Source organism: Pygocentrus nattereri, chromosome 22 (assembly GCF_015220715.1).
Source record: "Pygocentrus nattereri isolate fPygNat1 chromosome 22, fPygNat1.pri, whole genome shotgun sequence".
NCBI lineage: Eukaryota > Metazoa > Chordata > Actinopteri > Characiformes > Serrasalmidae > Pygocentrus > Pygocentrus nattereri.
Window position 1 is genome coordinate 28,161,106 of NC_051232.1, and position 251,833 is coordinate 28,412,938.

At 38.4% G+C, this 251,833-nt stretch overlaps 3 protein-coding genes and 1 long non-coding RNA gene across 7 annotated transcripts in view; 1 reads left to right on the forward strand and 3 right to left on the reverse strand.

The window, feature by feature from the left end:
* ctnna2 (catenin (cadherin-associated protein), alpha 2) overlaps positions 1–32,993 on the reverse strand; it is a 539,090-nt gene extending 506,097 nt beyond the window's left edge. Inside the window, exons 1-2 of the mRNA XM_017709467.2 lie at positions 32,783–32,993; positions 2,923–3,029 (exon numbers count right to left, since the gene is read on the reverse strand). Coding sequence (XP_017564956.2) covers positions 2,923–3,024 — 102 coding nt within the window. The 5' untranslated portion in view covers positions 3,025–3,029; positions 32,783–32,993. The remainder of the gene's footprint in view (positions 1–2,922; positions 3,030–32,782) is intronic.
* Positions 32,994–88,606: 55,613 nt separating this feature from the next.
* Positions 88,607–215,169, reverse strand: LOC119262099. Of its 4 annotated transcripts, none has more exons than XR_005129424.1 (4): positions 214,899–215,169; positions 212,950–213,065; positions 171,308–171,405; positions 88,607–88,725 (listed from the first exon to the last, which is right to left on the reverse strand). It is a non-coding gene; the product is annotated as an uncharacterized LOC119262099 (long non-coding RNA). The 4 variants fall into 4 exon arrangements; XR_005129421.1 differs by having other exon boundaries at positions 214,874–215,169; XR_005129422.1 differs by lacking the exon at positions 88,607–88,725 and adding an exon at positions 99,514–99,574 and having other exon boundaries at positions 214,874–215,169.
* A 9,037-nt stretch (positions 215,170–224,206) lies between these two features.
* On the forward strand, positions 224,207–242,872 carry adra1d (adrenoceptor alpha 1D). The gene is made up of 2 exons (XM_017709473.2): positions 224,207–225,514; positions 239,903–242,872. The coding sequence occupies exons 1-2, from the start codon at positions 224,536–224,538 to the stop codon at positions 240,457–240,459; spliced, it is 1,536 nt and encodes a 511-aa protein (XP_017564962.1). The 5' UTR covers positions 224,207–224,535; the 3' UTR covers positions 240,460–242,872.
* A 6,132-nt stretch (positions 242,873–249,004) lies between these two features.
* Positions 249,005–251,833, reverse strand: part of LOC108434381 (5-hydroxytryptamine receptor 4) — a 5,207-nt gene continuing 2,378 nt past the window's right edge. Inside the window, exon 2 of the mRNA XM_037533070.1 lies at positions 249,005–250,176. Within this exon, the coding sequence (XP_037388967.1) occupies positions 249,088–250,161 (1,074 nt within the window). The 5' untranslated portion in view covers positions 250,162–250,176 and the 3' untranslated portion in view covers positions 249,005–249,087. The remainder of the gene's footprint in view (positions 250,177–251,833) is intronic.

Consider the following 251,833-nt stretch of genomic DNA (forward strand, 5'->3'; position numbering starts at 1 on the left):
AAATTGTCTTCTATGTGGAACCAGATAAAGTATTTAAAGCGTTCGGAGGAGGGCTGCAGCGCTGAACTCCGCACTTGCTCTGGATGAGCTGTATTAGTCAGTGCCAGCCTCTGAGGAGAAATATTTTTTCCTCCTTTCATTTTTTTCATCCCTAAATCACATTCGCTCTTCCTCAAGCTGTGCTTGCCGTTCTGGCTTATTACACATTTCCTGTGTGCAATATTGGAGGACAAACGACTGAAGCAACATTTAAATCTTGCTTTGCGGGGAAATGATTGGTTCACAATTAGCACGGACCTATTGTTTCGCACCTGCACCAACGTTGGTGAAACCTAGAGCTCAACTCCATTTAAAAAAGCCTCAGTTAGAACATTTGGTGGAGCAGGTCCATGGAGGCCAGAAAGAAAGATGATGCTAAAGCAGATCGTTTCGACAGATGTTAGTGCTGCCATCCAATTTCCATTAAGACTAGGACTAAACAAAAAAAAAAGAAAGACTCTAGCAAAAAATTCCACAGGGAATTTCCATCAGAATGGCCAGCCTGAAACTCTACAGGACAAGAAGATTTCACCACTGTGTGTAGTGTATACACATGTTGTAAAAATGTGAGCAAAATCATGATTAGCAGAGGAACAAACAGAAAGAGAAATGAATACTGTCTGAATCATCTGTCCGAATGATTTTACAGTGATTCATGACTTATCCAACAACAATGACCAATAATTCTGAACTCATTTCTTTATGCATTTATTGTATCCCAGAGGAGCAGATCATTTAGGTGACGTTACTTTGCTCAAATGTTTTTATTAATTTTACTGCATATGAATCATTACACACTATGGCTGGAATTTCAGTACTTGTACAGTATTTGTTTATTACACTGGTATTTGTTTTTCTATTTGGTATTCATTTAGTTTAATTGTAGTTTTTGTCTACGTAGTGAGTTTTGTCTCAACACAAACTGCAGTCTAAAATTATACCACATTTCATAATCAAATGCCTTTAGACAGAACCATTACAACTGACCAGGTTCTGCATCACTTGGTCACTAAAACTAAAAATGCAAAGATGCCAAAGAAATCACTTGGTCAGAACAAAATCCACAAAAAGAGTCTGGGAGACCATGTAAGCAGACAAATTTGATGAATCATCTCAAATATGTAAGCATAGTGACCTTTCTGTAAGTAACACTTAGTATACCACATGGTAGAGCCCCTTCTGTGAACTGCTTGGTAGACTAGTTGGCAGAATTTAGCTAATTTGCACCATCACTAGTGTAAACTAAAAGTACGCTGCTGCTATCTACTGAATTTATTTTGAACTGCAGTAACAAACATGTATAAAATGATCAAGATCAACAAAGAAATAATAATATTATTTATAAATCCGGTTTAATAAAGAGCATTTGTTCAAAATGCTATTTAAGCCAGTCATAGTACATGCTTAAAAAAATTCTTTGTAACACCAGGAGCATCTAGTCCCAGTTTCTTCATTTTATAAATGTCAGTATCAGTACCAGCACATCACTGATGAAATAATGCTATATATATATATAAAATATTTTACGGCTTTACTGGTCTCTCACAAAAACAGACCAAGAGGAGCTGTCCATGGTAATGACAATGGTGGCCTGGCTAATCTACCTAGCTCTCTCTCTCTCTCTCTCTCTCTCTCTCTCTCTTTTTACTTAACAACCTCAATATTTACCTAAGAAACCAAAAATTTGAATATCTAAACATTACATCCCTCATTCCTGATTAAACAGCTCCAAAAACAGTCTCTATTAGAGCAAACACTTCACCAGAGTGCAAGTCAATAATGTTAACATTAAGGCAATGAAGGCTTTTAAGAGTAGCTGTTTATGAAGCCATAATTGCTTGAAGGAATTAAGAGTGGAGGGGAAAAAAGAATGCCTCATTTAGTTCTCCTTGGAACAAAGTCAATCTCATCACCTCAGAACCAAAGCTATAAAAATCAATCCACTCAGAACAGAGCCACTTAGTCATGCTGAGAAGATGTCTGCCCTGTTCCCTTTGTTTGTTTGTTTGTTTGGTGCAGTTTACAGTAGGAACAGTCCAGTCTACCAGATGCTTGTTTAAAAAAAAAAAAAACACTAACAAGCTAAAAACATGTGCAAGAGAAAGCAGCATGGCTGGAATTTCAAGTTAAGTTCATACTTTGAGTTTGAAAGTAAGAGTGTGATTAGAGGATAATTTGGGGTTAAAATCTGAACAACTGTCTAGCAGACTAGTTCTTCACTAATGTACGCTCTCTGACACTTCATAGCTGGTTTAGGATCAGCCTGACACCTGCAGGTTGCAATCACAGTAATGCACGTTTTAATCCAAACCAGTGATAACTGCATTTTTAAAACAATACTTCAGCCATAAATCAGATTTCCACAATTTCCCCCTTATTCAAAAAGCAATCGATCAATCATGGCATGGTGAGCGACAGAAATTTGCTTCCATAGTTTTTCACCAGAGCTACAAGGCTAATATAGCCAAGTAGTGAAAAGAACCGGAAGCTAAAGAACATTATTTAGCATTTTGGTCAAACTGCGCTACACACTTACCTCAGACAGTGTCGTGTTTTTAAGTAATCTTCAATAGACTTGTTTATGTAGGTTCTGACACCGTATGACATTCTGTTGTCCATTAAAACAGAACAGTACAGACAAAGTTTACAATTCAAGATGAGTGCTCATAATGTTTTAGCTATCTGACTTGCCATTTTCATTTTGAGTACTGGGGAAAACTGTGAACGTTTAATTTCTGACTGAACCATTACAGCAAACCACCAACAGTAAACACAAATTAGCCATGATGAACAGTTCAGACTCTTCTCAATCCGAGGCCACCCAGCCATGCCTCAGCCCAATTTGCAACCATGAAGCAATACCACCAAACAATGTCCTTTTACCTGTGTGACCAAGGGCTCCAATAGCCTTTCCACAGTTAGAGTGCGGATCTCCAGACTCTTTGGGTCCCATTTCAAGAGGATGGGGGACGTAGCACTTGTCATGGTTACTGTAAAGAGAAAGAGAAGACATACAGATTTCAGAGACCGAAATGATTCAACTGATTGAGGGGAAAAATAGAGGTACAGGATTGCTATGTGATAAGTTGAAAAGAAGAAAAGGGCAGAGAGAAGTCTTTCATTTCAACACACTTCATTTCAAAGGCAGACGTCCCTGGAAGTGAAACTGCATGCACAATAAAACTCCCTGGATTAGATAATATTAAACTTTACGGAGAGTTAAGGCAGCAGTTTAAAGGGTAATGTCTGCTGAACGTGTTCCTCGGCCCAAATGAGCTTTTCAGATAAAGAATATATACTTGTTTTATGAGCGTACTTGCTAAGCATCTGACACCAGGCAACAGTGAGTTATTAAAGCAGTGAAAAGTTTAGTATTGATCCATTTTAATAGCATATAATTATGATACGCAAAATCTTTCCAAAACAATTAGGGAAGCCATTTAAAACTCACTTTGTCTCTTTTATTACAGTTCAAAGTCACAGCACGTTTCTTGTCAACATCCATAAAAAGGGTTTCAAAGAATCTTTTCCTATCAGACCTTCTTACATTACAAGTTACATTTTATTTGACAAATAAAGTGGTCAGTTGAATGGCAAGACTGACCTTAAAAATCAATCTTTGTGAAATGTTTTAGTTGCACCGAGAATACAAATACGTAAGGTTTACACAATGAATCTCAATGGTAAGTCACACCCATGATATCTCCATTCACCAACTTTAACCTTTGCAAATGAAGCTTTAGGCTATTTTCTTTCAAACAGTAAACTTTGGCGGGGGTGGGTGGGGGGATGGGGTTGGCAGGACTGGTGTATGTCATCATTTCCTCCTGCATTGTAATTCAGGAGTGCGTCGACCTAGATTCCCTTCCAGCTTTCTTCTAGGCACTGCTGAGCCAATTCTGATTACTAAAAACATGTGACCGCTGGAGGATCTTTGAACAGCACTAATGCATGCAGGTGGTTCATGATCAAGGTGGGCGTCAACTCTGAACATCAGAAAATGGCAAACTTTCAGCGGCACTCACGCAGATTGGATGAGAGAGATTCAAACAGGGAAACCAATGGCAAAAGAGCAGACGAATGTGGGGAAGAGCGCTTTGGATTGGCCAGAGACGTCTCCCAGCAGAATGGAAGGTCTTTTATGGACTGTTGAAGGACTGCTTTTCTCTGGCTGGTAACTTTTGCTTAAATGAGGCTGGGGAGGGAGGGCTGAAAGAGTGGCAGGCAATAAGCTTGGACACAAAGCCAGTTCCTTTTCCATTTGTACTCCAGGCTGGCTGCGTCACCAAACTGAGTTTAACTCAGTCTTCACCTCTTAATCAAACTTTTTAAGCGATGTCAAAACAATGCCAGTTTGTGTCTTCAACAAAACCATTTCTGTGAATGTAAACATTTTTAATGTTTAAAGAACTTCCACATAATGTAAAGCTACTATCAATTAAGCATTTCCCAAATATCACTCAACAAAGTCAAGAATTGTTTAGGCACTTTTTATTAAGTGAAAAACAAAGAAATATAGTATCTATAAATACTAATAAATGGATCTAAAGCACAGATACAGTATACTGCCAAAAGTATTCACTCGCCCATCCAAATCGACGCCACCTGTGCAAGTCCAGTCGTGAAATTTCCTTGTTACTAAATATTTCACAGTCAACTGTCAGTGGGATTATAACACAGTGGAAGCAATTGGGAATGACAGCAACTCGTAAAATGACAAAGCGGACTCAGTGGATGCTGAGGCGCATAGTGCACAGAGGTCACCAACTTTCTGCACAGTCAATCGCTACAGACCTCCAAACTTTATGTGGCCTTCAGATTAGCTCAAGAACAGCATAGAGAGCTTCATGGAATGGGTTTCCATGACCGAGCAGCTGCATCCAAGCCTTACTTTACCAAGTGCAATGCAAAGCTTTGAATGCAGTGGTGTAAAGTGGTGCTCTCTGGAGTGACGAAACACGATGGACGAGTCTGGGTTTGGCGGTTGCCAGGAGAACGGTACTTATCTGACTACATTGTGCCAAGTGTAAAGTTTGGTGGAGGGGGGATTATGGTGTGGGTTGTTTTTCAGGAGTTGGGCTCGGCCCCTTAGTTCCAGTGAAAGGAACTCTTAAAGCTTCAGCACCAAGAGATTTTGGACAATTTCATGCTCCCAACTTTGTGGGAACAGTTTGGAGACGGCCCCTTCCTGTTCCAACACGACTGCACACCAGTGCACAAAGCAAGGTCTATAAAGACATGGATGAGCAAGTTTGGTGTGGTAGAACTTGACTGGCCTGCACAGTCCTGACCTCAATCCGACAGAACACCTTTGGGATGAGTTAGAGCGGAGACTGTGAGCCAGGCGTCCAACATCAGTGTCTGACCTCACAAATGCGCTTCTGGAAGAATGATCAAAAATTCCCATAAACACTCCTAACACTTGTGGAAAGCCTTCCCAGAATAGCTGAGCTGTTATAGCTGCAAAGCGGTCTGACATCATATTAAACCCTATGGATTAAGAATGGGATCTCACTCTAGCTCATTTGCGTGTGAAGACTGAATGAACTGCTCTACACCTAAACCTAAACAACACTCACTAAAACAGAAACAATACACTCAATTTAAATGTATAAAGAGACACCCAGGAAATTCCCCCAAAAATGCCAGCTTTAAAACTCCACCGAGGGATTGCTAAAATAACACTGTGAGGTTACTAATAAAGAGGCTTATAAATAGAACAGTTATATCCTTTAACAATAATAATAATAAAAATGCTGTTAATACAGTAGTTATTTCTGCAGGTCCCCAGAGGCTTCATTTTTCTCTTAAATACTGTGTTGACCAAAAGAGCTAGAGATTGACACCATGCAAATAGGGACAACAATCTGGGTAGGGGTGGGGGGGGGTGCTGTTGTCATGGCAATGGGGTTAAATCAGTGCCTTGCAGGACCAGATGGACTTTTAAAACTGTACTTTAAGAAAACAGAGCAAGCAAGAAAGAAAAAAGGAGGAAAATACTGACGCTTGAACACAGGGATCAAGGACACATTTGAGCATGCGATGCCATAAACCAAAGGTCAATAAACGAAAGACACAAGGTCAACTGCATCACACATCAAAAAAAAAAATAAACAAAACATCTGCACAATGTTCAAGTTATAACCTACAACTTACTTCATTTTAGTGTATCTCTGGTTTGGTTGTTTTTTTCTTATTCATCTTTGTGAAAGCCATTAAAAATCAGGTCTGGCAATCCTGTCACCTCAAGTGACAAATGACATTTTCTGACATTTTCAAATTTTCAAAAGCAAACAGTCAAGACTGTAAACATGGTAGTATCAGTTAAATAGTCTGGGGCCACCTCCACCACACTAAACATTCTGTTAGGATCTTTGCGTTTTTGGCAGTGCCAGAAAGCCTGCAACAGGGTGAAAGCGTATTTTCATGTTAGACTTCAGTACAGCACACGTAACCACAAATGAAGCCTGGTGGACTCTACCTATAAAAACGATTTGATGTTTCAACCGAAAAAAGCGTGTAACTTGCCTGTGCTGAAATACTTAGTTCATCAAGCAATAAACATAAAAAAGGTATATTTCAAAAAATTATTACAAATTATTTGGAAATCTAACTTTTATGGCATATAGACTAACTTACTTTTGTTAAGACATCAATTATTTTCAGTGCAAAGCATGCCTCCATTCACAGTGCATAAGAGGATGATCTCAAAGGCAGTAAGCAAAAAAGATTCCACACTTCGAAGGACAGGAAAAGCAAGCACAGAGCGCACCTAAGTAAGAATGGGTAAGTGCAAGGGTGGGTAAGTGCATATAATGATACTTTGACATTTTTACAAGACCAAGTTTTGTGAGTTTGAACAAAAGCATAAGCACAATAAAAATGTTATTACAAAGTTTTTTTTTATTATAGCGATTATATATAAAAATAATCATAATGCCAATAATGCATCATGTGATCACATCAAATGACAATCAGTGGACAAGAAATTAAAACAAAAGCTTATGAAGAAGGTTTTAAATGGAGACCCCCCCCCCCCCCCCCCAACTGACTTTTATTTTATCATTTTGTTAGTTTTCTGAACCATAAAACAAACATATGTAGAGCGTCTGTTGTGCTTCCAGGACAAGATGAGTGAGGCATGAACTAGGCTGTAAATTAAACGCTGCTTTCAAAGGCTTAACATGTACAAAATAGAAAGAAAACTCTAATTTACAGTAAAGGGCCATAAAGAGATAGATAAATGACCGATATATAGATGGGGGGGTGGGATGTCAGTAACAGTCAAAAGAATAGGAAATTTTATTTTACAGTGAGAATGATACACTGGACCAAAACATGTAAGATTTGGTTGTCTAGTGGAGGAAGTGACCGTGTTGCCACATTGATTGTTTTTGATGTTACAGGCAACTTACAACATGATAACAACACATAATGCCAACACCTATAAAAAGCTTTCTGTGTCTCACAAAAAAATATCGCCGTCATTACCTTGAGTTTACGTACAACCCTTTGTAAGCCTCGTCACACGCTGTTCAAATTAGCATACCTAATCAAATCAAATCAAATCAAATTTATTTATATAGCGCTTTTTACAACTGATGTTGTCACAAAGCAGCTTTACAAAAATGGGAATCACAGCACAGAGAATCAGACAAAACACTGAACATAATATACAGAATATACAGAACCCCCGTGAGCGCTGAGGCAAGGAAAAACTCCCTCAGAGCTGGAGGAGGAAGAAACCTCGGGAGGACCAAGACTCACATCTAAAGGGGGGACCATCCTACCACTGGTCAGACAACTTATAAGTTAAACATTGAAAAGTCAATTTTACATCCACGCAGTTCTAATATATTCAGGTGATCACCTAATCACCTCAGGCACACTGTCATCGCAATTCACTATAGACCAAATCATCCCAAAGGGCTGTTCCAGCAGCTAGGTAATACATTGTTAGTTTTCTTTTAGCAAAAACTTCACATGCAATCTAAAAAATGTAAATTTCAATTCAGCTCCATTATATTGTGCCACTGTTCTGAGACAGCTCAAATTAATCTTCCCTTTTGGATGGAGACTCTCGGTATTCCTCAGTATGCAAATTCTAAACTCAAAGTCCACCCCAGTGAAATTAGCACCATCTCTCTATTCCCCTCTTTCCAAGTCACTAGTCCTCACTGTCAAGAATAACACATCAATTATCTAGCGCTGGTGGAGAAAAGGAGTAATTACGTTATTTGTGCCGGGATGTCAGTGAGATAATAGGGCTGGTGACAATGAGCTGTTGGGATGCAGTTATTTTCTGATGGCTCTAAATGCAGACTGCGAGTGGGAGCATCTCCCTGCAGCACGGACACAGCGGCGCCAATGGTCAGGAATGTGTTTGTTCTGACAGACTGATTGCTGGTGATGGTCCAACACGTTATCATATGAATACAGCCCGAAGCACTTTTGAACAATGGTGAGGACAAACTTCTGCAGCAATTTTGTGCCATAAATGCAAAAAAAGTGTAGTAGAATTCACATCAAGAGGAAGGAAAGCAGTGTCAAATTGTGACAGACTGCAATTTTGGAACCTGAGTTTTCTTTTTTAAAAGTTTTAGAAGGGCTAAAATTTGGTATTTGATATTTCTGATCGACACCTTAAGTATGATACTATTTCCATTCAATGTCACACCATTCCTCTATCAAAGTGGCAGTTACATCAGCTGTAACATACACAAATACACAGATACTCGCACTTGCTCACACTCAGCTGCGATGTCAGCTGTCTCTGATTGCCAGGGAGCACACTGTGTGGCACACCCAAAGAGTCCACAAATTCTAATATGAGTGTGCTGAGGGCACACACAGTTAGCAAAATGAAGCAAAGAACAAAGATCATGATCAAACAGCAGCCAGACATACAGTAAACAAACAGTCAATCTGATATCTACTTCAAAGAAGTTGTCTGATGTGAAATTATTAATTATAGACAAACCTACTGAATCAGATTTCTTTAGTGTTGGTAATAGGAACCAGGGGTCACAATGGCCGCTTTTCCACTATCAAGCCAAATGGATCTGGTCCATTCCGTGCTGGTCTGGACTCGTGAGAATGGTTATGGTTTCTGTTTCCATCTGTTGTACCAGTAAATACCAGAAAATATCAAAGAAAACCTCAAAAATTAATGGCCAATTGCCAACGGGCTAATAGCAACATACACACCACCCACCACAAACACGCTGGATTCCGTCTGTCACCAATCGAACAAGTTTAGCACTTTTCCTTAAGTTTTTTTATACCACTGAACGACTCTGTGGCCCCAAAAGGCAAAACCAGGGCTGAGCCCGTTTCTGCGTGGAAATAATTACCCTTTGTGCTCAGAACCTCTCAGGACTGCAGTGGAAGAGAGGCCAATGACTTCAATGCAAGTATAGCCATTTTATTCACTATCCAAAATGACCAATAAACATATATGTGTTTTATATAAACATTTTAATATATAATGCTAAAATAGCTGGTGATCTGGACAAATATGTTTTATTCAGGTAATGGTTTGCCTTACAACTCCATTCTGAACAGATTTTTAAAAAATATTTTAAGCCTTACTGCAAAACAATAGAAAAACTATTTCATGACTATTACATGTAATAACTTTCTGTGAGTGACCTTTTAGAAACATTAATCACTTTCTTCAGATGGCTGGTTCCCATCACAACTGTGAACAATTCTGACTCCTTAAGTGTCTCTAAAATAGACCATTTACATCAAACCACCCTGAATTACTTTATCTTCTTCATTTAATAAAGCAGAAATCTGAGGGAAAAAAAAGGTTAAATTCCCCTTCAAGGCTTTAAGGAGAACATAGGATTAGAGCTCTGTCAGTGACCTTACAAACACACACCACAGCTTTCATTAGTACAAACACCCCTGACCTCTTTTGTCCACGCCAACTCCTTCCTGACCTCAATATCCCATTTCTAAGGGCGTATGTGCAAGAGACACAGAAAGAGAGGGAGAGAGACATGAAGAGAGATGTAGTGCACTGAAGGAAGTGACACACTTGCATGTACTTGATTCAGATCTATACATCATTTTCACATTAGTAAATACAGTACATCAAGTATGGGTGCAAAGTTTTTAAATTCTTTTGATCAATAACTGGCCTTCATTAGTCTGCAATTAATTAATGATATGAATTATAAAACAGTTGTGGCTCTGAAACATGCCTGACATTTGCACATTTATGAGCTCAAATATAGTCACCATGGGATGTAGTACTTATTAGTGAGGCCAGGCAAAAGCATGTATATGAAGTAAACTGCCCAAAATCTTTTACACATACCCTACATAGAAACTTGATTTTGTGTACACTGAGGGATTGACTACAAAATAACCGAGGGACTGACTATAATATGTTCAGGGTTGTATAATAATTCATTTCCATTACCAGTCCAAGCAAAAACAAACATAAATCCCATTACCAAGGCTGGCTCTTTCCCAATGTAGGTTGGTTGCTCTAGAAAGTTGTTGATGTTCACCACATCCTTCTCACTTAATGCTTTCTATCTGAGAACAGGGATGAAATAGCCGTCTTATCGCCTGCGGATGTTCGCTTTCAATGTGCGTACACTTGTAGTTGTGCTGTTGCCCTTTCCAAAAAGTGGCTGTGAAAACTATTTCATGTGCATGCTTCATTTTTAATAAGTCTAAGTGCGTGTTGCAGTGTGCACTAGTGGGTTATCGGAGTGAGAAGAGGGCAGTTAAATCTCTCGCCACCTCTGACGGAAGCTCCCTTAGGTTTTTTTCCTCTTTTTGTGGAATCTCAAACTTAAGCTACAGACTCCAAAAACTCCTCAAGTAGTGAGGATTAAAGCATAGATTAACTCGATGAAAAATCTCAGATGTGAAACTGTAGAGAAGCTCACGCTTTGGCCACCTCTGCCCCCAAAAGATTAAAGACCTGCAGGTCTTTTAGTGCAGGACCTGCTTCTTAATCCCAACATAAACTCTACACTCTGCTGCCTTTCTGTCCTGATCTTCACCCATTTCCTCTCCAGCTGAGCCAGCACTCAGCCATAAAGAAATACCAGCCCCCTCTGAACTGTTAACATTGCTAAAAATAAATGAAAGCTAGTAGGGGCCAGATAACATTGTTGTAAATAATGAATGAAAGTCAGTTGTGGCCGGTTAACCCCTTAAATCCTAAAGGCCTGTCTGTGATCCCAAAGTTCAACTTCTAACTACGCAAGTTACATATTAGTTTCATAGTACTTACTGAATAATTTATAGAAGCTACTGAGTAGTATGTCTTAGATAATCACCGAATATCAAGCCTGCAGTTTAAATAAGAAAAATTATAATATGCAGAGCAGGATATTTCATCTGAAGTGTGTCCATACAAAATTTTCCCACTTTAGACCAATTAAACAAGTTTAGCACTTTTCCTTATGAAACTAAAATCAGTTGTTGAATGTGTTAAAGGAGACCCACCACTTTTGAAAGTGCTTCTTTAATCATTACTGTACATTCACACAGCCATAAAATAATGTTGCCTCAGGTTTGTCTTGTTGTCTTGTGTGGGCTTCTACACCGTCCAGCTTCTGACGGTTTAAGTTTATGAGTTCCTCTATATAGAAGGAGAAGAGGTAGACCTCAGAGAAGGTTTATGGATGTAGTGAAGGTGGACATGGAGATGGTTGTTGTGAAAGTAGAAGAGGCAGTAGATAGGGCAAGATGGGGGCAGATGATCCGCTGTGGCGACCCCTAAAGGGAGCAGCCGAAAGAAGAAGTTGTTTCTCTATAAGTTTAAAAGTTGCAAGTAACAAGCAAGTCTTAAGTCTTGACACTTTTTTTTACCCTTACAACTACAATACAAAATCCATAGTACACAGATAACCATGACAGACATACGGGTACACAAAGAGTAGTGCACTACACAAAAGAATTTAAAAGCACCATTGAACTTAATAATAAGTGAAAGAAAAAAAAAAATATTAGAAACAACAGAAACCAAAACGGCAGAGCTGAATAGAGGCTACAGAAAAGAGAGCAAAATGATGGTGACTGTACATACTGACGTACCACTTGAGGTGAAATGACAAATTTCAATATGAAGCTGACAACACGTCTACTTCAACCTCATGGTGAATGTTCTTATAGGGTTTTTCCTCAAGACTCATCATCTAATTTGTGATTCAAGTCCAAGTCATATGATTCGAGTCCACACCTCTTACGAAAGGACTGGTCGTCTGTTGCTCTGTTGCCTGCTAATGTGAACATAAGATGAGGATGCATTTTTAATTATGTAAGTGGAAATGCATGAAGTAAGACTCAAAGGAGCTCAAAATTGAAGTTTTCTTTTACACCATTGCAGGTGATTAATTGCAAGTTTCCTCTAATATTTAAAAGCATATAAAATACTGATAGTGACAGGTGAGAAACCATGTTTAACAGCAGGTTATTGAAAATGGAAACGACATGCGTGGAGATGCACATTTTACACATGAAAGTAAAATTAAATCTTATCTGGTCACACTGGGGATGAAAAGTCTAAATGGAATACTGCCAAAGTATTTCAAGATCTGATCATGAAACATACGTGCATGCGAGATGTGAATAGTTTTTACCCCCTGAACCATAGGTTTATTATACGAGGGAGGGTGGGGGGGGGTGGGGGTGGTACTTTTAGCAAGTTACAAGTCACCAGCAAGTCACTAGGACTGCATCACTGGCAAGGAGAAGAAACAGGAAAAGAAGGAAGGGTGCGAATGAGGGTTCGACAGAGCCCACTTAAACCCCCAGTCCCGATTTCATGGGACATGAATCTCTCTCTTTCTCTCCCTCTCCCTGTACTGTTTGAAGTCACAGGGAAAAGGAGATATAGGAAAGAGGGGTCAGGCGTCAGCAACAGAGCAAAAAAAAAAGACCCAGAATGGAAAAAAATGAGGAAAGAGAAGGTAGACAGCAAAGCAAGAAAGAGAGAGAGAGAGAGAAGGAGAGAGACAGAGACAAAAAACACAGAGAGGATATAGACTTTATCATTCAGGGGCACACCAGACCATTCTGGAACGTGACAGCGGCTGGTGGTGAAAAGCACACCAGACAAAAGGCTCTGTGAGCGTGAGGTGACGCATGAAAAACTCACTTCCAAACACCCAGCACTTTCCACACACATACACCCACAAGCGCAGCTCTTCATGGGTAAAAGCGCATACAAACCCTCAGTTTGAATTTTTGCACTGTCAGTTTGTTCAGCTTTGGGGAAAAGCCTGCTTAACCCCTGAAGAACAGTACATTAGCGTACAGAGAATTTTTCAAGGTGTGAAGGATGGCTCTGGTGGCATAGGATGAAGAATATAATTAGTCTATACAGTGAGCCCGAGTCTGACTACACCTCAGACGGGTGATTCATCAACTCCATATACTAGATAGGAACTGGCAGCAATACATAATTAAACAGGTCAGACGTTGGCCACATGTGATCAATCCATACAATTTTTCTTGGTCAGTCACTCAAAAAGTTAAATTTTCCTTACCAAAAATCTAATTAAAAAATCTACAAAAACCTTAAAATTTGGAAATTAAAATGAATGAGCTCAAACATGGACAATTTCATTACGGATGCACCGATAGGCAAATCTTAGACTGATGACAATGTTAATATCCACTAAAACTGATGCTTTAACATTTGTAAAATGTAGAAACTAGGACTAGTTTCACCTGGATTGGCATTATACAGATGTTTTTTTTTCTAGAGCGTTACAAGTGATTTAACAAAACTGAAAACTGTAAAAGTTTCATTTTGTGTCAATCTACCATTTTAAATCAGAAAATAAGAACAGCAATGTAAGTCACACTTCAGTAGTGCTGCATCATTACTCTGATTAAACAAATCTATGATTAATGCTCACTGATCTGAACTTGCGTGGTAAAAATGGAAATAAATAAATAAATAAATCACAGTGCATCCGACAATTAAGGAAGTCTTGTGCATCTTTTCCACAGTGACAGAAAACATGTAACACACAAAAGGCTGACACATTACACTCAGCACACATATGCATGTGCTTTAACTCCATCAGCAGCACATTTAAATGAGTTAGAGGGGCCACTGCCAAATTCTCAAAACAGATCACCAGTGACATACAAAGTTAGAAGGTAGGACAGGGATTGGTTTGTGTAGGTATGAGAGTGGACAGTTCTCTTTTGCCTGCTTGCATAATGTGTGCTGTGCTAATCTGTGCGCATTCATTTATATGTAATGTATCCTCACAGTGACTTTGTTCTAGAACTAAGGTCGGTGTTCCTTTCCCAACATTACTGGGGTCAGGTGAACACATAATTTTTCATTTGTGTGCAGGTTAGTGTTTCTCATTAAAAAAAAAAAGTGTAAGCAGCTCATTTTTGCTGCTTTGCAAGCACTAAAGTCATTATCAGCACAGGTGCAGAGATACATGAGGGCTACTGGTCATCTCCAGAGAGCAAGTGTGAGTGTGTGCGCATGTGTGTGTGTGTGTGTGTGTGCGCAGACTGGATGACTAATTGTGAAAAGAAAAAAAAAAAAAAAAAGAAAAAAAACAGTTCACCCAGTAAAATCTAATAAACTTTCTCTCTCTCTCACTCTGTAAGGCTGAGATTCTGGACCTGTGTGTCACCACAGAAACAGATCCAGATCCTCTCTTACACACACACACACAGACACACACACACACGGCACAATAACAAATGAACATTCCAGAAACCCCACCAGCAGTCCCTCGCAACATTCCTCTACAAAGAGCTACAGTTTTCACACAATGCCACCCTGAAGTTAGAGTGAAGCGCAAAATACCTTATGACCCCTAGAAAAGAAATAATGTAGGAGCGTCACACTAGTGCAGGAGACCCTCCCTGTCCCTGGCTAGATGCAAAACACTCCTGCAAACACAAAATTAAGTCTTAATTTTAACTGTAAGGTTTTGCACCAAACAGAACATCCGCCTTCAGCACTCATCTGTTACAAGTGGGACAGCAGGTGTGAACAAATGACACAAATTTATTGAGCAGGGACGTAGCTGTTGGGCTAAAGATAAACTCCGACAGGCTGTGATGTCAAAGCTAAACTTAGTAACGAGTCATGATAGATGAGTAAGAGGTGAAAGAGTTATAAAAAGACCATCACCAACACACATCCTTTCCATTTCAAAATAAACACAGGGAGCTAATGTGGCATGAAGAAAATCATAACGAAAGCATGTAGCCAAGATAGAAGTGTCCTGTGATATAAGTTTGAACTGAAAAGGCCAAAAAACCTATATATGCCAATGACTGCCTGTTCAAAAGCTACCGTCATAAGCATATAGCCAGAAATCCAAACAAGGCTCTGTTTAAAAAGAGGACTGAAAGCCCATCTGATTCTCCATTCAGAGCAAATGAAAAGGGATCAGTTTTGTTTTCAACCAGAGGGCTACGAGGCTCTGTTGACAAAAGCCTGGTCCAAAACAGCACAGATGGTTCTTAAATGCTCTACATACACACTCCAACTAACACATTCACAACTGCTATCAGGCCAGCACCTTACTCGCTTTGGTCTTGATAGAACCACAGAACCTTGACAGAACTTTGGTCATGACAGAACCATAGCTAGCACATTAAGAACTGTAGACAAACAATTCAGCAGTGTTCTCCAAATCCAGAGAGTCCAGCACAGTTTGGAAGTTCACCTACTCAAACACACTCCCTACACCTTGCAGGCAGCAGAGTAGAATCAAGTTTGTTTCAGCTGGTAAATCACCAAACTGTGCTGGACACCAGACCCCTGAGAACTAGCATGTCATCTTAAGCCAAGTGACTGATCTGCAATCACTAGTGTTGTGTAGTTTATATAACTTTACATTCTCCTGGCCCTTTCAAACACATTTTCACAAAACCATCTTATCGCTGCTGTAGTTGTACAAGGTGAAAGATGCTCAGTGGAAACCTGTTTCTACCTCCTGACACATCTAAGACTGACGTGCTGGAAATTTTTGTCAGGGATCCTCAAGTGTGAACAGCGAAATGGCAATTCACACAACAACTAAACAAGATCTCAGGAGAGAACTTCAACCATTACCACGCAGAGAGATCCTGGAGTCAGATCGTGCACCTACACAAATATATATGCTTCAAAATATTGTGTATAAAATCCAGTTTTACATTGTAAACAGTGTGCAGCTATAAATATGTAAGACGACACCATAGTTAATGCACCTTGATCTTTAGTTGGAATGCATGCTAAAGTAAACAAGATCCATTTCTAATCCAGATAATCATCATTTATTGAACACATCAGCCTCTTACCTGGGCATGGTCATTACAGCTCAGAAGGCTAAGTTACCTCTGAAACTAACACATAATTTATATGCTCATGGATATAAATGAAGCTGCATATCCTAAAAGCCTTAAAGCAATGATAAAGCAATAATTCAGATTTACACAATTTTCCCCTTACCTGTAAGAGGAAAAGTAGTCCATCAAGACACATCTGGAGGTCTGAAGTTGGTTTTAGCTTGCATAAATTACATCAGGTTCGTAAACAATCTCAAATAAAAGTGTGTCATATTGTGTACCATAAAAACAAACAAAAAAAAAAGCTTACGTAATTTTTCACATGAGCCTGTTTTCACTTTGCATGTATTATCAGTCACAATGTTCACATTTGGGTTTTAAAAAAATTCAGGTGTATACACACCCAGTACCTACTGTCAATCAACTGCCTTCTTCCACTTTGAGCCTATAAACATGCCCAAACCAAGCTATTTTCATATTGTGGTAATAGTCCCCAGTGACATCAAAATTATTTACTGCCGTTTTAAAAAAAATGTTAATTCATTGGTTTGTTTTGAGCAACTGACAACAAGAAACTAGTATTTCCACACATGACTATACCTGAACTTTTAAATATGCTGAACAATGCAACATCCTACATTCATGTCATATTTATTGCACCTCAAATATATAAGACTGTTCTAGAAAAGTGGCTTTACTGGTTAAGTGTGCACAGCGCAGTAGACATGTATCATGCCTGCACAGAAAGCTGTCTTATAGAAAGGTTGGTTCCAGTCCTAAAATCTGATTGAAATGTGTTCAAAGCCAGTATACACTACATGATATATGCACACCTATGACGGCCTCACAACAACAGAGTTCTGTATTACTGCGTCATGTCACAAAAACTCCTCGTGCTGTTAATGGAATAGTCTGAATTCTTAACCAGGACTAAGCTGGTCAGCTATAAACCAAGATAATAGATAGCTAACAGCCTAAACAACTCCATCATTGATATCACAGGCTTGAATTAAAATACTTACAATATAATTTACTGAAATATAATACTGACATATAACAGTCTGTCACTTGAATGGCTTACATGCTCCAAATGTCTGTGTTACAGTCAGAAGTTGCGTCAACCCCTGGCGGAATGCTAAACACCTATGTACTCCCCTAACACTAGTGTGCAAGCTATATGAAGGTTTTTTTAAATTATAGCTTCTAATAGTGCACTATTTGTCGAGTACAGATGTGGCTGAATCCCCAATGATGTTTCATGACTACTTTTTAGCTGTTTTATGCACTGTTGGGGTGCAGGAGCCACTATTTAAATTTCTATGTAGCACACTACGAGGGAGCAAGGCGCCATTTAAGATTCAGCCCCAGCACGAGAAGAGGGGGGCGCCACTGAATTAGCGCTATATGAGGCTGGCAGTTGTAATTTATTGCTTGAAAAAGTACTTATAAAGTGAAGGTTCTTGAATTTGGCATATGAGTTTTTTTTTTTTTTAAGTTCATGAAATGATCACAGTATACACTGATGGGAGATCGAACGTTCCTCTTTGCATTCAGTAGTCAACAGTAACATGTACAGAAACAGTTTATTTGATGTACAGGTGGGTTTGCAGATCCCAGAAGGTTAAAGATAGCACCATATTACAACCACAGCTTTTACTGACCGGTACTATTATTATCTTCTTTTATTTCACAGTGTTTGATCACGCGTCCACTTCAGCATTAGCACCCGTGGAAGAAAAGGTAAAGCGATGAAAAATACAACCTCTTCCTGACCCATTTGAACTGTTTACCGTAGTTATTTTCCACATGGATACCTGGATAAAAGGAGTCTGTTACTCTGCCGCATAGATAAATGTCCCCTTATACAAACATCTTGTAGCCTGAAACATGCAAACATGTTTTGCTACACTTGGAACAAGGGAAAGACTGCGTAAAGTTGTTTTGTGGCTGTACTAATGCTTTAATTATGCACAGTGCAAACTGCAAGCTGTTAGTATGATGCCAAACCAGCACATGTTCACTGCATACACCATCCATCACTCATTCATCTGATCTGCCTTCTGATAAGCACAAACACAGGATAGTTCAGAATAAACAGAACTTTCCTCTCACACACAAAAACATTTTCTCTCTCTCTGTCTCGCTCTCTCTCGCTCTCTCTCGCTCTCTCTCTCCATTCTGACTGTTTACATGGATTAACTCAAAGCTCAAATTGAGGTTAATACCTTGATAAGCATCCAGGCATGTAAAATAGGGTCAGAAAGCTTGGTGCCATTGCGAGTTTATTTTTATCACTTGCATCGTCCTTATCAAAATGATAAGAACACAAAACATATATTCTAAAAATCTTCAGATTCATGAACGCACACCAGACATAAAAATACAGCTCATGACCAAATCAGAGGGACTGAAATATACATAAATTTGTCTAACTTTAATCAGATTTCACCAATTCATCCTTGTCAGAGTGATTGTGTATTAAGTCATGCACAGAAAGCATATTACAGCTTTCTTCATTAATTCATGTGGAAAAGGCACACTACTTTAGCTGAGGTTTCCAAAAAAAAAAAAAACCCTTCTGTGAACACATACTGTGCACTGAAGCATTTCAAGACAGTTACACAGAATGGCAAACGCAACCTCATGAAGAATCAAACGGAATAAATTTAATCCTAATCGGCTAAGCCCAAGGAATTACAAACTAAACCTCTACATTCAAACTCTCTGCATGTATTATTTTCATGATTAATTCGCACTGAGATGTATACTGCATTTTGGGACTGCAGTATACTAGTTGTATTTCATAGATGGGGGAGTGAAAAGGGATTTATCATTTTCCCTGGAGAGGGAGAGATGAAAGTTCTGCTGAACATGCTTTTGTGCACTATAACACACATACAGACTCACAGAGCCACACATTCAAGGAAAGACCCAAATTCAGAAACCAAGCACATATGCACATGAGCACTAAGGACAGGCATTGTTTTCCCCCAAATATGCATAACATACTTTTTTGTATTGTTAAAATCCCACAAAATATTTTAAATACACTTACAGAGGTGATATGTACCTAATGATCCAGCTAATTGAGAGAACTTAGTGTTTGAGACATCTTAACACACTAAAAGGCCAGTACACACTGAATGTGATGTGACACAAAACAATACACACCAGGCACAATGTGCTTTACACGTCAATTCAGGAGCTGAAGTTCGCGTGAGCTTTTACTTACAGCTGGAATATTAGCTGAGTTTGGAAATGTAGCTCCATACTAAACACAGGAAATAGCAAATGGGTGGGATGTCTTTAAATGCATATAAGAAACAGCGACACTGGGCTACCGTCCATTTTGAAACAAGTGAAAGTAGTATGAAGGGCTTAATCACTTCATTCAGAAGCTGAAACGTTGCACATTAGGCATGTCACAGAATTTCCAAAGAGTCAAGCAAGTCTAAAAAACTGAATAGTAAATGATGTTCTTGCTAACTTTACATGTTCTCATATTTAAAAACCTTGAGAAGTCTGAACTTTGTACTCCACTAGCTGGCATCTAAAAGTTGTAGTCTAGTTTCTAATTTAACTAGTCCAATAAAAGAACAGACACTACTACTGGAGCAGTCTTACGGCTTCTGCACACAGACGAGAAACGGAGCGACATGCATCAGATGTTATAGAGCACAGCTACATAACACTGGAATAATTTAGTGAATTTATCTTGTTTGTCCCCATCCCTAGTCTCAATAAAAACATTTGATATTTACTATTAATCACGTGATCTGGCCTCTACCCAACAAATGTAAACGTTACATTCAGTTTCTTACGACATAAACAGATGACTGTTAAAGCTAACAACTGTGGGAAATATTTATCAGTTACGATCAGTCAATTATGTTACAATTGTGATCTTATCTTAAAATGACAGCCCTAGCACACACACACACACACACACACACACACACACACACACACACAGCAAGTGCTGCACAGTGCAGGCCATGGTACTCTGCAGTAGAATTGTCCACAGCAGTGGTGATTACTCTAACACTCCAGCCACTGACTAACAGCAGGCATTAAAAGACTTCACAGAGCCATAGACAACTCCCCAGAAGGCTACAGCTGTCTCTTTCACATTACAACAGGCAGCATGAAGAAAGCCATTAACTATAGCTGAAACAGAACTCAACTCTTTTCCGTTTCAGAAATGTAGCATGTCGAACAGAGCAAGAGCGTTAACATCAGGGTTCATACACTTTAACGTTTCCCCATGACATAAAATGAAATAGCCACACTGGGTGATGCATCACATACCAGCATACTGTGATACTTCCACAGCCTATTTCCTGTTTTAGTAATATTTTTAGTGATATTTCAGTAACCATTGTGTGCAGTCCTTTCCATTTAACTACTCTGCTTAAAAATAAGGAAACTCAGTAAATATTAGTTGATTGACTTTAATATCACCTGCTAGGATTATACTCTGATATATTTGAAAATACCATGATATTGAACGTTATCAGCAACTGCCCAGCACTAATGTAACTTACAGAAAGCTGTTCTGAGATGAAACATGTCAACATTATATAAATATAAGTCAAATTGCTGTTTAAATGGAATCATTGTGACTGAAACTGACACCTGACCCATGTACGGGATTCTGCAACAGGTTTAATGCTCTAATCAGTGATTTTAGTCTCACCTAAATCCAGTGTCAGTGATATTTGACACAGTTTTTTACAGCATTCAGGACAGCGATGTAACGAGAGTCAGTTCACAACTTTGAGCACCCAGAGTACAACTGTATAAAATTAAATCAATGAGAGTGCCTCAGCAGCTAGCCTGCCGGTTCTTAATGCAGCTGTTTGGCCACCGTAATGCAGATCAAGTGCTGTGACTCTCAATAAAGAAGCTAGCCACGCAGGTCTTGGTGTGAGAAGCAGCAGCATTGTGTTTTTCCCATCACACCTGGCTTGTTCATTTGTGTTCTCCAGTGTTTAAAGCTCAAAATATCTTCCATGGCATACACGCTCTGAACGTCACATCTTAGCTAGCAGAGATTCAGATTATCAACATGTTAGTAAAGCAAGTTCAAATGTAGATACATTAGTCACGAGACTTTGTGATTCAAAATCTTCAGTCTTTCAAATTGGGAAGTTCAGGAAATTCCATCATTTTTTCAGCATTCGTTATTTTCCATAACTGTTCCAGACCCGGAATACCAATTTTCTATATTCCATAACTTTTACAGGATTTTTATAACTGTGCAAACCCTGTAATGAGTACCCACACAAAGAACCATGACACATTTGCACAGCATAAACACATAACACTGCATTTAAATGTACAAACGTCTTAAAATTAACCACAGAAGGAAGCCGTAAATGTGCAATTATGAGTCATCGCCTTAAAAGCTAGCAAAGACAGTGAATGTTGCTGTTCTGAATGGTGTTCCTACAGGTTCCTCTGTTGTTACTAGTCTAGATGCAGTGCAGTATAAATTTACGTTTAAACTTAAAATATAAAAAAGAAATTTACCTTTATAGCTTTCATGTGACAAATGACCTGCCGTTTTTTACTGTAGCTTATGCCGGATTACGGAATAAAAATGTGAAAGCAGCAAAGAATCAAATAACTCTTAGCTGCAATTACCTTTTAGGTCAGCATTAATAAGATCTTGGTCAAATACTCCTAAGGAAAAAATAATAATAGCACTTAATTTCAAAGAGATTGTAGAAAACTAAAAACAAAACTGTCTGCAAAGACTGGAATGAACTACAAAGGCCAACAGTGTGCCAATCAATGCCCAACCAGCCATGTAAAAAGAAAAACATCTAAAATTGTACCCTTAAGATAAACGACTGGGTCAAAGATGGGCTTGGAGACTTCAAGTCAATATGTTTACGGCCTCCATTTCTGAATCTCCTGATTGGACTTTTAAAGGAGATCAAAGGAAGACGGGCCTTTTGCAGATATATTTTTAGATGAAGTGAGGTCTTAGCATATTCAAATGATACCTTAAATGACTAGAACGGAAAATGAGCAACTTCCAGGCTGGCAGGTTTCAATAAACAGTACAATATGACTAAACCTCTCCAACACGGAAGAAAAAGGAGAATTAGCCTTGGTTTTGATTACAGATGGAACCGTTTGGAAAATGCACAAGAGGCAATGCCCCATTTCCAAGATTAATGTTCAAACGTGAAATAGGATTTCTGCTCCCTGTTTCAGAGTGTTGCATTTGCCGGCATATTAAGCATAATCGTTACGTTTCTAAAAATAAGAATACTGAATCTTAATTTCATGGCAGGCAAATGATCAAGCTCATAGCTCTAACAACACCACAATCGGTCTAGCATTGGTTCTGTAAATAAACAGAACATGTTTAAGTATAGAGAAAGTGTAAGCGTGTAGTGCTCTGTTCACTTTCTTTCTAGTGACATAAATGTTGTGACAGAGTTGAAATGATTCCCCAGAGCAATGCACCGGAACTGGTCAGTGGCAGTGGCCATCTGTCCGTCACTGCAAACAGATAGTGCTCTTGTTTGGAGGCAACTGGCGTTAGCTGATTAAAAAGCATCGTGTAGATTAGCAGCTGCTGACCTTGTCTGCATTAGAAAAAGTTACAGGTACAGAGACAATGACCAGTGACCTACCATGACTTCTCACTCTCTGGACACTTTCACGAAAAGCAAGTGAGCGTAACTAAGTCTTCTGGAGGTCATTCATTTCCAAGTAGAGGGCTACACAGCCTGATAGGCCACTATGGCTGAGAACAGAGCAAAAGAAACCTGCTACTAGACACATACAGCCTATTCAGAGGGAGGAATCGTACTCATGTTTTCATTCAAAAAACAGAGGTAAGTTTAATTGATAAGTGCTTCAAAGCTGTATCCTTTCTGTAAACATAATGGAGAGCATCTTGGCACGTGAGTTTGCATTCATTTTAATGTCAACAAAATGATCAAACGTGGGCAGTATGTTTTTCTATTCACGAAACAAGACGAACATCATCTCTTCTTACAAACTCAAATGTGGTGAAAAGTGAAAGTTTGGAATGTTCAACAGGATTATTCCACTTGTTTCAATGTAACAATTAATATCAGATATTTAGTTGATCTTCATTAACTAAATATAGTGCTTTGTTTTATCAAGATATTTGTAACACTTTATACATCAGTTTCAAAAATGAAATACATAGCCTGACATAGTTGCATAGCTTTTTCTAGTCAAAACTACAATGTCACAAAGCACAAAACTTTATTTCAGGAAAAACGTAACATCACTGAGACAGTACAGGGAATTCTAATCAAACTCCTCAATGAGTAAGTGAGACATGTGAGAGGAACCGATGAACAAATTTAAATGACAAAGCAAAAGTGCCAAGTGTAATGTCTTAAGTCTATGTCTAAAGAGAGAATGTGCTTGCACTGAAGATTTCCTTGGGGTTTTAAATGATTCAGCAGAAAAGACAGGCATGAAAGAGAGAAAGAGAAGGGGGTGGTATGTGATGGGATGAATTGGCTATCCAGTGACGCACAAAGACAAATGTACAGCCAGCCTGGAAAGATGGATGAATGGATGGACAGACAGGGAGACAGACAGGGAGACAGACAGGGAGACAGACAGGGAGACAGACAGGGAGACAGACAGGGAGACAGACAGGGAGACAGACAGGGAGACAGACAAATAGATCTTTAGGTCAGTAGAGGGCAAAATTGTGGAACCTCGAGATAAAGTTGTATGCAAGCTATGTAAGCTACAGTTAGCCTACCATTCTAGCACTAGCAACCTGAGGGTACATCTCGAAAATGTAAATCCAAACATATCCAATTCAATTCAACCTCAAATTCACATTTTCCTTGAAAAAGTCTCATTTGAAGGTGTGCACATTCATGCAATTCACTGAAATAATGGAAAGTGAAATGAGTAAAAATAATCCAATAAAATGAAGATTTACTCCTTTGTTGAACATTTATATTTTTTGTGGTTGCATCGTTGCTTGGCGCTGATTTCTATACCTTGAATGTGGGCTCCTTGTTCTATGGACATAATGTGTAAAAACAGATATTCAAATGACTGGAACCTATGCGTTTCTCATTTTTGGCCAATTTTGACAGCCCTAGTCACGAGATAAATGAGCAGCATCTATCAGGTAAAAGCAGCTTAAATGTGAGCAAGACCTGTCAGCAGCACAGACATCATGTCAGCTGTGTAAAGTCAGTAAAACAGCTGACTTGATATTGGGGCTAATAGCGTTTCAGCTGCGAGCGCCTTAGGATCCCACGTGTAGTATTCTGTGTACCACTGCACATTTTATACTGAAAATGCTATTATTTCAATGTAAAAAAAAAAAAGTTATGGTCTAAACTGCAGGGTCATTGAGGTATAGGCTACAGTGAGTGTTGAAACGTTTGCACAAAGTTGCACTTTAAGTTTAATTTTGAATATCTGATTTGTGCTGACCAATCAAAAATGCTGCTTAAAGCTCTGTGTGTGTGTGAAAACAGTTTGAATAAGAAGAAACAGAAGCTTTGCTGTTGTGGGTTGTCTTTCTCCTTTTTAGGGGAGCAGAATCTGTTTCTCGGTTTTAGTATGATGTTATTTAAAAGGCGAGATTAAACAAAGATTAAACTGCATCCAGACGATTATTACATTGGATTGGTACTGGTAGATACTCAATGTTGAGGTATCAGACAGGAATAAGTGGTATTGAGCCACCCCTAACAGATAGATGGACTGATAGATAGACAGACAGACAGGGTAGAAAAATAAACAGAGGGAGCAGGGAAAGCAGCCAGAGAGTGACAGAGACTTTAGCAGACAGCAAAAGTGAGCTTCCAAAAGAGAAACCAAAGAGAGAGAAAAGAGATGGTGGATAGAGAGATGGAGTGGGAGATTAGACAATAGAGCGGGTGAGGGGCGGTGCTCAGCCCTCAAGCCCTCTGGCCAGACTGTATTTTCAGTTTGGCCTAGCATATGAGACTGAGGGCATGAAAGAAAAAGAAAAAAAAAAAAAAGATGGGGGATGACAAGAACAACAGGGGCAGCCAGGAGAGAGATGGGGATAAAAGAAGACGAGGGGAGCTGGCGGGTGTGCTTAGCACTAAAGCTTCAGCTTCCGCCAGCCTATCATCACATGACCCCCATTCTGCATGCATTAGACCTACTTAAATACTGCCTTGGAGAGGCACATAGAGAGGGGGCAAAACTGAGCAGAGAAATCCTGAAGAGAACTAGTCTTAAAAAGTCAAAAGCAGCTATACGTTAAACTCTGTTTTCAAAGAACAGTTAGTGGGACAAAAAGACTTTCTATACTAATAAAATGGTACGTGGGTTTGAACATAACACTATATGTGGTTGACAAAAAGATTTTAAAAATACAATTTAAAGTGAGAATAAAAATTTAAATTAAAGAGGATGAGGCTAAAATAACTTTCTGATGGTCCAAGTTAAATGGTCTGATGGGCCACCTTTGGCCAGCCTTGATCTATGCATCAGCATCATAGTTTGTACGTTTGATCCTCAACCATCTTTGGCCAAGAGAGCACAACACATAACTGTCCTCGCTCTCTCTGGGTGGGTAGGATGGCCCGCAATCCCTCCCCCCCTCGCCATTCAGCTCAATGCTAACCACCTCAATTGCTTCCATCTCTTTAACAGCAGTTCAGTAAGATTTGCTGGCTGGCTTAGTTGAGTAGTAGAAAGGAACTTGCTATGACTAGAGGGGGGAAAGCTAGGGAAATAAATACATAAATAAAATATTAAAAGAAAAGCCAACAGACAAGTAATAACAGACATATTTATATTTAATGTTAAAAATTATATACAAATTAATAAAGTAGTTTTTATTTGCATTTATTGTAATGTTCGTGTTTTCCCAAGCAAATGAACATACAGGCTTCTGGACAGAACTGCATTTTCAGGACCCCTATATTGGAAAGTTAGTTTTGTTGTTGCTGTCGTTTTTTGTTTTTCAGGTGATTTTTTTAGACACGTTTAAATTTCTTCTCATCAATGTGACATTTTTCCCCTCTCTCTGGCACAACTGCCCAGAAGCTTTGCCCAAGCACCTATTTAAAATCTCTTTTGCTGCATCATTGAATTGTTTCACTTCTGAACACGCAGACAGTGGCCAGGAGCGAGGTCTAAACTTTTCCAAAACTGAGGGGTGCACCAGAGGACTTCATTCACCTTTTCATTGCTTGCAGTGAAGCTCCATGACTTCTCCCTGACTTGAGACATGACTGGTGTCTACATCTCAGATACAGCTAATCAGAGCTAACAACACAAATACTCACAATAGTATGGCCCTGTGTACAGGACACCCTTTTGAGATGATTAAACAAATCCAAACTTTCCAACCCTGAATTCTAACCTTAATCACCTTCAAGCCATATAGATTATGCATTACAGGCTAAAATGCTGGAAATAATCAGTGACTTATTCCTACAATAGTTTACAATTACATAAATTCACTGACACCCAACATAATATGCCTACTTAATAGCCAACCTGAAATAAATACAGACCTTTTTACCTTGTTTGCCAATTTTCCAGGTCTCACTCTATACAAGATTTATCATGTCACCTAAAAACTAAATTTTGGTTTCCAGTAATCCTCCAACAAAACGTAATGAGCCACTGCCTGATACCATATTTCACTCAACACTTTAAATTGCAGAAGAAAATGGAATATGATTTTCCTATCCACGCTGACTTTAACCAAAGTGGTTTTTCCCCAATCACTGCATGCGTTCGTTGTACTCTTTCTCTAGCATGTTGTATGGGAAAAGCACTCACACTCTTTGTTGATTAACAGTCCAATTATACAGAATATTTTTAAATAGGCTCTTAATTTAAACACACCTAAGTAACTGAATCAAGGAACATCTGAATGTGGGAATCTGGTTGATATGATTAGAGCTGCAATAAAAACTCTGCAGGAGCTTATTAAGGATCAATTAGTTTTATACTACCTTCACAGACAAACTTTTTATTCTATATTCATAAACACACTGTTACCTCTTGAAAAAATAATTTCATGTTTATTTTTTACTTTTACAACATGAATGTTTCTTTCACATTTTTGGCGTAAATATGAAGTTTAATTGCACAATACAACTATTCATAATAAGTGGATTTTAAAATGGATTTTTGGGGGCAGTCGTGGGCTGGAGGTTAGGGAACTGGCCCTGTGACCGGAAGGTTGCTGGTTCAATCCCCAGTGCCAACAGTCCATGACTGAGGTGTCCCTGAGCAAGACACATAACCCCCAACTACTCCCGGAGTGCTGTGGTTAGGGCTACCCACCGCTCTGGGCAAGTGTGCCTACTACCCCCTAGTGTGTGTGTGTGTATTCACTAGTGTGTATGTGGTGTTTCACTTCATGGATGGGTTAAATGCGGAGGTGAATTTTTTCCCAGTTTGTGGGATTTTAAAAAAAAAGGTAACACTTAATAAATTTTGGAACAAACCACTTCACATAAAGCCCTTTTAAAGATCTTCCTGCACTGTTAAATTTCTACTTTGATCTACCACACTTTATTCATGTAAGCATGGTCTTCTAAAGACACTGTTCAGCTAGACGAGTTATTAGTGTTCGATTTAATATCCTGTTGTAAGGCAGTTGGTTACCAGTGAAATGAACTATGTACATACATGCTGTCTGTAACCTCAGAGGCACTTCTGATACTGTTGGGAAATCTATGACTAAAACATTAAGAGAACCTGCAATGGGCTATCCAAAGCATCTATCAAGAGATATTTTCAAACATAAACCTAGTCAATCAGAAGCCAGTTTTTGAGGTGGCTTGCATACAGAACAAATACATAAATCCCCTTCTATGTGTGAGCTTGTAAACTCATATAGACAGAAGAAGCACAGAGAACAAAGACAGCATCTGGGCACCTGGGTGCCGAGAAGACCTATAGTGAGATCACATCACTGGAAAAGTTTTAACAAAGCAACAAAGCCAAGGATGCTCCCAAAGCACGCCAGGAATAGCAACTGAGTCACCTGTCTGTCAGACCATAGCTTACCTTTTCTGAGTTGCCCACTACTGTCTCTCATTAAACTGAATACAGTTTTTGTCAATGTACTGTAAAGCTTGTCCAGCCTCACAACATATGCTTAATCATTTTCAAGAGGGTATTTGTAGGTGGAGCACAAACAGGACAAAAGGCATTTTACTGGGGATGCATGTTCAGTCAAGACTGTAACTGGCAGATTTTTGTTCCAAAGACATCGTCAGCAATTGGCCATTAAATTATTTTTAATTTCATCAATCTGTGTCGCAAATTTATGACATAAATAGCCAGGTAAGCACAATCACACTGTACCTCAATGATGTCCATTAAACCTTCACCAAAAAGTAGTATAATAACGTATGCTTCCAGTTAAAACAATAACAATAAAAATCTGCCCAAAAATTCAGCCATTGGCCAATCTGGCCATGAAGAAATTCGAATCTACCATAACAATTCAAGATTTGTCCACGCTGTTACCAGCTGTACAGCTCTACATCTTAATCAGTACAGTGAGCATTATCTTTCTACAGTCTTTGTCAGGGGCTGAATGTCTAGGTTTAATCATTTCTGCTAATTTGGTATAGGTCTGCTATCACTCAGAATGGCATTAGGTGGTGCTGGTCCTTGCAACAGAAAGAGAAAGCCTTACTGAAGAAGCAGGCTTTGAAATATGTTGGACTGTATCAGCACAACAAGAGAAAACTCCCTGCCAGCTAATGTCTGGAAAGTATTCAGTGTGTGGAGAATTCTATTCCAGAAAAAAGCCCATTATAACAATTAAGCTGTGCATAAAGACATGCGGTAGATATTTCACCTCTTAATTAGAATCGGCTATTTTGTTCTACTCAAGTGGAAAGCTCAGTGCACACACAAAGGATGATTAAGAAAGTTGACAGGAAAATTATTTTGCAAATGATGCGTTAAAAAAATAAAATATCCGGACCTTTGTTCACCAGGTGTATTATCTCAAATCTGAGGAACAATCTGACCAGTTAGGAGAGGCTGCCTTCTCTATGTATAAGGAAAGGGTGGAGTATTTACTTCCTGAGTGCGCTGTGTCAGGACCAGTAATAGTCATGTGTGTCCTGCCTGATCATGTCCCCACTTGCTTGTACACCCTCTTTCTGCTCCCTTAAAAACATCAAATAACAACCAGACCTATCGAAAATGACATCCGGCATTTCACATTTAAATACTTGGGCATTACATCAGAGCCTGACGTTTTGGACTGGCCACTGTATTAGCCTTTACAATTATTTTGAAAAAGGAAAAATATTTTCCTATTTAAGTGTTTATTTGCTCAAAATGGCAGTCTGTGACACAATATAATTATGGAAACTTGCCAGGCCGTTATATAATGTTATTTTAGGTTATTGCAACATCAGTATTTAGAAATCACCTTATTAGCAATAAAGTTGAGATTACGCAGCAGAAAGACTTTTTTTTCTGCTATGACCTTAAAGAATCAATGCTTCTCAACGCGTATCGCAACAAGCACTAATACAAGCATAATACTGCCATTTGCCATTTTATTACTGTGTGCAAAAACCTTGTATTGCTGTTCCTTTTTTGTATAAGTCCAGTGAGCCTTTGTCTTGTGTCAAAATTTTATGACATACTGATTTATATAAATGATCCCAAATTACTTAGAAATATATCAGAGCCTATAATTTCCCTATTTGATCCACTGTCTTATTCTACAGTGGAGACAACAATCCTATGCATATGCTAGTCGTGAATTAAATCAATACACTTATAGTAGAAGGATAATACCGACCAGAAAGCTGCTCTGCACTCATTGCATATACCTCCTATTCAGAGCTTCTTCCGCAACTTTAGAGCATCCGCACTGCAAACACCATTACAAGCTGTTTAGTGGAGACCTGAGCTGAGGCCTTGGAGACACCATGGTGACCAAAGTATCCTTGATTAAACAGCCTCAGTAGGCTCCACCGGATCTCTAGAGGAGGCAAAACTGGAGATTCAGCACAGGGCAGAAACTTCCTGTTAACTATTTCAAGTAGAGATGGCACTGATCTGATACCAGGCATCCGTATTGGGCCAGTATGCAGAAAATGTAGTGTTTGAATACTTTGAGCACGACCTACACTAAGTAACAATACTAAGTTAAGTACTTTTACATTAAAACGAATAGATTTTAAAGCTTAATAGCTTTAAAGTATCAGTATCAGCCAATCCTGCAGGTTTTAATATCGGTACCAAAGAAGAAAGTATTGTGCTGTCTCTAGTTTCAAATCACTGAGGCAAGTAGAACTAGACTATATATGGTTTATGGGTACCATCAGATGTATTGAGTATGTGCAGACTTTCAGAAACATAAGTTAAAAGTCATATTTGTGGTTTAGCAAATGGTGTTCACTACACCTCTACAATGGGCATGTTAAACATGGTCATAACAGTAACACACTGTATAAGGAAAAAAAAATATTTAAAAAAACATTATTATACATTTTACATTAATTGGTGATTACAGTACATGTTACCGCATATATTATATATTTGTATTACGCTCATAAAACCTGTCCAATGCACAAATCTGTGAATTTGTTAATGTCAACAAGCCATACCGAAACTGAAAGCAGGGTTTTCAATGACACTTTGACCTGCTGTATGTAGCAGGCTACTACTCACATCTTTGAGAAGATTCTATCATCCTAACATTAACAAACTACAAAAGCTAGCTGGTTGCTGCTGCTGGCCCAACTTCATCATGGCAACACCAGCATTTTTGGACGAAACGTCCTTACAGGCTGCTCAGCACTTGTGTTTGTGCCTGTGTACCTCACCAGCATGCATCCATGCCAATCAAAAGTTCTTCAGCTAAATACAGCCTCTCCATGCCCCCTCACACCCTCCAGATTCCTCTCTCAGCTCCGGTTACAGCAGGACGGAGACATAAATTACACATCTACTGCACTGGAACACAGCAGGCTTACGGCGGGGTATCCTACTGTTGTGTAAATCAGAGGAGACTGCACTGCCACTGACTTTTGATTTTCTCTGCCTCCCTCATACACAACTAAGTATGCGCAACCCGCACACAAAGAAACACACTGTGCATACTGCATGTATGAGGTTACTAACATATTACGCCAAACAAGTTATTAGAATAGTCCAAGGAATTCAAGGAGTGTACAAGGAGAGAGAGAGCAGGTTGAGCTTGCTCACAAAGCACTATAACTATTAAAGTAACAGAAAAGATTATCTTAACACACATTCAAATCATTTACTATCTGAATTAGGAAGCATTTAAGTTAAACGTGTACGTTTTAAAGCTACTATAATAGAAGTCTGTGCGACCCAGAGAAACACGTCTATCTGTCTACTTAAAAACAACACATTTTCGGTTCCTTTAATTTTACAATAACATTGTTCAACACACCCCATTTAAGAGTGTACTTGTTAGCTCCAGCACATTAGGCGAGTAGGTCCAGTGGTCCAGTACTACGGGGGGAGATGGGGGGGGGGGGGGGGGGGGGGGGCAAGACAAAATAGTCCCAAAATAAAACTTTGTTTTACAATTACAATTATTTTACCATCATCAACATTCCTTATAAACAGTAAAAGGACATGTCAGTCTATTGGTGGTTTTAGATAGTAAATAAATAATAAATATGTGAATAAAATCATGTAAAAATGTATTGAAATTAATATATAAATAAATGAAATGTCCATATCTGCGTTGCAGACATTGCTCTTTTGGTTCCTATCACCACCACTGTGTTGAAAATCAGACTAGGTAAGTTTCTATATAATGAGCCATATCACATCAAACCACTCTGAATGACTTTTTTTACATCTTGTGAGGAAAATATGTAGAAATTTAGAAAAATCTGTGTGATTCCCTGCTAAGCTCAAGGACCGGCACAATAACGATGGAAGACAAAGAATAAGGGAGCATCAGAGGCAGAGAGACAGGAGGCGAGGCTGTCAGCCTTGGAGGAGACTGAGGTTACATCTGGAGCAACGTTACTCTTATTCTAAGGTGCTGTGTTCAAGTCCTCTCTCAGCGCGATATGCGAAGAAATGACGTCCCCCGGCATGCGGCTAAACGGCAAGTTAACGGCTCCCTCCATCCTGCCTGTAACGGAGAGATATGCTATCAAACGTGCGGGTTGGTTAGCCGGCATGCTAGTGTTGCTAACTTACATCCAGCAACAATACAGTCCGCGGATGGGAGGCGCAGCTGCACAACATCACCGCGGTTAACCACGAAAACGATGGATAACCTCTTAAAAATGGGTCGGGACGTATACACAGTCATGGTTTGTTGACAAGCCAATAAAAACAAAAATAACACCACCACCACCAAACTGACCGGCCTCGCCTCGCCTCGCCTCGCCTCCCCTCGCCTCGCCTGCCTCACCGCAGCAGCCCCGCTGTAGACTTTTTATCATGGAAAGCTCACCTTCCCAGACGACAGCTCCCGATTAAAAACAGGGTAAACACCTCTGAGGGTTTTTTCCACGCCGAGCCGTATGTCCTCAAAGTGGTCCCAGAAAAATGCTTTTTAAATACTCCGCCTCGTCTGGTGAAGGGATGGAAACAGAGCCGAATCCACGCGTTGCTGTGGTAATGCTCGCGCGCCGCTCTCTCTCTCTCTGTGCCGCTCCCTGCCAAATAGCGATGTCCGGACTCGTGAACGAGCAGTTCTTCTGAACCGATTCCCCTCAACAAATCTCTTGTACCGATTCACAAATCTCAAACGAATCTAACTTTCGTTTGCAGCGTCGTCTACGCCAGGTCAGTGGTTCTCAAACTTTGGTCCTCGTGTACGAACGGACGGCCTGCATACTTTAGCATCCCCCCTGCTGAGTTCAGATTTTAATTAGCTGTCGCTAATTAGTGTAAGACCTGCATCAGTGGCACATCACCTTGTCCAGACTGGAATTGCTAAGATTGCTGTATTCAGCTATTTTTTCACAAACACAATTCTGTGATTGTTTTCCTTGAAAATGCGCGGAAATATGAATTTGACTCATATAGTAGTAGTAAGATAAAAATGTTTAGCATCGATCAGATCGAATCATTCAAAACCACAACAAAATAAAAATGTAAAATAAAGGTAAAATATGAAAGTCAATATCTGTGCTTGTGGACTGCAGTCTGTCTTTTTGTGCTATGTGTTTGTGATTTGTAGGACTCAATCGCTAAACCGACAGTGGCCGTGTGGAGAAGATGAGAATAAAGGTGACTTCTATCAATTGTTGAATTAAGAAAATCGCAGAATCGGACGTTCGGTTCAATGAAACGGACCGTTCAAAAGAGTCGGTTCGTTGAACTGAATCGAACTTCCCATCTCCAGCCACACAAGAGACAGCGAGAGAGCAGGTGCTGAGTGTGCGCGCACTGCGCTTGCGTCCGCGTCTTTCCACCCGCATCCCAGCGAGCTCCGCCCTCCCGCACCGGGACTGGCTTCTGGTTCAAACTCACAACCAGTCTGGCGTTCCAGAATGTTCGGGCGGGGAGCTCCTTAGCCAATCGCAGCGCGGAGAAGGCGGGGCCTGGCGGAAAACGGGTGGAGACCAAACGGAGCTGAGCCGTGCGGTAGCGCAGCTGTCAAATCGCTAATTTCACTCAACCGCGCATGCGTGGCAGCATCACCACAGGCGTGGCTTTGCCGAATATACTGACTGCACGCAGAAGATGCGCAGCGCTGTTTTATTCTTTTGTACACTGCGATGCACAAAGAGTTCGTGTGAAGAGCTTAGCAAAGGGGCTGTATGTCTTCCCATAGTATAAATAATTTCTGCAGCTGTTATAATTATTGAAGGGCCATCGAAGCGTTTTTTTTTCATTTCATTTATTTAAAGTTCATTTATATAGAGCCTTCTATAGACTGTGGACATTCAAAGTGCTTTACAAAGTAGAAAATACAAAGAAGATTCTAATTAAGATTAAAAAGATGTGGGAAAATAAAACAATTAAAACATGATTAAAACAACAGATTTTAAAAGAGAAGAAATTAAAAATGAAATTAAAAATTTTTTAAAAGTGCCATTACATAAGGCAAGTGCAGTAGAGCAAATAGTGTTTTAAACTGAGCTGAAAGCTGCTCAGTCTATGCCTCTCACTGCTATTCCCAAATAAAATAATGTTTTACCTTCATTCGACTGCAACAAGTTTTCAATTCAGTTCAATTAAATTTTATTGTCATTATACAGTACAGGGTAGTACAGTATAATGAAACACTATCGGGCTACTTCTCCAGTGCAGCAATAAAAGATAAATAGCATACAATGCAAAGACAAAAGACAGTAAAAGACAAGAAAAAACGTGCATAGTCAGTAAGTTCAAGATGCTTAGTCAGCAGTATATCGAGAATATCAAACATAGATAAAATGTGCACAGGCAAAGGTTATAACAGGTATATTGGACATATAGACAGTATGTGCATAGTCAGATATTCCAGTGTATCAGATATATAAACAGAAATGTGCATAGTGTATTGCAGTACAGTACAGTGAATGCAGAAGTACTAGTGTTGCAAAAAGAGATGTAAACAGTAATCTGTATACAAAGTGTACAGTGCAGGTACAGAGTAGCAGCATAATGTTCAGGTAACATCTTAAACAGTTACAGTATAAATATATAAATATACTTGACATTAGGCTTAGTCAGAGATGAAGTGCACAGCCTACAGTCCTCTGAGCTAGTGGAGCTCAGTGTGTAGTGTGCTGGGTGATCAGGCTGATCACTAACAGACTATAGTGTTGTTGTCAAGCTCAGGTTGGTGGTGCCGGTGTGACCAGTTTGACAGCTCGGGGATAGAAACTGTTCTTGAACCTGGTGGTTCTGGCTCGGATGTTCCGGTACCTCTTTCCGGATGGCAGAAGCTGGAACAGGGGGTGGCTGGGATGTGTGGGATTCAAGGATATGTTATGGCTTTCCTCTCACATCGCTTGTCATATATGTCCTCTATGGGTGGGAGGACAGCTGTGATGATGTGCTGAGCAGTTTTGACCATCCTCTGCAGGGCCTTGCGTTCAGCAGCAGTGGTACTGCTGTACCAGACGATAATGCAGCTGGTCAAGATGCTCTCCACTGTGGCTCTGTAGAAGTTTCAGAGGAGCTGTTGTGGCAGGTTGACTTTTTTTAACCTTGAGGAAGTGAAGGTGCTGTTGGCTTTTCCTGACAATGTGGGATGTGTTGAGTGACCAGGTGAGATCCTCGGATATGTAGACACCAAGAAACTTGAAGCTGTTCACCCTTTCCACCATCACCCCCTCGATGCTCAGTGGTGCATGCTCTCTACTTCCCCTCCTGAAGTCAACAATTAGTTCTTTGGTTTTGCTGCCGTTGAGGGAGAGGTTGTTGGTGGCACACCACTCTGTGAGGAGCTTGACTTCCTTTCTGTGTGGTCCTTCACCATTGTTGATGATATTGCCTACGATCGTGGTGTCATCCGCAAATTCAATACAAGTATTGGAGCTGTGTTTTGGAGTGCAGTCGTAGGTGTACAGTGTGTAGAGCATTGGTGAGAGGACACAGCCTTGTGTACAATCTGTGCTGAGTGTGAGGGAGGGGAAGGTGTGTTCACCCATCCTAACACACTTGGGTCTGCAGGTGGGGAAGTCCATAATCCAGCAAGACAGGGTGTGATTTATTCCAAGTGTGTTGACACCCAAGTGTTTTGTCCCATCAAGTTAGTGATGTTCTTGAAGGACTCACAAAGTGAGTCAAAAGGGATCCCAGCTGTTTGGGGACAGGGCCAAGTAAATCTGAGTATGTGTATAGCTGTGGTTAGATACCCTATAGTCTTGTAGGATTTGGCCAAGAAGAAGCATGTATAACTTAAATAAGAGTAGTCCAATAACCGAAGCCTGGGGGAACACCTGAGTGCACTCTCAGAAACATTATTTTTTTATTTTGGCAAAGTAGTTTCTTCCTTACAACTATGAACTGACTATTTTAGGACAGTTCATGAGAGTCCAACCTGGTTTATTTAGAATTTTTTGAGGTCAGTGGTATAAAAGGCAGCGCTGAGATCGAGCAGTAGTAGAACAGATATTTTTCCAGTGTCCTTTAAGTAATGATGGAGAGAACACGGGCTCACTGGTGAAAAACACATCAGATACTCAACAACAACTTAACAAAAGGAAAGGTCCAAAAGAAGAGACTGAAACGTACCAACCAAAAGCAAGCAAGTATACAAAAGACTATTAACATCCTTTGTCTCTGAAATAAATAAATGTGGTCATGTGCACACACACCCCCACCCTCACCCCGTAAAACACAAACATCCCTTTGTGCTGACATCTGGAGTTTGCAACAGCCCTTTCACTTCCAGCATGTTCATCATGCTGTGCCATGCTGCTGCCAGTCATACATCAAGAGCTTTTCCAATCACAGGGACACAGTGACTGACATTCATATGAACTCCACATCTGGGAGTAGTACTGTATATAAATTCAGAACATCTCTTCAAGGGCAACCTTGTTTTGGCCACAGAATGGAAGCACTTCCTCGTATGCTGCAATACTGTGCAAATGCCTAAAACCACTTTATTTCTTTTCCAAGCAAAACATAATTTTGGAAATGGAAAGTTATGCAGAAGCCTTAGCAACTAACTATAAAGTCAAACTATTCAGTGTTTCATGTATTCACTTTTTTATATTTATTACAGCTTCACACTTATTCACACTTTTCCAAATAATTCCAAAAACATCTCCTCAAAACATCTCCTCAAACATGAACAATTTATAGTTAATGACTTCAGCTACTTTTTGGTGCACCTATTGCTGATATAAGTGTTCAGTTTGGCACACACATCTATTTAAGTATTATCTATTTATGTACAGGTCTCTCTGTCGGTCTGTCTATCAACTGAAGTCTTCATTCATTAATATATTCATGTGTTTATTTCTTTATTTTTATTTTCAGAGTATTTAGAGAAAAATATCAAGATTGTTTAATACTGAATAGCACAGACATCTATTTTGCATATGATATCTCTATCCTCATCATACGGCGTTTTACATTGGAAGACATAGTACTGTGCAAAAGTTGGAGAATTATTCTGACTATTCATTTTTTATTCTCAATATATTTTTTAGCACTCATTCTTCCACTCTTTACTTTCTGTACTGCCTCTTTAATTTACTGCTTCTTTCAATTTTAAAACCAGAAAGTTACAGTTGTATCCTCCTAACCAAAACTTTTCCAGAAGGACTGAAAGACTTTATGTTCCCTTTCAAAGTAGCACTAGCATTCAAACAAACAACTACCCACATACACCTTAGCTGACTTGCAAATTGCTTTTCATGTGCATCTAAAATGATTAAAGAAGATATTTATGATGGGATATATATACTGCATACATGTACATACACTAGAACACCTAAACTGATCATGAGATGTGGAGTAAGTCATGACTCCAAATTGTATTTGAGATTACTTGGATTGTGAGAAGCAGAAAATGCAACCAACTTCTAAGACTGAACTTTGGAAGTGTAGCCTGGGTTATGCCACTGAGGAATCTAACAGCAGCTAATCACAGAGCACTACAGGATGAACCATCAAATCTGAACACAAAACATCATCATGGTTAGAATAAGAAAAGATTTAAAATGATTTAAAAATATTAAAAAATTAGAAAAATTAAAAATAACAGAAACTACAAACAATTGTAGGCAGCTCGACACCCCAGTGCTGTATTTCCTAAGACTGTAAGACTTCTGTTGTGTTATTGAGTTTGAGAAGTGTGACAATTGAAGTAGTTTAACTAAAACTACTGGAGCATATATTTAAAATTTGAAATTTCAATTAAAAATTATACTATTGGTTATCATTTGCAACTTATTGACAGGCCACAGATTAAGCATCTTTTCTCTGTTTTCAAAGTTCCATTATGAGATCACTAACACTATGAGCCCATACAGTATACGTATAGTGAATTTCTTATTGAACGTCAAAGCCAATAACAAGGAATCATTTTCACAACATAAAGCATAGCCTTCTGCCCCAGTAGCTCCATCTTCATCTTCCCTGCTTCAATGTTGCAAAAGGCTAAGCCTTCTGTTATCTTCTCACAGACTATTGCTCGGTGGAGCAACAGAAGCTTAAAACTGAGTGTAGTCCGTTAAATTTGAAGACAATCAGTGAGCCTAGAATAAGCAGGCAATTATGGTACGTTATGCTTTGCATGGAAAAATGGGATTAGAGTTGTGCCCAGAGCCAGACTCTGAGGTCATATGAAAGTCATTTGCAAAACAGAAAGGGATATATGAGTGGAGTAAATGTTCACACTGCAGGTACGTGAGAGCATGATGGGTCAGAGAATATGGGAAGTGGCTCTGGGGGGTAATATTACGAGATAAAACATTAATAATAAGATTAAAACATTAACACAGCAATTATTACTGGCTACTGGTTTGTATCTTGCTTCCATTCAGATATGAAAATCTGTGTGTTATTCATCCCCTTTCAAGCGTGTAAGTAAGGAGTGGCTGCCTCTCATTCATAGCCTGACCAAGACCAGATATGAATACTGGTAAGTACACAAAAAACCTCACCCCCGCCCCATACAAACAGACATAAAAATAAGTAAATAAATAAATATATACACAGACACAGATTCTGCCGTTGCTTTACACCCCTAGGCATTATGGTTTGGGCAGTTTGCTTAGTCTCCCTTTAGCCAGTGGGATTAGGGGTGTTAGAAAGAATTCCAGTCCCGCCCAGCCACTCTGCAGCCCCACCATCTGTAGCAAGCCTTCTCTCTTCATCTCGAACAAATCAGCTGTTAACAATATGATCTAGCCCTGAGACATAACTCTAGCAATGGGATTGTTTGTTTCACTGCTCACTAATACATAATCACAATGAAAAAACATGCCATCAAAGCACAATTAGATCTATTTAGGAGTTCAGTTTAACAATATAGTTTCATATAAAACTAAAGCTGTCATAATTGCTCAATTAAGCTTAATCACCTGATTGAAAAAATCATTAGTTAAATGTTCTCATTAAAGCAACGATTTTTTTGTCACGTATACACACACACACACACACACACAAAATCACACGCTGTTTGTTTTTTCATATGTCTTGCACCAACCATGCATTGTCAAAAGGTACTGGGCAGGTACATTTTTGTTCATCAAGGAACCAGCAAAATAAATGCACCTTCAAACATACAACAACAGTCTTGAGGTCCAACTATGTAAATGTAATGTAAATTATGTATGTTTTTCCCACGGGAAAATTACATACAGTATTTTAACCTTTCATTACCTCATGTTTTGAAACATTGAGTAAAGTCAGCGTGCATAGAGTTAGTACAACTAGTACAATATGAGGTCTATGGATTCTGGTGAAATTAAGTTCCCTAACTAAAGGTACTAAAGACATACATTTGAGAGTACCACTGCAGTGACAAGAAAGGTACTGCCCCTCTTACAATGTAGTACCTTTTTCCCCTCAGTATATCAAGTTGTACCAAATCAGACTGCATAAACAAATGGGGTTATAGACACATAATGCCCCACCGGCACACGCATCCCACACCCATCTGGAGTCCTAACACAGTAATATACGGTAATTTTCACCTTGATTCAGGACAAATACAGGCACCATCTGTCCAGTACACATGTCTTAAGCAGGCATGCAGGCCAGTTGGACACAGCACCCTGGCTGTAACATCATGCCTGTGACATCATCCTGTGGGAGCTGTGTATCATATGCTTCTCTTCATTCTCTTCTAACTTTTCCAGTGGAGGGTAGACTTGATTAGACTAGATGTCCAAAGACTGCTCCTTTAATTTTGTGCTGGATCTATGTTTCTAATGTAGCTAACAACTAATGGAAATTTATTCCCCAACAATTATCATTGTGCAAACTTCATGCCTAAATCATTACATACTTGCCTCAATGTTAAGTTGTTAAGTAACCTCAATTAAGATGGCTTATGCGCTTCCTAAAAATGTTTAGCATATTGCTATTTATAAAGATTATGACAAAATGTCAAGCTTCAAGATGGCTTTTACTACTGTTTTTTTTTTTAACTTTTTTTGGATACTTTTGTTTTCTTTTAAATCGAATAGCGTGTCATATAATGTCAGAAACCACATAAGCAAGCCTATTACTCAAAAACACAAAGTAGTAGATGATTTATGATTTATGCCTGAAGTTAACACAATGGTAGGCTAAAACTTTCTATGGCGTTTTGTAGCCCCAGTGCTAAACTAAAAAAAGAAGCAAACTTTGAACAGCAGACTGATCGACTATATCTGGAGTAAGAAGCCAAATTATGTCATTTATTTTGGCCAAACCAAAGGGATTAAAAATATCAGGAAACAAAAGCTTCTTTACTAGCAAATAAAAGGTTGACTAACTAAAAGAGAACGAAGGAGCCCTTCTCCCTGAATATAATCTCACATGAGAACCAGCACCACTTTGGCAGTCAGCGCCACTCTCCATCTGAAAAGCTTTACTAGGCTTTCAACCCATCATCTGATCCACAAGTGTCTGGCTCCTCAGCTATTACTCTAAAGTTTGAACGTTTTAGAAAATCGGATATCATTGCAAGATACCTTCCCTGCCCAACTGTGCTGGGGAAGGCTCTTCAACATACATGAGGAAGACTGGGGATGAAATACGGTTAAGGTACAGGCTGGTATCCATAATGTGTAAAGGAAGGTTTAGGTTTTTTATTACCTTTGATCTATTCTATGCAGCAAGGACAATCAAAATAAGCTGAATTAACCATGCTTAATTAGATTCTGAGTCTTTTCGTTTCCAGCAGCAGTGAGTAAGAATAAGCCTTAAAATGTTTGGAACTGGAGGCCAGATGGATTCATGTGTGGTAGTGTAACTGGGTGATGTAACACTGAGTTAGGGAAGTGAAATTAGCTTTCTCTGCCAGGAGGGACAAAACGTACAATGGGTTACACTGTACATTGAGTAGGAAAAAATGGGAGAGGTATATTACACTTTGGGCTAAGACCCATCTGAGATAAATATCCTTTAAGCCCCCTGTGGGACGCTACAGCAATGTAAAAAAGGTATGTATTGTCAGAGGTGGAAAACATGGTCCCACTTGATCTGGATAGCCTCCAAGAGCTCTTCATCCTCTATTAGATGTTCAAAATATTAAAAAACTATCTGGTGAAACTCACCTGCTGATTCTCAACATTCATTTAGGGTTATGGTTAGAGACAGGTTTAAGGTTTGGAAAAAATCTGCCAAACTTAATAGACATTTAAACATACATTAAGTGCAAGATCTAGAGGTATCTACAAAACATCTATAATGGGCTACCCAAACAAGGTTTTACTGAAACAACTATAGAAATTGGATATTATTAGTATTTATTGAAATTGAATTAATTACGAATTACTTTTCCAATAGAAAAAGAATACTTTTTACTCATCACATTTTCATTATCCCTTAAAAATACCTGTTACAAATGTCAGCAAGGGATTTTATTTCTTTTTTATCATCAGTTGAGTGTATTTAATTTTTTTAATGAAATCAAACTCATATCAGGGTAAAATGAAACTGCCCATGCTAATTAGTCACCTCACCACGTACCACTATATCACCTTGAGTTGACATGGAAATATTTCTACAATCCATTTCCAGCTTTAACAGTGCAGAGATATTTTCATTGAAAATATGTATTTTGTTTATAATTCTTCAGAGCAAATATACATATATAAATATTGATATCAGCTTGAACTATAGATACACTGGCAGACTTTGACCAGGTTAGGAAGGCATCAGACAGTTGATCCAGTGTGACAGTAGGAGGTCACTAATTGGATTAAAACATCCAGACATCTTTACAGAGGAGCCTTGAGTTTAATCACCAGAATCACTTAATCAGGCAGTTAATCCTACAAGAACAAAACATTGGCTACTAGTGTAATTTTCATCAATGAGGAAAAAATCACTCCATACTAATCTCTGAAAATAAGCAACACTGTAAATGTAATTTTTATAAATTATATATTTTTTTTCTTAGGGTTTTTACTGAATTTAAGTGTTCAGTAAAATAGCTTGACAAGTCTCTAAAACATTAAATTTCCATAACAATGTGATGAATTATAGATTGAACTGTGAGTAACTGTGGTGCAGCAGCAGAATCTACAAAATGTGCTATATAGGCCACTGAATCTGGCAATGTGACAGATAGTGAGTAGATAAAGGCTGGTAAAGACTGTTATATTCCCTGACTAGGTCAAGCCCATAGCCATTAGACAAAAGGACAGTTGCCTGCTTGCTGCTCTAAATGCTCCCAGAGGTCTGTTGGAAACATGCTAACAGCGGGTTTGTTTCTATACACTTTATTTGTAGTTTAGGATGTACTGTGAAGTCAGAGACTACCTTTCATTTATTTAATTTCCTGTTTAAAGAGTCATAAAGTAAAAATATGAATTCAGCAAATATTTCTGAGGAGATAAGATATAAGGAAGGGGAAAGTCAAAGGAAAATAAATAAAAAAAACAGCAGTTTCCAAAACTGTAGTTCAAAAAATGATTAAAAGCTACAGAGAAACTGGGACTTCTATCAACCATGACCTGGTAGACCACCAAAACTGTCCCCATCAGATAAACAGCATTTAAGATTCCATCTTTGACAGAGAGGAGAAAATCAAGCTCATCTCTTGCTTCAGATCTGAAATAATCCACAAGTGTTTCTGTTTATGCTTCCACTGTGAGAAAACAATGCAACACGATTGATTTGAAAGAATGTATAGCTCTCAAGAAACTGTTACTGTTAAAAATCCAAAGAAATTTCCAATTAAAAAAGGAAGCTGAGGGTCTTCTCACAACAATGGACTCACCACACCAGAGCCCAGAGCCCAGAAAAAGGTCTTTGACTTTTGTACTGAATATATTATAACACTATCAAAAATCCATTCAACCTAATGAGTTGAATTGCAACACACAACTCGGTTTTGGACAAATTATCATTTTAAAATAATAATTTTAAGAAACTCATCATTATCGACTCTAAAAACCTGCTTTAATTTCTAATTAGGCCAAATGGGACTACTGCAGACTTTCAGTAAAGCTTGTCTAAGGGGGTAGCAAACATGAGGGATGCTAACTCAGCATTACTTAAACTCAGATGTATGTGGCTTGGCCTGCGCACCATCACTGACTACAAAGAAGGTGTGATCTGTGATAGGGGCTCTTCCTCCTCACTTGCAGATGAACTCAATGCTCATTATGCTTGTTTTGAGGCAACTAACACCTCACCTGCCGGGAAACTCCCAGTAGATGAGGAGAGCTGCGCTCTAGCCATTCCCCTGTCTGAGGTGGTAAGATCCTTCAGGGCAGTTAACCCACACAAGGCACCTGGTCCCGACGGCATCTACAGCCGGGTACTTAAAGCATGTGCTAACCAGCTGGCTGAGGTTTTCACTGACATCTTTAATCTCTCCTTAAGACTGTCAGTGATTCCCAAGTGCTTTAAGGAAACCACAATTGTTCCATTCCCCAAGAAATCGTCTGTCACCTGCCTGAATGACTACCGCCCGGTTGCACTGACAGCTACAGTTATGAAGTGCTTCGAGCGGCTGGTCAAAGCTCACATCTGCTCAACAATTCCAGCCACCATGGACCCTCACCAATTTGCATACCGCTCCAACAGATCCACAGACAATGCCATTGCACTAAGGATACACACTGCTCTCACAAACCTGGACAGAAAGAACACATATACACGAATGCTGCTCATAGAACATAATCATCCCTGCCAAATTAATTCGTAAGCTCACAGACTTGGGTTTGAACTCTAATCTGTGCAACTGGATACTGGACTTCCTGATGAGCAGACCCCAGGTGATGAAAGTTGGGAACAGCTTCTCTTCCACACTGACTCTGAGCACAGGGGATGTGTGCTCAGCCCCCTCCAGTACTCCCTGTATACACATGACTGTGTAGCCAAACACACGTCTTCTTCAAGTTTGCTGATGACACCACCATCCTAGGCCTCATCACTGATGGAGAAGAAACAGCCTGCAGAGACGAGGTCAGCGCTCTGTCAGAGTGGTGCCATGACAACAATCTCTGTTTCAACATCAGCAAAACGAAGGAGATGATCGTGGACTACAAGAAGCTGCAGAGGGGTGGTCACTCTCCCCTATCCATCAATGGAGCTGAAGTGGAGAGAGTCAGCAGTGTGAAGTTTCTCGGTGAACAACTCACTGATGACCTCACCTGGTCCCACCACACCAACACTATTGTGAGATCTGCCCATCAGCATCTCTTCTTCCTGCGTAGGCTCAGGAAGTTTGGTCTGCCTCCTCAGATCCTCACCAACTTCCACAGGTGCACCATAGAGAGCATCCTCACAGGCTGCATCACTGTCTGGTACAGCAGCTGCACTGCCTGTGACCGCAAAGCCCTTAGAGGAGTGGTGTGGATGGCAGAAGCCATCATAGGCAACAAACTACCAGCTTTACAGGACATCTACTAGTCCCGCTGCACTCAGGAAGATCAAAAAAATTCGGTCAGACAGAAGCCACCCAGCACACGGCCTGTTCACCACCCTGCCATCAGGCAGGAGATTCTGCAGCATCCAGGCTAGAACAACCCGGTTAATGAACAGTTTCTACCCACAGGCTGTCAGGCTTCTGAACAAGTTGTGAAGCTGTGGGTCCGTCACCAGTTACCATTTCACTCAGTCACTTTGTCAGCATTATTATTGTATCATATCATCTCTGCTATGGACAATAACACCTTAACACTAAGCCACTTTAAAGTACAATGACACTGAGTCACTCAAGTCACTTTAAAATGTATATTGTCTCTATGTCTTGTGTATATTGTGTCTATATTTTTTATATATTTCGCTATATTTTATGTATAATTTCTCTAGTTTGTGTATTTTATATATATATATATATATATTTTTTTTTTTTTTTATATACACATATTTTGCTTTACTTATTTACTTTCTGTAGAGTGATTATCTGAGCCTCACCACAAGCATTTCAATGCATAAATGTCCTGAAATGTTGTGCAAATGACAAATAAACTTGAAACGAAACACTCTGCTCTGAATTCAATAAATGCTTCATCTTTGAGTTTAAAATATCAGTCAAATTTTAGAATCTGTCTGCTGCCAGTCATTCTGTGGGGGCTACTGACAACCATGTCCCCCCCTTTACTTTTAAAATGGCCACTATGCCCCTGCTTGCAACAGCAGCTATTAAACAGCACATTTATGGGTGGACCTTGTGACAGATAGTGGGTAGACAAAGGCTGGTAGAGGCTGTCATATTCCCTGACTAGGTCAAGCCCACAGCAATTATCCATACTCTGCTCTAGTCACATTCCTACAATCTCTAACTAGCCTAACAAACAGTCATACATACACATTCTCTTCCATATCCTCAAGCTCATCAAGTCAATCTAAGGAATGACGACAAAAGTGCTAAGGACTTTATCATTCAAATTTATCTGAATGACTGCTACATTTTCAGAGCCATTAGGGGCAAGATTCCCAGGAATGAGTTTGTATGAAAACCAATTTCCTGAACGTGATCAAAATGAGAGATATTAGGCTTTTGAGCTACGCTTCACTTCTCATGCATGGTTGCTAAGGAAGCTCCAGCAATGAGAACCTGATACTAGTGTTAATCAAACTTCCACAGCTCTGAAAGGTTACACTTCAAACAAGCCTGAGTCACAGCACTGTGGCTTCTACAAAATGTGAGAAGATCTCTGGTTAAAAAAAGAATGGTCACTGCCATCACTGCTATATAATGATTAAACAGCATTCAGCATTTCATACACAAAGAGGATGAATCTCTCAGATCAGTGTCAGTTTTGAGAGTGTGAGTTTTGGTCTTGTAAGTATAATGAGTGGCTTTAATTCTCCAGGGTCAGGGAGATTTAGGTCAGGGAAACAAAGTTAACACCTGGGCTCATATGTATAAGAAATGTAAAAGCAGAGTGTTAATCCAAGATATGATACATTCCATGTAGTCAGATAATAAATTAGTGAGTTTTCCCATTTGATGCATATAATGCATTGTCTCATATGTTTTGAATGTATCAGAATAAGACCCACTGCTTATATACATAAATACATATACACTGCTCAAAAAAATAAAGGGAACACTCAAATAACACATCCTAGATCTGAATGAATGAAATTCTCATTGAATACTTTGTTCTGTACAAAGCTGAACGTGCTGACAACAAAATCACACAAAAATCTTCAATGGAAATCAAATTTATTAACCAATGGAGGCCTGGATTTGGAGTCACACACAAAATTAAAGTGGAAAAACACACGACAGGCTGATCCAACTTTGATGTAATGTCCTTAAAACAAGTCAAAATGAGGCTCAGTATTGTGTGTGGCCTCCATGTGCCTGTACGACCTCACTACAACACCTGGGCATGCTCCTGATGAGGTGGTGGATGGTCTCCTGAGAGATCTCCTCCCAGACCTGGACTAAAACATCTGCCAACTCCTGGACAGTCTGTGGTGTAACGTGGCGTTAGTGGATGGAGCGAGACATGATGTCCCAGATGTGCTCAATCGGATTCAGGTTTGGGGAACGGGCGGGCCGGTCCATAGCTTCAATGCCTTCATCTTGCAGGAACTGCTGACACACTCCAGCCACATGAGGTCTAGCATTGTCCTGCATTAGGAGGAACCCAGGGCCAACCGCACCAGCATATGGTCTCACAAGGGGTCTGAGGATCTTATGTTGGTACCCAATGGCAGTCAGGCTACATCTGGCGAGCACATGGAGGGCTGTGCGGCCCTCCAAAGAAATGCCACCCCACACCATTACTGACCCACTGCCAAACCGGTCATGCTGAAGGATGTTGCAGGCAGCAGATCACTCTCCACGGCGTCTCCAGACTCTGTCACATCTGTCACATGTGCTCAGTGTGAACCTGCTTTCATCTGTGAAGATCACAGGGCGCCAGTGGCGAATTTGCCAATCCTGGTGTTCTCTGGCAAATGCCAAGCGTCCTGCACGGTGTTGGGCTGTGAGCACAACCCCCATCCGTGGACGTCGGGCCCTCATACCATCCTCATGGAGTCGGGTTCTAACTGTTTGTGCAGACACATGCACATTTGTGGCCTGCTGGAGGTCATCTTGCAGGGCTCTGGCAGTGCTCCTCCTGTTCCTCCTTGCACAAAGGCGGAGGTAGCGGTCCTGCTACTAGGTTGTTGCCCTTCTACGGCCTCCTCCACGTCTCCTGGTGTACTGGCCTGTCTCCTGGTAGCGCCTCCAGCCTCTGGACACTACGCTGACAGACACAGCAAACCTTCTTGCCACAGCTCGCATTGATGTGCCATCCTGGACGAGCTGCACTGCCTGAACCACTTGTGTGGGTTGTAGAGTCCATCTCATGCTACCACGAGTGTGAAAGCACCACCAACATTCAAAAGTGACCAAAACATCAGCCAGAAAGCAGAAAGGTACTGAGAAGTGGTCTGTGGTCCCCACCTGCAGAACCACTCCTTTATTGAGTGTGTCTTGCTAATTGCCAATAATTTCCACCTGTTGTCTGTTCCATTTGCACAACAGCTGTGAAATTGATTGTCAACCAGTGTTGCTTCCTAAGTGGACAGTTTGATTTCACAGAAGTTTAAGCTATATTGTGTTGTTTAAGTGTTCCCTTTATTTTTTTGAACATTGCCAATAGCTTTTTTGGAACAACGCTATAGAACAATCATTTTCGTTATCTAAAAAAACTTTAAAGAACCACTGTTGTAAATTGGGCATATTGGTGTATTAAAGTTTAAAAAATGTTCACATAATGTAAAAGTTATATACCAAGTAAAACAAAAGTTTTTTCAAGAAATTTACACACAAACCAGAGCCATTTAGTAGTCACTATAGAGAACACCAAGCTAAAGAGTCAATTCTATGTGAAATCAAAGGGCACAATCATTTTTATAGATACACAGAAAGCCCTGAAGCAAAAGCTGAAGTCACATGGTAAACAACAGGCCATCCACCTACACTGAATAACAAATGGGAAGCATTAGTGTGCTCTCTGAGGTGCTGGTCACAGTTTATGAAGCTGACTGAAGAAACAAGAAATGTATTTGTCACCTAACACTTCAGATGTTATGATGCACAATACTGATACTAAAACCTTGGTTACTGGCTGATATTGATACTTTTTTTCTTTTAAAAAACTATAAAGCTTTAAAATTGGCTATTTTATCTGACACCCTTTCTTAAGATGACTACCATGCATGATGGAAGATATAGGAAACAACATGACTTCCACAAAGCCACAGTATTTTTCAATTACACCTTTTCAGAGTAAAAAAAAACATTAATATCACTTATACTGCAAATAAGTGCAAAATTGAACCATTTAAAAGAAATTAACTATAATTTGACTGGATTTGTCGGTCTGTTCCAATGTCTTGTATTTTCTTCTAGTCTTCTTCTACTTATAAACATTGACACTAGATCTCGGTGGGACCTAATTGACTTTCTAGGGGGCAGTCATGGGCTGGAGGTTAGGGAACTGGCCCTGTGACCGGAAGGTTGCCAGTTCGATCCCCAGCGCTGACAGTCCATAACTGAGGTGTCCTTGAGCAAGACACCTAACCCCCAATAGCTCCCCGGGCACCGTGGATAGGGCTACCCACCGCTCTGGGCAAGTGTGCTCACTGCCCCCTAGTGTGCGTTTATTCACTAGTGTGTATGTGGTGTTTCACTTCATGCATGGGTTAAATGCAGAGGTGGGATTAAAAAAGTGTCACTTAGATAAATTAGTGGCATCTCTACCTAAGAGGTGTTGATTTTTCCCATTCTGTCAGCATGTCTTGCCTGTCTCACTAACCTTTTAAACTTTATTACTCCCTCCAGACACAATCTGCAAGTTCTAAGTCGAGCTGATTCTCTGCAACTGCTTTGAGGTTGTTTTATTCATTGCTTGAGAGGAGGAATTGTCAGAGATAAGATAGGAAACTGATGGCATGTGTTTGTATGGGGTGGAAGAAGTCATAATTAAGGAGAGAGTGACAATCGAGGTTGCATTTATATTTTGTCCTAGAGCCAGATCTCTCTATACAACTGTAACTTTAAAATAGAACTGGAAAACCTGGGTCTAATATGAGCCCCAAAGGGGTAACTACCGCCTAACAGCAACGATATATAATTTCTCACACTGCTAGCCATGTGCTATGGCCTTCATAAGAGGGCAGATGAGTAATGTAAGCTGTCAAAGTATGTTTTACAAAATAGGACTAGGATGGGATGGGCATAGATAGGTGTCATTCAAGGCAACAAAGAAATGCCTTGATGCCTTGACCAAACATATTAGCATATTTTTTATTGGCAAAAAATAAGAAAAGGGTAATGGACTCTGCCCTGTCTACTAGCCTCTAGCCTCAGCTTCTCAGATTGGCTGAGTTGCGAACAAGGGGTCTATTTGCGGTTTCGTCCTATATCCTCCACACACAAGCCCCAGGAGGTGTCCATTTTGAGGTTTAAGCTTCACATCCCATCCCCCTTTTAGCACCTCACACTCTAGTCACGTGACAGTTTGATTGGATCTTCACCAAGGAAGAAATATCACATTCTCCCTGGTGGGGAAGATGAGGGACTGGAAAAGAATATTTGCACACACTAAAGTCATTATAATAAAAGAAAGAAATGGAAAATTCTTCATTATGAGTACAATCAAGAGAGCTTGAAGGAGATGCCTCATTAATATATAAAAAATACAAATACACTATATGGACAAATGTACTGGGACACCCCTCCTAATTACTGAGCTCAGGTGTTTCAGCCACACCCATTGCTACAGGTGAATAAAATTAAGCACATAGCCTTGCAGTCTCGACAGACAAACACTGGCAGTAGAATGGTTCGAACTGATGAGCCCAGTTACTTTAAACATGGTACTGTCATGTAAATGCTATTACTGTGAAATGGAAGTACAGAGGAGCAACTTCAGCTTAGCCATAGACCACACAAACTCACAGAGTTGAGCAGCTGAGTGCTGAAGAGCACAGTGTCTGTCCTCTGTTGAATCACTCACTTAGGCATTCCAAATTGCCCCTCAAAGCAACATTAGCAGAAGAACGGCATGTTAGGAGCTTAATCAGAATCAGAATCAAGCTTTATTGGCCAGGTATGCTTACACATACAAGTTCAAAAGTGCTTAATGCCAAATAGGATGAATTCAAGTGTTCCAATCGCTTCCATGGCCACAGGTGTATAAAACTAAGCCCCTAGGCCTGCAGACTGCTTCTACAAACATTAGTGAATGAATGGGTCACTCTCAGGAGCTCAGTGAATTCCAGCGTGGTACTGTGATAGGACGCCACCTATGCAACAAGTCCAGTCGTGAAATTCCCTCGCTACTAAACATTCCACAATCAGCTGTCAGTGGTATTATGACAAAGTGGTCGGCCACGTAAAATGACAGAGCGGGGTCAGTGGATGCTGAGGCGCATAGTGCGCAGAGGTCGCCAACTTTCTGCAGAGTCAATCACTACAGACCTCCAAACTTCATGTGGCCTTCAGATTAGCACAAGAACAGCGTAGAGAGCTTCATGGAATGGGTTTCCATGGCTGAGCAGCTGCATCCAAGCCTTACATCTCCAAGTGCAATGCAAAGTATCGAATGCAGTGGTGTAAAATGCCACCACTGGACTCTAGAGCAGTGGAGACGTGATCTCTGGAGTGATGAATCTTGCTTCCCCATCTTGCAATCCAATAGTTGACTCTGGGTTTGGCGGTTGCCAGGACAACGGTAACTGTCTGACTACATTGTGCCAAATGTAAAAAAATGTTTGGTGGAGGGGGGATTATGGTGTGGGATTGTTTTTCAGGAGTTGGGCTCGGCCCCTTAGTTCCAGTGAAAGGAACTCTTAATGCTTCAGCAGACCAAGCCATTTTCATGCTCCCAACTTTGTGGGAACAGTTTGGGGACGGCCCCTTCCTGCTCCAACATGACTGCGCACCAGTGCACAAAGCAAGGTGCATAAAGCCATTGATGAGCGCGTTTGGTGTAGAAGAACTTGACTGGCCTCAACCCAATAGAACACCTTTGGGATGAATTAGAGCAGAGACTGTGGCCTTCTCGTCCAACATCAGTGTCTGACCTCACAAATGCACTTTTGGAAGAATGGTCAAAAATTCCCATAAACATACTCCTACGCCTTGTGGAAAGCCTTCCCAGAAAAGTTAAAGCTGTTATAGCTGCAAAGGGTGGGCCAACATCATATTAAACCATATGGATTAAGAATACTTTTGTTAATACATCGTATATTATAAATAATAATACATAGAATTATTAGACTAAATCGCACTGCGTGTAAAGGGATTTTTTACTGACATCAAAGACGTCAACAGCCTCCAGCTGAAAGTACATGTCACACATAAGTCATCACAATTTTAACACCTTGTTACATACTGCAGAGACACACCTACACACAAACACTCAGCAGGCCTCTGTTACTACAAGTGCTGATGCGCAAGCATTTGCATCCCAAATGAGTTTTTTTTCTGTGCTGAAATATTGGTGTGTGCGCTTGCTGTTTGCAAGAAGGCAAAAAATAAGAGGCTCAGTTAGTACCAAGCCAGCAGTCACCATGACAGGCTGCAGACTAGCTGTTTAACATTTGCATTTATATTCACACCATAGGGCTTGAGAACTCTCAGTCTCAGCACTGGGTGAGACGATATGCCCTCTGTCAGAGAACTGCCGTAGTCATATGCTAGCGCATCTACTTAACCATCTTATGGACTAGTATCATGAGTTAAGTTGCCCATTTGAACTTTTTAACATTAAAAAAAACAAACTCCCAATAAGGGATAAGTGAATGAAGAGCCATCCCTCTCTGAAACTAAACAACAGCAATATACAAAACTATTCTAACAGATCTACATATTTTATACCTGCTTTCAGAATTAGTAGCCATAAAGGCACAAGCTAGTAAAAATGTAACAAATCAGATATTTAATGAGATTCACCTTGAATACTTTCTTTCCATCAAAAGAGTTTCTCAGTTACTGAGTTGTGTGTATGAGTCAGAGAACTTAAACCTATATTATTTTAATCACCTTTCTCATGGCTGCAATGGCTGTTGTGTGCTATATAACAAACGCCATTACACGAAAAGCTGCAAGATAAGTACTGAAATGTAAATTGTCCAAAAGCTTGTACATCTTGAAATTAGCTCCATTTATGTGCCAATTTGTGCCAACAAAATGTATAATGATTATTAAAAATTTGTAAGATGGAAACATTCCAGTACAAATTCTAGGGCACACTGTTTAACGAAGAAAAGTAAAATGCACAGTTTGCTTTACGTTTAGTTGAGTATCTTCTGAAGAAGGTGTAAACTGAATGCATACTGCAAGCTGACAGAGTTATTAACTAGATTGCGGTTGCACATGTTGAGCTTACTATCAACAGAATAGAATGATTAATTCAATATAATGTAGACTTTTGTTCTGTTAACTATTAGATCAGACTAGGCAGACCAGTTACTGACTTTTTCTTTATAGAGAACATGTGTAAAATGCATCTTCTTTCAGTGAGATGTACAGTTCTTATCTTGCAGAATAGCACTTATGTACTAATACAATAATGTTTTTCCTGGCAGCTTATTATTATTTACATGAACAGTATTTTCTCCATAGAATTCTATAACATTCTTTCCCAACAACATGACAAAGTGGTAGACTGTTTTACCTTATATAATACAAACAAGGTTCCTTTTGGGGACAGTGCTAGCACACCTGATTTAATTTAACTGCAAATTACCAAGCCCTTCATAAATAACATCAGGTGTATTATGGGGACAAGTGTAAAATTGTAAGTATAGATGTTAAATGCACTATAGCTTTCAAATTAAGATCAAACATCTCATCGTTTATAATGTTACAGTTTATAGTTTTCTTTTCAGGAGATTACATTGTAAGCCCCAAGGCTTTGAAATGTAGTGGAAACTGTAGCTTAAGAGCACTCCAGGCTGTTGCGGACACAATGGCAATGTTGTGGACACAATCTGTTGTGGACACAATGTACAAATTAGGTAGCTCACAAAAAAAGACTAGCATGGCGAAGCACGGCAAAAAGAAGAAAGAAAATGTGCCACCGACTTCATTTTCAAACAAAATGGATTTAATCATGACTCTTGAGAACAAATGTTAATTGGGTAGAGGATCTAAGCATCAAGACTCTACAAACAAGATTAGGTAGGAGAAGCAAATCATGTGTAGCATGTCAAATGCCTCACGTTCCAGCAGACTTCCATCTTTCTTTCGCCTCTAGTTGCAAGGACACTTGAAAGTCAGCTTTAAATACAGATTCAAAATAGACTTGTCCATGCATTGTAAATCTGGATGCCACACATACACTTTCACCAACCGTTGTTTTTTTTTTATTTCGTCACAATGTTGAAACACTCAGACACTGACCACAAGTCATTTGTATTGATGAGATTAGGATATTTAATATGAAAACTGACTACTCTATACAGCCATCCCTTGTCATGTTCAACTATGAGATGTCTGACCTCAGTGTAGTTTTGTATCTGATTAGTGGAACTGCTGCAACCGGCAAAACGCTACTATTAGTTATTTAATAGTTACTTACAGACAATTAGTTTTTGTCTGCTTAGTTTAAGGACTTGAGACTGACACCTTTTACAGTATAAATTCCAAGCCTTATTTAATCTACTATTGATTTGTTTTCTGGGTGTAAAACACAGTAATAATAAAATATTGAGTGGTGGCACTGTTTTTGATGGCATCTGCCAGATGTGTCAGGTGTACAGTAGTTTTGTACTTTTAATTTTTTTTCTTTTTTTTTTTGGAGGGGGGTAGTCCTATTTAAATATTTTGTAATAATGTCTTACATATTTGAAAAATTAAGCTGACTGAAATGGCCTTTCATATTCATTTACAACATTTATTTTGCGGCATCCACTGTCATTATTATATACAATACACTCTTAATAATAAAGATTGTTGGCCTGGATGTACAGATTCATGAAAACCCTTTAACTGGTATACAATATTTATATTACAGGATTTTCACATATCTTATTTACAAAAAGACTTCCTTAAACTACCATAAAATGAAAGGTCCTTTAAGGAGCAAAAAGTAGTTATTCTATGGTAATGCTGCACAGAACTATGGCAAACAACCCTTTTTGGAACCTGTGCCACAAGTTAGTCCAGGAAGTCTAAATTATTATTAATTATTAATTGCTCGTTTTAAGTCATGAAATGGATAATTTCATACACAACTCCACTGTTTAACCAACTGTGATGAATCTGATTGTTGAGATTCTTCATCACTTCTGAGAAAAAAAATCATGCATTACCACGTTTTTATGATTATTTCCTTTGTTAAGAAATTATAAATATAAAAAACATACTAAATATATACTTTTATCCTAAAAAGGGAGAAATTTGATGTAATCTACCCAGGTGTTTCTTATCTTGGATTTTTTTGTTTGAAATGTGATATGATTAGCAAAAATATTTGTTTCCTTCCATTATTTGCATGTATGTGAAGTTGACATTTCCTTTCCTCTTTATGCTTGTTTTGAGCAAATCATACTCAATTTATTCTTTTTTGATCAGATCACAGCAAAGCAATAAATGAGACAACATTTAGATAAGCATGCTAAATAGCTGCTAATGCAGCACTTATAGTCAAGTGATAGCATTGCACACGCCCTTATGTGAACTTTAGATGGGAGCTCTAATTTTCCTTTGAAAATCCCAAGGACTGTATTTCCTCTCAACATTTCCGCTTTTAATGACTGCCTGTGGAAACAAGTGTGGCTGCTGTGTTTTGCATGTTAATTTTACATAGCTGTCTTCTTCAGGACATTTTAATATTGTCTAAACTGCTTAATCATGCTTGATGTATTCTCTTCACATTTTAATGCCACTATATATTTGCATTGAGCCTCATTCACTAACCGTTCTTAAGAAAAAATTTCTTCTTTAGGAGCTTTCTCAATAACAAATTTAAGAAAAAAACTTTTCTTAAAAGGTATTGGTGTATGAGGTCCAATGTTATTATGTAGAACATATCTAGTCACAGAGATTGTTGTCACGATTGGCCCCTCCCAGTCTCCTCATGTGCTTTTGTTTGCCTTTCAGTCCTGCCCCATTGTTTCGTGACTCCACCGCTGATGGTTTCCACCTGTTTCCCACCTGTCCTTCGTCATCCCTGTGTTACATAAGCCACATCTTTGCCCTGGTCTGTGTTGGTCTTTGTGTGATGTATATATTGTTTTACGTGCTGTTTGGGATGTTTGTATGTACTATTTGAAGTTTGATGTTTTGGCACTGTTTGGATTCTGTGTTTCTGTTCATCATGTCTGACTTTCGATCTCTCCGTGCTGGCCATCTGTTCCTACCCTGGATTTGCCCTCAATAAAGCCCGCTTATCTCAGCACGTGCGTCCACCTCAGCACCCCACGTTACAATTGTCATACTGAAAACTTTTCCCTATGTCATTTGTTTAACACATAAATGTGCCAAAGATTTCAAATTCATACCAGAAAGACTTTAGTGTAAAGGTAAATATATATATATATATATATCCATCCATCCATCCATTATCTTCCGCTTCTCCGGGGTTCGGGTCGCGGGGGCAGCATCCTAAGCAATGAAGCCCAGACCTCCCTTTCCCCAGCCACTTCCACAAGCTCTCCAAGGGGGATTCCGAGGCGCTCCCAGGCCAGCTGGGCGATATAGTCGCGCCAGCATGTCCTGGGTCTTCCCCGGGGTCTCCTCCCGGGTGGACTCGCCTGTGACACCTCCCGAGGGAGGCGTCCAGGAGGCATCCTAACCAGATGCCCGAACCACCTCAGCTGGCTCCTCTCGACGTGAAGAAGCAGCGGCTCTACTCCGAGTCCCTCCCGGATGACTGAACTTCTCACCCTATCTCTCAGGGAGAGTCCAGACACCCTGCGGAGGAAACTCATTTCGGCCGCTTGTATTCGCGATCTTATTCTTTCGGTCATTACCCAAAGCTCATGACCATAGGTGAGGGTGGGAACGTAGATCGACCGGTAAATCGAGAGCCTTGCCTTATGGCTCAGCTCTTTCTTTACCACAACAGACCGGTAAAGAGCCCGCATCACTGCTGACCCAGCACCAATCCGCCTGTCAATCTCCCGCTCCCTTGTACCATCACTCGTGAACAAGACCCCGAGATACTCGAACTCCTCCACTTGAGGCAAGAGCCTATCCCCGACCCAGAGAGGGCTCTCCACCCTTTTCCGCCTGAGAACCATGGTCTCGGATTTAGAGGTACTGATTCTCATCCCAGCCGCTTCACACTCGGCTGCAAACCGATCCAGCGAAAGCTGAAGTTCGCGGCCTGATGTCCCCAATAGGACCACATCATCTGCAAACAGCAGCGATGTGACCCTGAGGTCACCAAACCAGACACCCTCCATCCCTTGACTGCGCCTAGAAATTCTATCCATAAAAATTATGAATAGAATCGGTGACAAAGGGCAGCCCTGACGGAGTCCAACTCTCACTGGGAACGAGTCTGACTTACTGCCGGCCATGCGAACCAAACTCCTGCTTTGTTTGTACAGGGCCTGAATGGCTCGTAGCAAAGAGCCATGTACCCCGTACTCCCGAAGCACCTCCCACAGAATACCCCGGGGAACACAGTCGAATGCCTTCTCCAGATCCACAAAGCACATGTGGACTGGTTGGGCAAACTCCCATGAACCCTCCAGAATCCTGGAGAGGGTGAAGAGTTGGTCCAGTGTTCCACGACCAGGGCGGAACCCGCACTGTTCCTCCTGGATCCGAGGTTCGACTATAAGCCGGACTCTCTTCTCCAGTACCCCTGCATAGACCTTGCCAGGGAGGCTGAGGAGTGTGATTCCCCTGTAGTTGGAACACACCCTCCGGTCCCCTTTTTTAAAAAGAGGCACCACCACCCCAGTCTGCCAATCCAGTGGCACCGCCCCCGATGTCCACGCAATGTTGAAAAGGCGTGTCAGCCAAGACAGCCCCACAACATCCAGAGCCTTGAGGAACTCAGGGCGGATCTCATCCACCCCTGGAGCCTTGCCACCAAGGAGCTTCTTAACTACCTTAGCGACTTCGGCCTCAGTAATGGACAAGCCTATTCCCATGTCCCCAGACTCAGCCTCCTCACTGGAGAACGTGTCGGTGGGATTGAGAAGGTCCTCAAAGTACTCCTTCCACCGCCCAATGACGTCTTCAGTCGAAGTCAGCAGCACACCATCTCCACTATATACAGTGCTAGTGGCACACTGCTTTCCCCTTCTGAGTCGCCTGACGGTTTGCCAGAATCTTTTCGGAGCCGACTTAAAGTCACTTTCCAAGGCCTCACCAAACTCCTCCCATACACAGGTTTTTGCCTTGGCGACAACTGAAGCCGCAGATCGCTTGGCCTGTCGATACCTGCCAGCTGCCTCTGGTGTCCCACAGGCCAACCATGCCCGGTAGGACTCCTTCTTCAGCTTGATGGCATCTCTCACCTGGGGTGTCCACCACCGGGTTCGAGGATTACCGCCCCGACAGGCACCAACTACCTTACGGCCACAGCTACAGTCAGCCGCTTCAGCAATGGAGGAACGGAACATGGCCCATTCTGAGTCAATGTCCCCCACCTCCCCCGATATCTGGTCAAAGTTCTGACGGAGGTGTGAGTTGAAGATCAATCTGACAGGTTCTTCTGCTAGACGTTCCCAGCAAACCCTCACTATACGTTTGGGCTTGCCTGGTCTGACCGGCATCTTCCCCCACCACCTGATCCAACTCACCACCAGGTGGTGATCAGTTGACAGCTCAGCTCCTCTCTTTACCCGAGTGTCCAAAACACATGGCCGCAAGTCCGATGACACGACTACAAAGTCAATCATTGAACTGCGGCCTAGGGTGTCCTGGTGCCATGTGCACTTATGGACATCCTTGTGTTCAAACATGGTGTTCGTGATGGACAAACTGTGGTTTGCGCAGAAGTCCAAAAACTGAACACCACTCGGGTTCAGATCAGAGAGGCCATTCCTCCCAATCACACCCCTCCAGGTCTCACTGTCATTGCCCACGTGAGCATTGAAGTCCCCCAGTAGGACAATAGAGTCTCCAGGAGGAGCACCTTCAAGCACCCTTCCCAAGGACTCTAAGAAGGCTGGGTACTCTGAACTGCTGTTCGGTGCATAAGCACAGACAACAGTCAGGACCCGTTCCCCAACCCGAAGGCGTAGGGAAGCTACCCTCTCGTCCACCGGAGAAAACCCCAACATACAGGCACCGAGTCGAGGGGCTATGAGAAAGCCCACACCTGCCCGCCGCCTCTCACCATGGGCAACTCCAGAAAAGAATAAAGTCCAGCCCCTCTCAAGGAGATTGGACCCAGATCCCAAGCTGTGTGTTGAGGTGAGCCCGACTATATCTAGCCGGTATCTCTCAACCTCGCGCACCAACTCAGGCTCTTTCCCCGCCAGTGAGGTAACGTTCCAAGTTCCAAAAGCCAATTTCAGCAACCGAGGATCAGAACGCCAAGGCCCACGCCTTTGGACACTGCCCGATCCACAACGCACCGAACCCCTACTACTGCCCCTCCCATTGGTGGTGGGTCGATGGGAGGGGGGACTCATGTAACTCCTTCGGGCTGGGCCCGGCCGGGCACCATGAGTAAATGCCCGGCCACCAGACGCTCGCTGGCGAGCCCCTCCCCCAGGCCTGGCTCCAGGGTGGGGCCCCGGTAACCCTGTTCCGGGCAGGGTACACAAGTCCTGCTTTTGTGTCTTCATAGGGGTTATTATGGATCACACTTTGTCTGACCTGTCACCTAGGACCAGTTTGCCATGGGAGACCCTAGCAGGAGCTTTTGCTCCAGACAACATAGCGCCTAAGATCATTCAAGCACGCAAACCCCTCCACCACGATAAGGTGGTGATCCAATATATGTGTGTGTGTGTGTGTGTGTGTGTGTGTATGTATGTGTGTGTGTCTCGAGCAGTGCTAATCATTATTTCCTTTCAGTTCGCCAACATGCAATCCCATGTTTTTAATGTGTATACTCTCTGGCCAAGCACATAGCTGTAAACTAAATTACTGAACTCCATTAAAGAGACAGAAGGCCTGGCTAAAGCTAAGTTGATTCCAGGTGTTTAATTTTTTATCCATAAAAGGTGGGGAAAATTAACATACCATGAAATGAGCTTCTAAAACAAACACTCCAGCCATGAGTGGGTAAGGTCAATAAAATGTGTTTTCTTTGTGAAAAAACTGATGGTGATTACTGCTGTGGTAAAACAGCACATAAATAAAGCTTCTAAACAAACAGCACTTCTTTGAAATCCAAAGTCTGAAGCTTTCTATAACCACTTATATTCACAGATCAAACGGTATCAAACAGATTCAAACAGAAAAAGATACTTCAGTCGTTTTTGTTTGAGTGCTAAAACTCAGATGTTACACAATGGAAAAAAACACTATCTCAGAGAGTGTGACTCATTTCTCAGTGATATTATTAAGATGCAAAAAACAGCAACAATGTGAACACATACACATACAATACAGACACAGACTGTGCCTATTAATTTTACATTTGTAGGACTCTGTTAAGCTCCAGCTGTGCTTAAGAATCTAATGAAGTATTTTAATGAAAAAATCTTTCCTTAAATAATTCATGAACTTTGCAAGCTATTAGGCCATAATTTAAGAAAAAAATCATTTATGAGGGGACCTCCTGCAGAACATGGTGCCTAAATTAGATAAAACCAAGTATGCCACAAAATTACATTAACCGCCTATATGGAATTGTTGTTGCAGCATAACCGCAGCTGATATTCTTATATCTGATATTATAAGTGTCTAGATTCAAGATTCAAGATTCAAGAGTTTTATTGTCAGCAATAAAACAGCAGAACAGGCAGTTGCACTGTATAATGAAATTCTTACTTTGCTGTTCCTCCATTCACCATATATACTCTTAAGAGAATAAAAAAGAAAATATAAGAATAACTCTAAGAAACAGTAATAAAAAGTAAAAGCAAAAAAGTGTACAGTATGTGCAAAGTTGAAATAAAATTAAAGTTACACATGCGTATGTGCAAATAAGTGGAACAGTTGTTCATAAAGTGCATCAAATGACAGATGAAAACAGATGTAAACAGTAAACAATATTACTCTGTGCAAGTAATAGATGTAAACAGTATTGTTCTAACAGCAGCAGTGCAGTGTAGGTAAGGTGCAGTTGTTGGGTGCAAGGTTAAATCAGTTCAGATTGGGAGGGGGGAAGAGGTAGTTAGTGAGTGTCCACCAGCCTGATGGCCTGTGAATAGAAACTGTCTAGTTGTATATTTGCATTATATATTTTACATTCTATTTATATTTTATTACAACCAAAAAGTTGGGATGCTGTGAAAAATGTAGATAAAAATCCATTTCAACAAATCATTTAAACACTATACTTCATTGAAAATGCTTAACAAACATTAAAACTGAGAAATTTTATTGTTTTGTGAATAATATATGCCCATTTTGAATTTAATGCCAGCAACACGTTTCAAAAAAGTTGGGATGGGGGTCAATAAAAGGCTGGTAAATTTGTGTAATGCTTAAAAACCACCTGATGGTTACTTGACAACAGGTCAATAACATGATCAGGTATAAAATGAGCAGCCCAGAGAGCCTGAGTCTTTCAGAAGTAAAGATGAGGAGGGGATCAGCACTTTGTGAAAGACTACACGATCAAATATTGCAACAATTCAAGAATAACATTTCTCAACATTATGTAGCAGAGAACTTTTGTTTTTCATCATTCACGGTACATAATGACATTAAAAGATTCAGAGAATCTGGAGAAACCTCGGTATGCAAGGGACAAGACAAGACAAAAACCAGTCTTTGCTGGCTGTGATCTTCAGGCCTTCAGGCAAACACTGCATTAAAAACAGACATGATTCTGTAGTGGAAATGCAGGGCTCAGAGAAACTTTTGAAAAACACTCTCTATGAAAAAAACAATATCCACAAATGATAATTAAAACTCCATCCATCCATCCATCCATTTTCTAAGCCGCTTCTCCGTCAGGGTCGCGGGGGGGTGCTGGAGCCTATCCCAGCAGTCTTCGGGCGGAAGGCAGGATACACCCTGGACAGGTCGCCAGTCCATCACAGGGCATAATTAAAACTCAAAGAAATAATATATAAACAGGATACAGAAACACTGCCACCTTCTCTGGGACCAAGTTCATTGAAAATGAACTGAGGAGAAGTGGAAGTGTTCCATGTCCGACGAATCAACATTTGAATTTCTTCTGGAAACGGTGAACATTATGACCTCCAGGCTAAAGACCACTGAGGTTGTTATCAGTGCACAGTTCAAAAGCCAGTATTCATAACTGATTAGTGCACATGACATGGGTGACTGGCTCATCATTTATGCTGAATGATATATACAAGTTTTGGCCATATATGCTGCCATACAGACAACATCTTTTTCAGGGAAGGCCTGGCTAATTTCAGCAAGACAATGCCAAACCACTTTCTGCATGTATTACAACAGCACGGCTCTACAGCAAGAGTCTGTGGAGCAGCTGAAATCCTATATCAAAGAAGAACAGGAAAATATTTCACTTTCAAAAGTACAGCAATTGGTCTCCTCAGTTCCCAAATGCTTACAATGTTGTTAAAAGAAGATGTGATGAAACACAGTGGCAAACATGCTGCAGTCACAACTTTTTTTGGAATGTGTGGTTGCCATCAGATTCAAAATGGGCATATATTTTTCAAAAGACACTACATTTTCTCAGTTTTAACATTTCTCATCTTTGTACTATTTTTAAAGAAACATTGGGTTTAAATGATTTGCACAGCACAGAATTTTGTTTTTACAAGTGTGTAGTTATGACATCACAAAGACAATCAAATCAGAACAGTAAGTTTTGCAGCTTGAATTACATATACCGACTCTTTGGGGGGGGGTATATAAAACTTCACATACTACATCAATTTCTTCTTTCAAAAAACTGAATAAGAATTATTTTTTCATAATATGTGCCCTTTAAATGAGATCAATCCCACTTTCCAAAGCAAAGTGCTAGAGACACATAAAATGCAATTAAGGAATTCTGCTCAATAAAATCTTTTTAAATGTACGGTACTGATGTATAAAACTTTAAGGAAGTCTATGTAAATGCCTTGAGGTGAGATCATTGTGGAAAGTATAAACTTAACATCAATATATGTTTACTGAAAAGCTCAGATGTTGGAGGAAGTAAAATGAATAAACTGTGTTGTGTATCAGTGCACAAATGTTGAAATGAAAGAGAATCACTATATGTTCTTCAGTGAATTACTCTGCATATTATACTAAGATGAGAGGCCTAAAAAGCAAACAATGGCCTTCTCTTTGTTGTGAAAATGTTTCAATAACCTAATTTCACATTAACTCTATATTGCCTATAGTGGCACCTCTGCCAACCCAGTCCAGAGATCAGTCAGACTTAGGAGAAAAGGACAGCTTTCGATTCATTAAATCATCAGGCACAGAACATGCAAAATGCCTGGGATGACAACCTTCCTCACAACCTGGTGAGGAAGCCTGCAGAGACAGCAATGCTGCCAACTGCAAAATGATCCACAATGTGGCATAACTGAAGTGCTACCTGTTTTTGTTATTAAAGATTCAGGCCAAAAAGAAAGTTATCTATATATACGCAAAACTGTTTTAGAATCACTACGTTCATAGGACTCCGTTAAGCTTCAGCTGTGCTTAAGAGTCTAATGAAGTATTATTATAAAAGTCTTTCCTTAAATAATTAATGAACTTTGCAAGATATTAGGCCATAATTTAAGAAAAAAAATCATTTATGAAGGGGCTCCTGCAGAGTTGAAGTACAAGCACAAAATATTAACATCTACACATGGTGCCTAAATTAAAGGTAAAACCAAGTAGGCCAAAAAATGACATTGCCCTCTATATGGAAGATCTCTCTCTCTCTCTCTCTCTCTCTCTCTCTATATATATATATATATATATATATATATATATATATATATATATATATATATGCATATACATACACACAAGACTCTTTTGGAATCACTACTTCAAGTTCACAATGACATTTTTAAATAATACAGAACTACTAACTATCGCTGCTGATACATTTAAAAAAATTTTAATACAGTACTCCACAACTCCATAATCAAGTCTTAAGTCATTTGAAAGAAGCTATAAATAATAAGATATTTTGTGCCGAGTATGATTAACAAAACTGCAGATGATTCTGTATGTCTATGGCATTGTGTAACAATGAGAATGAAGTCATAATGAAACAAAATGCTATATAAAATTTTTCAGTAGTCCATTTTATCAACTTATTTTTTCATCTCTTGTCTTTGTGTGAAAGGTTTATTTTGGTATTTTTCCATTAAGCAGCACTGTTTATATTTCTTATATATATATATATATATATATATATATATATATATATATATATATCTCTTATAATAGTTCTCACATCAATTTTACTTGTCATATTAAAAACTGTTGTGTTTTATTTATTTTTTCTACAATGTAGACTGAAAAACAACTAGACGTACATCAGAAGGTATTTCAAGATGTTTTTAATTCAATATTTCAAGTTTATTTAGGGGTGGACACCAAAACGTATTCATCTGCACATACTGTCATTTTTTGTTTTTGATGATATTTCTTTTCCTGTTGTCTTTAATCTTCACGTTTCACATATAAAGCATTTTGGGTGTTCATTTTATTTGCATTTGTTAATTTGCATTTGTCTATATACATACACATAAATAAACATTTTTACCCAGGGCTGCGTGTTTTTTGGCATAACTTTAGTCCAAAGCTAAAGTATGAATTATCCCCTAGGGACGTATTTACTTTTTAATATCCATCAGACATCCTTAAACTGCAGTTCTTATAAAGCAGCATGGAGTACACAAAAGGAGACAGCTCGTTTCAGCTGCTGATGATGGCATCCTCTTTTCATCTGTCACCGTACTGTCTGCCTGTGCTCTGTGGTATTGCCAAGAAACCGGCACAGGGCATTCATGAGAGTGAGTTATGGGAACAACTTGGCTTGCTAAACAAATTTCTTTCAAGAGGACACTGACGCACAATTTTGAAGGCTTTCACCACAATAAACATGCAGGAACTTCACTTGTCTAGGCAAATAAAAGGTTTTGAGTTGTTAAAACTGAGGTACATTCCTACAGAGAACTGCAAAATTGCTACAAAAAATAAAAGTGAGTTCAACTGAATGACTGTGACATTGAAAGATCTGAGTATGAAGAAAGCCATTAAATCCACTATATGCAGCTTTTATGTCGTTTTGCTACTTTACACTTTCACTGCTGTATGAGACTCTAACAAGCACCAGAAAAACAGTATGTCTCTATTCAATGAATAATTAGCACACCAATCTACTCTGTGTAGTAACTGTTGTATTGTTAAAGCCTTAGCCTTGTCATGAAATAGCAACAGAAAGTGTGAAACTTGGAACGAATTAATGAACACATGATTCTAAAGAAGCATTTATTTGCACAAGGTGTGGTATGAACTTTATATAGTGTACAGCATAGAGGCTATTTTTTGTAATACCATCCATTTACAGTGAGTGAACTAAGTATTGAACATGTCACCAATTTTATAAGTAAATACATTTCTAAAGGTGCTATTGACATGAAATTCTCACCAGATGTCAGTAACAACCCATCCAATCCACATATGTAAAGAAATCAAACCATAGATGTCCATAAATTAAGTTATGTGTAACAATGAGAAACGACACAGGGAAAAACTATTAAACACAATGAAATTTACTTAAAGTTCATACAAAAGCCTTCAAGCACAGCTTCAAGATGCCTCCTGTATGGAGAAACTAGTCACATGCATTGCTCAGGTGTGATTTTGGACCATTCCTCCACACAAATCCTCTTCAAATCCTCAAGGTTCTGTGGGCTCCTTCTATGAACTCTGAACTTTAGTTCCTTCCATAGATTTTCAATTGGATTCAGGTGAGGTGATTGGCTGGCCCATTCTAGCAGCTTTTTTAGCAGTTTCCTTGACTGTGTGTTTGGGATCATTGTCTTGCTGAAATATCCACCCTAATTTCAACTACATCTTCAACATTCTGGTAGATGGCAGCAGACATCTATCAAGAAAGTCTCTGTACATTTGTCCATTCATCCTTCCTTCAATTATATGAAGCGTGCCAATGACGTATGCTAAAAAGCAGCTCCACACCATGATGTTCCCACCTCCAAACTTCACTGTTGGTATTGTGTTTTTGAGGTGATATGCAGTGCCTTTTGACCTCCAAACATGGTGTGTATTATGGCATCCAGAGTTCAATTTTGGTCTCATCTGACCGACAATATTCTCCCAGTATTTCACAGGCTTGCCTAAATGTTGTTGAACAAACTTTAAACGTGTTTCAACATGCTTTTTCTTCAGCAATGGAGTCTTGCGTGGTGATTGTGCATACAGGCCATGGTGGTTGAGTGCATTACTTATTGTTTTCTTTGAAACAATTGTACTTGCTGATTACAGGTCTTTCTGTTGCTCTCCACAAGTGGTCCTTGGCTCTTGGACAACTCTTCTGATAAATCTTTTCACTCCTCTGTCTGAAATCTTGCAGGGTACACCTGGTCGTGGCCAGTTTATGGTGAAATGATGTTCTTTCCACTTCTGGATTATGGCCCCAACAGTGCTCTCTGGAACCTTCAGTATTTTAGAAATTCTTCTGTAACCAATGCCATCAGTATGTTTTGCAACAATAAGGTTGCGAAGGTCTTGAGAGAGCTCACTGGTTTTACCCATCACAACATGTTTCTTTTGTGGCACCTTGGTAAGGAGACACCTTTTTATAGGCCATCAGTTGAACCAGCTGATATTAATTAATTTAAGAGGCAGGATTGCTTTCTAATTACTGAGAGATTTCAGCTGGTGTCATGACTTTCCATGGCTTTTTGCACCTCTCTTTCTTCATGTGTTCAATACTTTTTCCCTGTGCCATTTCTCATTTTTACACGTAAGTTAATTTATGGACATCTATAGTTTGATTTCTTTACATGTGTGGAAGGATGGTTAGTACCAACATCTGGTGAGAATTTCATGTCAACAGCACCTTTAGAAACAGATTTACTTAGAAAACCGCTGACGTGTTCAATACTTATTTCAATCACTGTATGTAAAATTCATTTTTTTCATGTGAATAGTGTCAATGGTTGCTTATTACAACAGCCTCAATTGCTATTTCATACAAGGATTTTCTCTGAATTGCCATAGCAACTTTATCACAGTACATGCTTCAATGCTCAGCCGAAAGATACAGGAAGATACACAAGTGTGCTGCAGGAATAAAAACATGCATTGGATGAAAAGAACTGAGATAGACTAGTTGATCAAGATGCGTTTATATAAAGTGGGTGAAATAGCTAGGTTCTAGGTTCTTGAACAGCAGACTGAGATATAACGGAAAGACTGCCTCCTTCATGCTCAGTGGGCTTCAGTTCGTTCACTCATTCTGACAGCTGTGCTGCTGTACACTTTACTAAAAGGGGTTCACTGGGCTCCCTTTGGTTAAGTCAATGGTTATACATAGGACAACTCAAAAAGTCATTGGAGTATTTCTTTTTTTTTTTCTGGGGTCCTCGTTGATATACTTGATAATTGGGCTGGACTCTCAGGAACAGTCCTAAAATGGTTCAGGTCATACTCCATCAGAATCAGAATAAAAAATAATTTTTCTGAGAGAGTGCAGGTGACCTGGGGTGGCCAATCTTATTTAATTTCTGCATGCTTCCTCTTGGCCAAATCCAACATGTCTATGGGATACCTTAACACAGCTATGCAGACGACACTCAAATTTACTTGATCCTGTCCCCAAACAAATATGACCCCTTGATGCACTTTGTAAATGCCCTGAGCACATCACTAACTGGACAGGAGAAAACGTTTCTTTATTTGGGAACAGCAGTAAGAAGCAGAGACAAGCTGCCTGTCTGGATCTGAGAGCTCTAAAATCTAAAGAACTAGCATGTAACTTTGTTGTGTTAATGGATTCAGATCTCAGTTTTAGCAGTCATGTCAAAAAAGTTATGAAATCAACATCGTATCACCTTGAGAACCTCAACAACATTAGACATTGTCTGACTAAACTAGAACTGGAGAGACCCACCCATGCCATATTTCTAGCAGGATTGATTAGTGCAATGGTCCACCTAAGTGGACTCCCTAGAAATACAAACAGTTTCAATTCTTTCAAATGGAGTTTTCATGAAGATTAAAGAAGGAAACACATCACCCCCATTCTTAAATCCTTACAAAGGCTATCTGTGTGTTCCAAAATAGACTTAAGGGAGGTATTACTGGTCTATAACTCACTTAACAATGTAGGACCTGCATTTTTATCTGACATGCTGCAGGGATATGAGCCAAGCAGAACTCTCAGATCATTAAGAGCTAGACAGTTAGTTGGTGTTAAATGGAACCAGATGACAGAGAGCATGAGAAGAGCCCCAACACTTAAATCAGAGCTGAACACCATTAAACCCACTGCATTTCCCTCCTGTGGCATCATTTTGTTATCTTATTTTTTTTTTAATCTATAGTTTTAATCATGTTTTAATTTCCATTCTCTTTTCCATTACCTTTTGTATTTTAAATTTTAACTTCAGTTATCTTCGTAAGACACTTTGAATGACTGCAATGTATGCAATACACTATTTAAATAAGCCTGCCTTGCCTTGCCTTGCCCTGGGCCTATACGTAACCAAAAGTCAATGATTATATAAAAAAATAATGACAACTCAAAGCACCTTACGAGTACTTAATCAGTTCTTTAGTGGCAATGGGCCATGTAAAGAACTGGGTATTTAAATAACTCTTTGATTTAATAAAATTATTCTTTATACTTTATATGTGTGCCACTGCAAATATGCCACAATTGTCTCCACAAGGTTAGTACGATCAATATATGATCTACTGCATCAATTATTATTATTATTATTATTATTATTGTGAATAATCTCAATGATGGAGAACCTGTTGTACACAATGTTTTAAAGAACATTAGAAAATAGTTTTATGTAGCAAAAAATTGTTATAATGTTGTTATAAGGCATAGAACCTTTTATGGAAAGAGTTTATGCCAGTCATTAAAATGATGGTTCCAGACTTTGAACTTCAAACACTCTCTAAAAAAGAGAATTAAACAAGAAAGATGTGTACTGTTTTTTGATGATGCAAACACACCAAACCCTCGACTTCCCCAATGACTAAAGAGAAAGTTGGTTGGACATATTCAGTATAAATATGGAAATATAAATGTTCTGGAGAGAGTGCAAAGGACCGTTTTATGTGCAACTTAAGCATTTCATCTGCATGATCTTTGCTGAGCTGCCTAATACTGCTGGTGGAAAGACTGGAGCTATGAGGAATTACCAACAGTGACACCGAGGTGAGCTGTGAAAAAGGAAAGACAGCAGCAGCGGGTTTGTTCTGGATGACCTTCAGTGTGCGTCATTCATAAATGACGAACAGCATTAGCCATTCACCACATGCATCAGCGCGCACACACACACACACACACACACATCTTGATTCTTGTCATCATGCATTTTGCAATATCTGGAAAAGGCTCAGACTCATTCTGAATCACACAGGTAAAGTCTAACTGACCTACTGTATATATCCTCCAGATAAGCTTTGCAGGACACAAACAAAAAGTATACTCAACCTAATAAGAAACTGTAGCACATCTTAATTTCAAGTGTATTTTTGATTTTATTTAATATGTAACACTTTATTTTAAGGAACACATATCATAAAGAGCAATTTTATCCATTATTTATCCATGTCCTAAAATTCAAAAGATACTTTTAGGTCTTTTAATAGCCAGAATGGGTCAATACCTTATCCTTAATTTGTGATGCAAACTGACTTTTTAAAAAACTTATTCAGCACTTTCATGCCTCTAATTAGTGATGATGACTAAACTGCTCTTTGGACTGTGGAACTTTTGAGTATTCCTGACTTATTTAACTCACATTAGCTCTAAAGTAATGAACTCAAATGAATAATTAACTTGACTGTCAAGAACCTTTAAGAATCAAATTCTCCCATTGTACATACAATATGACTTTAGATGATAATTCATACTCAATCATTTGCATGACAAGGTCTTTGAAAAGTGTTTTATGTGCATTATAACTATTATTAATGAAATCACTATGTTTTTCACATAACAGGCCTCCATTTATGCACGAATATGATTCATAATGAACAAAGCTTAGTGCATGGTGAATAAACAATGGAAATGGTTAAATGAATACAATGACACGTAAAAGACTACTTATTATATTAAAGTGTTTTGCATTTATTCTGATATTAGTGTTTTAAAAATTTACTGCCCAGATTAAAAAAGTAATAATAATTAAATTCAATTTCCTTATGTAACTAAAACTCTTGCACAGTACTCTGTGTTTTAAATGAAATGGTAAACTTCAAAGCCAAATCCTCTTGCTTTCTGAAAATGTAAAGTTCTACTGCTGAAGGAAAAGCGGTGCTACCCAAACACAAGGAGAAGCTAAATTTATTCCACCAGAAGATGATGACAACAATCAGAAGGACAAAATGTATTACAACATTCCAACAGACTTCATATCAACATGGAACAAGATAACAGAACAAACGGGAACACGTTTATAGAGTGTGATAACAGACTGTATTAACTTAAGGCACAGAACTGTCACGCACTGCTTCACAGGGACTATACCACTGAATAAGTAATGCATAGAATTGAACTGACTCAAATGTGTACTTTTTTTTCAATATGAATATTTTACATCCACAATATTGTCTTCCAATACTTACCGTTGACAATAAGTGTGTTGATGTTTTTTCCTTACTTTTATTGTGGAACTGATGTACACATTTAAATCACTTTTTATCAGTGTAGCATTTACTGTATGGAAGCTGCACATCTCTACAAATTTACCTGGTTTACTCAGTGAGCAGTCACTGGATGACATGCTTTTACGAAACATTAGTATTTTTACAAATATTATACTTTCAAAACAAAAGTGTTTTTATGTATGTATTATTTAAATGTAAAAAAGAAAAAAGGAAATATTACAGAAAGCTAAATCATGCATACAATTACGTTCCCTCTTTAAATCAGTCTTAATTCAGGACTATACCTTTTATTTTCAATTACATGATGCAGAGAAAATGTAACTCCTAACAACCATGCAAGAGCTTGCAGACCTGTCATCATCAAAAAAAATAGCATTTGACAAACTCCAAGCTTTGAGAGACAGGAGAAAATCAAGTGCTATTGTTGCTTCAGATGTATAGCAGTATATATTTACTGTCCTCTGAAAAGAACTCAACACACAGGCATTAATGTCTAAATAGCTGGCAATACAAGTGAGTCCACCTCAGAGTGAACACGTCTAAGTTGTGCCCAATCATGCCCTTGTGTCATGTGACTCGTTAGAGTTACAAGGTTTCAGTTGTGAATGGGGAGCAGGGCTGTTACATTTGGTGTTTTGGGTACATCATACTGGCCACTGGATATTCAACAAGGCACCTCATGGCAAAGGACTCTCTGAGAATGTCAGAAATAGAGCTGTTGCTCTCCACAAAGATGGACCAGGCTATAAGAAGATGGCTAAAACCCTGAAACTGAACTATAGCACGGTGACCAAAGTCATACAGAGGTTTTCCGGGACAGGTTACACACGAAACAGGCCCCATCAGGGTCAACCAAAGAAGTTGCGCCCACATGTTCAGCATCATATCCAGAGGATGGCTTTAAAAAATAGACGCATGAGTGCTGCCAGCATTGCTGCAGAGGTTGAAGAAGTGGGAGGTCAGCCAGTCAGTGCTCAGACCATATGCTGCATAATGCATCAACTCTGTCTGCATGGCCTCATCTCAGAAGGAAGCCTGTTCTGAAGCTGACATACAAGAAAGCCTGGAAACAGTTTGCTGAAGACAAGGAAATTATGGATCACTGGAACCATATCCTGTGGTCTGATGATACCAAGATAAACATGTTTGGCTCAGATGGTGTCCAGCATGTGTGACAACTCTCTTTTGCCTACAGTCAAGGATGTTGGTGGTAGCATCATGGTCTGGAGCTGCATGAGTGCTGCCAGCACTGGGAAGCTGCAGTTCATTGAGGGAAACATGAATTCCAACATGTACTGTGACATCCTGAAGCAAAGCATGATCCCCTCCTTTTGGAAACTGCGCCGCATGGCAGTTTTCCAACACAAGAATGACCCCAAACACACCTCCAAGATGACAACTGTCTTGCTGAAGGTAAAGGTGATGAACTTGCCAAGTACGTCAACCCACGTAGACCTAAACCCAATTGAGCACCTGTGGGGCATCCTCAAGCAGAAGGAGGAGGAGCGCAAGTTGTCTAACATCCACCAGCTCAGTGATGTCATCATGGAGGAGTGGAAGAGGATTCCAGTAGCAACCTGTGCAGCTCTGGTGAATTCCATGCACAAGAGGGTTAAGGCCGTGCTGGATAATAATGGTGGTCACACAAAATATCAACACTTTGAGTGCAATTTGGACATGTTCATTGTGAGGTGGACTCACTTGTGTTGCCAGCTATTTAGACATTAATGGCTGTGTGTTGAGTTATTCTCAGAGGATAGTAAATCTATACTGCTATACAATATTTTTTTAATTCTACAATGGGGCTTCACTCACCTTGCACCTGTGTAAATGTGATCATAAATGTTATTTGACTTGATGAAAAAATAATAACTTGCAAAGGTAATCTTTACTGAAATTTAAAAGAATGAAAGGTAGTCTCTTGGTTTTGCAGTACTGTGAGACGAAATGATGTTCCCAACAGGAAAAACACTGTGAAACATAACACCACATAAACCAGATAAATGTTGACATAAAAACAGGCAGCTATATGTAGTTTCTACAAAAGCTCAAACATGTATGCAAGAAACATTTGTTCCAGTGTGGCTATGTCCAGTGTTTGTGTCACTCACTGGCCTAATAAAGCACAGGAACCTCAGCACACAGTCAATTAGAGCCTGGACCAGTGACAGGCAACAGCCAGCTAACTGCAGCTTATTCATCACCCACTGTCTAAAATCTCACCAACCTCACCACACACTGTCTTATTACCTCACTTTCGTGGGTGAGCAATTAGATTTGTGAAGTGTACTGGGTGGTTGAGGAAATCAGCACTGCATTAATTTCTCACATAAATGCTATAATGACACACTGGAGGTTTTAACTGCATTACTGTTGTATCGAGGAAACAGCTTTGGCAAACCAAACAATGAGGAGCTTCACACAGTGCTTAGGTCTGGAGTAACTGTCAGGGCTTACACATTTGCATAAATCAATGGGATAGGATAACATGACAGCGGAAAATACAGATGATAAAAGGCTTGAGCCATGAGATGACAGTGTCCAGTACCACTCACTGCTATGATACTGCCAGCACAGCACAGTTACATGTGCATGGCCTCAGCTAATCATATATTATGATTATATATCAATATATGTCATATATCAATATACGGAGAAGGAACAGCTTGATATGGAATTTACAGCCTTCCTGTTCATTGTCTCTTTCTCTTTCTTTCTCTCTCTAGTCACTTTGGATGGTAAATAAAATGGCTATATCTAAGTTGTGGACCTTGCAACCACCAGTTACTATCACCACCATTGCAAAGAAAATGGATGTCACATCAAACCATACTCAATTACTTTGCTTACATTGGCTGAATTATGCAGACATTTTCAACAACTGGTAAACTGTACATGAAAAAAAACTGTACATCCATGCAAAGAATAATCTAGGAACCAGTATTTTTAATGGTTGATTTTAAGTGTAATACTCTCTCTGTAGTTTATTCTCTGATTGTCCTCTATTGCCACACTTTATTTTATTTTTTTATTTATTTTTTTTTTTATGTAGCGTCTAAGGTGAGGCAGGCATGCTCCTCTCCTGATCATGGACAACTGTGGAGCACAGGAAACATAAAGACTGGCTCTCACTAACTAACAGGTTTAGGCCACAGAACCCTGTGTACTTGGACTAAGAAAAGGACTCTTAATAGGTTTGAGAGCCTTGGGGTTTGTGTGTGTGTCTCTGAGTGCTCGTTAGGTTTCCCAGTCAGTGTGCATCAGCCTCTTCCCAGGCCAGCACCCCAGCAGCTAAAAAATAATGGAAGCTTTTAGCAGTTTAGCAGTATGGAAACTGCACGTCAAGGTCTCTTGCATAAAACCATTTCAAGTTGTTAAGTAACCTCATACAGACTTGCTTATGTGGTTTGTGACACTGCATGACATATTGTTATGTGTGCAATATTTACATCATAGAGGCAACCCCCACATATTGAAACTTTAGAGATTATAGAACAGCTTAATTCAGATTGAGGTCCGTGTGGGTTAATTTAGGGATGCAATTTGCACAATGCTAAACCGCTATTTATTACCTGTTAGCAACTTCATAGCTCCAGTTGAACGCTATAACAAATCTCAGACATCAAGCACGCTGTATCTATTTGACAGCTTTATGATAAGCACAGTCGTGGGCTGGAGGTTAGGGAGTGGACCTGTGACCGGAAGGTTGCCGGTTCGATCCCCTCGGCTGACAGTCCATGACTGAAGTGCCCTTGAGCAAGGCACCTAACCCCCAATTGCTCCCCTGGCGCTGTTGACAGGGCTGCCCACTGCTCTGGGCAAGTGTGCTCACTGCCCCCTAGTGTGTGTGTTCACTAGTGTGCATGTATGTGGGTGTTACGGATGAGTTAAATACAGAGGTCCAACTCCACAGTGTGCTGATGGTCCTCAATTCAATAAGGGGTAAATAAGGCTGTTTTACCACTGCTTTAATTCTAAATTCCTGTAAAGTTATACAGCACAACACCACAATAACCATTCCTCTTTCTAGGTGAAAACAGCCCAAAGCCACAGTCTGGTGTGGTATTATGCCAGCAAAAGGCTGGTTACCATTAACTTCACCTAAAAGCTGGGCTGTGTTACAGCTGGCAGGACACTCTGCATTAAAACCCCATAAATCAGTGTGTGTGCCGCGCTATTATGCCCCAGTGAAACAGAGAAGGATGGAACGAAACTGCCAAAGTGATTTAATGTTATAACTGAGGAGTGAGGTGTGCATGCACCAGCCTTTTAAACCTCCATAAGTGATATACATCACCGTCGAAAAAAAGACTAGGCGATGAAAAGTGGGTAAAAAAAATAGGACTTTCTGCATTTACCACTTTACATTGGTTTACTCCCTTGAACTCTCAGCCTTATTACACCCTAAGATTTATTATTCAGTAATTACATATATTGCAATGCAAAGTAGCTGTGATATTATTAGGTTACAGCAGGGAATGATAATAGTTTGATGCCATTGGCTTGGACATTTAATTTCATAACAAAATTTCCACGCAAGAAATAAAGATTGTCAACGTTATTGTCCAAACCTCAGTTGGGAGCGCATGTGAGATGCAGACAAAAACAAAAAGCAGCAATTAGTAAATTCTGTAAGTAAATTTAGTAAAAATCAGAACAAAACACAATATTTAATGCTTTACCTTTTAAATTGTGTTGTTTTGTAAATCTACATTCATACCAAATTTCATGTCAGATGATATGCATAGTGTATAGTCTTGACTTGTGTTTGTAGATGCAGCAAAGAATGATGTTTACCAATGACAGTTTGTGAAAGTATTCCCGAGCCCATGTGGTGATATCCATCACAGAAGCCTGCCAGTTTTTAATGCAGTGTCATCTGAGAGATTTAAGGTCCTGGACATTCAGCTGTTGCCCTTTACGCACAGAGATTTCTCCAGACTCCCTGAATTTTTTCATTATATTAAGCACTGCAGAGAGAGAGATACCTGAAATCCCTGAAATTGCTCATTAAGGAAGGTTCTTAATTTGATGGATTATTTGCTGATGTATTTTTGGTAAAATGGCGAGCACTGACCCAAGGATTAGTTCTGTTATACTCAAGCATGATTCACAACATTCCTAGTCTTGAACTGCTCCTGTCCCAACTTTTTTCGAAGTTTTTAATCAATTTCAGAACAAGTCCATATTCACAAAAAATAAAGCTGGTATAACAGTAAATATTTTGTCATTTACATTTTTAACACTAAAACCACTGGGTCTAGTTGTTCAGTCCCCAAACAATTATTATTGTTAAAAAGAAAGGTGAAGTAATATAGTAAATATGCTCATAACCTAACTTTTTCAGTATAGATTCTATAGATTATATACATTTGGAAACAGCATATATTGAAAATTTGGTAAAACATCAGCAAATTGTGTTTTTGTACTATTTTCAATTAAGATAAGCTAACCCTCTTTTTCTTAACCCTCTTTTTTTCAACACACGATATATGTTGTTGGCTCTGTTAGCCTTTTGGTTACTTTCTAAAACTGCTGCAGCAACTTCAGCAGCAGTAAACTCTCTGAACACCATTTTACTGTATGTGTCTCTGCTGTCAAGTGAAAAAAGAAGAAGAGTTTCCAATGCAATGGGTAAGTCTTTAGAGATTTCCTGAGTGTCCCCTGGTCAGTTTGTGGACAGACACATTAATCCACCAATTACGTTAAGAGGCAGATGACATGTTTCTCAACCTTCTTCACAGCCTCAAAACTGTGGATGTGAGTCACATATGTTCTTACGATGGAATTAAAGTGGAAGACTCTACAGATTCAGGAAATGTTTGAGCTGTACATCTGCATTATATTATTGCAAAGATACAGAAGCATATATAACATTTCATTTGCACAGGTGAGTTCGTGGACTCCAGACGTTTAATTGGCCAGGGAGCAACAGCAGGTCCAAAGCTTAATTAGACACTTCTAACTTAAGAATCGCTCAACGAGTTTGCACTGAAGTCCCCGCAGTTACTAAATAATAAGCCTTAGTATGAAATAAGCCTGGGATTTTAAGGAGTTAAAGTAAAGTGACTTCATGAGAGCTACAACAGCTAAAGTAGCTCAACTATCATATTTATCAAAGCTTACTGGTTTATGAAGGTTATTCTGACAATACTACAAGTCTTATGATGTTAATTCAATGCACAGCAATGTTAGCGTGCATACAGAAATGTTCATATTGTGACTGTACAACAGCCTCGTAATTTAGAGGATCAAGTGATATTTGGACAAATAAATTATAGACAAAATGTGATGATGATGATGATGATGATGATATTTTTTCCTTAGGGAAAAAGGCTTAAACCCAGAGTTCCTTTTATGGACATATGTCATTGACTACAAAAACTTCAGAGGTCTATCATAAAAAGACTAAAACAAAAAATGAGGACATGAGGTTGCCATATGATATGGCCATAATTGGACATAACGAGAATTGGACAGATGAACTGTCAACATTTATGATGCTTTCAGTTGCTAGTGTATCGTTTTTTTCTTTGTATTTTGATCAGCTATGATATTCCTGAACAAATATTATTAAATCACGTCTCCTCATTTGGTCAAAGTACAGTGAGGATTGTCCAGTATTAACAGTTTCTTACAGCAATATCTTTATCTTTTGAAAGACACATATGAACACACTCATCTGAGCAGAAGCCAACTCCCTAACACGGACAAGCACACAAAGCTTGCATTTAAGCATAGAAGCCTGTGAGGGCTGCTCTTGGCACAAGCTAATGTGTGCAAGACACTGAAATTGTGCAAAACACACAGAAATATGTCCTCTCTTAGCATTCTGCTGCAGTGGGCCAGCTGTCACATCTCATTTCATTGTAGAGAACACAGGTCCATCCCCTCCCCCACCACATCACCAACTGCTACCTGCTGACTCTCTTTCTCTCTCCGTAGGAGGCCATCCACCCCATGTGCCATATGCTGTTCCTACATGAATGGCAATTATAATTTCCCCACGTTCTCCTGACCCTCATTCTTGCTGAGTTTACACTTGTTTCTCATAAACACTGCCTACTATCTTATGTTTACCATGGTATACAGCATGACAAGGAAAATGTTGTTGGCAATAGACGGCTTTCTATGTCTGGCTTTTTGAACAAACCAAAATAAGTGACGCTATCACCCTTTAATACATTTTATTGTGCCCTCAGTGCCACAACTCCAAACAAGAACTACCATGTATGGGACTTCATCAATTCTTGACTGAGCATGCATTATGGTCAACACAGATTCCAGTGACTTGGAAGGCAGATTTATGCAACCTGTGAAAATCCCAGGCTTGTTACATACTAAGGCTTAATATTCAGTAACTACAGGGACTTCAATGAAAACTGGCTGACCTATTCTAAAGTTACAGAAGTGTGTAATAAATTTTTGAGCCAACCAGTGGGCCCTCACCATTTAATATTTTTAAATAAAATGCAGTTAATCTCTGCACAGGGCTTTTTAAGTAAATCATAGTTCATCTCTGCAGCACAATTTATGATATTATATGAAATGGAATATTATAGAAATATAAACATTGTAAAATCAACAACATAAATTACTATAAAATTAAGATCCTCTTGTAACGATTGGGAGTGAGGAGGCGGACGCACATGCGGAGATAAGTGACATTTATTATGGGCAAATCCAGGGTCATAGTCTAAACGGTCCAGGGTCATAGAGATTGATTGGGTGGCAGACGTAACAGAAACCAGAATCAAACATACAAACAGTACAAGTGAAACAGTACAAACAACAGCACAAAGACCGGCAAAGACAAAAGGGCAAACACAGGGCTTAAATGCAACAGGGCCAACAAGGGATCACAAGACACAGGTGGAAACAGGTGGGAACAATCATGGGCAGAGTCACTAAACAAGGGGGCAGGACTACAAAACCAAAACAAAGAAGACGTGTGCTAAATCAAAACAACACGAACACATGGACAGGACTGGGAGGGGCCAATCATGACACCTCTACACTTTATATAGCCTGGATTTATTTTGAATGTGATGTGTGATATGGGCAATATGCACACTATTGATGCACACTTAGCTGGTAACATTAACACAGAGAGGAGTATGTTCAAAAATAAGCGCTACTATTTAAAACACATTCTGTCTTGGTCATAAAAAGCCCAAGATATTTTACAGATACTCTGGGTACAACCACTGTGTTTTAAGGAGGCATTAGCAATGGAGAAAGGCTGCTTTCGGGTGAGCAAAAACTAAGGAAAACTCGTCAGTTAGCTACATGCCTAGCTTGTTTAGGTATCAATGGGAGCTATTCCTGTTTAAAAATACCATCTTAATCACAAATCCAAGCAAATCTGCCATGCTCCCTATACAGCCCATGTGACTGTAGTATTTGTAATGCTTACAGTACCTACAGCCAAAAGAGACCCCAAATATTCTGTAATCACTCACTCTAGGAGGAATCAATCTGACCAAAATAACGTGCAATGAGCTCCTCAGTATATGGAGCTTCGGACAAGCCAGGATGCCCCTATGTCGGAACAATGAGATAGGTGCCGGTACCTCTCTAACGCTTGCTGATAGGTTCAAAAACATGGCGCGCCGCAACAAAATGTGTCTGGCAGAAAATGGAGATCACTTCCAGCATTGTATGTAATGCAATCAATTACATATACATGACGGTATGTACCGTATTTGTTTGGTTCAGATTGCTTCATCATAATGGGAGTTACAGCAGAATATTCAGGGCCTCTCTTGAGTGAATCTTCCTGTATATTTAATTATTTTTTATTTTACACTCAAACATAGATTCATGCAGAAACTTGTTACTAAAAGCATAAACACAAAAAAATAAGAGCAAACTGACAGCCCCATTTATTCACTCAGCTACCAAGCAATAGCAAACTTCCTGAAAAACAGTAGTCACAAAATAAGGAGTGTGTGCATGCTACATGGGTAGATCGATTATTGCTAGTGAGTATTTACACCATTTAAATGGAGGCACTTTGTCACTGTATTGTTAAGCTGCTGACATGTGCATTATTTCCTCAAGGTGAATGATTTCCACTCAACATAATGGCGGGGGGGGGGGGGGGGGGTTCTGGACTAGGATCAGAGATTTGATTACATGATTTTGATGTAGGACAGCAAAATACGCTCTACAGTAGTTTTTAGAAGTTTATCCCAGACTCCAGAGAAGAAAAAAAGAGATTTTGCATCCATTCGTTCAATTTTCTTGAGTGTGACATAACTTATTTCAGTAAGCCCAGGGGCTTGTGTCAAAGCCTGCGAAGCGAAAAACAGCAATGCCTATGCAAGCAGTACAGCCTGGTCAATAAAATCCATTTAGCCTCTCAATTATTAACTGCAACACTAGGCTTAAGCTGAAGGCCTCTGAAAGAGCACTTTGCAGAGAGAAATGTGGAGAAACATGAACTCCATTCTATAATTACTGCAAATTTCTACCTTACACTGCCGAACATGTAGACAACTAAGGACGTGAACCACCACTGATCTAACGTCTTAACAGACACAATAAGAAAAAAAGCTGCAAGAATAGAAACTGATCAAACAGGCTTTAAAGCTGAGAATTAGACTGTGGACACTCACATACACCACATACCAGTCAACACAATTATCAATGCTAACAGCTTTCCATAAGCTAATCACAGACACTTTTAATACACTTTTATTTAAAGAAAGTGTTGCTTTCATTCGCAAAGTGTAGGAAAAGGTGCTGTGACTGTTTGAAAATATTTACTTGAGCTTTTCCATCTTGTTTATGTCTATACAGCTGCTGCCAGACCTAGTGTGAAGTCATTTGCAAAGCCACTGAACTCCTGTTATCCAAGTGGTGAAGGAGCTTATTTACTGGAGAGGTAAGTGATTCAGATGGAACACCATACAAATGAGCAAGAATGGAGGAGAGAGGTGGTCCTTACAGAGGATGAATGCCTATTCTCTGCCAAGCTTCAAGCAGAATTTCAAAGTTCTTCCTGCTACAGAGATGGGAGCTTTGATAACTGAAGGTGTCAGATAAACTAGCTTTAGGTAGTTTCAGTAAGATAAAGATCACATTCCTTTAAAAATGACTAAATTCCTAATTACTAAATTTTAGCAGGGTTAGTTATTGCGCTACCTAGCTAGCTACTGCGCTATACTGTGACGTCTGCCATGGGTTCCACGGTTCAGGGGGTACGGCATGCAAACTAACACTTGCACATGCCCCATTAAATGGGAGACTTTGTTGTGGCTGTTGTAGATGTTGTTTAATTAGTTGAAATGTGTTTTACTGTTTTCTGTTGTGGGTTAATTCGAGTGGTGGTACTGTTCACCATTATTGGGTGTTACATGGCTGTGGGTGATCTCCCCTGATATTTTCTGTGTGAGTTATTGGCCTTAAATGAGTAAAAGAGCTTTTCCACAAGCAGAAAAGTGGCATCCTGTTTTTTCTTCTCCATCAACGCTACAATACTACACTCTATCCAACAATTTCAAGTTGTTTTGCCCTTCCTTTAAAAATTTACTTAACACCTTTAAACATTTACTTTAAACACTTTCTTTTAAATGTTTTATGGCAAGCAGCGCTTCTGTCCTGTCCTTCAAATGGAAGGGTTTTTTTTTTAAAGTAAATAATTTTTTTTTTATAAGGAAGGGCTTAATATTTGAAGCTGTCTCATACCTAGCAGGTTTTTAGTATGGGAGTTTGCTTTTGTAAAATGTAATGTCTGCAACTAAAAACAACACAGAACTAAAATTCTCTACTAAATAAGTCATAAGTCGACCCAAACTCACACACCAGAGACTTGATACTCGACTCAGACTCACACTCCAGTGACTCCACTTGAACTTCACATATAACAACTGATCATCTCTTGTGCCAAGTGTCACTAGTCAGCACCATGCAAACAGAGCCATGCTTACCGCTGGCTACTAGCCTCCATTCACTGTTAGTCATGCTGGCATGCTTAGTTAAGCTAAATCCACAACATTAAACTAATAATAAATAATAATAAAATAAAAATCAGTTAGCAAATGATCGTTAAAAGGAGTATTTTTTCAACAGAATATACATAAAGAAGGATTTATCAATGTACCCAAAGCACAGTTTCATTCTGACACAGTTCATTAATCGTTAATATGTGTGGGCCATTAACTTGCAATTTCACAACAGACCACACAGGAAAAAAAAGCGTTTTCAAATCAATAAGCACCAGCCATCGCGTCTGGTGCTTATTTGAATTGCTTGTGGTATTTCTGCATTTGTCACTAAACTACTATTAGTTTTGAGGATCAAAGCCAGAACAGTCAAGACTGTGATCAGGTGCTGTAATGAGGTATTTGACCTGGAGGCACACACGGCGTCCAGGGAGCTGTTGGCATCTCTCTCTGTCACTGAGATGGCCAGAATGATAATAGAGGTCAAGACCATTAAATGGGATGTAAAAAGTAAACTTGCATTGATTTTCCAAAATTAAATCTTGTTACAAGCAAGGGCAATTTTACTGCAGATGTAGTTCATGAAAGTTTAGTTCAGATGTACAGGCATAGAGATTACTCAAAAAGAGCACAGTAACAACAAAGGAAATCTCCTTTGTGCATGACGCAATCTAGGACAGCTTTACTTAATGTGATGTAAAGTTTAATTCAGATTTGTGTAACTTGCCTGCTTGTCTTAGAATTACTATATATGAGCCTAGTGTGCATGTAATGTAATGTGATTTCCAACAAACCTGTAGTGAGAAAAGTGGTGTCAGTAAATTACTTTGAATTTTTGGACCAGAGATGGTGTAATGGGATTGCTAAGCAATACAAAATGCATGAAAGATTCAGAGGGTGGTGCTGTTCTTATTTTCATACTAATAGACAGACCTTTGCTGGCTTTAAGGTAAAGTTGAACTTTACTTCGCACGTCACTGGGAGCGACAGAGAGCACCACAGCTTAGAACTTCAGACTGAGCAGCGTTCGACCTTCACTTAAATATTTAGCACTTCCAGACCGCTAACCCCCTCACATCTCACGCCTTTTCCCTCTTTTTGTTTTCTCCCTCTCTCTTTCTCTTTCCTTTTCTCTTACACAGATATTTCCTCAGCCTACTCAACATGGCGTCTTCCCAGGACCGAGCCCTCCAGGCACTGAGCTCAGAGTTGGCCTGGCTAGACCGGCAGATCACCGCCCTCCTGAAGAGGCAGGACGAGCTCCTTCGGCAGAAGTCGCAGTAGTTATATTATCCGCCATGTTAGAGTAAGGGGTATAAACAGACACGCCACTGTCTCCTGTTTTCCAGGTGCTCACGTTTTAGACATAGCCAAGCGCCTCCCCTCAGCCCTCCGCAGATGCGACGCCTTCAAGGCCGTGGTTATCCACGTCGGGACCAACAACGTCTCCGACCGACGGGAACATCGAGAGGGCCATCCACTGACTTCGAAGCGAAGGCCAAGTAAGTAGTGCTAAAAAGCGTTACAGCTAATCATGAGACTGTGTCCGTTCCCTGAATAAAACAAAGCATCAAAAAGCCTCGAAAAGTTTGATCTAGAAACCTCATTCATATCAGACCAGTTACACCAGTTTGCAATGACTGCACCTTTGGTCTAAAACTAGGACTGCTTAACATAAGATCCCTTACATCTAAAGCCATTATTGTAAATGAAATTATTACAGATCACGATTTTTATGCTCTGTGCCTCACAGAAACGTGGATTAGACCCAATGAATACCTTAGTCTAAATGAAGCCACTCCCACAGGCTACAATTATGCACATAGCCCTTGTTTAATTTTAATATCCACATTGACAATCTTCACGACGCACTAAGTAAGGTATTCACATCTATCATAGACTCCATGGGTTTCACCCAAATTATAAAAGGGCCCACACACTACCTCAACCACACTCTAGCCTTAATACTGACCTTTGGTGTAGACATAGATAACTTAGCCATTCTCCCCCAAATCACAGCCATCTCAGACCATTATCTTATCTCTTATGAAATCCAGTTTAGTGGTAATACCATGTCATCACCATGTTATCGTGTCAAGCAGACTATAACTTCCTCCACAGCTGGCAGCTTTATCAGAAACCTTCCTCAGTTATCAGGTTCTGTCAGCTGCCCATCTAATCCTACCGCGTTAGATATTATGACCAAATACCTAGAGGATACTTTTCGATCTACTTTAGATAGTGTAGCTCCATTAAAAAGTAAAATAGTACAGCAGAAAAAACTCGCCCCTTTGTATAACCATCACACTCGAGCTTTAAAACAGACTGCCAGACAACTAGAGCGAAAATGGCGCCTGACTAAATTAGCAGTGTTCCAGTCCACCTGGAAGGAGAGCCTTATAGACTATAGACTATAGAAGAGCTCTTACTGCAGCACGCTCAGCCTATCTCTCCTCATAGAAAACAATATGAATAATCCTAGACTACTATTTAGCACAATTTCTAAAATAACAGAGAACACAACTGAACCCCAGATGCCATCAGCCTATAGCAGCAATGATTTTATGAATTTCTTTAGCGATAAAATAAAAAAAATTAGACAGAAAATTCTGAACACACAGTTAAACTCCACAAACCTGCTGTCTTCTAATGCCAGTCTAGACCCTGAGAATATTACAGTCACTGCAGATAGGCTGGAATCGTTTACATTACTTTAAGAAAATGAACTAGTTAAAATAGTTTCTTCTGCAAAATCATCTACCTGTATTTTGGACCCCAATCCCTACAGGTCTACTCAAGGAAATATTACCAGAAATAACCAAGCCTATTCTGTCAATAAAAAAGTCCTCTCTTAGCCTTGGATACATCCCAAAAACGTTTAAATTTGCAGTAATTAGACTGCTGATTAAGAAAGCTAACCTCAATCCCTATGAACTATCAAATTATAGACCTCTCAAATCTCCCCTTTATATCTAAGATCCTGGAAAAAGTGGTAGTAAAACAATTAAGCTCTTTTTTGCATAGGAATCATCTACATGAAAAATTTCAGACTGGTCTTAGGCCAAATCACAGTACAGAAACAGCACTAGTAAAAATTGTAAATGATCTATCATTCTCTGACAAAGGAAATGTGTCTTTGCTAGTCCTCCTTGACCTTAGTGCAGCATTTGACACAATAGACCACGCTGACCACCACTGAGCTTCTTGCTTTACAACGCTGTGCAATCCTCACCCTCAGATCTTTTCTTTTTCCCACTTTGTACTATAATACTTCATACTAATAATGTTTGCTATCCGGTGTCGACCAGAGGAGGATGGGCTCCCCTTCTGAGTCTTGGTTCCTCTCAAGGTTTCTTCCTCTTTTAGGGAGTTTTTCCTTGCCACCGTCGCCGCTGGCTTGCTCATGGGGGCTCGGACCCGGAATTTCTTTTCTTTTCTTTCTGTAATACTGATTGTTCTGTAAAGCTGCTTTGTGACAACATCTGTTGTAAAAAGCGCTATATAAATAAATTTTGCTTTGCTTTATCTGGGTTACTATACTTGCTAAAGATCACTTAAATTTTATGTATGATGATAACGTTACAAAAAATGTTGAAATCAGTTAGTTAGCTAATGAGCTATTCTTAGCTGCTCACAGTTAGCTTGATAAATCAGTCATATTAAGCAGGACTGTATAACTCTCACATTTCTGATTAAAACATTGTGTAAAGACAAAATGTAATGAACGTATATACATGGCATTCTGTTGCTCCAAAAGTTTACTAAAACCTTGAGTGTAAAATACAGCAAGTCCTTCTAGAAACTAACATTGCTCTGACTAGCTACAATATGAGCTTTGGCATTAGCTTATCTGAAGGGGTATCTTCCATCACTAAAAGCTGCTCCTTTTATACACAAACACTTGCAGTTTTAATGTTAATGAATGATTTCTCTAATTTGAATAATGTAAACATGGTTTCCAGAATTCAATTTCTATGTTTTAAATCAGCATGCATGCATGTTTTGCATAAAATAAGTACCGATTTTACATATGTCAGTATGTTTGTTGAACTGTTTCCAAATCTCTCCATGTTGCCAAGGATTTACCTCGTTTGGCTAATCAATACTTCTTTATGGTAAAATTAAATGTCAGCAGACATCCATGAGACATGTGGAGCCAAACTTTGTTTGTTAAAATAGCTCACAATATACCAACGACTTTTTTCCAAACAACAAATTCATGTTTCTCTTTATTGTATTGTTTATGTGTAATGTGTTTTACAAGTACACTTATTACCAGGATAAATGACATAAAATGTATATATATATATATATACAGCTGCAGCTGCTGTTAATAATGATGTCTGTTATTGTCCTTGGATCACTCATGGATAATAGTCATGGATCATGAATAATACTTAAAGTGAGCAAATAACATTAAAATGAACCACCTTGGCAAATTGCCTTGTAACACATGTAAAGGAAAATACCAAATTTACAAATTAATTAAATCTTTTTCCAAAGAATTAAGCTGTGTTGCACAATAGATTAAAAAATTTAGATAATGGCAGAGGTGTCCAAACCTTTTTAAAAGGGGACCAGACTAGACCATATCAAAATCCCAGTGGGCTGCACATGCTTCGACAAAATATTATTCATAAATGATTCAATACATTAAGTATTCAAACCATGAAAACAAAAACAAACCAATTTAACTGCGTATCCTGCCACCGACCCATTCAGTATTTGGCGGTGGCCCTTTAAACTCATTTAAGTCTGACTGCAGTAGAGTTGGAGCTCATGCACATCCACGTTTGCTACAGTGAAACATATCAACAGAAAGAAATATAGATTTCTGTGTGCTACGATGTTTCTGTCACTATGTAAAGGTTGCACAGAGCTGCCTTTATTGTCAGATACACTGTTTTTCACAGCAAGAATGTAAACTCAATCAGAGTGAAATTCAGGTCAGTAAGAGCTCATTAAAAATTGGTTTCAGAGTAGCAATAAATAGTGACTTACCTGTGCCCCCCCCCTCCCCCCAAATGTAGTGTGACAATTTTGGCTCTTGCATCACATTACGTACATACCAAATAGATGCAACAACCTTAGAAAAAATAGCATTATTCACAGATAAGAAAACAGTTTAAACAAAAAACTACTACATTTGCTCTGATAAGACGTTTCTGTGACAGGAATGTAGATTCCAGCCACTTCAGAGTCTCTGCTCACTCACCCTCTGAATATTTATTGTAATGTTCATGGTTTGTTTCGTTATGTTTTTTCAGGTGTTAAATTCATTACACTCTTTTGACATATGACACACACGTTTGCTATGGTTTTCATTAAGCTTTTTTCATTTCACCAAAATCGTTGGTTCTCACTTTTAACTTGGTGCTTTTTAGCTGTAGTCATAACTAAATGTGAGCTAGTAAAATTTGCAGGTCTATTCAGACACAAATGGCTCTTACAATTTAGTGAACTTCATTCATAAAGTGCGGTGCAACAAGCTGTGTGCATACATTACTACTGCCATAGTCAGCTGAAAGAAAAAAATTGCAAAGTATAGGCTTCTGGGCTGCATTTGGCCTGAGGGTTGGACTTTGCACAGCCCTGGATTATGTCAATGCAACTTCACAGCATGCAGTCATTCCCATATTAAAGCTTCAGGGTGTTTCCATTTAACTCCTAGATATCTATCTTTTTGTGTGAGTCCTTGCCAGTGAGGAGATTTCAGCAGTGTTTTGTTTCCTGACTACATAGGATAACCAGAGAGTAACTACTGCCAAAAATGCTGTCACAAGTATATCTAAAAACAGCTCTTTCTAACACAGCATCAGTGATTAAAGACTTGTGTTTACATCATGCCACATTCAAACCACCATATCGTTTTTGCCAAAAAGGCATTTTTTTTTCCACTTCAAAATATCGTTTTCTTTTGAAATGCACCACTAAGGTGAGGCCTATGCTATATTTATTGGATATGTGTTTCTTAACACTAACAAAGCACATTAGACATACTACTAAATATAGTTACTTACATTTTTCTAATACACACAGGACCTATTTCATAGAGATACTTACATGTCATCCATTGTTCCTCTTTTTTTTTTTTTTTTTTTTTACATTTTTTGTTCAGATAACTGGAAAATAGTCAACGAGCCATTCGGATGTGGCTTTGTCTTCCTATGTCAAGTACAGACTCCTCAGAAATATATCGCTCCCTCATCTGAGTATCTTCACCTACGGAGAACCACCCTTGCAAAGTTGTACCACTTGCTTTCAGACCTGCTAGCATTATGTTGAAGCTAAGAGCTAAGCACAGGGCCTGTATCTGTGTGCTAACCACTGACACAAAGCTGAAGTCAGCTACTTATATGCCAGTATGTTGTTCAGATTTTCCCATTCCACCTTAAACTGCGCAGCAGCTGCATTGTCCTGGTGTCTTATGAGAACTGTTGACCCATTTAAGGTGGAATGGGAAAATTTGAGTAAGCAGCTGACTTCAGCCTTGTGTGTTTGACTGCATTTCCAATCTGGGTCAGTACCATGCAGGACCGGCAACAAAACTTTTATTAAAAGAAGGATCAAAACCAACTGTCAGTGGCAAAACTACAGATGAGAGAATTTAAAAATTAATTATGCTTTGTGTTTTTTGGCAGTTTAGCACTAGCCAATGCTGCAGGATCCAGACTAATGTCATGCTATGAGTTTGCTGAATGTCTGCAAGATCCTTAAGAACTTTATTTGATCAACACAAGAACAAGGTGAGATTAAGTCATACTCATGTTGGCACACCCCATGGAAGAGGGTGGGGTGGCTGGTGATTCATTATCATTTAAGGACACAGGCACTCAAACTGGCCATCCTGAACAGGACTGTTTAGATAGGGTGAGAGGGATGCTACTATGCTTGTATTTTGACCAAAGCATGCCATTAAGACCCCAGAAAACCGTGTTAACCCCTTAAACGGACAGGCACACTGTCAGGCCCAAAGATTTTTACACATTTCTATAATCTAAAAAAAGCTCTAAGAAAAGCTCTGCCAATTTGCATGGAAGTCCCTGTAGTTACTGAATAATAAGCATGTGATAAGTATGTGATAAGCTTGGGATTTTAAGGGGTTAAATAAAAGATAAGGTTTTCATAAAAGTTCATAAGATAGACGCAAAGCTGCAGACGGTGGGCATTTTGTGGAAATGTTGCTAAAAAAAGGTTCATGTAAAAGTTTCATTAACATCTGATCTCCTTGAGTAATCAGGGTGTCAAGCAGAAAGCACATTCCAATTAATTAGTAGCTCTTAAGGTCGCCAGAGTCACTATTAAATAGTTTTCAGCGAATGCAGTGTATGTGCTGGCACTGCGCACTATAGTTGTGAGCGACCTCCATCAGCTAGTTTAACAAGTGCGTACTTACCAGCTGGTAATGAGAGTCAAGAGGGTGAAGAGTGAAGCACTCACTATCCATCCATCACTCCTATCAGGCAGTGAAGTGCTTACAAGAGCAGGGAAATGCCAGGCTTGATTTTTGGAGGAGCTCAACTGAAAGAAATCAAATGGATCAGGCTCTTTTCAATATTGTAATTAAAAGACATTTTGTCACTTCTAATGGGAGACAGATTGCTTGGAAACTACGCAATATGTTACACAAACTGAAAGAAGTGATTTCATATTCAATTCAAACATGAAATGAAAAACAGATTAATTCAGCATAGTTTTGTCTTTCAGTTGAATTACTTTTGGTAATAATGTTGATGTAATCTATTGGTGTGTGACATTTATGCAGACATACAGTCCCCCAGTCCAATTTTAAAGGACAAGTATTACACATGTTCCTTCTATTTTATTTGGTTTCTCTTGTAAGTTCATGTACAACGTTTTTGTCATAATTTGATTTTACATGACCGTTTTCAAACATCTCTTTGTCTCTTAGAATTAAATAGGCTGTTTCTGTTTATATGCCTTTAAGTCTGTTCGGGTGCCCTATATCGAAAAGTGATCCAGACTAAAAACACTTGTAACTTCAATGTGAATGTGCTATTCTATCATAGGTTAAATAGGTAGACATATGTAAATGCACTGGCTTTTATGACATCACAAAAACAATGAATTCCAAAGAAATAAATAATAATAAATAATAAACAATAAATAAATTAACATAACATAAACCAGTACATATGTTGAGTGTGATACATACATTTTAAAACATTTTTAGATACAACATTTGTATTACCGTGCCTTTTATAAGGATCAATGATTTTAACTGGGTTCTGACCTGCTACCCTTTTATCTGTCTCATTCAAAAAGCAGTCTGGATTGAAATGTACAGAACTGAAAAGTGACATCACAACTATGATGATCTCAAAACAGACTGTTTTACCATACATGGACTGGGTCAACTAAAGGCCTGTTATGGCCATTTTGGCTAATTAAGCTAATGTCTGTGTAGTCAGAAGGGAATTTACCTATTTAGAGAGCTAATATCAAGTTACAGATGCATACTGATCTCATCGTAAAGCTACTTATTAACCCTTGACTGAATACAAAGCCCTTCAACACTAACCAGCCGCTCTTTAAATGCCTGCCTATTGCATAAGCACTGTGTCAAAAGCCCTGCTCTTTCGTCACCCTGGAGCAGCAGAAACGGCAAGCAACATGAACAAAGGGCAGTGAGAAACACAAGCAGGTTCGTTCTGTACAGTAGCAGCAGTTGTTACAGCACCCACACCCCAACACCTGACCCTGCCTTTTGTGTGCAGCACACCTGTTGGATTCCCTTTAGTGCCCACTGCCCAGGACCACTTAACCTTTGACTCTCAGGTCAGCCATGAGTGGCAGTGGGAGGAGGTGAGGGCAGGGCTTCTGTACCACAATGAATGGATTTCTTGTGTACTGATTCTGAGTGACTGTCTGCACATCTGTCAGCAAGGCACTCGTCCCATTGTCTGAACATGGAGGCCTACATACACTATCCTTCAAAAGTCTGTAATCACTCAACATTAAATCACACATTATCAATAATTTCAGTTATTTTTTTAAACAATTATGACTTATACAGTGTAGAGTACACCACACCAAAATACACAGATGTTTCAAGCGTTTCATTAATTCAAGCATTACATAAACTAAAAGCTATTACATGATAAACAATATATTGTAATTGTCTATTTACAACAATCTTTTGTCAAGTTACCTGTCTTGATATTTGATCACCACAATTTCACTTTTTATGTCATAAAACTAATACATTTTAGAAACATTTATAGCTCTGCTTATCATTGTGTACACATCATACATTTATTTTCTCTTCAATTCATTTTTGAACAGCTTCATCTGGACAGCTGAAATATAGATGAATATACACTACACTGTTAGAAATAAAGGTACTACGCAGGTACATGATTCATTCACCAAGGTACAAACAATGTAAGTGTACCCTCAAAAGTTAGAACGCTGTTTTAAAGGTCCAATGTTGTACCTTACATGAGTTTTTCCTAGTGGAAAAGTAGATATTTGTACCTTTTCATAATCAAACATTTTAAATCAGAAAAATAAAATAAAAAGCCTGGAGACGAGAAGGGGTGTGTGGAGTCAGTACAGTTTAGAAAATATAATTTCAATGGATTATGGTACAATTATGTTCTTTGAGTAAAAGCACTGGGATATACCCCTGAGGGTACCACCACAGTGACAAGAGGGGTATTGCCCCAGTGACAGTTTTGTACCTTTTTTTCTGAGAGTGTATATAGCCAAAAGTATGTATACACCCCTGCTAATTATTGAGTGTTACAGTGTTACAATCCAATCCATTTCTAACAGGTGGAAAAAATCAAGCATAGCCATGCAATCTCCATAGACAAACACTAGCAGCAGAATGTGTTGTACTGAAGAGTTCAGTGACTTTAAACGTGGCCCTGTCATAGAATGCCACAAGTCAGTTTGTGAACTTTTTGCTCTGTTAGATCTGTCCCAGTCAAGTGTAAGTGCAATTACTTGAAATGGAAGCATCTAGGAGCAATTCAGCCACAAAGCTATGGGTAATGCCAAATGTGTTTTGGAGTGGTATAAAGCACGCCATGATTCTGGAGTAGTGGAAACACATTTTCTGAAAAGATGAATTACACTTACTATCTGATGAATTAAATTCACTATCTGGCAATTAAATCTGGGTTTGACGGATACCAGGAGTGTGCTGGAGCCTATCCCAGTTGTCATCGGGCGGAAGGCAGGATACACCCCAGACAGGTTGTCAGCCCATCACAGGGCAGACAGACATACACACATGCACACCTAGGGGCAATTTACCAGGTCCAATTTGCCTGACTGCATGTCTGTCGACTGTGGGAGGAAACCAGGGTACCTGGAGGATACCCACGTAGACACGGGAAGAACATGCAAACTCCACACAGAAAGGACTCTGGTCACCCAGCTGGAGAATCGAACCCAGGTCCTCCTTCTTCTCAAGGCGACAGCACTACCCACCGCGCCACCATGCCACCATTTTTCAAAACAATAAAACCTATTTAACTGCAAGTATGTTTAAAAAAACATTCTGTTATGAAGTTCCTACTCTTCAACTTTGAAAAGATATAGCAGGAAGGTTTAAAAAATAAGAAATTTTAGACATGTCCACAATGATGAAGTGATTTGTAGTTTATTCCATAATAAATGGGAAAGCTGTATAACAGAAAATGAGTTCATGATACCTTACAATACTTCATAACTCAGAATACCTAATATTTGAAAAGTGGTAATCGAATCTGAAAGCAGATAACTTGACAAGAATTTAATAAAAACAGATCATTATAGCATTATGACTAATTGCTGTTCCCAAAATACTTAATGAATATGACATCTACCAATACATTCTGGTGTCTATTTTATAACAGCTCAGTCAAGTCCTTAAGTCACAAATGAATTAAATAATAGCAGTGTTAAACATGACAAGTGATACCAAACTTTTGAACGGCCATGCGGCACTTACTACTGAGTTTCAGTCTGATGGCTGTGCTTCTGAATAGATAGATTTAAAGGGACTTTTAATGTGGCTGTTTAATACATGGCAAGGCTTAATCTGTGACTTCAAAGCTGGAGAGTCACTGTGTGGCTAGAATTTATATACACTAGATTGAGTAGAGATGACTTGGTCACCCAGCGGCCACAGCTGTTCTGCTCTGTGTCGCTTGAGTGGAGTTCAAGTGATGCTGATGTGAAGTGAAAGGCCAAAGTTTTCCACCTCACCTCAGCGGCCAAGCTTCTGCTCAACTCTTCCATAACCTCTGTTTGGATCGATCTGCTTGGGCCCACTGTGCCATATGCACTCTTGTGGAGTTCTTGCTAACATAATGGTTGGTCAGACTTCAAAAATGGGGCAAATAAAGAAGCAAATCATGTGATCTGAGCACAAGTGTTCTGTCTGTTTGGTCTCCAGAGGTGAGCTAAGTGCATTTTACCAATAGGAAAAAAGCCTTAAGAATGTAGCCTACATGCTATGATTTGACCTGCTTGTGAATGACCTGAAGAAATTATGGCAAAGCTTATAGAACCTTTGTATGATTTTGTCAGGTACATCAGGAACTATCAATGCAACCATCTTAGGTAGGGAAGATTTCAAAAAAGTTCATTTAAAGCAATCAAAAAGAATATCAGCCATTTAATCAGGCAGGAGACATCCTTATTCCCACCTGAATAACTCATCAGTAGCCAAAGCACACAGAGCCATTTTCATTCCCCTTTGTCCTTTCAAAAGTGACATGGTGCCAGTGAAGCAAAAAAGAAAAAAAAAGTCGTCCAATTAAAATGTATTTCAGCCCATCTTCACTTTTGTCATATTCATCAGGATTATGCAAATAAGGGGAAGCCTGAGGAGGCTCTTGTCATGTTGTCTGACAGGGAAGCATATCAACCCAACCCCTTTCTGCCATAATCTTCAATCAGCCAGAACGCACTTTCCCCCTCCTCTATATTCAAAGCTATCTAAAAAGATTTTTCTCCCCTTTTCATGGGCCATGAATGTGGGGGACATGCTCTCATCACACCTCAAATCTGCTATCTTCACTTCAATCAACATATAAAAGGACAGCCAAAAAAAAAAAAGGTTATGCAAATACATTAATCTCTTTTACGTATGGCCATTACATGCTATTCATTTTTCAGGAAATATTTTTGATTAGATCATAAATAAGATAATCCACTTGCATAAAGAAGGGAAACCCAAATGATAATAAGTAAAAAAAAAACAGGACTTTCCAAAACTGTACTTAAAAAAATGGGACTCTTAATTAAGTGTAACAAGATAAGAAAAATACCACCAAAACTATCACCATAAAGCTTGGATTTTTATCCATTATTGCTGTCCATTTCTCCACTGTGAGAAGATAAGTGAGCTTGATGGTTATGAAAGGATGTATAGCTGTCAAAAAAAACACTGAGCACCCCAGAGTCCAGACCTCAACATCACTGAATGTGCTTGGTACATCTATGATCATCAGAAGCAAAAAATGCAATCAACTTCAAACTTTGGAAGTGTGGAAAAATATTCCCACTTTCTGAAAACTGAAAGCAAGCCCCCTGAAAAGAATGGAAGCTGTAATAGACAAAGGGTGAAAACACTAAATACTGAGAAAACTGAGTTATCTAGTTATCAAGACTTCTCTGTAATCTTCTTATAAGTGTGCATTTTGTGCTTATTTTATGCTGATGAATAATGAACAGCTTATATTTAATGGTCATTTTGCCTGGAAATTAAACAGACGAAGGGCAGTGTCTGATTTTTGCAGGGTACTCTATTATTACTGATAAATGGGAAAATGTAATTATTATTTTTGATTTGATATGATGTTGTGAATCAAAAGTCTTTCTACAATTTCCTTCCACACCATGAGGTGTTCCCAAGTGAAACAATGTGTTAGGTAGGGACGTGAGTTACTAATTTTCACTTGATGATAGGTAAAGGATGTGAACCATGATATTATTAGTTGATATTATTTTCTGTGCTCTCTGGTACACGCTGATGTAATCACAAGAAGTAATTCAGCCCTGGTCCTTATAGCACTAACAGTGGTCCTTCGCAAGGCTGTCTACCAAGTATGGCAACAGGTGCTTTTGATGATTGATTTTAGGTGCCTCTGTACACCCACATGGCTGCTGCAGTCTGACAGGTGGCTGTTGTCCATGGTGCTGAATTCTCTTTCCCTCAGCTGTCTGTTATTCTGGTGGAACAATGCAATCTCTGATGTCTGGACTTAGTGCCCTCATGGTAATCACAGCCAGCACATGATCACTGATTAGATATGTGATGGCAGTTTTTATAAACATTATTATATTTTATATTACTTTTTCAAAATGCACTGCGACATACTTATTCACCTTTTTGTTGCTATCACCTTTAGAAATCATTTCATTATTCTGAATGTATTGGTAATATTTCTGGCAATATTGTTAAAAAGACATGCTAATAAAGCTACACTGATGTGATCTTATTCAGGCAATGAAAGTAAGAAAGAAAGAAAGAAAGATAAGACATGGTGTGCTGCATGGGCCTTGATTTTATAAACTGAGAAAAGTAACTTCAAGAAAAAAGGCTTTGAATAACAGCATAATGAGAAAAGGCACCAAAAAATATTCTAATTTTATAATATAAAATGATTATATTATAAATTACTATTTATAAACTTTTAAAAATAAAGGTCCCACAAAAGATTCTCTTGTGTAATGTCACAACTCCTTAAAAATGGGGAGTTCTTCAAGGGTTCTTTAGTGAATGTAGTGGTTCTATATATAGATACAGAATCATTACAACTCAAAAAAGTATTTGAGTGCTTAAATAGTTATTTTCTTGTTTGATATACCAGGGAACCCATCATATATATATATATATATATATATATATATATATATATACATAGAGAGAGAGAGAGAGAGAGAGTCCTTTAAGAATTTTTACAATCATCCAAGTTCACCAATAGGCTGTGGAGAAACCTTTTTTCTTAAAAAAAAAAGAAAAAAAAGATTGCTTTAAAGTGTTCTTTTAAACAAAGCCATAAAAGAACCACTTTGACAACATGGTTTGTGAGCATGAATGCAAAGGTTCTATACAAATGTAAATGTTCTTCTTAGAACATTATGTGGAGGTTCTTTAAACTTTTAAAAAGGTTCAACATTCTCACACATCTCTTTTTCAAACATGGTCCCCTGAAGAACCACCACTGAAAGAGAACTAAAAGTGGTTCTTCCACGGCATCACTCCAAAGAATTCGATCTGGCACGATTATATAAGGATTACTCAATAAAATATCAAAAGTACAGACTTTATTCAATGACCACAGCTTCAACTTCTGCTGCCACATCTAAAGCAACAGAGCTTTACAAGGCAATCCCTATGCCCTTCCATGCTGAGGGTTTGCATGCCTTCAAAACTGTGCCACCATAAATAGCTTTGGTCTGGGCTGAGATATGAGGGAATCACAGAGCTTTTATCCTGTTTTCCAGCAAGCCACAGGTGGCATGTATCGCTGAGCCCCAGCACAGCCCTGTAGGGATGGGTTAGATGGTCCAGCCATCCAATCAGCTTTTCTTCAGAAGTTAGAGCAAGCAGGAAGCTACTAGAGGGAAATTGCCATTTCACGCTGATCTTCTACCAAATTCTCAGCTTAACGATTAGAAGGGGCCATAAAACTGATCTCAGATCAGCTCAAAAGAGAGCTCAAATGCAACTCTGAGTGGAGGCCCCTTTATCATCATTAGCCATGAGCATGAGCACTGAGTCACACAAAGGGATTTAGTGGGTGCCAAGTCAAACTCGCCTCAGAGAGTTGAGGACACAGTAACAAGACTACAGTAACAAGAACTACAGTAACAAGAACCACTGCTGTTTCAGGGGCATTATGCTGTGTTCTGAAACAGTTTGCAGAACTGGAATAAATGAAGGTGTATCTGCAGGGTCTCTGAACAGCCACCATGCAAGAACAGTTAATGAAGTGTGCTTGGATTGCATGAATCGAACATTGCACTACATGTTGCACAGACATTTTGTCAAAATTAAATGTTAAAGCTATTAAGAAGCTACAGTGCCAACTATTTTAGTTCTAAAACCACTCTGTCTATGCACTGTGCCAAAGCTTGTTTGAAAAAAGCAAAACAATCCACAGTTAGGCCATTTTGAATGCTCTGCACCATTTCATTGCCTTTTTAAAGAAACCCTGATAACTCCATTGTTTTATGCCAGCTGCCCTTTATATATTGTGAACATTCTATGACAAATGGACAAATAGGAACTGGTCCAAATAAGTTGATTTCTTACATTTACACATGTTAAATTAACACTGTTTTTTTGTCTTTCTGGTATGCTCTTAAAAAGATTCCTAAATGGTTTTGGCCTTGAACATATGGTGCTAACAAATACATTCAATTTATATGTATAGAACTCTTAAGCTATGTAAAGGTTGAAGCATCCATTGAATCATTCTTTAGAAAACCAAAAGTGGTTCTTCTAGGGAAGTAGTCTGCAACCCTCCTAAAGCTATACTTTCCTGCAGAGTTTAGTCTCCAGTGAGGGAGATGCTATAGAGAGTGGAGAAGATGTTATATAGGTTGGCATCTTGCTGCCCTAAAGCTGCTGATGAGAACACTGAATACTCAGAGTGTTGTTGAAACACCACAGAACTTCAGCCAGAGAACAAACGAGAGACAGAGAAAATACCTTCCTCCAAAACATCTATCTTCAGTATCATGACCATCCAAACAACAATCACTGCGTTTGTGGGGAAAGAAAAAAATAAACTGTCCAAGTTGGAGAGACTTCAGCAAGAGGAAGTTAACAATTCTGTCCCCAGATAAAAATCAAACAAACTTGTTTGAAAGCTAAAATTGCAGGTAAATGAGTCACCATTCAACATTGGGCAAGGTGCAATTATCTGATTGCATCTACACTAGCGACTTTATGCTGAGTGCAAAAGCAGAACAAGGACAGATAATACCAATCAGCCTTCTATCGTTTGCTAAGGCTGAGACAGGAGGTTAGAACCACCATCTGAAAGAACTGACGGAGTAGCTCTGCTTCTGTCCTGTTACCTTCAGGCTGAAGTGTTTTCTTACCCGTCCTTGTAACATTTGCAACAGGCCACGCAATGATAATTAAGACCCCAGGCATTTACTTTCCACTTTGCTTTTATCTGTGTTCTGTGATTGGCAGGAACTCTGATTGTTCTGACTGAACCAACATTTTAACATTTGTTTTAAAATAAAAAATGGACCTCTAGGGTTCTATGAGTGATGGCCTAGAAGAACCATTTCAGGGTCGCATAAAAACACTTATGCTGCAAGCTGTTTTCACACCTAGTTCATTTGATGACGTCTGCACAGGAGTTTGTGATACTGCATGTTTTTCATTCGATGCGGCTGGTTTCACACTGCAGCAACTACAGTGCAACAAATTAAAGATGTAGTTTATTAGTCAGAGATTTTAAAGGGATGCAAGAGCTCTGTTACTTTCCCATTTGCCATCTGAGCCAAAAATACTTACTTTAAAATAAAATTTATTTTTATTTTCAGGCATAACACTATGACCAGCTCCTTGTTTTTACGCTCATTGTCCATTTTATCAGCTCCACTTACTGTATAGTTGCACTTTGCAGTTCTACAATTACAGGCTGTAGTCCATGTGTTTCTCTGATACTTTGTTAGCCCCATTTTACCCTGTTCTTCAGTGGTCAGGACCCCCATGGACCCTCACAGAGTAGGTACTATTTGGGAGGTGGATCATTCTCAGCACTGCAGTAACACTGATGTGGTGGTGTGTTAGTGAGTGTTGTGCTGGTACAAGTAGATCAGACACAAGTGCTGCTGGAGTTTTTAAACACTGTCTCCACTCACTGTCCACTCTATTAGACACTCCTACCTTGTCAGTCCACCTTGTTGATGTAAAGTCAGAGACAACAGCTCATCAGCTGCTGCCAAGTTTGTGCTAATCGTCCTTTAGTCCTTCATCAGTGGTCACAGGATGCTGTTGGCTGGATATTTTTGGTTGGTGGACTATTCTCAGTCCAGCTGTGACACGGAGGCGTTTCAAAACTCCAGCAGTACTGCTGTGTCTGATCCACTCAACAAAAAGGTCACAACTAATTGGACAGACTTCATGATTGATGATTTCAGTTTGAAAACAAAACTGGGATATTATTCAATTAATATTCAGAACCACACTATTTTTTATTGTTTGGTGTTTAAATGCCTTTGCTTGGTTTTGTGTTCATATTTCAAACAAACCACACACATCTCTGAGCTAATATGAACCCCTCTGGGGATTGGGATCACACCACCATTGTATGTTTACACTTGTTCTAAAAATTATGCACTACAAGGGCAATCACATCAAAATTTGTTTTAATCATATTCGCATAATATAAAGATTCTATACCAGTGATCTCTAACCTTGGTCCTGGAGAGCTACCGTCCTGCACAGCTGTGTTCCAGCCTGTACCCAATAAGCTGCCCAATAAAACACCTGATCCAGCCAAACAGGGACTTGGAAAGAGTTTGATTAGCTGGAGCAGATGTGGCAAATTGTGATTGGAACTACACTAGCTCACTAATGTAGCTCTCCAGGATGAGGTTGGAGACCACAGCTCTGTATCAATTTAATGGTTCTTCTGAGAATTTTGAGGAGATTTTTTAAATGAAAGAAGAATGTTCTTTACACTCACGTACACATCTCATTTATAAAAAATATTCTCCAATGAAACATCTAATGAAAAACTATAGGTAGGTGCCCAAAAATGGTTCTTCTATGGCAGTGCGCAGAGAACTATTTTGGCATGATTTTTAAGAGTGTAAAGCTGTTTCTATCAATTATATTAACAGCATTAAAAAATTAAACAAAAATAAGCATTAAACCAGTTAAGATTTTAATTTACTTAACAATAACAAACAAAACTTTTCACTGGTTCCAAAATACTAGGATTTTAAATGTACATTATCATCATGCAAACTGCCTACTAATCAACTAGCCTACAGGTAATTTATCAAAAAGCTATATTTTTAGTTAGCTTTAATTTGGAGTTGAAGTAAGCATTTGTGTATGAAGCATTTGTGTGGTGATGTGTGGACCTACTCTGACTTTTATATAATTATTATATAAGTTAAACTCAGGGATTAAAATAAAATCTAAAAAATGTAAGACATGGTCCCTTTAATCTGTATTAGTGCAAACCAGCCAAACACCCTGAGTGGTGTAATAAGGTTTTAACACATAAAATCTTAATTTTATAAAGTGTAACCAGCAGAGGGAGACATTTCCCATAATACAATTAAGAAAAGTGCACAAACATACCACAAGGTGGCACTGTGTCCTCAGGAACAGTCCAAACACATGTCCTCTGTCTGGATATAGGTATATCTGCATGTGCACAAACAAATGTATTATTATAAGAGTAGCAAATACTGTGTGATAAAACAAATTCTGTTGTATTAGTTATCAGTAGAAAGCATTGATTTTGACAGCATTCATTTTATTATCCACGTTTCCATGTCCACACATGCTATTTCTATATAATCCACAGATTCACAGCGCCACAGCTGCTTCTTAGAAGGTGCTCTGAGTTTATGGCTCAGGGCATAAACTATGTCCCTCCGTTTCTCATCTCCCTCTGCTCTCTGAAAGATGGCCATTCCCCAGTGGAAAATGATGGATGCTGATCTTGACTTGCAAGATTGCGAGGATGAGTGAAAACTGATAACACAACTGAAGGAGGACACAACACTTTCAAGTCTGTAAGCCATCAGGCCTTGAAAACAGTCAAGAGCACATAATTCGCATATCCTCCAGCTGTTTGGAACTAGGTTTTCAAGGTTTATATTCTTGATGGTTATTTATATGAAAATCACACTTGGCAGACAAAGGATGTCTGTAACACCTTGTAAATAAATCAGTCAGTGTCTCTTTAATTTAGAGTACTGACTGCGGAATTGTGACTGAACCTAGGGACAATAAGAAAAGAAAAGCATTAGCATTAGCTAAACACATGACAAGCTCCTGCAGCTTGCAGATATATTAGCTGCATCCAAGATGACATATTTTTACATATGACATATTTTCATATGCCCAAACAGTACGAACTGCATGTGAAACCCATACACTCCTAAAAAAGGTTCTTAAATGGTTCCTGGTTCCTGGAACTATTTGAAAATGTTCTTAATACTAGCACACTTAATTTACAAAAAAAGGATCTTTGAGGAAAGCAACATTATTTCAAAGAACACTTCAGGGCTGCAAAGTACTCAGATGCTATACTATACTGTAGCCTTAAAAAATTGGGTTCCTCGAAGGTACTTCACTTCCATCTTTATATAGAATAATGATAACACCATTTGTATGTTTAAAATGATTTTTGCATGGTTTAATGATAGAGTATCTTTATAGTTCTAGATAGCACCAAAAGATGACTCTATACTAAACTATGTGTTTATACTAAACTAAGCAGTGTTAGGGATGCCATGAAAATAGCTTGTTCTGCTATGGCAAATAAGCATGTAGTGTGATGGTTTTAAAAGTCTTACAGTCAATTTTATGACATAAAGTGGAATTAAGTTAAATGAAAAAAAGTTCAGACAGAATAAAACAAGATTACTTGGAACAAATTACACTGCGGTTATGCAAAAGAAAGGTTACGGCCAAGGAATCCCTATAGGTACTACAGGAGACACTGGAAAAACTTACCACCCTGAAAGCCAACCTCCTATAGAAAGATTTTCCTACCTTTCTGTCCTTTATATAAACTATGCCTCTTTTCTAATTTCCCTTTCACAAGCTTGACTTATTGAAATCCTTTTGAACACTGGAAGACACCTGAGACCGAAATACTCTGGAAATATGGTTGTGGGGATCTATTTAACCAACCACTGAACATGATTCTCTCAGTTAAAACTCAAGTTCACACACGGCACTCTCTGCTCCTTGTGACTGCCGACCATCACTGACTATCATCACCTCAGCGGGGACCACAAAACAGAGAGAGGAGTGTATCGAATAAATCAAATATCTGTCAGTATGAGCTTTGCTGTTTGGAGCAGAACAGAAAAAGCATGTTTTGTATGTAAAGTATGAAGTTAACTCTACATGACTAGACAGGAGTCACTTGTTCTAAACATACTGTATTCTGGCAATTACAATTTATTCTTGCTAATTACTTTTACTTGACTTTTTTCAATATTATTCCAGTGTAATTATGTAATCAAATATACTAAATGTACAAAATTATCCAGACACTTTCTCCTTTGGTCAAGTGAAAGCATAAATCATCACATATTTGCCTTGAATTGAGTCATGTTGTTAAGAATTCTCAAATAGACTTGCTTGTGTGACTTCTATACTGTTACCTACAAAAAGAACAGATATGCACTGTCTAGCTAAGTAGCAGCTATCTAAAACCTTGATATTGTGTCAAATCGTTTGTCTGTTTATTAAACATAAAGTCATACAGTTTTAGAAACCAAAGGAGTAAGTCTATGTCAACTACATCTAGGGTAAGGGGAAAGTACGGTACATTTGATTTTTGCCTGAATCATCTTTTTAAGCAGCAAAACTACAGCAACTACAGTCTCAAGCTGAACTTCTTCCACAAAAGCAAACTGCCAAGGCACAAGCTATAGGTTCATGTACTTGAATGAATCTGAAATGAGTGTTTGGCTCCTTTTCATGCTTTGGATCTATTTCTGTTACACTAGGTTGTGCAGGCTTTTGAATCTTGGGTAGACTGGGGAGCGATGTAAAGGGGATGAGAAAGAGAAGCTGTGAAGAAAGACAAGCTGAGCAGTTCAGAGAGCCACCAGCTAAAGTGGTGAGCCACAGGCCAAAGCAAAGCAAGGAGTGCAAGATGGAGAATACATTATTATTTCTGTGAACAGCTTTTTCACGTTGGTTTTAAACGTTTAAGGTCTTTGCACAAAAAAAAGCAGTATTTCTTCAGTTTAATCTCTCTTCTCATTTAATAGCACAATTCCTCAGCGCTGCATTTTTGCATTTTGTTTCACACTTAAAGCTAATAATTATACATTCTTATTTTGTTTACGCCTCAAATTGCTTTTTTTTCCTCTGATGAAACAAATTAATGACAAGGGTTTTCCATAACATAACAATGTGAACTGCATTCTGAAGGGTCATTCAAGAACTATCACAAGTACATCCAATAAAGCAGCAAGGAGCTTATTTTAAACAGTGATAGATAACATGGCAGCAAAGAGAAATCTCTGTTTCACACATCAATCAATTTTACTATGACCATAATAAACCATGCGTGTATGTGGCCTGACTATACTAGGAGCAAAGTTTAACAAGTGGGGGGGGTAACATAAGGTGTACTGCATGGCCTTCTTTTCCCTATACCAACTGTAAAAACTCAATCTAAGCTTAGTTTGTAATAAAGATGTTGGAACTGATTATGTGAGTCTCCACAAAGCTGCCGGTGTTGCATGCGATTTACGTATCCTTTCACAAATGCTCGGGTGCACGCACTCACTGAACAGAAATCAACAGCAAGAACACTGGAACTATGGGAAATTAAATGATTCAGGAAAAGTTAACGTTAAATGGCCATGGTTACCAACTGTAGCAAACCTTTCTCAAGCTTTTCATAGTTCCAGCGTTGCTTGCCGTTGATTTTTGTTCACACGTTCAAGGATCAATTTATGAAGGTGAACATGAATTTGAGTGGGAATTGAATTGGATGCAACATCGGTATGCGCCATGAACAGCTTGCAGAACGGAAGGATTCAGAGCCACTGCAGTAAACCCTGGCTGACCAGTGATGCAGTCAGACCATGATGTCAAAACGAATGAAACGTAAACAGTGTTCAAAGAAATTGAAGTTATTCATTCAGGATTCAGTGCATCTAAGAATCAGGAATCTGGTTATATGAAAATAAACCTGCTGAAAAGATAACAAGAAGCTACCTGTCACCGTTTTAGAGAACATTCTATTGTTCAGCCCCTGCCGCTCGCTGTTAATCATTTTCTAGCACTACATTAACTCATCGGCGGCTTGAGTCAGTGACTTATTCTGTTAAGGCTCAAGACACACTGCCTGATCAGAAACACGTTTCCTCGCCAAAGATGGGGATGGTAGTGGAAAAAATCGGCAACCTCGCAAGACCTCTCAGTCGCAAAAGTGCAATTTGATTCTATCACTCTGCATATTTTCTGGTAACTAGTGTACGCTAGCTCTAAAACCGCAGCAGCCAAATGCCTTGAAAAGGCTATTTATAGACAGTAGATGACAAAAACAAAAGTAGCACACCAGACAGTGCAACAAAATATTAATCTGCCCAAACAGGAAAACATAGTAAACATAGTAAACAAAGCAAAAAAATAAATATTTGCAATGTTATATGAAAGTACAATATTTGAAGTAAAAGCTGTCCTTTATAGTGTTCCTATCTATCACTCTAGCCACAAGCTATTATGTTAGTTCTAAAGATCTTTCCCTAGAAAAACAAAGAAAATATTCAGAGGGACTCAAATTTTCAAAGTCAAACTACATAACTCAAGTTTCCATTTCAACTAGCAAAATGTGATATGAGGCCCACAAAGCGATATTTCAAGATTTGTGAGCAACAACACAACAAAGTTGTGACACAAATTCTAAATACTGCAATATCACACATTGTGATGCACTTTTGTTTAAAAGTTTCCAATCACTATTTTCAACCAATCTGGGGCGCAGATGAGCATATTAAATGATTCTAACTTTCTAATCCTGTGTAACTTCACAGGTTTTCAATTATTATTTAGATAAGCAGGACTATTTCATCTTTGACAGACAGAGAGAATCAAGCTCTACTTTGGCTTCAGATTGGGAAAAATGCACAGGTGTTTCTGCTCTACCTTCCACTGTGAGAAGACAACTCAACACTATGGGTCTGCAAGGATGTGTAACTGTCAAGAAGCTTGTTCCGAGAAAAGGAACTAGACAAAAAGAAAGAAAAAGTGCAAAACAGACAAATAAGCCATTGGTGTTCTTAAAGCAATGGCCACCACAGCATCCAGTCCTCAGTGTCACTGATTGTATCTGGAATTACTTGGATTGTGCGAAGCAGAAACTCCAACCAAGGTCTAAGACTGAACTTTGGAGGTGTGGAGGTTTAGTTCATGAGACAGATAATCTGTGAAAAAATCAGGTTCCTCTGGCTCCACCTACAGCTCATAATGCCCAGAGAGGAGCCAGGAGGAGTGTCTGACAATGTGTCAATCACTGCTAGTGCACACATGCTGAGTGTTACTCACTACAGAGCCAGAGGGAGGCGTGACACTTAATATGGAAATATATTCTTAAGTAATAAGGGAACACTGTAAAGAAGAAGCCGTATTGAGAACAATGTGTTCAGAACAGTGTTTGAAGTATCACACACATTCATTAGTATGACATCATTACCAAACCTGCTCATTTACGTGAAATAAAAAGATAACTAAGATTATTGTGGTATGTCTACTATGAGTCTGTGAAATTAAATAGACCATGTGGAATACAGAGCTGGTCGATGCCTTTGGGGAAATCAATATTTCTTGAGACCTGCATGCATAAAATTATAAAATCTTGACAGTGTATGTAGATGAACGTTTCTGATTAATGCTTCATTGAGCAAACTCATGCATAATTATCACTGGGATCAGATCCATAAGAGACTGGGTGTCTATGCATTCTAAATATTTCAGTTTTAGCCCCAACAGCCCTCAGCTCCTAGTGTCATGGAAATGAAATCATTCTATTAAATCATATCTGAGCGCAAGAGTCTGGCCTTGTGGTCATTTTATCTGTGGACCAGTCTGAAAAATATTCAAATTACACAGATATACAGAAAGATTTGGCAGAAATAGAGTAAACAAAAAACAGTAGCGGTGTATTTCAAATGATTCACTTGAGCCACTCACAAATACCTCAATAAGACAGATCAGGTTTAGATTTTTGTGGTGTACATAAAAAAAATGTTGCCAATGTTCTTTAATCTCGCAACAGCTGCTGAGAAAGAACATACATCCATGTAGATGGAGTACAAACAGACCAAATTAGAATGTTTGTAAGCATAAAGTTGGAGGGGATAACTCGCATCCAGTCAACATGAAAGTAGTGTAATTTTAGTAACAGTATATATATATATATATATATATATATATATATACAGTGGGTTGCAAAAGTATTCAGCCCCCTTGAACTTTTCAACCTTTTGCCACATTTCAGGCTTCAAACATAAAGATATGAAATTGTAATTTTTTGTGAAGAATCAACAACAAGTGGGACACAATTGTGAAGTGGAACGAAATTTATTGGATATTTTAAACTTTTTTTAGAAATAAAAAACTGAAAAGTGGGGCGTGCAATATTATTCAGCCCCTTTACTTTCAGTGCAGCAAACTCACTCCAGAAGTTCAGTGAGGATCTCTGAATGATCCAATGTTGACCTAAATGACTGATGATGATAAATAGAATCCACCTGTGTGTAATCAAGTCTCCGTATAAATGCACCTGCTCTGTGATAGTCTCAGAGTTCTGTTTAAAGCGCAGAGAGCATCATGAAGACCAAGGAACACACCAGGCAGGTCCGAGATACTGTTGTGGAGAGGTTTAAAGCCGGATTTGGATAGAAAAAGATTTCCCAAGCTTTAAACATCTCAAGGAGCACTGTGCAAGCGATCATATTGAAATGGAAGGAGCATCAGACCACTGCAAATCTACCAAGACCCGGCCGTCCCTCTAAACTTTCAGCTCAAACAAGGAGAAGACTGATCATAGATGCAGCCAAGAGGCCCATGATCACTCTGGATGAACTGCAGAGATCTACAGCTGAGGTGGGAGACTTTGTCCATAGGACAACGATCAGTGGTACACTGCACAAATCTGGGCTTTATGGAAGAGTGGCAAGAAAAAGCCATTTATCAAAGATATCCATAAAAAGTCTCATTTAATGTTTGCCACAAGCCACCTGGGAGACACACCAAACATGTGGAAGAAGGTGCTCTGGTCAGATGAAACCAAAATCGAACTTATGTTTGGCGTAAAAGCAATACAGCTCATCACCCTGAACACACCATCCCCACTGTCAAACATGGTGGTGGCAGCATCATGGTTTGGGCCTGCTTTTCTTCAGCAGGGACAGGGAAGATGGTTAATATTGATGGGAAGATGGATGGAGCCAAATACAGGACCATTCTGGAAGAAAACCTGTTGGAGTCTGCAAAAGACCTGAGACTGGGACGGAGATTTATCTTCCAACAAGACAATGATCCAAAACATAAAGCAACATCTACAATGGAATGGTTCACAAATAAACGTATCCAGGTGTTAGAATGGCCAAGTCAAAGTCCAGACCTGAATCCAATCGAGAATCTGTGGAAAGAGCTGAAAACTGCTGTTCACAAACGCTCTCCATCCAACTTCACTGAGCTCGAGCTGTTTTGCAAGGAAGAATGGGCAAAAATTTCAGTCTCTCGATGTGCAAGACTGACAGAGACGTACCCCAAGCCACTTGCAGCTGTAATCACAGCAAAAGGTGGCGCTACAAAGTATTAAAGCAAGGGGGCTGAATAATATTGCACGCCCCACTTTGAAGTTTTTTATTTCTAAAAAAAGTTTAAAATATCCAACAAATTTCGTTCCACTTCACGATTGTGTCCCACTTGTTGTTGACTCTTCACAAAAAATGTCAATTTCATATCTTTATGTTTGAAGCCTGAAATGTAGCAAAAGGTTGAAAAGTTCAAGGGGGCTGAATACTTTTGCAACCCACTGTATATATATATATATATATATATAAGAAAAAGGCAGTATATAAGCAAGAAATTCATAAGCAATACAAACAAAATATTAGCAATACTGACATAATCTTGTTGTGTTTCAGGCTGTAATGTCAAATGTACACAAATACATAATGGATTTATGCATGGATTTTTTTTTCCAGCACTCAAGCTTCAATAAGTAGTTGTAATCCCTGACAATTACATTGTTCAGTGGTGTATTTTTACAGTACAAGATCCATTATGACAGTTACATATTTTCCCAGGCTGCTTGGTTAGGCAGAGCTGGTCAAAAGCTGCTGTAACCAGCAGCCTCTGCTGGACAGAGACTATGAAAAAATCAACAAGCAGTAAACTACCAAGAGCAATAGTAGAGCTGAAAAGATTCCAATTCCCCTTAAAGCAAGAAGTCATCTATAAGGCAGCCACTGTTGCTTTAACTAGACAATTGTGAGAAACACTGTCAACCATGTGATAAAATAATGTCATTGAACTACTGAAGGTAAGAAATACATTCTGATTTAGCTTTACTCACATAGCTCTAACAAAACTGTAAAAAACTGTAATTAAAAGGAATCACTGCAATGTCAGACACCCCTAATGCAGTTTCATGCTATAAATGCACATAGTACTAGTTGTAGCAGTTAATGTCAACAACCAGGAAGCGTACAGTACACACATACTATATTTCCAAAAGTATTCACTCACCCATCCAAATCATTGAATTCAGGTGTTCCAGTCACTTCCATGGCCACAGGTGTACAAAACCAAGCCCCTAGGCCTGCAGACTGCTTCTACAGACATTAGTGAAAGAATGGGTCGCTCTCAGGAGCTCAGTGAATTCCAGCGTGGTACCGTGATTGGACGCCACCTGCGCAACAAGCCCAGTGGTGTAATTTCCTCACTACTAAATATTCCACAGTCAACTGTCAGTAGCTTTATAACAAAGTGGAAGCGACTGAGAATGACAGCAACTCAGCCACGAAGTGGTCGGCCATGTAAAATGATAGAGCGGGGTCAGCGGATGCTGAGGCGCATAGTGCGCAGAGGTCACCAACTTTCTGCAGAGTCAATCACTACACACCTCCAAATTTCATGTTGCCTTCAGATCAGTTCAAGAACAGCGTAGAGAGCTTCATGGAATGGGTTTCCATGGTCGAGCAGCTGCATCCAAGCCTTACATCATTAAGCAGAATGCAAAGCGTCGAATGCAGTGGTGTAAAGTGCCGCCACTGGACTCTAGAGCAGTGGAGGCATGTTCTCTGGAGTGACGAATCACGCTTCTCTACTGTTACTTGTCTGACTGCATTGTGCCAAATGTAATGTGTGGTGTGGGGTTGTTTTTCAGGAGTTGGGCTCGGTGCCTTAATTTGGGGATGGCCCCTTCCTGTTCTAACACCTCACAAATGCGCTTCTGGAAGAATGGTCAAAAATACCCATAAACACACTTTTAACCCTTGTGGAAAGAGTTGAAGCTGTTATAGCTGCAAAGGGTGGGCCGATATCATATTATACCCTGTGGATTAAGAATGGAATCTCACTCAATTTTATATGCAAAGGAAGGCAGATGAGCAAATACTTTCAGAAATATAGTGTAGATTCAATGCCCTTTCAGTGAAACCTACTTATTACTTACAGCTGAGCTCTAAAGGACAAGGCATCAAGTATCTGTTTTAAGCGTTTTCAAGTAGAACAGGATAAGCAGTTTATCAGGTAAAGGCAAATAGAGTAGCCTAAACCCATTCGCAAGTAAAATGGTTGTTGCTGCAATAGCAGACATAAAAAACAACTTCAGCAAAAAAGGTCAAAAAACTTCTCAAGGATTCTCTATAGAACTGCAGGGGAAATTATTACAACATCATTTTTGCTAGGTGCTTTCCTTCTCCTTTTGCATTCTTTTGGTCTATCGAGATGCTAAAACTCACAAGTGAAAGGTGTGACTAACAGCTGAGAGGTGCTGATCCAACAAAAAGAATGCAATTAAACCCAAAATGGAATGAAACTTTAGAAGAAACAGTTATCATTAGTTCACTGAAACAAGCAGAGAAATCAACATTAACTAAAACGTACTGTTGCCTACGTGATGGGCAGCATGTTGTGTGAGTAACAGAGTGTACTTTTGGAAATATTTTTCTTTAGAATGTTTCCTATTCAATTATATTTTACTTGGCACCCACTCTGCTTGAAACCACTTTTATGCATGTGGATAATTTTAGTCATTGCCCTCAAAAAACAGACCTAAAATACAATGCGCTGGGATTATGTAATCCTTTGGCCAACTTCTCTGAACACCATTTTAGCTCTACATCTCATTACTTGTTTTTGGATATTTTTGAATTTTGTGTTTTGACCTTGCTTTTGCTGTTGTGGGTCACAGAAATCAGAGCTTCTGGAAAGGGTTTTCGAGGACCAAATATCATGATAACCAGGCTGACAATGTGTGTTTAATAATATGTCTATTTTGTCTATCATATGTCTATATGTCTATTATCTCATTGCAAATGTGTAACTGTAGTAATTCTCTTCAAATCATCATTACAGTGATAGAATGGATATTAAATGACAAAAATTACTCATCAGATGAGGACAGGCTACAGGTTAAAGTCAGCAAACTTACCCAGCTCTCTCTCTCTCTCTCTATATATATATATACACATATTGGTTGTATTTATTAGCCTACAGATTAGTGGCTAGGCCAGCAGTCAGGACTGATGGACACCACAGGAATTTACAATGATTGTATGATGCATTAGTTTAAGGCATGCTGGATATCGCAGAGAAAAACTAGTGACAATGTAAAAAATTAAAATAATATAAAATGATAAACTGTCAAACCGATACAGCTGAGAGATATGTGCTATAGAATGCTGCATAACAACAAATAACATATTAAGCTCTAATTTTAATCAGTCCACATACGAATCCTCTACTGTTGATTTTTTTCACATAGCCATTGTGTTTCTGTGTTTGCTATATGCCGCCGCGTGACATGAACGTTTATGACACAGCCTGACCGCGCTGATGTGAATGTTTTCAAACATTCTAATTAGTACAGAGCATTTTCAAAAATACTATGTGGAACGTTCTTTATAAATAGAGTAACCTGTCCAACACTGCACACACATGCATGTTCGCACTGACACAGTGTTTTTGAAAGTCAGTGCTGATCTTCAGGGATGGAACCGAGCTGAATGACAGAAGAGGGAGGATACAACAACAGCTGAACAACAGTTAGGAGAGCAATTAAAAGCAGCCTATGTCACATCACGCTGCATCTGTCAGTTCTGTCGTTCTTCACAGAGAGAAAGTAAGTCATGTTTCAGTTTTTTACTGGATCACAACTTTCTTTTACACTCAGCTCGAGACACGAGGCCTGGAATGTTACTTCTGCCTTTTTGGTCAGAATCAGAATTTCCTGCTGCTTCACACACTAACAAACAGGGTAAATCGTTAATCACGCAGTATGGGCATCAAAGCAGAAGAAGACAACAAAAACAAATGATGGATGGAAAAAGAAAATGAGAATAAAAAAAGAAGAGAACGAGAGATAACACAAGAGAAAAATGAAGTGATGTGGCTCTACACATCAAATCTTATACAGCCTCATTACAGTGATGCTCATGGGAGAGAATAAAGAGCCTAGTGAGAGAAAGCCAAAATCACAGCACCAATCTGCTGTATCTGCTATCTCACCAGTAACTGTGAGCTATGTGGCAATGACTTCATGAGTTTTCCCTCCATCCTGTGAGCATCTCTGTTAATTTTAAACTCAAAGATTAAAAATAACACAATCGGTCATCTTTAGGCCACATTAACTCCCCCACATCACAACGACGCGTGAACAGAAACTTCAGGCGTAATTGGCAAGCACAGAAATTCTTTTGATGAGTTGTGGGAGTAAGGAGGACCCTTGTTTTTGGTCCTGTAAGCCATTTAATTGATAGTTCATTTAAAGAATCATATGTTTAAGAACCTAGAACCATACAGTTGCCTTTATTTTAGAGCATACTAGACAATAAAATCTCTAGACAATCTGCACCTATTGGAGAAATATAGAACAACGTTCTTTAAGTGATGATGCTGCACTGTTTAATCCCAAATTAATGAATCCAATTAGGAAGAACATCAGTCATGGAAAATTACTTTGCTAATATTTCAAAGAAGCTCTGAAACATGACTTTGCACTGAGATGAAGAATGGTATACTCATTTGCTCATTACAGCCTTCATTATCGCCACTTTAACAAAGTGCTGTTGTTGTCAGGATAAACTCTCCACATTTCCATAATCTGTACTTTTGAGTGGAAGATAAAATGCATAGCCTAATTACAGGACATTTTTCAGCCTCGAGGTCTTTAGAGTTAGACTTTTCTAGCTTTTATTTTGGCATCAGTAAACAAACCACATTTATCTCAAGCAACTATGGAGCCAATTAGCTGTGAATACTTCAATATTATATTACTAACTGAGCATCAAGTAATTTATAAAAAATAAATTTTTCAAATTTGCACTTGACTTGGAAGTACAGTCCTAAGAAACCGTGGAGGTAAAATGGAGGGTTTTTAAACTTTAACGTTTTTTCTAATATCCTATATTACATTCTAAGGTTTATTAACTACACACATTAACTACTACATTAACTACACAGACACAAACCAGTAGAGTTATTTTTATGGTCTTGGTAAAAGTTTGGGCCCACCAGAAGGTTCAACCACTTAAGGGTTTAAACAGGCTCTACAGCTTTTTATCTTATCTATACTACAACCACAAATTCATTGCTACATACATTATAACAAGTCATGCTTAGTTGGACAAGCTTTACAGAACTTTAGAAAAATCCCAATCAACACTATGAGAAACTGATTTCTCAGCTGACTGTTCTTCAGGTAACAAAAAGTTGTTGTTCTGCTTGAAGAACTTATAAGAACTTTAATGCAAGACCACATCTTTAAAATATGGTTGTAGTTTCAGAAAGAAGGGAGAGAACTCACATTAAATTTCACTTCTGACCGAGTTCTGGGCAGCTTCTGCTTTAATCTAGAAGGTCAAATGCCCCTTCATCCCCCTAACATCCCTGAAAAACAGCAGTAGAACTGAAAGATAGGACTGAAGAACAGGGATGGGGTGGTGGAGATGTGCAAAAACATCACCACAGGAAACAAAAGTTAGAAGTGAAAATTTATAGGATGTTAGACTGGAGCAACTTCAGACACATTCCTATTATTTCAACTCCATATTTGGGCCCTTTTGGTAGTTATAGTTGCTACAAGTCAGAACCAGAATCACTTTATTTTGCAGAGTATGTTACACAAACAGGGAATCTATCTGGGTGAATACACACATGTATAACAAGTAACATACTAAACAGAGAAGATAAGCAAACATACTATAAACAAGTATTTAGTTAAAGGAAGTTTAAAACAAAAATAAAGTATATAGAAAAAAGAATGAACAGACAGCGTAATTATCAGTAAATATGCAGATAAGAATATAATATATATATATATAATCTGTTATTAATATAATAACATAAAACTACTATAATACAATAAAAACTATTACAGAGAATATTGCAGAATGACATGAATAATTCCAGAAACACAACACCTGTGTTTTGTATGCATTTTATAGAGTAACTCAGAAGTTAAACTAATCCCTGTACAGTTTGAGAGAATTGTAAGGTGAGGGTGAGGAGGCGGGCTGCAAGTGCGAGTTACTTTTATTCAAACTTGAGTTAACAAAGTAGCAAAGGTTTGAAGAACGGACAAGTCCATGATAAAACAAAACGGACCAAGATCAAAGAAAACAAACAGAGTAAAATCCTGTCACGACTGGCCCCTCCCTGTCCTGTCCATGTGCTTGTGTTGTGTTTACTTCCCAGTCCTGTCCATATGTTTCTTTGTTTTGGTTTTTAGTCCGGCTCCTTGTTTTGTGACTCTGCCCCTGATTGTTCCCACCTGTGTTTCCGCCTGTCCCTCGTTAACCCTTGTATTTAAGCCCTGTGCTTTTCTGAGTTTCTTGTTGGTCTTTGTATGTTTGATTGTGCTGGATGTGTTGTATATATTGTTTGTTTGAGGTTCTGTGTTTCTATTTGTCATGCCTGATCTGCATTCTCTCCATGTTGGCTGTTTGAACCTGCACTGGTTCGACTATGACCCTGGATTTGCCTAAAATAAATCTCACTTATCTCAGCGTATGCGTCCGCCTCCTCGCTCCATGTTACATATAGACCAACCGCCAATGGATGCAAAGAGTAAGCAACATACTGGTCTGTGGCTGTTCCTTTGTTTCTACGTAGCCCCAATTATCCGCGTCCCAACGCCACCAAGCCAGTGAGAGCAAATCCCCTGGTGCTGAGGGTACATAAGCATCTTGTCGTTCCTGTAGGAAGGCGAAGGACCATCCCATCTTCAACTTGGATGACGAGAGCTCAGGTAAACGCTTTGGGTCCACCCGGCTTGAGCAACGCTGCAGGTCAAGGTGAGACGAAAGAAGCATACAGATAACCCTTACTATGGTACTTGGCACATTCTCGAGTGAGCCTTGGGAGCGGCTGAGAGGGTCCCGTTAATGTGTGTTCCTCCAGATTTGTGCAGCAGGTTCCTGATCCTGTGGCCGCACGCTGCGGCAAGCCTGATCCCGTGGCCGCACCCCACAGCACTCCCGCGCCTCCGGACCCAAAGCCAGTTGCCAGTTTTCGTTGGCCTTTGTTTGATCGTGCTGTTTGTTTGATGCTTGAATTGTTGTTTGATTGTTCTGTTGGAAGTGTTTGGTTTCATGGTTGCATTGCATCATATGAACCTGGACTGTCATGACCACGACCCTGGATTTGCCCAAAATAAGTCTCGCTTATCTCAGCGTATGTGTTGGCCTCCTCACTCCATGTTACACATCCATAATGCAAGACCAGGAGCCTGAACAAACACAGGGGTATATATACACTGAGGGGAACCAAATGAGGGGCAAAGCTACAGGCTGGTGGAGAAGATAACAGAACAAAAGAACAAAACCCCATGGCACAAGAAAACAAAAGGCACATGGCTACAAAAGAAGAAAAGAAACAGACACTTTAGAACAAGAAGGAAACCGTAACCAAAAAGAAAATAGTCATTTATGATGCATTCCTTTTTTGAGTAACTACCACAGTATGGGTTAATTACAAGTACAACAGACAAGTGAACCATCAGCATGCATTAAATTTTCTCTTGCCACTGCGCAATTCAGTGCATACTGTACTGCTGTAGTTTGATGGACAGGTGATCTAAAATTCACAAAGAGAGCTCAGGCACCAGACAAATTCCACACATTTTTTGTAGTGAAATCACCTGAGAAAGAATATTCCCAGCTCTGTCTCAGCACAGTTAGAGGTGAGAAGGGCAATGGCCCTGGGGATATTAGGAGAATTAATACATTTTTATTGCAGCCCTTTGCATTCATTGGGCAAAATAAGTCCTTGCTTTATGACCTCAGTCCTGCTCAGTTTCAGAGGTGAAAGAGAATTTTTTTCACTTGCAGATCTACCCTTTTCTAGATCACTGTAACAGTAACAGCACACTTCCATCATGCATTTCCAGGTTTTATAAATAATTTTATGCATCAAATCATCCAGCAGTATGGTGACACAATATAGCATTAGAAAGCTTGAAATGTCACGATTCGAAACCTGCAAACCACTTCATGATACGTTATTCAAGGCCATTTCAATTGTCTCATTTGCAACAAAAGCTCTGAAAGAACAAACACTAGCAAATCTGCAAGATACAGGTTCAAATGAGGTAGAATATCGAATCCAGAGCAATAGGCACCGTGACACAAGGTGCAGAAAAGATCAAACCTAATTCAAAGTGGACAAACTGTAGCACTCAATGTACAGTTTTTTTAATATCAATAGGTAAGTCTGATAACTCATAATTTGAGGCAAAGTTGCTTTTCACCATTCCCACCATTGTTCAATGAATATGGAAAAAAGCAAAATGCACAAACAAATGTTTCTGAATATCTCAAGTAAAATCTTTTTTGGGTGGAAGGTGGTGTGCAGTAAATTACCCCAAAATGCATATTTATAGTATTTTCTGGCAGAATCCATTGCCTAAATGTTTCACAATCTAATCACCTATTTTATGAATGCCAACATCAAACACTGATGATCACTGATTTCAGAGTAAACAATTTTGCAAATGTTCACATTGGTGCTGGAGGTATTTATAACGAGAGTACTTTCTATATAACTATATAAGCTATAACTACATGTTTTCCTTTAGTTTTACAGTTATCCAATAAACTTTTGTGTTTTTCTGTGAGATCTATGTTAAGTGTCCTGTAAAAGTGTGTAAAAATGATGGAAAGCAACAAGAATGTGCTAACATTTGGAAAAGGACACGTCTGTTTTGCTAACAAAGTGATACTGAAGATCAAGTCAACCCCAGTTTAATTAAATGTGTTTTAGCAATTGAGTAAAACTGTAATCACAGTTTCCAATGAGCCTTCACTGAAAGTCAAGGCCTAGCAAGAGAGGTTTAGTTGCAGATTTAATCTTGGACTAAGTTAGTGGAGTCTTCATTTTGAATTGTCTAGACTTTAGTGTAATCCGTGTCTTAAAGAAAGTTCACAGAGTACAGATTATTTATGGAGACATGCCATTATAACGTCAGTGCTATCGTGCTTTTCTCGGCAATGGTTCTTCTACGGGTCAGGTAAGAGCTATGTATACACAGATTAGGCCCAATTCAGCCTTCAATTTCCATTTTTCTTTCAATATTTGGCATCTCTTCCTTTTTCAGCTTGAGTCCATCACTGGACGTTTTTGATGTATTTTGGATTTCTTGTTCCCATGTCAATCCCAAAGAAGGCAGTCTGAAATCCATCATCCAGACTCCAGCCCAAAGCAAACTGGTGAGGGTTAGGGTTAATAGGAGGTTCCTGTTTATTGCTGTTATTCTAAAGGAGTTCACTGCCTTCCAATCAACCACTGCAGGGTCATGATCAAACAAGGACCATGTGGTACAATCCTTATAAGCCTAAAAACGTATGTGTTCTTTGGAGCAGACCCAGCATGCAATCACAGTGGGACATGATCCACCTTAACCCAGCACCTCAAGTTTCAGTAGACAAAAAAATACGTGCTTATTTATGTATCTGAATTTACTGCAACTCACTCATGGGGGTGGTTTACAACCCCTCCTATTGTGCCTGGAAAAGGAAAAAGCTCTGCATAAACTGCACAGTGATCTGAGAATAACCTGTGGGAGGGAGTGGTATTTAGAGATTATGGGATTAATTACTGTCAATTATTGTTGAATTGAGTGCGATCCATAACACTGTGACTTGAGCGTGGTTAAGCCTATGAGAAAACCCCTTTATCCAATAAACTCCAACTAAGGGTCAAAGCAAAGCTCATCATCTTGATAGGAGGAACAAGCCAATACGATACCCTTTTGGGGAATTAATCACCCTTTCTGGCAGTAGAACATGAATACATATGCATGTCTTGAACGAAAAGACGAATAAAACAAGTTATAAATAAAATCTGCTCACACCAGGATATTGAGCATGATGCACAGATAAATGTGTGCTTGTATGTAGCATTGTTGTCTGTACTGTGTGTATAGTGTGTGCATGCATGTGCACACGTCTACAAAGTAGATGACAGTAGTCAAAAAAGACTGCTCAAATGTTTTTGTATTGAGATAATTGAAATACAACACTGAATGCAAACTCAGAAAATAGATAAATAGGAGTGTTTATCAGTATTTTGATAGTTTGGACCACAACTTTGACATATGGTCCAATTCAATAGCGACATATTGCCCAATTCTATAGAGCTTTTTTATCTAAAGATAATGCTGGAATCTAAAGGAAATACTGATGCATTCTTCACTGCTGTCCACAGATCATCCATAATGACAAGCTTTTTCTCCATTTACTTTCCAACACAGGTTCGAAATCTGGGATTTGAATCTTGTAAATTGGCCAGCCATGTCATCATGTACAGGAAGGGTCAAAGCAGGCTCTACTTCCTGAGGAGGGTGAGGTCCTTTAACATCTGCAGGAAGCTTCTGCAGATGTTCTATCAGACCATGGTTGCCAGCTGTCTTTTCTACAGTCATGGCCAAAAGTTTTGAGAATGACACAAATATTATATTTTCACATGATCTGCTGCCCTCTGGTTTTTATGTGTGTTTGTCAGATGTTTGTATCACATACAGAAATATAATTGCAATCATATTATGAGTAACAAAAGCTTTTATTGACAGTTAGAATGAGTTAATGCAGCAAGTCAATATTTGCAGTGTTGACCCTTCTTATTCAGGACCTCTGCAATTCTCCCTGACATGCTCTCAATCAACTTATGGACAAAATCCTGACTGATAGCAGTCCATTCTTGCACAATCAATGCTTGCATTTTGTCAGAATTTGTAGGTTTGTTTGTCCACCCCTCTCTTGATGATTGACCACAAGTTCTCAATGGGACTAAGATCTGGGGAGTTTCCAGGCCATGGACCCAAAATCTCTATGTTTTGTTCCCTGAGCCATTTAGTTATCACCTTTGCTTTATGGCAAGGTGCTCCATCATGCTGGAAAAGGCATTGTTGATCACCAAACTGCTCTTGGACGGTTGGGAGAAGTTGCTCTCGGAGGACATTCTGGTACCATTCTTTATTCATGGCTGAGTTTTTAGGCAAGACTGCGAGAGAGCCGATTCCCTTGGCTGAGAAGCAACCCCACACATGAATGGTTTCAGGATGCTTTACAGTTGGCATGAGACAAGACTGGTGGTAGCGCTCACCTTGTCTTCTCCGAACAAGCTGTTTTTCCAGATGTCCCAAACAATCGGAAAGGGGATTCATCAGAGAAAATGACTTTACCCCAGTCCTCAGCAGTCCACTCCCTGTACCTTTTGCAGAATATCAGTCTGTCCCTGATGTTTTTTCTGGAGAGAAGTGGCTTCTTTGCTGCCCTCCTTGAGACCAGGCCTTGCTCCTGTCTCCTTGCTTGTCTCCGCCTCACAGTGCGTGCAGATGCACTTACACCTGCCTGCTGCCATTCCTGAGCAAGCTCTGCACTGCTGGTAGCCCGATCCCATAGCTGAAACACTTTTAAGAGACAGTCCTGGCGCTTGCTGGTCTTTCTTGGGCGCCCTGGAGCCTTTTTGGCAACAATGGAACCTCTCTCCTTGAAGTTCTTGATAGATTGTTGACTGAGGTGCAATCTTTCTAGCTGCGATACTCTTCCCTGTTAGGCCATTTTTTGTGCAGTGCAATGATGACTGCACGTGTTTCTTTAGAGATAACCATGGTTAACAGAAGAGAAACAATGATGCCAAGCACCAGCCTCCTTTTAAAGTGTCCAGTGGTGTCATTCTTACTTAATCATGACAGATTGATCTCCAGCCCTGTCCTCATCAACACCCACACCTGTGTTAATGGAGCAATCACTGAAACGATGTTAGCTGGTCCTTTTAAGGCAGGGCTGCAATGAAGTTGAAATGTGTTTTGGGGGATAAAGTTCATTTTCTAGGCAAATATTGACTTTGCAATTAATTGCTGTTAAGCTGATCACTCTTTATAACATTCTGGAGTATATGCAAATTGCCATTATAAAAACTGAAGCAGTAGACTTTGTAAAAATTAATATTTGTATCATTCTCAAAACTTTTGGCCATGACTGTATGCTGTGGTGTGCTGGGGAGGAGGCATAAACAGGAGAGAGGAGATGCGACTTGTCAAGCTGGTCAGGTGAGCGGGGTCAGTGGTCGGTATGGAACTGGACTCTGTGGTCAAAGTGGCTGAGACAAGAACATTACACAAACTGCTCTCCATTATGGAGGATGATGGCCACCCACTGCACACCATCATCATGGACAGGAGGAGCATGTTTAGTGGCAGGTTGCTGTCACAGAGCTGCTCAACCGACAGATTCAGGAGATCCTTTGTCCCCAGAGCCATCGGGCTCTTCAACTGTTCCCAGGGGGACCAGCAGAGAAGGGGGGTTGGGACTGAATCTGAATCTCATGCTTATCTTGTGTTTATCTATTCATATGCACATATAGACAGCGTGCTGCACATATTGCACTTTCTGTGTAGCTCATTGCACATCTTGCAAATCTGGACATTTTATTGGGTACAATATATACATATATTTGTTTATTCATTTTGTGGTCATTATATGCCTGTAATTTTTGGTACAGTCATTATTGCACTTCACCTCTCATCTCAGGTTGTAGATATTATCACAGACTGTTTTTTTTCCTCTCTTCTATTTGTATATATACCTGTAGATAGGATCTGGTTTATTTATTCTTATATGTATACACCCATTTATGGTTGCTGTATAGTGTTGTGAGTCTGCTACTGGCTGCTGAATTTCCTTCGGGATCAATAAAGTATCTGTCTGTCTGTCTGTCTGTCTGTCTGTCTGTCTGTCTATCTATCTATCTATCTATCTATCTATCTATCTATCTATCTATCTATCTATCTATCTCACAAATTTCCTTTATCTGAAACCACTCACTAACTTAGCAACCAATATGGCATCTTGTATTGCTTCAATATCCAGTGATATTCTGCTAAAAAAAATAAATAAAAAAAAGACCAACTCACAACTGAAGCTTTGCAAAGCAGGTGCTGTATGCAGAGGAGCAAACAAATCATGGTTGTTTAAATGCGTTTTTTGTTGTAGTTTGTAGATCTATGTGTGAAAAGGCCATAAGCCCCTCTACAGCAAATGGAAACCATTCTGAACACACTTGTGATTTTCAAATATTTTCAATATTCATAAAAAATTTGGTGCTGATTTATCAATTTTTCAAAATTGCTCATCACCCCAGCCCTAGTGTACACAGACAGTGATGTCTGACCTCTGACCTTAGATGATGGTCAGCGCCAGAGATTTAATGGCTTGCCTGTCCAACGTCAACAGAGTGCGCATACCTGAGCCTCACATATTCTCTCAGCACCTCAGGTAAAGAATGTTCCAGAGCCTGTGCTTATCATGGTCTACTCACTGTGAAAGAACAGTCATCCATCTTGAAGTCAAATCTATCCCAGGGATTGGATCTAAGCCTATAAGGAGGGAAACAAACTAAAACTGGAAAAACAAAAGAAGTTTCCCTTTTATTCTGGCCTTTATTTGTATTGTTGAAAAGCCTGGACATTAATGTTCAGTAAACACTTAAAAGACACTGGAAATGACAACATGCCTAGTAAGAAATACAATTTAACCCCATGCAATGGATTCCAAATCACAAAGATCACTCTGGTGTATCTTCCTTTCCCAGAACTCACAACAGCTGAGAACATTCAGGAAATATTTTTGCAATAAACTTCAGACAAAGCATTACAGAGTGCTAGGTCACAAACTTAGAACATCCTCCTAACGCTTCTACTGTATGTGCTCTTTTAGAAAAGCTGGCACTAAAATATTTAGCTTAATGGGATCAAACGGTTAAGAGCTGCTGTTACGGATTCCAGATTATGACTATATAGGATCATGGAGGGATTCTGTTTACCTCGCCTTGGCAAACTCCACTGAAACACTGTACAGCTATCCAAACAGATACACAGATTTGTTGCTTTGTGGAAACAGAACAATCCGTTCAGGACAATGCAAACGAGCGCGTGTTTTCTAGACATAAATCACTATGAGGCCTGCAATCCATTACCCAATACAAGCTGTTACTACAGCAAACTTTAATTAATGTGGCTCACTGGCAAAAAGGGGGAGGGGAAATACAATGGAGGCCCCCGAGCCCTCAGTGTGAATCAATTATTGATTTGCCATTTGACAGTAACACTCTAATTTAAACTAATGGAAGGGCTGGAGGCTCACTTGTGGTCGAGGTTCGCTGTTCAAAGACTGAAGTCTGTTACCTCCCAGATAGAAGCAGTCCTTTTTCTTATGATGGTCTAATGAATCTGGCTCTGTTTTTCAAACTTGTGCTCAATTACTCACCTGGCAGTCTGGATGAAGAGCAGAACAGGAGAAGTCTCACTGTAGAAAGACTTGGTAGAGAATTTGCATCAAAATTGAATTAAAGGCTGTGGTTAATGAGGCATGTACAGCTGCCTTTAATGCTTGGGGTGGTAGCATCAAAGTGAAATGCACAGGCTACATAAAAGGAAGTTAAGTGTGATCCTATGCTGAGATATTGAAAATCTGACACTGTATCAACTACATTGCTCTTACCAACTCCATCAAAGGTCAAAATGATCCTTATGTACTACTTACCACAGAGCCCGTTTTTGTTATTAATTCACTGAATACAAACCATGTTTCTGGAAAATTTTGGAAAGTTTGTAAAATGCAATAAAAACAAGAATCTGTGATTTATTAATTATCTCAAATCTTTACTTAACTGAAAAAAATACAAAGAAAAGATTTTCAAATGTTTCACTCACCACCGTAAAATGTATGTAGTAAAAATGAATAAATTTAGAATTTGATGTCTGCAACATGCTTCAAACATTTGGACAGAGGCATGTTTATGAATATGTATATTTGTCAGTTAAATAAAGGTTCAAGAGAATTAACAATTCCTAAATTATTGCTTTGACTGCATTTTACAAAATGTTTCAATTTTCCTGAAAAGGGGTTTGTTGCTTCTTTGGAAGAAAGAAATTTCCTGAATCTTTTTACAATGTTATGTATAGTAGATGGTGAAAGATCTAAATTCTTTGCAATTATGTGTTGGGAAATGATCTTTTTGAACTGAGCCTTTGATTAATGCTCCTTTTATACCCGATCATGATCTGCTTGTTGTTGGATGTTCCAGGATGGTGCAACTTAAATATTCTTCATTCTTTTATGAAATCAGGTTGGTCAGCCAAACAATAAAAGTCATTTCTTGGTATATTTGTCAGTTAAACAAAGGTTCAAGAGAATTAACAATTCACAAATTATTGCTTTCACTGCATTTTACAAAATTTCCAATTTTCCTGAGAAGGGGTTTGTTGCTTCTTTGGAAGCATTTTACTTTTACTGGGCTGAATTTCCAAAAAGAATAAGCACACAAACACTATCATTAAATGACAGAGTTGACATCACTTCAAACAACTAGTAGAAGAGCAAGACAAAATTAAGAAGCTCAAACGCACTTAACACTGCAATGCTCTGAGAAATTGGGACTGGGTTGTGAAGAATGGCTGAAATATTCATATCTGAAAAGCGTAGCTCATCTTATTAACAATGATAATAAGTCCAAGAGTAAAAGATACTTCATATTCAAAACTGCATAGTATTGCTTTAATTATTTAATAGGATTCTTCTCTGTCTAGTCTGAAGAACCATGCAAATGCTTTATACATGGCAGCACATACTGTCCCATAGAAAAATCAGATACACGGAAGTCCCACTGGAGCAACTTTTGCTTTGTTTACAGGAATATGTATGAATTTACAAGGTGAAACCTTCATATTTTAAAATATAACTTAACCTGACACCAACGCAAAAACAAAAAATTAAAAAACAGCCCAAATGACATACAATGCATTGGATAATACAATGTACTGCATCCTTTGGTTAAGCCATTCAGACTCAACAGTAATGTTCTACCATAACTCTTTGAGATGACCTATGACCAATCAGAGAGGATGAATTTCATTGCAACTTCCTGACTAACACGGCAGACAGAAATATTCAGGTATGAGTTAACCTGCATTACTTGTTTATACTGAGCTGCTACAGCCAATCAATTAAAAACAAAGAGCAAAACATAACTGTCCAAACATATATCCAAGCACACGTAAATCTTGCCAAGCGTGATATTATATTTTTGCCACATCACCACAAGTTATCTGACTGGCTGGCTCATGTAACTTGTTATATACAACTGAGATGGTGGAAACTGCTGCAACTGAGTATCAAAAAAGTTTCAAAGCTTTACCTAATGCTACACAAGTGAAATTTAATTTCATCTAAATTTTAAAACAGCTAAACGTATAAAGGTTTAACTGTGTGAAGTCTGACATCAAACCACCAAACAGTGCATCTCTTAAAATGCAGGCTTTTTTAAGGGTATGATTTTCTAAAGAGAAGATACATTTTTCAAGATGAAATGAGACACTTTTCATGCTTGACATAAAACAGATTTTTAATACCTGTCTTAATTAATCATTAGCAGGCTGGATCATTCTGGTCATTTGAAAAATGCCAAATAAAGGATCTTGCTTAGTCAGAGCTCTATTCATTAATCAGAAGAATTTGAAAGAGGTGATTATCCCATCTGCTATATATATGGATACATGTAGATGTAGATGAAACTATCCATTTTCACTAATAATAATGGCAATTCTCAAGTTTTATACAGTCGTGTTTACTGTGACAGCCTTGCATTTCAGATGACAAGCAACCCTGTAATTTGTTATACTAGACAAGCGAATTGATAGTGGTGTGTTAAATACACACATGAACCGGTAATTCTATGACAAAGGACAATATATTGCAACAAAATCTTAAAATATCTCTGATAGAAGCTAGTTAATTCAAGGCACAGTCTCTAATCATTCAGATAAGGCCGTTTTTTAATTTCACTTGTTACACAGGCTTCAGATCCAAATTAGTTCAACTGACAATTATTCAAATTAGCACAGAAAGAGATGCCAGGCTGATCCTTTTTATTTATGCCAAAATTATTTTTGATATCATTTTCGATTTATTGCTTACCCATGAGCGAGAGATGAAAAACATTAAACGGCTTCAAACTGAGAAGTACACAGCACAAATAGGGACAATAACTTATGGAAGAGGATATACTCCACTGGGGAAGATGGCAGGAAGCGAGTGGTCATGAAATTACACTTAATTTGAAATATAACGGTTGTAAAACTCAAGGTCCCCTAAAGATAGTCTCGCTGTAATGGGTATGAAGTCTATTTGAGGTATCAGAGAGGTACATTTTAAGCGTCTTCTATGGCAAATGAAATACCATCTTCGCCAGGGGAGCTATTCTGTACTAAATAACAGAACACATAGGATGACAACGAGTTTCGTGCCAAATACCGTGATTAAAAAAAAGGCACACAAGCACTCATTAGTTTGCCTCAGAATACATTTATCATCCAGCTGCTGCTATGGATGAGTCCTAGAAACAGAGAATTATCACAGCTAAATCGAACATTTGCTTTCAATGGCATCATAATGGCTTCTCTCTGTCAACACTTTTATGCATATAGGTGTCATTCAGGACTGGGTTTGACGAAAAGCTTAATCAGGTTTTGTCCTCTCATGTGTCATTGAGAAAGCCATCAGTAAATTTTCTAGAGGTACTTCTGGTGCTAAGAAGAAAACCTGAGTCAGCATTGAAAGATGTTGCCCAGCACCACTCCACATTGAAAGACACAGTCACAGGGGAGCAAAAAATGGGCTGAATCTGAAATAGCTGCATATTCCACACATAGAGAACTATGCTATTGAATCACTACTGGCTTTTAAACCACATATCATGCAGGTGTAGTTTATCAGTTTCAATGATATACTGCAGAAAAGATCCTAATGATAATCATACCTGTACAAATCTGAAGAGCTGTAATAACTAAACTTTTTATTTGACAGTGGAACTAAACATCCTACTGCTAGAGTATCAGTGCAAAGCACGCAAAAGGAAAACGCATACAGTTATACCTAAACAGCACACAGTAATAACACTACGGAGGATGTCATATTTACTTAACTCTAAGGGTACACAGTGTAAAATATTTTTGAAATGTTTGTATGATACTCAAATTGAGTGTTAAATGTCCCGCAAAAGAAAGGAAAATTAAGACACATCAGACCAATCTGAGAACGGTCTGGGCAGAGTTCAAATATTCTCAACGTTCATCGCTCTTTCCAATACTCTCAGCCTGCTACGTCAACGAAGCAGAACAGCAAGAGTGAAGTGAAATGAGTGTAATACTAGTGGTGTTGTTCACACAGCAAGGTCTTAAAGAACATAAGGCTAACCTGACTGCTCAATTATGAATGCTAAGCTACCTTTTTTGCTTTGTGTTAGTATCTTTTGGTAAATTTCTCTCCAAGTTCGTGCATAAAGGACAAGGCCGTGGGGGAGCATAGTTTTGTTAAAGCTGCATAGGCGTGAGGGGCCATCCTAGTCTTGTAATTGGCAAGGGCACTGCTTAAATTAGTGTTACCCGAGATTAGGACTGAACAGTTTACACACAAAAAAGAAGAATTAGGGGGAAACAGATGCATCACTTAGTGGACACTGTGAAGTTATCCACAGGACATACTTTGCACATGTATATCGCTGCTGTCAAACAAAATGGAACCAGACCAAGACATTCTGGGCCATTTATTTCAGTCCATTCATGATGGAATTTACACCCAAATAAAAGGGCAACAGAAATCAAACTATGTCAAAAACTGAAAAACGACGCAAAAGGGGATGCAAAGTTTTGTTACAACAGCAGTGATATGGTGCAACCCTATGAGCAGGATTAACTTACTTAGAAGGAAACCTTTGATTTAGGCTCCCAGGGGCTTGAAACATAGATTTTTGGTGTTTCAAAGACATACATGAGACTAAATAAAATAGTATAATGCTTGTGATGAACTGTCCATGTGTGTTCATGCTTTTTACACATTTTCCATACATGTTAACAAAACTACAATAACATCAAAAACCACAATCATTTTGGTCAATGACATCATGAGAGGAAATGCTCATACTGTCCCCTCCCTAAGCGCATATGACAAAAGGGGAGCCATTACAGACTTAGTTATGGGTATCATTATAACAACGGTTGTTCCTATATTGATGAACCCCTAAACCCACAGTGATTAAGTTAATTCAGCAGCCAAATTACAAAACAAGTAATTAAAGTACAGCATGTGCCTTCTGAAATGGGGACATGTACTGCAATTACCTCATGAAGGGAAGTTTCTGCAGAGAAGGTTGTACATCAGAGCAATAACTGAGGCTGATTATAAAACAAAATGACATATAATATACATAATGCAACAATAACAGGGAGACCTTGTCTGAGAGATACACATAAAAATAGCAAAACTGGATGGCATGGACAACAAGGTAGCCTTGCTACAATATAAAGAGTCTATTTACGAAACCATAACCTAAATTCAGCAGGGTGGATTATTTCAACATGTTTTTTCGGGAGGAAAGGTAGATCAGGCATTTTTACTGCATATATTTGCCTTTTTTTCTTTCACTACTAGGAGTCATCGCGGGCCAATTTACAACAGAGCAGCGGAACAGGCCTTTGCATCTGAGTGGACTGAATACAAATTTGAATATCAATGACTTTAAGTGACCTCCTTGTATGTAAATGCAACATTTCCAACAGCTCACTGTGCAGGTTTAAAATCACAGCTGCTTTCTAAAAGAAAGCAACACATTATTAAATTGTGAATAATTCTATAAAGTGCATAAATCTTTATAAATAGGGGAACAATCCTAATTAAAAGCTAAAATCGATTTTAAAATGACACGTGACCAAACATAATTCAAAAATAAGCAGTAGTGTTAAATTAGTCAATCTGTAAAAATAATCTATATTTTCTGTTGTCTTTTTTTATTTTAAAGCTTCTGTCATCTCCAAAAATGTTTTTATTTCAAGAGTATTGGACAAAACAGTTTTAAATAATGAGTGTAATGCAGTGAGGAAGCCTCAGGGACTTTTGGCCTACAAAGAAGGCCTAATGATTTATGGGAACTAAAAATGCAATCTGTATTTTTTTGCCCATTTTCATTTGATGAAATCATGATGATTGTTGTATTCAAGCTCTGCAACTATTGCAGCATGACCTATATTTAATTTTTGTGAGGTCTTATTTTTGGATATAAAAGGGTTAAAGCCGTTTCAAGGGCCAATGAAAGATTTGTTTTGTCAGTGGTATCTTGGAGACACAGTCAAGTATTGATTTACAATGGAAAACACACCAATTTCAGGAGAAAAAGCACTTTTTTGTGTGAAGAAAAAAAACATTTCAACTTTCTAGAAGTCCTAGACACACCACTGACTATAGTCTAAACAGATTTAAGTCAGCTGTTAGAATTGGAAAACAAGCTTTAAATAAAACATGGAGGAGGGCTGAGGTTATGAGTTTTGGCATTTATGGCTCAAACTGATGAAACTTAATAATGTGTACATGTAACAATCTACACTGAATAAACTCCAGAGTGCACACTGAAAAAAGTATTTTTTTTTGTTTGCTTGTTTTTAGTTTGCTTGATTTTGACATCTTGTCAAAGTTCAATTGACATAAGATATTTTATTTACATGGAAATCATGCACACATTTGAATAAGTTAAAATCAACATATTACTGTTTATAATGTAAATGTACACAGTTCACCCTTAGACTAATTTGGCTGTCCTCTCAAAGTCCAGAATGGCTGTTTACATAGATTTACTTAACTTTATTGATCCCGAAAGGAAAATGCAGTGTTACAATAGCATGACATATGATTTAACATAAACTTACTAGCTATAACTATACTATAAACTATATCTGCTCTACCATACACATTTATTAGTGCATGCCATGTTTCAGTCAAATGAGATTTCCAAAATTTCCGATTATCCTCAGAAAATTCTTTGCCAGTGCTCATTATACTGAAAGAGGTTCCAAAACTATTTCTGACTAGTTTAGACTTGACTGATCAACTGGCACATAGTTTAGAAATGAAGGAAATTCAACATCACTGTTACCCTTCCCTGGAGTGATCACCCAACAAAAATGACTCCAAGACTAAGGCGTAGAATAATATGTATGGAACTACAGCACAGAGAAACATTTCTACCTGTTTTATGTTTCCTAAAGACCACTTGGATAAGCCAGAAAAGTACTGAAACATTATGGATACAGCAATTAAAGATATAGCAAAAATGGATCTTTATGGCTTAAATGAGAGTATGTTTGGCAAAACCAAAGAACCATAAGAACTTCACCTCAACTCTGAAACATGGTGGCAGCAGTATCAAAATTTTGAAGTGTTTTCCTGCTACTGCTCAAGGACAGCTTGCCATCACTTACTGGAGCTATGAATTCTGAACTGTATGAAGAAATTCTATGGGATAATTGTAAGGGCATCCATCTGTGAACTGAACCTTAACAGAAGGTGGGTCCTGCAGAAAGGCAATGATCCTAAAAACATCAGTTAGTCTAAAGTTACAGTTAGTCTACAGTTGCATTTTGGAATGGCTTAGTCAAAGTCAGAGCCTTAAGCCAACAGAAATGTTACAGCAGAACCTAAGGTGAAATATGCAAGAAAATGCACTAGGATAACAGAGCAGAAGCAGTTCTGTAAAAAGGAATGGGCCAAGATTCCTCAAAGTCAGTGTGATCAACAGTTATAAGGACTGTCTGGTTGAAGTCACTGCTGCTCAAAGCAAAGTTTCACATTTCACTTTTGCCAACTGAGGAATCCAAACCCACTAAACCAGACAAGTTACAGGTGTGAAACACATGACCATGCAGGCATAGACAAAAATAGGCAGAACAGAATGCTCTAGGTATAATCACATCACATGCATGGTGCAACACAACACTGAATATAACAGGATATAACACAGCCCTTTAAACACATTACACAGCAGTACATTCCTTCACAACAAAGATATTTAATGGAAGATAACAGTTAAATTGCACACTTTTTGTTATGTGTTAAACTTTTTCCCCCTTATTGTTATGATTTGTTATGATCTGATCATATTTTAGGTTAAATTTATGTAGAAATACAATAAAGGGTTCACAAACTTTCAAGCAGCACTAGTGAGTGTGTGTATATGTATATATACATATATAAATATATACATAAAGATATAACTAAGCCTGGTTTTTGGCATCTGACATATTGTGCTGATGTCAGCCTTTCCTCCCATCCCTACTGTTATCTTCGAATGCAACCCAACATCATCCAAAGTATGCACTTTAAGCGTGAGCTGAAGCGCATGGCGATGATTATTAGTGAAGTGCACTTGAAGCAACACCATCTCTCACACGAGGACCACATAAATGTATCCATTCAACCTGATGATCAGGATTTACACATCTTTAATGTAATCAAAGATGTTCTCGATGTTACTGGCACTCCGGCAGGATAAAACATTTCATACAAGTCTCAGACATTATTGCTCCCCCTTCCTTAAGCACTTTCAAAACATGACTGATTGAATAACAACTGCCTAAGTGGCAATTAAAGCCAAATGAGAACTGATGGCTGACAACGGAAATGGCCATGCATGTTTCTGTGTCACATGAATGCACAGATTAGACCATAAAATTGCCATATCTAAAGTACGTCCTACAGGTTTTAATTTAATCTTATTTACATGTGTAAGAGTATACTTCATGCTTTCAGGAGGTCATTTACATGGCATGACAGACGCAGACAAGAAAAGCAAATCAGGGCTGTCACAGACCTCTACAGTTGTCATTGTCCTAGTTGGTGCCATGCACACATTAGGAACGCACCTTTCTGTCGTGCCCTGCCGTGAACAATATTGTTCCAAGACAATATATTTTGTTTTGTGTATACTTTACACCCGAAACTCTAAAGGACAAGGTTGCTAAGGAGTCAAAATATAAATACTTCTACATGCTAGCTAACACTAATACACACTGAACTGACATCATAAGACTGGCACCAAAATATATCACATAAACCAGTTTGGTAGTTAAGGTGCTTTGGTACTTTTAGTGTAGTTTGAGTAGCTGGTGTTGTAACAGTGTTGAAGTGTCGTGTAACATAAATTCAATGTGCAGAAGAGCTAGCCTGTAGTATTACTTCTCATTTATACTTTGACTCTTTCATGACCTAGTAATTCAGAGGATCCTGTGACTTAATGCCATTTTTTTTCCCATAGTGGCAAACTATTTGAACCAGTAGTTCCTAATATGATCATGTCATCTTCAAAAGTCTGTAACAAAATCTGGCCTCTCAGGAGCTGTGGCTTTAAAGAGGATGGTACAGAAAACACTCTTAACTTTTAATGAAAGCTAATGCAACAAGCTTTTCAAGAATTGTGGGCCATTTCTATTGGTCCATTCATCATAAAATGTTCGCATAATGTAAAGGGCAGACAGTGTTTTCAAATTGACCGTTGTTGTTTTTCAAACAACTTAAAAAATGGACTTGGAAAATGGCCACAGATCAAAAGGTCCAATAGTGAATCTCAGGCTTTCTCCATAGACGTAGATGGACGTGACAGGGCATTTATCCTTGATTAATCAGGACAAAGCACAAGAACTCAGTGATGACTGATCTGATGATGATGATTGAGGATCTGGACTGATAAGCTAAAGCAACATCAAGAAAATCAAGTTCCTGGCAAAAGAGATCTCTAAGAAAATGACAAAAGATCCAAATGTTCCAACTCAGATGTCATTTGCTTTAGTCCATGATTCAAAATGTTGGTTGATTCTCTGAAAATAAAACTAACAGGGGGCAAAATTATGAAGGAGGGAATGTGTTCAGTATTACAAAACACCAAAGCACAGTACATTATGAGTCATTTGACTGAACTGATAATAGAAACTGTAAGTAGCTAAAAGAGACTGAGAGCAAATTGGGTAGTTAGCAGGCATCTTATGATCAGCAGGTGCTCAGACGAGAACTTTTGGCTGGCTCATTTCCTGATTTCTCCTGTTATTTCAGCATGATTTGGACCAGAAAAAGCAACAGAAACAGGTGTTGGATCTCAGATCAACCATCTCTCTTCTGTTGTGCTCATGTTCCGTCTTGGATAAAAAGAAAAATTATGTTCAAGCAAAAGCAGAAGACCCACTACAGTCTGATTAAAAGGAATCAACTATGTAAATACCACTGATGAAACCACTGGCAGTGCCAACATAAACAGCCTCTGTTATTAGTATGGGAAATCATATTATACAAGACATCTCAGGAAATCAGCTTGCAAAATGAATGTTCATCATAAATTGTATTTTTCTCCCCAGATTCAATCATCAGGAGTAAAGAGAATAATTTCAAAGAAAAAACAAGCTTGTTGTGTGGCTACATCGCCACAGAAGCTTTGCTAATCAACTCAGGATCTCAAGAGATGTGGCACAAACAAAACTCTGACATCAGAACCCACGTAAGAGAGACCATCAAGGAAATGCAATATGATTGAAAACCTGCGTGACTATCCTCTACATCAAGATAATACATGTGCTCTTAAAAGTGAAGCCACCTCACGTGCAGAATGCAGTGGACCCCAGACTTGTGGACACCTGCATAAACTCATGATTGCCCCCTGACTGGACATGATCAAAGCCCCTTTCAAAGCATCTGGTATATTTTACTTTTAGTCATCTTGTTTTGGCACTTAACTGAGGTACACAACACCAATTAAGCTGTTATTCCATAGAAATTACAGTTACCACCGATGATGAACAAAACAGGTTCTAATTTGATTCATTCATTATTTCTCGCTCGTAGCTCCATGACAGAAGCAAAAATACTGTTGATAATGCAGATTCTAAACTTTCAAATGATACAAAATATCATTTACAGTGCAAAATAGACCATTTAAAATAAGGAACTATATTTATCGTGCAACATGTAGGTAGCCTCTTGTTCTTATTACACTAATGTGGCTGTCGCTACTAAGGATGCTTGATAACATCAGAGTCATTTTGAGGTGTTTAGATTTGACTTATACTTCAACTCAACCAATTCAAACCAGTCATATTTATTGTCCTCCATAACAAAAGACTGCTTAGGTGACACTGGGCTACTGTGCTAAGGTGTCTGCTTTTCATTTATTTTACATTTATTTTTTTTGCTATATGTCTTTGTAATGATAATCAAATGTATGAATCTGCATCGGCACTGGAAGATATGTTCATGAAAAATATTACATATCGGCTTCGACCCACAATTCCCATATCGATGCATCCCTAGTTGGCCTGCTTTGCTATTGCTTGTGTTATGCAAGACAGTAAGTTTGTATTATTTTAATATTACAATATAATATTGTAAAAATATTATAGATCTGTGACAGAATCATAGCAGATTCATTCTTTTATTCCACTTATATCAAATCCAGGTTTTTTGCTGGTATTGCAGGGTATCAAATCAGTACCATGTCCACTTTTTGACTTCTATTGCTGAATATGAACTATACTTTTAAGTGAGGTACATTGAATACAATTAATTTCAGGGCTGCTATGAGTGTAGAAAAAATGTAAGCAAGCTGGAGCAGCACACACTACACAGTTAACTTGCATGCCAGAGCAAACCCACAGAGGCCCGATACTGCCTGAGACTACTCAGGCTAAAGGGTCCTGTGGAGAAAGCATCAGTCGGCAGAGGTGTTTTAGAAACTTCAAACAGGGAAGAGTCATAACTTAGTTTCATCTTTCTCTTTCAAGGAGTTACGTGTAAGATTAAAGATGTAATGGGCCTTCTACTCTCAGAGTTTGCCTTTGAAGTTGAGAACACAGGCAAAAGATCTTGGGAGTGAGAGTTCGAACCTCCATGACCACCCTTACAGGCGCCTGGGAGCTTAGGGTGTTCACAACAAAACAAATGTTCCTAGCATTTAGATTTTTTTCTTTCAAAACTACATGCAAAAAGCTTATTTAGAAATTTGATTATAAGTTATAAAAAGAAGACATTGTTGGTCATGGATTTCCATTTTGTATAAACGCCAGCATGTGTTCTGACTTCCCCCTCTGACAATGACAAGTACTGGAAACGCCCTATTAAAACTTTCCTATACATACATTCTATTTTTGATTCCACTTATAAAATTATGTAATCTTTTACCTAACAATTTCACTTACTTAAAGCTACAGTATGTAAAATTTATAAAGATTGTGAGCGCACTAAGAGAATGAAAAAAACCTGGTGAACAACCTGCCTTCCAAGGATGTAAGCTACTTATCTAGTACTATCATCATATCTGCATCAGTATAATCTTGATTTTGCATTTGAGACACAAACATCCAGCCAGATCGTCTTTTTGAGCTTGTGCGTGTGATGTATGACGTAGTTGGAAAATCCCCAAAATCTGCCTGCTGCCTCTGACTTCATCATACTACGCTGGCAGATAATTTTACTTGCTTCAAGCAACATGTGTTAAAACAAGGCAAGTAATTTCACTAGATAAATTAAGGCACCTTGGAGGGGACAGGGCAAAAATACAAATTATTTTGGAGCTAAATTTTACAATTGTTTGCACGTGTTCTTTTATGCATGGCCACTGCAGCTGCACATATATGCAGCTGCAGTGGCCGTGAATAAACAGTGCTGTGCAAGGGAAGCTACAACGTCCACATAATGCACCCAAATCAAAATCAAACCCAATGAGCAGATTTCTATCCATTACTGTATAAATGTAAGAATACTAAAACATGTCTCACCTTTGGTTTCAAGAAAATGTTAGCCTACTTGTGTAGCAGGACATGGAAAGGTCTGCATCTACTACATTTACTTTGTTTGCACAAGTATTAAAGAAAATGTGCATTTAAAATGATAACAAATTAAGAACAAAATTAAGAAATTATGTCCACGAATAAAATAAAACATTCACACAAACTACAAAAACGTTCCCTCTAATTTTTTTTTTTACTCATATCCCCTCTGGGGCATTGTAAAAAATAGATCAAAATAGATAACATTATAAAATCATAACATTATAACAATAGTAATAGGAGAAATATTACACATATTTTCTACATTTACAATGTTTTCATTTGCTAAAATGTCATTTTTTGTAGTCACATGTATCAACCAAACTTCAATTTCAATCGAAGCTGCCAGTAGTTGTCATAACCAATTTTGTTTAGTAATATATAGTGTCATTTTACCATTATCACTGACTATGAGAGATGCAATGACACTCATTCATTTTTTGCTAGGTGCACTCTTGTTAGATTAAGTGACCCTTATTAGTCCCACAACGGGGAAATTTCACCTCCGCATTTAACCCATCCGTGATGTGAAACACCACATACACTCTAGTGAGCACACACACACTAGGGGGCAGTAAGCACACTTGCCCGGAGCGGTGGGCAGCCCAATCCGCAGCGCCTGGGGAGCAGTTGGGGGTTAGGTGTCTTGCTCAAGGACACCTCAGTCATGTGCTGTCGGCTCTGTGGATCAGACCGGCGACCTTCTGGTCATGAGGCTGGTTCCCTAACCTCCAGCCCATGACTGCCCCATGACATAACACATTGTGACATCTTTCATAAATATTTAATGGTAACATAACACTGATATATTACTGGACATCTGCCAAATATAACACCTGCCATGACATGTCAAAGGCAGCATCCAAATAACAGTTTATTTTCTTGTCTCTTTGCTTTTACATTTAACTGATGCATAAGCATACTTGTTGTTACCAGCTCTGACATGATGGTCCCACCAGCCAGAGTTAACATGTTAGTTCTCATGAGTTCATTTTTAACACATTTCTAACAAGTTTCTCAGGTTTTGGTGCTAGGAAGAAAGATGGCACAGCTCAGGACACATACTTCTGGGAGCATGTGCACCACTAAGCAAATTCCACTGAAACGAATAGCAGGTAATAACTCTCTGCAGGTTCCATAAAAGCTCTATGTCCTTCCTTTGAAATCGCTTCTGCCCAGAACGGAACAATCCAGTTCAAAGTGGTGGTCTAGGGCAAAGTTTTCCTCTGAACAATCCTTCAGCTAAACCAATCTTAGGTTTCGCACAACTGATCACCAATCAGCACAAAAACTACAGCTTCCAACACCTATTTAGGCAGCTCAATACAGAGACAGGTGAAAGCCAAAATGTGTCATAGCAAGGAGAAAAAAGAATAAAATAATTCAGACACTGACATAAGGTGGGCTGACTCTGCCTCATTATGCTGAAAGTGCATGACAAGCTGTACGTTTCTTGTGTGAAACATTCATTATCACGTCAGTGTCATCTACCACATTAAAGTCGTTTCAGCTATGTGTGTGTGTGTAACAGTTCTAATGCCTTTCAACTTTGTAAGGCCACAGAGGAGGCCAGTGTCGTCTGCTAAGCCCAGTGTTGCATAACACTCATTCAGCATGTCAGCAGCAGCCTATCTGCACCCATCCAAACACGGGCTCAGCCTGACAGAAATGCTAGCTAGTGCCAGGCTGTATAGTTAGCCCCTAACTGTTGCCCTTTCATTAGCTTTCAGCACATCTGCCAGTCTACCTCCCTGCAGGAAATGCTATCAAAAAGCCACAGTGGATCCATGTCCACCTAATGTTCTGCTCAGGGAGGCTGCAGTTTCAGCTAAGCAACACGCAATTATGATCTACAGCCAAGGAAAACAAACAGCTTCAACTGCGAGAATAAGTAATGATACCAAAAACGCTAGAGAAAATCCACTTATGTAACAGATGGCAAAAGATCAGTTTCAAAGTTTGGATAAATGTATTATGCTCAGCCTCTGAACTTATGATTAATCACAATGTGCTGCCATACATAGGGTGCTCCTAATGGAGATATGTCATGCTTGCTGCTTCAATATAGATTCCATATTTGTATCCACTGTCCCAGGACATCCTCAAAAACTGCAGAAGCTGGAACACTGATCTCCAAACAGGCAGCAGCAAGGCAATGAGACAATAAGAATGTAAATAAATGGAAAAAAGAGAGAAAAGAGTCAAGTGGAGATCCATCTGATGTTGCATAGGCAGTATTCATAGGCAAACGAAAAAATGTTACCGCTTTGAGAAAATTCAAACACTGGTTCAAAGTAGATTGCTTGAAATATAATTATAAACATATTCCACCGATTCAATCAAAAGTGAAAGTTGGGAGTCTAATAATAACTCATACAGAGATGCAATGACAGTTTATGTATCTTTTTAGGTTATCAGTGATAGGATATTTAAAGGCTTCTAGCTGAAGAAACCCAGAAAGTCATGCTCGGAGTCATGCTTTCTATTAAGAGAGCAGCTTTCAGGGACAAAATCTTGGTTCACACATGCATGCATGCACACATATCCACTCTCAAAGAACTTGGATATGTGTATCTTTTAACACGTGTTCTATGTCCAAGTTTTTAGCTTGTTATGATGTATGTAGATTAAAATAACACAGTGTGTCTCCAACACTGATTGTGTTCTAACTACATAAACTGTGTCAGAGACATACTCTGTTCTTTAATACATCATAAGAAGCTGAAAAACATGGACAGACTTGATAAAGTCACATTCTACATAGCAAACTGAATAATAGTTTGTTCAATTTAATTTGCTATCTTTTAGGACAGACTTTGAAGTTTACTTTGAAGGTTTTAATTGGCCTAGAACCTGGATATCTCAATGAATACCTGTCTCTTTATATTCTAAAATGTACACACTTTTAAGAAACATTTGAAACTTTGATCTGTCATTGTCGAGTTTATTTACACATTTATTTACACATTGATGCTTATATCCAGAGCGACTTACAAGAAGGGCTTTGGCTATCTAGAGAAACTATCTTTACTGGTTACCAGTAGGTTAAAGAGAAAGCCAGTCCTGAGCTCATATACTGCTAGAAAGAAAAAAGTCACTGTTGATACCCAGAGAAAAAGGAACAGAGTTGAACAGAGAACAGTGCAATACAGTAAAATACAATACATAAGTGCAGTACAATGCATTACAATCAATACTGGCATTCAGTATTATTCATAATTTAAATAAATGCCAAACGTTCATTTATGCAACTCTATTTTTCTACTGTTACTGAAGTTTATCACTTGTCTGTAAAGCCCTTTGAGTTGCTACCTGTGTGAAAGTACTCTATAAATAAAGTTTATTAGAGAGTTTGACCCTTGGTGACGCCACGGTCGCTTTTGATTGGCACTCCAAGACAGCATTACTATCTCTGCTCACTTTGGGTGGGTATGATGTTTAATTAAGCTGTCCATTAACACTGTACTAGCGGCAGTTTAAAAAGACGTATTTGATGGCTCCGCATCTTGGTAAAAAATGTTACTGCATGGACATATATACAATGTTAAACAGAGCCCTCACTACATTATCAATGTGAGTTTTACTGTAGCACAGTCAGAACACATATGGGCTTCTGAAAAGCTCCAGCACCTGCTGTCATGTTCGAAATTGCAAAAATAACAAATATTACTTTTAAGAAACTTCAAAGCCCTCTCTGTACAAGAAGGAATTCAAAAGATAGACATTATTCGTTTACAAACACAGGGATGAAAATGGCAGTAAATGACAACAAATTAAGTGACCAGCAAGTTGAGTTTTATGTGAATTACTGCGCTGTTACAGACATACCTGCACAGGAAAAATGGATGCATTCCAATTTTCCCTGAGATATAAATCAGTGATAACAGCAGAAAGCACAGCTTGATTTGCACTCTATGAATCAATTAGCTGACAGAAGTGTGGGCCTTTTTTCATTACAGGTCTAATGTAATTATTCCTAATTGAGTCTAGCTTCCAAAAGAAGCAACAAGCAATTGTAATTTCTGCCTGTGTCCTCCCACTCACCACTGCCTCTGAGGTGTTTATTTCCTGAAAGACCTTGCTGTCGCTTGTAATGGCGAAGCTTGGTGGTGATGGCAGTTTAAGCTGCTCAAAAAAACATACGCTTGACACTTTGGCTGTCTGGGCAGTTCTAAAAACAGAATGTAAATGGCTGTGGCTTTTCATGAACTTTCACACTGAAAAGGAATCCACTCAATTGCCTTATTCAGCACAGTTGCCATGAGAACCCAATCTTTTCTAGTAAAGGTTTAAGACCACCAGCATATTCATTGTTCCCCTGAGAAGGTGAAGCATGAAAAGGAAGCATTGTTGAAAAAAGCAAAGAAATGTCACATCATATATGAGTCACGTCACATGGTCTGACTCATTTGTTTGCTCAAGTCCTTTGCAAGAAGCCAAGACAGTGGATTGGATTTTCACAAAAAAAATGATAGTATTTCAAAAGCAGAAGACATTCATGAGAAGAATCCTGAACACGAATGAATGGCGGTAACAGAGACTACATAGTCATGGCTATGATGATCACTGAACAAAAGGCAGTGAGGAGAAACGTAGTGGATGAAACTGAGCACACTTACAGCAATAACACCAAAAACAAAGCATGCTGCATCCATGGGTGGCAAATACTACATAAACATAAGTATTATAAAAATATTATAAATGATAATTTATTATAAATAAAAAATATATTAAAAAGTAATTTTAAAAATATATTTTTCACTTGTTGCTTATTGAACAAGCAGAACAATCCTGTCCAGTTTTAATGCTTTGATCTATAACACAATTTTGTATATAAGAGACATTTTATTATTATGGTTTTATTTTGATGTTTATTTGTGTGTACAGTCTTGTTTTGCAGAAAGAAAAACATCGTTTAGGTTTTTGCCACATTTTTGTCATTGCTAAACATTGAAAACAACAGGAAAAAGGTGCAGGGTCAAACCTGTCACCACAGAGTGCAAATCCAATGTAAACTTAATTTATTGCACAACTATGTAGTTAAATAGGTAACTGTGTCTAGTGGAGATGAGGCTTTCTTTTCTTTCTTTCTTTCTTTCTGTGTTCTAGTTATTAACCAGGTAAGTGTGAAGTACACACTCCAAAGTACTATGTTATTACAACCCCATTTCCAAAATAGTTTGGACACTGTGAAAAAAATAAATAAAAACAAAATGAAATGATGTGCAAATCACTGAAACACTTTCACTGAAAGTGCTTCAAAGACAAATGTTGAAACTGAGAAATGTCATTGTTTTTTGAAAAATATATGCCAATTTTGAATTTAATGCCATCAACACATTCCAAACAAGTTGAAAGGGGAGCAACAAAAGGCTGGTACATTTATGTAATGCTTAAAAAACCTGGCTGTTGATTGGCTACAGGTCAGTAACATGACTGGAATTAAAAAGAGCAGCCCAGAGAGCTCTGAATCTCTCAGAAGTAAAGAAGAGGAGGAGCTCACCACTCTGTGAAACAATGCACGATCAAATAGTGCAACAATTGAAGACTAACTTCTCAACATAAAATAGCAAAGAACTTTTGCTTTTGACAACATATGCTGCCATACAAACAACGTCTTTTTCAGCCAAGGCCTCGATTATTTCAGCAAGACAATTTCACACCACATTCTGCATGTATTACAACAGCATTGCTCTGTATTAAAGGAGTCTGGATGATAAACTGGCCTTCCTGCAGTTCAGACCTGTCACCACTAAAAACATTTGGCACACTGTAAAATCAAAAATATGACAAAGGAGACGCTGAACTTGAGCAGCTGAAATGCTATGCTAAGCAAAAAATGGGAAAACATTTCACTTTCAAAAATACAGCAGTGTCTCCTCAGTTCCCAAACGCTTACAGAGTGATGTTAAAAGAGATTTGATGGACTCCCTAGTGGTGCAATCGTCTAAGCGTCGGCCCTATCATCAGGAGATCGCGAGTAGGAAACCCTGGTGATACTACTGCCATCCGTAGCCGGCAGTCCAAGAGAGCACAACTGGCCCCCCATCAATCATCCCCCCCCACCCCCCCACCCCCCCATCACTCAACGCTATGCTAGTCAGCACAGGTGTCTGTTAGCTGATGTAACAGATCTGGCGGTTGCTGCTTTCCTCTGAGCGCATTCAGCTGTCTAATGATGTTGCGTGAGCAGCAGTTCGAAAAGATGCTGTGGCTGGTTTCACAGGTCTGGAAGGCAGCCTGTGCTAGCCTTCACCTTCCTAGCGTTGGTAGCATCATGTGATTGAGGGAGTCCTAACTAGCGTGTAGAATTGGAAACGACTACATTGAGGAGAAAACTGGGTAAAAAATAATAAAAATATAAAAAAATGAAACAGTGGAGCGAGTGGTTGGCATCAAATTCAAAATGTTTTGAAAATTAAAAAAAAACTTTTTCAATATTTGATGTTTTCTTTGTACTATTTTCAGTTAAATATAGGGCTTAAATTATTTGCACATCACTGAATTTTGTTTTTATTTACATTTTTTTACATACAGCGTCCCAACTTTTTTGGAAATGGGTTTATATTTTCAGTAATATGCTAGTGAGTTCAGAAGGAATCTAAGTAAATTACATTCAAATGCCCACTGAGTTTCTAGTATTAACTGGGTAAATGTGTGTTACAAACTCCATAGCTCTTGGTAATTACGAGTATTTACCGGTCACATAACTGGTACTTGAAGGAAAATATATCACAATGTCCTTTATCAGCTTAATACCTAGAACTTGTCATTTCACTGTTATTCAGTAAGACAGCGTCGGAATTTAGCAACATGTTACTCAAAATATTTATCTCATACGTTGGAGTCTGTACCTCACAGTTACCTGGTTAATATCCAGAATACAAGGGACGAAAATGAACTGTTACCAGTATTGCAAAACTAAATAACTCTTCACTTCTAAGAACACATAACAATGAGCTGACTTGCAACAACAACAACAAGGTGTATTCTGATAGATACCTCATCATATACACATCCATATGCCTTTAGATATGAGGATTGACGGGATTATTATACCATGAAATTTAATAAAGGGCCAGAAAATGTAATTTTGCCTCCTCAGTGGTTTCACACAGAGATTTAAGGTTGAAACACTTTGGCATGGAGGACACAGAAGATGTTCCTTTACCAGGCTCAAAGGCAACACATGGTGGAGCAAAAGGTTCTCTCTGCTCCTCATTATTCTCTGATGCCTGCTGAGTGTCAAAAGGTACTGGTAGACCTGCCCGTGAAAAGGCTGTAAGGTTTCTCAAGCATCTCCTCTGAGCTAAGGAGCTTAGGCACAAATTTAATGTTGTTTATGACCATGCTGTTTCTCTTTTCAGATGTCTGGATGCATTACAATAATAAGCTGGACCCACACAGCTGTGAAGAATGTGTGCGAATTGCAATAACACCTGAGCATGCTGGTTGCATCCGGTGTTCATGGAGAGGCCATACAGAGCAGAAAGTATTTGATTTTGTAAAGATATTTTAGTTTCAAACTACAAAGAAAGAGGTCAAAGCAAAGGGGTTTGCAGGTTTAAGACTAGCTTTACTTGGTGAAACTGTAGCACAGTAAGTTTACTTTTTAAAAAAGGGGGGCAGCTGACATCTCTTAGGGGGCAGTTTCAGAGCTGAGTCTCCTTGGATATTTGCTCTCTCTTTTCTTGTCTTTTTCCAGGAGGCCTTGTTTACCTATTTACTTATTTGAGTAGGCTACTGTCCAGTAATTTGGAGGTTTACCCTACGTATAGCCTAGTTCCCTTACCCTTGACATTTACTTGTCATTGCATCTTCTAATCTTTAACCTTTAACCTGTTGTAGTCCACTATTTTTTTCTTGCGGTCTTCAATGAGCCTGCCATAACACTAACATCACATGAAAAACTATTGGGGGAAAAAAAAAAACTTACAAATCTTTATAATGTCAATCAAGGGGATTTCCTCCTTTTTATTTTCCTATCCATTACTTGTGTTTTGATTTGCTGATTCACAAAATCTACTTCATAAACTTTCAATTAAATTGCACAAGGCTTTACATTACATAATGCAAGAGATTTTTAATTTCACCTTTCAGTGCTGAGCAACTAAATCTACATGAAGGTTTCACCAGCCTACAGTACCACAGAACAATCAATGCAAACATCTATCAACTGAGCCTTTACTCAGTCTACATGAATCTTTCAATAAGAGATCACAGATTTCTAAGCCATAAAACAATCATTTGAACTGATGGGTATTAATCAGTCAAGAAGCTGATGGCAATTCTTTGTCCTTCCTCCATGTACATAGCACAATTTGATGGTCTAACTCATGACATATTAAGTAAGCTCCTAGTATTTGTACAGGCTAAGCCAATATGTAGGAAGCTTTTCAGAATTTTAAATACGCCCACTACAACGCAGAATGTCAGGACCACTGTGTCTCTTACAGGGTCCAGAGAATAATAGGCTGACTCACTTTAATTTGAATGGAGATTGCAGGGTACATTAAAATGGGTTATGCTAATTCTACTTAGAGTATAATCACCCTTCAAAATGCACCCCATTCTTTCTCGTCCTTGGTACATTGGTCCTTATACAACAGTGATGGCTGCTGGTGTATTCATACTACAACAAATAACCATGGTTTTATGGCTTTAGAAGCCTTGAAGTGTATAAGAGCTTTTTGAACGATGTAAAACAAATATTTAGCATAACATAATAGCAGTTAATTCTGTAGCAGCTGGCACAGGCAGTAATGCAAACTACCTATTGAACAACTTTGCTAATATGTGTACCACAAAAACTTTGAGTTTAATGTTCATGGCGAGGTGGGCTTAGATTCAAACGCGATTGAAATGTTGATGCCGATGTGCAGTGTTTTGATTTTGTCCATCATAATTCAAACTCTGGTCTGAAACAATGGTTTATTAGGGTTTCTAGGCAAGTGTGTAGGAAACAGTCATAGAAAATTACTTGGAGCATTTTTCAATTTAAACCTTAAAATAGCAGCTCTCCCAAAAGTATAATCTGGCTCAGCCCGACCACTTTTCCATTATAATATGCTGCTTTCAGAGCAAGTGAAAGAAATACATGGAGAATATCAATGAACTGCTAGCATCAAGACTTTATACATATACTTCTTGGTTCATTGCTCACACTGCTCACAGGAATCCACAATGGCATACAGAGAGTTAAACCTCACAAACATGCAACACTTGTCCTAGCTGGCATAAAATCTTTCAATATTCAGTGTATCCACCCTTTACCTTTACTAAAGCTTCCATTCTTTTCTGGAGACTTGCTTTCAGTTTTTAAAAGAAATCTGCAGGGATATTTTTACACCAGCAAAGTTCAGTATTGGTTCCATTTTCTTCTCCTCACAATTCAAGTAACTCTAAACACATTCAGTGATGTTGATGTCTGGACTCTGGGGTGGTCAGTCCATTGTTCTCAGAACACCAGCAGCTTTTTTATTTTATTTACAAATGTTCTTTTTTTGTCAGCTACACATCCTTACAAACCATTGCATTGAGTTGTCGTCTTACAGTGGAAGGATGGACAGAAACACCTGTGAATCTTTTCATATCTGAAGAAGAGAGCAGTTTGATTTTCTCCTGCCTCTCAAAGATGAAAGCTCTAAGTACTGCACACCTGTACAGACTTACTTAATTTAGTTAATGGCCACTTTGACTGGTGGCCGTATATATATATATATATATATATATATATATATATATATATATATATATATACATATATATATATATACATATATATATATATATATATATATATATATATATATATATATATATATACACACACACACATGTACATACACACACACACACACACACACACAGACTGGCTTGGCTCAGAAGACTACAAATTTCATAAACAGAAGTCTGCAAAGAGGCATGTCCCTGTGTAAAATGGTTATTTTATTAAAAAAAAAAAATGCAACTAAGTCAGGCTGCTAGTTTTGACCAGTGACTGTAGCTTCTGAGAAAGGCAGGAAATGCACAATTCATGAAGGAGACCAAAGGGCATATCAGTAATACAGTTCAAATTCTAGCCACCATCAAAAAGTGTACTCAATAAATTGAGTCAGCCTTCTTGATTGTCAACCTAATAAGTCTCTGAAAATGCATGGCATTACATAATTACTGTCACGTGAATGCTAGAAGAGCTGCACCATTGCTTTGGAAGAGATGATTGTTAGCCAGTCCCTCACATCTTTCAACCACCATATGCTTTCTAAAACCACAGCTAATCAATATTAACTGTCAAATCTAATTCAGAAACACCAGCACTGTGTGTAGCTGCTATTAATTTCAAACAGGTCTAGATGAGCTGATGTGTTCTAGATGGAAACTGATAGCTCATGCAAATGTCATTGAACAAGGTATTTGATCTGTAAATGCCCTTCACCAAGCTAGAATCCTATGACTTGCAATACAGAATTAATTAGGGAGAGCAGAGTACAACCTTTTATCCTCAAAGTATATATGTATTTAAGTAAAAATCATTATTGAAGAGGCTGTGTTAAATATCAACAGCATAAAACTTCAATATATTTTATTTTTACATGACATCAGTAGCATGTTTTTGATTACTCTGTGCAGAAAAATGTCCAAAACATCACCTACTTTGAATTTACGTGGATGGGCATGGACCTCTCATTATTTAATTGGGAAAGCTTCGTACACTGTGTAACCCTGTGTTAAAACTGACTCAATGCGTCAGCCTTGCTAACTATTGCTGTGAATTATTTATGGTAAAATCACTTCATGGTGTATCCTGAGAAATATTTCTTCAACTGCTGTCAATATTCACAGATGACATTTTTTCAGGAATATGAGAAGACTACCAGAAGCGTGCTTTACCCGTGTAAGTACTTATTCTACATATTATATATCCTTACAACATAAATATCTTAGCTTTTTTATTTATTCATAACTCTTTTATACATTTAGTTTTTTTTGTGAAGGACAGAGTTTATATTTATATCTTATTTTTATGTTTACTTCTAATATACATTATCTACTGTAAAAAAAAACCAAAGTACTTAACAAGGTTAGTTGCCTGTTAACTATCTTCTTGTTATTTCTCTTTTTCTTGAGTATGGTGCTGTCTCTTTTGCTGCTGTAACTGCTGTGAATTTTCCTATTGTGGGACTAATAAAGGATTATCTTATCTTATCATTATCTTATTCATGATATAGGTATATTTTGTGACTGTGTACATGTGACTGGGACTGCATACATGTAACAGAAAAACTGAATGTTTACGTTCTAGTTGCTAACACCTGCTTGAGATTTTAGACTTCACCAGACTGCAGAGCTCTGCAATTTGACTTTGTCAAATTCAAGCATCTCTGCTTGTAGAAGCAGAGGAGTTCTGAAGGCAAAAATTATCAGACCAGGTTCTGAAAGCAATAATTACGGGGCAACAGTTGTGCTGAATCAATTAAATGTTTTAGGGGATTGCAAGGTCTCCCTAACTCAGCCAACCACCGCTGCCTGAAGGCCTGATTGAAAGGAATTTTATCAAATTACACAGAACCAGCAACATCCCATAAGCGAGCTGTGTCAGAAAGTTCAAACCATGATTACTATCTCAGAAATTAGTGGGCTGTATAAAAATGAGAATTCCCAGCAGTGGCACAGAATAAATGATGATGAATGAACTATGATTGAGAGCCAAAAGAGGATTACTGCACTTTTCAGCATAATGCTAGCCATCCTGCTTACTGCTGACCCATCTGCTTTCAATTAACCATAAAGAAGGCCAACAGCCAAGCGGTCTGACCAAAATTCGTTGCTTTCACATGGACTTATCCAGTAGAACAGAAGGGTAATATGAAGGCATACCTTGTATGTATAAATCTAAGGGGCACATGGCTGTTTTGACCATATTGTTAGTTATGGAACGTGACTTCATTGGCTAGAATGGTTCAGTGTGAGACAACCAGTGTTCATTTAAGCATGTCAGGCAATGTGTTCACACGTTTTAATGCAACAGATAAGAATGGAAATATGAGCACATTTGGTCATCTCAATGATTTATAATATTAAGTAAGAGGAAGAACCACTACTCGTTCACAGACCTATAGGTGACCATAAAAGTTAACAGTAGTTAAGAGTAATAACACTGTCAAGAACAGAGAATACTGCCAAAGCAAAAACATACATGACAGAGCAAGTCAGCTCATTTAAGAATAAAAGACAAATATAACTCTCTACCAAACTTTAAACTGCATTAATGGTTCTGGGCATTAAAAAAGAATGTCAAAAAAGCAGAAAAATCTCAGCGGCTTGGTCGATGGCCAGAAAGGGTCCGGTTGAGAGCACTCTAAGGACTGCTTTGTGCTAATTCTTGTTTTTACTTCTGGTGTAAAGCATTCATCACTGACAACTACACACATGAAAGTACAAACTTGATATTTAACATGCACTGTAATTGCAGGTTCATGAACCAACACACAAAAATATGATCTCCAGGGATATTTAGAGCACAGCCACACTTGGCAGAAAGAGTTCTATATAGTAGTAGAGCTAGGTGATATGGTAAAAATGTAATATCACAATATCAAATCATGATGTTTATTTATCCTGACATTTGATAAGTTGGAACAGACAAATTTGTGTTACATTAAAAACACTATCAAAAACTATGAATCCAGTGATTTGCATTCAACATTCACATACTGCATGGCACTAAATCTTATTAAACATCTAAAAATCTAGTCTGCAATCAAACATGTATGGAAAGTGTCTTTGACTACAAAATGATATCCACAATATGCTTTACAGATTTAGACTCATGGGCCCATAAAATCTTACTCCACTTATCAGATGTCTAGTTTTGAGGTTGCAGGGCAAGTTCTCCTCTTTTTTGTCTATTTTCATGACATTCATGTCTTTTCATGACAACTACACATCCTCTCAGACCCCATGTCATTATTTTCTCACAGTGGGAGGATGGACAGACACAGCTATGAATTTCTAATCTAACCTAACTTTCCAATCTAAAGCAAAAGTGGTGCTTGATTTTGTCCTTTTCTCTCTGATCTCCTAATATTAAGTACTGTTCATCTGATGGTGACAGTTTTAGTGGTCCACAAGGTCTTGCAAGGTTGTTAGGGGTCCCATTTTCTCTATATTTTTTAAATCATGTTTCAAACTCCTGTTTTTAGTTTCCCTGCCTTGTATAAGTGGATTGTCTTGTATCTACTCTCTTTAGAAATATCACCTGAAAAATTCATAACATCTTAATAACTGTTCTGTTTGTAAATTACTAATATACTGTATACTGTATACACCGACTGGTCACTTTGTTAAGTACACCTCTTTGTACACTTCTACACTATTTTATCAGCTCCACTAATCAGATAGATAGGTACACTCTGTAGTTCTACAAAGCCTGTAGTCCATCTGTTTCCCTGCATACTTTGTTAGCTCCCTTCAATCCTCTTCTTCAATGGTCAGGACCCACAGAGGGCCAACAAAGAACAGGTATTATTTGGCACTATTATTATTTTGACACTGAAGTGGTGGTGGTGTGTTAGTGTGTGTTGTGCTGGTATGAGTGGATCAGAAACAACAGTGCTGCTGGAGTTTTTAAACACTGTATCCACTCACTGTCCACCCTATTAGACACGCCTACCTAGTTGGTCTACCATGTAGATGTAAAGTCAGAGACTGTAGCTCATCTGTTGTTGCAGTTTGTGGTGGTCATCCTCCAGTCCCAAATCAGTGGTCATAGGACAGTGCCCACAACAAGCTTTTGACTGGATATTTTTAGTTGGTTGACTATTCTTAGCAGTGACAATAAGAACTTTAAAAACTCCAGCAGCACTGCTGCATATGACACACATCTTATTAACACGTCTTATTTATTTATGTACAGAAATTTCTGGTTTATTAATTTTGCAATTAACAGGTTGTGTAGGCTACTTCAATAAATGATCACTGACAAAAAAGCACTCTGTATGCCAAGTATGAGAAAGATTAAAAAATGCTCAGACACTCTACAGCATCTGAGACGCTGCAAATCATCAAAAGTATGGTGCAAGCAGGTACAGTCATTTCTGACTCAGATTATGGTCATTTACAGCAAATGGAGAGCAATCAGTCCCATTATCTACATCAGGCTCTCGTGTGTTAGTAATAGTTAATGGAGCTGGGTGTAATCATACAGTGAATCAGAGTAAAAGTAGGGACCCATCCAACACCATTTCACATCACACAGTGATATATGAGAAGCTATGAAATATCAACCAACTCTATAAGAGATGACAGAGTTTTGTGAAGACCCTTCATACCATTCCTTCCCTAATCGGAGAAAAGTGGTTAGCAGGTGCTCTCAAGAATGTCTTAGATGTTGAAGTGCTAAAGTCTTAAAGAGCCCAAGAATCATATCATCTCAGGTGGTTCATGCAACAGGAGTAACCCTCTATGCCATTCCCTACTCATTAAACAATCATTGCATTTGCTAAATTTCTCATAATTGGTCTACACCCCCTTCAGATCTTGGCTTATGTTTCAGTCAAGAATTGTAAGACTGAGTATCCAATAACGTCTACTATAAATTATTAAGCAACTGATTTAAAATGAATACATGAGATCGATGAATGGAAGTCTATAGCAGCCGACAGGATTATGGAGTTCAAAGACTTAAAGTAACAGCTCAACTATAAATGCTAATGCAGCTGAATGTAAGGCAGATGCCACCAATTAAATTGTTAATTTTCACAATAATAATTGGTGGCTGTTGGTGGATGCACCCTTAGCACCACTGCTATACTTTGAAGTCAGTAGGTCTGTGGTTGGTCAGGGCTTTTCTTCCATGTTTACGGAAAGGCAAAGTGCAGACTTGTGCCTTCTGCTAAATCTATTCAAAATGTATTGAAACACCATTAATTTTGCAAAGGAATATATATATATATATATATATATATATATATATATATATATATATATATATATATATATAAAAAACATATACAAATGCTATAAATTCACAGACAAAATCAGTCCCTCTTTTTGCAGATACTTTGACATCTTAAAATGACCATATTTGATTTTTTTTCCAAACTTTGCTCAGTTGTTAATGAAAAAAAAAAGCCAATTTCCACATACCAGGAAGTATGAAGCTACATTGTTGAACAGGTTTATAAATAAATACCATTACAAAAATGTAGTTAAGGAGTAAAAACAAAGAATGCTCTTGTTCATCTAGATGGCTGTACATGCAGAGGTTTATGGGAAATTAATTAAAACCAAATGGAAAAAAAAAGTTCCTCTGTGCTGATTTACTAAATAAGCAAATAATTGACTCGCTTATGTCGGATAACATATGATATCTATGCAATTAGATAAAAGAACATTTAAAAACAGTGGTAGTCATCCAGACATCTGAATTTTGTCTGTACTCTTGTGCATTTTTAAATTTAACAGTGCCAAACATGCCTTAGCTGATTGATTACATCATGTAACTGACATTGTGGACAACCATTTAACTTTCATTCAAAACATGTTACACAGCCCACATATTAGTCCTGTGCTGTGCTTCCATTGCATTTGCTTTCTAGCTGTTGAACAGGCAGGTGATGAAAGTGCAAAACGCATTTCAAACAGGAAGCATCTGCCACTGGGACGCTGAATCACTCACAATGCTGACTGACAGACCTCACCTCTGCCACGAATGCACTCAGCCATCGTTAGCTGCATATTTATCTGCATATGCTTTTTAGTCAAAGCATGCTTCTGTTAACAAGATAGCTGTCATTCATGACTGACTCATCAAGGTAGCCAGCAATGCTAAGTGAACAGTGCTTGCTAGAACTTTGAAGGTGGGTAACTGAAAAATGTAAGAAAGGCCCTACCAGCTATGTTTCATGCAGAGACTTGATGACTTAATCAAAATCCCTCCTGTTTATAAATAAATAAATAAGTAAACAAACACTGCATATAAATGTGCATTATTATGTTGAAGTCCACTATTTTCCTACCACATAACTGAAAATATACACAAGTTATTGCACATTATTCTCCCAACACATTCTTTCAGTGCATCAAAAGTACTTTTAGGCATTTATGCCTCCCAAAGGTAAAAAAAAAATGTGGTCCAGCAACATATATATAGATTAAGTGTTGCTGAAGTTAAATAGAAAGGTGTGATCCCAGGAGACTACTAAACATCTAGCCTATACATTGAATCGATTCTTGCCGATACAAAAATGCACATTATATTCTTTTTAATCCGATTTTTTAAATGATCATTTCAAATGCCTCGTCATTGATCCCTGAAGGGCCTAAATATGGGCCTACACTTCAATTCTTAACTTTTGTAACTACATAAGTTATACGTTAGCTTTAAAGTAGCTACTGAATAATTCAGAGTAGTTAATGAATAATTTATTAATTAAGATTAATACCTAAATAAAAAGCATAGGGTCAATCAAGGAATTAGGTCTTGTGGGTTTGGTTACATTCTACTGCATGTCCCAGCATAACACCAAACCAGGAATCACAATGAAATACCAAAATAATATAGGGTTAAGGTTAGGATTAGTTTTAACTGCCTGTTGTGGGTCAGTATGGCATGCCACACCCCTCAAACTTTGCACATCTATGCCTTCTCAGACAGTTTAAGACACTCTAACAGTTTAAGGTTTGTAAACATAGTCTATGGTAGTTTCTCGACACATTACAATGGCCACTTCCGTTACTGCCACACTACATATTCAAATGGAAGATTCAAGCATGTCATAATTTTGATTAAAAGCAAGGCACTAAAAACCCAAGTATCACTGTTTTTTTATTAGATAGTAAATAGTGTAGTGAGTTACGTTTACAAAAGTTTTATATTCTCTATTGACAAAGTATTACTCCTTTTTTAATGTAAATAATTGAAAACAGACAACAACTCAAGGACAATAATTCTTTAAGGCACAACAAGACTGTAAATACAACAATAAGTTAATTTATTGTCAAAAAAGTTTAAAATCTGCACTTTCAACAAAATCTCTCCACTTCTTTCAAAGAGCTACAACTGAGAAATAGTAACAACATGCTTTTATCATCACTGGTAATAACTGTGACTTCTGAGAGCTAATTCTTATTGTTAGAAATGTTCGTGTGCATTTGAACAATATAAGCTTAGTCAGATCCGTCAGTACTTCATGATAATATTTCAGGTTCTCCACAGCAGCAGCATCATACAAACTATAATCTGATGCAACACTGTGTATTCTGTGGCCGGTTGCTCCTAGGAGCAAAAACAGCAGGGCAATTTAAGAGGGGCTTTCACTTGTGGGCTCATTAGCCATACAATCCATTCTAAGGTCAACAATCTTCCAGATCCTTTCCATCCAAGGTTACTTCAGTCACTAAACTCTCTTCAAACACAGTGTGTTCCACTCCCTCCCGCCATGTGGTCATGCTCTCGTCACCCTGAAGCAAAGTGCCCTGCTATGCTTCACTTGGCTAATCATGTTCTGTTCTGTGTAATTGGGGCCTAATGCAGAAAGAGGCCTGCTGCATGCACGATATAGTTGTTCTGTTAGCCTATGTATTTTTAATTGAAAATCTGTACCATGGTGTGTGGTGAATACAAATTCATTCAGTCTATGTTTCCTGTTTTTCCTTGTAACATACGCGCACACCACTGAACTGTGAAAAATCACCAAATCTCCAAAAATCCTATTTAGCGATTTAGAAAAGAGGACACTGTGTAGGCTGTAGGGTGAGAGAGAAAGGGAGAGAGGAAGAGAGAGAGAAACCTACCAACAACCACCTATTTTATATTCAATGGATATAATAACAATTTGCATCAATTTATTGGGACATTATTGCACCCAGGCCTGGATGTGTTAAAGAGAATAAATATATATATATATATATATATATATATATATATATATATATATATATATATGATTGACACAAAGATCAAGCAATATGCCTTTGGATGCCTGTCTGTGCAAAGTCCAAGCCCATGTGTCAAACACAAGTCAGGTGCGTGGCACAATCCTAGCCCACAAAATTATTTTAATTTCCTCTTAATTCCAGCCCAATTTTACCATGAGCTGCACTGCACAATAGCTCCCAGCATGCACTGCAATGTTATGTGTAATCCCATCCCTCTCCAACAATGATCTATGGGACAGCACCACAAAAACAAAACAAAACAAAGACAAAAAACGGCAAGTGTGTAGTTCAAGCAAATGGACAGTTTTAAAAAACCTACCATACATTTAAAGGGGTTTATCTGCAGCTAATTTAGTCTGTTTTACACAAAACAATGTATTTTGAATCGTTCATGTCACGACTGGCTCCTCCCAGTCCTGTCCATGTGCCTTTGTTTTGCTTTCTTCCAGGTCCTGCCCCTCTGTCTCTGGCTTGTCTTTGTTTGAAGTCTATGGTATTGTTCGGCTTTTGTTTTTCTGGCCTCCGTTGTTTATTGATCCTGCGTTCCTCCTTATGTCTGTCCCTCCTTTTCTCCATGTTGGCTCTGTTTTGACCCCGAGTTTGGATTAGCCCTTAATAAATCTCGCTTCTCTCAGCATCGCTCCCCAGCGTTACAGTTCAAGTGTTCATTTTCTGCCATTGTAGTTGTCATATTTTAAACAACGTTCAGCTGGGATCACGGCAAAATGTTATGTAAAAATGAAATGAACACAGCTGGCCCACGATTTTGTTGAGTTTTTTTAATATGGCCCTTTTGATGGTAGACACCCCGATTTAATGCATTTTATTATGGCAGTAGCAGCTAGGAATGCACCATACATTGGAAACATATTAAATACTATCAACAGCAGATTGCTGTTTAGATTTGGTTGGTGGGCACTGGCCCACAATTTCCATATTGCTGCATCCGTAGTGATGGAGCAGTGGAGAATTTCTGTTAAACATGCATTTGTGTTTGAAAATACAGGATATTTTACTACGACTTGAATTTGATGAAAATGTAGATTCAAAGGCATCAATAGCGCACTTTCATTTAATGTAAAGGTTATTCACTACATAACTCACAATGTCTTAATTTGAATATTAAAGCAAAACTAAAGTAATGCCTCTTGACTAAGGATTAACATTTATTACTTGTCATCGCTGTCTAATTGGACACACAGCATAGCATTAGCATGCCACTTACTAGCAATGCATTCCAATGAGCAAAAAGACAAATCACATGTGATCTTTGCCAGGTTTAAAAAAGCTCTCTGTAAACCAAGCACCACTCCCAGCCCAAAATGTCCAGAACACATTCTGTCCATTGATTAATTCCCAGCATCTGTGTCTCCATCGTTTTTGATGGACATCCAGCCTGAAAAGGCTCTGCTTTGTCTGCGATGTCATATTTATCATTGATTAGAACACAGACGGAGAACAAACACATCTATCTCAACGTGACAGGAATGATTGCTCCGTTTTATATCATTTCGTTTTTTTTCTTTTTTTACCTCTCCCCACCATAAACCTGCATCGGGTTTTTTTGTCATGGATGCATTGTGTTCCCATTACCGAAAGTACGCTTGCGTGTGTTCAGGTTACGTTTGGTCTTATGAATGCTTACTGATTCAGTACAGCTTTTGCTGATGGAATACCGAAAGACTCAGGCACAGATGTGGACAAAGGCACAATACTGTTGTCAGTTGTGGTTCTTAGCAATTGACAAAGGAACAGAGTGGTTGTTGAGACTAAAAGAGAGTCATAGCAATTACACTGCCACAATCAATTTATAATGTGAAGATTTACTTAAACACATGTTTACAACAGCATGATATCAGTGAATAATACAGCCACTGTCACAAATCAGATAATAACAGTTTGTGATGGTTTTCTTTTATTTATTTTCTTCTATAAAAGACAGCAACCAATATCCTGAATATGAATGTAACCACATCAAATGAAATGAAACCACATCAAATTATGTGAACATGTATCATAGTTTCAAATTAGCAATTTCTTGGCATTTTTTTTGCTTCAACATGGTAAATACTTATTTGAAGTTTGAACAACTCCTAAATGTTTCATAGGCAGCTTTTCTGTATTTCATTTGTACAGAATAATGCAATTCTTAAGCTAAAAATTGTAGTTTGCTGTTGAACTACTTGAACAACTGGATATCCACTGAACCAGATAATAATCCATAATATTAGTGCACATCACAATTCGCTACCATAAGCTACCAGCACCCATGTAGGCCAATCTACTTCAGCGGTGTGCAGCCCTGGAGATCTAACACCCTGGAGAGTTTCAACACACTTGAATATTCAGATGGTTTGAAGTGCAGAAATCAGCTTTAATTTACTGGTATTTACAGTTTTACTGAGTGATACGTATACAAATCCTAGCTTATTTTGTGTACAGGACCTCACTTGAGGGACGCAGGAGAACAAATTTGTGTAACAATAGAACTAACATGCTTGGTATTTATTTGCAAATCATTGTCAATTGATAGCAGCATGAACTGTGCAACTCACAGACAGTGCACATCTTCCCCGGTGATGCACCACAAGGCCTGTAAAGCCATTTTCATTTCCTGCTTGTTTCTGTGGCTTCAGGTCCTTTCTGTGGCTTCAGGTCCTTGTTTTATGTGGCTTATCCAGCTCCTCAGTTTTTTGAAGGGATTTGGTTGGATCTGAGCATTTAAGATCATTCATTCTGCTGTTGCTGTTTAGCAGTCACATCATCAGTAATGGCAAGTCAAGCTGGTTCCAGTGACAGCCATATATCTCCGTTCACAGATGAGGCGACATGCTTTGAACCATAATGTGGGTCCGTTTTTCTCCATTCCATTACTCTTACACATCTCACATGTGAACAAGACTTACTCTCAAAACTCTACAAGATTTTTATGTCTTTTTTAACAACCTGTAGATCACAGATTATGTTTCTTCTTAAGTATTCTTTTGCTCATTGTAGTCTTTGATACATCAGTGCCTACAGTGTTTTTGATCTGTTCAAAAGATTTCATTCAAGTTTGAAAGTATACTTCAGGCATCTAGTAGTCTACCAGTACTTTTCCTATTGCTAAGCTTAAGCTTTATTCCAATTTTACACCTCAATAATGAACCAAACAGAAGACTGCAATTGAGCTGACTGATTTATTCAGACATTTTTGCCTCCTGACAGCCTGATTTAATGATATCAGCATCTTTGGTCCTAACAAGAGAACTAACAACCAATTAGTCTATCCATACCCCGGCCACCAATGTGTTCTTTCATTGCTATAAATGCGAAGCTGGACAGGTTTTACAGAATGCCGTCAACCTAATAAGAAATTGTGTTCAATTGAGTTTTGACAAAAACTCTTAAGCTCTACAATCATCATTGAGTTCAATGAGTTACTGACATACAGTAAAGCTTATTCAACCTATTACTAGCTGGTAAAGAATGCATTTGTGGAAGGATCATTTTAAAATTCTCTCTATTTTACATTTCTAAAACATTTTCTAGAGTCAACTGTCAATTATTTTTAGTACCCAAAAACAGGACTGTATGAAAAGGGCGGCAAGCCTAACACAGTTGTCCCAAAATGAACACTGTTGTCATTTAAATTTGCTATGCTGACAAACTGAGCAAAAGCAACAAAAACTGTGGCACTATCTGAATACTTACAAACTGCACTGTAAAAAAAGGCACCAAGTAATTATCAGAGGAGAAAGGTTTGACCTGAAGCACCACGTGTATGTGCTCATCTCATACCCACACCCGTAGCCTGTGCTCTAAATATAGCTCTAAACACAGAACAAGACCTGCATACAAAGTTTGAGTGTCTGCAAGCTGTCTTGTGGGCCTCAGGTTAACAGCCTTTATCCAGCTTATAAAACTATGCCTCACAGACCTTGTACTTTTTGACCTCAGAAAACCTAGGGGGTACGTTAGAGCTAATTTGGTGCCAATTTGAATTAAATGGTTCACTTTGTAATTAAATCTCTGGCCTCAACTCAAGTCTCCCATTTGTTCAGCTAATCAGGCCGAAAGATACTGCCGTATTAAAGGCAAGGCTGAATTATTTAGTACAGCAATTTAAGTCAGTACCTCTATAAACCTGAGACAGGTTTATAAGTATTTAATGTGTTTCAATAAATTTCCATTTCTCAGTCTATAAATGCGCCCAAAACGCATATGCAGGTAAGGTACACTTGGCAAGAAAATAGTCTATTACCTGCAGTTATTACACCATCACATTTAGGTAAGTCAATGCACTGTGGTAGTGGAAGGTGCTGGATATCATTAATGGTATAAATATATACTAATATATATAATATATATATTATAATATATAACACGGTGGCGTGGTGGGTAGCGCTGTCGCCTCACAGCGAGGAGGGCATGGGTTCGATTCCCCGGGCTGGTGACCGGGGTCCTCTCTGTGTGGAGTTTGCATGTTCTCCCTGTGTCTGCGTGGGTTTCCTCCAGGTTCTCTGGTTTCCTCCCACAGTCCAAAGACATGCAGTCAGGCCAACTGGACATGCTAAATTGACCCTAGGTGTGAGTGACTGTCTGTCTGCCCTGTGATGGACTGGTGACCTGTCCAGGGTATATCCTGCCTTCTGCCCAAAGACTGCTGGGATAGGCTCCAGCACCCCTCCCGCGACCCTGACGGAGAAGCGGCTTAGAAAATGGATGGATGGAAATTATACCCAACACCCTGTTGACTATGGTAATCACAGTAACACTCAACCTTGAGTGGTTTATTGCTGTTAAAAACAAATATTTTCTTCAGATGCCGTTTTCAAATCAAAACATCCACACTTCCACACTTAAAGAATTTACATTTACACACTGCATCCACGGTATACTACTCATAGGGCTGGAAAATATAACAATACATTATGGTTATTATAATACATTGTGACACAATACACTTGAGTATACCATGGGTATTGTCAGTACTCCAGCTGTATGTATCATTGAAAAAAATACAAAAATTACAACTGACTACAAAACAGGCACCAAATAATTATCAGAAGAGAAAGGCTTAACCTGACGCACCACTGTATATGTGCTCATCTACTACCCACACCTGTAGCCTGTGTTCTAAATATAGCTCTAAACACACAAGACCTGCATACAAAGTTTGCGTGTTTGCAAGCTGCCTTGTGGGCACAATACACTTTTCTGAGTATACCATGGGTATTGTCAGTACTCCAGCTCTGTGTCATTGAAAAAAATACAAAAATTACAAGTGGTATATAATAACTGCATAAACTTCAACATAAGTAGCTAAATGGAACCCACATCCATTCGAACATATTACACTATTATTTTAAATACACTTGATTTTTTTTCCCTCCTGTACCTTCCTAAATTGTTTATTTTTGCTGAATTTAAACAATCACTGTAGTCATTCTTCATAGTTCTATTTTGCTGGGGCATTCTATCTGTTTCAACTTGTTTAAACTTCAGAAAAAAACATTACAAATGATAAATTCTAAGAACTCCAAGTACTATCATGTGTTGTGTTATACAACATTCGCCAAACAAAATCAGCTGTAAAATGCTTTACTGACTGGCTGGAACAAAACAAGGAGCTTGACGATAAATCACAGCTGTGATGTTATTTCATGATAACGCACTCACTCTCGTGTTCTATTGCTTAAATATATAACCCATCTTTAGCTACTGGTATATTACTTTCCCTTCATAGGAGTTCATCTGCTGGGCTACTGTGATTTTTAGACTAACTACTGTATCTAAAAACTAAAAAAATTCACACAAAAGCACTGCAGATATAATGTATATTAGTGATTTCATTAAATTCAAACACTCTACCATAAAAGATAATACAACCTTGTTCAGGTATGGCGGGTACATACGAATAGTATATATATAAAAATTAAATGAGCATGTGCCTGATTCAATGCCAAGCCAAACAAGCACTACTAGTATGTATCATAGTAGTATACACTAGTATGATTTACTCCATGGTCTCAAAAAAAAGACTCAGATTTCCTTTTTCCCTACTGAAATGTATTTCCACTTTATCTGACGCAAAGTAAAAACTGTTTAAAGAGATGATGATCCACTATGAATGAAAGCACTAACTCAAAGCAAGTGCTAAAGGTAAAACGTGATAGACTATTATACATGACCGGTCAAGTAAAATAAGCAGATTCCAGAGGAACTGCAATGTAGGATCTGCATTTCAATCTAGACAACTTGCCAATATGTATGTAACTGATAAAATAAATGGCCCACTGTGAGGACTCAATGAGACAAATGGTAAATTGTTTAGATCCCAAGGCAAACCATGTGAGTGATTATAATGACATTTTGTTTGTAAGGGGCAATATTGATTGCTGAGTAAATCAATCAAATAAATCATAATATTTTATTACCATGTCAAAAAGACTTCAGCAGGAACACCAATGGAACATGCAAGGCTGTACATTACAAAACTGACTAATAAGTGTAAAAGAAAAACATTTAAAACATTATTCATAACCTTGCAGTAAAATGTATCTGATTAACTGAGTAAATCTGAAAAAAACTAAAACTGAGTCTTAGCACATGTAACTTGCTTTTCCTTGTACTTCCACATTTCTGTCTTTACTGTGCCGAACAAAAGACACTGTAACAGCTTAAAAAATTCCTTGTCATAAGTTTACATTACAAATTTCTTATACTGAGTTTTAGTTATAGCATGCCAGGATGTGCTAACACATGCAAAGTCCTTTCTGATAAGCAAATAATTGTACATAAAATAGTGTGAGCAGCAAAGACGTTTCAACGCATGATGGCAAAAAAACATTCAAACTTGAAAGTGTGTTTTGGAAGCATAAACATGCATTAGCATCATCAGTGGCAAGGAGTTGACCTGATCAACTTCATCACTAATCCTGGGCCAGCATTGCCAGTCATTGCCCAAATCTGAACTGACAGATCAAAATTAGCACAGCAGAGAACAGGCACTGAGTCCCTGGACATGAGTTATGAAGCCACCCAAACCGACCAAGCTTACGTTATGGGCAGACCTCATAAAAGCAGCTTATGCTTGCTCTTTTCAGGCCACTTCAGACAAAAACAAGAAAAAGAGAAAGAAGTCAGTATAATCATTGCTGTTTGTCCGGAGGTTCACTCTTGGGTACTGAGTGGCTTCCAACAGAGTTTGGTGCACGTCTGTGGGTTTCTGAGAGGAGGTCCAGTCGTCATGGTTACAGCTGATGGAGGGAGCGGATTAAGGCTTCTGGTGGGCTGGGATTTGAGAAACAGCTCCTCATGGTGGCTCTGGTATGTAGGAGGGATCCAGAACACTGGGCCGAGAAGCAGGGAGCAACCCACAGTCTCATAAGGAAATCCAAATACCGCTGGGGCCGACGTCAAACTTGCGGTGCCAGACATGGAGACGACACTACAGGACGATCACAAGTAGCCAAGCCTATACCAAAATGACGCCAAGACTCCACTGAGGACGTCAGAGCAAAGAGATGTGAACTGACCTCTGAATGGTATAAAAATATTATCTTCCAGCCAAGAAGTTGTCTGAAACACTTCTGTTTTTGCTTGTAAAAGCACAATACAACATTCAAATATATGCAGATAAACAGCAAGCCTTTAATGCTTAACAGCTATTACTACAATCTTAAAAAAAAAAAGCTACTGAAATAAACATACAAATACCAGGAGTGGGGTTCAAACGCTTGAGAAAAAGGAAATATACGTATCAGACTTCACCGAGTTAAAAAAGGCTTTATTGCGATATTGCCATGTACACAAAATCTGTTGATGTGTTTTGGTGTGAGCATTGTATGAATTGCGCTGTGATACTCGGGGGTCCTGTGTTGACTGGCTAATTCACTCTCCATAGTGCTACTGGAAGTTTCAATGGCACCAAAATATGCAAGCAGTTCTTCTTCTGTAAATGCTATTTTCTATTTTGGTAATGGAATCTCCCACAAAATAACAGAGATCTCACAAACCTCCTCCAGTGTCTTCAGTTTGAGAAATAATAAGTAACAATTCACTCTTTCCACCAGTATTTGGGAAAACTGGATTTTTAGACCTACAAATATTCTGTGGCATACTGAAGTTTTTCAGAGGTGTCAGTTAAAGTTGCTAGGTCATAAAGAACCAACTTGGCTAACCAATTTGCTACAGCGCCACCCTGAGGGAGACAAGTGCTGCAGCTTTAGATAGTTAAGAATATTAAAGACAGAAGCTCACTAACTAACTTTTAGGGGGTCAAGAGGTTAATTACGCTGTCCAGGAACCCCCACCCCACCCCCCAACCTTCCTCATCTTGGGTGTGAGCCTTCATCAAGGACAGTAACCAGGCAGAGTATTTCTGGCTTTTAATCTACTCTTCACTTGATGATTTTCCAATGCTGTTGTTGCATTTATTTTAATATGTACAGAATATGAGTTAACCAAGCTGAACATTCATAGATTTTGTTCTGTTTTTTGTTCGTTTTGAGCGAGCAAACATGAACAATGCATTTTCAAAACTAGTATTAACACAGTAAAACAAGAATTTCTTTTTTTTAATTTACTGACATGCTGTAAGTTGGTTAGAAGAATATAGGTGTGCCTCCTTTTCTCCTTGATGCAACCATTACATGGATTTGCTCAATTCCACTCCCTAATTAAACTTGTAAACTTTAAAATGTAAACGTATTGATTAACTGAAGAAAGCATGATGCTACGAAGAGAGGTTTGAAATTGGTGAAGCCAATATAAACGCATAAAATCTTACTAATAAAGCATACTGCCAAGGTAACATTAAATGTAACTTTTTCAAGTTGACCCTAAATTTTACAGATAAATATATTAAGGCATGTCTCTATGTCTGCTGTACATTAACCGTTTTTCTTCGCTACAGTTAGTGCCATTGAAACAAAATCTCCCTGTCAGACTGTCTCACTTAGTTCTAAGTGTAAGCATTTACCCAGGATTAGCCTATTCAATCAAATAGGAAAAAAAAATATTTGTTATTAATTAAAGCTGTAACTATTTGATTAATCAACAAACCAACCGTAATCCCGTCTTCACTTCCGCTCCCTTTGATGCCACCATTATTCAAAGTTCTATCTGTGCTACAATCAATCTATTCCTTTACTGTGCAATGACAAAACAGAGCCCAGTTGCTTTTTAGATTTCTTTTCTTGGTTACCTATTGGTTGTGTTTCTTGTTTGTTTCTTTAATCTCCCTGTATTTGTCTTAAATTAACATGCCTGTTAGTCATACAGAGCCTACTCATGTATCTGTCTAACTGTCTGTCTATCTGTCATGTTACAGAAAGAGTACTGATTTATGCAGCCTCTCTAATCAAGGCATGCTTTTAGATGCATTCAAAATTTCTCAGCTGCATGAGCAAGTGAGAGTTCATTCTTCAGCTTTAATCAGCTTTTGTCAGGTGGATGCATAAATTAAGGTGATAAGATGGCCAGACTTTTCTCTTCACCCCCCCGCCCCAGACTCCTGCTGGAGCTTTACTTACTGCACTTCCAATGAAAAGTGTTCTGGCTCTTCATCTAGTTTTCCTCTGTCTGTTGCACATCCATCCACATCTTAAAGAAATGCATTATTCCTTGTTATCAACAAGCCACACTTATGCACACATTCAATTTCAAACTTGCTGACATCAGGCCCACAAGAAGCAAAATAGTGGAGGGCTTGCACACAAACTATGCCTTGGACGGGGCAGTTTTGCCACCTTTTTTTCAAGCCCCATTAAATGTTGTGCTTTTGTACTGCACATAGGTGGAAGGTATAATGCTCAACTGATGCAGCAGTCAAGGGACACTACAAGAGCAAAAAGGTATACTGCTGTACAGCAGCATTCATTAGTCTACCTAAACTAGCCCACCAGAAACTAGTTGTAGTGCTCCTTTTAAAGCAGAGTTAGCACTAAGAACAGAACAGCTTCTATTCAGTACTTATATAGTAAGTAATATAAAAGTTGTTTTTTTGTTAAATTCACTGAAACATCATTCATTTATATTATATTCTTTTAAACCTTTGTTGTTGTGATTAAATGTTACTGACGATCTGACTGAGGAAAACTACCACCTCAAAAACACTGAGAAAAAAAATTAAATCAACTACAAACATGGCTTAAGCATCATGTATTTCCAAAAATTATTTCGACAGATTAATTAGATATGTTTCTATACTCTTGGTGCATAGCAGGGTTACTCTCAAATGTAGTAATACAGGCTTAAATAAACTACTGTACATTCACCTCTTGCCAACCTCTTGCTAACCACTCACACATTTTCTCTTGACTGACCTTCACGTCACATGGCTCTGTTCTAGTTCAGACAAAATGTACTAAATCCGCTTTCCTTTGCCCTCCCAATTCCCTACATTGTAGGCACACTACAGGGTGGAACCTTAAGCCTTAGGCAAGCATAGAAAGTGTAATTTACTTTGGAAGTGTGCCTCAGTAAGGACAAACTACAGTGTACATAGCCTATAGTGTATATCCTGAGGGCAACATTTAATTGTGCCATTAGACAGTTCATTAATTAATTCACTCATTCATTTATTCAATGAAAATGTTAACATGTATTTATCAGTTGTGCTGGGCGATGCATCATATTCACATAATATGCACAAGGAGTAAGAAAAAAATGAGAAAAAAAAAGTTGGGCAGGTTGGTTTGATTTTCAGCTAAAGCACACGTTAAAAAATAATATGACAACAATTTTTATTCAACAGATCACAAATGCAGCAGTAAATTCAATTGAAATGGTCACGATTGGCTCCTCCCACTTCATATACTTTTTGCTTTGGTCTTCTATGTGCGTTTGTTTTGGTTCATGCCCCTTGTTTTTTGACTCCGCCCCTGATTGTTTTCACCAGTCCCTCGTTTCCCAGGTGTCTTATTTAAGCCCTGTGTACCACCTCCTCACTCCATGTTACAAAAATGGACTAATTACCTCCTCTTTGCGGTGAAACATACCTCGTCAGTGGTCAGTGTTCTGGAAATGTTGATGATAGCCACAACATGCTCAGAAAAGCATACTGTGACGTATGACATGCAATAATAATAATAAATGCTGTCATAGTGTCCAACTCTAATCTCTGATTTGTTTCTCTTCAAGTTACTCTTCTGCTTTGCTTTCTTTGCACTGACAATTTTATGGAGAACTGATATTTCTGTAGAGAGCTTACATAAAAAACAAAAAATATAAAGTATAAATGAAGCAATAAGTTTTTTTTTTTCCCTTTTTCATTTTCAATTCACTTTTTTAAACTCTTTTTTGAGATTATGGTATGGCCTCTTTTCAAACAGTCTGTTTCAGGCCACCTCTTATAGCTCAGCTCCAGATTTACTAACAATCCTGACAGATTCTAGTAAAGCAGGCCGAAGCATGCGGCCATGTTTGAGTAGCTTAGTGGACTCCTGGTTAGGGTCTCTGTTCTGAGGCCATTGCTCATAATGACAGATTGCACAGCGGTTTGACATGTTATTACATGTAATAAGTTAAAGTGGCAGGTCTCATGATATAATGTGGGAACTAGTTCATCACTTAGATCTCCTTACATGTTAAGGGATGAAAAATGGTTTAAAAAAACTTGAATCCCTAACATGTTACACAGAAACCGTAAGACATTCAGGTAATCAGCATTTAGGTGATCAATCATTTCTTAGTCACACTGGAGGCACTTGGAAATTGAATCAGCTGCATGTAATAATAATATAATGGATGAATGGATATAACAAGAAATGATGGATGAAAATGTATCTTGTTACAAACTATGCTCTTACAAACAAAAGTTCAGTCAAAAATAACTTAAGAAATTGTTATTATTCATTACAGAGATATTTCTGATAAGAAACACTGTAAAATAAACCACTTACATAAAGCATGAAAACCCAAATAAAAATAAGTGCTAAAACCAGCCTTTAAAAAATTATTTAAAAAGATACAGAGAAAATGGGACTCCTAACAACTATGCAAGACCTGGTAGACCACCAAAACTGTCACCATAACAATCCTTAAAACTTTCATCTTTGAGAGACAGAAGACAATCAAGTTCCACTTTTGCTGCAAACCTGAAAAAAATCTGCGATAGTTACTGTACATCCTTTTACTGTAAGGTCAGAAAAAAATGGCAAGAGCTGCTGAGAAAAGGATATAGAAACAACAAAAAAAGAAAATTTGCAGATCAAACAAAGAATCTGCTGGTGTTCTCAGACCAACGGACTGACCACCCAAATTGAGTCCAGACCTCAAATCACTGAAAGCATTTAAATATACTTAATCCAAACATAGTAAGAGTCCTGCAGTTATCTGATTATTCAAATGGTCATGTAAACAACATACTCTGATTTCTTAGATTGGAGTAAAGTCTAGAAATCTGATTCATAAATCTGATAAAGAGTACTGAGGCCAGTACTCACCTGGCTAGACCCAAAAATGAGTGTTTCCTGGCGCTCGATTGAGCAAAATGCTGTACATCCTTGGAAACTGGAGGATATTCTCTCTGCGAACGTTAGTAATAAACAATGCCAGCTACGGTTTGGGCCAATTATCTCATATCTCATTCAGATATGGCGGGACATGGAAAAGCTAGCTAAAATATCTTGTAAGTGGCATGAAGATTCTCCAATTTTTAATAACGGAGGCCTGTTAATTGGAGGAAGGCCTATTACCGCATGTCTTTGGGGCGATAGGGGTATTTCTCATCTGGGAAACATTTTTGATGATAACGGCTTAGGGTCGTTTAAGGATATTCAGTCTAGTTTCAATTTACCCACGTCTTCCTTTTTTTTTTATTTACAGCTGAGGTCTGTCCTTAGAGCAAATGGTACATCATTGCAGCATCCTATCTACCTCTCACCTCATACACACTCTGGAAACAGGACTGCTCTGATTTAGATGATGACTTTGATTGGGCGGTGATCTGGTCTAATATTCTAGAGGCTTCCCGGAACCCTGATCACCAGTTAATTCATTGGAACTATACACACAGAACCTACCTCACTCCTCGCAAACTTTCCTTTATGAATATTCTTAATAACCCTACATGTACACTGTGTTCTACAAAGGCTTGCGGTACTTTTCTTCACATGTATTGGGAATGCCCTCCTGTAACATCATTTTGGGAAGGTTGCTTCTAGGATTTCAAATCTTGTTTTGTTGGAGATACCCGCCATCATACCTACTCTACTGTTTAATGACTTTTCGGGACTCTCTATATCCAAAGGTGAAAAACGTATTATTCTGGCTGGACTCACTGCAGCAAAGAAAATGATCGCAGTTCGTTGGAAACCTCCTCGTTCTCTCTCAATTACAGCCTGGATTTTTTCTTTCTTGGACATAATGTACATGGAACTCTCCACTGCCCAAGTTAGTGGTGCTAATGAAGCTAATGTTAATATTTGTTATGATGCAATTGAAATCCTGAAAAATATGTTGTAAACCCCCCCCCCTTTTTTCTCTTACTCTTACTCGGTTTTCTTTCAGATTTCTCTGTCTGTGCATGAGGGAAAACAGACCACAGTACCAGAAATAAGCAAACAGCCTTTAACACAGCTTCCGCAAGATGGCAACAAAAAGTTTTTGTGGCAACGCTGAAACGAACTACATACATGAAAAAACAAAAAATCCTATTTTCAGGTAAAGTGAGTAAAAAAAACGGTACCATCATGAAGTTTGAGTTTTAAATCACAATTATGTCACATCTTCTCCTGTGAGATTATTGGCTGGCTGCAAAGCAGAAATCCAATTATTGACTGACTCAGACCAAGAGATTTCTCATTATCTGATTACCCAAGTGCATGTAAACATGTTGATAGGATTTCTGACAAAATCTGATTTTCTGCAGTTAACGAATTATTAAGTGCATGCAATTGTGCTTGTGATTGCAATAACACTGTTTAAAGCAGCACTTTGTAGATGATTAAACTCTTAACAGAATATTAATAACACATCAACAACATAGCAGCAAAGTTGCATTAGTGAAGCATCAAAGATGTACAGTTGATACATTACTTACAGAATGGACACAGCTTGTTTAGGATGTTGAGATGGTCTATTTTAGACCTGTTACATGTCCAGTGACATCTCAGGTTTAAATTCTACACATATGAATTTGGACCCTCTCCAGAAAAGAATGAAAGCTGTAATAAAGGTAAAATTAGACACACCAAATAAAAACATTTTTGTTAGTTATATTTATTTGCTGAGGCTTCTTGTAATTTTTCTGTTGAATATATGTTTTCAGCATTTTTCATGATGCTGAAAAATGAATAACTGTACTTAATGGCTGTTTTGACAGGAATTTAAATACATGAATGGCGTTGTCAGACTTATCTCCAAAGTGGTAACTTTACAGGAGAATAACATTCATAATTCTCCACACAATGGCAGCTGCTATTTGACACTGTGTGGAAATGTATAAATACATATAGGCATAGGCATATATTGGCATATTTCTAATTGGATTTTAGGTTACTTTGTGCTTGCTAGGCTATTATTCACTTGGCTAAAATATTATGGCTTCCCTGCACTTCCTCTAATTCAGATGTCAATAGCATTCATTAATGTCACATTCAGACACTTATGGTATACACTAATGAGTCTCTGGGACACAAAAAGGTTAAAAATGGGAAAAAATTATCAACTTTTAAATATTTTGAGTTTGCAAAACAAAAATATAAGTCTCAGCTGAATTATATTTTTGTCTTGTCAATTAAAAATTCTGCATTTTCAAAGCCTGAAAAAATTTCCAAAATCCTAAAAATTCTCTGTATGCACTGTTTTGGTGATTTGAATGTGCTTCTAATGATCTATACTTTGTGAAGCAAATCTATGAACATTTAAAGAAGCCACAAGCAGTGAAGCAACACATGGGTAGCTACCAGGTTCAGCGACAACATAAATAAAATCCACGACTACTTTTTCTGGATTATTTTATAAGCATAAATGCAGGACAATGTCCAATCATCAGTACAAATGCTATTGGTTTATGCAGCAGTACAGCAATCTAATACACAAGAGCGAGTCCACCTGTGTGGTTTAAAAGAAACAAAATTACGGTGCTGGAGTGTCATAGTGAAAGTCCAGACTTCAATCCCATATAGATGCAGGACATTAGACAACAGGTCATGCACTGCAATGAGGCTGAATTAAAGTAATTCTGCAAAATTCTTCCACACCACGTAAAAGACTGCTCACCAGTTACAGGAAGTGTTTGGTCACAATTACTGCTGCTAAATGTGGCACAACCAATTATATTTAGGGAGCAATTGTTGCAAAACATTTTCCTTCAGTACAGGAAATGATCAATTAATGACTGTGTTTTGTGTTTCCTTTTGTTTTTTTTTAAGGATCCAAAGGCATTCAATGTGATAAATATGCAAAAATAGAGGAAATAAGATGGGGGGGGAAATCCTTAATCATGGCACTGCATATTGAGGAAAGGAATGTCTATTCCAAATTGGAACTCCACTGCCTGTTTGCTAAGTCTTTGACAAGTGAAGTAAGGCGGACACAGTAATAGACCAAATACAGCATTCACAGCAGAGCTAACCCATTAAAAATTCAAATTACAGCCTCCTGAGAAACAAAAAACACTGTACTAACCCTGGTTTGCTTGCACTAGATTATCAATGGCAAAATATGATAAATACATTTTGGCAAGACAAAAGCTAGACAAATAAAAAGCTGGCAACCTTGCGTCCTCACTATTTAAGTGGTTTGTTGAAATTTCACAGTGTAGTAAAAAGATATGACTAAAACCTTAATAGTAGCCATGTTGAAAGCCACTGTAAGACAGTCGATATACACACATGACCACAGACATCAACTTAAGTCTGTATTAAGCAAGACATTAAAAATCACTGTGCTGTTCATGGAATAATTTTGCCAGTCATGGTCTATAAGCCATATAGTCATAAACTACACTGTGTGGTAAAATAAACAAGAACCAACCATTTCTATTTCATTAAAGCAGTAATCCAACACTGCATGTTTTCAGTGGACAAGGGAGATGAAGGAACCTCTTCGTGAAAACTAGCAAAATGTGTAAGCTTGTGTATAATGTAAGGGATGGACCTTAAAGCACCCTCTTTAGTTAGTCATCTATTGTGCACACTCTTACAACTAAAAGCCAAGGAATTCGGTAAAAGACTGAATTTACGTGAGAATTGCTCTCCTCTGTGAAAATTCGATTTTATAAGTTAGGTAACGCACACCCAGCTTAAGAAGGTTTTAGGTGCTCTATTTTGTGGTAAAATCACTGCAATGCTTATTGCATCAGTTCACTGTTCTGACCTACGCCTTTGGTTAAATTACTTAGTCATCATTTCAATACAATTCAAGTATTTTGTCAGCACCAATAATACAATTCAAACAAATGAAAAGAAAAAGAGCTGTTTCACTTGGCCTTGCGAATACCTAACTGAGCTTTATATGAGCAAGCTTAGTGCATCCATCTGACAGCAACAAAAGAGAAAGTACAGCTGGCGGAACACACAGGTGGACAACTGTAATTCAAGTCAGATAGATTAGCTAGCCTGAGACGATTATTTAAATCTTCCTGTTGAGATCACTGCAAGCTGGTCTCCATCATAAAGCACTATCCAAAAGCGCTAATCAGAAAAACAATAGCTCCACCGACGGCTGCATGCCATCCATCAGCAGCTGGTCTGACTTGGCTCATGGGCTCAGAGCCAGTACTGCCTTATGTTTGCTTTGGGCTTAAAGGTTGCAGCTTCCTCCTTAACCTGGGGTCTTCAGGCAGAGGTCCAAACACTGGGATGTTTATTATCTTGGCTCAATGCTGTCTATGGAAGGACTAGGGAAGTAGGCTGTGCTCTGGTGACATTTTAAGTACTTTCCCACAGCTGGAGGGGGGCCTTCATGACCTTATTGAGTCTTGCCCACTCTTCTTAATTATTTAGCGGCTTCAACAGACCTTCTATAACACCTCATGAACACATACACAGACAGAAGCACACAGAGGTGCATGCTTATGGGCATGCACAGACAGTCTTCTGGGCAATCTCTCCAATCACCTCATATTGAGCCAGCCATCTTCATCTCTTCATAAAAGAGGTATCTGTTTGACTCATCATGCCATTTTCCCCGGCAGTTCCCCGTCTTGCTCGGAAACCAAATTTTACAGACTCACAAAAAATGTAATAACACTGGGTGGCTTTTTGAGGGGGAACACAGTCCACATAAGCTGAGTTGTAAGAAAGCTAAATGTACGCTTATGCACATACTGAAAAGTTCCCTAAATGTTCCTGACTTGGACTTTTAGTTAAAAGAAAAACCTTAAATTGTAAGGCAACAGTGACAAAATTTGGTCCTGGTGATCTAATGGCACAGAGAAATCTAATATTGAAATGCTTCTAAAGACCTTTATGATGGGATCAGATGCATTCAGAAAAGAATTTAAAGACCCTCTACATAATGTAAAGGTTCCATACCAATTATAGGACCTTCCTATAACCATACATCAAAGTCAAGAACCATTTAAAAACCTGACCCCGACAACCCTTTCACATTATGTTGAAGGTTCCTTAATTAGTGTTCTGTGTTAGGGTTTTCTATCACTATATAAAAAAGTCTTCCCTTACGGTTGAATGCACTGTCATTTTTTTTTTTTTTTTGAGCACGAGTTAATTTAGAGCACAATTCAAGTGGGTAAATCCTCAATCTAATTTAATCATCGCAATGATAGAATGTGCCTGATGTTTGATTTCTATTCTTATTCAAGCATCTTCCCACATAAAAATGTAGTCTGTGAGACAAACTAAACAAAAATTAATGAATTTTGAGCTTTGTTAGGTCACTTTACACACCAAATGTAAGAATAGCACCCAACAACCTTTTGAACACAGTACTCACCAAATCTTTGGTGTACCTTCACTTGCTTTACATTATATGAAGATTCTTTTAAAACCTACTCCCAACATCTGACTTACAAAAAAGGTTTCTTTAAAGAAATATCAGTGAAATGGTTCTTTCTTCTTCTATGGCAAGTGCTTTTGGACACCTATATTTTTAAGAGTGCAACCACGTGTACCGTACTCTACAAGTGTGACCGTGTTCAGAGTCTGTTTTGCAACTCACCCCTCAACACTAGCGGAAGCGCTTCCTACATCCCTTTCTCATGATGAAACCAATTACTTTGTGTTTTTATTCTGAATTGGGTGCAAATTAAATCACAAAAGATCTGTTCAAGCTGCTTTGTGGTTTCTAATAACTCTTTATTTGAAGTCTGCCAAGACCAGGACATGTTTTATCTACTCCAAATATATTTACTACTAATGTGGTACAATGATATGGCAACGCTCGTCTTTATCTAGGTCTTAAAGACATCCAGCTGAGTGTTTATTTAACTAAATAGATGCTCTTGCCAATCTGAAAAAAAATTACAGAATATTTGATATCTATCCATGAAAAATGAAAAAGCTATGCGCATGAGTCATGACATGAGTCATGACATGAGTCATGAAATAAAAATAACACCTTAGAGTCACACCTGATGCAAAAAGCAGAACAGGAATTAGCTGTGACCAATTTGTTAGGGGTTAACATAAGTCATCTCTTTTCTTACAGGTAACTGCCAAGCTCATGCAACATTATACAGATAAATAGTGTCTATGAGAGAACCGCTGGGAGCATGCTTGAATGCTAGAGGCTCTGGATAGCGTTTGAAACGTGTGACAGACCCAGAAGACGCTAAAGCTTGGTGTCTGTGCAGAAGGAACATTGTGATCCCTGTCCTTGGCCAGAGAGATGGGTGCTGAAAGAGAGGCTCTAGGCAGCTCACAGTACACCTCAGAGCATGAAAGCTATTTTTAGTCCAGTTTGCTGTTTGGACGCTCTGAGACTATAACCATAGGGAACGCAGGAAAAAATCTGTCCCCAGATCAGTTCTTCTCTGGCAATACAGGCTAAAGAAATCCAACTAAAAGGTTCTGCTTAATCGCCCCACAGGCATGCATGATGGTACTCTTGTATCTTTTGTGGGGGATTCAGGGTATTTCTTTTATTGCAGCTAAATTAGACCTTGTTGAAGTAACGATTTTCATTCTAAAATGAAATATGTAATAAATGAAATTATGTAATAAACTCTGTGTATGCTTGTGGAGGTATCATACTGGCTTTCTGTGGATTGTGTTTTGTATTCTTTTATAAGCTAAACTAGGCCAATTACATGGCCCAGTTATGACATAGTCTTAAAGGATCAAGCAGAACTGCACCCAAAGGCTGAACTGGAAGTCAGTGGATTTATGAGATGGACTAAGAGGATGGCTATGTCCCACAAACATCTGAACTTCTTAAAGTAAAACCTGATGTCTCATTCAGACAGGTCTAGGGCTTCATCCAGCCAGCAAAGAGCATTAGTACTCAGTAACACAGAATTTTCTGAGAAGCATAAATGACAAATTTGAGTGGACAGAGAGAAGCACTCTCTTCCACTGACTTGCTTAGGCATGGAGGCACTAGTCTCACCAGTCTTGCATTATCATAAGAATTCTGTATAGCATTAATACAAAGTTGGAACCTGATCTTTATCTCCAGAACTACACAACACAAGAAGATGAGGCTTCCTGAAGTTTGAATACAGCACAGATACTTTGCTTTGCTGGGAAAAAAGCTCAGAAAATCTCACACCTATCCATTCACAGATGGAAAAAATATGATAATATGATAATGTCACAAAAACCAACACCAGCTCAGCTTATTATTCACATTGAAGATATAAGGAAGCCAATCAGAACAGAGGTAATCTACACATTTTATTTTTAAATGCATCCTGTTTAATCCTTAAGTATAAAGAGAGGCTGCTAATTTAAAAATTATTTCTGACTGTTTTCATCACCTAAACTGACAAAAACATTATAGGACCTCATGAGAAAATGTAAAAAAAAATAAAAATAAAAATACTGGACACGGTGCCAAAACAGAGATTTGTTACACATACCCAAATATTTGGACTACTAGTCTTATGTACACCAGAAAACGTCTGCTAGACTTACCGAGATTGTTTCCAGCTCAGGAAAGAAGATGCTTGCTCCTAGGATCTCAATCAAATTGTGCAGGTGGTGCAAGGTATTTGGAGATTCCTGGCTCAATCCTGAAGAAAAAAGGAACAAACTGAGAGGATGTTTCACACACTTAAAATATACTTAAAAATAACGGTTCCTTAATCGTTCTGGGTTTAGAAGCATGGATTTAGGAAAAAGTATTTGGTATAAAATCTTTACATTATGTAAAAGTACTTTAAACAGGTTCTTCATACATTCGCACATCTTGTTTACAAAAGTAGTTTTTCTATGGCACCACGGCCAAGAATCTTTGTGGCACCTTTATTTTAAAGAGCGTACAGTGCAACAACATTTAGCATTAGTAAAATGTTAAATATTCAGTGAGGGGGGTGGGGGGGCTAGAAGTAAACAAATAAATAACGCCAGCTCTTGTTAGAGAAAGCCAACATTACAACAATAGGGCTTTGGAATTGTTACAAATTACAGAGCTGTAATCAAAGTCAACGCTCAGTCTTTTTTTCTTACAGTAACTTCAGCTTCCTGTGAAACTGAGGCACTTTCGGTAAACATCAATCTGTAAACAGTCCAGGAGCCTTCATAGCGTGAGTCATTATAGTCTGCCATGGTCAGCGGAGAAATACTTCAACACGACAATTATGCTCGAACGTCTCCTTATGCAAGAGGGAATCAGATGCTGTACCGTAGCCAGGCTTCTCGTCTTCTGCACAAAAATCCCGATGATTTATGCTAGGCTGGGAAAGGACGATTCACAGAGGCCATAAAACATGTGGACTGACAGCCTCTGAGCTGTGAGCAGCAAGTCCAGTGGTGGAACAGAGGGCTTCTGAGTAAGATGAAAGAAGTGAGGACACATCTCACTTCATGATTCATCCATTCACACACAGAGCAAGCTGCTATGTGTCTGATCTAGCCATCAAAACCAAACCTTAGTATTATTTTGTTCCATGCAAGTCCAACACATGACTAAAAATGACTGGGTCCAGACATAATGTACACTAAATCAATGACGCAACATGTCACATGTTGGAGAAAGGTGCAATTTTAATTGTGAGGGCTTTTAAGGCCCGAAATTGAATTTTTATTAGTGTTACGTAATGACGGAAATGGCTCAGTGCCTCTGACAACAGTAGAGTACTTTGCTATTATTATGCCCCTCTGCAATCACTGCACTTTCAAATTCTGTACTGCACAGGGCATTTCTCTGAGTATAGTGCAGCTGTAACACAGACAAATATTTAATAATATATGTAGGCACCACTATGGGGTTATATAAGCCCTGAAATACATTTTTTTAACATGGATGAACAATGTAAATTGGACAAACTGTTCGCTTTGGCTATTGAAAAAGTAAAACACTGCACAAAAACTGCTGCCAATTCAGCTAGCTACCATTTACCAAAGTTATCAGTGTGGGAATGGGTTTATACAGTTCTGATGAAAGCTTGATAAAAGGTTGAGAAAGCTTTGGCAAAAACATTGAACAAAACTGATGACCACTACATTTATTCCTTTTACAAAACAAATGATTTATTTCAGTTTCAGACTCCTTCAGCCCTCTTTGTTTAGTATTTAGGCAACATATTGTATTTAACTTGGATATGGTCACTGAAATCTGAGACATGAATATCTAAAAGTATCATCATTGTAATGTTAGAAGCTGACAGGGTCAAGATTTTTAAGGCAAAAGGGAAACTGAGTTAAAGAGAAAACAAGGCCTTTTCTGAACTGTGGTATTATGAAGACACTAAACCAACACAAAAGTAACATAAAAATGACTGTACATTAACCTAATGAGCCAATAAATTAAACTGTAATGAGGTAATCTGATACAGCATGATCCAGCGATGCTCAATGTTAATGCATTTCTCAAGATGATAAATCAAGGTTGCTGAATTTTAATTCACTGCTTTAAAATATTAATTCCTTAAATTACCTTTTTACACATTAAACTAAACCTTTATTACATATTTTTATAATCTAAGAGCAAATCAGCCGGTGTGCAGTACTGTCCATGTAGTTAAAGAATTACAAACTATAGGATGTAATGAGCCTGGGATTCCAGTAGGTTAATACTTTGAGGGTTATACTTTAGACTCGACATACTAAATGTGTAAAAGGCATGGGTGCACTAGTGCCTTACTGTCTTTAGGGTGAAAAAATAACAAACACTAGATTGTGGAGATGAGTAAGAGGAGTAAACACTTACTTTTTTAAACAGTATTTTAAAAAATGAGATTTTTGAGACTCACTACAAGGAATCTAACAAGCTGTGAAACAGCACAAGTAGCTGAGCACTAAATGGCAGGCTTACAAGTAATAGAAGCAGCTCACAAAAAATGTGAACGTGTCAAGGGAGACAGTCTCTGAAATGATGACGGCATATTTCAAATAAGGAAAAAATGCCTCAGGCAGGAGGTACAACAGTTGAAAGTTAAAGCTCACTGACAGCGATATGCAGACACTCACACAGGCAAGTTGCTAAAAATAATGCCTGGCCTAAAAAATAACCACAGAACTTAAGTTAGGCCTCCCTGAACCAGAACTGTGCAACAACTTCACAATTCTGATATTTATGACAGCTGCAACTGAAAACAGCTTGCAACCAAAAGCAACAGACACAAGTACCAAAACGTACACCAGAGCAGTGGAAGTATATATATATATATATATATATATATATATATATATATATATATATATATATATATATATATATAAAACCTTTTGTATATTTATGAGCATTTCTTCTAAAGCAGCCTCCCAATCTCACTGGTTCCCCTTGTACTCTTCAACACTGGGTCTGTTTTTCATGAGAAGTCGAATTTTCCATTAATATTGTGCTCAAAAGTAAAATATTCCAAGAACACTTGCACATAAAAATGCAAAAATGGTCCTTTACAGCAATGCCACAAACTTTGGTTCCTTAGGGGAATAAAAATGGTTCTCTACTCAAACACTGCTCATCTCTCCATTACTTATCCATCCATGTTGCATTTATTCAGCCTGTTCCCTCTAGCTACCAACAGCAAGTTTGTGGTACAAATCACTGATGAATGTGGCATCTAATATGTACCACAATAAGTGAAAAACACTAAAGCTAGTAAAAAGAACTTAATATTCTAAATGGCTTAATAGTCTCATGTTTAATGTACTTTTGATGTGGCTAAATTTCATTACTGTCTCAAATGGTTTTAAACTGTCTCACTAATGTATAAACAAATACAACACAGACAAGACATTACTGTCATGTATGTGTAGAGAGAAGATGAAAAAGACTTGATCTTGTTTTTGATGGCAACTACTGAGCATTATTTCTATTGTCTTTACGTGTATGGCTTGTGCTTTTGTTCCTTTCGACTCTGGTTTTGGATTTGCCCCTTTGATTTGACTGCCCTGGATCTTCTCTATCTGTGTTTTGACCCTCTTGCCTGTTTACTGATGACGACAGTGGATTTACCCTTTGTTTGCTTAGGATATTTGCTATCTGTGTTTTGACCTTTTTGCCTACGATTTTTGATCCTGACTTCCACATTAAATCTGGTTTGTCTTTCATTGTCCACAAGCATCTGAATTCTGTGAAACCGTTACAATTACAAAAATGATACTATAGTGCAAACAATTAAGAAATACATATTTTTGCCACTGTTCATTTTTTTTTACAAAGGTAGACAATTGGGAGCAATTAATGCAATCACACAATTTAGTACAACGATTTCATTTTTTTAATAATTTACAGAATACAGTTGAATGTTTTACTACCTATGTGACGGTATGTTTATGAGGCCTGCAACTGATCTATATATCCTCCAATCAAAAATGTGTTATTTTACTGTAACTGTCACAAGGCTGGAAAAGCTTTGAGCAATATTGGCAAAAATCCCACTGAACATACTGAATTTAGGTTTGGGTTTAGTGTTGCTACATAAAACTGAGCGTTCCTTTGCTGTGCTACTGAGCAAGTGTCCATCCATTAATAACAGTTTCGCACTGATTTTTTCCTAGTTTCTCAGTGCATTTCTGAACCACATTCATTACTTTATTTTTGTTTTACTTTCTAGTTTCAACTCTGAACTTCTCATCTGTTGCTGCCTGCATGTGTATTGACACCTGTCTTTGATGACCGCAAGTGTTCAACTGCCCCAAAATGCACATGCACATGTATTCTGTCTTGACATCATACATAAAACTAAATGTATGTTGCTGTAACAATAATAAACGGAAACTAAAATTTGCCAACATGCTTATTTTAGCTCATCACAAAACTGCATTTAGTAAATCCTTATAGTGATCACTTAAAAATTATAATTAAATTAATTACACACTTTAAATTTAAGTATTCTGACAAAAACTGCGATGTGTGCAGTAATTTATCTTTTCTTTGCCAAATGTTTTTTTTGCCAATGTTCTGTAAGGCTTCTCCAACACGGCAACATTTACCATGAAAGAAATTGTGGGCAGAGCATGAATTAGCCATTAACTACATGTTAACCCTACTAGTAACAAACCTACTGGTAGTTTAATGCCTGTATGTCTTATAAAGATGCTGTGCGACATGAAGGTCATTGTGTGGTGCCTCTGAGCCCATACTGTATAGGATTAGGTGGTTTAGATGTAACAGAGGCCCATCTTCTCTGCATGCCAAAATCATCATGAACTCTTAATCCATGAGATGTGCCACGACTGCATTTTCATTTTAACGTCTCAGGCTTCTCTACAGGCAGATTCTGGAAAAACACTTTATAACCTCAAATATTACTGGATAGCAATAAGGGCACAGTAATTTGGGTCAAAATTTTCTCTGGTACCAAAAGAAAACCTATCTTAAGCTGTAATGGTGGCAGAAAGTAGCCCAGCTTACTTTAATGAATTAAACTGTATAGTTTACTCACTTATCCTCCACCAATAAGATACGGTCACACATATGATAGTTACTTCATATTACTTAAGACTAACATTGTTGGCTCAGTTCTTTTGTAGCTGCACAGAATATAGTAAAAAAAATAAAATAACAAAAATAATAATAATAATCAAAGGTTGCAACCATGCCATTTTATTTGTCAAAAACAACAGTGGTGGAGTTTCCCTGTGTACATCATTAATTAAACAATGAGCTATTTGACAAGGCTGTAATAATTATAAATGATGAGTTTGTGAAACAATTACATGCCAAATTTAGCTTGTGCAAAGAAACAGGCGCTTTGATATGCTGCTCAGTTCTAGTAATGCATGACTGAAAAAGTCAAACTTTCTTATTACAAGAAAAATATATTCACAAAGCCAACTTTAGATATGCACTGTCTAGTAATCGCTATTAAAGTCTGGTACATACAGAGTAAGTTCTCTTGTATTAAATGCACAATTATTGAACTCATACTGAGCCATCTGTTCAAACTATTTTGAATGCAAAGCAGGAATCCCTTTTATTCTTGGTCAAGAGTCCTAGCTAAAAATAGTTGCTAAAATTTATAAAACAAACATCACAGAACACTAAGAAAACATTCACTTATAATTAAACACATGGACTAGTTAAAAACTGCTCCACAGCACACACGCACACACGCACAGAAGCACCTGCAGATAAACTTCTCTATTCCTACAGACGAATGTTATACTTCTGTATTACGACAGCTAAATGCTATACATAATTTCTGTAGTACAACAAAATTTCTTCTGTGCTACATTTTTTAAATACATAAAACACAGTATCACTAATACTGATCTAATACTATTTGTTACTTTTAATTTCTCCTCAAACTCCAGACAAATGTCCCCACAACATTTAAAATTAGTTTTACACCATCCTGGGAACATTTGGTTCCTACAAGAGCTAACAAACCACACACACACACAGCTATACATGTGAACACACACTTATCTCGGGTAACAAAAGGTTGAGATGTTTTCAGAAAATGAAAAACCCTCTCCAAGAACATCATCTTGCAAATGGAAGAGGCTGGCAGAACGCGGAAGCTAAATCATAATGACGCTCCGAGTAATGCAATTGAAAGAGTACAACATAGTACATGGAGAGACCTTCTCTCAAGTGAAGGATGCAAGGTTGATGGATGAAACCACTGCATTTGTTTTGCTTTGTCTTTTTCCTCCACTCTAATAGATGACTCATTCCGCTCTCAGCCTCACAGACATTTGAGTTGACGTTTTACCCACTTAGTATGGAATGGTGCTTTGGAGGGTGTGAGGCGTTCCATTTGAGTGAAAAGAAATTATATGTAATTATTTCATTTTCAGTCTTTAGAGACAAATGGAGTGTGTAGAAGATAGTTGGCACAATAATTCATGCCATTGTTAATTAGCGCTACATAATTAAGCTCTAAATGACAAACCAGCTCACTTAAACTTATGAATCAGAGTGCGTGCAGTTCTGCCCATCTGAGCCAACAGTAGGCTCTTAATCCACTTCCATGCTCAGAGGGAGATCAGTCCATTCCCCAAAAGGTGCATTTTATGCAGATGAATCAGAAATGACACAGCGCGGTGGAGCTTTTCCACAAACTTGGTTATGAGCTGCCTTGATAATGTAAATATATCTTCTGGGCAGGTACAAACGAGCGGCTCAGTCAATCAATCAATCAATCAATCAAGAAAAAAGTGTCAAAAGTCTAGAGACATTTTGCCTTATATTTCAACTAATACATGATTTTGATAGTAACTTTTCAGTAAAGAAAAAAATACCTGTAACAGTTTCGCTAACATAAAGCAGCTTTTTGCTAAAAGTTGTATTTTGCAACACTAATCAAAGTGCTCACCAAAGTGTCATTTTACTGGTATGAAATTCACAAATGGTTTTCTTTACCAAACTATTGTAAAAAATTCAAAGGAATTTCTGTTGACTGTGACACGAAGGGTGTAAAAAGATGTGTAGCTGTCAAGAAGCCCTGAATAAGTTTGGAATTACTTGGACTGTGAGAAGCAGAAAAAAGCCAAATTCTAAGACTAAACTTTACAAATGTGGAAAAATATGCCTAAATATTCTTTGAAAACCTGAAAAACTGCAATTCTCCTGCAAAAATGTTAATTGTGATGAAAGCAAAGCTTTGACACACTAAAATTATATTAATTGCTGAGGCAAAAGTGTAATTCTAGGCTACATATGTCTCTGCTTGTTTTCTTGTTGCTGAAAATAACTTGCTCTTATTGGCAGTTATTTGTAAATAAAGTAAATGAAGAGTGGCTCTGGATTTCAAACTGTACTGTATGTACACTGCAAAGAGGCATATTCATTAAAAATATGTTGAACACCTCAGTGTCCCCAAGTAAATAACCACTGAATGGCGCAGTTAATATCACACTTCTACATGACAACATTCTAAGGTCATGTAAAAGTTAACCAAAGCACAACGAAGAAGAAAAGAAAACATTTACACATTTGCATTGGTGACAGTAACCCTTAGAAGCCTGAATTATTACTTTCGTTTTGCTGTCCTATTAAAATGTCATTATGTAATTACACAGTTAATTACATTGTGAGTTACACATAGAATTACATTTAGTTTACATTTTGTGTCGATCAAGACAAAAATATGGCAAGGTGATTCTTCTTTTTTCAAAATAAGATTGTATACAAAACAACTTTCTCAAATTTTTATTCATAAACACAAAATTTGGATCAATTAAAAGTTTAGAATCTGAACTTTATGCAGAATTTCTCCATTTGTTGAGCTATATAATGTAAAATAATTCATATTAAATTACACCATTCTTTTGTTATCACCAGCGATAACCTCTGCTTTCAAAGGTCAACTGGCGAAGACATTTAATAGAAATCTAAACCATGGGTCCAGCTTAGAACTGCAACCTCGCAATCATCCACCCATATCCCATCCATAACATCACTCTTCCTTCCTTCGCTAATGTGCTGTGGCAGACTGTAGATGCATAACATACCTACTTTGTTTCCAAATCCTACAAGGCCACCCTTTCTTGAGTCCTTTTTTTCCCCCTCAGACTATTTCTACATTTCTGTTGTCTCAACCACCTGCTGGGTACTACGTGTATAATCTTATTCAGCCTTGAGGACTTTTTTTTCTGGTAAAGCACATCCATCAGAAGTCTCCATACACCATCTGAACAGTGTAATAAGGAAACAGCAGACCACCCTGCATCAGCAACACCTTCAGGGGGAGTCCTAGACAGAAGCAGCTAAAAAGTGGGGCAGCCGTGAAACGTATACATCCAGCCACACTCTGCAGCCGCCAGCTTGCACTAACCACAAGAGCAGGGGATAAATTACATGCAGTCAGGAGCAATGAGGCATGCTGGGATTTAACTTTGTCATTTGTTTTTCTTCACTGAGGGTTTTTACAGTAAGGCCCCAAAATGATGTACGGATGGTAATGATCTCAGCGTCTAAATGCTTTGCATTTTGTAACCAGCAACCAGACCTAAAGGAGTTTCCGAAGAAAACCAGGTCCAAAGGTCTTTTGTTCTTCTTGAATCAGATGTGGATACTGAAATAAAACAATTGTATTACTCAACGTAATATATATATATATACACACACACACACACACACACACACACACACACACACACACACGGGTTATAAATGGCAACATTGTTTAGGTTTGTAGCCTAATGTCAGCCAATTTTCCACTTGTGTTGGAAGCATGTGATGCTCATGTGGTCATATATGTGTAACTATTATACTTTTTCTATCATAATTTGCTAAATAGATGTGAGGGGCAAATTAATGAGGCTAATCAGTGTAGGTACAAGGTGTAGGTATAATATCTACCTTATAAATGGGCAACTCAGTATATATTTTTTTTCAAGGAAGTTATTAAGGGCCAAAAAAAATACATGAACTAGGCTGCCCAGGAGCTTGGAAAAAGATTAAATATTGCATCACACTCAGCAGGACTGGCACTGCATGTTAACATCACTCCTCTCTACATTTCACAGCTGCACTAACTCATATCTGTACCAGACGGCTTTGTAAGACTGGATTTTTTTAAATTTTTTTATACAGTACTAAACTACACCAAGAAAAATATGCTTTCCATTTTAACAAAAGAATATTTTAGTTAACTTTGGTTTAAATTTCTGTTTACAGCACATTAAATTTAAGTGAATTAATTGAGCACAAGCCTAGTGGCTCTTCCTGTGCTTTTTGATGAGATGTGTAGTTGCTTTTACTTGTAAAGCACTGAAAGGTCAACCAGTACTAAAGATCCATGCAAGCTGTTGTCCTATTTTTTAGAGAAATAGCTTGAATATGATAATGATAATATAACTGTAAATTAAACCTGCTGAATTCCTTACTTAAATAATTTATCAATTAGTTTTTGTAGTCATTTTGCTATGGTTTGACAAGTGAACAAAATATATTTAATCAGAATGTACTTTTTACCTCAAAGAATTCAACTTCAAAAAAATCAACATGAAAGCACAAAAGAAAGGACGAACACAAAATTAAGGTGTCTACAGTTTTCAATGACGTGTTCGCTTTGCGATTGCTTTTATTTTGCTGCAAAATTACTTTTTCCATAATTCTCCTAGCAGCATTGATAGAAACCAGTTAGTATGACAATTTCCATAATGCCAGCTGATACTTTATTCACTTTTAGGGAACATTTGGATTTCTGACAGAACTATTTTATTTTTTACAGCCTTAATGCTTGCTACAGCAAACATTGTTATATACTGTGGATGCAGAGAAAGTAACACATTTGATATAAAAATTTTTCCAACCAAAAAAAAAAAAAAAAAACTGCAATGACTGTAAAATAGTTAAGCTTACTGTTGAGCCTTTCAGTTCAAACTGATTTATTGATTAATGAGCTGAATATCATGTTGCGACTAATAACAGCATACACACAGCAGGCCTCCAGAGAGAGTTTGTAAACCCTGATGTGTTCACTAGCAATAATGTGGTCTCTGGCACAGGCACCCAGCAATTTACTTATTCAGCAATACCAAAACAACATTCCTCTGGCACCGCATGAACACTAAACCATGAGTACATTCTGGGATCAAAGCTTACGCATGTTACGTATGCGATGCCTTATCGTTACAGAAGTCAACTGGAAGCCCATTTACTACCAAATTCATAGTCTTTTAGCTACCAACGTAGAGCCTGATTTATTAAAGGTGACATTTGACCGGTTTAAAACACAATGAAAGATTGCAGCCTAACAGGAATATGAGTCATTTTTGTCCAAAGGAGAACAATATTTCCAATGTCTCTACATAATACAATAACATCCACTGCTGGTCCAAAACAATGCAAGGGCAACTCTAATACTATTTTACAGACAGCCTTGAAAATGGAGATAACTGGACATAAGATGGTGTTTGTCATTTCAGACTGATGAGGGTTATGTAAAACTAATAATCACTGGTAGCAATTAGAGAGACTTGTCAGGACAAAGCAAATTTATAGCTATTAAGCTTTAATGGCTACACAGAAGACCTAGGACAGAAGTAGTCTTGAATGTGGTGAGATATACACATTGTATCTTTTCAACTGTGCCTCAATTTCAATACTGGTTTTTACACGACCTTGTTGACTTGCCCTTGCCATTTAACCTCAAGGAAGTCTCTTGTGCCATGTTAAGTGCTGCTCCATGCTCATTGTACTAAACTTGAAACTTTAGCCAAACAAAGCAGTTTTTCACAAAACTTGAAAGCAATGTTGCTTGAAAGCTTGTGAATCCTTTACAACTTACTGAATGGCTAGATAAATCTGACCTAAAATGTGACCAGAGCTTTGTGTGAACAAAATGTGACCAAGTCATAACACTAGACAAAAAGAGCCCAGCAAAATGATTAAGACAATTATATATTTTTTCATTCATTTATGTAAGTAATACAGCATTAAATATCTATGCTGACACAGTCTCATCTTCACTACACATGTCTGTAAGTGCATTGCATGTCTCAGTCAAAAGAGATTTCTGAGGACCTCTGACATTTATCAGGCTGGAAGAGGTTACAAAACAATATCTGAAGAGTCTGGACTTCACCAACTCACTATCGGGCTTATAGTGCACAGACCAAGAACGTCCAGCCCTGTGACAGAACCCAAAATGTGGGGTTCACGCAAAAAGGTCCACCAACATCAAAGAGTTTAAGCAGCTCTGTAAAGCATATTCCACTAAGTCAATGCATGGGAGTGATCAACTTTTACAGGAAATGTTTGGCTGAAATGATTACAAAACTATAAAACTGTGTATATTTTATTTTGGTTCTTTTATTATCTACTGATACATCTTACATGAAGATATGGTTATTTTAGGTCACATTTATGTAGAAATCCAGACAATATTACAACCCCAATTCCAATGAAGTTGGGATGTTGTGTAAAACAAATAAAAACAGAAAATATCCTTTTCAACCTGTATTCAAATGAATACACTACAAAGACAAGATATTTAATGTTCAAACAGATAAACTTTTTGAACTGTTTTTTGCAAATATTCACTCATTTTGAATTTGATGCCTGCAACACGTTCCAAAGAAGTTGGGACAGGGGTACAAAAGACTGGGAAACGCCGTCGGCTTCTCTGGGCCCGAGCTCATCTGAGATGGACTGACGCAAAGTGGAAAAGTGTCCTGTGGTCTGACGAGTCCACATTTCAAATTGTTCTTGGAAATCATGGACATCATGTCCTCCAGGCCAAAGAGGAAAAGGACTGTCCGGATTGTTATCAGCGCAAAGTTCAAAAGCCAGCATCTCTGATGGTGTGGGGGAGTGTTAGTGCCCATGGTGTGGGTAACTTGCACATCTGAAGGCACCATTAGTGCTGAAAGGAACATACAGGTTTTGGAGCAACATCTGCTGCCATCCAAGAAACGTCTTTTTCAGGGACGTCCTGCTTATTTCAGCAAGACAATGCCAAGCCACATTCTGCCCGTGTTACCACAGCGTGGCTTCGTAGTAAAAGAGTGCAGGTACTAGACTGGCCTGCCTGCAGTCCAGACTTGTCTCTCACTGAAAATCTGTGGCGCATTATGAAGCGCAAAATACGACAACGGAGACCCCGGACTGTTGAATAACTGAAGTTGTACATCAAGCAAGAATTGGAAAGAATTCCACCTACAAAGCTTCAACAATTAGTGTCCTCAGTTGCCAAACGCTTATTGAGTGTTGTTAAAAGGAAAGGTGATGTAACACAGTGGTAAACACGCCCCTGTACCAACTTCTTTGGAACGTGTTGCAGGCATCAAATTCAAAATGAGTGAATATTTGCAAAAAACTATAAAGTTTATCTGTTTGAACATTAAATATCTTGTCTTTGTAGTGTATTCAATAGAATATAGGTTGAAAAGGATTTGCAAATCATCGTATTCTGTTTTTTATTTATGTTTTACACAATGTCCCAACTTCATTGAAATTGGGGTTGTAAAGTGTTCACAAACTTGGCGGCATCACTGTATGTTCCACTCAATTTCTCAGATTGTACCAGACTGTGGTGCAAAGTTTTAAATCCACTTCTCAGTTTCTTCTACTCACTTTGTCCTGCTAATGGCCATCAGGTAGCCTAAGTACTATAAAGGTCCGATACATGAACTAAAGTCAGAAAGGGAATGTACTATGTCATTAACCACTACACCACTGGCACCGTCAAGAACAAGAGCCAATAGTCTCCTCAATGTATTTTAATTCTAATGACAGGAAAAAAATTATGTTGCTGTCAACGACATTTCACTCTGGTATTTAAATGTCTTTGTGGTTCGACCGAGAGACACATTATGACCTTTTCTGTGGGCCTTCAACAATACAGACTGAGTTAATACCACGCATGCATATTTTCAAAGCTTAATCATTCCCGTCAAGTTTTACTTTAAAAAACACCAGGCATTTATTAGCCCATTAATTTAGGCTACTCTATAAACAACAGCTTACGGTAAAGATTCTGTTCAATGTTGGCAGATGACAGCATAAATTAACATTCCACAGGCAGGCTTAAGACGATCATTAACAAAGTACAAAAAATAATTATGGTGATTACTTGATTAAATATGCACATCACCATAACCCAGGCATGCCTTTACCAGGGTGAAATTATGGATTAATGAAGTTAAACTGCATTACAATGCTAATGGCTCATCAAAGCAAAGAGGTCAGAGGAGATAATTGCACCTTACTACGTGCAAAGGATCCTTTAAACATGGTAGCTTTTGGGGAAGGAGGGGCACATAAAGAGTGGAAATGATGTTTTTATCTAGCAGTTTGAAAGGGGATTGTTCATTTAAAATGTAGTCACTTTAATGAAGTGAAAATGATGAAGTCTACAGATAGAATGTGAAACATTCTTAAATATTTTGCATGTCCTTGCAGCATTTCATAGCACACTGTGTGTCTGTGCAAGCGGGCGAGAGATGGTTTGAAGCAGAATATTTAGCTTCTTTTGCACTTACTTGAAATGTTCGAAATCAAAGTAATCGATCATTTGCCACATCGCACTAAAATTTTAACTTTTCTCTGAGGTCTTTCTATGATGTTTATGTGGGTTTATGTACTGAAAAGAATCATGAGTCATTTTACATGATCGTTTTCCAACCTTATCTTCTTCCCTTATGTTACGCTTGCATGTTGTCTGTAGCCAATCCACAGTAAACTAGATTTTCCATTGGTTGAGCAGCAAAAAATAAATAAATAAATAAATAAATTCTGCCAGCGGATACCAAATGCCTCACTGTTGAAGTTCAGGCAAACCCAGAAAGACACAACAAATATAAAAAAGTACAGTCAACTCTTCTGCCTTATTCCACCATAAATAAACAATCTCCCGCTAAAGCTCTCATCTGATAAGTTTTTCCCAGTGACGTGAATTTCTTAATAAATTACGCCATTTTGTTCCATTTTCACTGAAACCAGTAGGTGTCCGTCTCAGACCATAACAAGGCACAGAATAACATTTCTTTCAAAGTCAACAAGTAAACACAACTATATAATTAAACAAGCTGTTTTTTTCATTGTGTCTAAAAGACTGATATATGTAAATAATTTCTGTTATGACCAGCTGCTCTGGACCGTGTCTAATTTAAAAAGCAGACCATGCTGAAAAACGAAAGCGTGGGTCTAACCTGCCGTGTGCAAAATTAAGAAGATATTTGTTTGTGGGTTTTTTTTTTTGTGACACATAGCCTTTTTCACCTTGCCTTTCAAAACACTGTTGCCTCACTCCCTCAGAAACATGCAGGGTTACCTTTCATAAATGTAGGAAACACATCATGCTTGAAATCAAAGCATCTGATCAAACTCCTCTGGACTAGCTACCGACACCATTTATTTCTAAAGCTTCCCACAGCCGGCTCCATCAAACTCCAACTTAAAAGCGTGCAGCCATGGAAGCATCATGAATTAAAATGTCACAAGTGGGTCAAGGAGCACATAAAGCCCCTGCAGAGCATGTTAGCAGATATTCCAGGGTGTCTGGTGCGCTGTTAGAGTGTTGACAGGCAATCAGCCGCAGGCAAAAGTGCTTCTGTAGCACTAATCGCAGCAGGTCGTGTATGAGTGCTCACCAAACCCAAGAGCCTAACTGCATTTCACCTGCCATAAAGATAATGAACCAATGAACCTGATCAAACAGGCACGCAACACAAAACCAAAGCTTTAATAATGTGCTAAAGGATATACAAAGAAATAAAGAAGAGATGAGCAAACACTCATTATTCATTATGAGAATTATTTTAGGTCATTATTTTGGGATCATTTTAGGTGTTCAACTAAAATGTCTAGCCATACCGTCTGCCTTTCTAGAATACAGTCCCACATGTCTGGTTACCTGTAAAAATGCCTCATATTTAACTACATATTTATCTACAATGCTTGCAGAGGACTACAAGTGCCAGCAGCAAAAATACCATAGCAATCAAAATACCACTCCAATCTCCTTTGTGACTGGTCAGCATCTCAACTGTTTGAGCTGAATGGTTTATGACTGTAGCAAAAATACCTAAGTAATCATGTCTCCAGTCTCCTTTATAACTGCTCTCTCAGTAACTGAGCATAAGCATGTGTCTGTGTGTGTCTGTGCATGTGTGTGTGTCTTGGTTAGCTCTAGGCACTCCAGTGGATTGACTGTCTGATCTCTGCAAAACTAATTAGCAGTACTGATTGTGTTGAGGGTGTCTCTATTAGGCTCACATCCAAGCATTTGTAAGTCAATGCCACTGGATAAGGAATATCAATGCATCTGCCAGTCTTAGTCACTTTACTAAGTTTTGTTTTTATTGACCTTGGACTTTTAAAATGTTTCTGAACTAATTTCTATGTATATACATATATCTATGTATATTAAACCCTGTAATTTCCTTTTGTATCCTTTTTTCTTTTTTGGCACGCTTTGTTCATACATCCTGTGTGAACCTTTATGATAAATGAACCAACAGAAATGGTTCCATACTACTTAGCATAAATTCTAAAAGTGATAAAAGCGGCCAAAATTAAAAATTTAACTAACATGAGAATATCTGAACATCTTACACAATATCATATAATAGTGGTCTGAATAAAGACAGATTTGCTTCTTCATGATTTTGTTTAATGCGAAAGGTACGACTTACACTAATGTTAGATAATCTAGAGATCAGTGGCTAGGCTAACAGTCAGGACTGGTTGAAATCACTGGTTTTGTCTTTGCGTAAATGCATGGCGACTGTTTTATTGAGAGAACACTGATGAAAAAATATGCAAACAATATAAAACTGTGCATTTAGTCAAAGCAATGGGGCTGAGGGATGTACTACGAAATATAGTATAATACAATAAATCACATATGAAACTTCAGATTTAAGGCTGTTATATCCCAAACATGACACAAAAACGCAAAATATTCGGTTGTGGTTTTCTTGCATCAAAACTATACACACGGACACAACACGATCTTTCTTGTTCCACAAAATTATTCACCCCATGAAAAAAAGATATAGAAATATCTATGAGAATATCCCTCTATAATAAAGTGCGTCACAAAAAACCTGCAAACTGTGGCACTGTGCAGGCTGCTTTCCACGTTAGAAAAGCAAAACAGAGAGTTTCTCCACCTCATTCAGGAGCTTAAATTTGCAAACCATTTCACTCAATGCTCAGACCTCCTCAGTTTGAGCTGATTTTTGAGATGCAGCTCCACATGAGCCGAAGCGCAAATCAAGCAGGGAGAATGTCTTCTAGTGTAAATAAGGAACACTTTGCAACTCATAGATTGAGCAAATAGTGACACTGGAAAAGTGACAGTAGCTTGAAGAGGTTCACTGATTCATTCAGAAGTTGAAACTCCAAGTTAGGGCTGGGCATTTAATCAGAAAGTAATCAAAACCGACATTCAGAACTTCTAACCGATGTAATCTTGCCCATATCATAACCCTTAAAAGCTGTCCCCTACCTTGCGTAGTCACGTAACTCCGCCACATCCACTCTTCGACATGGAAGCTAAGGCTATGTTCACACAGCAGGTAAAAGTGGCCCAAATCTGATTTTCTCAACAAATCCAATTTCTTGGTTTGGCTGTTCACATTATCTTTTAAATGTGATCTGTATGTGACATCAGTCTGAACAGATCAGCTCCTAAACTGACCCGCATGTGCAAAAGAACAACAAGTCACGTTGCTTCACGTGGCTCATCCAGAGGTAAACAATCGTGCCTATGAACGAACACCAGTCGCTCCCATAGCTTTCAGTTTCATCTTCAGCAGCATCACCGCAGCCATCATGAAGTTTCACTGCCTGACTCATCACCCATTATGTGTTCAAGCTTGTCATAAAAAGGACACAGTCACTTCTTTGGTTCACGTCCTCGGATTCTTTTCATTTTGATTTCAGACTTTAAGCTGTTGTGACGAGGAGCAAGGTAGCGGACGCATGTGCGGAGGTAAGCGACTTTTATTGAGGGCAAATCCAAAATCAGGGTCATAATGGTCCAGGGTTTTTGAGCCAATACTTACAGATCGTGGGGTAGACATGACATAAACCAGAAACAACCAACAATCAACAACAGATATTCAAACAAAGCAAAACATCCAACAGAGCAAAGGACAACGAGGGACAGGTAAAAACAATCAGGGGCGGAGTCACGAAACGTGGGGGCTGGACTAGAAAAAACAAAACAAAAACGCACATGGACAACACTGGGAGGGGCCAATCGTGACAGCTGTTCTATGATGCTGCAACCTCATTGTCCTATGGTCATGATCGATGAGGCATTTCTTTCTAAATCTCTTCAAACATGGAGGTGTTTTGGATAAGTCTCTTCTAATTTTTGTACAGAAATATCACCCGAAAAGTTTATTAGGTCTCAGCAGCACAAAATTATGACGAATGTCGAGTTGGATTGATGTAAAAGCCGCATGAATTCTGACCTGGCTGTTGAGATGATTTACATTAAAATATGCAGAGCATATTTATAGTACACACCTCATCACTGAACTAAAAAAAATCTCAAAAAACAAAACAATCGCTCATTAATCATAATTGAGTTAAATATTAAATTAATCATGATTACTGGTTTGCCCACCTCTACTCTGAGTAGTTCCACACAGGCTACAGCTTGGATGTTTGTACAACTTTAAGGCCTTCAACTTCAATCGCGATTCTTGTGAGGTATTAATTATGAACAGGCATTTGAATAGACATGATTATATCACCGAAAAAAATAGATCTTGCCGAACGGCATTTGTTTTTATCAGCTGCTTGCTCCCTTTCATTTAAATCTACTGAAACAGCTTTGTGATATTTAAACATGACCGGGTACCAACAATCACACACACTGAAACAAAAGCACTTTAGCATGCAGAAAAGAGAATGAGGAGTGCGAAGGCTTTCAGAGGTGGACAGCAGGTGCCAAAGCGAGAAGGGAAGATGATCGACACTGCGCCTTCAAATGTCTGGGTTATAGTGTTGGAGCGCAGTTTCTTGGGACCTTCAGAGCAAACATATACAGCTCAGGGACTGATGAGACAGTGGTTTATTTGCAAATATGCATGGTCACCAGAGAGAACTTCCTTTAGCTCTCATGCAGGTGAGCAAGAGGAGTCCTCTGCCAAGGTTGTGAGAAGTACAAGCTTTACACAAACGCCAATCTAACTAAGGCAATGTGGCTAGAAGAGCTGTTAAGACCTAGACTATCTAGACACCATGTGTCAAACTCAAGGCTGGTGGGCTACATCAGGCCTGTGGCATAATACTATTCGGCCCGCAAAATTATTTAAATTTTCTATTATTATCAGTTTCACCCTGAGCTGCACTGCAGACCCCAGCATGCACTGCAACATAATATTTGCCCCCCTTGCCCTAACAGTAATCCATGGGTCAGCAGTTACACAAAAAGAAAAGATGACTGGTTTCTAGTTAGGTAGGATTTAGAATTATTCTTGAATAAGTACTTAGTGCCTATTTTGTTGTTGCAGTTCTGGCTTATTCTGAACAATGTTCAGTTGCGGTCATGGCAAAAGGGTAAGTAAAAATGAAATAAAAACACAGCTGGCCCACAGATTGCTGAGATTGTTTAATATGGCACTTTTAGTGGCTGAGTTTGACACCCCTGATCTAGACGAATCGACAGTGAATGGGGATTCAATAAACTGCAGGGACAGATGGCAAATTTCCAAAGGGCTGATGGCGTCATTAGATTTACAATATAGCAGTCCTGAGCCTTAGACCAAAAGTCTAAATAACATACATATAAATTAAAAATGTGAAAAACAGAAACAACAGAAAAGCAATGTAGCTGCATGGAGCTTTTGAATTGGATATCAAAGGTCGTTTCTGTTCCTGTGCTATCTGATACATAATGTGAATGAAGAAGCGAAAGGGAGAGAAAGAGAGAGAAAGAGAGAGAGAGCGAGAAAGAGCAGCACCTGGAAACTCTGTTTGCATCACTCTTTGTGCCAAACCGAAAAAGAGTGATTAATGACAAGGGCTGCAGCACACAGAGAACTGCACGGAGCGAAGGCTTTGATTTCTCTTTGATTTTCTGTTTTCTTTCATTGAAGCGGGTTATGTTAACTGACCCGCTACACAGACTCACAGAGAGTGGTTGAGACAACAAAGCTGTTTTCTGTGGCGAAGCAAGGCTGAGCGGGCCAAGAGGCCAGAGTTAAAGTATCGCCTTTTGAGGTATAGCAAGCTGCGGCACAAAATGAAAAGTAGGAACGTTATGGTTCAAGGTTAGAGGCACGGCCTTGATTCTGTCTTTATAGGGTCCATTTGTTGTGCCTGAGGTCTTTGTGTAAATATCTCAAGAGGACTGGGCTTCCGATTATTTTCACTTGAGATCCTCTGATTGCCCACCAGAAGTGGCAGGAACTGGCACTCACAGGAACTGTCCTGTCTATTTTCAGAAACCGCTCTGAAAATTGTGTGAAATTGAAGGAGTAAATGTAGAAAAAACAAGAGAATGCTCTGACCCAGGAAATTGGCTCTCAGAGATTACTTCACATATATGTGATGACTGTCACTCACAACAAGCTAAACAGCATCGATAATGTAAGGTGAGCAGTCCAGCTGTGCAACCCATTAATAAAATGTAGTAGTGTAATAAATTTATATGCACTGAAAATAGTCATATGCAAAAAAAGATATAAAACAGTTCTGAAAACTAAAATTCTGTGTTAATGCCCTAGGCTAAGTTAAAAAAAATTTGCGGCTTCTTGCATTTTTTTTTTCAATCGTTACCTGTGAAAAATTTTAAAGCCAAATTTTGAATGTGGAAATCTAAGCAAAAGGACCAACTGTCTGCAAAAATGTTCTACACTAATTCAGCATATTCTTGTTCAGTGATTAAGCATTACTGATTTTGGCTGACACCAGTAATTTATCATCTTTTAAAAAGCTTTACTCATCAGGTTGCACTTTCATTGACCCTAGCCTGACACAACACATTTGCAATGAATAGACATGGATCCAAAACGAAACTAATGACAATGGGACAGATGAAAGTCTCCTTTTCGAGATGACTTATTGATTTTCCTTAAAGCATAAATCAGTTAACATGCTTTTTTATTATTATTTAACACTTGCCTAATCAGAAAATGGAAATATAGTATGGTCAGATATCTAGCTCAACTGTAACCCTGATTAAAGTTCAGAGGAAGGGCATCCCTAGGGCTGTCATCTTCAAGGGCAGTGTGCTTTCTCATTAAGTGATAAATGACTCATTTGTCTTTTTGCCAAGATCAATGTGGCCTAACCACAGAAAATACACTTCAGATACATGTATAATCACCTACAAGGTCTAACAAGGTATTTTTTTATTGTACATTCTCTCTCACACCAAGGCTAAAATAACACTTCCATCATTTAATCCCTAGAAGATATCCCCAGTAATAATGAAAGTATGTTGTGATCATCTACTTATTACTTTCCAGCGTTTTTTTTTTTAACATCAAAAGGTCAGATAAGTCAGACATGAATGCAGACAGGAACATACTGATAAAAGAATAACAGAATTTGAATGCAAGGTAATTAAAGTAACTAATTTGCCAATTATGCGATTATATAATTACACTTCAACAGTACAGCAAAATGACAAAGATTCATCTAAGGGTTCAAACTAATTCATGCTTTGTGCTAAAAATAATCAAATCCTATCCTTGTACATAATATAAATACATAATTTCAAATTATATTAAACAACATAATAGTTAAGAGCACAAATAAAAGTACATGTTTTTTGCTCGCTGATTCTGATACCATAGTGAGTATCCTACTTAGAATAGTTACTGTAAACAAGTGCAATGTACTTCAACAACTCAACCACTGAAATCTAAATCTGATTTTAAAAGAAATGTATTAGCTAGCTATGCTTTTTTCATGTCAGAAAAGCCAAGTGGTACTTCTGCTCCTCATTTGTGTCTTTCGACAACACAGTGGCAGCAGGAACGCATCTGAAGACCTCACATGTGGAGTTTATGCCTTCTCTTTTGTTTGGCTGGTTCAGCTGTAATTCAATGTCCTCTAAAGCCAGATTTTCAGCTTGTGATTTTAGAAATCATGCTCTTGGTGATTCGCACTGTATATATATATATATTTGCACTGTGCAAAAGCACTCCATCCACCCTATGTATTGAACACTGAGCAAACCAGCCTGAGAAACTAAGCAGTGCTAACACAGTGCACTGAAGCTAAAGGTGGGTTGTGATGTACACAGTAGGACAAGATGGTCTCTCTAGAGCCTATTTCACAAAAAATCACTACATTACCATTTATATTTGTATAATATGTATTATATATGTATTGCTTTTTTATTATTGCCATTTTATTCAGTCAAACAATGTAAAGTCGCATTTACGGACTAAAATAGGCTAAATACACAGTGTAGATCTGCCAGGAATACAGCAAGGAGGAAAGTTTAAACTGACCAACAACTTTGTGTCTGACCGTCACAGAGTCAGCTAATACTTCACTGTGCTCACTGCATTTGTTCATTATCACAGTATCAGTTGGTACGGCAACGGTGGTATTGGTGAATTTTTAAGCATGTATGAGCCTGATTCCAGTGTCAGTATTGATGCATCTATACTGTTAGTAATATATCTAACTGACAATTCTTGACCAAAATCAAAATAAAAAGTTAGCACTCACTGGGCTAAAAAAAATACAGACATCATGTAAATATAAAATATAAAAACAATAATGTGTGTGTGTGTGTGTGTGTGTGTGTGTATACATAAAATTAAAATATATATATACATATACATACATAAAATTAATATATATATATATATATATATATATATATATATATATATATATATATATATATATATATATATATATATATTAGTTTTTATTTATGTACTCTGCTGTCATTTGTGAATTTTTGCAGGTGGCATTGACATGATTGCAGATGCTTTCCTTTTAGTTACTGCTTGTTTTGCTGAATTTTACATATAGAGGTGTTTTCAACATATTAAAAATGTTACTAATGAACCACCCTTCCTATGCAAAACCAGGAAGAAATGAATCCTGATATTTAGACACAGGTGCTAATCTTTGTATGTTTTTTCAGCCCTCATATATAATTGCCTGAGGATTATGCTATGAACTTGCAAATTAAATCTGAGTACAGTTTAAGTACAGCTCAACAAAGCCCATGCAGATGTGACCAATGTAACACTGGGTTCAATTTAACCTTACCTTAAAGTAAAATTACTCCTAGCATGACTCACAATACCATCTGGAGCTCCAGTTAGAAGAGGAAAGATCAACATTTCAATCACGACATCCATTATTTTGTTGTATTGAGCCCCACAATGCACAAACACGTTCCACATCTCAACAGAAGCGCATAAATTGATCTAGATAAGATCTGATTTAGTGCTATCACTCCCTGCTGTAAAGTGATGTCACAACAGCTCTGATTCAATTTCACTCAACCCCAATTTGAGGTTGTTTTACTTTGCCAAAGCTGCAGTAGAATTCATGTATAGCAGAGCTGAAAGAGAAAGAGAGCTTCGGTTTCCTTTCTCTGCCTTCTGAGAAAGTTTAATGTTTGTTATTCAAGACAAAGTCCAGTCTACCCTTGAGTGATGGGCTTAATGCAATGTGGTGAGCAAACTTATTTGAATAAAATAAAAATATGTAGAACTTTTTCAAGCCGACTTGGTCATACCTCAACTGTCATATTGTCTGGCAGGACATACCATATTTAAAAGCATATGGCATGGGAAGTTGCAAGTAGACATGTACCCTTACTGTACACATAATTGGGCCAATAAAATCTGACAATATTAAAGGAATAGTTCTGCAAATTGTTGAGGATGGAGGCAAGTGTGTGATAATTTAGCCATACTTGATGCAAAATGCTAATTTGTGGGCCATAAGCTTCCACCTTTTCCATTAGTTACATTCTCACCCAGTGTACAACTAAAGAATATTCTATCTGATTTACTACATTTGGTGTAAAGGGATTATGAATCGTAACATTTTTGCCAAATTACTTCCTTAAAGTTTGATATATTTATCAGCAAACCAGCAAATTATATACAGGAATAATCTGTGAGTATCTACTGTTTACTTGTGTTAAGGAAATTTGACAGTTGAGACCTGCCAGCAATATTTGTTAACTGAAAATTCACAATCATATCAGCTAGTATAGCTGTTTCAAAAACTACTGAAGCGTGTGTATTTTTGACTTTTTAAAATTATGAGTTGATATAATCAGAATTTTTAGCTTCTCTAAACCACTACTTGTGATCAGCCAGCCCTTACTCTAAATTAAAGCCTGAGGTTTGATTCTCTGGCTGTTTTCATGTCTACACCCCCATTTCCTCTCTCACCTCATTGAGTTCAGTGCTGGAATCTCACCAGCTCCCTCTCTAAAGACTCCCCAGAGATATGATCTCTTAAGTATGATCCCACATACTTAAAAAGAAGGGGGTCTTTGAGCTAAGGCTCAACATCCACTTCTATCTTGACGGAAATCTCAGTCTCGCACATGCAAGAGTTCCTCAAGGTTTCCATCCCTGATTTCTCTCCTATCATTTTTCTTCTTTGTTTTTCTCTTCTCCCTTATTGTACTCTGCGTTTTCTTCCTCTTTGAAATAGACAACCATCTTCCTTTCTCTGTTGCTACTGCTGTGAGTAAAACTGGACTGCAAGCTTAAAGGAATAGCTCAGCGAAATGTCAAATTTACACAATTTTCTTCAAATGTAGTTGATCAGCTAAGACATCTTTGATGTCCAAAGCGCACACAAATAAAATGTTACGTCACCACAATTGCTTTCTTTCATTTTCCTTCTTCTCTATTTTTTACAACCCTATGCCACAAGCTTAATTGTGTAAAGTCAGAGTGTAAATTCACATGCTTGGAAAAAACTGATCTTGTGTGCATACAAAACAGATTACAGTCGCTCGTGTGCTAAAGAAATTTATGTGTAAAGGACATCCATCCATTCAAATATTTTTGTCTTGTATTAGAGCTCATGATATTTGCTGTTTGCTATGTAATTCATGAACTATTCTCACTACACTGCGTGTGCATTATCAGATATTTCTCCATTGCCCAAGCCATCTCTGCAATGCAGTTAAAGTTCTACCATTTACAGTAAATATACTTCAAGAGGTAGTTCACACACAGATTTTATTTCAGTGCTTCACTTAATTTTAATTTGTACTACCACTGGGAACTTTCCTCAAAAAGGTTTTAAAAAACTGCTCACGAGGTTTTTGTACAGCCTTCAAATTCAAAGGATTATTTTTATTTATTTTGCATTTCTTTATTGAACTTTATTGATCATTTATGATAAAGAAAACATATATAAAAATATATTATATATATTAAATATTATTTTGTCTACAGAATGGGATCAGAAGTAGTTCACTATGAACAACTGACTGGTTCCATATTGTAGGTCACTGCATACATGTTTTTGCACACATTCACCGGATTGAGACTCTGGGGCAGTCAGCACAAGGCCTGACTAATTGACTGGTGGATCAATCAAACAAGCTTCTCACTTAGTGCTGTACTCTCCATCTCCCCTTGCAGCTGCACATTCATAAATAATCCCCCAGCTTCTGTGCCTGACTCATAAGAGCCAATACAGGGTCTGAATGACAAAAACTGAATCATCATCTAATCCATGGAGAGGCTCCTTCTGTACAGATATAGCAGCTAGACTTTAGCTTTCATCTGCCAGTCTTTGTTTTATTCAGAACAAGAGATTCCTCCATTCACCAACCCTGCAATGAAAACCTAGTTTTGAAATGTTCATGGAGTCAGAGTAGAGCAGTTCCATACAACGCCCATGTCAAATGTCTGCAGTGCAGCTATCAAAATAAGTGTACCAAGAACCTTAAACAAACATAAAATATCAACAACCAAGTGTGATACTATGAAAACCTCAGTTGCTAATGTCGTAACATGGCATATAGGGAACAAGTGTGAAATTGAAGTTGCACTGCACGTGAACTATTGCGTGAGGTTGATGTTATTTTTGTGCGTAGTTCTCTTAACCAGAGTCAGCAAACTTGCTCTGGACTTTCTAGAACTGAGAAAAACAAAGAGCTTTCTTTTGAACGTCCTTTACCGTTTCCAGATCTCTCAATTTCACGCAACACAGCACGTTAATGCCCATTAACAAAAATCTGGTTGTGGTAAATAATTATCAAGTAATTACCTCAGAAATGGGGGTCACACCCCTCTTCACAGTGGACCACCACAGTGGCCAGTAGAGAACACTCAAGTAGGGTGGTGGGGAGCCCTGTATACAAATATTTCAACATAATCATGTACTTGAGGATATTTTGCTTTCTGTGTAAGTCAGTTATGGTAAGTAAAACAATAACACTGCAGCTTACATATGAGTAGTTAAAACTGTTCTTCTGCTGTATGCCAAAAATCCACTATGTGGTGGTCTGTGGAGCCAAGAAAACCCCAACAAATATCTGGGCACAGCATAGTTCAACAGCAAGACTGAAGGATAAAAAATACAAATCAAGCAGTATAAAACTGACAAAAGATTGAATAAAATATCAACAATTCATCGCATTTCAAAAGAAATAATCTTAGAATAATTTTAACTTATTCTACTTCATTCTGCTACTTTGCTTTGTGATAAGCCTTCCGAGCACAGAGGAAGCACAATAGCCTTATCTGTTCTCTGTTTAACAAGGTTTATGCCACTCTCTTCTGGTTGTAAGCTGTGCATGAAACTGCTAACATGCATCATTAATGTGCATATCCAAAGACATTTGTCAATTGCCTAAATTACAAACAGCTGGTGTCACACTCCAAAGGTTGTCCAAGTATGCCTGGTGAGATACGGAGTGCATTGCATAACAGGTGGTTAAAATCACAGAAGTATAGTTTCACTGCTGTGGATAAAGCTGTTGATAACTTATTTGATATGCTTAGAAAAACTGTTCTCTCTCAATTGCACTTCGCAGCTTTCTTTTTTACATTCTTGTATTCTCTCTCACACATAAGTATAATTCACAAAATGCAGTTAAAGCATACACACGCACACACACACAATTCAATGGACTTCAAATATGCGCTAGAATTATGAAACACCACATAAACAGGATATAAATGGCAAAGTTACAAACAGACACTGTCTCCGTACCAAATTTCCAATATCACTGGGTGCCAAACCCTTACGTGCAGAGCCACACATCGACCCAATGCTGACCTACTGACGGTTTGTTCACACATTAGCAAAAAAATGTAAAGGTGCAAAAGAGCAAAAGCAAACCAGAAAAAAAGGAAAACACGTAACTGGCACTGGCACTTTCCTAAACACATATCTTGTAGATTTAAATGGCCAATCAGTGATCTCTATGTAAGTACATGGGCACAAGCACAAAACAAGGGTGGTCTCCAAGCAAAGAGATTAATTTCATTTCTTCAGCAATTTGCTGTGGTTGAAATACCATAACAGAGCAGTTAAATGTAATGGAGATAGCGCAATACTCACTTCACATCTGCTGTGCTTTTGAAACAACCTAGGATGAATTTCAGGTGTAAAATGATTTCTGCACATTTTTGTGTGGTCCTGTGAGGAATTACATGACCCATGGGGGTTCTCAACCTTTTCCACCCCAAAGCCCACCTGTTTTTTAACTATAAAGCATAAAAACTAAAATCAACTTTTTTTAAAATAGTTTTTTCTTTTTCTTGCTTGATGTCTCCTTCTTTGTCAATAGTTTATCAAATCGAGTTTAACTACTTGGGTCACTGATGCTTGGCCAGAAAACAAACACAGATCTTCACTGTTATTTTATTGTTCATCTGTCGTTATTTATCAGTTGCAGCTTGAGCTGCAGGAACAAAAAGAGATCAATAAATCAGACATTAAAACAGGCAGATTATGATGACAGTATAGCAATGACGTGCTGGTAGCAGAAAAGGAAAGCCGGCTCTGCTGATGAATTCCCTCGTTTCACCAGAAAATGTGTTCCCACCAGCAGTAAACTGAACAGGGTTTGGTTGGAAGCAAACCAAGGCCCAACAGTTTTCAGCTGTTTGTTTGAGATCTGATCATGGGAGGAATGTTCACACATGTCAAAACAGAGAAATGAAAAAAATTTGATAAGTCAGCACCGAACAAAGTAGGAGAAACGGCGTGAGGAACCTATCTATCTCTGGCTAAGTGCGCTGTGCAGTGCCAGCTACACTGTCTAAAACGATGTATAATTAGCCTGCAACTGTCATGTTTTTATTTTATCCCCCCATGTACTAGCCCACGGACCAACAAACTGAGGGTGTACTCTTTGTGTGGAAAAAGCATTAAGAATAATTCCAACCAGGCTGCACCAAGTGCATTCAAGACTGTACTGTAAAAGCACTGAGGTGAAAACGTTAAAGTTTGGGGCTGTTTCTTACAAAGTTGTCTGTGAGCTCATATTCATTAATGAAATCTGTAATTCAGAAATGTAAAAAGGCATTTTATATTCAAACCTGCAGAAGTCTGCAAAGAAATTTAAACAATAATTATATGAAACGCAAACTGTCTTCTGTAATAACAGTTTGGGAATGGCCTGTTCAAAATACACTCTTGAAAATCATCTATTCTGTTCATAATATAATGAAATTAATATATTTTTAAGAAGAGCACAAACATCCTTTTTTGGACAGAACATGTCAAAAACCACATAAGTATGTTTTAGATTACTTAACACCATGCAAAGTGATAAGAATGCGCTTAGCAAGATGGTAATCTGTGGGGAATAATCTTATATTACTTGTCAGCTACACTAGCCTTGTTGCTCCAGTGTAAAACAAATAAAGCAATTATGTCTTACATGATCACAATTGTGTGATTTCTCACTAAACTACCACTTTAAGGGCAGCATATAGCATTTGATTTGAACAAGCAGATCAAATTAATTTTTATACAGTTTAATCCCCTACCAAGGCAAAATTTTATTACACATACGCATTGCAGTCCCTGTAGTTAATGAATAATAAGCCTTAGTATGTAATAAGCCTGGAATGTTAAGGAGTTAACCGTCTGTTACTCATCAACTAATGCAAGGCCTAACAGTTTTATTAAACATACAAATGGGTTTTATATCCACCTGTGGTTTTAAATTGCATCTTATTTATTCCTGCCCAGCCAAACTAGCAGCCATTACTGATGTTCAGTAATCAAGCCCTCCGGGGTATAAAGCGTATCCAATATGTGAGTCATTAATTTAATAGAAGAGAGCCTGGAACGGGTGCAAGAAGGCGAAGACGCATGCCTTAATGTAAGGGTTAACTGCAGGCCTACTAATGACGAATTTCTCTTATTTATAGCCCTGTGTTTCAACTGAGGGGATATTTGCACTCAAGTACTTTTTTACTTCTGAAACTGCAATGGTCTGCCTTACATAACTTGCATATGCATTTCACTATGTTTATTAAACAATGTATAGTAGTTAATGAATAATAAGTCTTAAGAACAAGAACTGAATAGATATTCTAGGCATACCTTTACTTCCACTTAAGACAGAGAGAGAGAGACTGTGTTGTATCCCCTCCAACTTCTAACTGAATAGGGTTGGATGGAAGTTGTCATTTGTCATTATTGTTGCACTGGCTATTAAAATTGTATTGCTTATTAAAGTAGCCCTTAATTAAGCCAGTAAGCTATTTAAATTCACATAGCCATTGGCTTTGTTTACTCATAAAGTCTTGGGATCTTTCTCACAAATGTACAAATGACATCTCTGTTGCCCATCATTCAATTAGTGGTAAAGTTCTTGGTGCTATTGCATTTAGATGATAAATAATTAATGAGAAAGAGCTGGCTGTGTTAATTCACTAAGCTTGAAGCCACAAAAATAGCACTGTGATGGATTTCCTGTTCAAGGTTTTCCTTACTTCCATCATTTTCAAGGCACCCTACATTTCCTGTAAAATGTCCATGCTTTCAGTCCACATTGCCCGTAGAATTGAACTGGGTGTCTATAATTGTAAATCCAACCTTGTTTAGTTACCACATCCATGCTTCTGCACCAACAGACACAGTATGATGTATTTTTCTTAAAGATAATTTAAGGTATGGAAAAGCAGAATGAGCCACCTTGAATATTTTTTCAAGGGAAATCTGGGTAGCAGTAGGAAGCAGCACTGAAGCCTTTAAGAAAATGTAATCTACATACATTTTCTAATTGAAATTAAAAACGTGAGCCAACATTTTTTTCATCCTACATTAAAACCCAGGCTACAACACATTCTAAATCTACTTAAACAGTTACGAAATTCGTTTCACTTATCAAGAATAAACTCTTCACAAAATATATTCAAATGTCCTTATTTCAATTCAATTTCTTGCATTTGTTATAGTCTATTTATTAAAATTTCCATGCAGGGCACATGTGCATAGTCAATACATGACATTTTCCTAAGACCTGTGCCACAGTTAAAAATAGTGCATGAATATGATGGTGGTTTTTGCATACATTTATTTATTGCTTTTCTATATACTGTTATGTACCCAAATATCACACACATATACAGTATATATCATTTAAAACCAAACATCAAACCCGGTCAAGCTTTTTTTTTTCCACACCAGCTAATAGAAATGTTCCATAGTGTCTTGAAAATGCACCTGTCCTGTGCACTTCTAGTGGTCTAGTGCTTAGTGTGGTTTCTTTTAATGTGACCCCTGCTATGGACTTGGACTTCTAAGCCTCCTAAGTTACAGTCAAAATAAAATTGATATCCATAAATGACTTGTATCTGAAAAGTTCTGATCAAATCTCAATGTACATCAATGTACATTATTTAGACAAAACTACACATTGAAAATTCATGTATTCATACATTTTGTTAACTAAAAATACTAATACAAAACATATCAATGTCATCATTTAACGAGCTGTTCATTTATGTTTTGTATATTAATATATTAATATTTGTACATAATTATTAATATTACATTAAACAAAAAATTATATTAATGTAACTTTCAATTTGTAAAACTTATTAATGTTAACATCATTTTCTATAAAAATCAGTCACTTCTGGGACAGAAACCCCAAGCAGTATTCAAGGGGTCACCACCACCTCACTGTCTACAAGTGTTAGCTGTTTCTAAAAGGCTGTAGCGACACCATGTCGAGAGAACTGTTCTACATACAGCGTGAGAACAGACTGCCCAGGCATCCGGACCCTGAGAGGAGAGGGGACACACAGAGCCATCCCAGAGGGACCGCACTGAGTAAACTTGTGTTCTAAGCTGTAATCAAGAGGGATTTACACTCTGTGTCAAGAACAGGACAAGAGGATGAGAGTGTGTGTGCGGGGGTATGTGTGCATGTGTGTGTGGTATGCACAGTGTGCTGCACACTGTGTTTCATGTGAATGCCTGTTTGCTCTGTTTATAGTACAGATGACTCTAATTCACTTCTGTTGACAACGAATAATGGGGAATGGCCAAAAAGCTCAATATCCCACACACTCCCACGATGCATCATCCTGTTATTTTCCCCATTATCTCCCTGCCCTACAGCGCAAACTGAAGCGATAAGGAAACAGCTTATCCAGCTACTGTATACCCCCCCCCCCAGACACACACACAGACCATAATAAGTTATCATATTAAAACATGAGCATCAATGGTTATTACTTTAGTTTTGCCACAATTTCCAAATTCAGTTACGTAGCTACTTCATTACATAAGAGGGTACATGAATATTGCAATTTACATTCTCAGTTGACATGCGAGTCCGCACACGACTTCTTCTGTTTCAATGTCAAGAATAAATAACTGCAATAAATAACCACAATTTGAAGTGCAAAGAAAAGTACAAAGAAATGCAAGTTTAAATATTACCCAACATTTTCTTACCACCTTCTTAGTAGGGAAATTTAACAGAACAGCTCATCCTCTGGAGAGAAAAACAGGCTGGAGCTTAATTTACTTAAGCAATCATGTTTAAAGTGCAATCGCAATATCAGTCTGAAAAACTGCAATTACAAAAATGTAAAAGTTTTTTTTTTTATCAAAACAAGTTGAAATTAACCAGTGGTCACAATGTCTACAGCGCAAATACAGCCATTTCATTTATTATCCAAAATGTTTAGTGAAACTACATATTTGCTTCTCTAGAGTGCATTTCATATCAGGCTGCTGACAGTGCAGACAGTGTGCGTGGGTCACCAACAGGTTACAAGACGAGCTTCGCAATCATGACCATTTGAATTTTCATTTTTGAGAATGCACACACGAACATAAAACAGCCTCTATGTGAAGCAGGTTCTGTGTGGAGGTCTAGTATAATCCTGTCTGAAGATAAGATCTTGGCAGAGCTTAGACCTGGTTGTAATGTACCTTTCACGCAAGGCTGTAAAAACTAAAAGTTCATGGCCCGGGTTAAATTTGCCAACAGAGCTGCTACGCACAAGCGTATATTAAGGATTTTCTTGCCAACACAAAGAAACAAGCAAAAATAAAAAGGAATACACTATTTCTAATGCAAATATCAGATTACTTAAATAAAGTAGAATTTCCATCCAAATGTACTGATTGGTGAAGGAAATCTAAAAAGGTCAAAAAGCTGTTAAAAAGCTGGATAATAGTGCTGGGCACTTGGCTTAAATGTCTCCAAACAGTACAGTATGTTCTGAAATGAGTCCCAGCTGGCCGGTTCAAACTAGCTCATATAACACACATACACACACACACACACACACACACAGTATAGATGCTGGTGAAACATTCTTTGATACTGGACTTAGTAGTGAAACACAAATGAAGCGTTCCATCTGTTTATCACACCCACAGAAAACAGCAAAAGAGGTGCAATTTACAACAAATACAAAAGCTGCACCATGACCTCTCTCTCGCTCCCCCTCTCCCAGTCTTTCTCATCCTCTCTTTCCATCCCATTCTGTCTTCATTCTCTCTCTTTTAACTTTTTAAACTGCCTGCTTTGTTACACACTTCTATAACCTAAGAATATCTCACAGACTTCCCTGTATTTACTGAATAATAATCTTCTGTATGCACTAAAGCCCAATCCCATTTCACCCCTCGCCCTACCACTTAGCTCTTAGCCCTCCATTTTGTGCGCTCAGGTCCAGGGATATGGTGTCCCAAATTGTGCTGATATAGAGGGGTAGGGCGAAGTGATGGGGCGACGTGACCGTCTCAATAGAGGTTATACAAAGGCACACTCTGGAGAACTATGAGGGGGAAAAAAGCAACACTGGAAAGAAGGCTGCACAAGTGAAGAAATCCACAAATGTCTCTCTTATCTCCATTAAAAATTACATTAACTATTGTATTGTCTAAGTTTAATGTCGCTTCAATGTATTACGAATGTACCTGCTTTACCATTTAAATCTAAACAAGAAGCTGGCAAATAGCTGACTTCAGCTTCATATCACCACAGAATTAGGCGTGGGTGATGATAACTAATTACCCTCTTTAAAAGCATATGATTCCCTGAATGTAACTAAAGCCCAGCAGCGAGGTTACTAGAATTTACCCTCCTCTGCTGTCACTGCAGACTGGCAGGGTCGCCTACAAGGCACCATTAGTTACTGTTAATGAAGTAGTGTTCTATTTATTTGAGGGTCCCCTTTCACAGGGGAAGATTTCACTCACTACTCCTTGTAACTCATTTCCATGGGGCAAGTTGATGCTCAAAAAACAAGTAGTAGGTGTAACTCTTTCCCTCTCTCCTACTCTCTGCCACACTATTTCCCATTCTCTCTTTCCTTCTCTAGCTAAGTATGACTATATCTCTCATTCTCTATCCTCTTCCTCTCTTTCCATTTTTTCTTTCTATGTCTCTCTCTTACTTTTTCCTTTTCCTTTTCTACTTCTCCCTCTCCAATTCTCTTTCTGACTCCCTGTTGCTCTTTCCCTCTCTCTCTTCCCCTTTGTGTCTAACTCCCACTCTCTTTCTCTCTCTTTCTATGCCCCCCTCTCCACTCTGTAACTGTAGAGAAGATGAATGGGTGACAATTTGTGGTCAGAGAGGTTGAAAATTTCACACAAAGCTAACAAGCTCCATTGTCACATAAAAATAAACTCTTTCACTACCTTTGTAGCCCTGAAAGCTTTTTTTTTAACTTAAAAAAAGACTGGAAAGCAGTGATATCCAGTCTTTTATCTACAGTAGTGGAGTCCAAGGAGAATGTGAACAGCATTTTATACTTAATACACTCTGTACAGAATATACAACTGAATATCTGTCCCTTACAGATATCCCTCACAACACTATAGGTGAGGTGCCAATAAGGTGACACCAAATAAGGAAGGAAAAAGCCAGAAATTAGCAAAGAAAGGGAAGACTGTTCTCCTATTCTAGTTGTGATGAACTGCCATCTGTATTCTACACTAATACCAAAAGAGATGTTGAAAACTACACTGTTTATAGAGTTTTCTGATGATTTTAACTCCACTATTTTTGGTACAAGTGTTACTAGTGATCACTCTGAAGTGGGAGAAAACTGGATTTTCCATGACATCCAAGAGAATCTTGGGGTTAAACCTTTGACTGAACCTCATCTCTGAACACTGACACCTGATTTCTCAGGAGTTTGTTTGTTTAGGACTTTAACCTTTGTTATTTAAGTGCACAGATATCCCTCACACCTTTTTAAAGTGAAGGACAGTTTTCTGAATTTCCACTTTTCAAAAAAGTAGTTGACATAAGCTGGTTAGAAAAACAAAACTTTGATTCCAGATTTCTCCTCGATGCCTCCATCCATTGCACTGATTTGTTTAATTTAAATTAGCAGCTCACCTGATTTAATTTAGTAAAGAACTGATCTATCAAACCAGATACTGGACGAAAACTACTATTAATACTGGAGTGTTACGAGCCGAAGTTTGGAAATGGTTTAACATGCAAACTGGCATTCTTAAAATAACTATGTACTATATAAATGTATTTATTCTAAAGTACTTCTGTATTTTAACGAAAATAAAAATCTAAATAGAGGACTTTAAATAGCATTAACTTCAGTGTTAATGAGCTTGGTGATGACTGTACTATGTTTAGATACTTTTATAGATGTTTATAGATGCTGTATTTATCCAATGTTTTATGCTATAATGGCTACTTTATGCTTAAACAAAACTGTGTTCAAACACTTCCAGCCCTTAAATCCACCTAACAGTACTCCTCTTGTATCCAAAATTGCTGACTGTACAGCTGCTAACACAGGACTTGATCAACATATACATCTCCTACCTGTGAAGTGATTTATGACCAGTCATAAACTGAGCACTGGCTGTATCTGGGTGTTAGAGAGCGTGTTGGTGATGAAGGAGGGACTAAAACACATCACAGTTACGATTATTGTTTATACTGTGATTTTAACTGGTCAATGTAAAAAAATCAATTGAAATATACAGTATTTTGCAAATGTTCAAATCATTTAAATCCATTTATCTCAGCAGTGAGTGTATTTTATCTCTATGTATTCAAATAAAGATAAAACATTATGGAAACAAAAAAACAGCAATACAGCAACACATAATGAACAAAAAATAAGGGAATGTGAAATTATGATTTTCAAAAAAGTTGAAATAAGCCGTTTAGAAGCTGCTCACATGATTTAATTTAGTAAAGAACTGATCACTCAAACCAGGTACTAAATGAAATCTACTATTAACACCGAGGTGCTACAAAGATAAGCTTGAAAATGGTTAAAACAAGCAAACTGGCATACATAAAATAACTACTTACTACATAAATGTACTTCGTATTTTATATAATATTAGTGTTTTCTGGTCAAAAAATGCTCACTTTCCAGAAAAACAGCTATTTGAATCTAAATATCTAAACACTCTTACAGAGTATTGTATAAAATGATCACACCTTCAAATGTTTTAGGTTTATTTATTAAAAGTTTAATATCAAAAGCTTTTTTGAATAGTTATTTTTGGTTGGCCAACAACAAATAGCACCACAGCCATCTCCTTTTATCTGCATGGATCAAAACACTCAGCCTGGCTTTGGCTAGGGTGAGAGATTATTTCTCGTGCTGAGCACTCAGCTGTGAACCACGTTGTCTGGCATACTGAAATTTCAGAGAATAGGTCAACCCTTGGAGGTTACCCTGATGCTGCTGACAATATCAAAAGCATGTAAAGCCTTGTGCAATTTTGTATTCATTTTTCTCTTGTAGTTCACTGAAACAAGTGGAGAAATTCTAACTAACATTCAGATTGTAACCTTTATCAATATATCCTTATGTATTTCAATCTATACCACATTTGTGTGAGGAGAAAAGAGACATTTTATTTAAAATGTATAACTTTTTATTTGAAAAGTTATTGGTGTGCATAGTCTTGTTTACTTTTTTTGCCATGTTCTTGTCATTTCCTGACATCAAAAAGGTTCAGTGTCAAATCTAAAAGAAATAATGCCCATTTCAAATTCATTACGTAACTGTGTACTTAAATATGTGATTGCATTATTACAAATGTGTGCATTACTTCCATATTAACATCTTACAATAACAGTTTAGTCTTTAAATTTTATAATTATTTGTGTATTGTACATGTTATCCACATGCAATGCACTGCTTTTTCCAGAGTTTGAATAAAACAGTAAAACTTCTAAGGGTTAAATCAAGAAATTCTAGGACAAACAACTCTGGGAGTTCGTGATCCTTGAACTTAGGATGTTAAAGAGATACAGCAGACTGTACACATATAACAGCAAAACATATATGACTCACAGCATCCAGCTGAGTTTCCCATTAGACAGCTTCGTCTCTGCTGTGCAACCTCAGGGGACGTCATAGATTAGAACAAGAGACGGAGAGAGATAGAGAGAATGAAAACGAATGAACAGCTTGAGGAAAATAAGGCCATCAGAAACATTCTTTGGCTTTCAAGACTGTTCTGAGCCTGTTCTATAAATTCTCACCCCATCAACATCACAATCACTAAACTAATCTCTGTCACTATTCACCTCAAACTATCATTCACCATTTCCGTTTTTTCCAAGTATGTCCACTTTTCAAAACACATCTTAAGGTATCTGGCAATATACACAGACACATTTTACCATTCTATTCCACTCAATAACTACATTTACATGCACTCCAGTGGAGTGATAGTCTAACTAATAGTGCTAATGTAGTATTTTGTTACTGTTAGAACAAAATGTGTCTCAAAAATTGTTTAAACTTTAAATAAGTTAATGTTTCTCATTAAAAGTTAATGTAACAACATTTTATTCTAAGACGTTTTGGCTGACTTCTGTGAGTCCAATTGAAATTTTGAAACAATGTAAACGGCAGCTGGCATTTTCAAAATTATGTAAAATGTAAACAGCATATGGTCATAGTCTGACAGAGGTCTTACTCAAAGCTTAGCGCAGTAAAAACATATAGACCAACATTTGATCTCTCATTCTTTAGAAGCTAAAGAAAACATTGATGTCACAAACATTCAGAGACCGGTGAAACAAATTGATGAAACAGATCTTTTGCACATCCTCACAGAAGTATTTCCCATAGAACAACCTAAACAACCTCTTTTCCTGTTAGCACGGCATTAAGTGAGATAGAGTATGTTCTTCAGCATGTACTCATGAGACTCTTTACAACAGAATAAGATTAAAGGTTAAAAAGGCACAGTGGAAGCTTTATAAAATGCAGCAAGAGCAACATTTGTTAGTAAGACATGAATGTGGCCATTATCAAGCCAAGATTTCAAAAAAAAATTACAAAGATGTCTCATAAATTATCACTCTTTTGGGGCAGAGGGTAATGAAAAAGATTTTGCTCTTCACATACTTTTTACCCTCGAGACACGCATTTAATCGTTCTAGAACCAATTTGGTTACCACATAAATATTCTCGAGCGGCCTCATTTCGCCAAATAATCTCATGTTTCGCTTGTTTGTCATGTAATCACACGTTTGACGTGAACTGGGTTTATGGGAAACTTTCTGAAGTAGATCATATTCATCATGACAGCCAAGGGAACTGTTAGTAATGGTTTCCAAAAATGCAAGAAATTAACATTTCTAGAAATGCAAGGCTTCAGTGCCACAACAGATGCCTTTGGAGTGTTCTAGTTATTTGGGAGCATTGCTCAAAATTGCTTGCTCATGCTTTGTGCTGGTTGTATGTTTTTTGGCTTCTTTGCAAAAACTTGATTTTAAAGTGGAAAGGGCCAGATTTTCCAACCCTTCGCTAAGAGAGTGCAATATATGACAACAAGACAAAGATCAGATCAACTGAAAAAAATTGAAATTTTTAACAATGTGGTAAAGGGCCAGAAGGTATGATGTAAAGACTGTATATGGACATGTTTATCATATGTTTTTGAAAGGATTGTCTACGCAGCCTTTTGGGTTCTTTGACAGACCAAAAAGTTAAGGGTCTCATTTAAAGCCACTGTTTAAAATTTCTGGAGCACAATTGTCAATTACACAATAGAACATAAGAGGGAGTGTGTTATGGCGAAATAACATCACAGCTGTGATTTGGTCGCAGTTATCACAGTAGATCATCCAAAGCCAAGATGTTATTTGTGATAACACACAACCTCGAGCGTGCTATTGCTTTTATACAACGGCCCTTGAGCAAGGCACCTAACCTCCAGCTGCTCCCTGGGCGCTGTGGATAGGCCTGCCCACTGCTCTGTGTGCTCACTGCCCCTAGTGTGTGTGTTCACTAGTGTGTATGTGGGTGTTTCACTACACAGATGGGTTAAATGCGGAGGTCTAATTCCACAGTGTGCAAAACACAGCCGCCTGATGGTTCTGAATTCACGATCAGCTTGCATGGCTGGAACTAACTGTTATAATAAGACGTCAAAAATAAATGCGTACATTAGTAAACTTAACAATTTCAATACAGCCTCTTCTGAGGGGCTCTTTTCATGGAAAACACCACAGCAAATCAAAACAAGATATTTGGAGGCACCCTATCAGAGTAAAGAGTTGGCACACTATGCACATACCTACTCTGAAATGACTGGGATTTTTCAGACATCCACGTTGTTGTGATTTTTAGGCTAGCCTACAAGAATTGCTGACGTTTACTCAGTCACTCATTCACCATTATAAAAGGGGCGAGACAAGAGGATAAAGCAGTATACCATTAAATGCCACCCTCATACCCTCCCATACACATCCACTGAAACATACTGTGTCTCTGATGAAAACCCAATGACAGGTAATACAACATAGACTTTGAGCTCAAACTGTCTGATTTAAATTGTCTTGCAGTATCTTGCTGTATGAGCAGCCTTATTTACTTGGCTTTGTGTTCCAGAATAGGACGTGGGAAGGTGTTTTTAAGTTGGGGGTGCTTAAATTTTAAGCAGCACATACGTGATGTGAACAGTGATGTCATGCTAAATGATTTGGCTTTTCTCTATCTGAAATCTTTGGATACTTTACATCATACAGAATCTGTCATACTGCACTACAATAAATGCAAATAACTGACACCACTGGCACATCCTCTCTCTGCTATCTCATTGTAGGCTAATTTTATGCAAATGAGCTGAGTGGTGACCAGTCAGATTGCAAAAAACACCAATTTCTAAATGTTAAATGGCACGGCTAGCTGGTTAATGTTAGCTTTGCTAGCATGTGGCCAACTCTGGTCACCACAGAACTTTACTGACACAAATTTAGATGATAACGACTCAAATCTGAGGAGTCAAGCGGCTATATTTCTGTTGTACACACAGCGACCACTGGTTCCTATTACCACGTCTCTACATTTCACATCAAACCACTTTGAATGACTTTGTTTACATATCAAACACTGGATTATGCAGACATTTTGAAAAGTCGGTGGAATCCCCCTTTAAGTAAGAATCATACCACCCGTTTAGAGGATAAAGAAGATGAGGGCACTCTGAGAGACTGGAGCTGGATACCAGACGGAATGCATGTAATTACATCTATGTGTGAGTGGCATGTTAGCAGTTAACCACTCATTTATGTAGTATTCAGCAGACGGGAAAAGAATCCTTAACCAGTCCGGAGCAGCGCAGGACAGCACAGTATAAAAGACGCCTCTCCCTCTTTGCACTTCAACCTTTGTGTGTTTTTCTGATATGGCCCCAGATTTACCAAGGCTGTCGAGTTACTCACATTTTTACATTTTCAAGAGAAAATGCACTTTACACAAGATTCTGAGTAACTTTAGATGTTAATGCAAGTGTGTGTGCAAGTATAAATCAACACAGACTCAACATGGACGGATATGTCACTCTGCTCATATCAGTCAGTTATAATTTAGACCTAGGTAGAGAGCTAGTTAAGAATAAATTCATGACCCAGCAGTTGGTACATCATGTGAAAATTATGAAATGAATAATCAAACAAATCCATGGAGAATTCATTTGCTACTGCTATATGCGTCACAAATGCCATGCAGCCAACGCTGGTCCAGCAGAACTAAGCTTGCCATGTCTTGTTAGGGCTTGTTTTATTAGAAGGTGCACAGCAGACGTTGAAGAAGTTTTACGCAAGAACTTTTATTCCTCTGAGTCAAACTAATCTGATTAACCCATAATAAAAGTTATCTGAGGCATAAATGACTGAACATAGAAAACACCCACCGAAGGTATGCATGGTCAACGTCTATAACACGCATACAAACACACATAACAGCAAATGCAGTGACCTGTATGCAAATCACATCGAATGAATCTTATGCAATGCCATGCAATTAAGCGCCACATGGAGCACTCTGTTCTTTCCTGCAGTTGCATTAGCATTAATGGGAAGACAGAAGGTGTGTAATACTTTCAGTCATTTGCACATCCATAACGCCAAAAGATCTTGAAGCCGGTTTTTATCTATCCTATCTCTCTGGTGAGAGTCTTCTGTCTTTTAAAGAGCTTTTTAGAAGCACCTAGACATATATATCATCATAAAGTTGAAGAAGCTTTTAAATGAGGAGAGGTACCGGCTGAAAAATCTGTCTGCATTTTAGGCCTGGAGCACAAAAACGGGGAGGGGCTGCTTTGCACTGTCAAGAGTTGTCTTGGGGTTAGAGGTGATGTTTATAAAGTACACTAGGATAAAATATTTGTAAATGATGGTCATAACTCATACAGCAAAGTAATACCTTGGAAATATATTACAATATATTTCATACATATTCTGGAACATGCAGCATAAAATATGTTACATTCATATCTGTGGCAAGTAGAATATGATGAAATAGTAACAGGTGATGCTTTTAGGTGATGCTTTAAAGAGCACAAAATGGACCTAAATACTTATAAAGTAGAATAACACAGAATAAAATAACTGTAGATTGTGTTTAGAAAGCACACTAAAATATGTGAAATAACATTGTTATAGGTGACATAAAATGAATAAAATAAAGGATTTATAGGTGATATTTATAAAGTTGACTAGAATCAAATAAAGAATTTGGTGATATTTCTTAAGTCAACTAGAATAATATGTAGTCAATGCTAATAGCATAAACTAACTAGTCAAAGGTCTTGTTTATAAAGTAGACTACAATGAAATAAGGATTTTGTTACACAATGCGTTAAATGTGACTAATTTTTTTCATAATCTCCATTGAGAGTAGGCTTCTCATATTCAAGAGACATAAATGATTACTACCGCTTTTATTAAAAAAGGTGTTTCTTGCCAAAGTGCATCACACATCTGCTGTAACTTTTTCCAAACTTCTCCTTGTTTTTACTGGATATACAGCACTTTGGAATGAAACTATTTAAATATTGTCACATGCAAAATGGTCCCCTGGTCAAATTACATATTTTATTGATTTTAATGCACAATTACTGTTTATTAGGTGAATTTAACTGAGGAAATATAATGAAACTGAAAATGCTACCTGTTCAAAAGTTATGGCACTTTATGTTTTGTTTTTTTTTTTCAATATTTAAAATTCAGTAGGTAAGAAAAATTCCATATTTAACTTTCCTGTAGAGGATGTGCTAACTTATCTTAACTCAAAAAAAAAAAAAACAACAAAACATGTAATTTGACTGGGGGTGTTCAAACTTTTGCGTATGACTGTAGGTTATGTTTATTAAATGCACTACGATTAAACAGTTCGAGCTTCAATACTTGGTAGCCAGTTTAAGATAGTAGTGTCTTATCCAAATAGATAGAAATATCTGAATGAATACATGTCCCAATATTTATCTGTGCAGGGAAACTTAAAACTGGAAATATTTACAAGCCATATTTTAATATAATCAAAAAATAATTGACATTGATGGAGTGTCTACTGATCATGTAAAATTGATGTTTATCAAAACCATCCTTTCAATCATAAAATCATAAACGGTCGCACACAAACACAGGTACATAAACACAGACACATGAACACAGATGCTTGCAAACATAAAGCGTGTTTATACACGTGCATATATTGGCTCAGCCAACATTAAGTCCACATGGACTCATCGGTATTAGTGAAAGCACTGCAGATAGATTTGTTTAACATTTTTAGTCACTGCATTATTTCAATGCTGTGATGTGCTCAGTGATGTTCTATAAATTGTGAAAGGAGGAACAAATAAGGAAAACTCTTCTATGGGTAGGCGTGTCTAAACTTTCAAACACGTGATGCTAGACTTGCGTGCAGTGTCGTGTTTGTTGAGGTGTGACATTTTGTTCACTTGGGGTCTGGGTCAGGACCTGGAGCCAGGGTCCAGAACTGGGGCCTGAATCTGAATGTGTATGAGTGTGTTTGTGTGTGAAAGAGGGAGGTCTTACACTCTGTGTGATGCGGATGTCCGCCTGCTGGGGGAGATCTGTGAAAAGCGTGACCTCGTGGACCGCCGTGTCCCCGGCACCGCTCTGCATTGGCCCCATGAGACCCAGCTGCAGCTCTGTGGACAAAACATAGAACTCAGACCACTTGGACACAGCACTGTTTGAAGATGCTCACTTGAGCTGGTCTAAGACCAGTCTGTTTCATTTAACCCTGCAGGAGTGTTTTGCCCCCTATTTACACTTACTGGCACTTCACTACCGCTCACAAGCCTGGGATCACTTGTCAGACTAATAATTGGTGTTTTTTATTCCATGACAACTTATACAGTCAAGAGTGAAATATTATAAACTAGGATACTTTTATTATTATAAACTCTCTGTAGACGGTTTATTCAACAGTTCAAATTGTTTAGTTATAAAAAGGCATTATCAACTGATAAGTAATACACTGTACTTATCTATTTACAATCTTTTTTTTTACCCAGATATGAGCCTCAAACTTTGATCTCCACCTCTCAGATATGAGGCATTCTATATAATAAATTTATTATAACTTTATTATTTATACTGTACAGCTTTCTCATTGACTATAAAATCATTATATATTATCATATTCTACTGGAAAGCCACATTTTCCTCACTTTTTTACTTTTCAAATAAGAGTCTGATGTTTTATCTCAACAGTGCTAAATGTTATGAGTTTATTCTCCAGTACATACAGACCATTTAGTCTAAGCTGCAAACACAGCCTGTTTTAAATTAGCTGTTTTTTACCCACAAAAGTACAAGAAAAGTACAGGGTTTTCTGCAAATGTCTGCATATTTAAGTGAATGAGATGTAAACAAAACTATTCAGAGGAGTTTGGTGTGAAATGCTGCGTTATAGACAAACTTACCAAGACAGAATCGTTTACAGTGGTGGTGATAGGAACCAGACGTCTTAGAGTTGAATGCCTCTAGAAGCTCCTTCCCAGAAGTTATTGCATGAAAATGGTTATGAACACTCAGCCTCGTCTCAGACATTGTTCAGCGGTAGATTTGTGATGCAATTTTGACCTAAACATACTGTAACACATGTATTTTATTTAGCCATTATCTATTCATGGTCAGTGGATACAATGAAGGGTACTCTAAGGCAAAATAGCCCTTTTCTTTCAGATTTACTACTTTCATCAAGCTCAGACGACACGTTAAGTGTTACCTGTGGTTTTGAATAGTAAATAAAACAGATATATTTCCGCTGAAGACACAGCGACCCCTGGTTCCTATTACCACCACTATAAAGAGAAGTCTCTACAATACACCACTTCACATCAAACCGCCCCGAATGACCTTGTTTGCATTTAACGCTGAATTATGCTTTTGAAAAGTCGATGAAATCCCCCTTTAAGTAAGAATAACTGTAAATATATGTTTTGTTAACAAAAACGGCTATTTACAAATACAAGGCTTTAAACAGGTTCCCCGCTGACCCGTAATGGTTCTCCACAGCACCGGTTCCCTTAAATGTGTTACAGTGAAACAAAAGTTAAATGTAAAGGAAATGCTGTCATAACCTTCCTAAACTAAAGAATGAACAAACTCCAAGTGTCTTACTGTCTTCGCTGATAAGCTCAAACATAAAGGAAAAAGGAAATAACGGGGAAAGGTTCAATATTTTCAAACGTTAGCACATTAGCTAGCGTTACTGCGTTAGATAACCTAGCTAGGTTACCTAGCAACCACAGCTCGTTAGCTTGGTTAGTTAGCCAGCGACCCGTCAGCTTTAGAAAACGTTAGGCTTAGATACTAAGGCTAGAACTAACGAGCGTTAAATAACAGACTTTTAGCTTTTATTCTGAGATACATTCTCGCAAAGGTTTAGCGACGTGTTTTATGACAGGTGTTTGTAAACGCCGACGATAGTTTATGTCAGTTCACCTACCTACGCTTGTTTTGTCGAAGCTCACCTCGGACTCGGCCGGCAGAGCATTCTGGAAAATCACCGTCAGAATCACCGCGACAGCTGAGGCTCATTAACGCCCGGCGCCGCTGGAATCGAGTCCTCGACCCCTCTTAATTTGAGCTAAATCAGCGCCACAGCCGATGATGAAGAGAAAGAGCAGAGAATAAACCGTTTTGAGCGGTTACCGAACTTTTCAGTGGCTAGCTACCGATTATAATGACAGGATGGAGACCAGGCTTAATTCACATTAGACCCAGAGCGAGGCACTGAGGAAAACAGTCAGAACTATTGGAAAAGAAACATTTTCAAATTCTCTTTCAGTTCTTGAATAAGAAACCAGCTGAAGGTTGTGTTGGTGCTCTTTACGCGAGTTGGCTTCATGGTCACCACCTTCTTACAAGACGTTTCTGGTCCACGTTTAATGATGTAGGGGAGAACGTTAGTGGTGCACACGCGCTGTGTAACTTAAACGGGAACTGAACAAATTTCATAATAATTCAGATCTTGGGATCGCCAGTCTAAAGCATTTCATGTAATAATTTTTATGAGGGAGCTTTTAGAGGTGGACGTCTGGTTCCTGTCACAGTTCTGACTCTGAAAGTTTCTCTGGAACAGATCACTTCACACCAAACCACTCTGAACACATGTTTACATCTTAATCATTTAATTACATAGAACTTTTGAAAACATTGGCAGCGTTTCCACTTTAATGCTGAACAGAATTTTAAATAAGCTGTAAAAAAATAGTTTTTTTTTTCTGCTTCGTCCTCTTTTCCACAATGTTCTGCGAATAACACTATTTGTTTTTGTTTTTTCTTTTTTGTTCCATTTATATTCACTGTTTGTCATGAAGAAAGGGTTTGAGTGCTGGCATCACAACAAGGCCATAAAATGTGTGAGCTTTGGTGTTATTGTCTATAGTGGGGCTTTGGCAGTTGCTCCTTAGTTTTACCAGTCTAAACAGATTCCTATTGAAAATATTAAAGGGGAAGTCTGCTGATGTTTAAACATTTCTACATAATTCAGTCAGTGAGACATAAATATTCAGAGTGATTTGAGTGATTAGAGTCATTGAGTGGTTTGATGTGAAATGTTTGTTTGTTTTTTTTTTAGTTTTCACTTACCATCCAAAAGCACTAGTGAACCTATACATGTCTTAGTTTAACATGCAATGTTTATAATGGTCCTGCGACCCTGATGAAGAAGTGGCTTAGAAAATGTGTCCGTGTGTGTGTGTATAATGGTAAAATGTTGGGGGCATTGGTTTTAACTTTTAAAGGCACTGAACTCTTCAGATGTCTGGTTCCTATCACCACCACTGAGAACAATTTTGACTCGAGTTTCTCTAGAACAGAGCATTTCAGATCAAGCTACATTGAATGCTTTTGTTTGCATCTTAGTCGTTTATTTATGCAGAATTAAAAAAAATGTTTGGTTGAATTTTCCATTAAGCAAAATGACAAAGAAAACATGCTCATTTACCAAAAACATTTAGAAATGCTAGGTGTCCCCAAGCCTTTGACCGAAGCTGAAGGTCTGTATATTGGAATTAGAATTTAAGTATAGGACTGACAATGAAGACAGGTCATGTCCTTTATAAGAAGAGCTAATCTCTAGACATCAAATAACTGAACGCTAGACTGCTAATGGATGTTTTGGTGCTCATTAATAGAACAAGATAACATTTCATGCAAATGATAATGCTTGTAGCTAAAATTAGACAAGAACTGAACTCAGCCAAAGGCTTAAAAGATTCAGGGGAGCTTCTGAAGAGCTACCTCCTACAGAGATTAGCCACATTTTAACCCTGCATGCTGTAGCATAGATATAGAGATGTTCCACAAGATCTTTATTAGTGGAACCAGGTGTTTCAGATTAGTCTGAACTAGCTCTCCAGGAGCTGAGGGAGCTTGGTCGGAGATACCTGATCTGTGGTATATGAGGCCCATAGGTTTAAAATAACATTCTGTGACAGATCAGATTTTCTATCAGCTAGCTGATTGGCAGCTGGGATTTTCCGCATCACTCTCCGAGGTAATGGATTCAGACTGTGGCAGCCAAGACGAGAGCAGCGAAAGAAATTCTGGTGCCAGAGAAATAACTATTGGCTAAAAGTGTGTGGGTTTGTTGTGCATGTTTATGCTATCACACTGTGAAATCTACAGAATAAACTGACACAAGTGCACCTGGTGTAGTGACATCTAACCTAGGCTTGGGGATTCGGCAGCTAAATTAGAAATGCAAATGCTCTGCTGCAAAAAAAAGACACAAATGGTATGGCTGAGTGAGGTGTGGATGCCTCATTAGTGAGCCGTGAAATATAAACTCAGAATAGCTCTGGGGAGAACAGGTTCTTTTAGCACTGATCCAAGGCCAGCTTCATAAAACCACATCCCAACCACAGCCTGTGCAGGAGAAATCCGAAACCTGGTCTCAGATCATGTAGACTGTGAATGGCCAGCCACAGCTGTGAGCAGGCAACGGACCCCGGTGTGTGAGATGATGATGGCCCTTATCAGTGCAGTCCCAGCGCCTGGGGCTTATTTTGTGGTGACTGCATCAGTCCTGGGCACAAGAACATGGTCCTGTCACCAGCGGCGCAGAAAGCGTCACGTTGTTCAAAAGTAGATGGGGGTGAAGTGGAGTGTCATTGCCAGAAAGGCAAGAGTATGAGTCCTTGAATAGTGTTACATTTGGTGTGCTACAAGAGACGCTGCTTTAGCCTGACTGTCTGCCTTCTAAATGGAACACACTTTGATGGATCCTGGTTTAGAGCAGGCTGAGGGTATTTAGCCAGATGCTACTCACTGTATAGAGGGAAAAAAAAGCATAAAGATGCCAGATTGTGGAGTAAAAGCTATGCAGAGGTCAAAAGGTGGCATACCAAAATTGGAGAGCTTCCAGACACAGCCAAAATCTAATGTACACAATTTCCACCTCAAATTTATCAATCAGTAAAACGTTTGATGCCTGATGTTTGCGTATTTAGTTTTGCACTGGAACTGCAAGGGTAATGCAGCTAACAAGTAATGAAAGCTAATACCCCACCAATTAGGATCTGTGTGCTTAAATCATCACAAACCTGCCACCTTTTGGGGTAAAAACTAATCTCGCTAGACTTGTTTATATGCTTTCTGAAACTCTATAACATACTGTTAAGGACATAACCATTGTGGCACCAAAACTACGATACACATGTCCGCGGTCTTCTGATCTCTTTAGTTTTGCACTGCTTTATGAGCTATGATGCTAACGTAACTAACAAGTGAAGGAAGCTCATCGGCTCCAGTTAGCTTCTTGCAAACAGCTAAACTATGAGTCCTTGAATAGTGTTACATTTGGTGTGCTACCAAAGAGGCTATTTTAGCCTGTCTATCCGCTTCTAAATGGAGTGCATTGTGGGCTCCTCACTTAGAACATGTCGAGGGTATTTAGATAGGTAGTTTGGTATTCGTCAAGATGCTGCTTAGAATAGGGAACAAGAAAATAAAACCAAGGATGTCAACCTGTGGAGCGAAAGCTATGCTGAGGTCACAGTGTGAAATCCTGTAGACATACCAAACCTGGAGAGCTAACCTCCAGCAATACTTTAAAGTCTAATGTGCGCAACTTTCCCCTTACCCCAAATGTAGGCATGTTTGGTGTTTATTTCCTTGTTTACTTTTGTCTTGGAGCCAAAGGACTAATATAGCTTACAAGAGATGGAAGCTTATAGTAATCTTAATACAGCAAGTGCATATTGTTAAGTAATCTCAAATAGAATTGCTTATGTGGTGTGTAAGATGTATTAGACCAAAATGGACAAAATAAACTCACAGAGCTAAGCATACAGTATACTAGTAATTCACCATCTTGACGTTTAAATTTTGCTGTATAACAATGTTCCCATTATTATTAAAAATTTTTCAGTCTTAGAAGCTTGCTTCTTAAAGAATTCACTGTGTCATGAGCAGTGAGGCTAATATATCTAGCAACTAATGGAAGCTTCTAGCTACCAGTTCGCATTGTACAACCTAACTATCCTTAAATAATGTTACATGTGGTACACTACCTAAGACACTATTTTAGGCTGCCTGTCTGCGTTCTAAATGTAATACACTTTGATGGTTCCCAGCTTAGAACAGGCCATAGACATTTAAATAGCTATCAGTGTGCTATTTGACAAGATGCTGTTCATTCAAGAGGAAAAAAGCATGTAAACAAAAGATGCCTGACTGTGGAGTGAAAGCCATGCAGAGGTCACAAGGTGAAATCCTGCAGACATACCAAAACACACAAGGCCTTGGCATACTTCTCCCAAAAAATGCATGAATTCTCACTAGCTCTTGGATGAGAGAACTGAAACTGGACTATAATCCATCAAAAGAAATACCAGGGATTTTTTTCTCTCTGGGGAGGGGGTCATGGGTAGTGGGGGGGCTCAAGGACAGCAGAACGCAGAAAGACAACAACGGAAGTGGAACAGCCATCTAACCAATTCACACTTACCATATATATATATATATATATATAAAGCTGAAATCTTTGGATCTTGGACCACATTAACACAGACACTGTATGAGTCAGAACCAGAATATGAATTTGGGGCCATATTCACAAAATCTTTCCTAAGATAAACAAAACGTCTGATGACAAGCACTTATACATTCATAAGAATGTTCTGAAGGGCTATGGTTAATAATTAATCGCAACTGTATATAATCAAGAATTTCTAATTCACATGACTAAAACCAAAATTCTAGAAAATTTAGATTTTTTTAGTTAGACTGGCCACCTTAAAGTGTGCATCAATGGAACTATATTTACCCCCCTGCTGGAATGTCATGCTGCATCTAGTCACGATTGGCCCCTCCCAGTCCTGTCCATGTGCTTTTTGTTTACTTCTTTATCCATGTGTGTTTGTTTTGGTTTCCTAGTCCGGCCCCTTGTTTTGGTTACTCCGCCCCTGATTGTCTCTACCTGTGTTTCCACCTGTCCCTCGTTTACTCTTATGTATTTAAGCCCTGTGTTTTCCCCTGTCTGGTTACTAGTCTTTGTTTGAACTGTATGATCGTGTTGATAGTTTATTGTGTGATTCTGGTTTGTCTGTAATGTCTGACCCCGCCTGGACTGTCTAAATTATGACCCTGGATTTGCCCTGAATAAAAGTCGCATATCTCCGCGTATGCGTCTGCCTCCTCACTCCCCGGTGTTACACATCTAAACAACCTATGTGCTCTTGAACTGCCTCAAAACATTTGTGCAAAGTGCAGATTACCCATGACTTTCCGATTTTGAAAAAAAGACAGGAGCAAAAACAAACAAAACTCTACAAGCCTCTTCAAATCCTAAAGATCTGGCACTGAGAACACAGCAGAGCAGTGTGAAGTAGGCTACTGGAGAGTGCTGAACAGGAGAAGGTTTGGGGGGGGTGTCTATTACCTCTCAGTAATGGAGAGGAGGGCCAGGCTGGGAGGCTTTAAGAGAGCTGCCGTCCATAAACATTTCAGATAAGGGAAGAGTAATGGCAGTGGATGTGACAGATGCACAAACATTGTTCCAGTGGAAATAACAGCGAGTATGCTTCCAATGCAGCTGGAGTCACTGATTTGGATAATTTCATACGATTTGAAAGGGACATTTAACTGGTTGTTTAGAAAAGGAAAGAGGGGCCCAACATCTTCTTTCATTTCAATCTAAAAGAAAAAACATATACTGAACTACCTGAAATGTGGTTATTCACTTTAAATGGACCATATTCTGCTTTTTTCCTGTGTTTTATGTTTTCCCCCAAGGTTCACTTGTGACGTTTGTGTGGGTTTATGTGGCAAAAATAAAATTCAATTTTACAATCCAAATTTCCAAATCTCTCTTTATCCCTTAGAATTAAACAGGCTGTGTTTGGTATTGTGCTGTGGAAAGTGATATAGACTGGCTCCAAAATATATTTGGGCATTTGAGCAATACTTAAAAATGTTTGAAGCTCACTGTGTGGGGAAAATGTCAAACAAAGTGTCATTTATTTTGAACAGACTGTCACAAAACTGCAATTGTTTCTTTTATATTACTTCAGTATTGTTGTTACAGTTAACCATTATAAAAAAGACAGCCCCAGACGTTGATGTTTCCACCTCTATGCTTTATAGCTCTCTTAGTTCAGTCTGGTTGTAATTCTTGTCCAGGTTTTCTTCACATAAAGAGCCGAAATGCTCCTTACAATGTGAGTTTTAAGTGGGGCAAAACTAGGCTCTAGGCTAAATGAGAGGATATGTGTATTTGCATCAGTTGTGACATTAAATTAATTAATTCAAAACAGACCCCATGGACTAGGCAGAAAATTGACCACTGTGAAACTTTAGCAATGTTTACATACTCCAGAGGGAGTAAAAATTCAGTGTTGCATAATATGGGCCCTTTAATTAATCAACAAACAATGAGGAAGTGTAATGAGGCCATTGGATTTTAAGCAATAAATCAAGTTTGCTTTTATTTAACTAGACACAATGATAATTTGTATTCCATCTTCGCTATATTACATACTGTAAATGTGATAATCATATATGTGGTGGTTAGGGGAGAGAGGCAAAGAGTGAGATTTATCTGTTTATGGGTGGAGGTGTAATCATAAACAGGATGTATGCGTGTATTTATTGTGTTTTATATTGTATCTGTCTCATTATTTTTATTGCTTTAATGTGGAATTTAGGATTTTAGATTGACATGAGCTAACTCTGGTACAAAGCATGTTTCTTTAGTTCAGATTAATGTTTTTTGTGCATAATCTGACAGAATAAACAGTCAACTAAATTAAATTAACTCAGTCTGGGTAAGCATGCACACTGAGCTAAAATAAAGATAAAATAAAGATTTGAGATAAAATGTAATGGCAATTGACTGCGTTTGCTGGCAGACATCATTTCATTTTCTTGTCACTGCTATGGTTTGGTCATCTTTAAGAATGTTCTGTAGCTCAAGTCATTTCTGACATATTCTGTGAAATGCCTTTACACTGGGAGTGAAGGAATTCCACAGTGTTTTCAAAAGTGCACACATCATATGGGTATTTTACATACTTACGCAGACGTGAACACCTGCAGAAAATCAGCCAGTCGTTCTGTCTACTGTTAAACGGGGAAATGGCCAAATTATTGCGTAATGGCCTAAAAAGAAAAAAGAATCATTCCTTGGTGGTGTAAACCACCAAAGCCCTGATCAGCCAGGAGCATAAGACGAGATGGAACTCGTCCCAGCATTACTGAGCAGGACTACAGAAAGGCCTCTCTGAGGACTGTCCAGCCGATCTGACTTGCAAATTGAGTCTTGAGGATGCCAATTACGGAGGTACCCCTTAGAATGCTGCCACTTTGGCCTGATGTGCCTCGCTTAAGGGACAGTGAGAACTAAAATCAAACTTCCAGTTATTTAAAAGTAAGACACTCCTCTGTTCATTTATTCCCTGCTTTCGAGAGATCTAATCTAAACCTCACAAAAAATTCCAACACAATCACTGATTGCAATCAAAAGTGCTCAAAACACATTTTTCATATAATTTTAGTCCTGGTGACTAAATGCGGTGTGATGTTATTTCATGAAATGGTGTCACTTCTTAAGATCACTTGATCAGAATGCAATTCCACTGTGGGATTTGTCTGTAAATGCTTTTTTTCAACTGTTGCTGGGTCACAAAAGCCTGACAGAATGCTGGCAAAAATCACATTCAACCTAATATGAAATTCCGGTTCACTTTATTTAGAGTCACTACATAATACAGTCTCCAGTTTAAAATGCTACCAACTAAGCTGGATTATATATTATTGTGGCTAACCAAAACTAAGCGCAGCTAAGCTAAAACGAAGCTTTGCCACAGTGCAAATATTAGCTGGATCACACAACAAACTTCACCCTCATTCTGTCCTAACAGTCTGATCCATCAAATGCCTAAAAACTACTAAAGGCCCGTATACTATATTATGAACCATAAAACCAGTCATGATCTTTTTAAATATGTCCATTTTCCAATCTCTTTTATCTTACTGTCTCTTTAAGACTCTGTCTCTTTTCTGATTGGCTATCCTGTATTGCACTTCATTCAAAAAAGCAGTCCAGGCTGAAACACTTCTTGTAACATCAGCATGAATGGACTGTTTGCAGCTCAGTTTCCATATTTGGACTGTATACACTGGGGAATGAATGGTATGTTTTGAAACTTTGATTGAATTTGATTTTCTATGACATGGGCTCATTAATCTTACACTTTGAATCAGGCTATTTTGACAAAAAATATGTTGTGTACTACAAACGCTCATTAGCTTCAGTGGGATTTTTGCCAACATTCTGTAAAGCTTGTCCAAGCTTGTAGTGAGTTCAAGTAGAAATGATTTCTATTTAATGCCGGTAGTAGCAACATATAGTTTTCTTCACTGATGACAAATAGAACTTGACTGCCTGGAATAAACAAGCATGCAAGTGTGCAGCATGTTTACTTTGTTTTCAGTGACAGTGTCACATTTGCAAGTCTTCCCAATAGTATTGTGCCTTCTTTTTGACACTGGTCAGTGTTATTTTCCCATAACTGTCCTATCCACAGATCTTAACCCCTCATCAAGGGCCCCTGGTGGCTTGTAAAGACCCATCCCTTTCGCTGTGTAACTATGCGTGCTGGGCCCAAGGGCGGCAGCTGCACTGCGTCAGTGGAAACAGCTCTAATTCAGTCTCTATTATTCAACCCATGAATATTTTTTCCCTTTTTTAACCCCACATTGCTTGAGCTCCTTTGACGTTTTGCCTTATATTACAGGCTACAACATATTTCAAGCCATGTAAAAACATTTCATTTGTGTATATAATGAAAATTAATAAGGAGTCACAGTTTAATAATATGTATCTACAAAATTAAATCAATTAATTAATTGTCAAAAAAAGTATGTTCTTTTTGCTTTGAACATATTAAGGTTGGCCGTGTATGTTAAATGGCTTTGAAAGAAAACAAATAGATGTTGTTTTTCCAGCACTGCAAATACTTTTGTATTAAAATGACCATTTGTCATACAGTCATACAGCACCGAACGACCTCTGCTGGTCCGGTTGGGAATTGCAGCAGCTAAATCGGATTTTTTTTATCCGCACCCGTTTTCCGGATAGTCCCTCCTCCTGCGCTGGGATTGGCTCATAGATTAAATTCAGCGCATGACAACGTCAACCGACATCCAAATCTACCCAAGCACAGCGCGGGAGACTGGACACTCTAGCCAATCCCAACGTAAAGGGGTGGTGGTTATCTGAAAACGGGTGCGAAAAAACACGGTATGCGCTTAATCCAGTTTGGAGCGCTCCGCTGAAGATGCCACTTGTAGAAACGTGACAGTGCGCTGGCGCTGCAGCGCTGCAGTCTATTCCAACATCTTTCTCTACCTCAGACAGTCCTGAAAGCGAACATCTGGATGGTTTTGGAGGTGCAAAGAGAAAACTTTGGCCCAAAGATGTGATGGTTCAGAACGGATGCGGATTGGATGAGAAATCAGACCCAATGCGAGCCAAGTGGAGGTTTGCTGAGGAACTCAGCTTGGGACAGGGAGACGAGACGGGCTTGGACGTGTTGACAATGCCCGTCGACTGCGCCGAGCCAGAGCAGTGAAACTTTTTGCCTGGATGGGGTGTTAAAAATGCCATTTTTTAAGTTGGTGAACGAGAGTAAGGATGTCTTGTCCTCCAGTGAAGTTGAAGCCTTCAATGAGACTTTGGATGTGGAGCCTTTTCTCAAGAATAGAACCACCAGAAGAACCAACGTGACGTGCACTATCGTCCTTTTGGAGCCCCAGGTGGTGGCTGTGGGGGTCTTCTTGGCCATTTTCATCTCGGTGGCCATCGTGGGGAACATTCTGGTCATTTTATCAGTGCTGTGCAACAGGCACTTAAGGACAGTCACTAACTTCTTTATTGTGAATCTGGCCATAGCTGACCTTCTGCTGGGGGTCGTTGTGCTGCCCTTCAGCGCCTCGCTGGAGGTGCTGGGCTGCTGGGTGTTTGGCCGGGCATTCTGCAACATCTGGGCAGCAGTGGATGTGCTGTGCTGCACGGCGTCCATCCTCAGCCTGTGCATCATCTCTGTGGACAGGTATGTTGGGGTCAAATACTGCCTGCGCTACCCCACCATCATGACAGAGAGGAAGGCAGGTGTCATCCTAGTGGTCATCTGGGTGGCATCTGCTGTCATCTCCATTGGTCCGCTCCTTGGTTGGAAAGAGCCACCGCCAGCTGACGAAAGTGTCTGCAGCATCACAGAGGAACCAGGCTATGCCCTGTTCTCTTCACTCTTTTCCTTCTACTTGCCACTATCTGTCATCCTGGTCATGTACTTTCGGGTGTATGTGGTGGCCCGACGAACCAGCCGGAGCTTGGAAGCCGGTGTGAAACGCGAGAGGGGCACCTCCACGGACGTGGTGCTGCGCATCCACTGCAGGAGCCTGCCTGAGGAGGCTCTGGAGCAGAGCCGCAGCCGGGGCAGGGGCCAGCCCTTTCGCAGCTCGCTCTCTGTGCGCCTCATGAAGTTCTCCAGAGAGAAGAAGGCAGCAAAAACCCTGGCTATCGTGGTTGGGATGTTCGTGCTGTGCTGGCTGCCGTTCTTCTTTGTGCTGCCTTTGGGTATGTGTGGACTATTTTGTTGCCCTTTTTTTGAGCCCCCCAAGTTTGCCTCTATCAGTTAGGGCAGTGATTCTCAAACCAGTCCTTGGGGCCCCCCAGACAGTCCACATTTTTGCTGCAACCCCAGCTTGCAACACATAGGGATTGAGGACAAATGTGTACCATCTGGGCACTTAGGAATGTTCTGAGAATCACTCAGGGCGAGCATTTGGCAAATAAAAATTAAGACATCCACATACATGCTTAGGGAGGGAGGTAGGCCAAAAATCAGATTTGCCTCAAATTTAGGTGGCCAGTCAGTGTTTGGTGTTTGAAGTTTGCTTCTTCAGTTTTGCACTGGCTAGCTAAGTGATGGAAGCCAATACTCCACCAGTTAACATCATGCAAACCATATGTTTAAATCATTACACCCTTGCCTTGAGCCACTTCAAGTAACCCCAAACTTGCTTATGTGGTTCTGTGTATAGTACTTATATCAATAAAAATGTTTGTGCAGAGATTTTTGTCTGTGTAGACAGATAAAAAAAAACATAACTCCTTTTGAGGTTAATTAACAGCATAAAACAGCTTGAGGATGTTGTGTAATGATTTAGAGGTGAAGTTTGCACAGTGCTGTTGTGTTTAAGCTTCCGCTGCTTTTTAGCTACATTAGCCAAAGTATTAGCTTCAGTGCAGTACTGAAGAAGCCTACCCCAGACACTAAACACGTCTTGGTTGTTTAACTTTGTTCAGGGTCAGAGAAAAATTGTGTAAATTAGATTTTTAGGTAACAAGCATTTTTATACATCGAAAATGGTTCAGTGCAAAAACTGGATGTGCATATTATATAGTGTTCCCTTTTTCCTTAATTTTCCTGAATATACCTTTATACTGTAAAGAGTTATTCTTACACACCTGATCCGAGACACATCATTAGATGAAAAGGCCTTTTTAATGCAGCTTATATGGCTTTGATTCTGAGCAGTAATGTGTGTAAAAGCACAGGTGAGTCCACAATGATGTCTGAGTAAAATCCTGTGTGTGCAGAGCCGATGGCTGAGATGCTTGTCCGTGTAATTGGGGGTGTGCTTGAGGAGGTAATAGTTTGTAGCTATCCAGACGGAAGTAATGTTAATGTTATATTAAGGCTTTGCATAGTCATACATAACACCAGTGTTCTAGACATGGACTAGACTGCTTCTAAACGTAGGCTTCTACATATACAGTACTGTGCAAAAGTCAGAGACCACCCATTATTTATTCATTTTGACTTAAGTCAAAGTCGTCATTACGTACAAGTTTTTTTATTTTTCAGTGTCAGGAAAGAAACAGAAAACATATATTTAACACAGGAGCCTTAATAACGAAATGTAATATCAGATTCTTCAATATTTATTCAGCCCACATTTTAGCTTTCATTTTTTTGTGAGACTTTGAGTTTTGCAAAGAAATCTGCAGGGATGCTTTTCACACCTCAGTCCTCGAAGTTGTTTGCATTTTCTGCTTCTACCAATCCCATTATTTTCAAACACATGCAGTGATGTTGAGGACTGGACACTGGGGTGGTCAGTCCATTGTTCTGAGACCACCAGCAGATTCTTTGTTTGATTGGCAAATTTTCTTTCTGACTAGCTAAATTTCCCTTTCTTTTTAATACCTTCTTGACAGTTACACATTCTTTCAGACTCATAGAGTTGAGATTGTCTTCTTACAGTAGAAGGATGGACAGAAACCACTTTCATGGTTGTTAGAAGTACCATTTTGTCCAACTCCAGTTTTGGAAACCTTGTTTTTCACTCATTTTCCTTTGACATTCCCCTTCCTTATTTTAGTTAGTTTTACAGATAATCTTCAGATATTGTTTTGGAAAAACAAATAACTTTTTGGCTGTTTTGCCAGGGAATTAGAATGAATGAGTTGTGGTCTGGTGGAATGGTGGTTTTGCACAGTACTGTAAACAAAGCTTTCTAGACATGGATTAAACTGCCACAGCAAGACTCAAAGTATTGAATTAGCACCTAGTGTTAGGATTACACAAGTATTGTTTCATTAACACCTACAGTGTTCACTGAAGTTCAGCTGGACGCAAATGAACACTAAATTGATTGTGAATTCAGTATTTGAGCTTTGACTATGTGGTTTAACGTGAAACAAGCCTAGTAGGAGCTAAAACATGAACTAAAACAGTGGTTCTCAATACCACATTCCTGCATGTTGTAGTAGTAGTTGCATGAGATGTGTTTTGAGCAGGTAAACGTGCACAACAGTAGCACTCCAGGACAAGCATTAAGAACCTCAGTGGTCACAAACCTTACTGAAAGAGTTTGAACCCAATTGAACTGGTCCAAATAATCTGTCTGCTTGATTATCTGTATCAGGTGAGTTAGATTCAGGTAGCTAGATCAAGAAGATTTCAAGAAGTTAGATCTCCAGGAGCAAGGTTAGTAACCATTGGTCTAAAAGATCCTCTAAATGTGTTCCAAATGTAATCTTAGGTCTGTTATTATTTTGATTATTTAAAACAGATTCAAAGCAAGATTCTTGGCCTATTAAATAAGATACTGCAAAAAAACTCCATCAGCTCCATCAAAAACTCACATTCAAATACATTTATATTGGCTTTCAAATTAACACAGTAACAATAAACTGAGACTCCTTTTGTAATGCCTCATATTTATGAAAGTCGCACTGGACACAAGACAGGCGTTCAGCTTGAGCAATAATTGCACTAACGAGGCTTTTATGGGCCAAAACCTTCTCAACGGCCCATGACAAAACTGTCTCAGTATCAAAACTAATTGCTTTATGATAAGGCAGCCCATGCTTTAGCCATCAGCTCCCCCTTCACAATCCCTAAGCGGTTTCTACATGGAGACAACATTAATTAATGGGGGTTAATGGATTTTATGCAAGCAAAGTCACCAAGTTCCAGGAGGGAGAGTTAGTAAAGACCACTGTTACCATTCCAATCATGTCAATAAGCAGGGATTTATAGAATGTAAGGGCCCATATAATGTAAGCAATTAAAAAAAAAAGAGCTGGATAGAGCATGTGAACATTTTTGAAATTTTAATTTGAAAGGTACTAATTTGTACAGTCTGTATATGGAAACTAAGCTGCAAAAATGGCACATTGACATGTATCGCTGTTGTTGGGAGAAAACCCTATAACTCCAAAATGATAACTTTACAGGAGAAGGAAAAAACCTACTTTACATTTAAAGTAAGTCGATGGAACCAGACTTTTTTCCAAATCATTTTAGTTAGTTGTTTTGGTCCATTCATCTTTAAAGTTCCATACAATGTAAAGGGCAACAAATATTTTCAAATTCTGTCAAAACTAAAAAACAACAAAAATTGGACATACAAGGTTTTCTTCCGACAGTGATATGCACCTGTTGAGCCTACAGCAGTTTAACCCGGCCCATTTATGTTGAGGTTACAAGGAGTGTTTCAGCCTAGAATCAGAACAGAGGCGATATACATATATCCGTCTTAAAGGCACATCAACAAAACAGCCAAATGTTCCAATACTAAGGGACAAAAAGATGTTGGAATATTGGTTAAATTAATTATGGTTGTTTTTGGTACACAAAACCACACAAATGTCATAAGTGGACCTCATGCTAGATTACAAAAGGAGACCACTGATTATCAGTGTAGTTAATCTAAATGACCTCAGAGATATCCATAAAATTTGAAACGTGTTCTGGAAAAAATCTGCTTGATCAAACTAAATTCCATCTTCAGACACTAAGAAGAACCCAAAGTAAACATTCTCAGCTCTTGATAGTGAACTATTAGTAATTGGCCAATAAATTCCAGCTTTTTTTGAAGCAAGTACCTCTGTGATAATATTTCCTTTGAACACAAGAAGAATTCCAGGAGGGTTACAATTCTGAAAAAATAGGTCTAGTATTCATTTACTGCTCCTAATGTCCCTCACAGGAATGAAACTAAATATCAAACAAGATTAGTGTAGGTGCAACAGGCTCTAAAATGGTTTTCTGAAGACCTACTTCAGCTCCTCTTATATTAAATTAAAACTGCTGATGGGCTTATAATTTCATCACAGATTTTGAATCGCTCTTTCTTTTCGCTGCACAAAACTGCATATAAGCCCCATAATTAGGGCCATGCCTGCTGGTGTTCTACTCACATTCTCTGAAAGGAAGGAGCGCTTTAACTGATAGCATCTTCTGGCGAGGCTTCACTAAGCAGTGCCAGTAGAAAGCCTATTTTAATGCTGATCTGAGACCAGTCTGTCCAATTCCCTTCAAACACTAAAGGTTAGTATTTTGGTGGCGGAAGCTGGGCTGATATTGCCTGAGAGGATGATAATTTGCCAGCTTTTCCAGAGAACCCCACTGACCTACCTCATATTACGCTCTACTGCCCTAATCGCACCCTTAATTGGGCTGAGTTTGGGGGCGGTTTCCTTTTCCAATGTTTGGCAACATATACACAGCCGCCAGGAGATGAGATGGCTCTAGTCCACACGTAACACAAAAGCCCTCGTAAGAAACAAGCAGCTGAGATAGCTTAAATTAGTAGCCACCAGCTTGGGTCTGAGGGTACTGAGAACTTATTAGAACTATTAAAAGGGGTGTTCTAGCCTTGACGTCCCATTTAATATAGTATTTGTTGTGGTTTGTAATATTCTGTAGCTCAGCATTGCATTCTTCGACCTCACTGGTCTGACAGAATTTCAGATTTTTTCTTTTTGTGCTTTCATTCATCCATCAGCGTTCTCTTACTACAACACCCAGGATGCATAATGCAAATTGTTACGGTAAAATTGGCGGTAACATTAGCTCTTATCTTCTGCGTTAGCCAGCTAGCAGTAAAAAAAATTATTTCAACAGATTTTGGTAAGAGTGTCCCTTTGGTAAGAGTGGTGTTCTTTCATCAAGAACTGTTCTCAGTCAAAGTCAGAAACCCAATTCATACTCATCCAACAAGATGATGTATGTAAATTTTACACATTTAATATTTTACATTTTATTTTTTCCATTATGTTACATTCAGCAAATAAATACAAACAGTTTATTAAAACTGAGCAGAAAAATGCCACCTTCAAGCTTCTTTGTAGAGGATGTACACTTATTTTCACAAAATCAAAACATGATATTTGACCAGGGGTGTTCAAGCGTATGTGCACAACTGTGTAAGGTAATGTAAAAGTTCAAATTTTTAAGGTAAAACTCCAAATCATACATAGATAGTTGTAAATGGAGGGAAACTCATACATGGATAAACCTGCATCATGAAAGGGGCAAAAGTGAAACTGAGCTGGCTTTTTGTAAACGGAACTGGAAAAGCAGTAGTCATTTATACAGACCCATTTTCTTCAGGCTATTGTGTACATGTAAATGTAGATAGTGAGCAAAGACTTTTAAATTGTCTCGTTTTGTGGAATAAGTTTGAACAGGCCTCAATCACTGCACTATATGGACAGTATTACATCTCAGAAATGTCTGTGGTTTTATTGAAGCAATGTTTTTTTCAAACACGGCTTGTAAAACCAAACTGTTTTAATGATGCAGGAAAGGCTTCTTTTCTCCATGTCCTTTTGTGCGCCCAAGGCCAAGTAATAAGTGAGGCTTTCTTCATGAATCTCAAGCATGTTGTAAGCAAATTAATAGATATAATCAAAGAAACAAAAGAAATACGCCGAATGTTTATTCAATTTTAAACAACGTAGTGTAAATAAAATTGCTTGATAACAGTGAACAACCCCTTTGTGGTTGATGCCATGTAGCTGATAATTATGTGAGATATGAACGTTTTGAATATGCCAAGTACATGAAGGCCAGTCCAAGTATTTTAGTCTCAAATTTGACCTCTAAAAGCATTATTTAAGTTTGGCCAACATTACAGAGTATTAATATCATTTGGAAATAGATTTATACGATCAATTTCCAATTGTGGCTCATTTCACAAATTTGAAGCATGAGATCATTTTTATGCCTTAATGTTATTTTCATAAAAGTACTGCATGGACCAGAAAATGAGCAACCTCGGGTAATTGACTTGTTCTTCTCTTAAGAATATAATCTTTCGAGGTTATAATTATTGCTGATGATCACTATAAATAATACAAATATATATTGATGTAGTGCTGCTGTTGGAATAAACACTCGTATCTCCAAAAAGGGAATTTTACAGGAGAAGGAAACATTTTTAATGGAAGACAATTGAAGAAAGTGTTATTTTAACCCTTTTTTGTACTGATAAAAATACAAATATTAGAATATATACAAGCATTTGTGACTTGTGACTTTTCAGCTTCAGTCCTTGATTAATGGGCTGATGCCCCCTCAACAAATGAAAAACAAATATGCTGTTAAATGCGAAGCCAGCTGACCCAAGATGTTGCTGTAAAGACTACACAGCATGCCTAGTCAAGCAATGCGGCCATATTGGCGTTCTGTTTGACTCCGAGCTGTGTTAGAAAACTGTATTGCGTGACTAATGTGTTTTTATGCATTTTCCCACGCCACTTAGAATGCCCTGCTCTGCAGTACAAATGATGAAAACACTATGCCAAGGCAAATAATTAAATCAGTCTGAAAAAACGACAAGGCCAATATTATCTTGGGGGCATTTTTCCACTTTTGCAGAAGATTCTGAAATTGCAAGCAACCTAGAACATGACCTCTTTGGAACAAGCAAACAGCTAGCTTTCTGTGATTAAATCATTTATTTGCATGCAATGATTTAGATAAATACATTTCATGTCAGTTGATGCAAGGGGTGTGGGGGGGGGGGGGGTGTCATATCAAAGCACAGTGATTTGTTTTCATGTGACCATAAACCTCAGTGTGGTTTATTCCTTTGCTTTAACACCTACCACTTCAAACAAGCTTTTCAGCCAAACACAGCACACCTGAGAAAATGGATAAAGTCTGTTTTCCGTGTGCAGACGACATTCTGAATGTGACGAGCTGTCAGAACTGTAGAGGATTTCCAGGCAGGTCCCGAGACTGAGTTTGTCTCCCTTTCTTTGTCATGCAAGTTAGTTTCGCTGGATTCCAAAGAAATGATTTAAAATTCCCATCACATTACCTTACGTAACTACTGAGAGACAGTTTCCTACACTGCAATGGATAAATATAGCCGGGAGTGTAAAACAAACAAATGTGGATAAATTCATCTCATCTGGTTAAAATAGGGGCCATCTACTCAATCCCACAAGAAAGACCTCCACATAGTTCTTTCTAAGACTACATTCTCTCTTTTATATGTATGTTACTCCAAAAACATCCTCTCATACCTCCAATATGGCAGCTTTACAGAAGAAGGAACAAACGTTAACTAGTTGATGTAGCACTGAATGGATGTTATTGTAAAAAAGATAGAAAGAGATGAAGTCTAGGCATCATGTCATAATATATTATAGGAACCGTCTGAAACTTATAATGCCCCTAAAAGATATTCTACATAAGGCCATAACATAAAATTGTTATGAATACATTGATTGCTGTCAAAGACAGAAGAAAAAAAATGTATGCAAATGTATTAATCAAATACATTTGAAAATATATGAAAATACACAAATTCTTGTCTAATGCACTGTTTGGAAAACCTTTTGAAATTAATTTGTACTCTAGTATGTTCATTTTAAACATTCAGAAATGAACCTTTAAGATGGCAAAGGCTGTAGTGCTGTATATATTGATACACTGTGAAACTGCACTTATGATTTGATATCTTGTTTATTTGAAATACATTGTGTGTGTCTACTAATGCAAAGTACAAGGTGTCAGTACGATTAAAACTACATACAATTTAAAAAAATATAATTACCAATACAAATAAATGCATTTCAAAAATATATTTAACAAATACTTCTGGAATATATTTGTCTCCCAAAGAAAAATCCATTAATAATTTTGTCATCATTAACATTACATATAAAAGCAAAGACATGTGGATTCACTGTTCATCTTGCATAACAACAATAATAATAATAATAATAAGCTATATTTGTGTTGTAGACATAACAACCCCTGGTTCCTATCACAAAGGGGTTAAACATATCAGTGAGTTTCTTTACAGTGAAGTGTTTCACACCAAACCACTCTGAATTACTTTGTTTACATCTCAGCGTTGGAACTACGTAGACACTTTTTTGTGGAGTGGGTGGGATTTTCCTTTATAGACCATCCAATTCTCGAACGTAAAACTCCAGGATATCCTTTACACGTGAAGGAAAGTGATCCGCATGACAGCCAACATCCTGAAACCACGTGGCTGGTGTTCAGACATGCTAACGGGATGAAAGTGACCTTCTGGCAAAGCAGCGCTGGTCTTTATGAAGCGCTGAGTGTCAACGCTCAAACAACACTCAGGGCTTTTGCTCCTGTCTCCACCAGCAGAATGCTCTACTGCACTGAAACATGGCATAGATTGTGTACCTCGGGGAGTGAATAGTGGACAAAGCAAAGTGTTCTGTCAACAAACTGGCATGCCAGACCATTTGATATATTTTTCTCCTCTCACTGAAGCCCATTAAAAGAAAATATACTCTTGACCACATTGACCAGTTTACATATTTGCCTTTTAGTATGGGGCTTGTTCACAACAGTAGCATGGCTTAATACTATTACTAATCTTAAAAAGAACAGGCTCTTTAATGCGATGCCATAGAAAAAAAACATTTTAAATTGATGATTCTTTAAAGAATCATTTATATGTTTACCTAAAAAAAGAATTTAAACTTACAAAAAAGGTTAAAGGGTCTATGTCTGGATTTTTCTTACATTTTACTTTTTCCCTGATGTCCACACACATTAATGTGGGGTTATGTAGCAAAAACAGTCATAGTTAATTTTTACATGAACATTTTCCAGCTTCGCTATATCCATTAGAGTTAAACAGACTATGCCTTTAAAATTGACATATGTAAATGAGCTCTGTTCTGATTGGCTGCCCTGTATGAAGCCTCATTCAAAAAGCAGTCTGACGACAGAAACACTCTTTATAATTTCAGTGCGAATGGGTGGGTTATACTGTTTAGGCTTAATAGGCATATATACACACATATATATTCACTGGCCACTTTATTACGTACACCTTTACTTGCTATTAAAAGGTTGGACCCCATTTTACTTCAGAACGGCCTTAATTCTTCATGGCAGACTTTCAACAAGGTGTTGGAAACGTTCCTCAGAGATTTTGGTTGGTTATTTGAGTCCTCTTTCTTCCCCATTCTGATGCTCGGTCTGCACTTCAGGAAGTTGTCTTGACCACCTCTACATGCCTAAATGCATTGAGTAGACACCGTGTGATTGGCTTAGTGTATGTAAATGTGTTGGTTTTAATGATGTTACAAAACAATGAAAGTAAAATGGGCTGTTTTTGCAGTTTAGTTTCCATGTATGGAGTGTATGGATTTTTTGGGTGTGATCAGCACTTTTTGGCAACTTTATCGATGTTTACACACTACATTAACCTCCTTGAAGAAACTTTATTTAATATTGTATCCCTAAAGTGACTAAAGCTACTTGTTAGTGAAACAGTTGGAGCTTAAATACTCAAATTAGTGTTGCATCTTGTGAATGTAGAATCAGACCATGATGTTCAATGCAGCAACCAGTTTTATGTGGAATCCCAAATGATCAACCGCTTCATAATTACAGAAAATGAACAACCTCTCATAATTAGGGAATGGACAGCCTACAACAATTAAGACATCTGATGGAAAATGACTTCTTAATATAATTGAGAGCTCTACAAAGCTGATAAATAATCCAGCAGTGTTGCCATGGCAGAGGCTTTGAAAGCTGCTTAATCACCTTCCATGTCTACATGATTCATCTTAAGTAGAACGTCTGAGGGTTTCTTCCTTTTGAGCATTTTGTTCACTCAGGTTCACATCCACATGCCTCATCCAGGACCAGTAGATTTTAATTTGATGGAATGTAAAGTCCCTTGCAATTAGAGTTGTTGCAATACCACAACAGACTTTAATGCTCATATCAAGCATAATCTCCCCTCATAATGCTCAAAACCAAAACTAGACTACAGCAAATATTAAAACAATTTGTTTATTGAATTGAACACAGAAGGCCTCGATGTTCAGAAGAGGAAATGAACAGTGAGACAAGAAAATACAGAAACATTCATCACATTGTGTTTAAATAAAAGAAAAAAAAAGGATTTACAATTTCCTGTCAAAATGGGCATTAAACTTTGGGAATAAGGCAAAAACATATATAAAACATATATAAATAAAAATATAATAAATGTATATATATATATATATATATATATATATATATATATATATACATAATTAAACAAAAGCCACAACTACTATATCAGATTTTCAGTATTTGGTGTGTTCACACTTTTATTGCAACTTCTGTTTGTCACGATTGGCCCCTCCCAGTCCTGTCCATGTGTTCATGTTGTGTTTTGATCTTCCATGTGCATTTGTTTTGGTTTCCTAGTCCATCCCCTTGTTTTGGTGACTCCTCCCCTGATTATTCTCATCTGTGTTTCCACCTGTGTCTTGTGAACCCTTGTTAGCCCTCTTGTATTTAAGCCCTGCGTTTTCGTTAGTGTAGTACTGGTCTTTGTTTATTTGTGCTGTTTGACTGTTTGGCTTGTGTTGGACGTGCTGTGTAAGCCTGTTTGATTGGTCTGTTGGAAGTGTTTGGATATTCTGTTCGTCATGTCTATCCCACAATCTCTCCAAGTTTGCCATCGGACTTTGGACCGATATGACCCTGATTTTGGATTTGCCCTTAATAAATCTCGCTTGTCTCCGCGCATGCATCTGCCTCCTTGCTCCCCGTTACACTGTTCGTTTTAGGAGACCTGCTTTCAGTTTTTTCAAAGAAATCTGCAGAGATATTTTTCTGCAGAGATATTTTTCCAAAGTTCAGTCTTAGAAGTAGGTTTCTCTGTTTCTTATGGTCTAAATAACTGTTGATCTGATGCAGACAGTTTTGGTGGTTTAACAGCTTTTCTGCAGTTTCCGGTTTTGGAAAGTCCTGTGTTTTCACTTACTTTCCTTTTTCCTTCTTTAATCTCCTTGGAAATATTGCCTGATAAATCAATAACTGCAACTTAAGGGCCATTTTGATTGGCAATTACATTAAGGCTGGTCTCTGACCAGTACTGTACTTCCTTAAATAATCTTTTACAAATGGTTCTAGATAGCACTTCTGTTATTGTTACTAGTCAGTGAACGTTTCTGGTATTACATATATCCTTTTTAACTACGAACTGATAGCAGTGAAAATGTAAGGGTATTGAATTGTTTACCACATTTTGTTATTGAAAAAGCATAGAAGTACAGCACTACTTGCAACTGACTTACTCAAGTGGACAGATGGTTGCGTGTGCCTTTTCAATGAAGTCAGAAGCACCGTAAACACCGTAAGACGAAAGGGAATCTTAAGGAATGTAGTTGATTTAGGCAAGTGGGATGGAAGTGTTTACATTCAACACACCCCTTTGCAGAAATAACATAACCTTTGGCTCATCTGTCTGGTGAGCTGGCAGGGTGCATACGTGACTCGTGTGACACTGGTTGCTGTTCGGACGTGAGGTCATACTCTTTAACCTGTGCACTTCTCACATACAATGAGAGGAAAAAACAACCCAAATAACTTGAGTCAGGCTCTTGTTCAGCTGTATCGCCAGGTTATGGTTTCAGTATGTGTTTTTGAAAATGACACTGCTGAAACCCATAAAGCTTTATAACAACACAACGCTTTTAGATCATCACGCTGAGCTCTGAGATTTGGCTACAAAGGAAGTGTTCTCTAGGCAGTAGCCAAACATCCTGCCTGTCGGCTCCCATAAACACACCAATTACCAAAAAGGAGCTTAGAAGGAACAGGCTTTCATCTCACAGGCTCAATTACACCCAATCGCTGGCCCCCTGGCCAAAGGGATAGGAGTGCATCTCCTTTCTTCATTAAAATGATTTCAACCCAAGGCGCTATTCCCTTCGCAGCCTGTACCCACTGCCCCAAACGGCTCTGCTAGGCTATTTATAAAGCTCTACTCTGATAGGGAGGGACTCTGACCTCTTGTAATGCTGAGAATGGCTGCATGGCGTCTAACGGCGAGGGGGCTGACAACTGTTTTATGTGGTAGATAGTGTCAGGCTCCCTTACTCCCTGCGGAGAGGGCGCAAGGCTAGGAGAGATATGGGAGAGAGCCAAAAGTGCACTGAACTGATAGTCTGTGCCTTAGCGAGTAAGGATCTGTGAGTATTCAGTTAACTTATTTGTCACATTGATAGAGTTTCACTGTAAAATGAAATTGACCCGTCCATGCTCCATTCACGAAAGCACTCTTGCGTATTAACAATGCCATTCAACTTAATAAGAAAGTGTAGAACACACTTCAGTTTTCAGCAAAATTTAAGAATTTTTGTTATTAATCCTACAACAGTTACAACAGGCTGCACAATCTAATCAGCTGAGAAGCATTCAGCCTACTATGCTGTCTACTTACTATGATCCAGTGAGTTGTGACTTTGCCGAAGAGCCCCACTGAGTCTGGCGTAAACCCTGATTTTTGGAATAAAATAACTTGGTTTAGTGAGTTCTTTACCACTAACCTTTATATTTGGTTGTTATTCAAAATAACCAGATTGTGCAACTTGATGCTTTCTTGGAGAAGTCTTTTGGGAAGAGTAGAATCTGTAATAAAGATTGTAATAAAAAAAATTATATATTATTTTAATTATTGAGGATGTTGCGACTCTTTTCCTGATGTTGAAAAATGAATAACTTAAATTATCAGTGTTTCTGACTGGAAATTAAACAAAAATAAATGACAAGTGGTCTCTGACTTTTGCATAGTACGGTGTTTGAACAAAAGAAAATATATATGTGCAATATGAATGTAATATGAAGTAGAAGGGGAGGGGTGAAAATGAAAGACAGCAAATGAAAGCTTGGAGAACGCACATCCAAAGTCCACGCATTCCACTCCTCTGAAACGAGCATACTTTTGACCCCGATCACAAGTTTATTTTTTCCACTTTATCTAAGTGTTACGGGGGCCTGTACAAACTTAAAAAGGCAATTTGAGGTTTAAAGACCTCACTGGACTTGTGTGGCTAGTCCATCAAAAGCTTTGCTCAGTGTTTGCTTAATGAGATTTTTTTTTTTTTTTGGCTGCCGATGGTACATTGGCACATCTCCCACTCCGCTGCCCCTTTCGGCCAAAATAATCAATCTCAATGGGAAATCATTTCGACACGATGCAAGGCCTCAGACTATTTTAAAAATGCATATGCTCTTGCAACTGCCTGCAATGATGTTGGCTGCACTGGCATAAACATCATGCAAAGCAACACATAGCATCCAATCCAAAATGTGCCTGCCAGGCAAAAAATACAGCTGTCCAGGAAGGGTAAATGTTAAACACAGTCTAAAATGAATACTAAGGCATGCTTCTAGAAATTAAAAAGACTTAATCAGCCTGGAGATTAAACTTTTGTCAATAGCCATGGCACAAAAAAAGGCTTTTATATTTCTACATGAATGCCATGCTGATTAACATTTTGTACTTTTTGAATGCTTTATCTAGTACAATTTGCCACTTAGGTGACACTTCCTACTCTTTTTTGTACCCTTTTTCACTGATAAAGAGAATGTTTCAAATGCAGGCTTGCCCAAATGTAGTTGATCAGCCAAGTTCAGTGTCTGATATTTGCTTACTCAGGTTTGCAATGGAGGTACTAGGCTAATGCAGCCAACAAGTAATAAAAGCTTATATTCTAAGCTTCATAAAAACTGCATGCATAAATCATGACACACAACAGACCTGTCACTAGCCCATAGATGTAATGTAAGTTAGTGTGGCTGAAAAGTGCCTCAAAAAACTCCAATTACGTATGTAGATGTGTAAAAAAACATATCATATGCTGTAAAGGTAAACATTGCTTCTTCCAAAGGAAAAACAGTTCCATTAGCTAACAACAGTGTTTCGCTAGGAGGCATTACTTGAGTTACTGATTGTACTGTATTTAATTGCACCGCAATCTAGCACTAAAAGTTTAACATGTTGTCTCCAGATGTGAATTCTCATTATGAGGTCACATTTGGCCCTGCAAGACTGACATGGTTTCTGATGTACCTTATCTATAAGTTAGATAAAAGTATGGTTTAATAATGGCTGCTGCTGTGGTTTTAGCTGAGTTTTGACTGAAATAAGTCAATTTAAAATTATGTGTGATGATTTAGACATGCAGTTTGCACCGGTGGACGTTGCTATAATTTTCTATGACTTGTTAGATACATTGGCCTCATAGCTCCAGTGCAGAAGTAAAGTAACTAAAATGTTTTTGCTGACTGGGTACATGTGACTTAAGGGGAAAATTGTGTATATTTTTCAACAAGTTTTGACTAAACGGCATCTCTCTCTGCACCTCTAGGCTCTTTTTTCCCTTCATTGAAGCCTTCAGACATGGTGTTCAAGGTGATCTTCTGGCTGGGTTACTTCAACAGCTGCATCAACCCGGTCATCTACCCATGTTCCAGCAAAGAGTTCCAGCGGGCCTTCACCCGCCTGCTGCGCTGCCAGTGCCACCAGCGGCGTAGAGCTCTGCGCCGATTCTATGACCAGCGGTGGCGAACAGCCATTAAAGGCCCAGCCAGAGACTCCCGGGAAGAATACCAGGTGGGCCTACCCCTCCATGAATCCTGTGGAAGATCCTCTGTCTTTTCGTGCCGGAGCAAGGGCCGCTCCCTGGGTCTAAAGAGCTGGAGCTTCTTTCCTCCACTGCAGAAATCCTCCTTCCACTTGAAGGAGAAGATGAACAACTTGTCCAACAAAATCAAGAGCGGTGCAGGGAAAAGTTCCACGCCCGCACTGGGCAGGACCGAGATCGATACAGTGGCCATGGGGATTTATAGTGAGTGCGGAGAGCCAGCAGGCTACCAGATCTACGACCTCCCAGAATGCTACGGCCTGAAGGAGACAGATATCTAAACAAAGATAGAGGGTTTAGATAACTGCCTGGGGCTGCTCATATCGCCGCTGTCTGGCACGCACATTGCAAACAATGATATCTCAGCTAGTGAAAGCATCTTCAGTGTCGGCAATGCATCTGACATTTCTCATTATGTGAACATTATAAGATTACAACCTATTTCTACAGACTACTTATATAATAAGATCTTACTAAGTTAAAATGGGTATAACTAGGGGTATAAACATGCATCAGTCCATTGTGGTGCATCACTCATATAGCAATTCAACTGCATTTGGAAGATCAGAATCAATAAATTATAATCATATTTAACAGAATATGCTCTCGTTTTTTGTTTAGTATAATATTCTAAGGCTTTTTCACAGAAAAAAAAATCCAAAAAAGGTGTTTTGTTTTGTTCGCTGTATATTTTATATTTCACCACTATGTAAATAGTTCCTCTGGTCACATTTGTGTATTCAACATATTCTGGGAAAAAAGTCTAAAGCTGAATAAAATCAATAATTCAAAAATAGTTGACTGAACTAAATTTAACCAAGTTTTTTATGGTAAGTTCACTTGATAAAATTACTTCAAGTTAGTTAAAATTCAGTAACCATTTATTTCAAGGCTGCTTTCATAGGGACCTCATAACACTTGCATAAGCATTAAATAATACATTAATAAACTAATACTTGAGTATTTCTGAACACATTACGATGATCTTAAGATGCAAAATTACGTTTTGCAAAGTAAAGAATGCAGTATTAGCATAAGGGACCTTAACCTAAAGTGAGAGACATTTGTTCCATTTATAAGATTTTTAGGAACATTATTACCAAATAATAGAACCTATAAAGCACAGACCTTATGAAAATGATCATTTAAGTGTGGGCTTATCATAATTTTCAATTGATCCTCTATCAACATATAAGATTTTAGTAAACTCAAACTTAGGTGATAATTTTCATACATATTTGCTCAATCAGAACTGAGTTGAGTAAAAGTAGAAATAACTTTGTTTGAATTATTTTGTATTTATAAATTTAAGCTTCCTATCTGTATTTCTACTTGAGTACAAAAGTACAAAATTACTTGATGCACTGTAAAAGTACCAAAAGTAAATGTGAAACTTATTGATTTTGGATATTTTGTGGCTGCAGACAACTGGTCCTAGAACCAGTTGTCTGCAGCCTAGTACTTTTGCCTAGTACTTTTGCCTGCAGCCTAGTACTTTTGTGCTTTAATTCAAGCAGAATTGATTTATGTTAAGAGTTCTTAACTAGGCCCCTGCCTTAAACATGGGAGTATTATACAGTCTGTCATTTAGTGTATGTGAATACAATGTAAAATTGACTTCATAATAATGTTATCTTACTGCCATAAGCTATTCATAAGTCCTAACCTAATCCTATCCCTTTTTGAACACATAATTCAGTGCTTCTACATCTTGTATAACACCCATTTAGGTAGCCTTTAAATAAAGTGTCACCTGATATCCTTACAATTATCTCATTATGAGAAATATTAAATATATTGCCTACATTTAAGAAGCATTTGCTTGCCAAAGATAATTTTTTTTGCAGTGCAGGCAGACAAGGAGTGGTCTGCTGAGAGATGGACTTCAAAGGGGCAGCTCTGACAAAAAGCACAATTGGAAAGCAAACAAGACGAGGAGTACTGTTTGTTTATTGTTTTATTGTAAGAGAAGGACAAAACTCATGTCTATGTGGGTAATTTAAGTATTTCACTTACTTTTTGAGAAGTGAACAGACAAATGATTGTTGTTTTCCCTGTAAAGTACCCTGACCACAACAAGTGCCATCACTTGGCATACAGACTCTTTGCTTCTGGTTAACTGTGCACTGTATAAGTTCATGTGGCCTTTCAAAATGATCCTTTCCAACTGTCAGATTCTTTCGCAATCAGTAGAGCAACACTGAAGAGCTCGTTCCTACTGTACAAGCAATCAGTCTTACTACACAAAGTGGAGCTCTACTAAAAAAAGGCTCTGCTCTACAGGCTGCAAAGGCCCAAATTTAGGGAGCAAGATTTAACTGTGATTGTATATCCAATGGCCTGAAAAACCAACGGCACTGCTTACTATTTATATCGTGATTTGCCAAGGCGTACTGTCCCATTCACATGGGTAAAGTGCTAAAGGTTTCACAGATTGTTATTTAAATGACTTAATAAAACTTTTCATGAAATGTGTTACTTATATAAACAAATTTGGATGAAATGTTGTCATTTGCATTGACCACTGAAAGAGTGGCATGTGAATGGCATTGGGTTACAGCAACAGTCATACTCAATTAACTTTCTTCAGAGTTACTTGCGTTGTTGAGAGATGCTTTGAATTCATTTGTATTTGCAGATGTGATGACGTCCATCAATGTCTGATATAATGAGAAATAAATCAGATAAAAAGTGGAAAACTTGTGGGATTTTTCACTCAGTTTTCACGCTTTCCCTACTGTGGCACACCAATTTAGATCATGAAGATTTAATAGCTAGGAAATTATGAGGCTCAGGTGTTGGAAGAAGCACAAACTCCTGCACAGCTTAGCATTTTCACTCCACATTTTAATCTCAAGCAGGGTTTCGTAATTGATAGGGGTTAGAGAGCAAGACAACACGTAAATGAGATGTGCAGGTGAGCCTCCAAGCCTGAGATTGCCGAGCATTGATTTGTACCTTCTCTAACATCCCACTGCAATAAAATGCCTGATCTTTGATGTCCAGTAGATGTCACTCTTATTGTGCTCTAACCATAATGATGTTCATCATATAATCAATACTAAACTGCCCCTATAGTGATACCTAACCTGGATTATAAAAGTTGACATTTAAAGTTGGAAATCTTGAAAGAGAGAGGCTGCTGTCGTTTTTCATCTCAAAGGGGAGGGTCATGTTAAAGTACTGTTTATTTTGGCAAGGCTGAGGTATTTTGTTCAGTGTTAGGGGACGAGGATGGGGAGACAGGGCTGCTGAGTCTGTTGAGCCTGGTACCAAACAGGGCAGCGACAAAGGAATTAATATTGTAACATGTTCATGATAATGTTCTGTATGTCAGCATTTCTAGCATTTGTTTCTCTGAGTTCTATAAGGACTCTTGTTATGCAGGCTAACTAACCGGACTAACTGCTTTGCTCTGTGAGGAACTAGTTGGATGGAGCTCTGAAGTGAGAGTGCAGTCGTTAGCAGATGTTGAGCTAGCCATTAGCTGCTAGCCTTGCATATTTGTACGACGGGACTGTTGCCAGTACAGCCTCTAACAAAGCACATAAATCATGCAGTAAGCTGTGCGTCCCATTTAATAGTGTTACAGTATGAACAGTGACCTAACAGAGTGACTGCTTTGTTTAAATGTTGACAGGAAGAGAAAACACTCAGGATGTTCTGTGAACATACTGAGTAAATAATGTTATTTGAGCAGATAAGAGCACGGAATTTCATACACTTCAGTATTCCGTACACTTCAGTATTCCGTACACTTCAGTATTCTGTACACTTCAGTATTCCATACACTTCAGTATTCTGCACACTTCAGTATTCTGTACACTTCAATATTCCGCACACTTCAGTATTCTGTACACTTCAGTATTCCGCACACTTCAGTATTCTGTACACTTCAATATTCCGCACACTTCAGTATTCTGTACACTTCAGTATTCCATACACTTCAGTATTCTGTACACTTCAATATTCCGCACACTTCAGTATTCTGTACACTTCAGTATTCTGTACACTTCAATATACCGCACACTTCAGTATTCTGTACACTTCAGTATTCCATACACTTCAGTATTCCATACACTTCAGTATTCCGTACACTTGCAAATTTTCCTGTCTGTGTAATAAAAAACACTTTCTTGACATTTGTCAACAATACATCTGAGACATTGTCATATATCCTTTTTTCCATCAGCAAATTGGCAAGACCATCTAAGCTGGGTTTGGACATCAAATCTATGCAAATATTATCAGACCCTCCCATCGCCACACGAACATGGCAGGGTGGGAAACCCAGGGATGGGGCTTCACAGCTAGTTAAAATGCATTTTAGCAGGTTTAAACGTCATATTTAACAATAAAACAAATGTGAAACAATGGATTATCACCATGAAACACAGTATGTTTAGTACTGAGTTGTTAATCTAAGTTTTCACCGTATTCATTGCACATATTGTTTATAATAATTCAAGTTTTTTAATCAGTATAATCAGTTAATGTCTATTATCGTACAATTAGATTTCATTAGAGGCTTCAAATAAAATGCAGGGAAATGAGGGGTCAAAGGCTTTTGTTTACTTGTTTGCCAAAAACAAGAAAAGAAAAACAAGCTGTTAGCTGTATAGGTTTACTGTATTATATTGATTATAAAAACGCCAGTGAATAAATATTTACCATTTAATGTTACTGTGTACTCTTCCGCACTGACAAACACGGAAGTGTAAGCTTGGTCTATTGACTTCTAGTGTTTTGTAGCAACATTATCCTTGTAGCCCCTGCGCTAACACGAAGAAACAATTTGGACACCAAACTTGTTTTCAACTACACCTGGTGTAAAAGGGAAAATTGAGTAAACCGACTTTTTCTCCCCTCCTACAGTCATCCCATTCTCTTTTCATTATACAACCATAATTTAAAGGCCTAGTCTGAAATCGCAAAGTAGATTAGTGAGGAATCTTTAGGAAACCTGCGCTGATAGAAGCTGGACGTACTGAGATGTTGTGCTATAATGAACTCAGAGTTTGAGGAGTTACTTTATTATACTGCAGTTGTTCTTTGGTAGGTTACTTTTAACTGGAGTGGATTGATCACTAAGGTAACAATACTGTTACTTCAGGCTGCTCTACCTGCCTCTGCCTATGGCTGTAGCACATAGATATAACCTGATGTAACTCACCATACATATCTCCTTTTCTCCAGACAACATGTGTTCCCTCTTAGCTCAACTTGAGAATTTCAATCCCCCTCCATGCAGAAAAGTTTTTAAAACATCTTGTGCTGGTTTGTTAATAAAGGAATATGATTTTCATTCTGCATCTTTACATTCTGATGTTTTTAACCGTGGATGATAAGTGTGGTTATGCATAACCAAGGCTCTTGTCAGAAAATGTAACATTTATTAAATATCAAATACGTTTATGTTGAAATCCTGTGAGTTTTATAATCACAGGATTAATACAAAAAAGTAATCAAAAATGTATTACTTATATTTATTTTATTTCAATCCTATTTAAAGGAAGCCAAAATCTGAAGAGGTATAATGAACATTTTGTGAGAAAAATGCATTGTGTATAATTTAAAGGTGGTATCAATGAATAATGAGGTACCAAGTCTATTTATGCTCCACTTTTAAATCATTTATGTGGGTATAAATTAGGCAACGCACAGTTTGGGGGCTATAAAATGTTCATTATTACTGAGATGAAGTGATTTAAACCTGATGTATAAAAGATCCTGAACCTAATACAAGGCCATGGGTGCACCTAAAACTACATACTACTACTCTATATATATATCATACTAATCATTGGGCATTTTAATGGTGGTGTGTTATTTTTGATATATTATTCAGTGTGTGTGGTCGAGGGCCAGTTAGAGGAGGGAGAAGAAGTGGGTAAAGAGTAATGTGCACTACACCTGTCTGGTGCCAATGGCAGCTGTTTATGTGCATGCTTTTGTCTCAATAGGCCATCACATATGTGAAAGACAGGAAAGCCAATGGAGGGAACTGAGAAAAACGCAGGAAAACAAAGAAAAATTTCAATTCAGAGTGATGCAGGTGGGAAAAGTGAAAATGCAAATAGTCATGTAAAAAGCTGAAAAAGTGAAGTATGGTTTCACAGTTAAAGTACAAAAGAACAGACCTTTAAAAAGCACTGCAATTCTAAATCTAACCTGAAAAGAGTTATTCTCTGTAAAGCATTAACCTGTTAAGGAAAGAATCAATAATAAGAAACAAGTTAGGCTATGGATGGAGAATGGCCTGTCACACAACTGTTCTTCAAAAAACATTGACTGGCTTTGCAGTGTTGAATTATTAATATTGCTGCATTAATAAATCTGCTTTGTGAAAACATTTTGGTGTTTCAACCTAAAGTACATAAACTTGCATTTTTCTAGGTTTTTAAACATTTAACAGGGAAATAACACATCAATAACTGTTGTTTCTGTGAGCTGAAGTTTCATAAAAACTAAATTTAAAGCCACTAGCTGAATTTCCATTTAAAAAGATAAACACAGTTTTCTTTACAGTTGAACAACTTTCGTCTGTCACTTCTCATGTCTCATTTCATAAAATGTAAAAGTGCACAAACAGCCAATTACAGGAGAAATCTGCAAACAAATACACACTGTATGTAGAAGTCAGAAGTAAAGAATGGGTCAGGATATAATGTCGGTACATTTCCTTTGAGATGTGTGAGCGGCCAGCATTGAAGAACACTGTGCTACAAATAGCTACAGAAACATTTGGATGTTTTACAAAACAAGTCATAATACTCTCTCTCTTTTGGCACAGACCAGCTGGTGCCAGTCCTCGACCCAGCCTGTCTAGTCTCAGACTGAAATCAAGAATTATCTCATATGAACATGACTGCGCCCCAGACTTCTATTTTCACATCCCCATTTCCTCTCATGAATATCTGTGTGATATCCACTTTCAGCAGAAGCACAGCATTGCAAACGGATGTGTCACAAACAATTAGAAGCATATGACCTACAGAAACAATCTGTTTGGTTCAGCTGATGTACCCCGGCACAAACCAAAGTCAAAGTTGTTTGTATTTATGCATTTATTTATAAATAATTATTACTTATTACATACTTATTATTTTGCTATACACCTTAGAACGCACCGATTCAAGTATGTTTTTCTATAAGTACCCCAACCTCTTTTTTTCCATTGGGTCCACATATGACATTTGCCTGGTTCTGTGATCCAAAGGCAGGAACAACACTTTTGCATGACTATTTTCCAACTACTCTTTTGCAAAAAAATAGGCTGTTTTGCTGTGTATTATTGACATAAGTAAAATGATGGCTGTCCTGTATTGCGCCTCATTCAAAACATAGACTAGGCTGAAACACCACTGTGAATGGGCAGAGCTGAACTGCTCTGTATAGTAAAAAAACATAAAATAAGGATTAAAAACCCAGCAGGAGGGGTCAAAGCCTGTTTAATTAATAGTAAAAGCATGTTTTCTCAGTTTCACTAGTTCAAATATTTACTTTTTCATACAGTATTTTAACATAATAACAGGAACAACCATTAAAATAAATGCAAATGTCTGTGAAATAAACCTTTTTTATTAAACAACAGGCATTATTATACATTTTTTCAGTACTTTGACAGTGGTACTTGTAGTATACTTCCAGTGTTGGCTGACATTAGCCATGTTTAAGTCATTTTCTTTTTGTAATCTAATCTCGGTTATTACTTCAGTTTACAGGTGGATTACTTCATTATTAAAATAATGAATTATGACAGCCTAACAGCTTGGCAACACTGAAGACCACAGCTAAGTATAAGTGTATCTACTTCATGAGAGAAAAAGTAAACGCCAAACTGTGCAGTGCTTCAGCCCTCACAAGTGAGTTTATAAACCATTGCTGTCACTCTCACCAGGGAAGTATTAGCTCTTACTAATGTTGTTTATAAATTAAATAGCTGAGCGGGAAGTCATGCAGAAATTGAAATGGTACTGGATTTATTTGTATTTATTTAAGCGCAGTGCAGCCTCCACAAGGGAGCTCTGTTTATTATGATTTTGTAATATACAATTCTGGAGGAAAAAATGTTTCTTGCCACAGGCAGTACTTCAACTTTAATTTGTAGGTATTATGCAGAAGATTGAATAACAGTTATGTCCATTGCCTATCCTTTTTTCATATCTTCTAGTATACTACACAATGTACTAGAAGATAAACAAACATCTTCCGGTATTGGGGATGATAAATTGGGCACTACTTGTGCAGATTATTTGTTCTGGAGAAGCATACTGTAGCTCTGAGAAATGAAGAAAGGCAGACTTGACAGTTCATTTATTTACACAGGAAACACAAACACTCGGTGGGAAAAGCTCTCGCATTTACGCAGGAAATCTGCTACCAAACTGCAAACTTTGCATGCACTTTGTCACCTGGCATGCTTTCGGTCCTAGTCCGTTGATGAGAGTTTTTTCCATTTTACTACTCTACGTCTGACTAGTAGAGACAGAATTGAAATCAATAATGCAGTAGAGTAATGTAGTCAGCGGACCTTGAAAGCATATCTATGAAAAACTCCACAGGGCCTCTAATCTTGGGTATTTTCTTATTGTTTAGTGGAACTCCTCCTCTTGCTTTGCCTCATAGTTCAGTGGTTAGCCAAATTTTAAAATGAAGGTCCCTTAGCAGTTCTTGGCTTGGACATATGATTGTAGGATACATCTATAATTGTTTTAGAACCTTTACATCATGTGGAGGTTCTTCAAAATTATTATTATTTTTTTTTATTATCATTTTTTTTAGAGAAACCATCCATTGAAAAGTTCTTTGGAGACCCCAGTGTGGTTTATCTATGCAATTGCCCCAAAGAACCCTTTTTGGCACCTTTATTTTTAAGAGTGCAGGATACCCTTGAGGAGCCACGTGGCCTATTGGTTCTCTGTACGCTCATTGGCATCCTTCCTAGAGTGAGAGAGGTCCATGCCTGAGGCTGAGCCAGGCAGACATATCCTGCAGCCCATGATCAGTAGGAAAGCCCTGCGGAACGACCTGTTAAAGAAACCATAGAGGAAAGGGTTCAAGGATGAGTTCACATATCCCAGCCAGAGGAACACGTCCCATATTACACCTGTAGTAGTGTACTCAATGAACGGGTCCACTATGTTCACAGTGAAGAACGGCAACCAGAAGATGAGGAAGACGCCCATGATTATCCCCAGGGTTTGGGCCGCCTTCCGCTCCCTCCTCATGGAGTTGCGGTGCTTCTGCTTCTTACTGGAGTCCTTCCCCACTCCAGCTGCCATCTGAGCCTCCATGGCGCTGATCTGCATGGCTTGGCGCTTGGCCGCTTTGTAGATCTTCCAGTAGGCAACTAGCATTGAGACCATGGGCAGATAAAAAGCCACCAGTGAAGCTATGACAGCATAAACACGATTCACCAGAAAGACACACACATTCTCAGGCAAGGATATGTCCACTCCAAGCTTGTGCAGTCCAAGAAGGATGGGCCCAAAGGAGATGAGCAAGGGAACAGCCCAGCAAACTACAATTAGCAAAGCCACACGGCTACGGGACATTTTGAAGGTGTACACCAGTGGGTTGCAGACGGCATAGTAACGATCAAAAGCAATGCAACTCAGGTGGAAAATGGACGCTGTACACAGCATCACATCCAGGCTGGAGTGCAGCTGACAGAAGGTAGCACCAAAGTGCCAGCAGCCCTCAATAGTCCTCACCATGCTGTAAGGCATTACCACCAAGCCCACCAGAAAGTCGGCCACCGCTAGTGACATGACAAAGGAGTTGGTGTGAGATTGTAGCTGTTTGAAATAAGCAATGGCCAGTACCACAAGTAAGTTGCCAACCACTGTGCAGAAGATTCCGACAATTATAAATGTGTACATAGCTACACGAGTGCTTGGGCTCCTCACTGTGGCACATGGTTCGAAATCGCCAACAAATGAAGTGTTGCTGTCCTCTAGCCACTCAGAGGAGTTTGCCATGGCTGTAGGTGGACTCTAGTCGGAAAAAAAAACAGGCAAATATACACATATTAGCTCCATTTTGCTCATCCTTACACAAACTTTTTACACATGCTTTACCAGACACACTTAATATGTTAACACTGCACTTTGGCTTGATAGGTCAACAGTACAAGTAGTGTACTTCTATATTAGAGCTAACCCTTACTCTCTTTTTATATGAAATCTGTGATTTAAAAGATAATGATTTTAAAAATTTGAGATTATTTTGGAGTTCTGTTGACCAAAGATCAACAGCACCACCAAAAAGTTGTCCAGTTCTACAATGGGATTGGCTGAGACATGCTCAAAGCTGTGGTGAAACGCTGTATAATTTAGTTTGCAATGATAGCCAGATTATGAGCATATCACTACATGGCAATGTACAACACAGAAATATTTTTATTTGCATCATAACAAACCTGCTTTTCCATTTCCACTCAATTAATACTAATTTCTGTTAGCATCCTTATGTGATTTGCAGTATTGTGTTAGCACATATTGCTGTACATGGACATTTGGAGCTCATAACTGCTTGTCTGAGACAAAATTGTAAGATATTTGTATTACTTTCTATTTTGCTATTTTACAGAGTTCTTGATTAAGGACTGAACTTGAACCATGTCATGTTCTGTTTATGCTTTAACTTTTTGTGTGCTATAAAAAGAGCAATATTGCTGGGAATGAGATCTCAAATATTGTGTGAGCTATTGATATGTGCTTTTTTTTAGCCCTTTTCTTAAATATTATGACCAGCCATCATAGCAGCATTGCTTCATTACATCAAGCCAGAAAAAATCCTGATCTTGAAATTGATGAATTTGTAATTATGCTTGCTAGATGTTTAAAAGCTATGTTGATTATTAACCCAGTTCTCTATAATGCTGGATATTCCACAACCATCCCAACACAAAATGCTTTGGCTGATTTCCCAACAAGCAGCATTTGTTGAGATCACACTACAAAGCACTGCCAATGAAGTCTTTGCCTGTTAGCTCAAATTTTAGCTCCAATCACAACCTGTTCATGTTAGCGAAAGAAAACAGACATTTAACATGGGACAGACAAGTTTACACCGAATGACACAGACCTTGCAAAGTTTTTTTGTGAAATCTGGTCATGGCGAGCTCAAAACAATCAAACAAATGTCGTTTGGCGCCTGTGGCATTCTGGTGGGCAACGGCTTGAGCAATTTCATTCTGGCCGTCTGTCAAAAGCAATAGAGGAGCCCTTAATTTGACCTTTTTTGTGGGACTGGACAGGATTCTTGTAGATAGCCCCAGAGGAACCTTCTAGATTATCCCTGAGGGGAAATGGTCAATAACATTGCTGGAGTGGAACTTCCTCTCTGCCTCCACTCCATGTTCATTTGTTATATGGAAAAAAAAAAAAAAAACGAGATAATAAGAGAACTAACAAAATGGATCAGCTGAGAAGCAACAGGAGGAATTCTAGGGCTTTGACTCTGTTAAGCTGTTCACAGAGACGATGCTTCTTCAAAAATACAGGCCACCAGTGAATTCTACACTGTTAGGCAGAGGGAAGCGCCAGTTTCTCAGCCCGTGACGGAACCTGAAAACAACATCTGGGAGTGTCTGGCACAAACGACAAAATGAAAGAGGGGTGGCATGTAAATGGTTTTAGTTCACTAACA

Excerpts from the sequence above, each read along its gene's own strand:
- adra1d (XM_017709473.2), top strand. The coding sequence starts at position 224,536 with ATGCCATTTTTTAAGTTGGTGAACGAGAGTAAGGATGTCTTGTCCTCC. Across the intron at positions 225,515-239,902 it reads CTTCTTTGTGCTGCCTTTGG|GCTCTTTTTTCCCTTCATTG; the intron begins GTATGTGTGGAC and ends CTGCACCTCTAG.